Source organism: Schistocerca piceifrons, chromosome 5, assembly GCF_021461385.2.
Source record: "Schistocerca piceifrons isolate TAMUIC-IGC-003096 chromosome 5, iqSchPice1.1, whole genome shotgun sequence".
NCBI classification, from domain to species: Eukaryota; Metazoa; Arthropoda; class Insecta; order Orthoptera; family Acrididae; genus Schistocerca; species Schistocerca piceifrons.
Window position 1 is genome coordinate 387,847,948 of NC_060142.1, and position 288,358 is coordinate 388,136,305.

At 40.0% G+C, this 288,358-nt stretch overlaps 4 protein-coding genes across 5 annotated transcripts in view; 2 read left to right on the forward strand and 2 right to left on the reverse strand.

Moving 5' to 3' along the window:
* Nucleotides 1–20,404: 20,404 nt before the first annotated feature.
* Nucleotides 20,405–135,258, reverse strand: LOC124799314 (golgin subfamily A member 2-like). Its single transcript, XM_047262902.1, has 14 exons — nucleotides 134,931–135,258; nucleotides 134,617–134,775; nucleotides 104,423–105,424; nucleotides 71,658–71,853; nucleotides 64,004–64,311; nucleotides 59,006–59,200; nucleotides 53,874–54,098; nucleotides 38,373–38,591; nucleotides 38,166–38,272; nucleotides 29,994–30,144; nucleotides 29,654–29,846; nucleotides 21,715–21,894; nucleotides 21,396–21,635; nucleotides 20,405–21,266 (listed from the first exon to the last, which is right to left on the reverse strand). The coding sequence occupies exons 1-14, from the start codon at nucleotides 134,976–134,978 to the stop codon at nucleotides 21,052–21,054; spliced, it is 3,438 nt and encodes a 1,145-aa protein (XP_047118858.1). The 5' UTR covers nucleotides 134,979–135,258; the 3' UTR covers nucleotides 20,405–21,051.
* Nucleotides 135,259–135,314: 56 nt separating this feature from the next.
* On the forward strand, nucleotides 135,315–220,463 carry LOC124799315 (N-terminal Xaa-Pro-Lys N-methyltransferase 1). Its single transcript, XM_047262903.1, has 5 exons — nucleotides 135,315–135,469; nucleotides 162,628–162,817; nucleotides 183,588–183,771; nucleotides 201,477–201,585; nucleotides 220,084–220,463. Coding segments are annotated over exons 1-5 (756 nt in total). The 5' UTR covers nucleotides 135,315–135,467; the 3' UTR covers nucleotides 220,355–220,463.
* A 59,975-nt stretch (nucleotides 220,464–280,438) lies between these two features.
* LOC124797916 (60S ribosomal protein L35) lies at nucleotides 280,439–285,902 on the reverse strand. 2 transcript variants are annotated; one of them, XM_047261047.1, is made up of 4 exons: nucleotides 285,844–285,902; nucleotides 285,492–285,628; nucleotides 280,729–280,810; nucleotides 280,439–280,651 (listed from the first exon to the last, which is right to left on the reverse strand). In XM_047261047.1, exons 1-4 carry the CDS (start codon nucleotides 285,844–285,846, stop codon nucleotides 280,502–280,504), a joined length of 372 nt encoding a protein of 123 aa, XP_047117003.1. In that variant the 5' UTR covers nucleotides 285,847–285,902; the 3' UTR covers nucleotides 280,439–280,501. The 2 variants fall into 2 exon arrangements, with proteins under 2 accessions (XP_047117003.1, XP_047117004.1); XM_047261048.1 differs by having other exon boundaries at nucleotides 285,742–285,869.
* A 193-nt stretch (nucleotides 285,903–286,095) lies between these two features.
* The window catches only part of LOC124797915 (actin-related protein 2/3 complex subunit 5-B), a 14,727-nt gene continuing 12,464 nt past the window's right edge, over nucleotides 286,096–288,358 (forward strand). The window contains exon 1 of the mRNA XM_047261046.1: nucleotides 286,096–286,351. Within this exon, the coding sequence (XP_047117002.1) occupies nucleotides 286,206–286,351 (146 nt within the window). The 5' untranslated portion in view covers nucleotides 286,096–286,205. The remainder of the gene's footprint in view (nucleotides 286,352–288,358) is intronic.

The window sequence follows — 288,358 nt, forward strand, 5'->3', positions numbered from 1 at the left end:
AGTTTTGTAAACATATATTATACATTTGAAAATCCCTTTGCAAGACTCATGACTAAGCTTACACATGATCCTTACCATCTTTCTGAGGGATGAATACCCTATTTACATGATTGGCAACAGCACACCCTTCGTACTTCAATTCCATATGTGAGGTATGGGTACACTAAAGCATAGCAGATGAAACTCATTTGCTCACAATTAAGAACTTAGCATTTTCCTCATTGCATAAATTGATTTTCTTAATTTTTGGCATTACAAATCGACATGAGGCTCCTAAGAGAGGTGCCAGTCTAACATTATGCCAAGGAAAGCCGTTTTATCATCCAATTTTATTTCTGTGCCATCATCAGACACAACACTACGTTGTGCTTCATTGTAGGGTCATCACTGAATGTTAAGACAGAAAGAACCAATAACAGTTCTTTTTGTGCAGTAGAAAAGTCTCTGACATTTTTAAGTCTTATATTGCAACTGTAGGTGAGTGCAGATATTAAAAATGTTTATATTTTATATATACTGATTTCCAAATATCTTAGCCAATGATTAGAAAATAAAATAGTGTGAATACTCTCTAAAATGGTAAAGAATCCTACAAAATTTACCAGCTATATTTAACACAGAGAACTTTTCAATTGCTTATTGAGGGGTATGCTTATGCGCTGACTGCTGGCTGCAGAGAGCACTCCAGCCAGACAAAGGTACCCATTCATGGGCTGACTGTGCATGCTGCCAACAAAAAATTTTGACATGACTCTTGAGATGAAAGCAGGACAGGCAAACCACAGGAAGTTGGGTAAGACAAGACACAGACAGAAGAGAAAGACTGTCCACAAAGAAAAAATTACAGAAAGGCTAGCATTCCTGACAACAGGCAGAGACACTGAAAGAAACACCATTCCTTTCATTTATACACTTGCACAGGCATAGTCTGTAGATACGCATTCATAAAAGTAGTGTTTAGTGAAATATTGTTTTAAATTATTATTGCTGCAAGCTATGTTAAAGTGATGTTCCAATCAGAATCCCAATCACAAAAAGTTCACTTCAGCACCTCTTCTTTCTGCAACCATCAGATTTTCAAAGGAATAGTAAGGAAATTTTTAACAGTTGATTTCCTTTTTCTTGTGTTTCATAGTTCCAAAATTTGAAAAATTACACAATTGCCCTCTAGTTTAAATTTTCATTCAAGGCTTACTGAATGTGTGCATACATTTCCCACAATTGTCCAACAAATTGTGTATTCTTTGAATAGGATGTTCAGAAATTATGATTTACATAGGACACTTTACTGGCTACTACAACAAAAAAATGAAGTAACAGAAATGTGATATTTTGTAGAGAAAAAGTGCTGTTTCAAATGATGGTTAAAGCAAGTATGGATCAGTTATGCCTTCTGCAATACAGGGATTTGAAAGACATTTTTTGAATAGTTTGTTTTTTCAGTCCCAAATACCTCAAATACTGTGGACCAAAAAGTCAGAATACTCGCAAGTTTTATAAATAAGAAACTGAACAATAAGATAACAAAAGAAGAGCTTTCTAAACCAGCTACACAATCCAGTCATATTAATGTGACCACTGTCTACTTTTGACATCAATGTGCAACAACCCTCATAGATGGCTGGTGGCAGCACTAGCAGTGGAGGGTATATAAAGTGTGTTGGGGGATGTGAAAAACAGTGCAGTGTAGTTTGTAATGCAGAAATAGAGTGATTTAGCTGTTGTCCAAACAAGCATTTCCAAAATGCTCGAGTCTGTAAATTATTTACTTTCTGCCAGGGTTAAAGTATACCATGCGAGGCAAAATGGTGCTATCCAAAAATGGTGCTGAAACAACTGTGATGCACTGTGGGCCATAGATAATGGGTGATTGAGGGCTGTGGAGATGTGTAAAAGTGAATAGATGTGCAACTGACCATGCAGGTGAACGAAAGGGCTACCAACAGTTTCTCTTCAATGGCCATTCAGTGAATCATCTTTTTTGTTCCATCAGACAGATGGCTGTTGGCGTATATGGCGTTGAAGGTCTGAAAGTTAGCACCCTGCAACAATTGTTGGAAGCATCCAGACTGGAGCCCATTTCTGGGTGATCCATCATTCTGGCAGGCACAGTGGATCAACAAAAATATGCTTCTATCCTTGGGGAGTATGTCCATCCCTACACACAGTTTATTTTTCTTCAGCATGATGGCACCTACCTGCATGACAATGCAATATGTCACACAGCCCACAGTGTATGTGTATGTGTATGATTCAAAGACCACCAACCATACCCCATTGGCTACCAAACACCCCAAATTTAAACACAATCAAGACTCTGTGGGTTCATCTTAGTCGAGTTGCTCATGCCATGTATCCTCATCTGAGAAACCTAGCACAGCTGGCCACGACACTGCAATCCGCAAGGCTCCACATCCCTATCTGTACCAGAACCTCACTAACTCTTCCTGCATGTCTCACAGTGACCTACACTGCAAAAGGTGGTTATTTGGGCTTTTGAAAACTGGTCATATTAATGCGACACTTTAATGTATGTGACTATATCTACCTATTTCAACTTTCGTAGCAACAAAATTTATCAATGGCTATGAGTAGTGTTTAGAGCAAAAATGGTGAATAAGATGATGTAAAACTTATGAAATGTGGACAACACAAACTGTTCAACTGCTTCACCAAGTTACAATTTTACTAGAATTGTTATCTGAAATACAGCACTTCAAACATTGCCAAAAATTTTGAAATGTCAGCACAACATTTTGTTATCCTCCACTTAAGAGACACCTACTCACAAAATTTGTGTGCTAGAAATTTAGTCACTCAGGAATGCCACATAAAAAAGTTGAAAACAATCTGAAATGGTTGAGTGGAGATATCTAGACCACTTGGTATGAAATAAACCTATTGGACTTTTAATTGAGACGTATTTTCTCTTGAGATCATAACAGTTGTTTTAAAATCTCTGCTAACCAACCAATCACAGATGTGGAAGCTTCTCCTTCACTCATCCACTACAGATTGTCTCTTGGGTTTGAGAAACCTCTAAGGACTGTATTGATGGATGGTCATGAATGATTCTGTGATAGATGTTCATCTACAACTGCAGCAACTCCTCTTTTACTGAGGTGGATAGATTTCTTGCACATTAAAATACTGTCCAAAGAATTGCCCTTCTTTTGCTCTAAATAAACATTTTGATGGCTTCATGACCAGCTTGTGATTGTCGAATGTGGTAAATGTTTGTCGCAGATGAAAGAGTTGTTCTATCTTAGTAGATGGTACTAGGCCTATAAGGAGGTCATCAGCATACACAAAGCATTAAGTTGAGGTCTGAAACTGAGTAAACTGGAATTTGATAGAGAGCATTGAATAGCATGATGATAGATAAGACTTGCTTTCCATGTATGTTCACTGCAAATTCTTAAATATGCAACACTGGCTAGCAGGTGGTATCTTCAGGCATTAAGTTGTCAGAGGCAATGCTCAACTGCTCTTCAAACCGCAGCAGATTCCTTGTGTCGGTATGAAGGAGACTTGTTATTTTGCAACTTTGACTCTACCAGTATAAGAAGCAGTATCATAACTATGTGGCACTTGGGTTTATGGAGCTGAAGTAAGTGTTGATTAACAGTAGAACCACCAGAGTGGTCAAAATGACGGCAACACATTTTCAAAGCATTATTTTGACCGCGGTTTTTGTCATATTGCAATGATCTTCAGTGACTTTTCCAGGTTGAAGGTCAGAATCACCCATACTAAATATATTTATTTTTTGAAAAAAGGTTAGACATTGCTAACAAGTATACCTAGAACCGCAAGAGTGGTCATTTTGACTGATGTATTTCTTATTGTAATAAAAGTCTTACGACATGTCCTCCTTTCTCTGGTTGAGGTTAAATCTGTTAACAATTAGTCTCAAAACATCAATAATATGCACAATAATGAAATTATTTTAATTTACTTATGTCCATTTTTTGTCTCTGCGTCTCCAGTCATATCGTCATTTGTTAGCTCATAGAAACATAGTAATCATGGCTCGCAGACCTCCATCGCTTACCAATGCAGAATTGTTCACTCTTTAACATGATATTGCAGATGATAAGTCTGAAGCAAAATGTGACCTAGATGCAGAAGACCTAAGAGTAGATGGGGGCTAAGATCACTGCCAACCAAACAATCACTCTGGAAACAGTGATTCACATTGTGCTGAAAATGTAGTTGTTCAGCCAGGTTAGTAATAATTATGAAATGCATTATTTACATGTCAAAATTCAACTTTCATATAGAATTCAGGATTTAGATGACAGTTACTCTGAGCGGACACTTCTAATTTGAAGTTTTCTATTGTTCTATTCCAGCAGCAGAAAATGTATCACGTAAAAGAAGATCAGAAGGGGCAGATCAACACATGCCTCCCAGGACTACATAATATGTTGCTGGGTATTGATGGCATCACGGAGAGGACTGTAGCAGAGTTTGGAAAGACCAGATAAGGCAGATTGGCGAGTCATAACAAAGTGAGAGTAAATCCAGGACGTACACCATATTCAAAGTGGTATGTTTCTGACACTAGTGTAGTGAGTGCATGATCTGTTCACTGATGAATCAGTACTGAAAGACATAAAATACTGAACAGAAAGAGAGCAAAACATGTTCTAGGAAATGAAATGTGGAGTGTAAGTTTGGAAAAACTGGAGGATTTTATTGCTTTATTGTATGCTTGTGGTCTTCTTGAGCCAATAGTACTTAACTTGAAGAACTGTGGTCTAAAGAGTGGAGCCCCACCTATCTTCAGTAATACAATCGGCAGAAAATGTTTTTCAGAAATTCCAAGATTTTTGTGCTCCGACATTAGAAACATAAGATCAGAACATTTGAAGACAGGTAAATTCTCTTTAGTATCAAAAGTTTGGAATACAAATTCATTGAAAATTGCCATCTTACCTACATTCCAGGTGAAAATCTGACTGCTGATGAACAGCTTTTTCCAAGCAAAACAAGACATCCACTCTTACCGTATATGTCAAACAAACCAGAAAAATTTGGAATAAAATTTTGGATTCTTGTCAACGTTGACTCAAAGTTTCTGTGCAGTGGGTTCAAATGGCACTCTTACCGTATGTAAAGGCAAAAGAAACCAGAATGTGCTCCTGTATAGCACTTTGCATTCAGAAATTGAACTTCAAACTGGTCCGAAAAAAACTCCAGAAACAATGGATTTCTACAACAATACAAAATATGGTGTTGATGTGGTGGATCAAATGGCAAGAAAATACACTGTTCGAGCTGGTATTCATAGATGGCCAGTTCATGTATTTTATTTATAATATTCTTCACTTGGAAACTATCAATTCATTTTCAAGAAAGTAATAGAGATGAAGATTACTCATTGAAATTATATCCTGAAGCCAGCAGAGGAGCTTCGTATGGGGTATATTGACTTGAAAAGTAACTTGGTGGGAACATATGCTGAATCTGGAAACTATGCAGAAGGAAATAAAATGATTAGACAATGTCAAATAAAGAAGTGTAGGAACAAGACAAGTTATATCAGCAAAAAGTGCGAACGCCGAGTGTGTGGTTCTTGTTCAAAGGATGTAACTAAGGACGTGGTACTAAAGATATGCAATTCACATCAACGAGTGCAAATAAACTGAAGAAAAAGTCAGGCAGTGATTTACATATATGTTGTGGTATGTGGACTTGACTAACAGATTTCATGACTACTAGTGCACTACATAAAATATTACATCAATTAATTTTATAGTAATGAGTACACAATAAATACATCAGCTTCTTTACTAAAAGAATTTGAAATAAAAAATGTGATTGTTAATTAGATAAAACATTTCTAAAAACCCATTCTTGCTTGTAATAAATGGAAAAAAATATTAAATTTGAGAAAAATTATATAATTCATCTTATTTTAGAATTTTATAAACCTAAAACACACATTTCAAACGATGATAATGAGAACAAAAATATTGGTCAAAATGAACACATTGGCAGTTTTAGGTATACCAAAAATAATAATTTTCATATAGAGGTCAAAATCAACGCATTGGTGGTTTTAGGTATACAATACGTTCCAACAGTTCGTATTAAGTAATCTTCAGGAACTACTGAAGTATCTAATTACACAATGAATCAGCAGTAACCACTCCTGAGGCAGCACTGTCGGCAGGGTGCAAATGCTCATGACTAACTGAGTCTATACTCAGTTAAGTGAAAGCCATGCACATGAGGTAGGGTCCCATGACAATATAAAAAATGGTTTGAGGAATCCGAGCGCAAAAAAACAGTGATGCTGCAGGGGACCATATTTCCTAATTAAACAGTCAAATTGTTGATACAGTGACTATACAAGTCAAGAAATCAAATTTCGATATTTAAATAGTAACTAAGGAGTCAAGTGACTACAGTTAAAGATGAACTGAGAGATCAAGCTGCAAATATAAATTTAAAATCTGGCAATTTAGACAACAGAGTAACCAACACAAAGGGCAGGTTTTAAATTGTTGGTTAAGGAGTAATTGATAAGGTCAAATTTCATATTGGGAATATAACTTGTATAGTAAAGTTTAATCTACTAGCAGTGGTTGCAAGGTAAAATTTGCAATTTACTGAAAAGGTTACTGGACATGAAAAGATGATTAATGAAAAAGATAATAAATATAAGAACAGTGCATCAATGTGGAGTGTAATTTACTTAATGTCCAAAAGAAATTACATGGTTTGACTGAAAGTGTTGATACAATTTTTTTTATTCTGCTGATTCTAATGTATTGTCAAACATGCCAGTGGAAAGTGTCCCTGAAGATGATAGTTTGCACATTGTCAATTTGATACAACACTGAAAAGATAATTTCATCACCGATAATTTAATTATTTTCAATTTGTTAAAATTATTAAATTATTATTTTTATTATTAGTATTAAAGAATTTACATGCAAATTTTGGATAAATGTTGGGAAAGGGCTAGTTTGTGATTATCTGGAACAAAATTAGAAATTTTGTCCTTATTGGAGGTAGATAAATTGTAATTAAATTAATGAATTATGTAAGAGAAAGGCAGGGATGAACCGAGATCTGCTTGCATGAACCTCAGAAGCACATACACTCTTTGCATGTTATTTGCTTGGTGAGCACAGGACACCTTGTCATGTAGCACTGCTTTAATCTTCTGTCTCTCTGCTGGGTTATCCTTAAACTATCCTATCAGTCTGTCAAACATTACCTCCTATTGTATATTGCTATTCTTCTTTTGAAAGTTCAGATTAGTTTTACAGAGGATTATTAGCATGCAGTTAGGTTACTCATGTGTTCTTAAATAGAGATTACTTTTTTAAATTAAATACTAACTGTACCTGGCCATACACTGCTGTGGCTCAGTCTGATTAAATGGAAAAGAAAGAAAAGAGAAAGTACACATTTCTAGTATGTATGGGAATTTGATATATGTCCTAATCTCCTTCTTTCTGACTCCTCCCCAATCTGTCCATCTCCTCCTACTTACACCTTTCTCTGTCCATCACATCTCCCCCCCCCCCCCCCTCCCCACCCATGTCCATCTTCTCCTAACCATTGTATATTCTATATGTCCATTTCCACCCACTCCTCTGTCTATCTTCTCTTCCCCCTCTCTCTGACCTTGAGTCTTGGTTACAGTTATTGCAAATTCTGATTCTGTAGTCCAAATGTATGATAAAGTATCATTTAAAATTTGGAGTACTTGGTCAAGAACTTTGAGAGACTTGTTAACTATGTTTCACTATTACATATATTTATCTTTTTCCAAACATTTGGTAGAATAATGTGCAAAAATTTGAAGTAAATCTGTCAAGTACATTTTTGTAACAATGTGTCCCCCTTATATGTTGCATATATGTTGTAATATACATATTAAAAAATATGTAGCCTATGATGACGACGATGAGGTCCCATACTCAGAGGAGCGTAGGGATGATGCGGGAGACCCACGCCGCCAACTAGGCAAGGTCCTAGCGGAGGTGGTTTGCCATTGCTTTCCTCCAACTGTAATGGGGATGAATGAGGAAGATGAAACAACACACCCAGTCATCCCAAGACAGGGAAAATTCCTGACCCCGGGACACGGGATCCTATGTGCAGGAAGCTGTAGTGCCCCGAGAATTTCAGTGTAAGCTCTAAAGACACTTGGCTTTCCACATCCTCGAACACCCGATATTTTAAGTACGAGGGTGAGAGAGTGGAGATGTGTCTACCTTGCCGCCAATTAATCTGCTATAGTCTTTGGAGAAGAAGAGGTTGTGAAGATTGACACAGTCATCTGACCCAAGAAGAAGATTGGCTGCATACAATACGTGAATCTACTGTGAGATACATCCGAGTCTTGCATCCCAGTATCACACTGTGTCCTGTCGTCCGAAAACCATTAGAAAGTGAGAACGCTACCTTAAGACCACGAGCTGCAGACTTCTCTTTATATATTACATATTTATTTATGTGTGTATTAAAAACAGGTATGTAAAAACATATGCATACTCTAATGCAATGTTGTGCCAAAATTTTTAAGTAAACAGTGATGGACTTTAAAGATTTTAAAAAACAAACTTATGTATTTTGCTAACACTGCACCACCTTTATATATACAATATATACAGGGTGGAGAAAAATTGTGTCACGAAATTTTAACCCTGGATAGCTGATGCCAGTAGAAACTATGCCAGTAAAATCTATGGACATAGAGGCTGCCACCTCCGTATGCGCTGTTTTCACCAAGATGACATCCAGTCAATGAGAAGCCATCCACTGCTTATAAAAGCGGAAGCCTCACCGGTCCATGACGGTCAGTTTTACCCCTGACAAAGATGACGGAGGTAGTCATCGAAAGCTCGGGATTTCATCCAAATTTGACGCGGAAAGTAGACTGAGAACTTTTTATGCAATACAATTTTGCTTGCAAATTTCTGTAGTAATTATAAAGTTAGTTACTGTAGTGATTTTGAATAGAATTTGGATTTTCAATTAGACTGTCCTTTCTGCACTGCAGAATGCTAAACTGTACTTCTAATAGAGATTTTTCATGTTCGTCTTTGAAAGTAATGCTGTGTAATGCTAATATGAGCTGTATATAATGCTTAAGAGTAAATATTTAGTGGCACAAGGTATTTCACATTACCAGTAAACTTGTAAAATCCTCAAGCATCTTATTCCGAGTGCGGTGAACACAGGTCCCAAGTTATGTAAGATTATGTTTCTTTCTTCTATAGTGCTCCACTTTTTCATACTCACTGTTTATCATTTCTTATTGTTATTTCTAACCTTACTTTGTCAGCTGGCAGCAGTAATAATACAAGATGTAAAGATCTTTAGACATACTTGTGAAATGAATTTTATTATATGTTTGAGCAATGAGAATTGTTCTGTGGCTTTTGGAATTAGTGCCACATAGTGAGAGTTTCATATAATATGCTTCTGACTGGAATGATACATTTTTTGTTTTTTGATTTTGTCTTACCTAGGTTCATAATATACTGTGCACACGAATTTCGATTATATTTTGGTTATTATTATTATGCTGTAATTGAAGAAATTGTATTTATTTTAAATTACTAAATGGGAGACACTGAATCAGAATTGTATTGTCTACTGTCATAGTATATACATAAAATCAGTAATGAATAACAGTTCTTATAAAAAATAAAATAAAAAATAGAAGTTTTGTTAGGATTTCTGTAAGGACATGTCACAGCAACAACTTTTTTTACAAGTACCCCGCTCATGCTTAGAAATAGAGTATGTGTGAAGAGTTAAACAAGTGGACAAGAACTACTTTATTTATTTCATTTCTGTGATGTGACCAGATTATCTCTGACATCGTTTAAGAAGGCAATCAAAGTGTTGATGAAGGTAGATCAGTTACTTATAAAAAGGCAAATATAACATGTCAAGGTAAGACAGTAGCAAATTTTGTTCTTTCCATACGTGACAAATGGCAAATGCTTACCAGTATACAAAATCTGAAATCCAAAAACAATAAGGGTAGAATGTCAAAAATTATATGCCCTAAAGGATAAAAAATTTCACAATGTGTAACTGAGACAAAATTATATTCACTAAAAAAAGAAAATTTTAAATGCCTGGAAAATCATCTAGGGCTGATAAGCAAAAGTGTAGCAGAGCTGGTGAACATTGGATATGAAACTGAAGATGGCAATGACTATGGTATGTGGACTTCCAGATGAATGGGATGCAGTAGTTACAGCTTTGTGCAGTTTGCCAGATAATGATTTTATGTCACTAAAATTAAAAGGCATTTGCTTGCTGAAGATGCCAGACATCATGACTAAACAAACATTCAGCTATGTCCTTGAGAGGCAAACGATGAAAGAAGTAACATGAAAAAGTTCTTTTGTTTTTTACAATTTTTGCAGTCCGTCCTGAAAAGGAAAAATTAAGAAAAAAGAAGCAATGTGCTATAACTGTGAGTGCTTCCTTCAGCACAGTCACACTGAATAGTGGATTCTGGGGCATCTCATCACATGGTCCCAAACGAAAGTTATTTTTCACATGTTGACAAAAATATTTTAACTGCAATCATTAGCTGATGACAGAAAACCATAAGAAACCAGGGGACTGGCACAGTAAGGGTGAAAGTAGCTAAAACATAGGATTAGCTAAAGAACTAGTATTAAAAAAAAAATTACACAAATTGTGCTCGAGACTGATGAAGCAATCTTATCTGTGAGACAGTGCACTTAAAATGACAAAAAGGTTATTTGGATAAAGAAGGTTGCAAGATCTATGATGAGTCCAGAAGACTGCCCATTAGAACTGAACAGAAAGGTCATTGATATCGCATAAATATGCAGCTATTGTGGGGGAGGGGGGAGTAAGTCTGTGAAAGTAATGAATTTAATACAAAATCACTAGACCTATGAATGATGCATGTCAGTAAGAGCACAATCAAATACAAACAACAATACGATAATAAACAGGACAAGTGAGAGTAGGGCTGTGGTCCCAGGGTTCGGTATAAACTTAAGTATGTAGCTACAACAATTACTTCTGGATGGAAAAATAAGGGAAAAGCAATTACTTACACACAGAGGACTGGTGCATGGAACACACAACAATGTAATAGAAAAAAAGTTAACACCAGGTTTTGAGCTCTTTTTCTTTTTCTACTAAGGGTCCACACATTCACATCCATGAACATATGCACTCACAGTATGATGAGACTCACTAAAAAAGTTTACACTCTTTTCTACTCTTACTAGAAAAAGAGCAAGAGCTTGAAAGCTTGTGCTACCTGTTTTCAATTACATGTTTCTGTATGCCAGGCATCAGTCTTCTATAAGTAAGTGGTTGTCTTTCATTTATTTCATGAAATTTTTTACCTATAAGTTTTGATGAGTGAGTTTCCAAGTATGAAAACATGTGACATATATAGCCATATCTTTTAACTACACTGACTTTGAAACTTAATTTTGTACACTACCAAGGAACCGTAGACTTAGTCTCAAACATAAAGTTCAACTTGATACCTTTACCCATTCCTGCAAAAAATTGACTTGACACATTGAGAGACAGACGGACAACAAAGTTATCCTATAACAGTTCTATTTTAACTGATGAGGTACAGAAACCTAAAAAGAAAGCAGTCCTAGTATTAGACTGTGGAGAAGATGAAATAAATCTGTGCGAAGACTGTGTGGTAGGTAAATCCATATGAAGTCCATTTCCAAAAACTGCATCACAAGGCTCAAAGGAATGAACAACCTCTTTAGAAAATTTTCATAGTGATTTCATGGGACCTACTGATTTCCAAATGGGAAGCAACGGATATTAATTTAATGAGTACTGTGAATGATGCAAGCAGATACATATTTGTGCATTTCTTTTAAAAACAAGAGTGAAGTTTTTGAAGAATCCAAGAAATGGAAGATTCAAACAGAAAAACAAACCAGTAAATACTTTAAGAGAATTTGCTCAGACATTGGCTAGAATTATGTTTGTGCAAATGGTTACAGTTTTATGAATCAGAGGCAGAATGTTAATGGACATGGTAAGGTCACAGTTGCTGGGAAGCATTTTACCAAAGTGTTCTTGGATTGAGCTGATGTACACCGTGGCATGCATAAGAAATCATGTTACAGATAAATACAATAATGAACAATTGCCTTTATCAATAGCGTATGGGTAGAATGTTTAATGTGTGTCATTTGTGGGTGATAGAATGTGAAGTTTTTGTTCACATACTAAAAAAAGATGTCATTCTAAATTATCCACAAGGGCAGAAAAAGCCATTACTGCATATTCTCTATGTGGTCAAGGATACAAAATTTGGATGAAAGAAACAAAACAGCTCGTGGAATCCAGGCACTGTATATTCACAGAATTATGAAATGGCAAATCTGCAACTGAAACTAAGGAACAGAAAAAAAATTATTTAAGTGTACAATAAAGGAACTTTACCATAATAAAGGAGCTTTACCATTTCCAAATACTGAAAATGAAATGCAAAGTGAAAGAGAAGATTCTAGCACTGAAGAGGAATTTTATGGTTTCTAGATTTGCAGGAAAATTTGGAAGAAACTGAAGGTAATGAGGAACTTATGGAACACACTGTTACTCCATAACATTGTGCAGGCCGAGAAAGGATGTAACACAAGAAAAAGTAAACTTAAGTGAACATCATCCACTGACACTTCATTCCAAAGTGAAGGCTTAAACTGAAGAAGCACAAATAAACAATGATGACCCTCTATCATGTCATGAAGTAGTTAATTCTGATGAGTCATCAGAATGGATAGTTGCAATGAATGAAGAAATTAAGTCCTTGAAGAATCATTATGTTCAGCAATCTGTCAAGCTGTCTGGTGTAATTCCCACAAAGATCAGAAGTGTATTTAAAAAGAAGACAATTGGTAAGAAGTAAATTCGTAAAGCTTATTTAATTGCAAATCAAATAGTCGCTGTAGATTTATGCTCCTGTTTCTAATTCTATCTATTGATAACAGCCAAAGTTGAGAAAAATTGACATATTGATCACTATGGTGTGAAGACTGCATATCTGCATAGCAAATAAAAGGAAAATGTATATATGCTACAGCCAGAAGGTTTCATCAAAAAGGGCCAAGAAAGTTTGGTTTACACGTTAAACAAGTCAATATGTGGACTGAAACAAAGTGGCAGAAGTTTGAAAAATCATTTAAATATCTCCCTAGATACACTGACATTTATCCAAAATGATATAGATCCATGTACAAACAAATTTAGTGCAAACTGTGAAAGCTATTCTCTCTGTACATGTGGATGATTTGCTTACACTGGCACAGAATGAATAGATGAGGCAAAAAGTGAAAAATCTTGTACAGAGTTGCACTGAAGTCAAATGCATGGCCGTGGTGTCATACAGATTAGGAGTGAAATTAAACACAGCGAAGATGGATCAATTTGTCCTTCTCAGAGGGAGTATATCAATCAATTACTTGATAGGTTCAGACATCAAAATGCTAAGGAGCTAAGGATCTGATCAAAGGGAAACCAAATTTCCTTGATGCGAAATGTGATGATGAAGTTAGAAATACCCCATATCATGAGCTTATTGATAGCTTCCTTTACATTTCAGAGAGGACTTGACCAGACAAAGTTCTCAGTGGTAAATTTGCCACAATTTTGCTCAAACTTTAATATGAACCACTGGAATGCAGCAAAAAAGGTACTAATATTATGAGAAGGAAAGTTGCTACTCACCATATAGCGGAGATGCTAAGTCGCAGACAGAGACAACAAAAAAACTCTCAATTCACCCCCCCCCCCCCCCCCACACACACACACACACACACACGACTGCAGTCTCAGGCAATTGCTACCACACTGCAGTTGCCTGAGACTGCAGTCGTGTGTGTGTGTGTGTGTGTGTGTGTGTGTGTGTGTGTGTGTGTGTGTGTTTCCATCCTAGATTTTCCATTGTTTGAGGAAGGGTACTAAGATATGTAAAAGAAATAGCACATTAGAAACTCACCTGTTATCCCACTGGACAGATATTTCAGCGTTTGCTGATGCTGATTGGGCTACATGATGATCACAAAAATATTACTGGGTGTGTGATAATACTGGCAGGATCTCCCATGTACTGGAGGAGTATGATATAAATTGTAGCTGCATTGAGCACAATGGACACAGAATACATGCCAGTGGCAGTCTACAAAAGTGCAGTGGTACAGGTGAAATAGTTACTGAAGAGCCTTGAGCTGAAGGAACCGATTGGAAAGTCAGCACTTGTGTGGCATAATAATCAAGCAACAATTACATTATTCAAGTATCATCTAAATAAATCAAGAACAAAACATGTTGCCATGAAACACCATTTCATAAGGGAGAAAGTAATGAATGGAATGACTGCCGTTCGATACATTTTGATGGACAAAAATCGAGCAGACTATTTAACACAGCTACTGAACCATAATATTTATGACACCATTGTAAAAAGAAATATTACATTGAAATGATATGCGTGGTCACTTTTGGATATCATTTTAAAGAGGAGTGGAAGGGGGCAGTGTTAAAGAGTTAAGCAAGTGGAAAAGCCCTGCTTTATTTATTCTATTTCATTGATGTAACTAGATTATCTTTGACATTATTTAAAAAGACAAACTTCATTCTGTTAAAAAAAGAAGTTAGATTTTCTCTGTTTTGATGGTGTATGAAGTCTTTTTCTTTAAATAAACATTAATATGTGTGATACAACTGTTTCACATAATTCAAATAGTGTGGAAATGAAAATCTTTAAACAAAGTGAGCTATGTTGTAACTTGGTTGTGGTAATGTGGAATATACAAAAGTAGTGGTATTTAAGCTTTTCTCTAGTGGTTGGTGATGAGATGGATATTAATGTTCTAGTTTTGTGATGCTCTTAGGTAAATGTGAGATTTATAATGGAATGGTAGGATTTCTTTGTTGGTTATTATATAAGGACTCTTGGAAGAAGAAGAAGAAGAAGAAGAAGAAGAAGAAGAAGAAGAACAAGATGATGATGATGATTATTATTATTATTTTTATTATGTTACATGGAGGAAGATTATGAGATTTTGTGTGTAGAGTTGAGGACTATGGTGAATGATATAGTGGTAGTGATGGTGGTGGTGATGGTGATAGGGTTAAGGATTTGAAGTCATGAAATGTAGTGTACTGCCTTCATTGAATCATACGTAATATTTTTACAGAGAAATATGAGTAATTTTGTGATCAATTACAAGCTTAGCCATTGACAGGAGAAAATCTAGTGCCCTAACTGTCAATCTGATGGTACTGTAATGAAAAGGAACTGTAGTGCATAATAAAACATAGATGTAAACTTTTTTAGTATGATTATTCCTATGTATCTCAATTTATTGATGAGGTAGATAATTGTTTTTCTAGTATAAATAGTACATTTGACTTCCAATCAGAAAGACTGATATACATCAAGAAAAACAATCTTAGCCAAATGCACTCTGCTTCACAACTACCACTAAGGGAAAGTCCCTGGCAGTACCAGGAAATGAACCTGGGATCTCATCATGGCTGTCAGTGGCACTAAGCACTTTTCTTCCTCCTTTTTTTTCCTAGCTACAGAGGTGGACATAGTGCATAGTACCATCTGATCATTTTATTACAGGCATGTGGGGTAATGTTTTAAAGATAATTATTTAAATCATTCTTAATAATGAAATACAATTGCTGATTATAATTAATTATCACCATAAAACAAAGTAGAAACAAATCCCAGCGAATATAAATGTTAACTGCAATGAAGAATGTAGTAGAAAGAATGTAGTGTGAGTATCACTGAAAAATGACAGAAAGTCTTTATTAAATTAATTTAATTTGCTGGATGGGGTCACACACACACACATTAAGAAATACTCTTAAATGATTACTATTCACAACCTGATTTATCTTAATGCACTGCTATGGTTTTTTTTTCAATTATCTGTTAAAATGAACATCAACTTAAAATTTTTCAAGACCCTATATCAGTTTATATAAAGAAAAAGAAGAATATTCATCGTTGTTTACCTTCTTTCATTTCAACTTGCTGTCCATTATGGCTGAATCGCGGCTTTTTGATTGATAGATGTAGCACGTGCTTACTGATACTATTTAGTATACACACTTATCATCTTATTAAAGTATTCTAGTATGTAACTATTGTAAATGTAATAATTTCATTGAGAGAAAATTTTTAAAAAATAAATACGGAACTAACTCAGAATGCTCTATTCTTGAGGAGTCAAGTAGTAATTACAATTTCAATTGCAGTTTTTCTTACATTCATCGCATGTGTAGATGATTCTGAAGATAGTTACACATTTGACACATGATAATATGCTATAACCTAATGATGTCAATAATGGATGAATGAAACTGGGATTGATAGATGGAATTTTTTGCTGCGGGTAGTATGTCGAATGAAATACTAATGTAAAGAATCTTACAAGCTAAAGTGCACAAAATAAAGTCACCTGTTACATTACAAACAGCTGAAAAAGAGTACAGAAAATTTTGGTTGACATACGTTTTGTCTTACTATAAGTTTCCCCTTCCTCCGTCCTGTCATTCACTCCCAACTGATGACCCCACATCATCTTCATTGTGCACTACTTCCTTCTGGCTCCAATGACTCTGCAACACATGCATACCTGCCAACCCCTTCCTTCCTCATTCCCAGCCAACAAATCAGGTACCTCACTAGAGCCACCACAATATAGTCCACCTGCTGAAATGCAGCACTAGCACTGTTGATCCAGCCGGCATCATGTAGGAGCATAGACATGTGCATCCGTGCATGTGTATATGTGTGTTTTTTCTGTGTGTATTTCACTTTAGTTTGAAAAAGGATTAATCTGAAATCTAGCAAATTTTCTTTCTTTTTGTGTGTGCCTATCGACAACTTAATACTTCTGCTTTTGTGGTTGCCTTTAATACGCAAATATTTACATTCTACCAGAACTTTCCTAAAACATTTATACTGTTTACATGAAAGGAAAATTATTTTCGACCACATAGGATACATCACTTCTGAGAAAAACTACAGTCGTATAACAGATGACTGACTGTATTTATCACTAAGAGAAAGATTGATGCTGCCTACAGGAAAATTTGAGACACCTTTGGAGAAAAGAGAAGCACCTGTATGGACATCAAGAGCTCAGATGGACAACCAGTTCTAAGCAAAGAAGGGAAAGCAGACACATGGAAGGAGTACATAAAGATTCTACACAAGGGCGATGTACTTGAGGGCAATGTTATGGAAGTGAAAGGAGATACAGAGGAAGATGAGATGGGAGATATGACACTGTGTGAAGAACTTGACAAAGCACTGAAAGACCTAAGTCAAAACAAGACCCCAGGAGTAGACAACATTCTAGAGCTACTGATAGCCTTGGGAGAACCAACCATGACAAAATTCTTCCATCTGCTGAACAAGGTGTATGAGACAGGCGATATACCCTCAGACTTCAAGAAAAATATAGTAATTCCAATTCCAAAGAAATCAGGTGCTCACAGTTGTGAAAATTACCAAACTATCAGTTTAATAAGTCACAGTTGCAAAATACTAACATGAATTCTTTACAGAAGAACGGAAAAACTAGTAGACACTGACCTCAGCGAAGATCAGTTTGGATTCCTGAAACATGTAGGAACAAGCAAGGCAATACTGAGCATATGACTTCTCATAGAGGATACGTTAAGGAAAGGCAAGCCTATGTTTATAGCAGTTGTAGACTTAGAGTATGCTTTTGACAATGTTAACAGGAATACTCTCTTTCAAATTCTAAAGGTGGCAAGAGTAAAATACAGGTAGCAAAAGGCTATTAACAATTTGTATAGAAACCATATGGCAGCTGCAAGAGTCAATGGGCATGAAAGGGAAGCAGTAGTTGAGAAGGCAGTGAGATAGGGTTGTAGCGCCTATCCCCAATGTTATTCAATCTGTATACTGAGCAAGTAGTAAAGGAAACAAAAGAAAAATTTGGAGTGTGAATTAAAATCCATGGAGAAGAAATAAAAGCTTTGAGGTTTGCTGATGACACTGCAATTCTCTCAGAGACAGCGAAGAACTTGGAAGAGTGTCTGAAAAGGAGGATATGAGATGAACATGAACAAAAGCAAAACAAAGAGAAAGAAGTCAAATTATATCTGGTGATGCTGAGGGAATTAGATTAGGAAATGAGACAAAGTGGTAGATGAGTTTTGCTATTTGGGAAGCAAAATAACTGATTATGGTTGAAGAAGGGACAATATAAAATGTAGACTGGCAATAGTAAGAAAAGTGTTTCTGAAGAAGAGAAATTTGTTAACATCAAGTATAGATTTAAATGTCAGGAAGTTTTCCCTGAAATTATTTGTATGGAGTGTAGCTATGTAAGGAAGTGGACGATAAACAATTTAGACAAGAAGAAAATAGAAGCTTTTGAAATGTGGTGCTACAGAAGAATGCTGAAGATAGGATGGGTAGATCATGTAACTAATGAGGAGGTACTGAACAGAATTGGGGAGAAGAGGAATTTGTGGCACAACCTGACTATAAGAAGGGATCAGTTGGTAGGAGACATCCTGCTACATCAAGGGATCATCAATTTAGTACTGGAGGAAAGTTTAGGGGGTAAAAATCCTACAGAGAGACCAAGAGATGAATACAGTATGCAGATTCAGACAGATGTAGGTTGCAGAATTTACTTGGAGATGAAGAGGGTTGCACAGCATACAGTAGCATGGAGAGCTGCATCAAATTAATCCTCAGACTGAAGATCAAACCGCAACAACAGCACCACAAACTTACCATTATGTCTATATGGAGAGCTTTCTATGATCTATTTGTGATGACCTAGCTTTTAAATGTATGACAAGTTTCAGTGTAGAAATTGATGATTGTTTTTGTTCGTAAAAGGACTAAGCTTGTTCTGCTGCATCCTAAGTTGATCTACTATCATGAAATCTCGCCTCAGTTTTCTGATGATATGACTGCTGTTTAACTCTTCCATTTCTGTTGCTCATTATGATAATGTATTTACTATATTTTGTCATGTGGTAGAGAAACCTGATTTTGTTTACCACTCCTAGGAATCTAATTTTGTAGGACACTATGGTAACATTTCAATGAGGTGGTCAGCTGCTATTCAGTTTGCACAGAAGGACAATATGATGGTAACTTGATGAGAGAGAAAGTACAACAAAATGTGAAACAACACAAATGAATATCAGTATAGGAGTCAAAAAAGGACTAAATGAACTGCGTTTCAAGAAAAGAAGGAGAAAATGTAAGTGTTACAAAAATTCGTTAGACCGATAAGTAAATAAATGTTATCTTTTTCTTCTTGCAATAAATGTAAAAACTTTTATCACAATTGATTTGATTGCATCAGTGTGCTGGTGGTATTGCACCTGTAAATGTTGGTGTTTGTTAGATTCTGGGGGTGGGTGGGGGGTACTATAACCTAATCAAGTGAAGCACTTCACTTCATATGTACCAATGATAAAACAAAAATGAGTGTAAATTTGTTATTTTGATTAAGGTAAATTTGAGATTTAGCATTAATTTGTCACAGATTAAATAATTTCAAGAACCACGAATTTGAAAATAAAGTTATTTAAAAATTACACTGCAGTGTCTAGTAATGTTTCATTTAACTTTCACATTTTTATGTAAAATTTATAGAATAGTAAATCAAACAATTTGTTTACTATTTTGCTTATAATGATTAATTGTACAATAAACTGTAGTGCAACAATTACTGTGAAAGAAATCATTGTTTGGATGATATTTATAGGAAATAAGAGATTTTATTTTCCTGTAGAGAATTTGTAATGTAACTGCTGTGAAGGCAAAAATATTCTCATATACAAGTTTATTTTGAAGGCAAAATACAGGATACATCTCAAAAGAAAATTGTGTTAACATGATTTAATATCTGATGCTGCCTGCATGATCCACTTCTGTTTATAAAGATAATTATAGCTCCGTTGTAATTCAAAACTTGAGGCAACATTTATCAGCCCTGAAGAAGAGAAACAAAGTTATTATATAACAAGGTAAGTTTCAGATTATGAAATTATTAAAGTGATAATGTCTTCTTTATGACCTATATGGAAGCTTCACAGTCTGAATTTTGAAAATTCACCACTGAAATTTGAACTCTTGTTAACTGGTACAATATAGAAAAAGGACTGTTTAGACTTCAATGAAAGATCTGCAATTATATATGAATAAATGGCCATACTGGTCTGTGTGATTTCTGCCAAATGTTGTTGGTAGAGTTAATTTAAGTTGATCTGATGAACAATTTCAGTGGAATTTTTTTCTCACACACTGCTGAGGTATTTATGTTATTTCATGATAAGAATAATAATTAAAGACAAACGTTACACAATTAAATTTTAAATTCAATGTCCATGTATTTTCTTTTATAAATATTACAAAAGTAATTCATATCAACAGTTTCTTCTTTGCAAGTGTAAGACAGTGAAAAGTAATTTTAGTTAACTTTATTTACAATTTACAGGTGTTACATATATACACAAAACTATGTTACATCTGCACAAAATTAATATTAAGAATACTTTTTACAAAAACTTCAAGCAAAAATAAACTTATCATTATTAGATTTATGCAGCTTTCAACCATTCTTGCCTTGATGATACAACAGCATCATGTGGTTAAAAATGATGATAAATATACTTTACGTAATTTTACAGGTACAAAAATTGGCTATCAGAATTATGTTGTTGTGTTCTCACTTCACAAGAAAGATGTGAGGAGGCCTTATATATTGTATTACAGATACCTGAGAGAGCTGCTTCACAGAGCTAATGTAAGCTACATTATATGGAATGGAATCTTACCAAACAACTTCAGTGAAGCATATTTGCAGTCTCTCACCTTTACACTGCTACTTTTTTTGCAATTTAATCTCATTATGAGACTTTAACTTACAAATAATCATTAGCAGCAGTATCCTCAAAATACAGATATGCAGATGATCTGTCTATAGTAAAAAATTTAGTATTACTATGAATACTACTTCAAACTGTCAAGAGTCTCCCAGAACACCATGGACACGGATGGAAGTTTTCAGTGGTTTGTGGATCCACGAGATTACTGCTTCCTATCTCAGACAGTAATGCTATAATTTTTTCAGCTGTGGCTTCCTTATTCATCACATTCTCTTGCAAGGCAGGACCATCAGATTTTTCCACTTCATGATGATGACTTTCACTCTCAGATGGAATACTAATATCTGTAGACACAGAATCAATGCAGCATAAGTTGAATTTATTTTAAAAAAATGAAATATCAACCATGTATTTAAAAAGTTAAACAGTTAGAATTTATAGGCACAGAGAAATTCATCAAGTCATGTTCTTACCTACAACTGCTTCATCTTGGTGAAAAACAGGTGTCACTTTACTTTCATCTATGTGAACATCAATATTTTCTGGTGAACTTTCTTTTTCTGACACCAAGTTTCTCACAAGTGCACTCAGCTCTTGAAGTTTCATTTTCATTTCTTCTCTGTCTCTGGATACTCGAGCCAACTGTTCATCATTTTCTTTAGCTCTCTGTCGCAGAATATTCCTCTGCACTTGATACAGAGCAATGTATTCTCCTGCATGTGAAGTGACACATCAGCTACAAAAATCCAATACCAGATACTAAAACTCTAACAAAATCTTTTCTTATTATACCTATGGTTTCCGTTTCGCCTTGCAACTGCAGAACCAAATGTTCAAGTCTCTGTTTTTCTTCAGAGAGTTCAGCAACTTCTTCCATGGTTTTCTTGAATTTTTCCTGGAGTTTCTCCATTGCTTCTTTCATTTCTACTGGATCTTCATGCAGCATTGTGGGCACATCTGCTTGGCTGTTATCTGTAAGTGAATATTTGCATAATCTCTAGCTACAAGATACAATGTCAAATCCTATTAATTTGTTATTCAACATAATTCCAGTAATGAAAACTTCCATCCAATATACTGTACATTTTAAAGTTTTTAACACAGGATGCTCAAAACTTTAGGATCAAAATATTCCAACAGAGGGTCCTTAACTTACTTGGAGATAAGGATTCAAAAATTTGGCAAGACACCGATACATGATCTTTAATAAGTAATACAGGAGAGGCATGTAGTTTGAAACTGGTAATGTTTCATAATCAATAACTGCCTGCCACATCAATGTTTGTGTACTGCTTTTCAAGGTAGGACTACTGTATACTGACTACTGACATCAGCTATTTATTCAGTCTCATTATTGACCGAAATCTAAAGTCTGAGGTTAATATGCTGTAATTATAGACTGAAAATAAAGACATGTGGAGCTTATTGACTAATGGTAAGAATCTTTTTAACTCATTTAAGTAACTAAGTTTACAGCTGTGTAAGATAATGGTTGTGGTGACATTAATGAAGTATGATAAATGAATTAAATGTGGTGCATATGTAACCTATAGGAGCACAAAGAAATATGTTACATACAGATTAATTCCTTCTTTCTCGCCCCATCCGATAAGTCTTCCCAGACCTGGGGTTCGGAGTGACTTTTCTGAAATCTACCTCTCTTCCTAAACCTCACCAGTCCTTTTCCATCACCACTCTTCCTTCCACTTCAACCGTTCTGCCAGGAGGAGGAGCCACTGGTTCCAAAAGCTTGCAAACTTAAGTATTTTTTACATGTGTGAGTAGATTTTTTATCTATCCAATTATATGGTATGTTAATAAATAGTTTATTTTCAAAGAGTAATTAAATAATATTACATGCCTGAAATGTGTACATAGTGCTGCTGATAAGTACTATGAAATGAGATTCTACATGCTGCGGCATCAAATAAAATACTACTATATCCCTGAAGAATGCCATTCCCCACAGCTTCTATTTGCATCCAAAGTCCAAATGCCCCATCCACATCATTAATAGTAAGAGGAAGGAGGGAAGGAAGGTAGGGAGGGAGGGAAATTACCGTGCACATAAGAGATCTTTGACAATGCTTGCATCATCATTCTGTAACACAAATTCATTAACATGCTGGAAGTATAGTGCCACTTTTGGATCTATATGTTTAGTAATACAGTGGTTGGTGCTGAAAGCACCCATTAGAAAGGTAAGTTTATGTTTATCATGGAAGCAATTAGTGGCCCAGTTGACCATTTCACCCATATGTCTGACATCACAACAGATAATCTATTAAGGTATATGACTATTTCCTTTGTAGTTTGCCAACCATACTCAGTCATTGTTGTAGGATGCTTGTCAAATTCTTAGCATTCGATTATCCACCTGTCTCTCTTTTGCCATGTTAAATCGCAAACATGTAAGACAGAAGGCCTCCAATTGGTGAGTTTGAGCGTCATGAATCCGTGTTTGCAGATCTGCTGGCTGTTCAGACCAACATCCTCTATTAACAGCAAACAATGTGCAAGCTTCAGTAACCATTACTAGGTGTGACAGTTGAACAATGTGTGTCAATGTGAGTAGGGAAGTTCACTTAAGACACTTGGAGAGAGAGAGAAAAAAAAAACCCTCAACATATGTTACATGCTTATGGAATAGATAACTGGCCAAACAATTGTCAGAAGGTCACCTTTGGGGCACCAGTTGTACTCCAGTTGAATGAGGCTTACTACAGCAAGTAGAGTTCTATGTGAGTGGAGGTTTATTTACCTAGCATCTCATAGAAGTTCCATAGTTCATATTTATTCTAAAACAAACACCGTCAATGGTTAAGGTGGGCTGTTAGGTAGTATACAAATGAAACACAGCAAACCAAATTGAGTGGTCAGCCATCACAACCATAATTTGTGTAATGTGACATAAAATATTTGTAACAGAACACATATCTATAGAGAGAATGTGGTTTTAGCTTTTAATTACAAAGGAGTTTCATGGGAGATGGTATACACTTTCTATACAAAAGTGCATTTCATGGAACTGATGGGATACTGAAAAACTTCAAGCATTTCAGAAACAGAGCTCTTGTACTAGAAAATGCACCCTCATATCATGCACATAAATACATCCCTGCCATGACAGAGGCACACAAATGAGATCACTAAAGTCATCGATACATCCAAAAAAGTAAAAGTCAATTACAGGAGATTATGACATTTGTGTTGTTTAACACATCAGTCCTCCCAGAATACAACTGGCTTCATTTGCTTGAGATTAAATCACATATTTTAGCCCATTATAATGTTTCAAATTCTGATTATGCATCTTATAACTAATATCCTATCACCCAAAATTTATTATTCCTAAACCTTTCTTTGTATTTACTTCTTTGCTTTTTCGATATACAAGTAGTATAGGAGAAATCTTGCGTCTCTGCTGTACAACCTTCAGAATCTGATCACTTCTCTCTTTGTCTTCCATTCTTATTGTTCCTTATTTGTTCTTTAACATAGTGTATATTGGATTTTACAAAACTGTTTATCATCTAAGATGCTCAATTACTTTTCTCCCTATTCTTTTGTATATTATCTGTTCAGGTGTCAAGCTGATCGTGGGATGACTTTTGCACTCATCTGCCTTTGCTATTTTAGGACTGTGTGGACGATATTCTTCCACAAGTCATATGGAATATTGCCAACCTCATATATTCCATACACTTTCACAACTGTTTGGTTCTCATATCCCTCAACTGTTTTAGAAAGTATGCAGGAACATGCCAATCTGTTTTGTTTGGCTGCAGGTCTTCCAATGCTCTGTCACACTCTCAATCTAATACTGGGGCATTCCACATCAAAGGGACCAATATTAAAAAAGTGCCCCACTTGACCATCTCCAAATTTAATTAAATTTGGTGTAAAGGTTCTATACAGTCTTTGATGGTTCTATACCAAATTTCAGTCCAGTATCTTCAGTGGTTGAAGTTTTAGGGGTTTGTAAAAAGAGGCTACTCATCTTCGCATTACATATGAAGATGCAAATATGCCAAGTTTGCTATTGTAGTAGATGTTTGGTCATTTGCTTTAATATACCAAGACAACCTTTTGGCTGAATCACACCATAGCAAAAATTAGGGATTTGGCCACACCTAAATATAGATATAAACCTCTCAATGGCTAAAAAATTCGTCGGGCTATTCTGAGAGCCAAGGTTTGACCGACCACTGCTACTTTTCGTATGAAACACTCACAACAAAACTTCAGACGGGTATTTCTACCTATGATGTCTATATATGGATCAGATTTAATTCACATTGTATACCTAGATGAAAAGGATGTGCATTTCCAAATTTGGCCAAAAATTTTCTACGTGCAAATTTTACGGTATTTTTAGGGGGCGATATTTCAACTGTCTTGTTCAGTCCTCTTCTTCTTGACACAGTTAGAAAGAGCATGCTTAAGGTTTGAAAGCTGTGGTGGTGGTGGTTAGTGGTTAACGTCCCATCGACAACGAGGTCATTAGAGACGGAGCGCAAGCTTGGGTTAGGGAAGGATTGGGAAGGAAATCGGCCGTGCCCTTTCAAAGGAACCATCTCAGCATTCGCCTGAAACGATTTAGGGAAATCGCAGAAAACCTAAATCAGGATGGCCGAAGACGGGATTGAACCGTCGTCCTCCCGAATGCGAGTCCAGTGTGCTAACCACTGCGCCACCTCGCTCGGTTTTTGAAAGCTGTATTGCTTGAAGTACTGTGCTCATTAAGTCCCATAATTATTTTTTTATTTGAGTATATAAATCAGTTTCAAACATTAATTTAATACATGCCATAAAAACAAGTATAATGCACAATACAGCAAATCTGCAAGGCAAAAATACTAAAATGTCAGTTCCACTATTGGTTAAAAAGTTCTATTTTGTCAAGCACAGATTGTGGATAACTGTATAGTCTTCCTGATGATGATCTAGGTGGTGCTTCTAAAGTCACAAAAATATGTTGTTCAGGAATCCATCAGGTGTCTTTAGCAGTTGGCCACTGGAGGGAACAAGCAGAACCATGTGTGTGCATAATGCTGATGATGACATCTTGTTGTTCAAGTGAAACATCACACACATTTCCAACCCACTAAAAATTGTCATACATACTTGCAAAATACTGTCCTGGTTGTAAACTTGCAATTGAGATTGCTGGAATTACTTAATCCGCTTCGAATGCATTAACTGTGAATGCTGTAGCTTTAGCGGATATTGCTTAAATACAAATGGAAGAGTGCCAAAAATTTAAAGATATGGGCATCTTAATTGAGAAATTTAAGATTAAACTTCAGACTTCAAGCAATTGTATTAAAGATCAAATTTTGACTCTGCTCTCAAATAGCTGGACTATTGAAAAAATGGCTAAAGAATTTGCTGTTTTAACTAAAATGGTGATGGAGGCTAGGAAACTACCATTGGGAGATGTCCTCTTTTTTTTTTTTTTTAAGATGTTGCGTTTCCTCATTGATGTCCAGGCAAAAAGGATTGGGTTGCAGTAAGAATAAATGGGGAAAAGATTCATAAGAAGAAATGCCTGCTCCTTTGTAACTTGAAAGAAATGTTCCTTGCTTATTTTTTGCAATATGGAAATCAACTGAACTTCTCAAAATTTTGTGAGCTCAGGCTGAAATGGTGTACTACAGTTGGTGCTTCTGGATCACATTCTGTATGTGTATGTGCAATTCATTAAAATATCGAATTATGTTGGCTTCACCAATTTCCATGCGAGATAACTACAAGGATTTGATGAAAAAACTGTATGCAGTTTGGAATCAAAAGAGTGTATGCTGAAAAGTTGTGAGGAATGTCCAGGAAAAATGCTACTTCAGGCTTTTCTTGAAGATGCTTGTAAAGACTATGACACTGAACAAACAATGGAAGATTTCTTGGAGGCATCGATTTTGAAAATTACCGGTTTAAGAAGCCACCATCTTGTGTCGAAACACCAAATTTTATACCTTAAGCAGCTAAAAAGAAATCTTGCAGAAAATGAATTAATTATATTGATGGATTCTGCTGAGAATTATTCATTTGATCATCAAGATACTGTGGAAGGATTTCATTGGGTGAATAGTCAGGCCACATTACATACATTTGTTGTCTATTTTGGTGGCAAAGAATGCCCCAGAGTACTAGCATTTATATGATCAATGACTGTCTCTGTCATAATAACATTGTTGTCTGTGCCTTTCAAATAAAATTAATTGCATATTCAAAGACAAAGATTGAAACTAGTAAGAATATTTATTACTTTAGTGATTGTCCAGCACTCAACATAAGAATTTCAAAAATTTATGTTGGCACAAAAAGGATTTTGGCAGTACTGCTGAATCAAATTTTTTTAACAATCTACAGTAAATTGTCTTTATATAACCAAACATTGACTCAATATAATTTCTTCAAATTCTGTGATGATAGTGTTCCAAGCATAAAGGTTTTTTGTGTACCAAAAGAGGACATTAAAAAAAAATTACAGCCTGGTCAACAAACAAGGTTTGACATGGGACATACAACATCTGGAACAAGAGAAAATCATAGATTTAAGCCAATTAATTGTAATCAGCTCAGAGTAAGAAGGGTTTCCTATGATGCTACAGCATTCACTGTTAATGCCTTCGAAGTGGATGAAGAAATTCCAGCAATCTCAATTGCAAGTTTACAACTAGGACAGAATGTTGCACGCATGTATGACAATTTTTGGTTGGTTGAAAACATGTGAAGTTTCACATGAACAACAAGATGTCCTCAACAGCTTTATGCACCCACACAGTTCTGTTAATTCCTTCCACTGGCCAACTGTTAAAGACACCTGCTGGATTCCTGAACAACATATTGTCATGACTTTAAGAAGCGCCATCAACATCATCATTAGGAAGACTATACAGTTATCGACAATCTGCCTTTGACAAAATTGTAGAACTTTTTAACCAATAATGGAACTGACTCTTTAGTACTTTTGTTTTGCAAATTTGCTATGTTGTACATTATACTTGTTTTTATGGCATGTGTTAAATTAATGTTTGAAAAATGCAAGTTCCATAAATTAAACAATATAGCTTTCAAAGCATAAAGCATGCTCTTTCTAGCTCTGGCAAGAAGAAAAGGATTGAACAAGACACAGTTGAATGTTTTCCCCACAAAAATACCCTAAAACTTGCACGTAGAAAATTTTGGGTAACTTTGGAAATGCACATCTTTTCATCTAGGCATCCAATGTGAATTAAATTTGATCCATATATAGACATCATAGGTAGAAACAATCGCCTAAAGTTTTCGGATGATTGGTTCATGTGGAAAGTAGCAGAGTAGCTTTCAGAATAGTGCGACAAATTTTTTAGTTACTTTAGAGGCTTATATCCATATTTAGGTGACCAAATGCCTAATTTTTGCCATGGCGTGATTCACCTAAAAAGTTGTCTTTTTATAGTGAAGCAAATAACCAAATTTCTGCTAGAACTTTTAAAAAAGCCTAGCAAATCTGGCACATTTGCACCTTTATATGTGATATGGAAATGGGTAGCCTCTCTTTACAAGACCTTAAAAATTCAACCACTGAAGATTGTAGACTGAAATTTGGTATATAGTCATTAAAGACCATATGGAACATTCACACCAAATTTCATTAGATTGGATATGGTCAAGTGCGGATACTTGGTTCCCTTGACAACGAATGACCCTACTGGATTACGTATGTTCTGCAAATTTACACCCATACCCTGTTCTATCACATCAGCAGGCAGTTTCTCTCCCTCACAGAGGCATTCAATACATCACTTCCACCTATTCACACTCTCTTTTGCATTTAACAGCAAACTATCTTTTGAACTCTTAGTGTTGACACCTTCCCTTTAAAATTTTCTGTGGATTATTTGAAACTGTCCTTCTGAAGAAGGCTCCTTTTTTGAGTGGTTAAGTACTAGAATATAAATCCAAAGGTGCAGGTTCAATCCCCAGTCAGTCATAGTGGTCTTTTCTGTCACCTGCCACTTATTTCATCTCTGACAGTGTGAAAAATACCAAGTTGCACCAAAGACCCTAGTCAACATTAAATTGTTGCTACTCATATGTGTTTGGTTATGTCAGTTTGAAAGTTGAAGGAAAAGAAAGATAATCACTTGCACCCTCAATAGGACGGAGCCCAGGAAAGCACTTTGTGTTCAAACCATCCATGGATTGAGGTTGGTTTTACTTACTTAATGTGAAGACAGTAAAAGGTAAGAATGGAATAATAACATAAAACAATGGAGACTCAGTGCCAGAAAACTATAATGAGAGCAGATACAAGAAGGTAGAGATTAGGAAAGACTAGTCAGGATAATTGTGGGGCTTTTAAATTCTAAAAGCTTTTGTTATCCTGCCCATTTTTCCTTAGGTATCTTCCTCTCTTTTTTATTACTCTCTGTTCATTATTATTTTTTCAGTTGGTTTCCCCTTTTGTGCTACATTGTCTGACTGTGTGCAAATACTTATTCTTGCCTTCACTTGCCACACTGTAAGATACATTTTTTAAGTCTATTTTCTGTCTTCCTCCACTTGTGGCACAAAACCTAAAGCTTGTGTGTATTTATTATCCAAAATTTGTAAGTACTTATCATGCATAAATTTGCCACATCACACTGCCTTAAATCACATAGGTAGCCTGCCCTCTGAAACATTATTAAATTTTGGGGGTCTCATGAATGAAACTTACTACATGGTAAAAACAATTACTAACCTGAGCTATTCTGTTTGGCCTGTTGTAGCTGAGATAATAAACTATCTCGCTCTGCCTCCAACTGTTGGATACTCGCAGAGAGAGATGAAATGACTTTGTCAGTGTGAACAGATGCAGCATCTGGCGGACTCTTTTGTTGTTCCATAATAACACGTAATTCTGAGTTTTGCAACTTTAATTGCTCAATAACAGCCTTTAAAGAAAATATTAAATTGATAACTTTAACTCAGAATAAATGTTTGCATATAGTATTAACTGGGCAAATGTTGCTGAGAAAAATATCATCATGACCACACACAGTAACTGTTACATAATCTGAAACAAATCAGAAGTAACTTACTTTTGCCTCTGTAAGTTCTTGATTTAGCAAACTGTACTGCTCATTTTGCTTAACTTCAGCATCATCATGTTCATCAGATACATTTTCCTCAGGCTGTACTAGCTTACTTTCAAGTTGCTGTAATGCAGCTTCTTTCTCCTGTAGCTGCTGCCTGAAAGACAATGAATTCTGTTACAAAATTTTAGATGACAAAACATAGATTACTAAGTAAGTTATCTCATTACTATTTTAAATACAAAAGGAGAACTGTAATCACAGTCTCAAATGTTCTGACTAAAGATGACAGAAGAGGCTGCTTATTAATCACAAAACAGAGAAATAGTACAGCAGATTTTTTTTTTGTAGTCATCAGTTTTTTGAATGGCTTTATGCAGCCTGCAATGAATTTCTCTCTCATCACCTTCTTCATCTCAAAGTACCATACATCCTCAATTATTTGCTGCACAGATTTCAATCAGACTTCCCCTACAGTTTTTACCCTCTAGTATCATGGAAGTTATTCCTTGATGTCTTAAAATATGTCTTACCATGCTGTCCCTTTTTACTGTCAGTGTTTAGCATATGTAGCTTTATTAATGATACTGTGGAAAATACCTCATTCCTTACCTTATTAGACCACCTAATTTTTAACATCCTCCTATAGGATCACATCTTGACTACTTCAGTTTTCTTCTTTCCCTGTCTTTCCACAGTTTCACTAACACACAACACTGTGCCCCAAATGTATATTCTAAGAATGTTCTTCCTCACATTATGTCTTATGTTTAATATTCCCTGCTTTATCCATTGTGTGTTGTTTTGCTTCCAAGGTAGTAGTATTCCATCACTTCATGTACTCCACAGTCACAAATTTTGAGGTTAAATTTATAATTAACCTCATTACTTTAGTCTTTCTTCAGTTTACCCTCAGCCCATATTCTGTATTCATCATACTAATCATTCCATTCATAGCTCCTGTCATTCTTCATCATTTTCACTGAGGATTGGAATATATTAGCAAACCTTTTTAGTGAAAGGTACTAATGCAGTAAGCAGTGTCTACAGGCAGCCATTGGAAGGGAAGCCACCGCCAATATATGTGCGTCATGTGGCGCCACCTGGTGGTGACTGACTGCCGCTGATCGTGTGATCCAGGTTCACTCCTTGTTGTACTTTATAGCTGTTCATATTGCGCCAATGCACAGCCAAGATCTGGTACCGCGCACCACGGAATTTGAATCCCCGCCAGACATCATGGACATCGAAGACCCATAGAGGTCTCTGTACCATCGCGCCGTAAGCTGTGGCAGCGCATGCCTCCTGGCCCACATTTGGAGTGAGGGCACCACAGTGGAACACGTGGTTGCAGCAGCCAATAGCGGCGTCCCCGATCATGTACTTAAGCGCCTGGCTGTCGCTCAGCCTGCCAGTCTAACCTCGCGTGCGTCTCAGGACATATCGCCTCGCATTAGACAGCGTATTGACTTTTGTGTCGCTTTATGAGTGGACGTGGTTGTCTTGTTTGGTTTGTGACTCTGTTGTCTGTTCTTGTTTTGTGTCATAAGGTCCTTCGTTGGTCGTGTCCGTCCTCTCCCGTTGTGTTGCTGTTCGCGGGCCGCTCCGCAGGTCCCACCGTGTTTGTGTCACTACAACCCTGCGACCGTTTCGGTCGCCGTTACAACACAAGACGACTTAGTTTGTTTCTGGTCTTGAGTGGTTACTGATCTGGAACTGCTGCAATGCTACGCCAACTCTGCTATGTCCTGGAATTGTTATGCTTTGTTCACTTCGTGAACTCAAGTCTATTGCAGACTTACAGGAATGTGTGTTTGTTTTCCATGGTTCTGTGTTCCCACCGGAGCAAGAGATGAGAAACAGTCTCTACCAATGCTACACAGGATATAAAAGAACTTTTATTTTATTTTCTCTGCAATGCAGATAGTAAACAGTAGCACCTACAGGCTGCATCTGTATCTTAAACTCTTTTTAATCCATGCAATTTGTTGTCTTCCTTTCTTATTCTTCCCTCTTGGTACCTATACATATTGTGTATTACCCATCCTTTTCTGTAGATCACTCCTACTTTTCTCTGTATTTTGAATAAATTGAACCGTTTTACATTGTCAAATGCTATTTTTTAAGTCAACAGATCCTATGAATGTGTCTTGATTTTTCTTCAGTCTTGCTTTCAGAATCAAGTGGAACATTAGAACTACCCCTTGGGTGCACCAGAAAAATTTTTCCCAGTAGCATCTGGCTGCTTGTTGCTACTGCTGATACACGACTCATCTGCATATGGGCATGAGCCCACTGGCAACTCAAACAAACATGCGTTTTGTTGTAAAAGACGCATTTCCTTTCCAACTTTAAGTTTAAAATTTTTTATTGTTTATGTTTTATTGTTGTAGTCTACTCTGCAGTAGCGAAAAACAGTAATATTTTTTATTAGAGTATCAGTGCTTATCAGTTAAAATTACAAAAATTTAACTGAAAACTAAAACAATGAAAAATTCCCGAAATTTCAAAAAAATTCCCATGTTTTTCCCGGTTTTCTCCCAGACGAAAAAATTCCCGGGTTTTTCCCAGAAGTCCTGGGGTGTACACACCCTGGATGTATGAGGTGTTAAGCTGAATGTATAATAGTTCTTGCACTGATCTGCTCTTGCTGTCTTTCGGACTCTGTGGACGATATTTTTCCAAAAGTCAGATGGTATGTCTCCTGTCATTTTCTACACAACAACCGGAGTAGTTGGCTCATTTTCACTTTCGCCAATGATTTTACAAATGCTAAAGGACTGTAATTTGTCCCTTCTGGATTATTTGACTGAAAGGCATCCAGAACTCTGTTGAACTCTGACTTACACTGGATCCCTTGTCTTCCAAATCAACTTCCATTTCTACTTCTATCATGTCATCAAACAAGACCTTTCAATGTACTCTTTATACCTATACAGTCCTCTGTGTTTAGTAGAGGAATTCCAACTGCACTGTTAATGGTACTACCTTTGCTTTTAACTCCACTGAATCAGTCCTCCTAGTTGCCATTTCTTTTTCGATTTCTTCACATTTTTCCAGCAACCATTTCACCTAAGCGTCCCTGCATTACCTATTTATTTCAATCCTTAGCGACGTATTGCTGTATTGATATTTCCCATCAACATTCTTGAACTTCCTTTTTTTGTCTACCAGTGGAATTATCATTACCAACGTTTCTTTGCTGATACCTTCCTTGCACCACGCCTGTCATCTCCATTCCTCTTGAACTGAAATGCCTGCTGTGGTTTTCATTATCGCAGTGTGTACAGCTTACAGAACTTCAAACGTGTCTAATCATTCCTCAAGTACTTAACTATCCCACTTTTTTACTCATTGATTCTACTACACAATTCTCTTAAACTTCAGTCTACTCTTCGTTACTAAACTCCGATCTCAATATAGGTCTGCTCCTGGGTACATGTTACAATACACTAATGGATCCAGGATCTCTTTCAGACCATGATGTAATCCAGTTGGAATGTTCCCAGGTACAAGTATACCTCCTCCGCTTGTGGTTTTTGGATAAAGTTTCTGCTCTATTAACAGCTAAAATTTACTGCAGAACTCAATTGAGGAACATGTTTTCAAAACTCGATAAATGCAACAGATACAGTTTTTCATAAAATGAGTGTTTCTATTTTCACCTGAATAGATGTGTTTCAGCATTTGAATTTTTACATGACTGCTGGATCTCACTGACAGTATTGTAATGAAACATATTAAAATTTGATTTTTATAACAATAAATTAAGACGCAAATTTTCCACTTTTTTTTTCAAAAGTCAATAAATGCTTATAATTATTGCTGGTATCAGTTATGTTGCCTTCTTTAATTCCATGTATTTTTTCAAAAACTAATTTTTTATGTGCTGTAGTGTTTATAATACGTCTGCATTGTTGTTAAATGTGTATTTTTGCATCTATTACTACATTCAGCATTTTTTTAATTTATAGTTTTTCACTTTATTGAGAATACAAACCTTAATAACAGAAATACAATGGCACAATACAACATAACAATGATAATTATTTTAACATAATTGTTTAGCTTATATCATTAATATCAATCCTACATGAAGTGTGAAAAGAATAACAAGAAAGTATTGTATGCTACAATAACACTGTCACTGTCAAGCCTCTTACATCTATACATTATCCATTTAGGACATCTTTGTTAAACTCCTTTGCACCATCTGGACTTTCAAAATACACGTCTTTCTTCTTTTCTTTGCTTATCATATTTTGCTTTGGTAGAAGGGTGGATGTTAGTACCGTTGGATGGCATGGTTTCTTTCATCTCAGGGTGTCAACTTACACTGGGTCTTGTAACGGACTTGAATTACGTAACCATTACGGCACCTCATCTGAACCTCTCGATACCAGTAATATTCTACTGTTTTTCTGTTAACTACTTAACATATTTTTGAGACAACATTCAGATTTGATTTCACTTGTGATACATCGATATGTTTATATTGCAATGATATTATTCTTATGTGTATTTTTTTTTTTTTTTTTTTTTTTGTCACTATGATCTTTGATGTACTTGTAACTCTGATTTTTGGGCGCGTAAGCGATAGATAGTTAGTTGTTGAGTTGTTAGAGAGTTGGACCTTGAGAGGGTTAAGTCTTAGACGTCATGTTGGAAAGATGCATATTGTAGTTGGCTTATAAAATGTGGGGAAGATGTTTTCAAGCATGTTTTGTATTGTGAAGTGATGTTTGTGTGTCACGTGATATTGCAATAAAAACAATTAAAAGGAAGTGTAACTTAAATTCGGAGTGCTAATTATTTTTTTACATCACCATTGTCCAGCAAAAGTGTAAGCTTCAAAAATGATTTGTGAAGCGCATCTACAAAACTTTTGAATATAGCAGAATAAAACTTAGGCCTCTTTGCATCCGAGCTTGGAGTCATAACTACCTAGATTTTAAACGATTGAGCCATGACTTTACAACGAGACCAGTGTTGGAAATACGGAAAGATGAGTGCCCAGTTTTTTTTTTTTCATTATTACATGAAATGACTTTATTAACTGTGCTCTAATAACACCTGCCACATAATAACTTAGTTGTTGCCCGAAAATGCAGTATTTAGCAGCGTGAGCAATACCACAATCGTTATTAAATTCTGACCTTTGTTGTGGTAGGGTTGTTAGAGCCTCCAGAGTATGTATCACTTACTGACACATTAATATTTTTTTGCTTTCTTGTGTGAGATGACGCACTGGCTGTTCATTTTGAAAGGCAGCTTGCATTTTAGTATTTTCTGTGCACTAACTTTTACATTTTTAACAGTCCAGTCTGTGTTTAGTACTGTGAGAGTATCATGCTCTTCTAAAATATCATAATATTCTTCAGGAGAAAAGATGCTTTCTTTTTTTCTGTTAAGATTTTCAGTTCTATCTGTATTCAATAGCATGTCACTATGGTCATGAACAGGGAAGAAGTGATGAGTTTCTTTTTTTTTCCCTTCCAAGAACGCTTTAAGCATCGTCCATCATACAAGTGGTTTTTTTTTTTTTTTTTTTTTGCTGTTTCAAGAATCTTAAGATTAGATGTATAGTACTGGTGATTTTTTTTAAATACAAGTCACAAAGGAAGCCCAGCAAAGCCAAAGCAACTTCACTGCATCCTCCTGAGGATTCTGTCCCCACCAGATGTACAAAAAGATGCTTTCCTTTTTTTGTTGATCATGATGCACAGATTGTATTGGGCACAAAACCTCAGTGACTGATAATTTTGGAATAGCCTGATTTTACTGCAAGTCATACTAAATCTTAATGAAAGTTGGATTATCTACCCTCATTATATCATAAACCACTTTGCACGAGATTATAGAACATGTGTCTAGTTCGTAGTTCATTCTTATGTGGTAGACATGTTTCTGCTTTTACAACCATTAAACCAAACTTACAAGTGGAGCAGGTATTGGTATGAGGTGTCCTGAATGATACAAGGATATGTTTGTAAAATACTTGCTTGTATTTTTATAAGGAGCATTGTTTTAGTCTTAGATTTTTTTCTTTTTTTTCACAGAACCTCTTGAACATTTTACTGACTGGGAGATCTGATGGCAAATAACCTCTTGTAAAATTCCCTCTTCCATGGTGGTTCTCTCTGCATTTATAACCAGTTATCTCCTTAAGATCCTTTCTGTTCTGTCGCCATCTCTCCTTTACTCTGGTAACCTTCCTCCTTCATGGACATGCCAGATACCCCTTGAAAAGGGCATGACTAACAGGCACTACTTCACCATTCTCTTTTCTAATGGTATGGTATATACCATCGTCACTGTTTTCTTACTTTTTTCACTCTGGGTGTCCGTTACTCTGCACTGAGGTAAAGAAATATTCAGAAATTTTAATAGAAACATATCTGGATCCATTTTATTTAATGATGCCACATGATGATGAATGTGGGAAGTAGCGTCATAGGAGAATCCAGCAGCTTTTGCATTCTTTCATTCTTTTAGCTTCTGATCGTGAAACCTCGTGTTTCAGGTTTATGTAAGCTCTTCCTGAATCAGGTACGTAATACAATATTGGCATTGCTACTTTTTATTTCGGAGAGTAACTCGGCGATCTCGTTAGACACACTTCGGTAGTTTACTAACATGAGATTAAGCATATTTAAATCCTTTGGAATGACCTGGTTAGGCGAACTAACAATTTTTACAGTTGGCACACTCACATCAGTGACATGAACTGGTAATTTTTCAGGCCAACGGTTTGTTTCTCGTGGGGAGGAACCTAACGTAAAAAACCCCCATGTGCACACCACAAGTACTGTGCTACCCATGTAGCTGCTTCCTGTGTGTAGTGCACCCCTGATCTATTGAGGGGCATCCTACAACCTTCCACCGCCTAGCGTAGGTCAAGGAATCTACAACCCTTTTTGTCACAGAGTCGACATAACCTCTGGTTTAGATTCTCCACTTGACTCCAAACCAGAGGACCCCGGTCCACTTTGGGCACGACGCTGCACATTATCAGCTTGGCTTCCACTCCTTGAGAGATGGAGGCCGCCTTCGCCAATTTAGCAAGCTGTCGAAAGGACCCAAGGATTCCTCGGAACCCCGACGACAGCATTGTTGGTGCCGACATTTGCAACAATCCGCAGCTGGCTGCAACCCGCACGCTCTATAGCTGCCAGAAGAGCCTCTTGCACATCCTGGACAAGGTCCCCCCAGCAAGCACACTGAGTGAATGTTGGACTTCTTCCCCACCCTGGCCGCTATGTTCCTGAGGCCCTCCATGACCCGTCTAACATTGGAGCTCCCAATAACTAACAAACCCCTACTCCCACATGCCTTTCCGGACCTTGCTGAAGGAGTGGCCACTATCCTGGCAGAAGGTGCATTCTGATTCGGCTCAGCCCCGATCACAGGTTGCACTATTCAAACTTATACAAGTGAGGTTAGAATTCACTGTCAGTATCACTATTCCTAATAAACATATAAAAACTGCTACTTTCAATGTATTGAGTCTAAATGACACAAATAAATGTGAAAACTGAGTCAAAGGTCAACGCTATGCCATTACCATGCCTAACTCAACTTTGAAATTTTTTGCACATATCGAGCTTTGAATAAACGCTCCTCAATTAGTCTTTCTCCTCTCTCATTCCAACTACCAAGCTCATATTCTCTGGTAATTGTTTCTTCCATTCCTTCCTCCACTGTTAAATGGAATATGGCTGATTGATACAAACTTCGGTGCAAGTACAGTAGTAGCTCTTTAGAATGTTATATGTCTCAGGTATTGCATTAAAGGCACTGAGAACTGAAAGGCAGATTGAGGGTGAGGGTGGGGGGCCATGAGTTGAGTTTTCAGAAAACAAATCATTTGGTGAACACAGTTCTGGTCCCCTATGTACATAAGAGGTGAGGCACAGTATGTTGTTAATGAACACAGCCATGTCCCCATTACTTCTCCCAGTAGTGATACTCTGTCTTTTCAGTATTAACGATTTTTTTAAACATAGAAGCACTGTATGTTTTTTACAGATGGATATTAAAAGGTCTCCCAGTGATATTAAAACTCATTTCCTCCACATGCATCTTGAGCCTACTCACAAGTTTCACAGCAAAATGGGAATCAACTTATTGTGAAGTTTGATGTCTTTCCCTTTACCAATAACCATAAATTATAATTACCTTATGTTTTTCAGCTCATTTTCCAAATCCAGGATTTGTTCACACTTTTCTTTGTTTACGTGTTGCTCATACTGCAGTTTTTCTGTCAGTTCTAGTTTAGTATTGCTCTGAAATACACAATACAAACAGTTATTTACAAATAAGTATTAAAAAAAAAAGCCTTACATATTACACAGGTTATCATTCACATATAGTAACAATACAAACCATTGTCACAAACCCATTTTCAAGTTCTTCCAGCCGTTCTTTCAATTTCTGATTCTGCGCAACGGCCCTTGCAGCAGCAACTTTATCACTTTCGATAGCAGCCAACAATCGTTCTTTATTAGGCTGATCTTCTTTCATACTCTCTATCATTGACTCTAAGTCTTCTATCCTTGTCAATCTGTCTTTCAGGTCAACTGACAGTTCCTCAATTTGTTGTTGCTATAAAATAAAGAACATGATCACTACCTCTCTGTACAATTTGAGATTATAGTAAAGAAGAAACTATATTTCTGTGCATAAATATACAACATGTTTTGTCATTTATTACTCTTATAACACATTCTAAGTGTCTAAGGTGCAATATAATGGTGTTAATTGCAACAACATTTCACATTCATGTGAACAACACTTGTCACGATTATCACAGGGAGAAAAGATAAAATGAAATCCTAGCAAACGGAAAAAGATGTTTTGCCCTAGTCTCATCCTATTATACATCTTTCACTCTATTCTTTGATACACTCCTGGAAATGGAAAAAAGAACACATTGACACCGGTGTGTCAGACCCACCATACTTGCTCCGGACACTGCGAGAGGGCTGTACAAGCAATGATCACACGCACGGCACAGCGGACACACCAGGAACCGCGGTGTTGGCCGTCGAATGGCGCTAGCTGTGCAGCATTTGTGCACCGCCGCCGTCAGTGTCAGCCAGTTTGCCGTGGCATACGGAGCTCCATCGCAGTCTTTAACACTGGTAGCATGCCGCGACAGCGTGGACGTGAACCGTATGTGCAGTTGACGGACTTTGAGCGAGGGCGTATAGTGGGCATGCGGGAGGCCGGGTGGACGTACCGCCGAATTGCTCAACACGTGGGGCGTGAGGTCTCCACAGTACATCGATGTTGTCGCCAGTGGTCGGCGGAAGGTGCACGTGCCCGTCGACCTGGGACCGGACCGCAGCGACGCACGGATGCACGCCAAGACCGTAGGATCCTACGCAGTGCCGTAGGGGACCGCACCGCCACTTCCCAGCAAATTAGGGACACTGTTGCTCCTGGGGTATCGGCGAGGACCATTCGCAACCGTCTCCATTAAGCTGGGCTACGGTCCCGCACACCGTTAGGCCGTCTTCCGCTCACGCCCCAACATCGTGCAGCCCACCTCCAGTGGTGTCGCGGCAGGCGTGAATGGAGGGACGAATGGAGACGTGTCGTCTTCAGCGATGAGAGTCGCTTCTGCCTTGGTGCCAATGATGGTCGTATGCGTGTTTGGCGCCGTGCAGGTGACCGCCACAATCAGGACTGCATACGACTGAGGCACACAGGGCCAACACCCGGCATCATGGTGTGGGGAGCGATCTCCTACACTGGCCGTACACCACTGGTGATCGTCGAGGGGACACTGAATAGTGCACGGTACATCCAAACCGTCATCGAACCCATCGTTCTACCATTCCTAGACCGGCAAGGGAACTTGCTGTTCCAACAGGACAATGCACGTCCGCATGTATCCCGTGCCACCCAACGTGCTCTAGAAGGTGTAAGTCAACTACCCTGGCCAGCAAGATCTCCGGATCTGTCCCCCATTGAGCATGTTTGGGACTGGATGAAGCGTCGTCTCACGCGGTCTGCACGTCCAGCACGAACGCTGGTCCAACTGAGGCGCCAGGTGGAAATGGCATGGCAAGCCGTTCCACAGGACTACATCCAGCATCTCTACGATCGCCTCCATGGGAGAATAGCAGCCTGCATTGCTGCGAAAGGTGGATATACACTGTACTAGTGCCGACATTGTGCATGCTCTGTTGCCTGTGTCTATGTGCCTGTGGTTCTGTCAGTGTGATCATGTGATGTATCTGACCCCAGGAATGTGTCAATAAAGTTTCCCCTTCCTGGGACAATGAATTCACGGTGTTCTTATTTCAATTTCCAGGAGTGTAGATTTAATTGGATTGTATTAAAAAGAAAAAAAAAAAACAATGCTAGCACATATAATCTATATGCTTTCTTTTTCATAACTGATGAAGAACTGTAATTATTGATAAGCTCAATAATGTTACTCACAATGTCAGTTCTGCTGTTGCAGTTGGTAGTTGGATCATTAATATTATCTTTGTCAGTCCTCTGGTTTGATACGGATGATGATAATTTTTCTCATGTGCCAACCTCTTTGTCTCAGAGTGGCATTTACCCCCAACATCGCAAAGTATTTGTTGGATATATTCCAGTCTATGTACTACGCTATGGTTTTACACTATATGGCTCCCTCTAGTACCACGAGACTTATTCCTTGATCTCACAACATATGGTTCTGTCATACTGTCCATTCCTCTAATCAGTGTTTTCCGCAAATTTCTTTCCTCACCAATTCTGTAAAGAACCTCCTCATGCCTTACCTTACCAGTCCACATAACTTCGGACACTCCTGTTGCGAGTGCACATGCTGTGTTGGGATATTAGAGTGGCAGTTTCCTGCCGCAGAGCACATGGCTGGTGGTTACTATGGGGCCATGGTGAGCAGCTTGCATTTATGCAGCCTTGGAAAAATCCGAGCAGACGCTTGGCAGGGGCACATATGGCCATGTTTGCGCATCTGGAGAAATTTATATGCCGGAGAAATTTATATGCCAGAAATAAATTGATAAAAACAGGACTAAATTATCTAGACACACCACAAAAATATATAATAGTTTAAATGTTATTGATGTCTTAAAAGTTGTAAATTTATGAAAGTTCAAAGGCTAATATCTCAGTAATGCTTTGGCCGATTAATAAGAACAAAGTGTTTACGGATGCGGCTAGGAGAGCTGCATTGAGCAATTTTTGAATGAAAGGTCGGAATATGGGATTCGACTGAGAGAAACTGTGTTTTTGGTAATAAATAAATTCAAAGAGACGAACTAGTGGCAGCATTCTAAAGTTTAAAGAGGTACATGAGTAATTAAGTATGTATTTTAAAAAGATATGACTTACCAAACAAAAGCGCTGGCAGGTTGATAGACACACAAACATACACACAAAATTCAAGCTTTCGCAGCCAACGGTTGCTTCATCAGGAAAGAGGGAAGGAGAGGGAAAGCCGAAAGGATGTGGGTTTTAAGGGAGAGGGTAAGGAGTCATTCCAATCCCGGGAGCGGAAAGACTTACCGTGGGGGGGGGGAAAAGGAAAAAAGGACAGGTATACACTCGCATACACACACATATCCATCCGCACATACACAGACACAAGCAGACATTTGTAAAGGCAAAAGACGTTCGACGTTCGAAAACGACCAAGTTGATCGCAATTAGGACTGCAGACAACAGTGTATTCTGCGAACTGTAAACAAACTGCTGAGTGTCGTGATCACATGTGAATTTTATAGTGAACTGTTGTAGCATCAGTTATTAATGGCCACCCTTACATAAAAGCCCCTCAGACTGCATTTTAAGTGTTTAGTGAATATATTGAAGACTTTCATGGAAAAATAGAAATAAACTACTTGTTCAAATTATAAATCAAAGTGAGTGTTTCAATATTTTTAAGTTTCACTGCAATACCTGACTGCATTGCTTTTTTATATTTTATTTCAGCTTGAAAATTGAGTTTACAACTAGTGTGAACTGGCACCCTATGATGAAAAACGTAGCCAAACTCTGAAACCAGCTACATCTCTGGGCCACTCAATTAAGATGAGTGTTGACTACAACAAATATATATATTTTCATGCCATAGCATGTGTGGGGCTTGAGCTAACCATTCAATCTACAGTGAGTAGTGCCCAGTACTGTCTTACTGTTCTGGCTTTCCCACAGCCCATGTTTCACTTACCTACAATGCTGTGCTCAATACTTAAATTTTTCAAAAAATTTGTCCTCAAATGTAAATGTAACTATCACGTGGCTTGGGCCTCCCAACGGGTAGATCGTTCGCCGGGTGCAGGTCTTTTGAGTGGACTCCACTTCGGCGACCTGTGTGTTGAAGTCCTCAAATTAAGGTCTGGGCTTGTAGTAGTAGCCTTCTTTGGGTCAGGAATGCATTCTTTGTCTGTGCTAGTCTGCTTTATATGATGTCCTTGCTTTATTTGTCAAGTGTTATTTTGCTTCCAAGGTAGCAGAGTTCCTTCATTTCATCTACTTCGTGGTCCCCAATTTTGAGGGTAAGTTACTCACTAATCTCACTTCTGCTCTCCTAATTACTTTCCTCTTTCTTCAGTTTACTCTCAATCCATATTCTGTGGCAGGGGACTCTTCAAATGATTGAGTATTTCCCATAATTCTTCCACACTTTCACTTGTCAGAAGAGCAACACCATCAGAAAATCTTGTCACTTATATTTCATCCTCCTGAACCTAAATTTTGTTTCTGTCATTGCCTCCTCTGATGTATAGTCTGAACATTATAGGGGTGAAAACTGTGTTCCAGTCTTACACCCTTTGTAATGAGAGTACTTTGTTATTGGTCTTTCATTCTTATCGTTCCTTCTTAGATCTGATAAGTACTGTACATTTATATATATTTTGCACTAAAGCTTGTACCAATTTTCTGAGAATTTTGAACATCTTGCACCATTGTACATAACTGAATGACTTTCCTAGGTGAACAACTACAAAGATGCCTAGATTTTTCTTGATCTTGCATCCACTATCAAGCACAATGCCTCTCTGGTGCCTTTATATTTCATAAAGCTAAACAGATCACTACCTAACAGGTCCTAAATTTTCTTTATCATTGTTCGACATATTATTCTTGTCAGCAGCTTGACTGCATCAACTAAGACTGACTGTGCAACAATTCTCAATCTGCGCTGTCCTTGTTATCTTCGGAATTGTGTAAATGATACTTTTCTGGAAGTCCGAAGGTATATGCCCACTCTCAAATTCTATAAACTAAGTTGAATTGTAATTTGATTGCTATTTTCACAATGATTTTAGAAATTGTGAAGGAATGTTATCCATGACTTCCACCTTATTTGACTACACTTCTTCCAAAGCTCAGTAAAACTCTGACTGTAATACTGGATCCCCCATTGCTTCCAAATCGACATCTACCGTATTTCTACTTGTGTCACATCAGTAGACAGTTCCTCTTCCTAATAGAGACTTCAGTGTACCGTAATGGGATGAACTGTAGTAGGGCTTAGAAGAAAGGACAGAGCACCAGGAAATGGGATTTGACCACCGTCAGTCACTGACCCGACTGCTCAGCAACACTTAAAAGCAGCAAGACACTTCCTTGACACAGTTCTGTGTGTCAACACACTGGTATCAGCCTTCAGTTTGTCTATCTTCTGTCTGAGGACAAATAATGCAACACAGATCTGGAGAATTTAAATTTGTTCATTTACCCTGCCATAAAATGGCTGACATTATGAAACTCCATAAAAAAATCATAAATCTGTGGGCTGGGATGAAATTCTGACAAAAATAGTAAGAACAGGATGTCACAATATTGCACACCATCTATGCCACATAAGAATTCAATCATTTGATGAGAGCTGCTGTCCCCATACGCTGTAATTTGCAGAAGTTTGATCTATCCACAAGACAGAAAATTTCTGCCCAGTATACTATCATTTTTTTTTTTCTAAAATAGTTGAGCAAACAGTATGTAATCAATTAAAAAAGTAATAAAATAAATGTAACTTTATTCTTAATAACCAATATGGACTTAAGAAGGGGCAAAGTACTGTGCACACTATCAACAAACTGATCACTAAAATGAGCAAATGCCTTGATAACACTGCTGAATGTATCCAGCACCTTTTATCTCTCTAAAGCATTTGATCTCTCAAAGGCTTTTGATTGTGTAAATCATGGAATACTTCTAGATAGGCTCAAGTACTGTGGTATGAATGGGACAGTGCTCAAATGGTTTAAATCATATCTAACTGGAAGAGTGCAGAAAGTTGAAATAAGCAGTTCACGTAATATGAAGAAAAAAAAAAAAAAAAAAAAAAAAACCCTGGCGATTTCTCAAACTGGGAAACAATCAAGAATGGAGTGCCGCAAGGTTCGGTCTTGGGTCCTCTGCTGTTCTTAATATATATTAATGACTTGCCATTCTACATTCACAAAGACGCAAAGCTGGTTCATTTTGCTAATGATACAAATATAGCTATCACACCCAACAGACAAGAATTAACCAGTGACATTGTAAACAATGTTTTTCAGAAAATCATTAAGTGGTTCTCTGCAAATGGGCTCTTATTAAACTTTGACAAAACACAGTATATACAGTTCCAGACAGTAAATGGAATGACATCATTAATAAATATATACTTTGATCAGAAATCGGTAGCTAAGGTAGAATATTCAAAATTTCTAGGTGTATGCATTGATGAGGAGTTGAACTGGAAAAAAACACACTGAAGATCTGCTGAAACGTTTGAGTTCAGCTACTTATGCTATTATAGTCATTGCAAATTTTGGCGATATACATCTCAGTAAATTAGCTTACCACACCCATTTTCATTCTCTGCTTTCGTATGGCATCATATTCTGGGGTAACTCATCATTTAGTAGAAGAGTGCTCATTGCACAAAAGCATGTAATCAGAATAATTGCTGGAGCTCATCCATGATCATCCTGCAGACACTTACTTAAAGAGCTAGAGATCTTCACTGTAGCCTCACAATATATGTATTCACTTATGAAATTTGTTATTAACAATCCAAACAAAGTCAAAAGTAATAGCAGTGTACGTGGCTACAACACTAGGAGAAAGGATGATCTTCACTACTCAAGGTTAAATCTAGCTTTGGCTCAGAAGGGGGTAAATTATGCTGCCACAAAAGTCTTTGGTCACTTACCTAATAGCATCAAAAGTCTGACAGATAGCCAAATAGCATTTAAAAGGAAATTAAAAGAATTTTTCAATGACAACTCCTTCTACTCATTAGATGAATTTTTGGATATAGTAAGTGCGTAATATCCCTAACCCCCACATATATATTAAGTGTCGTGTAATATTTTGTGTAATGTAGTATCTTGCATAGATACCTTTTATTAACCTGACACGTTCCACATCATTACGAACTGTCATATTCATGATCTACGGAACAAGTACTAATCTAATCTAATCTATATGGTAAACCATAAACTGCTGCTTCATAAAATGGCTGCTTATGGCTTCCATGTAAAATCTGGTTATCATCCTAACTCAAAAATAGAAAACAGAGGATAGTTTCTCCCAGCATATTTGTCGATCGAATACTCCATGAGTGTAGTGCCGGTAAACAGTGTTCAACAGGCAGGGCAGTTAAACAACAAAAAGGTGAGATAGCCCAGTCTAGTTGGATGGAAACACAAGCAGGCATACCCTAGAGGTCCATACTAGGCTTGTTACTGTTCCTGCATTATGTAAACAACATGTCATTTAAGATAACTTCAGAAACAATTCTGTATGAAGACAACTCAGCAGCAGTAGTTTGCTATAAAAACAATGAAGAGCTAGTACAGAATACTGCAAAAAAATTTCAATAACTTGAAGAAAACTGGATAAATAATAATACTATGAAACTGAATCTTACAAAACACAAATTGTATATTTCAGGACCAAACATACTGTTGGATATATAACACATTTAAATTATGATGTGGAGAACTTGTCACTGCAGATTCTGTTAAACTTCTTGGATTTACTGCAAGGTGCCCCATTCAAAAGAGATGCCACAAATGTGTAGCAGTTCCTCCAAAATTGCACTGCGTAAATTGTGACATTTGATGAGGCAACACTGCACTCAGCAACATCAATTGACACAACAGTGCTGTGGCTTGAGTTCAGCATTCAGTGTTTAGCGACAATGTATCATTACTCTGTCGAAGAACAGATGTTTCTTGTAAAACAAATTGGATTACTGTTTCCATTAAGACATGTCAGTGAATGTTTGTTGAACAGTTTGGTGACCAGCATATACTACCTAAATGGTGCATTCAAAAGTTAGCGAACAAGATGGAGAGCAATGGAACTGTGTTGGATCTTCAAGGCAGGGAACAGCCGCCATTAATGGAAGAAAGAGTGACTGATGTGAAACAACAACTGTTGGCCTCTCCTGCTAAGTCAGTCTGACATTTATTTCAGGAATGTGGAATGTCATGGAGCATGTCGCAGAACTGCTAAAAAGGTAGCATATATTCGTACAGGCTTACTGTTGTTCTGGAACTGAATGTTAATGACAAAGACAAATGCATTACATTTTGCCATTGACTTCAGCAATTTATTGCTCACAGACCAAGACTATTGCAGTACACATGGTTTAGTGGTGAGGCGTGGTTCCACCTCTCTAGCTACGTAAAATCTCAGAATACATGTCTGTGGTATAATGAAAGTCCTCATGCACTGGCAAGCAACCCCTGCATTCACAAAAGATTGGTGTGTTTTGAGCAATATCATGGCATCGCATCTAAGGGCCAATTTTTTTTCAGTCTATAGTGTCAAGTGCAGTTTACGGTGAAATGTTGAAATGTTTTGGGAATTTGTGAACCAGTTCGACAATGAAGAACTTATTCTCAGCTGGTACCAACAAGATGGCACCGCATGCCACATGTCTGGAGTTACCATGGCTGAGGTCGAATCATTTTAGCACCGGAGAGTGATTTCAAAATGACTGTGGCCCCCAATGTCACCTGATTTAACACCACTTGACTTTTTCCTCCGGGGTGGCCTAAAAGGCAAGGTCTATAGGAACAAACCACACAACTTGGAAGATTTACGAGAGAACATCATCTGAGAAAACCAGACAGTGACGCCAGAGGTTCTGGCAGCAACATTCGAGAATCTGCAGCATCATCTTCAACTGTGTTTAGAAGTCGAGAGTGGTCACTTGCAGCATCTTTCGTTATTCAGCTTTATTTCCCCATGAACAAGGTATGACATGTTAATTCCATTTTCTGATTTTTATGCAAAGTTTTTAAGTGTAATTTAAGCAAATGTTTGTCTGTGGGGTCTCTTTTGAGTGGGACACGCTGTATAAACAAAACTGTTCATGGACTGATCACATGAATTGCCTCGTGAGGTGATCAAACAGTTTTGTTTATGCAATGAGAATTTTAAACAAAGTATCTGACTTAGCTGTTGAGGAAATTGTTTATCATGTACATTTTATATCAGTTGTTACATGTGGCATAATTTTCAGAGGTGCTGAAAAATCAAAGCGCCTGAGTGTTCAAGCTACAGAAAAAATCATCAGAGGTATGATAGGAACAAACACTACGCAATCTAGCAAACCTATGTTCATAAGACTTAAGGATAATTCCTTCTATGTTTTGTGTGTGTGTGTGTGTGTGTGTGTGTGTGTGTGTGTGTGTGTGTGTGTGTGTGTGTGTGTGTGTGTGTGTGTGTCCTCTTAATGCAGGTATGTGTTCTTTTCCTATATTTATAAACTATAGAAACAATCGCCACAAAATATTTAAAATGTTATAACACTATAGAAAAATTTAAGAAAGTGGAAGAAATGTTAACACTAATCAGCTTTTTATGTTGTAACGTGCTCGTGTATGTGTGCATATACTTTCTTTTACCACATGTATGTGTTGTTATACACTGAACTGCCAAAGAAACTGGTATAGGCATGTGTATTCAAATACAGAGATATGTAGCTGGCCAAGTGTCTGGTGCAGCTGTTAGATTGGTTACTGCTGCTACAGTGGCAGGTTACCACGATTTAACTTGAGTTTGAACATGGTGTTATAGTCGGCGCATGAGCGATGGGTCACAACATCTTCGAGGTAGCGATGAAGTGGAGATTTTCCTGTACGACCATTTCACAAGTGTACCATGAAAATCAGGAATCCAGTAAAACATAAAGGAGATTGCTATGGTCGGAAAATGACCTTTCAAGAGCGGGACCAACGACAATTGAAGAGAACAGTTCAACATGACAGAAGTGCAACCCTTCTGTAAATTGCTGTAGATTTCAATGCTGGGCCATCAACAAGTGTCAGACTGCAAACCAATCAACAAAACATCATCGATATGGGCGTTCAGCACTGAAGACACATTTGTGTACCCTTGATGACTGCACAACACAAAGCTTTACACCTCACCTGGGTCCGTCAACACTGACATAGGACTCTTGATCACCGCAAACATATTGCCTGGTTGGACGAGTATTGTTTCAAATTGTATTGAGTGAATGGATGCTTATAGGTATGGAGATAACCTCATGAATCCACAGACCCTGCATGTCAACAGGGGACTATTCAAGCTGGTGGAGGCTCTGTAATGGTGCAGGGTGTGTGCAGTTGGAGTGATATGGGAGCCAATACGTCCAGAGATGATTCTGACAGGTGACAGATATGTAAGCATCCGATATGATCACCTGCATCCATTCATGTCCATTGAGCATTCTGACAGACTTTGGCAATTCCAGAAGGACAATGCGACACCCCAAGTGTCCAGAATTGTTACAGAGTGGCTCCAGGAACCCTCTTCTGAGTTTAAACACTTCTGCTGGCCACCAAACTCCCCAGACATGAAAAAATATGGAGCGTATCTGGAATGCCTTGCAACATGATGTTCGGAAGAGATCTCCACCCCTTGTACTCTTACAGATTTATGGACAGCCCAGCAGGATTCATGGTGTTAATTCCCTTTACCAGTACTTCAGATATTATTTGAGTTCATGCCATGTCGTGTTGAGGCACTTCTGCAAGCTTGCAGGGGCCCTACACGACAATAGGCAGTTTCTTTGGCTCTTCAGTACATATACCTATGTAGGCATACAACTGTATTCATTGCTGAGTCACCAAAGTTTCAATCAAATGATTGTATAGGACATGTTATATGACAATATATTATATTATATTCTACAGTTAACGCTCATCTCGGAAAAATGCCATTTTGTTTTGCAAAAAGTCTGTTATTGAGCTATATTGCTGGCTTGAAAGGTGTACGCACTGATCCACAACTTGCTGATGCCATCAAAAATTTTCCGACATACACAAAAAATAAGGGAATTGCAGCCATATATAGGCCTATGTAATTCTTATAAAGAATTCATTCTGAAATTCATTGAAATTGTGTGACTCACCATTCAATTATTTTAAAAAATGAAAAAAAAATTGTCTCCAAATTGTGACAGCACTTATAAATCTAAAAGATTTATTACTTCTAGTCCAGTTCTTGCTTTTCCAGATTACCAATACTGTTGTGTGATGTTTACAATTTTATCTTATGGTGTATTTTAAGCCAAGAAGTAGACAGACAAGAGCATCCAATAGCATATGTATCAAGATAACTTAGTTAAGGCAGAAAAAAATTATTCAGCTACTCAGGAAGAAATGCTAGTGCTTAATATGTGGAATAATTTATTTCTGCTGTTATTTATATGGATGATGTTTCAAAGTAATAACTGATCTTGTGGCACTGAAATAGTTACTAGGACTTAAAAGATCCAACAAGTCATTTAACTTGCTGGATATTACAACAGTGAATTCACAAGTTTTGAAGTAGTACACATCAATTAGGTAAATCGCACAGGAATGCGGATGGCCTCAGTCTCAAAATTCAGGCCTCAGTCTCAAAATTCATGCCATGGAAGGCGACGAAACAGACCTGGAAGAATGGAGATAAGCACAAAGTGCTTACCCACACTGTCAGCAGTTGGTTGTTAAGCATCCACAATTCAGCATGGAAGATGGAGTGTTGTACAGGAAGATTATTATCCATTTCATAATGATTGACCTTGACTTTAAGCCCATATTCTAGTCACACCGCATTACCAACATCGATACGTTATACATTTCCAGAATCGTGGATATTTCTACTTTTATTTAGTGTATGAATATAACATTTTAGTTGAAATAGGGGTGACACACGTGGTAATATTTAAGAGAAACTGTGGTTTTTCTAGCTTTTTTCGGAGTGTGTCAAGTTTAAGGATGCATAAGATTCAGATCGTAATTAGGACAAATGCACAACCTTGTTCATTTACACGCAGATTTTTGTAATTTTCTGATTACTCGTTTCAGCGCTATAATGTCAGACGCAGGACACTGCGATTAAGCTTACCGTTGTAGTTAATGCAATGAGAAGGCACTTGTGTTACGCTTTAACTTTTATTGGTTGCATCATATGTCTTTACCAATTAAAACACCTTGTGTTTTTTAGTTAAGAGTTTGTAAAGCAATTGTGTTAGTAGCTGAAATTTATGCGACGCTGTGGTGGAGTGTAGCTGTCATACCAGTGCACCACTGCTTTTGTAATGCACCATAAGCACCTAAACATCAGCAAAGAATGACAACTTCGTAGTTGGAGTCCAGTACAGCACTGCTGCATTCAGTTTTTGTTGCAAGTAGAGAGATATTGCAAATAAATCCTCAGTATGCAAGCAGCTCACAATAAATGAACATTTGTATAGCACATTTCAACAGTACATAGAAAAGTTGATTAGCTTGAATGTGTAATTTTTGCAGTACAGAATAATGTCTGAAATAAAACCAACCTTAATCACTTTCATTGCTGGCTGAGGTCTCACTGCTGCTATTGGAGTGGCTGAGGTCTCACTGCTGCTATTGGAGTCACTACTTGGATCAGCAATGGTTCTATTGCTGTTTCAAGACAGTGTGCTCTTTGGGCATAACCGTTTTCAAGTTTTTGTACAAGACTTACTGAATTCCTCCAGACACTTTGATGAACACTTACCACAGCAGAGCAACACAACTGTAAAGTATCATTTATTTTAAAATTGTTGTTTTCCTTTGCTACCTTGTTCTTGACAAATGCCCTAATAAGTTAAATGGCGTTTAATTCACAATGTGCTCCAGGCAACCACAGAAGTTTAATTTCCTTGTCCACTTATTGCAATATACTTTGCAACAGGTATTCCCGTGCATTGAAGTGCTGTTGCGCTTGTTCCAGTAAGCCTGCTGTTGTAAATTCCTCATATGATGTGGCATTAGATGGAAATTCTACATTATCGCTTTCCATTCATTCAATAACAAAATCCTTTCTCCATTTCATAGATGGATTTCTTTGTACTGGATTTATCATCACGTGATATGGAGCCTGATCAAAAGCAATCACAGATGTGTTTGGTAATTTTTCAATAACACTCCTAAAGCACTTTTTATAATATATGGCAGGCACTTATTTGAGAATGATAATCTGCACCTTCTTCTTGCCCAATAAAACATAAGCTGGCATTATACATGAACTCATCTTTGTTTCCAGTGTGGCACATTATAATCCTTTTTCCAGAACTGGATGGTGTTTGAATTCCTCCTTTCCAACCACTCCAATCTTATACATTTCCTCTGTGATAATTTTATACATTTTTTTATGCACAAGGTGTTTTTTGTTCCAGCCAACTAAACTTTCTGGAATGGTTTGCACCACACCAGCTCTCATCAACATCTCAAATAGAAATGTTGCACAGGTGTCTTACTTCCCACAAGAATTTGTCCCTTTTTCATGCAACTGATACTATAACACATTCTCTCACTGGTTACAGTTTGCATGTCACAAATATTCCATGGAGAATATTATTTAATAATGCTCATTCTAAAGCATCATAAAGCTTTCAGATTCTTAGTGTGTGTCTCAAAAGCCTTCAACTTAAGAGCATTTTAAAGTGTCCATAACATTTCATCTTACACAGGTAATACAGTACAAACAGAGAAACCATTTTTGACTTCATTCTATAATTTTTCTTTGATGAAAATTTGATTTATTTCTGGTTTAAAAGGTTTAAGCTTCAACAAATTTCACTATTTTCAGCTGTCATTGCTGCTTCATATTACTCCAGTATATAATGTTTCATTCCCCTCCGTGTGATACATACTGGCACGTTTTATTATTAAATTTCATTTTATTAACAGGTTTATTTAGCTAATCCTACAGATGATTTCAGTGGTCTATTGTGAATATGAAGATGTATTTGTTAAATTCTGGCTGTGCAGGAAGTAGCACTTAAATTATGACAATTGCTGCTAAAAAAACTATTCAAAAATCTTTTTTCTTACTCACTGGGATTTAAAAATTTACTTGTTTTGGAGATCAAAAGTGATATACACCTGTAAAGGATTCTCTGTGAAATCATTGTCTGTTGACTGATTAGTTACAATTCTAAGTATCTTCCTGTCTTATACTGATCTTTTCAATGCTATCTGCTACAACAAGTATCTTTTGCTTATCTGTTTTACACATTATAATCCTCGACTGCCCCGATAATGTTGTCAGCTTTACTCCATCTCTTAGCCCATGCCCCATAACCCTTTTAATACTTCTGGCATTGATTTTCCACAGATTACTTCTCTTGACTATTCTTCCAAGGACGTTTTCATTTTGTACTGCATGTGTCACCTTAATTTTTAACATAATTCTGTAGCCTTCACTTCAAATGTTTTCAGTTTCCCTTAAAATGGAAACATCATTTCTATTCAGTGCGGAACTCCAAATGTGAGAGTCTAGCAGACAGACACTGACAACAAATAAAGAGCCTGCCCATTTATTATGGAACTATTTACTAAATGACATTAGTGAGATATTATTTTCAAACCTTGTGCTCAGTCCTTATGCTGTGACAGATGTCATGAAAATTAATTGACTCAGTGGCCATAGATGAGCAGTAATTTTCAGACATATTTTCACTCCACCAGAAGGCATAAATGGTGGAGCTCCGACACAATGCCACGGAAAATGACATGCAGAATGTGTGCATTGGAAGTAACCCCACTAACTAAATGCATTTGGTATGTATCCAATCTTGCAGCATCAATCTCAATTCTTTAGTGGTGGATCACTTAGATGACTTTTTGGTAGGTAGAACATAAGAATATATCTTTAGGAAAAATGATGTTCTGTTTGTGAAGAATGTGAATGACTTGCTGTAAGGTATTATGTTTTAAATTTTTGACAGAATAACTTTTTTATAATAGAATCATAATTGGTTTAAACATTCAAAAGCCACCTCCAGATGCTGTGGGCAGCATCTCATGAGCAAGTGTTCATGTTAGTTGATAACACATGAACATCTGTTCATCACATACCACCCATGGCATCTGACGATGGCCTTTGAAGGCCGAAAACTGTTATAACTGTATCATAAAAAAGTGATTGTTTCAGAAATTTAAAAAAATACCATCTTAAAATAAGGACTTGTCTGTAGTAAAGTACTTGTCCATTACCACTGGGGATAATCAACTAACATCACTCTACAAATAGTTCTTTAGTAATATCAGCAGACACTCTTCATTTTTGACAGAGCACATAGGCTATACAAATGATAGAACGTCTTAACAGTGTGTTTAATGTTGTTGAAATCAAAGTACAAGGATGCAAAACAAAATAACAACTCTACAAGAAATGGTGGAAATATATGTCCAAATTGAGCTGTGTTTATTCCTAACCAGCATCAATGTTTGTATAATCTCTGTTACTGGTAACATCAGCTTCTAAAGCTGATTAATCACACTAATATTCTGATTTAACTAAAAATTCAGTCACAATCAATCTAAGGATTTTATGGATTTAAAATGTTGACTGTGATACAAATGTGTCAACAGTAATTAATCTTACCTGTGAATCATTTATGTCAAGAAGATGTTTCTTTTCTTCTTCTAAATCAGACAGTTTCTCCTGCAGCTTATGGATTTTGTCAGAATCCTCAGATGAAGTTGCCTTTGTTTTTACACTCTGCTGCTGCTGCTGTTGTTGCAGCTGTTTCTCTAATTCTGATACATGATGAATCAGACTCTGCTCCCTTGATAATAATGTCTCATTTTCTGTTGTAGCACTTTCAAGCTGTAAGGAGAAAAAGAACTCAGTGAAGTACATACTAGACCACTATATTCTGAAAGAATTATAACATTCTCAAACTTAAAACATTCTTTATCTAATATATGATAGAAATCAGAGTGTATCACCCTTGTGTCCCTCATATGGCAACAGGCACTCTGAATTTGAAACAATGAGGCACAGTGAATAACAAGGTTCTGTAAAGGTTCTGCCATGTTTCTAAGAGGACAATTTGGAAAGTAGATTTATTTTGGTTACCAAGAAAATACTGATCACATGTAAAGACACTTTTACTATTTAAATGTTTAACCTACAATAAAGCTACTTCTCAGCATTTAACGTGACATTAAGGTGTTATGACGGATGAGCTTTTACATATTCTCCATGCAGAATCATGTTCTCAGTGACTTTATCAAAATCTAACAACTTCTTGAAGCACCTTCTGATTTCATGAAACACCATTACATTCTGTTGAAGAGGTGGTAATCACTATGTTCTACATGTGTGGAGCATGGTCAGACATATCACCTTTTAGACTTTCCAAGAATTCCTGAAGGCGTATGGATGAGCATTGTTGCAACAAAACCACAGCAGAAACCAACATGCCACACAATTGTTTTGGAATGCTTTCCTTAACTACTTTTCATGCTTCACTATATGCTAATGGACAGCTTCACTCCACCAACTGAACCAGCATCATGTTTCTCTAATCCTAAAAGCTAATTAGTGTAACTTTCCTCAAAGAAAATGTCTTGTGCAATTCAGGGGTTTATCAGGTGAACTGGTCTGTGTCCAAAGGAAACCATTCAATCTCCCCATTGTACCATTATGCACATTTATGTGGGTTAACTGATTGCCCAGTATTGGTATGAGATAAGATGAATTTGTTGTACAACTGAACGCTAGTGGATCCAAGGGTTCAGGGTATGCCATGGCAGGTCCAGCTCTGAGACCACACCGGACGTGTCCTGGTGCAGAGACAAGCAGCATCACTGGAAACAGGTAAATCCCAACACTGGGAATTTGCACAACTGTCACTCACTTGGCCTTTGTACAGGAGATATGGTCCAAGGAATGGCGAAGTGTCAGACAATCCTCAATCTTAAAGATTGATAAGATACAGCTCTCTGAGATTCGACAATCGCTCACATTAAATAATGATGTAAAACTGAATATATTTGCAATCTCAAAAAAATCATGTGCAGCCAATGACACAATATTATTTCAATATTAGAACAGCGAGCAAACATTTTCACAATGTACCTCTGAATTAACAACTTTAAAATCTACATGTGATTTCAACGTATGATATCTCGGATGACAGCACTGCACTACAGCTATTATCCATGAAAGCTATACTGGGTGATCAAAAAGTTAGTATAAATTTGAAAACTGAATAAATCACGGAACAATGTAGATAGAGAGGTACAAATTGACACACATGCTTGGAATAACACGAGGTTTTATTAGAACCAAAAAAATACAAACATTCAAAAAATGTCCAACAGATGGCGCTTCATCTGATCAGAATAGCAATAATTAGCATGACAAAGCAAAGATGATGTTCTTTACAGGAAATGCTCAATATGACCACCATCATTCCTCAACAATAGCTGCAGTCGAGGAATAATGCTGTGAACAGCACTGTAAAGCATGTCCGGAGTTATGGTGAGGCATTGGCTTCGGACATTGTCTTTCAGCTTCCCTAGAGATGTCGGTCGATCATGACACACTTGGGAGTGGGGGAGCGGGGGGTGGGAGGTGGAGGAGGGGATTAATAAATAAATAAAAAAACGTGTTTTGGAACGATCTTCGATGTGCAGCAACATGATGAACACTGGCTATTTTCATATTACGAAAGTATACATTCAAGTTCTACCAATTACAGCACGTTAGTGAAATCGAGATTGCGATGCTTTTGTAGCCAGTCATAGCTCATGTGATGTGATCTTGCCAACTGATGATAGCAAATCCACGTGATGTAGTCAGCCAATAGCAACATCACTGTTAAAAAGTGTGAAAATACAAATAGGAAAAGTTAATGGTTTAAATTAATGTACATAGTGTAGTTACAAGAAAAGCTAAGGTTTCACGTATAGTATTTGTCTTTTTTGCGTGTGTTGGACTTTAAGATACATCATGCAAATGTGCCAGTAAAATTTTAAATAATGACGTAAATGTCTGGTCTTCAAAGGGTTAAGCTTTAAACGAGAGTCAAATGCTCTGTAATTTAAGAAATTCAAAGGACATTCTTGTGCGTAACGTAATTCACCTTGTATAAAATTAAATTTACTTTGAAAGTAATGTTTTTCAAACCACCATTTGCAAATTTTCCTGTGACCTGTTAGAAATTCGTTTCAGCAATTATCATCAGACAACGCCAGAAAACAGGTGTTACTGTCTATGCGCAACTACGATGACATAGGAAGCCTGTATGTTCGTATGTATATAGCATTTCCAGATCTTGCATAACATTAAGAGATCTAACATTACATCATAAACGAAACAGGACATCAGATGATACTTTGAGAATATCAGAATTTCGTAAATAGTACTAAAATGCATAATTTGGCTTAAAGTGCACATTCATGTGTCCAGATTCACAAAGATGTAGGCCCCAACCTGATATTAAGCTTCTTGGGATGCAAATTTTCTTCAAGTACTGGTACTGTATTAGCTCATGTTTGGTTCTTTTTAATGCATAATGTTATATGTGTCGGAAGATGAAAACGTGCATTTGAAATTCAACAAATAGTTGAAACTAACTAATGGTGTGGGAGGCAACACTTTGTTTCAAATAAATTTACTGCTTCTGCAAAAAAGACTAATAAAGGCAAATTTCTTTAGTAGATTGACAAAAATAATTTTATTGTTCTGCAAGGCGATTAATGCTTTACTGCTAAAAATGTGGAAATAAAATAAAATCTGAAAACTGAAACTAATAACATATTTTAGTCTTCCATAATTATGTGAATTATTTTAATTCACTTGATAAGCTCACAGCCACAGAATTATATTTTGTTTTCATTTAACATGGGAGCTGTAAATAAAGAGTAAACAGCAAAATCACTAAAAGTGGAGACTATTCCCCCTCCCTACTACAACTCTGATTGCTCTGCACATGTGTGAATCTGGCAGCTTGGGAGTGGCAGAAAAATTTTCATAGGTAGAATCTGGCTGCTTGTTGCTACTGCTGATACAAGTAACACTCCTAACAGCTACACTTCAAGTAGCTAGAAGCGGTAGAAGGTAGTGCTCATACAACTCTCGACAGCGCTTGCGCATGAGCCCACTAGCAACCGTTCAAATGAACCTGTTGAGAACAGTTGCGACACCATGGTCATCGGAAGCAGTTTGTTATTATGGAGAACTGCATAATCTTCACCCTAAAGCCTATGACACATTTCGCTTTCGGCAAATGCTTGTGTGTGCACTGTGTTTCGTTGTTTTAAATGGCGCATTTCCTTTGCAGCTTAAGTTTTATTTTGATTTTTTGTCTCATTTATGTTTTATAGCCACAGTATTGTTCTGCAGTGGTAGGACACAGTAAAATTCTTTGTCAGAGTATCAGTCCTTACCAGTCAACATTACAAAAATTTAACTGAAAACTAAAACAATGAAAAATTCCCATAATTCTAAAAAATTACCAGGTTTTTCCCGGATGAAAAATTTCCCGGGTTTTTCCCAGATTTCTCGTTTGTCCGAGGTGCATACAACCTGTGACTGAGTCTGGGTGGTTAACAACTGCTACAATACTCTAGCTTCTGAAGGGAGTTTATATTTTGAGACGTCTGACTGTGCTCCTGAGTAGGACTTTCCACTTGCATTGGGAACAGAGAGTAGATCGAGTATGAGTTGCAGTTCTTTACACCATAAGTGTTAATTTATGAATCATCATGTTGAACTCTGAACTATTGTGAGCTGGTGAATCTTTCGTATATTGTCATCACAAAATAGACTTAGTTTTCATGGGTTTTGATGATTATTTAGTTTGGGGATTTTGCAAACATTCTCATATCACTTTCAATGTAACTTTACCGCATTTAATGACAGTATTTAATGTCTGTACTTTAAATGAATTTCGTAGGACCATTCCGTTTGTTCGAGACATCCTTTCTTGAATAAATATTATTCAACATAATTCTCTGTTGTCTACATCAATTACAAATGTTAGAATAAAATCCTTGTTCTTAAATTATTCACTTCACTTTTTTATTTATTTCTGTGCATTTTATTAACTTGCAATTCTTGTCAATGCACAGACTATCTTACTGCGCGATCGCAGCTACAGATAATTATTTACAGTGAATTGGCTGCAGTGCATGAAAGGAGATGTGCGCCACTAAACCCTATGAGTACATTGATCTATTCATTTTAAACAGAGCTGTGCACAGACCAGCTATTTAAAGTGTGAGTAACTGCACGTAGAGATGAAACTGGTTTGCTGGTATGGGATACTGTTTAGAACAGCAACTCAGTAGCAGAAAACTACTAGGTACCACCATTCACATAGAAAAATCAATGTCTCATCATCCCTAACAATGTAACTGAGAAAATGATTACCTTTGTCTGCATAATGTGGCAGAAACTAGTGATCTGAAGCTTTCGGTTATATTATAATTTACATTAGCACTTTTATAGCGTAACATTTCAATAAAAAATAAATCATTCTACTGTACAGCACTAAAACAAAATGTACAGCTCTGACTGCTTCCCACTCCACTCCATGGAATCTGTGGAACATGATTCACATAATGTACACAGTAGTAGTAGTAGTAGTAGTAGTAGTAGTAGTAGTAAAGTTAGAATGAGCAATGGTAACAATGCTTTAGACAGTGATGGATGGCATGCTGTCAGCATTTATGGAAAAGAAGAAGAGGACAGGATCCATAATTACAAAGTATTACAGTTACCTTCGTAGCCAAACTCTGAAGCTGGGAGTTGAGTTGTTGAACATACTGCTGGTACTGCTGACTTGCTTGGTCTCTTTCAGCAGTAACAGACCTAACTGCTTGCTGAAGTTGTGCCACCTGATGCTCTAAACTAATTTTCTGCTGATTTAATGTTTCCATTTGGCTGTCCAGCTCTGTGTTACCAGATATACTTAACTGAAATAGTAGCAAAGAAACTTAGAAATAGTAGCAAAGAAACTTATATCATTACACAATCATTTCAATTTGCACTGAAGTAGGTGTACATAGTGAAACCTTTTGGTAGAACATTTTTTAACAGGTTACCTAAAGATACAAATTGTATTATTGTTGGAAAAAGATTGAGCACCGTCATAATGAGGTAGAGGTGAACATGTGTTTTGTACCTTGTTCCAATTGTTTCATTGTAGATATCTTGTCACTAAATTGAGTCACACTTTTATCATTAATTTCAATAAAGAAGAATAATTGTTACTATGAGTTATAAATTAACTTGTTGCATTCCTTTCACAAAACAAAACAAGAACAATAAAAAGTTAATTTTATATCAGTACTAAAAATCATCACCATCCTGCACACTTAATGGCTTTTATGTAGTTACAGCATTTGAAACTCAGTGCTCAGTCGACAATAATGCAGATGAATATTATAAAACTGAGGCTGAAGCTATCTAATACACATAGCTAGCCTAAATAAGGACAAAACTTACAAAATCACTCTCTAGAAGTATAATGATTGGAAGCTCTGAAGCAAAAAAGAAGTTCATGAGACATCAACAAGTACAGTAAAATCAGGTTACAACCTAAACCTGGAGTGTGCAAAAAGAGGTAATATCTTCAAGTTTGTGGTGCTACTAAAAACTCTGTGTTTAAGTAAGTCCGTTTCTAACTTTTATTTCAATCTCATATTGCAAAATTTTTCCTTCAGAACTCACAATTTCTTTCCCTGCTCCTTTATTTCATTTGAAAATTTTTTATTTGGAAACATGTGCATGGATGTGCTATAGGTTGCCCCGCTTCTTCAGTTACCAGACAGACCAGATGTAGTTCATATGCTTCAGTAGCGGATGGTTGATCGGCATGAGAAGAAACATCAAAGCTGTCACAAACTAGGCATGATAGGCAGTATATTATACATATTATGATGTAGGTGAGGAATATTATAGTAAAGGAAAATACATGTACGCTAATTATGAAAAACAGAGGGCAATGTTAAGGAGGTCAACAGTGCGAGGAAATCAGATAAAACTGAATAATGTTGAGACACGCAGATTAGGAAGGGTGCAGTGAAAAATCTTAATAGGAAATGGGGAATTGAGAGAGAGAGAGAGAGAGAGAGAGAGAGAGAGAGAGAGAGAGAGAGAATGAGGGAGGGAGGGAGGAGGGAATGAAAATAGATTAGGAAATGTATCACCAAGAATGTAAAATGTTAAAAGATGTTAGGGACGAGATACAAGAGTTCTTTGATAGCAGAGGTATCAAACAAGAACAGATAATGACAAATTTGCCCCGCTGAACAAAAGAAAAAAGTGTATTTTAATAATACAGAAAATGCAGTTGATAAAAAGATTGAAAGATCAGAAAAAAGGAAGGTATTGTGCATCAGTTGATTGAACATGATGCGAAACTGACAAAAAAAATATTGAACATGATGCGAAACTGACAAAAAATATTGAACACTGAAGTAAAGAAACAAAATGTTCTGATTGCCAATATAACAAATCTGAAATCATAGTTGAAAAAGTAAACGAAAAATAAGCCCTATAATGAATATCTATTACAAATGATTAAAAAGGTACCAAATTTTAATATGTAACTGTGCTGATATATATGAAGAGATATTGCCTGATAATAGGGGTGATGCTCCAGAATGTATTTTCTTAATTATGGCACTTGTAGAAACAGTCCTTTATCAACGGAGACTGATTATCTGCAGTGAGGGTGCTGCAGGGAGCAACAAAAGGATATGTTCTGCCCTCTTATTGTAAACAATTATGCACCATTAGTATTAAACAATTTGTGTAGGCCATCAATGTACTGTGGGGAAAAAAAAAAAAAAAAAAAAAAAAAAAAAAAAAAAAAAAAAAAAAAAGTTTTGCTTTGGGCATATATACGTGTTTATGGCAAAAACTGAGCTATCTATAGGAAAGAAAATATATAATATGTACACATCCACACAAGCAAGCACACTTCACGTGCACATCACCATTACCTCCAGTAACTACATGTGCAACAGTCTTTTCTTTACGCCTGTCTACAATTCAACATGTCATATTTGCAGTGAGTAGCACTCTATCCTCTTCACAAGGCTGTTTACCTAGACAGTTATGGTGATGTGTAGTACAACTGAAGACACTTATGAAGTCAATGTGTTGAAATTTTTAAGGTATGCTAGGCTTACACAGTGTCTACTAAATCAGAAAGTTAAAGGAACAACAGTGTTTACTAATTCAGAAAGTTAAAGGAACAATGTTCTCAGATTTGCTTAGGCGATTGAATTTTGTGATAAATGTTATAAAATTTCAAGCAAGTTACTGATTTCTGTAGCAATTAAACAGTCTGTACAATATTGCTTTGAAAGAAGTAAAAGCAACTTCAAATCACAGTTTCATGAATGTTAACAACAAGGAAAGAAATAATAAAGGAGGAGCTGTTGAACAGGGTGGGAATATTGATAAAGAATACACAAATTTTGAACTATTGTTGTAATCAGAAAAAATGCCAGTTTAAAATACTAAAGGATAATAAATTGGGTTTTCTGTTGCTAAGAGTGGGACTTCAGTCAATTTACTGAATACATGTATGTGCGGTGTACAGAAGATAAATATGTATTTATTGAGGGTATTCTAAGTGAAAGAAAGCTACTACATGTGTCAAGAAGTAAATTAATCATTTATTGTGAGTAGAGTAAGCAAAGGGACACTTGCAGAATGATAATTCATTTGAAGAATTGTAGTAAATGGAGAAAACGCTACTAAATGAAAATATCAGGGATTATTATAAGCTTCGAAGGTATTACTACCAACTGGATGTCAACTGAAAGCCCTGACTATTTGTAGTAGAAGCACATGTTCCAAACTTCACTTTCCATGCTGTGTTCTAAATATGGAAAGTCAACAGTAGGGAATGACAACCCACAGTTTAAAATATAAATTGCATCCATTAAGATCTGCTACAAAACTCTAAGAGAGCAGAGTTTTTATATTTTTACCAGCGACAATTTGATTTATCTCATAACAGGAAAAGTAAATATTTTACTATTTTAAGACCAAGTTTGTGTTCACTTATGTTACATGTCATTGTGGCATAGGTGAAAAGAGTCATTTACATAGAACATCGAATTAAATACAAGGTATAAAAGTCATATTCATATTGTCTTCAGTGACCAGATGTCCCCTTCTGATTGGGACAGTACCATTTTTCAACCTGTGGTCCTGGTGTCCCCTGACAAGAGTTTGTCAGGATGTCTCTTTCTCCAATTTTATTAGAAAAGTAGCATTTATTTTTTATTCTCTGTACTATGTTATGTAATACTTAAATCTTTATGTTCATAAATTCTAAGAACAAAAGTTACGTTATTGATGGTCATAATTTTTTATGAAACAAAATCATCTAAATGGCAGCTCTGCCGACATTGTTTTGGTGCGCACGCTTAACTCTGACAATTTGATTCCTTTCTCACAGAAACTTGGTGACAGTCAGAGTGTGACATGCATTACTTTGGCAGTTTGGTGAGAGCGAAAATGAAAGCATACGTTCATTGTGTTGCAAGATAAGTAAATATCTTAGCCTATGGCGCAGAACTTGCAACTTATAGAGGATTTTAAATTAGCTCATGATAATTATGCATAAATCAACAGATAGTAAGTCTTTTTCCCTCTTACTTTATCTTCTATCTTAAGTAAATGTTCATTAAGAAAATGTGATTCGATTCTGATGTTCATTGCACCATTTGTAACATCAAGTTTTGTGTGTGTCAAGGAGGGAAGAGTGACACTGAGCAACATCTAAATTCAAGTAAACAGAAAAAGGCAGAAATTGCTGCTGTGTCATCCAGAAGTGTAACTTCATTGTTCCAGCCAAATTCAGCAACAGACCATGAGTTTACTGAGCTGCAGTTGAAGGAGCCTGGCCTTACCACATGGCTGAAGAAAACTGTAGTTTTCACTCAAATGACTGTGCTCTGAAACTAGTAAGAAATCGGTTCAAACAGAAGTTCTCTTACAGTTGCACTAAGACTGAAGCCTATTTAAATACATTTAGCAAAGAGTTGGCTTAACAACCATAACTCTATTACGAACAAATCATAAAATACATCTCGCCTCCAGCAAGACCAAGAATAGCTTTTTAAGATTTCAGAATTCAATTGTTCTCATTATTTGTAACAATGGTCACTGATATGATTAGCACAGAATAACCTAGAAGTTCCACAGTTCGTCCGTATACTTTCACTAGAACTTACACGGATTGACCGACAAGTACGTGCCGTTTGGCCGCAGCGTCTACCTTCTGCTCGCGACTGATTTCACACCTGCACACACAAACAGGTGCTGCGCAGTAGGTAGGATTCTAGCATCCCACTTTCATATCTAAAATATCGTGTGTTCGAGATGGTGGAAGGCCGAGTGGTTCTAGAATTTACACCGAAATTCTCAAAACACTACAATATGGGTTGTGTTAAGACAGGCTATTATGACATTTGTATTATGACAAACATGCTTTTCCCAATTGTTTAACAGCTGTAGACAATCACTTACGAAAGGCTGTCCTCTCATTTAAGTTTTGATCTCCCTCCATAGTCAGCATTTGGATAGCAAAGGGAAAGAGATACTGGTATACAGTTCCTGATCATGACTATGCATCAATATTTTAACATTTTAATCATACAAGTGTTGTCTACATAGTGAGGCTATGTGATGTTATTGGGAGTGATACATCCGTTAGTGCTCTCTCTCTCTCTCTCTCTCTCTCTCTCTCTTACCTGCTGAATTCTTAGCTGGGTTAGGGAAAGTTGAGACTGCCTCTCTTGTAGCTGCTGCTGAAGTGATGATACTTCTGATGTCTTTGTATTCAATTTCTGTTGAATTTCTGATTTCTCTTCTTCAGTCTCTTCCAAGTGCTTTGTCACTAAGTTATTCTCTACTTTTAATTTTTCCACTTCTGCTGACAGTTCCTTAACCATAACCTGCAACTGCTGATTGCTTGTATTTGATGCTGACAATTCCTTTTCCAGTTCTGCAACTTTGTGCCTTGATGCTTTCAAACGCCCTTGCAGTTCTTCCACTTCACCTGAGAGAAAGTGTGTAAAAATTTTGTACAGTAAGTTATTTACCAAACAACTCTTTAATGTTATTAATGAAACAATTGGAAATATGGAATTATTTAAAGGGAATATCTTGCATAAGAAGTTCCTTTTGCGAATATGGTAGACATTCTGACATACTGGATCAAAAGGTCCACAAATTGTTCTACCATCAATCATTAAAATAAAATTAAAATAAACTGATGCAGGGGAGATCCCATCGCAACTTTGTTTAACTGTTGGTAGAGTATTCCGCCACATTGGAAACAGGTGGTAGTGAGCACGTGACAGAACAGTTTCACGGAATCTTGGTCAAAATGTAGTAATGTCAAGGAGCCTTCTATCGACACCTGTGTGAAAAGCGAAGTGACATCAAAACTGAACAGGAGATTGCCCTTGACCAGATACATTTTTTCGAGCACATTCATGAACTCTGTTGTGTTTTTGACATGATGTGAACAGTGACCCATGATAGTTGCTGCGCCAAGTGTTTAGCTATCCCATATATTGGTGAATTTACTTTGTCCACAAGTGGACATAGTGGAACTCCCTTCTTGCGTGTCTTTGGGAGGCCATACAGCCCTGGTGGTATCGGTGCTTTCAGGTACAGCCTTCTGACCACATTCTTGTCCATTCCCAAGTTGTAGGAGTGAAATGGTCTTCCTTGTCACCGTTTGAGTACGATCCTTTTCTACTTGCTTTTAGGATAGGTTTTGTACTAACATCTTGATCTACTTCCAGTAGTCAGCTGTTCGTAGTAGTACTATCATATCCCTTTTATCAGCTGTCAGGAAGACAGTGTCTTCGTCTTCACAGAGGTCACACATCACCCTGCATTCTGTCGCAGAGATTTTAGTTTTCGGCATTTTTACTTTGTCAATGACCCTGCAGCTCTATCTCCTTACCTCTTTGGCAGTACCAGAGTGAATTCCCAGAAAGGCTCCCTTGACACTCTTGACGATTCCCCATTTGTTCGGTTGGTTTAATGATTAAAGGGACTAAACTATGACTGTAACAGACAATTCAACAAAACTACACACCGTAGGAGGGCCTAGGGTGCAAAACCTAAGGGAAGGAAACCCTAAGGTCTACGAAAGAACAAAAAAGCCTAGACAAGGGAATAAGAAAGTAGAAAAGGGGGAAGGGAAAAAAAGGAGTGAGATGCCTCATGCAGGGAGCAGCCAGAGGACCCCAAAGGCAGAAAGTGCAATTGAGGACATACCCCTCCCAAAATACCCTGAAAAGACTAGAGATATGGAAAGGTTTAGAGAAGCACAAGAAAACAGAGGAAGGAACACCCAGTCAAACAGAACAAGCAAGAAGGGGGAAGAAGAGCATAAGATTGAGTAGGCCAAAGGCTAGGGCGGCCACAAGGTCCACAAAGCCCCTGTCTGCTCTGGGCAGAGGAGGCAACAGGGTGTCCTGCCAAACCATCAATGCCCTGATAAGGCCGAAGCATCCCCTGTTGGAGAGCACAGTTAAAACCCCCTTCATGAATAAACCATAAAACCAGGTCACCCACTGATGCACTCACTGCTGACACCGGTGGTGCCGCCCATTGCAGAGTGGCTAGGTTAGGACAATCCTGCAAAATGTGGACCTCATCAAATTGGCATCACAACACGCAACAGTGGGGTGGACCTCACAATGGAAGAGATGACAATGAGTCAGCCAAATACAACGATGCAAAGCCTGCTCCCCTGTTGGAGAGCACAGTTAAAACCCCCTTCATGAATAAACCATAAAACCAGGTCACCCACTGATGCACTCACTGCTGACACCGGTGGTGCCGCCCATTGCAGAGTGGCTAGGTTAGGACAATCCTGCAAAATGTGGACCTCATCAAATTGGCATCACAACACGCAACAGTGGGGTGGACCTCACAATGGAAGAGATGACAATGAGTCAGCCAAATACAACGATGCAAAGCCTGCAATGCACGATGGAGTCCTTGAGAGAGGCTCAAATCAAGGATCTCCACAAAGTCCTTTATCAGCCTAGTTTGTTCAGCAAAGACGGAGGAGTATACCATTCCATATTCCAAATCCTTAGGACATGACGGCATAATACCGATTGAAGTTCCAATTCTGGAATAGTGATCTCAAGAGGTGACATACCTATAGCCAAATTTGGCCGGCCTGTCAGCAAGTTCATTCTCCAGGACCCCTACACGACCCAGGGTACAGACAAAGACCACTGATTGTTGGCACTGTTCAAGAGCATAAAAAGAATCCTGGATGGTCAGGACCAAGGGGTGGCAAGGGTAACACTAGTCGAGAGCTCGTAAACTACTCAAAGAGTCGCTACAGTTGAGGAAGGACTCACTGGTGCAAGCACAGATATGCTCAAGATCACAAGAGATGGTTACCAACTCCACAGTGAAAACACTGCAGCCTTTTGACAAGAAGCAGAGTTCATTACTTCCCACATTAATGTAAGGAAAGCCATCATGACTGGAAGCCATTGAGCCATCAGTATAGACTACTTCTGAACTCCAAACTGTGTCAAGAACGGAGAAGAATTGGCGGCAGAGGCCCTCAGGATGAGCCAAGCCTTTCACATCTTTTAAGAGGTCAATACAGAGCTGTGGATGCAGGATGCACTATGAAGGAGTATGTGGGCTGCCCCCAGAGAACAGATGGTAGAGGGGAAAGCTGGAGTTCTGGAAAAAGGGACTAGATATGGGTGACAATGTTAGCCCCAAAACATGGGCCACTGTTGTGGGAGGTGGATCTCTGTATCTGGAAAGAAGAGATGGTAGTTCAGACGCTCTGGGGAGCATCAAATGCTTAACGCATAAGCAATCAGCCGTTGTTGGTGCAGAAACCTCAATGGTAAAACTCTTACCTCCACTAGGAGGCTGATCATGGAGCTAGTCCGAAAGGCACCCATTACCAGCCATACCCCACAATGGCGTATGGAGTATATATCTGTAAAGCTGAAGGTGATGCTGATCCATATGCAAGACTCCTGTAATCTAGACAGGGCTGGACCAATGCTGTATAAAGCAATATCGGAGTAGAGCGGTCTGGACCCCAGTTGGTATTACTGAGACAGCGAAGAGCACTGAAGTGTGACCAACATGTCCGATTTAGCTGATGAAGATGGGGAAGGCATGTCAACTGAGCACCAAAGACCAGTTCCAAGAAATGATGAGAGTCCACTACACTGAGGGACTGGCCATCAAGGTAAAGATCCGGATGGGGATGGACTGTGCGACAACAACAAAAATGAATGACACAGGTCTTTGTGGCCAAAAAATGGAAGCCATGAGTGAGAGCACAAGATTGTGCTCACTGGAGAGAGAGAGACCTGCAGGGTCATTGACAAAGCAAAACTGTCAAAAACAAACATCTCTGTGACAGAACACAAGGCAATACATGACAATAAAGGCAATGTGACAGTACCACTACAATCAACTGATTACTGGGAGAAGACCAAGACGCTAGTACAAAACCCAGTCTGTAATCAAGTACAAAATGATCCTACGCCAACGGTCACAAGGAAGAACATTTAACTCCTAAACAACTCGGGAATGGAAAAGGATATGGTCAGAAGGCAGTAACCAAGAGCAGCGATATCACCACAGCTGTATGGCCTCCCAAAGATACACAAGAAGGAAGTTCCACTGTGTCCCATAGTGGACGCAATAAACTTAGCAATATATGGGATAACTAAACACTTGGAGCAGCTACTAAAGCCTCTCGTGGGTCACTGTTCACACAATATCAAAAACTCGATAGAGTTTGTGAAGATGCTTCAGGAAACGTATCTGGACAAGGCTGATCTCCTGGTAAGTTTCGATATCACACCGCTTTTCACACGGACACCACTAAAAGACTCCTTGACGTTATTTGGGAGTCACTTTGACCAAGACACTGTGGAATTGTCCTGCCACACACTCACTACCACCTACTTCCTATGTGGTGGAATGTTCTACCAACAGTTAAATGGAGTCGCCATGGGAGCCCCTAGCACCTGGCATTGCAAATCTATATACATGGAGCACTTTGTGGGAACGGCTCATTAAACGCATGCCACGACACATTTGTGGTGTGGCTGCAAGGTGAAGACAACCTGCAAGAATTTCCTGACCACCTTAACAGCATACATGACAATATGAAGTTACTAAAGAGGTAGAAGAAAACAGATACTTACCTTTCCTTGATATCCAATAAAGCAGAAAACTAATGGCATGCTGAGACATTCTGTCTAAAGAAAACAATGCACATGGACCTGTATTTAAATGCAACTAGCTGCCACCATCAGGCACAATGGGAATCCATGCTCACCACCTGGGTGCGTAGAACATAGCCACATGCGAAATGGACGGTCTACCCACCGAGTTGCATCATCTTCACAAAATCTTTTGCAGGAACGGCTACCCAGAAACACAGATAAGAGGCACTCTCTGGCAGAACAAGAAGAGGAAAGAAGATGACCCGGTAGACGACACAAAGCACCTGGCGTACCTCCCATACACTGGACCATCCACGACCAAGATTTCCAGCATTCTGGAGAAAAATAACATCAAAACCATTTTCCGTTCATTGACTAAAATGCTTGCCTCAGTTAAAGACAAATTAGGACTACAGACATCTTGAGTGATATCTGCGAATGTAGCTAGCAGTACATTAGCCATACACATAGGTGTACCTCGTAGCACCACTCACAACATGTGAAAAGCATTCGACTTGGCCAAATGGACAAATCTAAAGTTGCAGAGCACAGCCTGAATGAAGGTCATATGTTTAACTTTGAACAGACAAAGGAGCTGTGGCAGGCAAACTGGATCTGGGACTATCATCAGAGAGGCAATGGAGATAAAAGTCCATGATGATCTTGTCAACTGGGATAGTGGTTTCCAGCTATCTCTGCATGGGATGTGGTGGTTGAAAGAGTACACCAAGAGCACTATCTTGTAAAGGGCATGAAGGCAGCACATGGAATAGACAGGCAGTGCAAGGACATGTCTCATGGACCCCCCCCCCCCTCCCCCCCCCAGTGTGCCACGAATTCATACCCCCCCCCCCCCCCCCCCCAAAGTACGGCTCTCTCTCCATCACTGTCTGTGACACATTTCTGGAGGCACCCTAATGGTTCAGCCACTGGAGACGAGGTAGAGGAGCCTGTGGTCCAGCAACTATAAAGACATGCAATGGACATGAACCTGAGGGTAACAAGTAGGAAAATTGCTGAAACACTGACACAGAATGACGTCTTGACTCCAGTAAACTTTGTCAGAGATTTGCCGAGAAAGCCTGCATTCCAATACAGCATTGATTTTATTGTAATCAGAACTGATAACAAAAAATAGCTTCATTATTTTAATCTCTAAGCAAGACATTCAAGCAGTGTGTGATGTTATTTTCAACATCTCTATGTTCTCCTTCATTAACTCTTAACGGTGACATCCCAGTATGTATTTTGCCTCAAAGAATTTTTCTGCGCCCTCTGACAGTTAGCAGAAAGAGCAGCGAGAGAGAAAATGATTCTTTATTAAATTCTACTTAAGATCTTAGTTTTAATTAACATAGTCAAACATGATTAATCCTTTGACTACTTCATGTGATATTTAGCAGATGTGGGACAGATGTAGCTGTGTCACTCCTCTCACCATGTACTGTGTGCCGAACACATCCAGTGTGTTGTTCGGTTGGATTTACAGCAAACTCAAAGTGTGGCGAAATTCTGTTGAAAGTACTGACAATGAAATCATATATTTTACATTGTATTGTCATCTGTTGGCTTTACAGCAGTGTACAACAATTCATGAGTGCCTAACGAAGTGCTGACTTTGAAGTGAGAAGTCAGTCACATACTACACATTTAAACACCATCTTTTGGGTTTAGACCAAATGATAAGGGATGCAGATAGTGTGCCAATAGCTCTACAGTCGATTAGATTTCATATTTCATCTCTACTGAGCAACTCTTGCACTACACACTTCGCCATTGCCGACCTCAAGGCAACAGTCTGCATTGCACTACAGCCACGTAAACATGGCTGCCGCCATTGTTGCTCCCGCCAAGTGTGAATTATGAAATGTAATTCGGTTTCTGCAAGCAGAAGGGAATAGTGTAGCAGACATTCATTGGAGAATGAGCCGAGAGTATGGTGATAACTTTGTGACTTATGGTGTTATGCGTGAATGGAGCCGAAAGTTTAAAGATGGCCAAAATGATGTGCATGATGAAGAAGCCCATGGACTCAAGTCTGTCGTTACAGCCAACCTTGTAGAATGAGTTGACAGAATGGCTAGAGAAAAATCACAGGTTCACCATAACTGCTTTGTCTACGGAAATTCCAGAAGCTTCAAGATCTGCCGTACACTCTCTTGTTACTGAACATTTAGGCTACAAAAAACTTTGTGCTCGTTGGGTTTCAAAAATGTTGACGGACTCCCACAAAAGTCAATGAATGGAGTCAGCTTTGGATTTCCTTAACCATTATCATGATGAAGGAGAGAACTTTTTGAAATCAATTGTTACTGGAGATGAAACTTGGATCCAATATGATGAACAGGAAACAAAACGACACAATCACAAAATTGATGCATCCAAATTCACCAAACAAACCAAAAAAAAAAAAAAATTCAAACATTCAACAACAGAAAGGTTATGGTTACCATGTTTTGGGACCAAAAAGGTGTGTTGCTTGTAGACTTTATGCAGCCTGGAACCACTATCAATGAAGCTGCTTATTGTGAAACTTTACGATGTTTGTGGATAGCCATTCAAACGAACAATAAGGAATGCCGACTTCAGAAATCATGTTGATCCATGACAATGCTCATCCACACACTACTGGCACAACCCAATGGTTCCTTGCACAATTTCAATGGGACATTTTTGATCATCCACTGTACAGTCCTGACCTGGCACTCAGCGACTTTCACCTTTTCCCTGAACTGAAATCTTGACTAGGAGGGCAGCACTTTAAAACAAATGAAGATCTTCAAAACAACGTTTGAAATCATTGGCGGCAATATTTTTTGAAGAGGTTATTGGAAAGCTTGTTCACAGGTACGATAAATGTCTAAATCTTTTCAGTGATTATGTTGAAAAGTAACCATAAGGGTAAAAAACTTTTGGTGATAAAATAATTGTTTTCTATGAACTTGTCTTTTATTTATAGCCTATCGGAGGTTGGGGGGGGGGGGGGGGGGGGTGAACGGCCCTCATACATTTACACTGGTACCAAAGTGATGTTGCAGTCAACCATACTCAGGGTCCAGCATACTTTGATTGCTGTGGTGGTCAACCACATCAAAGGGTGAAGCAATGTTTGCAACTCATAAAATAAAATTATCTCCAAGCATACTGTAACAACCTGCTTTTTGTTTTGCTAATTGTTGACTTTTGTTTAAAGCTGATTGCAGTTCCGTTTTTTCCCCTACAAGTATTCCAACAGTCTGTGCATGAAGCTGCAGTTGTTCTTGTAGAGGGCCGACTTCTCTTGTTAACTCAGCTTCAGACTCTGCACGGACTTTACCAAGATCAGATTCCAACTGCGACAAACGTGATTGCTGTGAAGTAGGAAAGTTTAGCCATTAGTAATTGTCTCTTCAATAAGGATACAGCAAAGTTAAACTTTAAACTCTAAATATACAGCAAATGCAGAACCTAAGCCATATACATGAACTACTGCAAAATTGGTAAGACCACAAGAATGAATCTTAACAAGTGAATGTATTAACATTTGGAGGTACATGTTTTCCACATATGAAGACCAATTACTACTTCACTCAGCACCTAGGACGAAGAAATCGCTAAAGGAGTACTGTTCCAAAATACAAGGTTGAGTCAAATGTAAACCTTAAATATTTTTTTAAATATTATTTATTGTGCAGAAGTGGTACAAAGCTGTATCACTCTTCAACATAATCTCCCCCACGGCCATTGCAAGTTCTCCAGTGCTTACAAAGTGCATAAATTCCCTTAGAAAAAAATTCTTTTGGTAGTCCGCGCAACCACTCTTGCACCGTGTGGCGCACCTCTTCATCAGAACGGAACTTCTTTCCTCCCATTGCGTCTTTGAGTGGTCCAAACATATGGAAATCACTGGGAGCAAGGTTTGGTGAGTATGGTGGATGAGGAAGACACTCAAAATGCAGGCCTGTGATTATTGCAACTGTTGTATGGGCAGTGTGGGGCCTTGCATTGTCATGTTGCAAAAGGACACCTGCTGACAGCAATCTACGTCGCTTTGATTTGGTTGCATGCCGCAGATGATTTTTTAGGAGGCCTGTGTATGATGCACTGGTGACAGTGGTCCCTCTAGGCATGTAATGCTCCGAAATGACACCTTTTTCGCCTCAAAAGAGAGTCAGCATAACCTTCACTGCTGATGGTTCTGTTTGAAACTTCTTTGGTTTTGGTGATGAGGAATGGTGCCATCCCTTGCTCCCTCTCTTAGTTTCCGGTTGGTGGAAGTGAACCCAGGTTTCGTCCCCAGTAATGATTCTTGCAAGGAAGCCATCACCTTCTCGTTCAAAGTACTGAAGACGTTCTTCACAAGCATCAACAAGTCGTTCTCTCATTTCAGGAGTCAGCTGCCATGGCACCCATCTTGCAGACACTTTGTGAAACTGGAGCACATCATGCACAACGTGGTGTGCTGACCCATGACTAATCTCTAAACATGCTGCAATGCCATTCAGTGTCACTTGGCGGTTTTCCTTCACTATGGCTTCAACTGCTGCAATGTTCTGTGGAGTCACAACTCATTGTGCCTGACCTGGACGAGGGGCATCTTCCACTGAAGTCACACCATTTGTGAACTTCCTACTCCATTCGTAGACTTGCTGCTGTGACAAACATGCATCACCGTACTGAACCTTCATTTGTCGATGAATTTCAATAGGTTTCACACCTTCACTACGCAAAAACCAAATAACAGAATGCTGTTCTTCCCTGGTGCAAAGTTGCAAGTGGGACGGCCATCTTCATACTGACACTGCAATTGTACGTGTGCATCTGCACTATGCTGCCACCTACAGGCCATTCTGCACACTGTTTGTAGTACGCTTACCAACTTAAAGGATAATGGCACGAAACTTCGATTTGTTATTACAAATTTAAGGTTTTCATTTGACTCACCCTTGTATCTTCTTACTGAAGCCTACAAGTAAATGACAAATGAAAACATACAGTAAGATTGTAAGTTTAAGAAAATCAGCAAATTATTTAGTATTAGTCCAATCTGATATCTTGATGGGACTAACTTCCTTGTTGTAGTGTGAATACAAAACAACTGTTCCCTACAATTCAAAGCAGTGACTATGTTACATTCACTTCAAGCACTGGATGCCATTGGTCTTTGACCACAATCACATACTGAACTGCATAAAAAAAAAAATTCTCTTGAAATGAGTAAAATGAAGAAAATATTTCTGAAATATCAGAGATTTTTCTCTCTCTTAATTCATGTTCAGACTAAAGCTGCAATTAACTTCAATTTCGTGAAAAGTTGTTGACACTATCACAAATGTAAGCACTCTCCTTTTTGCATCAGAACTACAAACCATCTCCTGCGCTGCTTCTGATGTACAGTTCCGTGGAAAAATATTGTAAAGCTATTGTGCTCAGATTCAAATTTTGTCTTAGTTCTGAGAAAAAACACCAACAAAGTGATAAAATTTTGTCTCCACTATATTTTCAAAATACATTTCCCACAGGGGTAACCTATGCGTGCACACTTACTTATATGTAAATTGACACATTGGCTACATTAACACAAACACTATATATATTATTAGTGAGCCTCAGCAATTGGGCACGATATTTGATTGATTTCTTTAACCACTTAAAGAGTGATTTATGTTTTAATAACTCCTGCATGTACTTCTGCCAAACCTGTCTTCCTTCACTCCTTTTATAATTCTCAAGCTGAAACGTCTCAAAAATGAGATCGACAGGAAGTGCAAAATGGCTAAGCAGGGATGGCTAGAGGACAAAGGTAAGGATGTAGAGGCCTATCTCACTAGGGGTAAGATAGATACCGCCTACAGGAAAATTAAAGAGACCTTTGGAGATAAGAGAACGACTTGCATGAATATCAAGAGCTCAGATGGAAACCCAGTTCTAGGCAAAGAAGGGAAAGCAGAAAGGTGGAAGGAGTATATAGAGGGTCTATACAAGGGCGATGTACTTGAGGACAATATTATGGAAATGGAAGAGGATGTAGATGAAGATGAAATGGGAGATATGATACTGCGTGAAGAGTTTGACAGAGCACTGAAAGACCTGAGTCGAAACAAGGCCCCCGGAGTAGACAATATTCCATTGGAACTACTGACGGCCGTGGGAGAGCCAGTCCTGACAAAACTCTACCATCTGGTGAGCAAGATGTATGAAACAGGCGAAATACCCTCAGACTTCAAGAAGAATATAATAATTCCAATCCCAAAGAAAGCAGGTGTTGACAGATGTGAAAATTACTGAACTATCAGCTTAATAAGTCACAGCTGCAAAATACTAACACGAATTCTTTACAGACGAATGGAAAAACTAGTAGAAGCCAACCTCGGGGAAGATCAGTTTGGATTCCGTAGAAACACTGGAACACGTGAGGCAATACTGACCTTACGACTTATCTTAGAAGAAAGATTAAGGAAAGGCAAACCTACGTTTCTAGCATTTGTAGACTTAGAGAAAGCTTTTGACAATGTTGACTGGAATACTCTCTTTCAAATTCTAAAGGTGGCAGGGGTAAAATACAGGGAGCGAAAGGCTATTTACAATTTGTACAGAAACCAGATGGCAGTTATAAGAGTCGAGGGACATGAAAGGGAAGCAGTGGTTGGGAAGGGAGTAAGACAGGGTTGTAGCCTCTCCCCGATGTTGTTCAATCTGTATATTGAGCAAGCAGTAAAGGAAACAAAAGAAAAATTCGGAGTAGGTATTAAAATTCATGGAGAAGAAATAAAAACTTTGAGGTTCGCCGATGACATTGTAATTCTGTCAGAGACAGCAAAGGACTTGGAAGAGCAGTTGAATGGAATGGACAGTGTCTTGAAAGGAGATTATAAGATGAACATCAACAAAAGCAAAACAAGGATAATGGAATGTAGTCTAATCAAGTCGGGTGATGCTGAGGGAATTAGATTAGGAAATGAGGCACTTAAAGTAGTAAAGGAGTTTTGCTATTTGGGGAGCAAAATAACTGATGATGGTCGAAGTAGAGAGGATATAAAATGTAGGCTGGCAATGGCAAGGAAAGCGTTTCTGAAGAAGAGAAATTTGTTAACATCGAGTATAGATTTAAGTGTCAGGAAGTCATTTCTGAAAGTATTCGTATGGAGTGTAGCCATGTATGGAAGTGAAACATGGACGATAAATAGTTTGGACAAGAAGAGAATAGAAGCTTTTGAAATGTGGTGCTACAGAAGAATGCTGAAGATTAGATGGGTAGATCACATAACTAATGAGGAAGTATTGAATAAGATTGGGGAGAAGAGAAGTTTGTGGCACAACTTGACCAGAAGAAGGGATCGGTCGGTAGGACATGTTCTGAGGCATCAAGGGATCACCAATTTAGTATTGGAGGGCAGCGTGGAGGGTAAAAATCGTAGAGGGAGACCAAGAGATGAATACACTAAGCAGATTCAGAAGGATGTAGGTTGCAGTAGGTACTGGGAGATGAAAAAGCTTGCACAGGATAGAGTAGCATGGAGAGCTGCATCAAACCAGTCTCAGGACTGAAGACCACAACAACAACAACATCAACAAGCTGAAATACTTTTTACAAGTCATAGTTACCATTCTATCAACTGTTGCATTCCAATCTATTTCTCTCATTTTTAAGCACATGTACCGCAACATACTTTCTCTACAATCCCTGCAGCCATATAATATACCTGTAATTATTTCCATTTGTATTTACATTACTCAATAATTCCATTATTGTTTTTACCATTATGTAGAGCCAACAGTAATTCATCTGATGACTTGCGCTATATTTTCAAGAAGTTCTTGTGTTTGCACAATTCTTCCTCTTGTCGTCCAAGGGGGTGCTATAGGCTTCGAAACCACAAAAAAATATTAAATTTAACCTCACTTGAGATGTGTTTACAAAATATTTAGTTTTGAATTGGCGAGTGTTGAGAGAGAGACTGCTACTTGTTATGGTTACTTATATTGGCACATTGCATTTTAATGTTTTCCACATAGATTTACTAGCTGTAGCTATTGAACTTTTAGGTAAAAGTTTTTAGTGAATGTCACAATGAAAGAGTTGGAAGAACATGGGCATGTGAAATTTTGCCATAAACTAGAGAAAATTTTACAGAAACATTTTAACTGCTTTACTGAACATGTGGACTGGACTGCATGAAACCTACCTTATTAGCCATGCTTCCTACCACTTATCCGTATTCGTAGATTCAGGGATTCGAAAGTTCTGTTAGCTACATTGCAAGTAGCATTGTTAAAGCCGTAATACAAATAATAATTTACTATAAATAAAATTCAGTATTTACAAATGTACAAATATTTTCTTTGAAGATACTGTTGTAATCACGTAAGTGTTAACCTACAATATCAATTAAACAGCAGCTAAACTGTAAAACTGTGGAAGTATCAACCTTTTTAAAAGTAGCCACATTCTTACTAACTGGAAGCATTACAGAGGACATTTATTGAATTAACATCACACATCACCATCTGAAATAAGAAATATCATGACGACTACAAAAAGCAAAAGTTCACATGGAATGGATTATATCTCCAATAACTAATTACAAAGTTATGGCCCTATTATACATAATGTTCTTAGTCCTTTAAGTAATGAATCGTTAACTCGGGATGTTTTCCCGAAAGACTGAAATATGCCACTGTTAGGCACCTATATAAAAAGGCTGACTCTAAAGATGTCAATAACTACCGTCCGGTGTCACTCCTTGAATCATTTTTTAATAATTTTGAGTTGGTGGTGTACTCTAGGGTTTTCATCCACCTATGTTAAAATGGGATATTCAGCCAATCACAGTTTGATTTCAAAAGGGATCTTCTACTGCAAGCTATTTATACATTTCCTGAGCTAATAACATAATGTTTATAATGGTAAACTATCACCAACTGGGATCTTCTGTGATTTAATGAAGACATTTAATTGTGTCAATCACAATAATCTGTTTGAGAATTTAACATTTTAGGGAACACAGTTCAGCAAATGCCTGGTTCAGTTCTTATTTGAGAAAGAGAATGCAGAACATTATCTTAGGCTGTTCAATTAATACAAAGAGAGATGCAACATCATCTGCATGAAGAGAAATTGCAGTGGTAGTCATATATAGTGTAATTATTGGCCCATTACTATTCCTGCTTTACATTACTGATATGCCATTCTATTGCAATCAAGAGGCAGAATTAGTCCAGTCTGGACTTGACACATCCAATGTTGTGAAGCTGAGCAAAGAAGCATCAACAGAGAAAATAGTAAATGATGTTTTTGTGAAGTTTACGGAATGGTTTTGCACTAACGTTGTGAAGCTGAGCAAAGAAGCATCAACAGAGAAAATAGTAAATGATGTTTTTGTGAAGTTTACGGAATGGTTTTGCACTAACAGTCTTTACACTTTGGAGAAAAAAAAAAAAAAAAAGTTGCAGCTCACCAAGTTTTGTACTGCTAAAGACATTCCACTGACAATTACGTTCTTAGATGTGCAAACTGATGAAAACTTAAACTGACATTCCATACAGAAGTCCTGCTAAATTCTTTAGGTTCAACTACTTTTGTCATAGTAATAACTGCCAACTTTGGCAATACAGACTACAGTAAGTTAACATATTTTGTGTATTTTCATTCATTGATGCCTTGTGGGATAATATTCTTGGGTAACTCCTTGCTTAGATAAAAAGTATTTATTGCAAAAATGAAACTAATAAGAACTAGGTATGGAGTTCACACAAATACATCTTTAAGGTATCTCTCTGAGCAGCTGCGGATAGTAACCTCAACCTAACAGCACTCCCACAGAGTACTGCAACTTCCACAGTTGTATAAACAGAAAAGAAACCCAGGCACCACTTAGAATCATACATCTGAATGTGTAGTATCTTCGAAATAAATTTAGTATACTAAAGGTATTTGTAAATGACCATTTGCCACATTCGTTAGTGTTAACTGAACATGGTCTAAAATGTAACGAAATTAGCTACTATAAACTAGATGGTTATGTAGTGGCAAACAGTTACTGTAGGAAGCAGCATAAAAGGGATGGAATGGTCATCTTTGTCACTGAACATATTCAGTTTAAGAAACTTGCACTTTTAAGTGGGTGATATTGCAATTCAACTAAAAGAGCATGCAGTAAATGTGATAAAACAAAGTAATGGGAATATATAGGCCACCTTGTGCAGATGTAATCCATTTTCTTAACAGTTTCAATACTTTAATTAGTCACAATGGTCTCAATGACCTTATGTACTTGAAGACTTTAAAACTGACACAAGCTCCAGCAACATAGCTAACATAAACTCCTTAGACATATTAACTTCTTAAATCTTAGAAATATAGTTTCCATGGATATTAGGATCTGAGCTTCTAGTTCTACCAGGATAGAGTACGCAATAATTAAGAAATTGCTGAAGACACAGTTAATTATGGTAATATAGACTTTCATTACTCAGACCACCTTGCACAACAGATAGAATACAGAAATCAGCTCCTAAAAAAGTAACAAAATTGTTAAAATGAAAGGAGCTTTGAATAACAGTTACGAAATGGGCCCAAAGTAATGAACCATAACAGTCCACTAACATAAAACTGGAAACCGATCAATCTTCTGCTAATCCCAGATTCTGCCTTATGGCCTGTTTTGGCCTCATTGGCCAGAAACTGATTGGTAATTATCGAAAGGCTTCCTCTACTAGGGATAGCAAAACCTTACACATTATACAGGATAGTAGTACTATAAAAGCCCAAAAGCAATATGTAACCTTTCTAGTAAGTATTTCATATCACCAATAGGAAATCTAATACACACTACAACACACATTACAAACGCGCACTGAGAGAAACTAAATCACATCATTCAAACACTGGACTTTGAATTTGATAAGGTTAAGGAAAATGAAATAAACAGGATAATCCTCACATTACAGAAAGAAATATTCAGCTGGTTGGGATGGTACCACAAGTGCTGTAGTTGAAATATGCATAAAATAAATAATTAAATCACTAAGTTACCTCACCAACTGTAGTGCTGGTGAAAACTCTTATCCTAGTAGTCTAAAAATAAGCATTGTTAAATGAGTGCATAAGAAGGGAAGCAGACAAGAGGCTTCAGACTACTACCTAATATCAATGCTCCATACTTTAGTAGTGTGTTTGAAATGGTTATCACTTCTGCACTCTCTGCTTATTTTGCAAAAAACAAATTGTTAACAGAAAGACAGCACGGCTTTAGCAAAGATTGTTGTACAACAACTGCAATTAGTGAATTCCTCCACAATGTGTACATCCTAGATTAATGAATGAACACAACTGGTGTATTCTTAAATCTTTCCAAAGCCTTCAGATCAGTTAACCATGAGCTTTTCATTAAGAAACTGAAAGCTTACAATATCAAAGGCTCTGCACTTTAATCCATAGATTAACCTAACTGTTCTCTTTTGTAACAGAAGTACTTTATTCAGGTGCAGGTTTGCCATACAGCCCCACAACTCAATACCATAATTAACAAATGGGTGAATTGTTCCACAGCATACAGTTTTTAAGGTTTGACTTTGACCTATTTTTACCAGTTGACCTGTCAGATACAAAAGGCGAGGTTATAGGTCTCATCGGATTAGGAAAGGAAGTCAGCCGTTCTCTTTCAAAGGGACCATCCCAGGATTTGCCATAAGCAATTTAGGGAAATCTTGGAAACCCTAAGTCAGGATGGTCAGACATCGGTTTCAACATCGTCCTCCCAAATGCGAGTCCATTGTGCTAACCATTGTGCCACTTCGCTCGGTGGCTCATCTATGGAGTTACTGTTCATGTACTTAACAAATCACGAGTAGTGTACTAAACTTTCGTGCAAAATAGATAATATGATCATTGAATGTCAGTCTTCTAGAGATACAGTAATCCAGGTGATACCCCTGGGGTCAATCCTTGGCCACTTCCTCTTTCTGGATTATGTCAATGACATGACACAACCCTTCAACTCACATTTAGTAAGTTATGCTGATGACACTACCCTCTTATTTTGTGAGAAAGAATTTGAGGGATTACAGCCAGTTGCAACTGACAGTAAATAACCATATATTTTCTATGCCAAGGCCTAAACATTAATGTCAGTAAATCCCAGCTACTAACATTAAAAATAATTAGTTCTCATGAGATTGATGTAAACAATATAATTATGTGGTATTACTTCAGTAGAAATAGATAATATTAATTATCTTGGTGTCCACTAGGACAAAAATCTTTTTTGGGCAAACCACATGAATTCTTAAAACAAGAAAATCAGCAGTTTTTGTATCAGACAAGCCAATTGCCAAAAATAGATCAAGTCAAACCTCAAAAATTGTATGCTATGGAACAATTCACCGATTTCTTAATTATGACATTGAATTGTGGAGCTGTATGGCAAACCTGCACCTGAATAGAATACTGCAGTTACAAAAAAGAACAGTTAGGTTAATCTATGGACTAAAGTGCAGAACATCCTGCTGCGAAACTTTTGTCCAACATAAACAATGGAAACGTGAGGTTGGAATATCAACAGCATTAGGAACTGGATAGATCGCTATTCACCGTAAAGATGACTCGTCAAGTTGCAGACAGGCACGACGGAAAGGCTGTTACACATTTAGCTTTTAGCCAAAGTCTTCTTCAGCAAAGCAAATATGCACACATTCACACAAAAAGCACATCTCATGCACACATGGTCACTACGTCCAGCATCTCCAACCAGAATACAAATGTCACATGAACAGCAATCTGGATTGGGGTAGGGGTAGAGGGAAGAAGGGCACTGTCTGGCAGGATGTGCAAGGACTAGAGACTGCCAGATCCATAGTCCAGAGTGGGGGCATGCAGGAAAAAAAAAAAAATTACGAGTGGAAAAGGGAATGAGAGGAAAAGGAGAGGAACAGGGAAGGGGAATGGACAAGCGGGTATGCCGGCAAACAGTAGAACACAAAAAGAGTGAGGAAATGTGAAGAGGGGAGGAGGCAATACGACAAGGGGGAGGAAGCTGTAGGGTGGATGGTGTTGAGACAGTAGGTTACTGGTACATAAAGATGGAGGAGGGTTCTTGTGGCAGGTCTATACGAATCTGTTTATGGGCCATCTGGAGAAAAAAATACTAGCCTCCTAAAATTTCAAGGACCTCATCTGGTTTATATCCATTCACGATATCATCACGATTGGAACTCAGGGCCAGGATATCCTATCTTCATTCCTTCAACCTCAACACCTTCTCTTCCATCGACTTCAACTAGTACTCAACCCAGTGTTCCACCTTCCCAGATGTTGACTTCCTCTTCTCTGATCGCTCCATCCACACCTCTGTCCACATCAAACCCTCCAAACACCAACAGTACCAGCATTTTGACAGCTGCCATCCCTTCCACATCAAAAAATCCATCCCACAGCCTTGTCACCTGGGGACGGCCAACAGCTCCCATTCCCAGTATGCTGAAGGTCTCACTGAGGCTTTCACAGACTATCCCCCGAAGCTAGCCTTATACCACATTCTTCATCAGGGCTTTGATTATCTATCATCATCCCTGAAATGAGGGACATCCTACCCAAGGTCCTTCCCACCCTTCCTAAAGGGGTGTCTGTCACCTACCCAACCTCCACAACAACCTAGCAGATCCCTATGCCACTCCTAATCCCAAACCCTTGCCTGAGAGATCATATCCCGTGGAAGACGCAGGTGCAAGACTTGCCCAATCCACCCACCAGCACCTCCTATTCCTATCCTGTCACAGGCTTACATTAGCCCATCAGAGGCTGAGCCACCGGTGAAAGCAGCCATGTTCTATTCCAGCTCTGCTGCAACCATTGCAACCAACCAGCTGTTCACCAGGATGAATGGCCACCCCAAACCTGCGGCCAAGAGCAAAGTAGACCACCCTGTAGCACAACACGCTGCTGAACATACTATGTTTGATTTCAATGGCTGCTTCACAACCCGAGCCACCTGGATCCTCCCCTCCACCACCAGCTTTCCTGAAGTGTGCAAATGGAATTTATCCTTACAACACATTATCCACTCTCAAAACTAACCTGACCTCAACCTATGGTAACTTACTGACCCCACATCCTCCATCCAACAGATTCTGTCCCACTGTCCTATCACCTCCTCCCTTTTCAAATTCTCTCACCCTCTCTGTACACCATCCTCTGCCAATGTTCCTGCCTGTCCTTTCTCCTTCCCTGCTCCTCCCACTTTCTACTCCTCATTTTTCTCCCCTCACACCCCACCTCCCGATGCTGCGCCTGGTAGTCTAGTCCCTGGATGCTGCACCAGACAGCTCTCTTCTCACCCCCAATCCATACCCTGTTATCCTTCCCCCTTCCCCGCCCCACTCCATATTGCTACTCGTATGACAGTCACATTCCAATTGGACTGATAGCAGTAATGTGTGAGGTGTGCTCGATTGTGTGAATGTGTGTGTGCTTTCTTTGCTGAAGAAGGCTTTGGCTGAAAGCTATAATGTGTAACAACCTTATTGTTGTGCCTGCCTGCAACTTAATGGGTCATCTTTTTGGTGAAGAACAATCTATCCAACACTTAATACTGTTGATACTCCAACCTGGAGTTTCCATTGTTTGATTTTGCCTAATGGCTTTTCTTCCACCCCCCAACTCTGTGCTATTTTCCTTTATTACCATCTCTGATGAGCTGGTCTTCTCAGTGGCCATTCTTTCTCTTCCTTCCTCATGCTCAAAATTCTTCCCAAAGATAATTATAATATTCCTACAGTGTGTAAACTTTTAGATGGCAGACCTCTCCCTAGTCCTGAATCGGTAGAAGTCGGTAAACGTCGGGAGGCTTTGGTAGGCACGCAGTTTCGACTGCTGCCAACATTACGTAGCTGACTGTGTTCTACAAGGTAGCCATTGTCGTCTGCTTCGTTATTGTTTTGCGCTGTACTGTTCTGCGTGTTTTTATTGTGCAGTTGCGCTAAACATTATCAAAATGAGTGAAGAGACAGTTGCTGGCCCATCTCGGGAGTCGCCAACAAGCCCTACCGGCAGGCCTACGGTTAGAAGGAAACCAGTATTACGTAGCGATGCTTGCAAAATTATTGGATGAATGGTTTGTGAGCGCATAGTGTATATAACGATTTCAGTTTCGTTTACAAACAACATTTAAAGCAAATTTTACTTCCAAGCCTTTTGTCTACTTTCATGTAAGCATGACGCGCAATTTGTAGTGCCAGCACTGCAACTAGTAGGTGTGCCTTGTCTTCCCCCCCCCCCCAACGGCTCCAACTCCACTCGCCAGCCAATTCTTGCTTCCTCCTCTCTCCCCGCACTCCCCTCACAACTCTGCCGTCTTACAGTTAACATACTGTACAGATCATATTTCCTCCCACATCCTTGAGCATTTCCACATTTTATTTTCCACACCTACTCATGCCACACGAACTCCTATAGCTCATCCACTTGTTTTTCCCCATGATTTTGTGCATTTTTTATTTGTTTGTGTGTGTTTATGAGCATTTTTCTATCTTCACATATTTCTGCATATTTTCACATATTTGTGAGTGTTTTGAGTATCTGTGCATGTTTTTGTGTGCCTGTATGTATTTTTTATGCATTGTTTTCTGTTATCCATCTATCCTCACAACCACCCGACACCTTCATTTGCCCATGTTCTACATCATTTACTGTTTCCAACACCATCCCTGCACAATGAACCCTGCTCCATCGTTCTGCAACATAAAAGTATCCCTTTCCCCGGCTACAGCCTGGTCCCACATCCCGTTCCTTAAATGCTGCCTAAACCATGGAATCTCCCCCGTAGCCTAATTATAAAAATTCCTTTTCTGGATCCCACCCCTCATTTCACAATGACCGCCATCTTTTCAGACTCTGCTAGTTCCTTTCCCTCACAAATCCAGTACTGCAAAAACACATTTCCATGGCACAGGCAACCTAGAAACACCTTTGCTCCCTCCGCAAGATACTGCTACTGTGCAATCGCAACTACATACATCACATCTCTAAAGCTGAAATCCTTTCTCTCAAGCACCTGGAAAGAGCAGTCCAGATACCACCTCCATAAGTTACCCAATTTGGTAACATCCTACTGCCATCTTGTGATACCCCTATCCAACTTCTATCCTACTTCAGTGTTCCTCCTAGCCAACCCCTAATAACACCCAGACACTGCCTATCAGATCTTTTCATCTTGTCACATCCCCGAAAACTCTCTATCAACACTCCAAATCCAGAACCCAAACAATTCCGGAATGCTACCGTCAACTTTACCAACCGTGCTCCTCCCCCAATCCTACCTAACCACTCTCCAGTCCCTTCCAGGAACTCCTTACCTCCAACTTGGCTACACTATCCTTCATTCAGGGTGTATACGTGGACAAGGAAAAAAAATTCCCGGATTTCCCAGTTAAAAATACACTTTCTCCCGGGCTGAAACATAGTTTTTCCCTGTTAATTGACAGTATATTTTCTCTCGGAACTGTACAGCTTATCAATCCTTTGAATGGTTATGGTTTTATATATGGGCGTAGAATTTCCTGGCGCTTTGGAAATAAACACCTTTTGGAAAGATGTTTGATGTGCAGTAACATGTACACTGCATATTTTCGTATTACGAAAGTATAAATTCGAATTCCACCAAACACCACATGTTACTTTCCGAAGCATTGCAATAGAGATTGTGATGCGTATTTGTAAGCCAGTCATAGCTCATGTCACATGATCTCGCCAGCCAATGACAGCGGATATTCAGAGCTTCGGACACGTGGTGTAGTCAGCCAATAGCAACATCACTGTTCAGTAGCACGGACACACGAACAGGTAATGGTTTAAATTAATATATATAATATTACTACAAGAAAAACAAAGCTTTCACATATAATATTGGTCTCTGAGGCCAATACACTGCAAGAGAAGCTAAGCTTTCACATATAATGTTGGTCTTTTATGCACATATTACATTTTAAGATATATCACACAAATGTGCCAGTAAATTTTTTGAATAACGACGTAATCTTCTGGGCTATAAATTCTTCTAAGTGGCTCGTCATCAAAGAGCTGATTTTTAAATGAGTCCCAGATTCCCAGTGAAGTGCGCATCGACCTGATATTAAGCTTTTCCATGTGGTTTCGGGATGTAAATTTCCTTGGGTACCAGTACTTTGTTATCTCATGTCTGGTTCTTTGTTATGGCATAATGCCATACATGCTAGAAGATGAAAACGTACACTTGAAATGCACTGAACAGTTGAAACTAGCCAATAGTCTGAAATTAAACCCTTTGTTTCAAATATACTGACTGCCTCAGCGGAAAAGATTAATAAAAGAAAATTTCTTCAGCAAACCGATAAAAATAACTTCATTGTTCTGCATGGCACTTAATGCTTGACTGTCATAAAGGTGGAAATAAAATAAAATCTGAAACTAATAACATATTTTAGCCTTCCGTAATTACGTGAATGTATTTTAATTCACATGATAGCTCCCGGCCAAAGAAATCAATTTTGTTTTCATTTGACGTGAGTGCAGTACACAAAGAGGAAACAGCAAAATCACTAAATGTAAACACGGGTCACATGGAGACTACCCGCTTCCCTATTATAACTAAGACTGCTCTGCGCATCAGACCCGTATCTACGATATTTCCGAACCGGGGCAATGGTAGATAGTGGCGTCACTCGAGTGTTTGAGATAGGACGTCAAAAATTTAAAAAATCGAATTTTCAAAAATACGTTCATTTTGTAGTGCACATCTTTCTGAAGACTCTGATACATACAACATATGTGTACGAGGAATTGTAAGACATGTTATCTGATCTTAAGTGTGCCAAAGTGCAGTGCCACACCTCTTCACACAGCATTCTTCTATCGCACGTCACTGTATTTCGGTCTGTGGAATTGAAACGTGTATATTTTGTACTGGATGCCATCAAACTATATTCAGGACAGCAGAAATTGAAATGTCCTATGGAGCCTCTCCTGCTTCCAGTCGGCCGGTTTGACATCCTGCCCCTCTTTTTTCTTTAAAAAAAAAAAAAACTCTTCAGAAAATTTGCGTTCTTTATTCCCTATTAGCTAACAACTTGCTGCTTTTTGTGACATAAAATTAAGTATAGGATACATAAATCCGGTAAAGAGAAGAGACAAGCAAGACCGTACACATTTCTTCAATCCTTAGCTCCTAGAATTTTTTTCTCTCTAATCTTGCTACAGCCTTACATGGTGTGCTTTCCTTTCTGCGAAAGGATCTGTTACCTCACCAAAGTTCGTCAAAAGTTTTGCTACTTGAAAAATAGAATGTCGTTGTCTAATACTGAAAAAGCTGTAAGCACAAATAGGCCCAAGACTGGTGTGGTTTCTCGACCTGATTACCTATATTTTGTCACTGTCTGCGAGCTAAAACAAAATAGGCCTTTATAATACTGCAGCAATTGTAACACACGCCAAATAATCGAGACTGTTTTGGCAGAAATGGTCATTTTTACAACACGGCAGAATATAATTCACAAAGTACCACTATCAAATGCCTATTAGGACTACTACAAGCAAAAACCTTTACGTTAGGAAATAGTTTTACACTTCATTCATATGCTCCGGTTTCTCAAGCATGAGATCGAAAAGTAGTAGTGTGAAATTTTTATAGAAATTTGGAATCGTCTTATTCTTCCATAATTTGTGTGATGTCCCCGTTTCTTCTCCTTCCTCGTTCTAACAAACAATGTTGTCATCACTAATTCTGTATCTATTCCTGCCAATGTCAAAGGTTATTCACCGGTTAACTTCACTAATTCTGCCAGAATCACCAGTTTAGTTATCCCACAATTATTCTCTGGTTAGGCATTGTTACGTGTTCGTACAACGCGTTTTCCGCCCTACTTCCAGAATAGACCTGCTGCTAGATCGGCCGCCAGCCGGAGACTGTACAACTGGCCCTTGCTAGTATAGTGATCTGGCCAAAAATTTTCTGTCAAAATTTCATTTTCTTGGATACACCGGGAAGATGCTTACACAGCCAAAAGGCATGTTTCTGTAGGCAGAAGCGGAAGAAGATACTACTCAACTGCGCATGTGCATGATCCCACTCGTAACTGCTAAAACAAATCTAATGTTAACAGTTGTGACGTCATGCTCATTGGAGGCAATTTGTTGTTACGAAGCATTGCATAGTCTTCCTAAAGCCTTTGACACATTTGGCTGTTGGCAGACGCTTGTATGAGCACTGTGTTTTGTGGCTGTATATGGCACATTTCTTTTGCAATTTAAGTTTTATTTTAGTTTTTTCTCTTGTTCACGTTTTATGGCTGCAGTATTATTCTGCAGTAGCAGGATACAGTAATATCCTTTGTTAGAGTATTGGTTCTTACCAGTCAAAACTACAAAAATTTAACTGAGAACAAAAACAATGAAAAATTCCCGGGTTTTTCTCGGTTTTCTCTCGGATGAAAAAATTCCCGGGTTTTTACCGGATCTCCCGGTTGTCCTGGTTCATAGACACCCTGTTCATTAGAATACCAACCTTTCAAAAGAGGAAAGGACAGCCACACACAGCCTAAAAACAGATCATGATCTAATCATTGTCCCTGCAGACAAAGTTGCCACCACTGTCATAATGAGTCGCAATGAGTACTAGGCTGAAGGCCTCTGGCATTGTCTGACTTGGCTACCTATAAACTATGCCAGAGTGATCCCATACCAGAATACCAACAAAATGGCAAATTCCTGCTTAAAGCCTTAGGTTCCTTCCAGAGTCTCTCCCTTGAATCCATTTTCCTACTCACCCTATGACATCCCACATACCCATCTTCTACATGCTCCCTGAAATTCACAAGCCCAACAAACCTGGACGTCGCACTGTAGCCAGTTATTGTGCCGCCATTGGAAGGATTTTGACTCTCATTGATCAACACCTCCAACCAGATGCCCGTAATCCAGTCTCCCAGGTCAAGGATATCAACCACTCCTTTCACCGACTCTCCATCATTCCGACTCCTTTATCTGCTGAATTCCTACTCATCACTGTTGAGCCAACTCCCTATGCACCAACATCCATCATGCCCATAGTCTTAATGCTATTGAACACCACTCTTCCCAATGTTCTTCAGACTCCAAACCCACTACCTCATTCCTAATACACCTTACTAACTTTATCCTACCTCACAACTACTACTACTTTGAAGTGAAGGTATACAAACAAACCCACAGCACAGCAAACCTGTTCATAGGTCATCTAGAGGAAACCTTCCTTGCCTCCCAAAACCCCAAACCACTGGAATGGTTCCCATTCATTGATGAAATCTTCATGATCTGGACTCAAAAAGCCAAGACACCTTATCCTCATTCCTTCACAACCTCAGCACCTTCTCTCCCATCTGCTTCATCTGGTTTTCCTCAAACCAGCACACCACCTTCATAGACTTGAACACCTCCTCTCTGATGGCTCTATCCACACCTCTGTCCACATCAAACCCTACAACAGTACCTGCAATTTGACAGTTGCCACCCTCTCCACATCAAAAAAATCCATCCCACACAGCCGTGCCACCTGCAGATGGCATATCAACAGTAACAACAACTCCCTTTGTCAGTATGCTGATGGTCTTCACAAACACGTCCCCTATCCTCTTACCACCACCAGAGCCATCTACAAAAAGAGTGCCTCTTCGTTACCCAATCTCCCCCCCCCCCCCCCCCCCCCACTGGAACAACTGAATCACATCATGCTTTGAAATAAGGAAATAAGGGACATCCTACCAAAGATCCTTCCTACCCCTTCTACAGTGGTGTTCTGTCACTCACCCAACCTCCACAATAACCCATTCCATCCTTATGCCACTCCAAATCCCAACCCCTTGGCACAGAGGTGTGAAAGACCCAGGTGCAAAACCTGTCCAATCCACCGACATAGCATTTCATATCTCAGTCCTGTCACAGGTTCATCTTACATCATTAGAGGCAGGGCCACCAGTGAAAGCATCAATGTTCTGCTGCAACCACTGTACATCTTTCTCGATTGGTATGACTACCAACCAGCTGTCCACCAGAATGAATGGCCACCCCCAAACTGTGGGCAAGAGCAAAGTAGACCTCCCTGTAGCACAATATGCAGATGTATATGACATGCTTGATTTCAATGGCTGCTTCATGGTCTGGGGCACCTGGATCCTCCCCTCCACCACCAGCTTTTCTGAACTGCATAGATGGGAGTTACAACACATTCTCCATTCCTGAAAATATCCTGGCCTCAACCTATGGTAATTAACTTTTCCCACATCCTCCACCCAACAGTTTCCACCCCCTTGTCCTATCACCTCCTCCCATTTCACATTCTCTCACCCTCTTCATGTGCCACCCTCTGCCAATGTACCCGCTTGCCCTTTCACCTTCCCTGCTACTCTCCTTTTCCTCTGCCCATTTTACATCCCGATGTTGCACCTGACAGTCTAGCCCCTGCATGCTCTGCCAGACAGCACTCTTCTCTGCCTCCGCCCTTACCCTGCTATTCCCCCCCCCCCCCCTCTCTCTCTCTCTCTCTCTCTCTCTCTCTCTCTCTCTCTCTCTCTCTCTCTCTCCTCTTCCCTTCCCCACCCATTCCAGACTGCTGCTGAAGTGACAGTCACATTCCGATCAGAGCTGCCAGTGGTAGAGGTCATGTGTGCATGAGGTGTGCTTGCTTGTGTGTGTGTTTTCTTTGTTGAAGGCAGTTTTGGCCAAAAGCTGTAATGTGTACCAGTATTTCTGTTGTGTGTGTCTGCAACTCAATGGGTCATCTTTAAAATGAGTAGCAACGTAGCAATCTATCCTTCCCCCAACTTTGTTACACATTTAACAATGTGTTCCTTATATTTGTAGAAGCTTGTTGTATCGTTTGTGACTAGGAAATGCAAATTAAATGAGTGCTGTGATATATATAATTACAATACTGGAAGTAAATGTAACTACTTCAGGCAGAGGACAAAATTAAAATTAACCTCTCAATAGTCCTTAGAGTAATGAGCAAATATGGTCCAACAAGCTGCCACGTAGTTTAGAAATTTGTGAAGCAAAGCTGTCCCCCAGGGAGTTGAAAACTTTCCTAGTAAACTGATGTTTGTATTCATTCGGTGAATTCCAAGCTACAAGTCATCTGTTGCAGTGTGTGATATATTTAGAATATTAAGATGAATACATGCACCCCTGCTACAATATATGCAAGTATTATTTTTATCAATTTATAACTCTGCCTATGTATGATGTTTGGTGTAGTCTTCAAGCTCAGTGATTTCTTGAAAAAATGTAAATAAATAAAATTTATATGTAATTAGCCCTTAAAAAAACTCTAAATGGCCAGCTTGCAGCTGTACAAATAATTTTATTTAGTTTTGTATCAGTATTCTATGTTTGATCTGTTGAACTGTTCCACATCATAATATTAATTGTGAATTTGATCTATGGATCAGGGTAACTAACGTAAAAAATATAAACTTCACCCACAACTCCCATTGGCATTGACTGACCACCTTGCAGTTTTGTATCAGTATTCTATGTTTGATCTGTTGAACTGTTCCACATCATAATATTAATTGTGAATTTGATCTATGGATCAGGGTAACTAACGTAAAAAATATAAACTTCACCCACAACTCCCATTGGCATTGACTGACCACCTTGCCATCCTTTGCAATTGGTGTCACTGGATGTGGTATGGAGGAGTGTGGCATCACCACAGTGCTTTCCAGGCTGTTGTCAGTTTTAATGGCCTGGAGCCACTATTATTTAGTCAATTGGCATCACTAGGCTGAGTGCACCGCATCCAGTCCTCACCAAAGAAAAATCTCTGATAGCACCAGGAATCAAACCCAGTCCTGACACCTCAGCTGTGGAGGCAGACTTACTCTATTAAATTTGCATGGCATAAGCATTGCCACCTTTTATCAGTCAAGAAGGCTTGGAGAGTGTTTCTGCTAGAAAGAGAAGATAAGCAATTGTATGCATTTCATTTACAGAATCAACTGACATCACGTAGTTCCAGTAATACAGACATAGAGGAATTCTGGCAAAGATTAAATAGACTGTAAATCGTGGACTGAAGAACAATGTGCCTAGTAAGTGGATTAAGGACAGAAAAGACCTACCATGGTTTAAGAACATAATTAGGAAAATGCTGAGCAAGCGAAGACTATTGCACTTTTGATTCAAAGGAGGACATGCAAATGATGACAGGCAAAGGTTAGTAGTTATTTGCGCTTCTGTGAAAAGATCTATGGCCAAGAACACAAGAGAATTATAGTCCTATATAAAATTTCTAAGTGGGTCTAATGTTTCCGTCCAATCACTTACTAACCAGTCTGATGTGACAGCACAAGATAGCAAAACAAAAGCTGAAGTTTTAAATTTTGCATTAAAGAAATCATTCACATAGGAGAATCCTACAAACATACTGTCATGTGACCATGGAACAGACTACTATATGAATGACACAGTGACAAGCATTCCTGGCATAGACAAACAACTGAAAGCACTGAAAACAAATGTCACCAGGTCTCAATGGAATTCCAATTCGGTTTTACAAAAAGTACTCTACAGTACTGGGCCCTTGCTTAGCTTGCATTTATGACACACTTCTGGCCCCACACAAAGTCCCAAGTGACTGGGAAAAAGCGCAGGTGATTCCTGTACATAAAAAGGGTAAAATAAGGAACCCACAAAATTACAGATCGCTATTCTTAATACCAGTTTGTTGTAGAATTCAAGATATTCTCAGTTTAAATAAAATAAATTTCCTTGAGACTGAGAAGCTTATGCCCACAAATTAGAAAGGTTCTAGAAAGCATTGCTCCTGCAAAACTCAGCTGACCTTTTCCTCACACAATACACTGTGAACTATGGATGAAGGGTAACAGGTAGATTCCATATTTTTAGATTTCCGGGAAGCATTTAACACGGCATCCCACTGGAGACTGTTAATAAACATATGAGCATATGGAATAGGTTTCCAGATATGTAAGGGGCTCACAGACTACTTAAGCAATATAACCCAGTAAGTCATCCTCAACAGTGAGTGTTCATTAGTGACAAGTGTACCATCAGACCTGCTCCAAGGAAGCATGATAGGACTGCTATTTTTTTCTGTTCACATAAATGATCTGATGGACAGGGTGAGCAACAATTTATGGTAGTTTGCTGATGATGCCATGGCGAATGGGAAGGTGTTGAAGTTCAAGGTTTGTAGAATGATACAAGGTGACCTAGATAAAATATCTAGATGATGTGATGAATGGTAGCTTTCTCTAAATCTATAAAAATGCAAGTTAATGTGGATGAGTAGGAAAAGCCAACCTGTAATGTTCAGAAACAACATTAGTAGTGTCCACCCTGACACAGTCACATCGTTTAAATATCTGGGTGAAACATTGTAAAGTGATAGGAAATGGAACGAGCATTTGAGAATTATGGTAGAGAAGGTGAGTGACTGACTTTGGTTTATTGGGAGAACTTTGGGAATAGGTGGTTCACCTATAAAGGAGACCACACATACGACACTAGTGCAACCTATTCTTGAGTAATGCTTGAGTTTGGGGTCCACACCAGGTCGCACTAAAGTAAGACATTGAAGCAATTCAGAGGGCAGGCTGCTATAATTGTTATCAGTAGCTTCAAACAACATGCTTCAGGAACTCAATGGGAATTCCTGGAGTGAAGGTGTTATTTTTGAGGAACACTATTGAAAAATTTAGAGAACGACATTTGAGGCTGACTGTCACACTATTTTACTACCACCAATATACATTTTGCATAACTATTACAAAGACAAGATATGAGAAATTTGGGCTCACATGGAGGCACGCAGACAGTCATTTTCCCCTACTGCAGGTGGAATTGGAGAGGACAAGACTAGCAGTGGTACAAGGTACCTTCTGCCGTATACCCTACAGTGGCTTGTGGAGTATGTACATAGATGTAGATGTATAGTGATAGTTTAATGCTAATACAGTATACAGATTATATTTTATGTGATGTCTCTGGCTTGTGTTAATGTGCATCTTGACTCATTTCCCATCTCTGAAGATTCTTTATCTTGATGGGATTTACAGAACACAATGAATGAATGTAGTGCAACGTGAGTTGAAATCTTTCAAAGAGGGTAAATGGTTGATCAATGAAGACCAATGGCATGAGGATGTGTGTGGGGGAGGGGGGGGGGGGGACGACCTTCCTCAACAACAGATGACCACCATGTGGAGAGTCTAGTGGTGATTCACATACATATTGTTTTGTTGATAGAGAGGTTTTGACTGAACTCATGGCACAAAATTGTAATGAAAGAACTTTACATGAATTGTGCCATTACAAAATTCATCCCTTGGTCATTGAAAGGTGAAAGGAACTGTATAGCATGAATATCAGTCAGGAGATGGTTGAGAATGCAAACAGTGATTAAATTTGCTGGTTATGTTGTGGCAGAAGATAGACTTGTCTAGGACAATAACACTGAAGCAAAAATGAAATGTCATGGTAGGTTGGGAAGCAGTTCATCACTTGACAGAGAAAGCAAGAATGCACTTATTCAACATCAAGGTTCTGAAACTGGAAAGTTACTGAATATCTTGAATTTATAACACTGCTGTAGAAGGGTTTTTAACAAGTTTGCAAGAACTTTGCAGAAAGAGGTCTGAATTGTAGGGAAATATTTAGATTTTGTATCATAAAAGCATACCATATAACAAATTGCTTATGATATAGGAAAGCAGCAAAATATTGCACAACTCTTGTGTCCACTTACACCATTCTCCTAATTTGCCACCGGAAGACCTCATCCTGTTTCTCAATATCACAATCAAGTAAAACAGAAAATGTTTTCAGAGAACAGACAGGATTCAGAGATGTGAGAACTTGACACCATTCCAAAGAATGCATTTCACCAAGGAAATAAAAGTTGGTAATGGTGAGTCACCAGAGAGCGGACTATTTTATAATGACAGATTTCAATATGCTGCACGATAAAAAATAAAATGCCTGTAGCACAAGGTTGGTTCTTATTTAAAACCTTCCCATACATTCATTTTTTATTATTGTTTGGTTAAATTTTAACATACCCAGCAAAAGATGAGCCAAAGGGTCTAATCCGCCAGGCCCAGTTTTGGCAACGGTAGCAGAGGACAATGCTTCTTCAAAGTGACTCAAGCCAATTTTGATTTGTATTTGCACAACTCATGCGAACATTATGGAATGAGAACATCAACAGTTAACTCTAACATTATCAAAAGGCTTGACTGCTACTCACCATATAGAGGAGATGCAGAGTCACAGACACATACAATGAAAAGACTGCTATACATCAAAGCTTTCAGCCATAAGGCCTTCTTCTGAAGTAGAAAACACACACACACACACACACACACACACACACACACACACACACACACACACACACACATTCTCACAAGCATAACTCACAGACACACGATCACTGCATCTAGCCACTGTAGCTGGACTGTGAACTGCAACAGCACATGATGGGAGAAACAAATTGGCATTGGTGGTGGTGGGAGAGGAGGAGGCTGGGGCAGGGAAAGACAGCACAGTAGGGGTGGGGAAGTTGTGCTGCTTGATGGAGCATGCAGGGATGTGGTGGGGGTCAGAGAAGGGCTGCTAGGTTCTGTCAGGAAATTTGATTGAGGGTGGGGGGGGGGGGGGGGGGGGAGGGGTCAGGGTGGGGAGCAGAAAAGGAGGGAAGTACAGGAGGGGAAAAGACTAGTGGTAATGTTCTTGAGATAGAAGGTTGTGTAATGCTGAGATGGGAGCAGGGAGAGGGTTAGGTAGGTGAAGAACAGGGACTAGCGAAGTCTGAGGCCAGGGGGTTTATGGGTACATAGTATATCTTGCAGGAAGAGCTCCATCTGTGCAATTCTGAAAAGTTAGTGGTGGCAGGAAAGATCCAGATGGCACAGGTTATGAAGCAGTCATTGAAGTGAAGTACAATGTGCTGATCTCCATTCCTTATCTCACAAGTTACCTACCTGCCATCTGGACACAAAGGAGGACCCCCCGCCCAGTGACACAGAAGTACCATGCAGACTGGAACACCTGAATCACATTCTTCCCCAGGGTTTTGACTACCTTTGTGCACTGAAATGAGAAATGTCCTCCCAACCATCCTCACCACCCTTCTTCACACTGTGGTATTCCATTGCCCACTAAACCTGTGCAGTATCCTTGTCCATCACTACTTCACCCCTTACCTCAATGCTCATATTCCTGCAACAGATCTAAATGCAAGACCTGTCCCCATATTTCCTCCCACCACCACATACTCCAGCCTGGTCACAAGCATCTCCTACTCTGTCAAAAGAAGGGCTACTTGGGAAAGCAGTGAGGTGATATACCAATTAAGCTGCAACCATTGTGCTGTTTTCCTACATGGGGCATGACAATTAACAAGCTGTCTGCCTGCATGAAGGACCACCGACAAACTGTGTCTAATGACTGCTGGACCACCCAGCTCCTGAACATGCTCTGTCCAACAAAATGTACTTCACTTCAATGATTGCTTCAACTGCCTGTGTCATCTGGCCCTTCTGTCACACCAGCCTTTCTGTATTGTACAGGTGAGAACTCTCCCCGCAATACAGCCTACATTCCCGTAACACCCCCAGGTCTCAACCTTCGTTACCCCCCGTCACTCACCTTTGCATCCCCTTCCTGTTCCCACTCCAGCAGTAAACAGCCTTTCTATTCCACTACTATTTTTCCCCTCCTCTGTTTCTCTCCTGCTTCCACTCCTCTCCCTCCCCTTCTCCAAACCACATGAATGAACCTGGCAGCCCAACTCTGTCTTAGCGGGTTCCTAAGTCCCTGCATGATTCCCACAAGCAGCACTACACCTTTCCCCACCCCCTACCCCTGCTATTTCCTCCCCTCCCCTTCCCTGCCCCCCCCCCCCCCTCCCCCACACACACACCAGATTGCTTTCTCCCATCAGCTGGTGTTGCTGTTAGCAAGTCCAGCGACAGACAGTGGCCATGTGTGTGTGAGATGTGCTTGTGTGAATGTGTGTCCCGTTTTCTAGTTCAGAAGAAGGCCTTTAGACTGAAAGCTTAAATGTACAATAGCCTTTTAATTGAGCCTGTCTATGATTCAATATCTTCTCTGTATGGTAGCAAGCTATCCTTTTCATAATATTGTTGTTATTCAATCCTGTATTTTTCTGAACAGTTAACCCTGGGGTTTTCAACCCTTGATTTCCTGAATACAAGTACTTGGTTCTCACTCTCAATTAGGATAACTTTTCTCTGATATTGTTTACACACAGTGACAAGCCAAAACATTAGGGACCAAGGCCCACCCACTAGCCTGAATGCCATCTGGTGGTGTAGCAAGCACATGATCTGGTAAGGAAGGTGTATAAGTGAAAAATATGGGCTGTAAATGGGGAAATCCACTGAAATAAGGGACTCCGCCGAAGGACAGATTCCCCCTCAAGGGTATATCTACTTTTTCTGAGGAGCTTGACTCCATGCAAAAACAGATCCTTTTAGAGGTGAGGGGGATTAGTACTCCTCCTTGGACCATCCAATTTACATGAAAATGTGTGTCAGATGGAACAAGTGACATGTTCCATGCAAAGGAGTGCGTGACACATGGGAAGCTGTGTAGTGAATGGAGCCTCAGGAATACCAGGTAACTGCCTCGGGCAATTAGCCTTACAATGGTGCAGTGCTCTGCTGGTATCGACAAATATATCCCCAATTCTCAAGGGACCAAAAAGAAACAAATCCAAAAATTAAGGGACTTGATGATTTCTCAAATACCCAACTATCAGGCAATTAATAAATGGAAACTGTTGCGACAACTGGATTGGGGGAAGGACTAGTCAAAAAGTGGAAAACATCACTGGGATGTTGGACCAGACTTCCTAAGAACAAACATAGACAAAGGTCTTGAATATTAGACCTTCGAGAAAAGACTCTCTAAGACTGAAGTGGGTAAAGAGATTCCTCCCACCTATAAGGCACAGAATAAGAGAACAAGGCAGGAGTCCTTAACTCTCACTTCCCAGGATAACCAATTCCAGAAAAAGCAGAGGTAGGAAACAGGGAAATAGTTTTTAGGGTGGTGATAATCCAACAAGGACAGCCACTTAATACCATCACCCTGCAGCAGGAGGAGCTAGTTCAGATGGCTCTCGTTGATAAGACTGGGAAAGGTGCAAGTCAAGGTCCCAAATTAGGAAGGGCCAAAGGTGCTCTAAACTTTGTGGAGTGATAAGAACAAGAGATTGACTGAAGGATATGGTGTCCAAGATAGCTCCATGGGAGGAGGCAAAGCTGCTGGTCAGTTCCAGGAAAAGTGTTATAGTCAAAACTGTAGCTGGATCAGAAGGCAGCATGTAGAACTTTGGACAAAGAACAAAAAACAAAAACATGAAAATCATGTTTAAAGATAACTTCTGCAATGCCGGGCTTGAACAGTAAGTTTAATGGCTGGCCATGGAAACTACAAGCAACATCTGTACATAATGGGAATAGAGAAAGAAGTTCCCAAATGTAGACTATGTGGTGCACGCGATGAAAGCACACATTCACTCTTCCAACGCGATGCACTGAAGGCAAAAATACACAAAATATTTGCATCACAAATTCCTGAAGTGATTGTGTTTAATGAAGCACTAGTAAATGGCACTGGATGGCTTTACTAGAATGACATGGAGAGAGACCACACAATAAACTTAGTTTTGGTTTGGGCGACAGGAGAAGACCGCTGTTGTTATGTCTCTCTGATTAAATCAAATCAAGGGCAGTTTTTTTATGGCTGGGCACCTTGGAGTTAGCATTTCAGAATCTGCAAAGCTGGCCAACTGTTTGCAAGCAAATGTTGTGAGCAGCTAAAGAAAGTGGTTGAAGCAATGAGTAAGCAACAAGGTGTTGGACATCCACATCTCATCACTATAATATGTGAAGGCTTTCCCACACTGTACAGTGAGATAGGCAACCACTTCTGGCAGACCTGACAATGGAATACAACACTGTTACAAACACAAGTGTTTCAGAGCACACCATTCAGTCGACATAACTGTACTTCGGGTTCTGCAGCAGATGACCCCCATTGTGTTCCCATGTTGACCAATGACACTGACAGTAACAACTGCAGTGGGCACAGGATCATGTAGTTACAGTCGTTTGAGAAGCAGAACTGTGAATTCACACTGATGTCTTCGCCACCAAATTCACCTGATCTGAACCCCATAGAACACACCTATGACACTATCGGGTGCCAGCTCCATGGTCACAAACCACTGGCCTATAATTTATGGGAATTGGACTTCTGCACAGACATCTGGTGCCACCTACCTTAAAAAACCTGCTGACGACTTGTCTCTATACTAACTAATTAAAAGATCAGGCTTCATGGTGCACACTTCATCAATCAAGTGCTTTAGTATCCTCAACGTCAGTCTATATTTGATGTCAGAACATAGTAGTCGGTTGATAACAACCTGCTCTCTTGGCTCTTAATGTTGGCTTTCACAAACCAAAATTGACACATTCCCTACAGGTAGCTCCTAAACTGGTCCCATGAGGCAGAGTGCACTCCATTTCAGTCCTCCCACCAAGGAAAAAATCTTGGCAGTACTGGGAATGTAAGTCATGTACCCCGTACATCTGTCAGACAGACTGTCCACTCGGGTACAGAGGAAGACAGATGACCCTGGTGCCTGTACACGAAATATTAAGTTTAATATACAATCAGTGAAGCCCCAAGTTCCTGAACTACGACACTGTTGTTGTGTGGTCTTCAGTCCTGAGACTGGTTTGTGCAGCTCTCCATGCTACTCTATCCTGTGCAAGCTTCTTCATCTCCCAGTACCTACTGCAACCTATATCCTTCTGAATCTGCTTAGTGTATTCACCTCTCGGTCTCCCTCTACGATTTTTACCCTCCACGCTGCCCTCCAATACTAAATTGGTGATCCCTTGATGCCTCAGAACATGTCCTACCAACCGATCCCTTCTTCTGGTCAAGTTGTGCCACAAACTTCTCTTCTCCCCAATCCTATTCAATACTTCCTCATTAGTTATATGATCTACCCATCTAATCTTCAGCATTCTTCTGTAGCACCACATTTCGAAAGCTTCTATTCTCTTCTTGTCCAAACTATTTCTCGTCCATGTTTCACTTCCATACATGGCTACACTCCATACAAATACTTTCAGAAATGACCTCCTGACACTTAAATCTATACTCAATGTTAACAAATTTCTCTTCTTCAGAAACGCTTTCCTTGCCATTGCCAGTCTACATTTTATATTCTCTCTACTTTGACCATCATCAGTTATTTTGCTCCCCAAATAGCAAAACTCCTTTACTACTTTAAGTGTCTCATTTACTAATCTAATTCCCTCAGCATCACTCGACTTAATTCGACTACATTCCATTATCCTCGTTTTGCTTTTGTTGATGTTCATCTTATATCCTCCTTTCAAGACACTGTCCATTCCGTTCAACTGCTCTTCCAAGTCCTTTGCTGTCTCTGACAGAATTACAATGTCACCGGCGAACCTTAAAGTTTTTATTTCTTCTCCATGGATTTTAATACCTACTCTGAATTTTTCTTTTGTTTCCTTTACTGCTTGCTCAATATAGAGATTGAATAACATCGGGGAGAGACTACACCACTGTCTCACCCCCTTCCCAATCACTGCTTCCCTTTCATGTCCCTCGACTCTTATAACTGCCATCTGGTTTCTGTACAAATTGTAAATAGCCTTTCACTCCCTGTATTTTACCCCTGCCACCTTTAGAATTTGAAAGAGAGTATTCCAGTCAACATTGTCAAAAGCTTTCTCTAAGTCTACAAATGCTAGAAACATAGGTTTTCCTTTCCTTAATCTTTCTTCTAAGATAAGTCGTAAGGTCAGTATTGCCTCACGTGTTCCAACATTTCTACGGAATCCAAACTCATCTTCCCCGAGCTCAGCTTCTACTAGTTTTTCCATTCGTCTGTATAGAATTCGTGTTAGTACTTTGCAGCGGTGGCTTATTAAACTGACTGACTGGTAATTTTCACATCTGTCAACACCTGCTTTCTTTGGGATTGGAATTATTATGTTCTTCTTGAAGTCTGAGGGTATTTCACCTGTTTCATACTTCTTGTTCACCAGATAGTAGAGTTTTATCAGGACTGGCTCTCCCAAGGCCGTCAGTAGTTCCAATGGAATGTTGTCTACTCCGGGGGCCTTGTTTCGACTCAGGTCTTTCGGTGCTCTGTCAAACTCTTCACGCAGTATCGTATCTCCCATTTCATCTTCATCTACATCCTCTTCCATTTCCATAATATTGTCCTCAAGTACATCGCCCTTGTATAGACCCTCTATATACTCCTTCCACCTTTCTGCTTTCCCTTCTTTGCTTACAACTGGGTTTCCATCTGAGCTCATGATGTTCATACAAGTGGTTCTTTATCTCCAAAGGTCTCTTTAATTTTCCTGTAGGCAATATCTATCTTACCCCTAGTGAGATAAGCCTCTACATCCTTACATTTGTCCTCTAGCCATCCCTGCTTAGCCATTTTGCACTTCCTGTCGATCTCATTTTTGAGACGTTTATATTCCTTTTTGCCTGCTTCATTTACTATGACAATAACAAATTCAAAATCAATGGCTTAAGTAAGAGTTTTCACTTTATTTATTCAACATGAAATGAATTTGATGAGATACATCATTCTTGATTACTTTTCAGATCCTTCCTGGCTTCAGAGAAATGTTCTTTCAGAATTATATTCAGTTTGTCAGTCAGCATGGCAGATCTTGTCAATAGACTCAAATCTTAAACCATTTAGATACATATCCAGTTTCTGAAAGAGCAAATAGTCTGGAAGTGACTAATCTGACAGATAAGATGAATGGTAAAATGTTGGGAAACGAACAACTGATTTACTGTTGCCAAATGAGCTGAGAAATTTTACTGCAGAAAAAACTTATGAGAAATCAAAGCAATTTAATATAAATTACTGGACTTGCGCTGGTGAGTAGCTACATTTCCTGATAGAAGAGTCCTTGCTTATTGTTCTACCTGTTGACTAAATTCTTTGCAGACAATGTCAGTACTAGTGAAAAACACTGTCAACATTGTCCTTGTCATGACTTTTGAAATAGAGGAAAAGGAAATTTTGAATGGGGTTTAATATCCCAGCAATGAGGTCAATGAAGAAGGAGCACAAGTTTTGAAAGGAGGATGATGGGGAAGGGAATCACACATATCCTTTACAAGCTGAATCATACCAGCATTTACCCTAAGCCAGTGGTATTCAATTTGTGTGCTGCAATGCTCTGGTGCACAATGATTGATCATCTGGGGTACCACAGATTTGTTTCGCAGTTAGGGGCAAAGAAGACAGTTGTGGGAAATTCCATTTCAGATGTCAACCTGTGTGGCCTCCAAGGAATTCCACATTAGATGTTGGCCAGCCTGCATAAGCAGTCGTAACCTCAAAATTGAACTGTCATGTGTTACACTTACATTTATTGCTGTGTTTGCAATCCATTTTTTATTATATTGTGACATTGTTATACAGCTGATAACTATGGAAAAGTTTTTAAAATTTGTTAAGTGGAAGCAAAAAGTGAGAACCTGCTGAGCACAACAAGGAAAGTGGTAATGAGAGGAAACACAAGTATAGAAAATATGATAACAGTAACTTAGATTTTGGTTTCATGTGCTCTGTTGTGAAAAACGATAACTGTTCACATTGTGTTGTGTGTCTGAAAGTACTTTGTTTTTATATCCTACCTAGCAAATTAAAGTATCAGTTCATAAGAATAACATGGTCAAACCAAGAACATATTTTTCTAAGAAACTGAGTCAAATGAAAGAACAAAAAGCATCATTTTCAAAGCAGGCAAAAATCTTGAATAAAGCACTTCTAGCATCCTACCATGTAGTTTACTGATTAGGAACACGTTACGAAGCCCATAAGACTGTGGAAAAACTAATTCTACCATGTGCTACTACTGCTTGTAGAGTCCAAATTTTTCCCATTTGTTTGTATAACACTACAGTTAGTCGTTGAATTCACGATTTGGGAGACAAATCATCATGAAAAAATTATAGGAAGGGAGTTCGGTTTGCAGTTTGATAGGACCACTGATAGCAGTAGAGATGCTCCTTTAAATTGCTATGTGTGATTTACTAATGACGGAGTTATGATTTTTTTTTTTTTTTTTTTTTTTTTTTTTTTTTTTTTGGGGGGGTGGGGGGGCAGTAAACACAGGTACTACAGGCAAAGATTAGATCATAATAGAGGACAACTGCATGACAGAATATCAAATTAACAGGTTACATTGTGTTGGCGTGTGTACTGATGGTGCATGATCCATGTTGGGGTGTTACAGTGGTCTACAAACACTCATCAGTGGCACAGATTCTGATATGTGGATGCACTGCATTATCCATGGAGAAGCACTTGCATCACATTTGAGTGTTGACACGAATCAAGTGCTGCAAACTGTCATAAATGCAGTGAATGTTATTAAAACTCATCCTCAGAAAGCTAGATTTTTTAGACAAATGCATCACTATATGGGGACTGAACATACATCTCTGCTATTTCATATCAGCACTCATTGGCTTTCCAGGGGAAATGTATTATCACACAATTTTGAACTTAGGCAAGAGGTCAGTTCTTACGTGGAAGAAGAAAATCACATCATTGCTAAGTGCTTATTAGACACTGACTTTCTACTGAAGGTTGTATACTTATGTGATATATCTGAGAAGTTAAACTCACTGAATAAGTCTCTGCAAGAAACTGAACCTCTCTTCATTCATCTTATTGACAATGTTTTGGCCTTCAAAAGGAAGTTCTTCCTTTGAAGAGAAAAATGAACGATGGAGGAGAAATGAACTATTTCCCCAAGTTTGGAGTATTTTGCAAATGACAATGATATAGGATCATTACAGAATTTTTATAACTGAAGGACATTTATCTGATGTATATGTTCATTTTAAAAAAATTCTTTCCTGAAAACTGTGATAGGCTTCAGTGGGTTCAAAATCCCTTCAGTAATGATTCTCCTTCCGGATTCAACACCGCAGAAGAGGAGGAACTGATAGAGCTTTCACCAGACTCTTCACTAAATGTGAAGTTTTCATGAATGATATTGCCAATATTTTGGTGTTCAGCATGAAAAGAGTTTCTAAGCTTGAGCCAGAAAGGTTTTAATTCCTTTTGCGACCTCCTATCTCTGTGAGAGTCAGTTTTCATTAGTGGCTGTAACCAAAACCGAATACAGATCAAGACTTTGAGTAGAGAAGGAAATGAGGGTAGCTGTATCTCATTTGATGCCAAGATTTGAGAAGTTGTGTAACAAGAAGAAAGGTCAAGTGTCGCTCTGAGGTGAGTAGTAATTTATTCACAACTTTTTTTTATTAATTATTTCAGTTTATACAAGATATCTTACAAGGGAGCCATGGAAACAACATAGATGCTCAGAATGGGAGTCATAAACTCAAAAATGCTGAAAACCAGGCCTTAAATAATTTAGGATATCCACAGCTGGACATAGCTTTAATGAATTTTGAAAAGTACAATGTTTTTCAGTCTTGAGGATGTTTCATAAATCCATTTTGGAACTTCTATGTTTTAAATCAGGATCTCTGTGTGAATTATTCACTAAAAATATCAAGTCTTCCATTATCGATACATTCAGTAACAGTAACTACAGCGATGCTTCTAAACAAGGTTGTCCAAAAGGCATTGGATAGATAACATTAACAGTAAGCCTGGGCAAAAGATCAGTCCAGCAATTTAGACTGCACTCTGTATTCCAACTAGTTATTTATTTTGTTTCTATCCAATTCATAATTAAATGTTAGAGAGCTGTTAGAGTCTTATATAATTTATATTCACACTTAATATTTACAACAGTTACAACAGTAACAATACTCACATGTTCCTTCAACTGTAAATGGAGTTGTTCATTCTTCTGCTGTTCCACAGCCAGCATAGCAACCAGCTCCTGATTTCTGTGTTCAAGTTCTGATACACTATTTCTTTTATCATCAGAATTCCCATTAAATGTCTCGCTTATAAGATCATTAATTTGCAATGACATCTGACGGAGACTCTCTGTGCTCGACAAAGGCAATGACTTAGCAGCAGTTTCTTCACACACTAATTTTTGAGCAACATTCAACTTTTCTGGGTTGCTATGTGACATATTTTCTTCTCCTTTAGGATTTAATTTCTTGCCTTCCTCTACAGAAGACAACTGTGGCAATGCTTGCTGAACAGAAATATCATCCACAGTTTCTCTAGGTAAGTCTATGGAAGAAGAGTTATCAGAGGGTAGAGTCTGACGTTTCTGGTGAGCTGTTGTCACTTCTGCACAATTCCCTGTCTCATTGTTATGAAATGTAGATGCTATTTTTGTTGAATCAAACTCAAAAGAGTCTGACACATTTTCATTTTCGGAGTTTCCACCCATGTAATGTGTATCAGTTTGAACAATGTCAGCACCAGACTGTGGATTAGAAAATGCTTCTGTCACTTCGCTTGGACAAGGCTGACATTGTGATGATAAAGTAGTCACACCATTTACTGACTGCACTTTCTGGTAAATACTTTCCTGTGATATGAAACTAGAAGTTTGATAAGGAAAGGATGAATAATTACTGGAGTTCTCGGCAAGAGAATTTGATGTTGGAATGCTGTTGAAGAACATTTCTGCTTCATTATTAGTCGTCTGACTCGATGAAAACATGTCTGCAACACTAGGAGAGACTATCGGAGTAGTGCTCTGGAAAGAAATGTGCTGAGATAATGGATGTTGACTATTTTTGCTAGCATCACAACTTCCATTTACTTCATTTCTGCTGAAACTGTTGCAGTACTCTTCACTGTTTTTTATTTCTGGACTTGGACAGTAGCTTCCATCATCAGAAGTCTGGCACTGGAAAACAGTCAATGGAATTGTAAGTACGGACAAATACAAGCATATGTAAAGATGTTCATATTGGCACTCACAAAAAGGAAATATAAGACAGGTATAATCTGTTGACTTATAGGCAGCCTGTCAATTATGAATGGCAGTGAACAAGGCCAAACATTTATTTAGTGACTAGTTTATATTTACTGTTATATATTTTACAGGAAAAGTGTAACTGCCATTGTGAGCTCAAACATCTAAACAAATAAAAACAGTGCATCACAAGTAATAAATAATAAAAGAACATAATTTAATTGGATACATAAAAAATTTACTCACCAAGTGGCAGCAGAGCACACACAAAAGACTGCTGTGGTTGGCAAGCTTTCACTTGGGGAAGGAAGAAGGGTGAAGGAAAAGGACTGGACGGGTCTAGAAAGAGGGGTAGGTTTTGGCAAAGTCACTCAGAATTGCAGGTCAGACATCTAGGAAAAGAAGTAGATTTTGGGAAAGTCAGAGAGAGCCAGTAAGGGGGACTTACTGTACGATAAGTCACCCCTGACCCACAGTTCTGGGTGATTTTCCCAAAATCTACCTCAGTTCCTAGACCTCTCCAGTCCTTTTCCTTCACCTTTCTTCCTTCCCCTTCAACACTTTTGCCTGAAGAAGGAGCCACTGGCTCCAAAAGCTTGCCAGTCACAACAGCCTTTTATGTGTGTGTTTTCTGCCGCTGTTTGGTGAGCAGATTTTTTTATATATCCTATTAAATAATTTTATCAATAATTTTTTTTATGTTATAAAATAACTTCAGTATAACGTAAGACTAAATTATGAAACCCAAGTCATGTCATTCTAATGCAGTATCTCAAGTATCAACAGGTGGATCTACTCAAGAAAATCATAAAATTATGAGACAGTATTGCTGCCCAATACTTACCTTCAGAAGGCCAATATCAGTACTGGAGAAACACTTACAAATACACAATAGCCTCCTCACTTTTGTAACAAATTATTCCTTCCTCACGGAGGAGTGGGATATATTAAAAGGATGAGCAGGTCACTCACAAATAAACCTACCCAAGAGATGCACTTAGATTTTGATTGGATTTGAATATGTTTTAGTGTAGAGCAAAAGGAGAGAGAGACCTTTTTTTTTTTTTTTTTTTTTTTTTTTTTTTTAATACATGCCCATACCGCTGTTAATGGGGCGAAGTGTCCCCTTGAAAAAAACTAAGTTTGCTATTTCTGAATGAATACTATTGAAACAGTGATTGAATGTACATTTGGCAAAATGTCATTTTTTTTAAATCCCCACCCATTTAGCATTTATTGACCTGAACAATTCTGCACTTCCTCATTCTTATACAGAATGAGGAATTTACAATAACCTTACAACAATAATGTGGAAATAAAATTAAAAGGAATGGTTATAATAGAGGGAAACATTCCACTTAGGAAAAATATATCTAAAAACAAAGATGATGTGACTTACCAAATGAAAGTGCTGGCAGGTCGACAGACACACAAACAAACACAAACATACACACAAAATTCAAGCTTTTGCAACAAACTGTTGCCTCATCAGGAAAGAGGGAAGGAGAGGGAAAGACGAAAGGAGGCAACAGTTTGTTGCGAAAGCTTGAATTTTGTGTGTATGTTTGTTTGTGTGTGTTTGTGTGTCTGTCGACCTGCCAGCACTTTCATTTGGTAAGTCACATCATCTTTGTTTTTAGATATAAAATTAAAAGGAATATATATAACTGGCACTGAAGCAGAAGCGGACACACACCAGGTGCATATACAGCTATATAGTGATATTTCTAGCTTATTTCTGACAAATGTGTCTTTGGAATAGCACTCATCACATATATGACTAAATTTGGTGCTAACAATGCTACATGTTTTGCTATTAGTCCAGGATGTTACTTCTGCAACTACTGAAAAGGTTGCTGCCCCTCTTCAGGAACAATAAGTTAGTTTGTCCTCTCCACAGATACCCCTCTGAGATGGCTGTACCTACAATATCGTTATCTTTATCACTGAGGCACACAAGTCATCTACTGTATCAAGGTCCATCGTTCATACCGTATCATATCTAATTCAGCAACAACAGTACCACAGTCTTATTTGAATGTTTATCACTAACAGTGACAAATGCCAGAAAGGAAAGCTCATAAATGAAAAAAACGAAAAATGAAATTTCTAATGAAGATCATAGAACAAAAAAGGAAAGGCAAATGAGTTTACATTTCATATGATATCAAAAATGGGGTTATATGAAAAGATGTCTACCACAATAAAGGAAAAAAGGCTGGCTTTCTATAAGAACATGAAAAAAATGAAATCAGAAAGGGATGACTTGTTGTTGTTGTGGTCTTCAGTCCTGAGACTGGTTTGATGCAGCTCTCCATGCTACTCTATCCTGTGCAAGCTTCATCACCTCCGAGTACGTACAGCAGCCTACATCCTTCTGAATCTGCTTAGTGTATTCATCTCTTGGTCTCCCTCTACCATTTTTACCCTCCACGCTGCCCTCCAATACTAAATTGGTGATCCCTTGATGCCTCAGAACATGTCCTACCAACCGATCCCTTCTTCTAGTCAAGCTGTGCCACAAACTCCTCTTCTCCCCAATTCTATTCAATACCTCCTCATTAGTTATGTGATCTACCCATCTACTGAAACTAGAAGTAGAGAGGATATAAAATGTAGTCTGGCAATGGCAAGGAAAGCATTTCTGAAGAAGAGAAATTTGTTAACATAGAGTATTGATTTAAGTGTCAGGAAGTCGTTTCTGAAAGTATTTGTATGGAGTGTAGCCATGTATGGAAGTGAAACACGGATGATAAATAGTTTGGACAAGAAGAGATTAGAAGCTATTGAAATGTGGTGCTACAGAAGAATGCTGAAGATTAGATTCAGAAGGATGTAGGCTGCAGTAGGTACTGGGAGATGAAGAAGCTTGCACAGGATACAGTAGCATGGAGAGCTGCTTCAAACCAGTCTCAGAACTGAAGACCACCACCACCACCACCACCACCACCACCACCAACAACAACAACAACCAATCTAATCTTCAGCATTCATCTGTAGCACTACATTTCGAAAGCTTCTATTCTCTTCTTGTCCAAACTATTTATTGTCCATGTTTCACTTCCATACAAATACTTTCAGAAACAACTTCCTGACACTTAAATCCATACTCAATGTTAACAAATTTCTCTTCTTCAGAAACGCTTTCCTTGCCATAGCCAGTCTACATTTTATATCCTCTCTACTTCGACAATCATCATCAGTTATTTTGCTCCCCAAATAGCAAAACTCCTTTACTACTTTAAGTGTCTCATTTACTAATCTAATTCCCTCAGCATCACTCGACTTAATTCGACTACATTCCATTATCCTCGTTTTGCTTTTGCTGATGTTAATCTTATATCCTCCTTTCAAGACACTGTCCATTCCGTTCAACTCCTCTTCCAAGTCCTTTGCTGTCTCTGACAGAATTACAATGTCATCGGCGAACCTCAAAGTTTTTATTTCTTCTCCATGGATTTTAATACCTATTCCGAATTTTTCTTTTGTTTCCTTTACTGCTTGCTCAATATAGAGATTGAATAACATCGGGGAGAGACTACAACACTGTCTCACTCCTTTCCCAATCACTGCTTCCCTTTCATGTCCCTCGACTCTTATAACCGCCATCTGGTTTCTGTACAAATTGTAAATAGCCTTCCGCTCCCTGTATTTTACCCCTGCCACCTTTAGAATTTGAAAGAGAGTATTCCAGTCAACATTGTCAAAAGCTTTCTCTAAGTCTACAAATGCTAGAAAAGTAGGTTTGCCTTTTCTTAACTAGCTTCTAAGATATGTTGTAGGGTCAGTATTGCCTCATGTGTTCCAACATTTCTACGGAATCCGAACTGATCTTCCCTGAGGTCGGCTTTACCAGTTTTTCCATTCGTCTGTAAAGAGTCCGTGTTAGTATTTTGCAGCCGTGACTTATTAAATTGATAGTTCGGTAATTTTCATATCTGTCAGCACCTGCTTTCTTTGGGATTGGAATTATTATATTCTTCTTGAAGTCTGAGGGTATTTCACCTGTCTCATACATTTTGCTCACCACATAGTAGAGTTTTTTCAGGACTGGCTCTCCCAAGGCTGTCAGTAGTTCTAATGGAATGTTGTCTACTCCCAGGGCCTTGTTTCGACTCAGGTCTTTCAGTGCTCTGTCAAACTCTTCACGCAGTATCATATCTCCCATTTCACCTTCATCTACATCCTCTTCCATTTCCATAATATTGCCCTCAAGTACATCGCCTTTGTATAGACCCTCTATATACTACTTCCACCTTTCTGCTTTCCCTTCTTTGCTTAGAACTAGGTTTCTGTCTGAGCTCTTGGTATTCATACAAGTGGTTCTCTTTTCTTGAAAGGTCTCTCTAATTTTCCAGTAGGCTGTACCTATCTTACCCCTAGTGAGATAGGCCTCTGCATCCTTACATTTGTCCTCTAGCCATCCCTACTTAGCCATTTTACGCTTCCTGTCGCTCTCATTTTTGAGATGTTTGTATTCCTTTTTGCTTACTTCATTTACTGCATTTTTATATTTTCTCCTTTCATCAGTTAAATTCAATATTTCTTCTGTCACCCAAGGATTTCTACTAGCCCTTGTCTTTTTACCTACTTGATCCTCTGCTGCCTTCACTACTTCATCCCTCAAAGCTACCCATTCTTCTTCCACTGTATTTCTTTCACCCATTCTTGTCAATTGTTCCCTTATGTACTCCCTGAAACTCTGTACAACCTCTGGTTTAGTCAGCGTATCCAGGTCCCATCTCTTTAAAATCCCACCTTTTTGCAGTTTCTTCAGTTTTAATCTACAGTTCATAACCAATAGATTGTGTCGGAGTCCACATCTGCCCCTGGAAACGTCTTACAATTTAAAACCTGGTTCCTAAATCTCTGTCTTACCATTATATAATGTATCTGAAACCTGTCGGTATCTCCAGGCTTCTTCCATGTATACAACCTTATGTTAGCTATGATTAAGTTATGTTCTGTGTAAAATTCTACCAGGCAGCTTCCTCTTTCATTTCTTACCCTCAATCCATATTCACCTACTAAGTTTCCTTCTCTTCCTTATCCTACTATCAAATTCCAATCACCCACGGCTATTAAATTTTCATCTCCCTTCACTATATGAATAATTTCTTTTATCTCATCATACAATTCTTCAATTTCTTCGTCATCTGCAGAGCTAGTTGGCATATAAACTTTACCTAAACAGAAAGACACAGGCCTCGCAAGTAAAAGAGGCACACCTACATTAAAATCTATGGAATCGGGGGGTCGGTAAAGATAATGCAAAATAAGGAGTTTCCTAGGAAGAAGAGTGAGCAAGAGTGAATCAGAAAATGAGAGAATGCTGGATATAAAGCATAAACAATCCACATTAAGAGCTGGAGATAATTATATAATCATAAACCTTACAACAAAATAGATCAGAAACATAAGCAATACAAGTAGGTAATCCAAGCACAGCTACAAGTAGAGGGCATATGCCAGTGGCAAAGCAGCAGTTTCTCTTTATACACAGCACTAGTTTAGTCATAGCTCTAGTGTGCTTCTGTAAGGAAGTGAATATTAGTTGCATATTTAAATGTGTTGTCTTGTGTCAATTAACATACTTTAAGTGTTTTAGTGCATTTGCATTGGTATTTGCATTGTATGTGTTGGCTTTCTAGTGTAGCTTCACACTATCATAAGCACTACTGCTGCCCAATTTAGTTTGAATTTTTCAACTGCTGCACACTGTACTTGAACGATCAGTACAGATGCAGCCAAAGAGTCGAGTGCACAGGCCAGCAGCATCTTCTGTTTACACACAGAGTATAGTTCAGTCTTTGTTCTCACAAACTTCTGTGAAAAAGTGAATAATATCTTTGTTTAACTGTGTTGCCTAATTTATTCAAAGTGTATGCATATTTTTCAAACAGTAGTGTCATATGAGCTGACTTTGTAGTGTAGTGATAATTAACAGCAGCAATTAGTTTAAGGCAAAAGTGGGTACTGGAGATATGACTGTCCCATTACAGCTCACAAAGAAGCTTGAGGTATTGCCCACTGCTGAAGGACATCTGAGCCAGCATAGGACATCTTATCTGTTAGGAATGGGTCTGATTGTCCTGAAAGTTTGGGACAAATGCAGAAAGTGAACCTCTGGTCTCTGGGAGCTCCAACATGACATGGAGAAACAACAGGCAGGTCAGGAAGGAAGATGAGCGTCCTCTCAATTTGCTTGCTCGGGGTCTCATCCCGGACGTGGAGGAGTTTTTGCCAGTGTCGACTTGGCACAATGAGTGTAGTAGTAGTAGTATGGTATTCTGCTTTACGGCAGGTCTTGTCATGGGTTAAGCCTCTTCCACTTTTGTCTGTCCATAGCTAGTCTCTTCATTTCTGAGTATTTGTCTCCTTTGATATTGTCCAGCATTTGATATCTCCTTTTTCCTCTTCCCCTTTTTCCCCTCCACCATTCCTTCTATTCCTTCCTTCAATAAACAGTCCTTCGTAAAACAATCCAATCCAGTTCCGTTTTCTCTTTCTTATGACTTTCAGCATGTTTCTTCTCCAACTCTTCTTAATACTTCTTCATTTCTTACTCGGTCTTCCCACTTCACTTTTTCCATTCTTCTCCACATTCACATCTCTAGTGCTTCCAATCTTCTTTCATCTTCCTTCCTCAATGTTCAGGTCTTCGTACTACACAGTGCAATGCTCCAGATGTAACATTTGGCAAGTCTTTTCCTCGAATCTTTGTTTAGTGGTCCGCAGAGTAATTTCTGTTTCCTCTTGAATCCTCCTTTTGCCGTTGCGATTATTTTACTAATTTCTGTTGAGCAATACATATAATCCATTATTGCACTTCCCTAGTAATTGAAGTTATTCACTTGCTTTATTTCCTCTCCCCCTCTTTTCATACGACGTTTTCTGCCTTTTCCTCCAATTACCATGCTTTTCATTTTCTTCTTGTTAATCTTCATTCCATATTCTTCTAATTTTGTGTTTAGATCATCCAACATTTGTTCAATCTCTCTTGCACTCTCTGCCATCACAACCATGTCATCTGCAAATCTCATACAATCCACTCTCCGACCCCCTACACAAACTCCTCTCCTTCCATCAAAACTTTCATTAATAATTTCCTCCAGATAGCTATTGAACAGTGTTGGTGATAAACAACACCATTGTCTTACACCTCCTCCCAGTTCAATTTCTTCACTCATCACACAACCTATTCTTACTCTTGCTATCTGGTTCAAATATAAATTTCTAATTAGCTGTCTATCCCTCCAGTCAACTCCATGTTTCCTTAGGATAGGAGTTTGTCCATCTGACACAGTCAAAAGCCTTCTCAAGATCAATGAACACAACATACACCTTCCTTTGCTTCTCCATGTACCTCTCCGCTACCACTCTCAGTAGCCCAATGGCATCTCTAGTTCCCACTCCTCGCCTGAAACCAAATTGCTCATCTCCTATTATGCAATTCAGCTCTCCATATAGCCTTCTGTTGCGTGCCCTCAGCAAGCGTTTGGCTGCATGTGATATCAGACTCACTGTTCTCTGTTCCTCTCACTTTTTGCTGTTATTTTTCTTTTCTATAGGTATTAAGGTACTTTCTGTGAAGTCCTTTGGCTATTTTCCTGTCATGTATATCTGATTACACAATTCGATCCACTCCCTTTTCCCTTCTTTTTCCAATGACTTTAACAGTTCTGCAGGAATCTCATCAATTTCCATTGCCTTTCTATTTTTCATCTTCTTCATAGATGCTTTAACCTCACAGTTAGTATTGAATTTCCTTTGTCATCATCTGCAACTTCATCTTCTCCTTCACTTGGTCGACTGTCTGCAGTGTATAGCCATTTTATATATTCTTCCCATCTTCTCATTATTTCTTGGGGTTCACTCACCATTTTACCTCTACTTCCTTTAGTCCATTGTTGTTTTTCTTTTCCCTGAATGTCAAACCCATTGCTTCTTTGTACATCAAATCATATTTTCCTTCTATCTCTAATTTCTCCCTCTTGTCACACTTTTCTGTCAGCCATTTCTCCTTTGCTTTTTCTGTCTCCCCTCTTAATTCATTATTTAACCTCCTGTAGTTGCGCTTTTCTTCTGTGTTTACAGTTTTCCATTTCCTGCGGTCATCCATCTTGGTTATCACATCTGGTGTTAACCATTCTTTCTTTACTTTTTTCCTCCCCTTGACTCCAAGCATTTCCTTAGCTGCCTTTTTGATCCAATTTTTAAAATGATTGCATCTTCCTTTTGTGCATTCCGTTTCCTGTCCTTGCATCATGATTTTACAATGTGCACACACTAATTTTTCACAATTGCCTTTGTCTTTCAGTTTCTCAAAGTTAATGTGCTCTCTCTTCTGTCATTTCCAGGTCCTTTTCAATTTAACTAGAACCTCAGCCACCACTAATATATGATCTGAATAAATATCTGCCCCTTGACAACTTTTGACACTGAGTGTATGCAAATGCAAATAATAGTTCAGTGTATAACCAAAGTCTATACATTGCTTCACCCACAGCTGAGCCCATGTGATCATTCCATTTCATACTCCTACAAAGTGTTACATCCAGGTGTATGTATGAGGTTTTGCTGGCAGCGACTTTGCACACTGAGTGTACCCAGCTGCAAATAATGGTTCATATATGACACCTGCCATGTGCATTCCTACAGTTGGGTGGCTGCTTTAGTGAAGATGTTTGATCAAATAGCAACAAACTGATCTGACCTCTTGGAGGATATTCACATAGAAACTGATATCAGTGGCATTGAGGCAGTTGTAGAAAAAATATTATCAAAGTACAAAATTCAACTATAAAAAAAAAGATTTTTGCGTTCAGCAAACTACATAAAGTGACAATGTCATATTTCAAAAGGAACTTCAAACATTTAGTGCTGGAGAGAAGGATGTAGAACTACTTTGGCTCAAGTTTAGACAAACAGCTAACCAAGCACTTGATAGATATGTACTTAGTAGCGCACTTCATGATGGGAGAGATCCCCCACGGTATACAATCACTGTAAAGAAACTCCTGATGAAACATATTACTGCATAATGAGTAAAACAAAGCATGGGACTACAGACAAGGAGATGTTGAATGAAACACATTGTTCTTCCTGTATATCATTCATGATGAACAAGAAAGGATGACGATGAAAGTACACAAAGCACACTCCACCACAATCTATAAGGTGGCTTATGGAGTACAGATATGGTCATAGATTAAATAATAAAATGGAGACTACACACCATACTACAGTGGTAAGATCAGAATGATTATATGTGTGCTGGTGCATAACAATGAATTACAAACTGGTAACACTAAAGGTATTTGAAAGACGGGCCAACAGAAAAATAACAAGTGCAACACAAAGCAAAGAGGTTTGGAAGATAAGAAACAATGATGAGATCTAGGAAAAAACATATATAATATCAGAGGTAACTGCAATGTGAAGATTGCCCTTTGTCTGTACACATCTACCGCAGGAAAGAGGATGGTATAACAAAACAAAGATTCTGAATAAGGGAAGGCTGTGTAAATGTGACCACTCAATTTATAGATGAGGTGTTGAATGGTCAACAGCTACATTTCACACACAAGCACCTCTACACACACACACACACACACACACACACACACACACACATATTTGCATCTACCTAAGCTGGCAGATGCAAATGTCTACATCTACATTTACATCTGTACTCTGCAAATCAACATTAAGTGCATGGCAGAGGGTACATTCCATTGTACCAATTATTAGAGTTTCTTCCCATTCCACTCACTTAAAGAATGACTGAACACTTCTATGCACGGTGTAACTGTTCTAATCTTATCCTCATGATCCCTGTGCATGTCCCACGTAGAATCATTGTTTAAAGCCAGTTCCTGAAAGTTTGTTAGTAGACTTTCTCAGGATAGATTATGTATAACTTCAAGTCCACCAGTTCAGCTTCTTCAGTATCTCTGTTACACTCTCCTACAGATCGAACAAACATGTGACCATTTGTGCTGCCCTTCTCTGTGCTGTATTTACATGAATGTAATGTGCCATTGAATGTAATGTGCACCCCAATTTTAAAAAAATTTAATTAATGAAAAAAGGAATTTTGGCACGTAACTGGTAGGGTATTATTGTAATTTCTTTTAATCAAACAATGGAAAATCCAGGATGGAGTGTAACAATATTATGAGAAGGAAAGTTGCTACTCACCATATAGAGAAGATGCTGAGTCACAGATATGCACAGCAAAAAGATTCTCACAATTACAGCTTTTGGCCATTAAGGCCTTTGTCAAAAATACGTGCACGTGCACCCGCACACGCACACACCCCCGCACGCGCGCGCAAACGCAACTCACACACACGACTACAGTCTCATGCAACTGACACAACACCGCGAACAGCATGATGGGAGTGGTGACTGTATGAGGGTAAGGAGGAGACTGGGAGGGGGAGGGATAGTATGGTGGGGGGTGGTGGACAGTGAAGTGCTGCAGGTTAAACGGAGGGCAGGGGAGAAGTGGGGGAGGGGGGCGGGGCAGGAAGTTGAGGAAAAGGAGAGAAATAAAAAAATGGGTGTCGTGGTGGAATGACAACTGCGTAGTGCTGGAATGGGAACAGTTTGTTGGTGGCCATTCATGCGGACACACAGCTTGTTGGTTGTCATGCCTACATAGAATGCAGCACAGTGGTTGCAGCTTAGCTTGTGGATCACATGACTGGTTTCACAGGTAGCCCTTCCTTTGATGAAATAGGTGATGTTAGTAACTGGACTGGTGGTGGGAGGATGTATAGGAGAAGTCTTGCATCTATGTCTATTGCAGGGGTATGAGCCATGAGGTAAGGAATTGGGAGCAGGGGTTGTGCAAGGATGGATGAGTATATTGTGCAGGTTCGGTGGATGGCGGAATACCACTGTGGGAGGGGTGGGGAGGATAGTGGGCAGGATAGGTCTCATTTCAGGGCACAAAGAGAGGTAATGGAAATCCTGGTGGAGAATATGATTCAGCTGCACCAGTCCTGGGTGGTACTGAGTCATGAGGGGAATGCTCCTTTATGTGGCCGGACAGTGGGACATCTGGAACTGGTGGGAGACTGGAAAGATAAGGTATGGGAGATTTGTTTTTGTGCAAGGTTGGGAGGATAATTATGGTCAGCAACAGTTTCAGTGAGACCCTTGATATATTTTGAGAGGAACTGCTCGTCACTGCAGATGTGACGACCACAGGTAGCTATGCTGCACAGAGGGGGCTTCTTGGTATGGAATGGGTGGCAGCTGTCGAAGTGGAGGTATTGCTGGTGGTTAGTAGGTTTGATATGGATGGAGGTACTGATGTAGCCATCTTCGAGGTGGAGGTCAACATCTAGGAAGGTGGCTTGTTGGGTTGACTAGGACCAGGTGGAGAGCAAACGGGTGGGAAGTTGTTGAAGTTCTGGAGGAATGTGGATAGGGTGTCCTCATCTTCGATCCAGATGGCAAAGCTGTCTGTGACTCTGAGCCAGGTGAGAGGTTTAGGATTCTGGGTGTTTACGAAGGATTCCTCTAGATGGCCCATGAATAGGTTGGCGTAAGATGGTGGCATGCGGGTGCCCATAGCCATACTCCAGATTTGTTTGTGGGTAATGCCTACAAAGGAGAAGTAATTGTGGGTGAGGATATAGTTGGTCATGGTAACTAGGAAAGAGATTGTTGGTTTGGAATCCATCAGGCATTGGGAAAGGTAGTGTTCAATAGTGGTAAGGCCATGGGCATTAGGAATGTTAGAGTACAGGGAGGTGGCATCAATAGTGATGAGCAGGGCACCGTGTGGTAAAGGGACAGGAACTGTGGAGAGTTGGAGGAAGAAATGGTTGGTATCTTTTATATGGGAAGGTAGGTTCCAGGAAGTAGGTTGAAGGTGTTGGTCTATGAGGTCTATGACAGCAGAGATTCTCTCAGTTGGGGCACAGTGACCGGCCATGAAGTGAGCAGGATGGAGAGCTTTTTGAGGTGGCATTGTGATGTTGCTCAAGTTCCTGCAGGGCAAGAATTTCAATGTGTGTGCGTGTGTGTGAAATTTATTTTACAATGCTAACTTTCTTTCAAACAATAGTGAATGTATACATGAACTATAAAAAACAACAATAATTAATTTTTACGTTGCTCATTATGGTAATAAGTGACATTTTCATTATTAAAAAAAAAAATGCCTAACTTGATTACCTACATGATATACAAAGAAACGTACTGTAAATTACAGGTGTTATTAATCATTATTCACTAATATCATCATTACTGGAATCTTTGGAAGAGTCTACATCAGAAACAGATTCATTTTCTCCTTCCCCGCCATCCTCGGTGTCATTCCAGAGCGCATCATCTTCACTGCCATCCACAGTATTTGGAATACACCATTTCTTGAATGATTTTATGATCACTGGTGCTTCGATGAGTTTCCAGGCAGCCGAAACCCAGAGTGCAATAATGTAGGGTGCAGCATGTTTAATTTTTACTGTTGGAGTCAGTTCAAGATTCAGTTCGCAACATCATTTTTTGTACTGTTCTTGAACGTAACCTTTGAAAGGTTTCTTTATACTAATCTCCAGGGGTTGTAATACAGAAGTTATCCCTCCAGGACTAATAAACAAGGTCACTGTGTAGGCTGTGGATCTCCTTTTTTACATCGTTAGTGAGATGACCACGAAATGCATCAAGACAAATCATTGATGATTTCTTGGAAAGCCCACCAGTATAGAGTTCCCACATATTTCAGAGCCTGTCAAGCATCAAAGTTTCAGTCATCCATCCCATCCCTTGATTCCGAACAATGAGGTCATAAGGGAATAGCTTTTCATTTTTTGGAGTCTTGGGGCTTGTTATCCACTTGAACATTAAAAAAGAGGGAAATTTGTTCCCATCTTCTGTGATTGCCCGTATTACTGGCATGCTATTTTTCACACATGTTTTGATGGTAGCTTCTTTTGTAGCCTTCTCAACAATCATGTAATTATGCACCATTGCAAACCAAATTGGAGTCTCATCAGCAGTGCCTATTTGGCTACTGAAAATTTCTTCTCTTTCCGATGTGTGATAACATACTGCTGAAATTCTTGCAGTTCCTTCTCAAAATGTAGAAGCTTTTGGCACGTTGTTGTACGGTGTCGCAGAGATATGCCCGCATTTTCACAAAGCCATCAACCCATTCCCAGCTAACCTTAAACTCTTGCTTCGGTATATTAAGAGCTGCAGCCAACTCTTGCTTTTTTTTTTATTATGGTGTTAATGGTCACAGGTTGCCCATTCTTTCTCCTTTCTCGAACGAATTCCAAAACATTTACTTCAACATCAGGATGTCTTCCTTTGTGAGCTCCAGTGAATTTCTTTCTAGTAGCGGTAGTTGCAAATAATCACAATTTCTGTTTCTTCCATAAGTGAACATTACTCTCAGCTACACTGCACTCTCTTCCTGCCCTTTTGTTACCATATTTTTCGGCACAAAGAATTACTTTACCCTTGAAAGTAGCTCCATACGATATTCTCTGCTTGCCTTCCATTTCGTGACTACCTAATGCAAACACAATGCAAAGTACTGTAGTAGGCCAACAATAATGAAACGAGGTTGAAGTACAACAATCCATTGTAATGTGTGGGACAGTAACTAAATTTCAATGAGCAAAAAAACATGACACATTCTATTTGAACCGACAACTGAAGAAAATTTCCTTTCGTGGCACTAATGGATTTTTTTCTGATGACTGCAAACAGAATTCAGATCTGGAAATATGTACCTTTTTTTAATCTGATAACCTCTAACCTGATTTACGTCTTCCTTTCTTTAATTCACAGGTGCCGTATCTACATTTTTTTGCTAGAGTTTAATAAATGTTTTGCTACTTTAGATCAACCACCTCCACTAGGACCTTGCTTAGTATGGCGGTGCGGGTCTCCCGCATCGTCCCCTATGCTCCTCAGAGTATGGGACCTCATTATCATCACTTTAGATCACACAGGGTAAGAAATACCAGTGAACAATCCAAGTTTGTAATAGAATCTAATGCGCGAGCTAATCTTATGCGCACCCCAATTTTGAGTAATTCTGAAGATAAAAAAATAGTGCACTAGATTCGTGTAAATACAGTATGTTCAATATCCCATGTTGGCCCCATACACTTGAGGAATATTCAAGAATGGGTTGCACACGTGATTTGCAAGCAGTCTCCTGTGCAGACTGATTGCAGTTCTCCAGTATTCTACCAGTAAACTGAAGTCTATACACTGCTTCTCCCATGACTGAACACATGTGATCATTCCATTTCATGTCTCTACAAAGTGTTACACCTAGGTATTTGTACGAGCTGGCCAATTCCAACTTTGACTCGATGATACTAATAGCCATTGAACACCAAGTTTTTTCACCAATTTTACATTTCTGAACATTTACAGCAAGTTGCCAATCTTTGCACTACTGCGAAATCTTACCAAGACCTGATTGAATATTTCTGCAGCTTCTTTCAGACAGTGTTCATTATAGATAACTGCATCATCTGCAAACTGTCTAAGGTTGCTTCACACCTGAAGTTACTTGTACATCTCAAGATGACTATCCATTGAAGATAACATGCTGTGTCCTCTCATCCTGGGAAAACTTACTTACAAATGTTCAAAAACCAGTATTAAGATGGGAATCTAGAACCATACTACAACCCTCTACATACAGATATTGTAGGGATCATGAAGACAAGATCAGACTAATTACATCACACACAAGAATTTAATTTAAGCAACATTCTTTCCTCACTCCTTATGCAAATGGCATGAGAAGAAAATCTAATATTTGGTGTAATAGAAGTGCTTCACAGAGGTTTGCTGAGTTTTGATATAGATTAAAATGTGTTTTAGATTGCTCTGAGACAGGTCAACACTGTCTGAAAGCTTAGTATTGTTTTCAATCTTGTTTATATGCTTGCTGACCAGTTAATGACACAGCTGAATGGTGAGTGGTTACCTTTCATTCTTTCATTATTTATACGTTGTCCAGGACTTTCTATTTTTCTATTACTGTGCCCTCTGCCATGCACTTCACAACGGTAGATGTAGATGTAGATTTTAAAACAAATATTTTCATACTTCTGGAGCAAAAAATAAAAAAAAAAAATTGGACAGAAACACAAAAATCAGAAACATCAGACAGAAACTAGTTTAGAATTGAGATTTTAGGAGGCTGTAAAGGCAGGGGAAAATAACACAAAAATGATGGACAGAGTGCAGGAAAACGCAACATAAGAAGAAGATGGAGGAATATTGTAAAAAAGAAGACAAACAAGCACATACAATAACATTTTGGTTATGTGATCCCATTAGAGTAGGTCATGACAAACAGGCAGAGGAGAGGGGTTGAAAACAAAGCAGGAGATAGACGAAGACACTTGCAGTGCTACTAATGGAATGTATGGTATAGAATGCCTTTGACATATTAATTGCCGTGGAGATATTAATGCCCAATGCTTGACTGGTTAAGACTTAGTCCCTGGATGAAGGCATTCCTCCATCATAATGTAATCATGTATTGCCCACGACACTTACCGCGCATTACAGATAGCACGTCCCCAATCAGGTGACAGGTTGTCTCTCTGTAACGACTACGTTAAAGCTCTTATTACCTTTCCAATTTCAGACAATCATATCCCATTATACGTTGTCCAGGACTTTCTATTTTTCTATTACTGTGCCCTCTGCCATGCACTTCACAACGGTAGATGTAGATTTTAAAACAAATATTTTCATACTTCTGGAGCAAAAAATAAAAAAAAAAAAAAATTGGACAGAAACACAAAAATCAGAAACATCAGACACATCAGACAGAAACTAGTTTAGAACTGAGATTTTAGGAGGCTGTAAAGGCAGGGGAAAATAACACAAAAATGATGGACAGAGTGCAGGAAAACGCAACATAAGAAGAAGATGGAGGAATATTGTAAAAAAGAAGACAAACAAGCACATACAATAACATTTTGGTTATGTGATCCCATTAGAGTAGGTCATGACAAACAGGCAGAGGAGAGGGGTTGAAAACAAAGCAGGAGATAGACGAAGACACTTGCAGTGCTACTAATGGAATGTATGGTATAGAATGCCTTTGACATATTAATTGCCGTGGAGATATTAATGCCCAATGCTTGACTGGTTAAGACTTAATCCCTGGATGAAGGCATTCCTCCATCATAATTTAATCATGTATTGCCCACGACACTTAGCGCGCATTACAGACAGCACGTCCCCAATCAGGTGACAGGTTGTCTCTCTGTAACGACTACATTAAAGCTCTTATTACCTTTCCAATTTCAGACAGTCATATCCCATTATTTAAACAACATAATGGTTAAAAAATTAATCCTGGGCAAGGGTTAACGCTTGCCACATCATCACTGTAGAAACAGTACTACATAACTACAACGTTAATTTGGTGTGTAGACGCAAAATGTGAGCCCTGTCACAGCACAGGGTTATAATTTATTATGTACTAGACTGTGTTGGAAAGCAGGCTCCAGATGATGAAAATACAGAGCATTACATGAAACACTCTCTTCACCGACAAAGAAACTTTTGTCCACTTGAAAGTTGCATATGAAGCTGAATGTGTGTTTTTGTGAGGGAGTGATTGCCACTGTATCAAACTGTATTTAGATTATCTGCAGGTCTTGAAGCATTTTCTAGCACTGCAAACTCCCTATAAACAACAGATTCATCCACAAACAGCCTTGCTGACTTGACACACCACTGTTGCAGTATTTCATTCTTACCCAGTTACAACTACTGGTTTCACATCAGTATAGATGCATCTTCAGGTTTATCTGTCGAGAATACGAGGGCCAATCCATGAAAACTTAAACCCAAGATGGATTTTTTTTCCTGTAAGTGACGTTTGGTATGTGTTAAAACTGATGTAAAATAGACCTAACTCTGAGAAATTGTATAAACAACATGTGGCAACCATTATTGGGCAGCTCCATGTTAGGGAGATTTCTTATAGGTAAGTTTAGAATAACTTTGAAAATTAATGTTTTTTTACTCGCATATAGACTCTTAGCCACATTTGCATATAATTTGTTTGTCATTATTACTTCATATTATACCTCACATTGAAACTTTAATTACCATGGTTTAAATGTCCCATTCCGTCAAAGAAAGTTGATTTTTTTGTATTACATTGAAACAATTAATATTTATTCGATGCTGTTTTGTACACTAAGTGAACTTTATGTCATAAACATCCAGCAGCAACCTAATCTAAAATAACACAAAACACAACACCGGAGAAAGTTTTTAATAACTGTCCCATTTCGTCACAGACCAGTATACGTAGATCACTAAGCTCAGCATAGCATTTTTTCCAGTTATCCACAGTGTGTGAGAAGATTTACAACTGCAGCAGAAAGAGAGGGAAGAAAATGTTTCAAAAAAAATATCGAAGAATATCAGGGTTACAAAGAGAAGGGCAGGCAAAGAAAGCATGCTGAGGATAAAAAAAAAAAAAAAACAAAAGGAGAGAGAGAGAGAGAGAGAGAGAGAGAGAGAGAGAGAGAAAACTCACACTAAACATAACATGAAGCAGCAGTTTTAAGGGAGAAGGAGAGAATTCAAATGGGAGACTATAGATAGAAACTAAAAGAGGAGAAGAAGAAGATAAGAGCCTGTAGGACTGCATGGCACTGAAGTCACTTCCTGTACATCCAAGCAAGATTCACCTTGTGATCAAAGAAATACAAATGCCCTGTGTGAGATAATGATTTAGTCAAGTGATCTTATCAAAGCTCCTGGGACAAAAGATGTTGTGACCATAAGAGCAAATGAGGAAAAAGAAACGTTTCAGAAGAGATTTATGTACACAGCTATTTCAGAGGCATATCAAATATTTAAAAACCAAAACCATTATAAGAAAGTGGGGAAACCTTAAATTCTTTTCAATGTGACCAAAATTTGTCCTTTCAATTAGTGAAATGCCTCATCATAGCAGCTCGTGTCGCTATCATGAGACCACCAATTTACTCTTGACTGCTCTACGTGAGTATAAGAAGGATATTCCTAAAACATTATTATAAGTAATCACTACATTAGTATGCGATCCTGAAAATGAAATATGCATGTCAAGCACATGTGATAATTATGGTATCAAAAATCTGCCCAGTCAGCTTAATTCCGTAACAGATGATACACACTGTTTCTGAAGCATTTGAAGAACTTGTTGAAAAAATACCCCAGTTCTTACAACATTTCTTCGTGGAAACTTTGGGTACCCATTTTCAAGAAAAAAGAAAGGTACTGTAGATGGTAAATAAATCACAGTACAGATTGACTTTACTGAAAATTATGCTGTCAGATTTCAAAACAAAATTAAATCTGCATACTGGAACTTTCAACAGATAACAATCTTTACAGCCGTTGCCTGAATAAGCCCTGGAATGGTATAAAGTTATGCAACTGTTACTGACAAAATATCACATGATAAACATACTGTCAACACATTCCTTCGAAGACTGATTTCTATGATCTGGGAAACTTATCCAGAGGCATCAACAATAAACATTTTTTCAGGGGGTGCAGCAAGCCCCTTTAAAAGCACCATTCTCTCTGTAATTTAACTCACCTTCAGGAAGAGTTCAAAGTTCTATGAAGATGGAACTTTCTAGCTACAGGTCATGGGAAGGACAGTGTTGATGGGGAACTGAAGAGATTAGTATGGCACCCAGAATTAGATGGGAAACATCTGGTCACTGATGTTGTGCGAAGGAAGTTTCAAAATCGTTGGCGATGATATTTCGTTCTAAAGATGATGTGGATCAACAGAAGTCACAATTTGATGCCAGTGTTAAAGACATTAAGTGATACCTGATTCTCACTCTAAACACTACACTGAAGTGTATCCCCAAATAATGTGATTTACAAAGAGCGTACTTTTTCCAAAAAATGTTTCATCTTTAATTTTATGATGGCACATGTGTCCAGACAAACACTGGAAATACATTCCAATGTTCAAGAAGGTGCTTTTGAGATGGTGAAGTTTATGACAAAAAAGACAGCTAAAAGTTCCATAGGACAAATCTTACAACTTGAAAACTCTTAATGTGAGATCTGTTTTACGAGAAAAAGCAACTCAGATTTCAAATTTGCATTCAAAAGCAATGACACATCATAGGTTCCAATTTCTGATACAATGTAAGTACTTTTGGTTCGTGGTATTCATAATCACCAGAGATTTTCATTTCCTGGTGTAGAATCACTTACATATCATAACATGAGTTCTGATGAAGACTGTTGATACTGTGACACTAGTAAAGTAATTATTTTATGAAAGATGAAGCTTCACAAGTTTTCATTTAGCACCTGTCCCTTTCCGTCAAATTAGTAAAAAATGATAACTAAAAATTAATGATTTCCACATAGTTCTCCAAATAGGCCTATTGGAATACTCTCTTTCAAATTCTGAAGGCGGCAGAGGTAAAATACAGGGAGCGAAAGGCTATTTACAATTTGTACAGAAACCTGATGGCAGTTCTAAGAGTTGAGGGGCATGAAAGGGAAGCAGTGGTTGGGAAGGGAGTGAGACAGTGTTGTAGCCTCTCACTGATGTTATTCGATCTGTATATTGAGCAAGCAGTAAAGGAAACAAAAGAAAAATTCGGAGTAGGTATTAAAATCCATGGAGAAGAAATAAAAACTTTGAGGTTCGCCGATGACATTGTAATTCTGTCAGAGACAGCAAAGGACTTGGAAGAGCAGTTGAACGGAATGGACAGTGTCATGAAAGGAGGGTATAAGATGAACATCAACAAAAGCAAAACGAGGATAATGGAATGTAGTCGAATTAAGTCGGGTGATTCCGAGGGAATTAGATTAGGAAATGAGACACTTAAAGTAGTAAAGGAGTTTTGCTGTTTCGGGAGCAAAATAACTGATAATGGGCGAAGTAGAGAGGATATCAGATGTAGACTGGCAATGGAAAGGAAAGCGTTTCTGAAGAAGAGAAATTTGTTAACATTGAGTATAGATTTAAGTGTCAGGAAGTCGTTTCTGAAAGTATTTGTATGGAGTGTAGCCATGTATGGAAGTGAAACATGGGCGATAACTAGTTTGGACAAGAAGAGAATAGAAGCTTTCGAAATGTGGTGCTACAGAAGAATGCTGAAGATTAGATGGGTAGATCACATAACTAATGAGGAGGTACTGAATAGGATTGGGGAGAACAGGAGTTCGTGGCACAACTTGAACAGAAGAAGGGATCGGTTGGTAGGACATGTTCTGAGGCATCAAGGGATCACCAATTTAGTATTGGAGGGCAGCGTGGAGGGTAAAAATCGTAGGGGGAGACCAAGAGATGAATACACTAAGCAGATTCAGAAGGATGTAGGTTGCAGTAGGTACTGGGAGATGAAGAAGCTTGCACAGGATAGAGAGCTGCATCAAACCAGTCTCAGGACTGAAGACCACAACAACAACAGGCCTATGCTTATATTAATACTTGATACGTGGCTATTGATTACTGAAATCATGAGACAGCACACCTGTATAGTTTCACAGAACTTCAGAGATATTTTAACTCAGATAAAACTTTCATTTTGTATGAGTCCCTCTCCATCACAGGAAAATTAATTCATGTTTTTACTTCAGTTAACAAGGTATTTTACCTTTTTCTTGCTTTATCTGTTAAGAATAAAATAAACGTTTATAATTTGTTTTACATGTTATTTTTGTAACAATAGAGAATGAACAAAACCTTCCAAATGTCCCATTCCGTCACATGGAATGACCCACAAATCACAGGAAATTTTTTGAAATGATAGATATCCAGAGTACAATACAGCAGTGTCTGTGTTATTCTGAATTATGATCCAATGTTCCTTTGAACATACATGCATGCAATATCGTGTTTATCCATACACAGCGGGCTAGCAACTTTCAACTAAAAGTCTCACCCATATGGGAATATACATGACGGATGTACGAGTACAGGTTGTAGGAAAGTGGCTGATAACATACAGTAGTTTGGATATGCATGACAGTCATGTTTGAATAGCCTAATGGTAAAGCGACTACTTGCAGTAAGTGGAAAATCTGGGTCTGAGTCCCTGCCTGGCACAAATTTTCATAGTCATCATTCCATTATACAACTGATGGTTGCCCAAATTTACAATTGCGAATACATTTCATAGCAATACAGAACCACAAATACTATTGCATTCAACAAAAAACAATGACAAATACTCACAATGGTTATATTTTCATAGATGGACAATCATGGAATCTCAGCATTCGGGGAATTATGTACGTCAAGAGAAAAACTACACTGGTAGGCTGTCATTATAAAATTGAGTACACCCAAAAGATATTTGTTGAAATGTGTAAAGCATGACTGTCAAATAAAGTGGGTCAAGAAAAAAGTTAGAAAAAAACAGATAATGAATGGACACTAATGTGAATGGGAATAAAATGCCTAAAATTAACTAACATCTATGGAAAATGATAATATTATAGCATGGAACCGAAACATCAAGAATAGAAGAAATCTGAAAAATAGATTACGGGATAGCATCCCGTAGGATATATTCCAGGATTCGGTAGACACCAACTGTGTAAAACCAATTGAAGTAATACTTAAAATCCTGTGTTATGTGCATACTTCTGCCGTATGGCTAACAGGTCAATGTCGTGTAAGCAACTCGTGGAGACAAGCAATACGGTGGAAGGCGGAAGGTCTACGGTGCCAAAGAGGAAGACAAAATGAACACACAAACAGCCACAAGGAGGAAATTATAACTGGGAAAACAACCAAATGCTGGGAACTGCATTACATAACTTTAAGAAATCCATAGTTTATTGCATACATAAAATGAAAGATAAAAGATAATCTGCTTTATATCAGTACCACAGTATTATAAAATTACCAAAGGAGTAGTATTTGAGTATTATACAGTTGCTCAATTAATGTGAAAACCATCCCTAGTAACTACCAGCGAGAATTCATTCAATCAAAAGTCAATAAGACATTGTAGTGTCTCAAGTCAATCTGATTATTCAAAGTTGAACCTGGGGCTCACTTTCTTGCCATCATGATATGTATTTCTTCCAAAACACTTGAAACATTTCATTTTGTTTGTTAAATATAATAAACAAATTCTTTTCAATGTTGAAAATAGAGTGATCCATTTCTTTTAGATGAACTGAAATAGCCAATTTGGGGTAGGCGAGGTTAACACGTTCTTCAAACTGTATATCAAAATTGCACCCAGGCAGACCTACAGTGAAACCCCTACTTTATGTTTTTGCACAGTCCAAACTTAGAAAACACAAAATTGAGAAAAATACTCAAGGAAAATGTTAAAACCTCAAAATACACTACTGGCCATTAAAATTGCTACACTCAGAAGAAATGCAGATGATAAATGGGTATTCATTGGACAAATATATTATACTAGAACTGACATGTGATTACATTTTCACGCAATTTGGGTGCATAGCATCACTACCCAGAACAACCACCTCTGGCCGTAATAACGGCCTTGATACGCCTGGGCATTGAGTCAAACAGAGCTTGGATGGCGTGCACAGGTACAGCTGCCCATGCAGCTTCAACACGATACCACAGTTCATCAAGAATAGCGATTGGCGTATTGTGACGAGCCAGTTGATCAGCCACCATTGACCAGACGTTTTCAATTGGTGAGAGATCTGGAGAATGTGCTGGCCAGGGCAGCAGTCGAACATTTTCTGTATCCAGAAAGGCCCGTACAGGATCTGCAACATGCGGTTGTGCATTATCCTGCTGAAATGTAGGATTTTGCAGGGATCGAATGAAGGGTAGAGCCGCAGGTCGTAACACATCTGAAATGTAACATCCACTGTTCAAAGTGCCGTCAATGCGAACGAGAGGTGACCGAGACGTGTACCCAATGGCACCCCATACCATCACGCCAGTATGGCGATGACAAATACACGCTTCCAATGTGCGTTCACCGCGATGTTGCCAAACACGGATGCAATCATCATGATGCTGTAAGCAGAACCTGGATTCATCCGAAAAAATGACGTTTTCCCATTCGTGCACCCAGGTTCGTCGTTGAGTACACCACTGCAGGCGCTCCTGTCTGTGATGCAGCGTCTAGGGTAATCGCAGCCATGGTCTCCGAGCTGATAGTCCATGCTGCTGCAAACGTCGTCGAACTGTTCGCGCAGTGGTTGTTGTCTTGCAAACATCCCCATCTGTATACTCAGGGATCGAGACGTGGCTGCAGATCCATTACAGCCATGCGGATAAGATGCCTGTCATCTCGACTGCTAGTGATACGAGGCCATTGGGATCCAGCACAGCGTTCTGTATTACCCTCCTGAACCCACTGATTCCATATTCTGCTAACAGTCATTGGATCTCGACCAATGTGAGCAGCAATGTCGCAATACGATAAACCGCAATTGCGATAGGCTACAATCCGACCTTTATCAAAGTCTGAAACGTGATGGTACGCATTTCTCCTCCTTACACGAGGCATCACAACAACGTTTCACAAGGCAACGACAGTCAACTGCTGTTTGTGTATGAGAGATTGGTTGGAAACTTTCCTCATGTCAGCACGTTGTAGGTGTCGCCACCAGCGCCAACCTTGTGTGAATGCTCTGAAAAGCTAATCATTTGCATATCACAGCATCTCCTTCCTGTCGGTTAAATTTCGCGTCTGTAGCATGTCATCTTCGTGGTGCAGAAATTTCAGTGGCCATTAGTGTATGAGCAAAAACAAGCAATTGCCATATACGATTAAAAATCGTAATCCTCTCCAATACTTTGTATAAAATCTATCTAAGTCAAGGAAATTAAATGTACATCACAACATTTATACAATAACTTGTGGCAATGGATTTCATCAGTTCTTAAAAAGTTGAAGATGTGTAACAGTAAATAAAAACTCATCAAGAAATTGAAATTTTTATCTGGGTACAAGGTAATTGAGCTGTTTCCTGACATGGTACGGCCATAAATTACATGTTCAAACCAAGAGTTTTTGAAAGATCATCTATTGTGCTCACCCCCCCCCCCCCCCCCCAAAAAAAAAAAAAAAAAAAAAAAAAAAAAAAGCAAAAAAATTATGAACATATTGAATTAAACAAAAAACATCACAGCAGCTAAGCGGTTAAATCATAAGCATAAATGCAGACATCTGCTTAATCACATACTTTGTCACCGTTGCTGTTACTATTTAATGCTTTTCTTACGAGCCGCACTTTCATGTGCTCACCACCATTAAAGTGTTATTTTAGGCTTGATGAGAGGACACTTAAAAAATGAGTTTACTTCTCAAGCTGATATTACAGGCTTACTAGAAATTGGCTCAGTGAATTTCTGTACACTGTGTAAAATGTAAATTTGAAAGAAAGCTCAGTGCTACAGTTTTGTTTCATGCCTCTGCCACTGCTCCCAATCTTTATGATCTACAGTGCATTGGGTGTGTGTGGTGAAAAGTATATACACAAGTAGTGTATATAGTTGTTGTAACTATATCATGTCAGATTGGAACATGAAAGTCTTTAAAATGTGCTATCACAAAACCCTTGTTCTATTTCCATGTGACATCTGTCATAGCACATCATCTGCATGGAAAGTATATTTTCAGCACTTCACAAAATGCTTTTACCCCTACCTGCACTCTAGTCACTGAGGGGTCACTCCCCCTCTCTACAAATCCAGTAGATGAGCTCATTTTACATGTGTTCATGTGGTGTAGTGACTGTGCTGGCTATTGCGTCACTTAACACATTGCCAGCCAATAAGAGTTCACTAGCTGGAAATGGGCAACGATTGCTCAATTATGACCAAGAATACTCTTCGAGACTCGGTGTTTGAATATACTGGCTTGGCTCGGGACACTTCGTGTCGATTGTCATGTTTTCCCATTACCTCTGCAACCTAGCAGTAGCAGTATCACAATTTTGCATGAAGTTATTAATACTTATTTCATTCACCTTTTCAGTGGTATGAGGATTAAATTGGGCAATTCACCTCGACGGTCCACTGTAAATGAAAATTTGAAACAGAGTTAAGCTTTCAGTTTCTGTCTCATTCACTGGGAATTGGACACAACTGTTGGTGGCACTAACAGCCTTTACATACAATTATACTTTCTTTGGGTTTTGTGAAGTATCATTTGACAATATTCTGCTACGGTAGTCATCGAAGACATCACACATTGTTCTCTTGACAACCAAACGCATTTCATTCAGCATATATCTATTTACAGCCCTTCCCTTTGTTCTACGCTTATTATAGCTTACAGTAATCTCTGTTTATTTAGACGTTTCTTTACAATGACTCTATACCATGAAGGTTCCCTCCCATTATGAACTGTTCTACAGGGTACATATTTACAGGCTCCTTCCGTGTCCTGGAAGTTTCAATCCTTCTTGATTTCCCAAAAGTGATTGGCTCAGTACCACATCTATGTTTATTATTAAAAGTACAATAATATGGGGTATTAGATGAATTTTGTGACTACACTGAGGATTTATTGGTAGGGAGGACAAAGTACATAATTTTGAATGGAGAGTCATCAACAGATGAAGTAACGTCAAGGGGTCAATGGAAGCGTCTGATCCCACCCGTCTGCTTTGACCCATGACGTAAGGCTGTTGTGGTGTGTGACGTCATGACAGCGCGGAGTTTAGTTTGTGAGAGTGGTGTGTTTGTGTGTGTCATTGTTGGTGCTCTCTGGTGGTGTGTTTATGTGTTGTGTGTTAGGTGAAGTTTTTGGTTTAGTTTGCGTGTGTGGCATGATTATAGGTGGCATATTTTTGCGATTGGTGGTTCTCTCTGGTGGTGTGTTTATGGGTAGTGTGTTATGTGGTGTATGGGGTTCACTTGCGTGATAGCATTGCACGTGTGTGGTATCGGTGGTGACTGTGCTTTCAGCAGAATATTTTTCAGTGAGTTAACGATTTTGGTTTGCAATTTTGATTTTCTAGGTGTTCTTTTGTGGTAGGATTAAGTGTGGTGGTGGTGGTGAAAGTTTTGAGATTTATAGTGTGGTATCAGTAGTTGATGTTGATCTATATAGGTCAAGGGAAGTGTTCGAATCCAATTTCGATTTTCTAGGTGTTTTTTTGTGGTAAGATTAAGTGTGGTTGTGGGCAAATTTTTGAGATTTATAGTGTTGTATCGGTTGTTTCTGTTGACCTATATAGGTCAAGAGAAGTGATCGATTCCAGCAGATTTTGTGTGTAGTGGACTTTGGGAAGGTTGTGGGGTCTTTTTATTTTAGTGTTTTTTGTCGTTTGATGTAGTGGCATGTGTTTATATTTAGTTTGTCCCCACCCAAAAACCCCAATTTCCCACACTTGTCCCGTTAGTTTGATTAGGTTTTTTGTGGAAGATGTGTGTGTTGGTTTTTCGATGTATTTTCGTGTTTGTTGTCATGTTTACGTAATGACGTCATAGGCGTCATATTGGAATCGTCGTGGATGGTCATTTCCGCCATATTTGTGATGTCATGGGTCAAAGCAGACGGGTGGAATCTGACGCTTCCATGTCAAGTGTATCCACAGGGAAGTGCGTTAGGCACATTGCTCAACATGTTGTATGTTAATGACCTTACACACAATATTAGTAGTACCCTCAGACTTTTTGCAAATGGGATATTTACCTACTATGTAGTCTGAATGAAGCTGCACAAATACTCAGTCAGATCATGACAATATTTCAAGATTTGACACTTGCTTTAAATGCTCAGAAACGTAAAACTGGGTACTTTACAGAATGAAAAAAACATACTATCCTATGAACATAATATCAATGAGTCACCATTGGAATCGGTAAACAAATACCTGGGTTGAACACTTAGTAGGGACGTGTTAAATGGAATGATCACATACGCTCAATCATTGGTAATTGGTAAAGCAGGTGGCAGACTTCGATTTATTGGTAGATTATTAGGGAAATACAATCCATCTACAAAGGAGATTGCTTGAACAGATCACTTGTGTAACCAATCTTGAATATTGTTGAAGGTGTGTGGGATACTTCCAATGAGGATTAGCTAGGGATATTGAACATTTACACAAGACGGCAACAGAATGGTCACAGGGTTGTTTAGCCTGTGAGACATGACATGTAACAAATGTTGAAAGAACTGAACAGGTAGACTTTTTAACGTACATAGAAACTTTTCCGAAGTCTGCTACCAGATTTTCAAGAACCAGCTATAAATGATGATTCTAGGAATATACGAGAACCCCCTTCATATCACTCTCCTAGGGATTGCGAGGACATAATTAATTACAGCACTCATAGGCATTTAACAATAATTCTTCCTGTACTCTATATGTTAATGGGACAGGAAAATGCCCCAGGTAATAACTGGTACAGTGAGACATACTCTCTGCAATGCACTTCATAGTGGTTCACAGAGTCTAGATGTAGATGTAGGAGAGTGTCACAGAGATGGTGAGGAAACTGAACTGGCAGAATCTTGAAGACAGACACCTACAAGTTTCAAGAACTGGCTTTAAATGCTGATTCTGGGAATGAACTGAAAAATTCTACATACTGGTCCTGTTGGGATCATGAGAGCAGGTTTGGATTAATTACCGTGTACACAGAGAAGATTATGCGGTCATTCTTACTGCACGCCGTATTTGAATGGAGTGGGAAGAAGCTCTAATAACTTATACTCTGGGAAATAGGTCTCCCTTCAACCATGCACTTCACGGAAATACAGAAGCGTCCGATCCCACACGTCTGCTTTGACCCACGACGTCACAAATATGGCGGAAACAAAAACAAACACACACACTTTCCACAAGAAGCGTAATGACACTAACGGGACAAGCGCGGGAAATGGGGTGTTTTGGGTGGGGGGGGGGGGGGGGGGGGGGGGGGGGGTGGGGGGGGCAAACTAAATATAAACAAATTTAGACGCCTTGCGTAGCTACAACGTGTAAGTGAAGACAGCCATGCATGAATACCCACCACCTCCCCAGGGGTCGTAACCCCTGCAACCCATAGAAGATAAAGATGCTTCAGTAGCTGATTAGCGTTTTTTGTCTTTTTTTTTTAAAAAAAAAAAAAAAAAAAAAAAAAAAAAAAAAAAAAAAAAAAAAAAAAAAAAAAATCCTCACGGGATAGAACGAACAGATCACAAAGATAAATATAATAAACTAAAACAGAAATTCGAGGAAACATAATTAAAATAAGTAACAAGTGTTTTTAAATTAAAAAAAAAAATCTCACGAGATAGAACGAACAGATCAGAAAAGTAAATATAATAAAATAAGATAAAACAGAACTAGAGACAGCCACACTCAAACCAAACTCCGCGCCGTCATGACGTCACACACGACAACACCCTTATGTCACGGGTCAAAGCCGACGCGTGGGATCGGACGCCTCTGTCGACCCCACTTCACAGTAGCTTGCAGACTGGGTGCAGAGATAGATCACAAACCAATGACATATTATAAGTGTTCTATAATGTTACTGTCACAGTGAGTGGAAGGAGTTTCAGGAGACTAGCCTTCAATGTGGATTTGTAATGGTGCAATTGCCATTAGCAGTCTTCAACTTTAGTATGTGGTGATTGAAAATGTATGTTGAAGAGTGCTAAACATTTGTTCTGAATAACAGTAACAGGTCTGCTCACAATAAAGTTTCTGTACTAAAAGAAACCCTAGTAACATGGTACAATGGGAAGCAACCCCTGCCACAAACTTCACACTGATTTGCAGAGTATGAACGCAGATGTAGGCTAATACAATTGTAAAACCATACACAGTGACTAAAAGAAAAGCTCACACATAAGCACCTTCATGATCTGAAATGAAGGGTAGGTGAGAAAATCCACATTTAATGGCTTATGTGTAAAAGTGCGATGTGACAAACATGCAAAATTTGTATTCAGCAACAGGTAACTAAATTACAATAAACGATTTTTAGTAACATCATTTTGGAGGATAAACTAGAAACCAAATCCACTTTTCTTACAATGGCATTGAAGGCCCTTAAAAGTTTTAGAAACGGTAGCAGATCGATCCGTATTCCTATTCACTTCGCATCAAGTAAGTGTAAGCGTGAAGTCAGTGGAAAAAAAATGCCCATGCTTTACACCGTGTTTACGAACCTCTTGCTGGACCGGAGACGGCCCGGAGTCGAATACAAAACTCTCTTTCGTGGTTTTCTTCGCAGCATCATTAGAAAAATGTTTCGTTGTTTCTCTTCTCGGAGCGGATCTTGTACTGCTCAGTGTTGTGTCTTTTTCTTTTCTCTGGTATTCCTTCAGCTGTTCGAACGGAAATATATATTAATTAATCGCCAAGGAACACAACTGACGTGTCACAACAATTGGGAAACGGCAAATAACTACTGTTGCACTAAAAAAAGATATGACGATCGAAATTACCCCTGAACAAACGTCAGATTGTTTGAACACATTACCTTCCTCCGTGCTAGCGCTAATTTCTCCGCCTTACTCCTATCTGACATCCTAAATGTTTGATGTTTCCAATTTCAAAGCTGTCCAACCAAACTACCACCAGAAGATATGATTATCTTCGTCCAGCTGACACTGAAACACTACATCTTTATATCTGCAACTACATAAAATGTATCGTCAACTACTTTTAGCTGCTCATCACAATTTCCAACGTAGAATAATTTAACCTGTAGTACGAAATTCTTTCTTTCGTCTGTTTTTCCTCGTGACGTGGGCAGAAATCGCGAACTGTAGCTTCCACGTAGCATTGTTATTAATGTCAAGAGACCAAAGTGAAAGTCACTTGTTTATAAGCCAAAGACATGATAGATGAATTGTTTGTGTTTAGGCTATACATCTGTGACTTGTGTACAGTTAAGCTACGGAAAGCAATGTGTTGTGATAATTGTTTAATTTAATTAAATATAGATCTATAACACTCGTATAATTTCTTTTGCGTATTCTCGATGTAGTTAGTGCCAGTTACAAAGAAGAAGAAAATGTGAGTAATAGTAATATCATACTTATTTGCTTGCCGCAAATGCTATTTAATCGGCCGAAAATATAATCTCCTTTGTTTACCACTTGCAAATCTAATGTTGTTTGACGCCTCATGATGTATGTTGTTTAGGTACTTTACGCTTCTACTCCTTATGTAGTAATGGGAATAGCTCCATATGTACTTGAAACCGGTAGTCAACCCGGTTGGAATAAGATCGTGTCGAATAGTAAACAAGTTTAAAATAAGTAATAGGTTACAATTCTTGTGTTTCACAAGATGGAAGACCCCATAAACAAAAAGATATATGTGCGTTAGATACACGAAGGCTAGAATTTGATATTGGACCCCTCTGAGAGATCTTCGTTGTGGACACAGACTGATATTTAGCGTAACTCGAGGACATATATACCGAAGAGTGACACTTGAAATCGGTTAATTCACATAAATACCTGAATGTAACAATTTGTAGGCATATGAAATGGAATGATGACTTTGTCTTGGTCGTAAGTAAAGCAAGTGGCAGACTGCATTTCATTGGTAGAATACTGGTGATATACAACGAGTCTACAAAGGATATTGCATACAAAACACTTGCGCAACACATCCTAGAATATTGCTTGAGGGTGTGGAACCTGTACTGAATAGGACTAGCAGGAGATGTTGGATTTCACAGAGAAGTGCAGAACAAATGGTCATAGGTTTGTTTGAATTGTGCGAGAGTGTCATGAAGGTGCTGAAATATTTGAACTAGCAGATATTTGTAGGTAGATGCAGACCATCCCACGAAAGCCTACTTAGAAATTTACTACAACTAACTGTAAGTGATGGATCCCAAAGGAATCAGGAAGACAGGATGCACAGAACCTTTTAAACAATCATGCTCCCAACGCTTCACATGTGAATTGAATGGGAGGAATGCCCTAATGACTGGTACAATGGAAAGTATCACCTGCTGTGCATTTCACATTGGTTTGCAGAGTATAGGTGTAGATGCTGAAATATCATTGTTTCCATTCGAACAATTCTCAGTACAGTTTGGAAAACTTTTGTTACCAGTAACGTTGTCAGTGTTTGACAAATGTTAGTTTTTGGAAATGTAATGGTAAGGAAGGAAATGAAGGTTTTATCTCCCATTGACGGTGAGAGCACAAGCTCAGATTACGTAAGGATGGGGAGAGAAATAAGCCATGTGTCATGTTCAGATGATCATCCCGGTATTTGCCTTAAGCTATTAGAAACAATGGAAAACCTAAATCTGGATAGGCTCTTATTCCTTTACAGAAGGCCATTGCTATATGTATGTTAAGCCATTAAAAACCATGCAAAACCAATAAGTCTATCTGGATGGTTGTTTGTGTTTAGGCCTTGGGATTTGAACCTAACTTATCCTGACTGTGTGTCTGATATATATTTGCAAGTTCAAAACCAATAAACATAAATTTCTCAAAGAATGCTTTCAAATCCTCGCACTGTGATCAGTATATGTCTAGTGGGCTACACAGCATTGCTTCCCCGTGTATGAAATTTCTACCCAATTTGGAACTAAATTCCACAGAGTATTTTGTAACGTGTGATAAATCCTGAGATTATACATAATGTAACTGTAAAATATACCACTCCTTTTCCAGTGTTATGTAGTAGTTACTTATAGGGTCATAATTTCTTAAAATCATAAACCGTCGTCTGATTTGTTATCAGCCTGTGTTCAAAAACTACTAGTGTGATTGCTTTATATTCAGCCATGGTTGTGGCCAAATCGCTAGTTTTAACAGGTCAGCCACCCTAGCCTTGTGAAGGCAATTAATTTCCCACTTAACTGCCATGCATGAAGAGACTGGAATGGGCTGCCTCTGGCAGAAGCTCTGGATCCAAATAAATATGAGCCTGGAAATCTGTGGCACATTTGAGGCCAGGTTTCAATACAAATGCAAAAGCATCAAGAAGGTCGCCAAGATCCTGGAAGGGAAAAGTAGTAGAGGTGAGCTGAACCTTGTCATTAACGCAGAATTCAAGCAACGAGAAGGCATTCAGGCCGAGAGTGTTTCCAGCTGAGTGATTATTGACAACAAACAAAGTTATCAGTCTTGTGACCTTTTTGTAGGTAATGTGATTGAGCCCAAAGTGGACTGGACCTGTCACCATTTCCTACCTACATACAGGAGGGTGGCGTCAGTTCTGGGGAACCAAGATGAGCATACTTTTGGAGGTTCACTACAGAAATGGTTGCTCACATGTCCATGTGGAAACAGCCATCTTTGTTCACAATAGTAAAGTTGATAAATAACTTGTTAGCAAAAGGATCACCCTGGGGAACAACTGCCTGAAGTTCACACTCTGTCCTTTAATACATGCATGGAGTAGGTTCAGCTGCCATTGACGGTTTGTGGTAGACAGTTTGGAGATGCTTGTGGGTGCACTGTGCCCAGCAATCACAACAATCCGCGTATGTGTTGTGTTTTGAAGCAATATCGTCATGATGGAAGACCACTTTGCTCACATGACGGTGTGTGACTAGTTGTTCAGAGACCATCAACAAATCGGAAATAAATGAATCATGATACTGCCTTCTGGGAAATGTTTTATGAGTTTTCCTGCAGTGCAGCATCTGGACTGCTGCTACTTGTAGTCAAGTCAAGAGACGTTCATTTGTCACCTGCTTAATTTGAAAGTCTTTGCACCTTGCAGAATATTGTCCAGGGAGGAGTTGTCCAGCTTGAGAGCTGCTGTACGTACTTCTGGATTGGAAGCCAGTTGGACAACTATCTCTCGAATTAAAGGGTGTTTACATGAGGTTTGCATGCATGGTTTTCCACAAGTGAATTCAGTTCAGTGACTCAGTCCTTGTAAATAGGTCACCCAAGAGTGATACGACTGACCAAGTTGCTTGTGATAGTGATGAAATTTGAGTCGCAATGCGACCACATGGAATTGTTCCGAATAATAGTTTGCAAGCAAAATACACATCTCCTTGAATGTGAGTGCAGTAACAAATGAGCCATTTTCTACAGCAAGAAAAACATCTCTGGGGAAGCCCAAGAAAGATCAGAGATCTGAAAGGCAGTAAGCCACTCTAAGTGCATGTCACAATCCTCCTTGGCATCATTAAAAGGAGGAAACATGGGTGGGTGACATGGTGACACTCTACCTGGGAAACAAATACTGTGGGTGCCTTCATTCCGCTTTCAAAATTGGAATTTCTTGATGAAGCAACTCAATTTGCAGCTGTTGGTGTTGTTGCTGTTATGGAAATAGCTCTTGTAACTGCTGCTGCAAGAGTTGCATGAGCTTTGTGTCCATAGGATTCTGCTAACCTTTTACCTCGTCATCAGTTATTGTGATCAGAATTTGACAAAGTCCGGAATGACTCAAAGAACACACAGAGGCTGGCTGACTTGTTGTTGGTTGTCTCCAGTGGATCACCGAGTGTGAACAGAGGACAACAGTGAAGAGTGAACAGTTGAAGATGGTGTGAGAAACAAAGAAGTGCAGCAAGTAATCCAAAAGGAGTGGCCAAGATTAGCAAAGTGGAAAAACAAGAACAGTAATGCGTGACAGCTAGCAATATGAGTGCAGTCAAATACACCACTGAAGGCAGAGCCTTGGTGCGGTAAGTTTTGTAGTGTTACCTTGAGCACTAATTGCCCATCGGGATGGGTGTAGCCCTACAGCACGAGGACAGCGCAGCTCTACAAGCACTTGCAGATGTAGCAGTGCCACTTAGTAGTCAACTTTGAGTTCCATACCCTCCAGTGCACTTTCAAAATTACCAGAGGAACCATTCCTGTATTTACCAGAAGTGATTTAGGGAAACAAAAAGAAAGTCTATGTCAGCATAGCCGGAGAAAGTGGACTCCATCATCCTGAATATGAGGTCAATGTCTCAAAAGCCACGATGCCTACTTCAGTTGGTACCTATTATACAATGTTCTTTGATTTGCACACAGTTTCCTTCAGATAACTTATGATATAAAGCATAATTTTCCTCTTTATCGCTGTACATGCTAGGAACACGTGCTGATGACTTCTGGGCCATGGAGGTACTGCTATGCTTTCTGCCCTAACTCCAGTCTGTTCAGGAATTGACTCTAGGGCCACAAACACTGATAGGGTCACAAACACTGAATTACACATGCCATGTATGACTTCCTGCACTTCCCTCTGTCCACCTGAAACACTGAGTCAGTTCCCCCTATGATGAGTGAGATATTTAACTCCGGCGAATAACAAGACATTACTATGATGCACTTTACATCTTGAGACATGACTTTCTTCTAAAAGCAATAAACTAGAATCATGCATTAAAATGCAACAGTGTGTTGTAGTTATCCTCTTTCATCTTTAATTACTAGTCTAAGTCCTCCAAGTAATCAATAATTGTGCGGTATGCATTGCTTATGAAGAATCTTTTAGCTGCCTTTTTAAACAGAAGTAATATTTTTCATCTGCTTAGAAAATGCTATTTCAAATTTTCTGTTCCTCGATAAATGTAAGTCCAGAATGGCTCTTGTTCCATGATTGTGTATAGAGCCATTAGAGAAGTAGTTAGTAATGTTTTCCCTGATATGCCAACAGACTGTGCTCAGTTTTTTAAATAATTGTTTGCAGTGAGGTTACTGATTCTATAATTTTTATGACCCTTTTCTGCAGTTTAATAGTGTCCATGTTTCGTGCCTTTGATACCCAGGATATAGGAATAGTATGTCATCACAACACATTAGCTGTTACAAACTAATATCAGGGCACTAAGAGCATAACATGGTGATGACATTCTTTTTGTCAGTATCTTTGTGTGTTCATCTCATGTTAACTGACAATTGGTAGTCAACCATTACATGATATATAGATTTATCATCTGTGCTTAATGTGGCAGGGTTGTTTTCCATTTTTATGCTGCAGTGCACACTGTTCTTTTTCATTATGTTCAGTGTTAGCCTACTTCATACTGCTCAATCTGAAACATTGTTAAGGGTTTCATCTGCTTTCTTTCTGTCCGTCTCCTCCTCCTCCCCCCCCCCCCCCCCCCCGTCTATGTCCATCTCCTCCCCCCCCCCCCCTTCTCTTTCCATGTTATCATCTCCACCCCAACTGATGGCCGGTGGCTACCCACAGTATTTCTTTCCAGGTTGTAACTAAAATGTTTACCAAATTTGGTTGAAACTGTTGCAGGGGTTTAGGATGAGCTTTTCCCAGTGGCTTTGGGTGCATACAAAAATGTCAAGAATATTTCACTTATATTTAATGTAATTTACAAGTATTTTTACACATATTTCACCTGTATCTTTAGTGGATTTAGCCTGTAGTTTTATTTTCACCCAGATCAATATTTATTATGTCATATCTCCTGAACTGTGTGTCATACATGATGTATTTTGTAGTTACATTCAGCAGTATATGCGGACACTTTCTGCCAAATGTGTTGTGAGTGGAGTTACTAGTAAATAAATAATAAATTAAAGCATCATACATGATGTGGCAGTTTTTCATTCATACAAGTGTTTATGATGTATCTCCTTAACTATGTGTCAAATGATGATACAATTTTGCTGGTACATTCAGTGGTATATGTGAATATTGTCTGCAAAATGAGTCACAAGTACTATTAGTAGTAAAGAAGTAATGAATTAATATGGTTTGCTTCATGTGTCAGTTTTGCTGCATGAACAGCAAATGGGATACAATCTGTCGGCTTTGAAAAATGATGTCACAAGTTACCACAGATGGTGCTTTTCAAAGACATAGACGAATGTTGATAAACAATGGAATGTAGCACAGAGAAAACAGATCTTCGATATATACGACGTATATCCATATTTCGAACGTAATGTTTCATATATTGTTTTTTTCACAGTAGAAAATCCTATTATCCTATTCTTCTGTTGATTGGTACAGGTCTATTGAAAGATAGGATACTAATGCTAGCGAAAGCAAGGAAAAAGTAACATACATAACATTGGCATGGAATACCTCAGTTGTCATATATAGGTTGTATGCTGTAATTCAGTTGACCTATATACGTCAAGTGAAGTACAGGATACAAATTTTACTTATGTCAGTTTTTCCACCTTCACTGCGAGTAGTTTCAACTGAAGAACAGTATACTAGTACTAGCAAATGCAAAAAACGCCAACAAACATAAAATTTGTATTCTGTACTTCAGTCGACCTGTGTAGGATACTAGTATTAGCACAGGCAAAAAATGAAACAAATGTAAAATTTGTATCCTATGCTTAAGAATAAGATACTAGTACCAGCAAAGGTGAAAGAAGGCAAGAAGTGTAAAATTTGTATCATCTACTGCAGACCTACTTAGGTCAACTACAGCATAGAATACTGGTACTAGTTAAGGCAAAAGAAGCAACAAACATAAAATTTGTGTTCTTTACTCTAGTTAGCTGATTTGTATAGGTCAGCTGAAGAATAGGGTACAACCTTCGTAGTTCTTCTGAGGTACAAGATACCAGTGTTACATAAGTCACTTTTTTTGCTTTCACTAGTACTAGTATCCTGTTCTTCAATTGACCTACATACTACAGGATACAAATCAATTGCAGAGGAAACAGCAAGTGGAACGACTCACTATGAGACAAAAGTATAATTCAAAATTTGTACACAAATAATTTCTAAGTACCAAAAGCAACAAAAAGCATACACAATATATATCTCGTAATAACACATTCATTTATTTTTATTTACAATTATGATGCTTCACCACAGAAGATAACTGAGTTACTATCTATGGCTCAAAAATAAACAAACTAATATCTATCCAGAATGAGATATTCACTCTGCAGCGGAGTGTGCGCTGATATGAAACTTCCTGGCAGATTAAAACTGTGTGCCCGACCGAGACTCGAACTCGGGACCTTTGCCTTTCGCGGGCAAGTGCTCTACCAACTGAGCTACCGAAGCACGTGCTTCGGTAGCTCAGTTGGTAGAGCACTTGCCCGCGAAAGGCAAAGGTCCCGAGTTCGAGTCTCGGTCGGGCACACAGTTTTAATCTGCCAGGAAGTTTCAAACTAATATCTATGACTAAAATATGATGTCAGTGGTCAGAGCCAACAAATTGTATCCCATCCCTCAGTTGACCCCAAGTCAACTATGGTGTTCTGTGCCAGTGTTATGTTTGTCACTTTTTTTTTTGTGCTTTCACTAGCACTAGTATCCCATCCTTCAGTAGACCTGTACAGATCAACAGAAGAATAGGATACCCCAGTCTTCATTAATTCAGTACTCTCAAATACTGGATGAATGAAGTATGGGCTACACTTCTTTTTTACCCCCACCTCCACCCCCTTGATAGGTAGGTATATATAAAGTAGCTTATGTATTAATTCGCAGTATAAGCTATCTTCATTCCGAATTTCACCCAAATGCATCTAGCCATTTTAGCGTAAACGAGTAGCAAACATATTAAGACACAGAACAAACAAGAGCGCGCGTGCACACACACACACACACACACACACACACACACACACACACACACACATTCTTTTGTGTTAATGATATAGATTGTTTTACTAAAAAGTTATCATCAGCCAATGTGTGGACTATATCTCTTGCACCCTGTTTTGCAGGTAAGACTGGAACCATTCTTTCACTTTTCATCATACATGTAGTGCTTTCAATATGTTTAGTAGCATTTTATGGTTACCAGTGTCAAAAGCATTGAACAAGTCTGAGAATTTGTGTGTAACAGTCATTTTTGTCAAGAGCTCTCTTTGTGAACCTTGTAATGGCTGATATTGTACTTCTCCCACTTCGGAAACCAAACTATACTTCATTAAAAAATCTTGTATTTATTCATGTAATTCATTAGTCTATCTTTCTTGATTGACTCAGTTATTTATGAGAATGAATACAGCAATGAAAATGGCTTGTAGTTTTCAGTACTTTGCGAATTCTTTGATTTATGTGTTATTATACTTGAGTCTGCCTTTTCCAGATTTATGTTTTATGACCTCCAATACTACTTTGATTTTATTTTCTGCATTATATGTTATTTTGTAATTGAATGGTTTCTTTGCTTCAAGCAGTACTCTCCTGTATTTTTTTTATACCTGTGATAATAATCTAGGAACTGTAGATTAGTTTAGCGAATTGTAAAGAACTGACAGATTTAAGTGTCTGGGAGGACTTTCTAATACTGACCATTACCCATTCATTTTCCTTAGCTGCTGCTGCAGAAGTGATTACTTTTGGAAATGTATCCTCAAAAATTAATGTAAATGATGTGCAGACTCTAGAAAACTTAGCATCTGTAACGTTTTCCGTATACACTTCATCTCAGGATAAGAAAATTTTAATGTATCGTAGCAAGTCTAGATATACTTCTGGAGGAGGTCAAATAGATACTTAAAAGAAAAAGACCCACACACGAAGTATTAGATCACTTTATTAAAATTTGAACAGTCTAAAATACTTAACTTGAAGACAGTCCATGTCCACAGGCATGTGACTACAGTAGAACCTTGAGTATCAGATCTGTGATTAACTGACTCCTTGGATTATCTGGCTGAGTGTCCAACCATATTTTATCTATGGGTTTGAAGTTTATTACTGTATTCCTTTTAATCTTAAAGTTACGGTGTAGTTGTATACAGTTTCTTAAGTTACGATTAAGAAGTGCAAGAAACTCTGAAAGACTAAAAATTGGTGCAAATCAGAAAAAGAAACATGTTGTGTGCACAATCAAACAGAAACTAGGTGTTCTGCAAAGACATGGCAAAAGTGAGTCAGTTTCTAAATTAACCTCTGAAATGAGTATTGGGGTCATGACCATTAAAGACTAGAAAAAGAACCGAAAAGATAGTGAAGCTTTTTTGTAAAGTGTAAATGCTGAAAATTCTTTAAAAACTAGAAAATCGCTGAAAAAACCAAAACCAAAGCTTGAGCTCTTGGATACACTTTATGGGTTTGATTTTGTCAGGAAAGATGTAAGGGGTCCACACATTTTGGACCCTATTACGAGGTTTAACTGAAAAGTAATGCCTCCATCTTCGTAACTCTTCAACAGTTGGCAGAATTGGTATGCGCCAGGTTCCGATGGAAAGCCTTAGCATTGAACGGTTGTGTTGTTACAGTGTAAAGTATGGAACCCTGTGCAGACGGTTGGTCAATGCAATTTAAGCTACGTGCAGTCTTTGAATTCTTGACAGCAGAAGGTGTCACCCCAAAGGAGATTTATCGGAGAATGAAAGCAGTTTATGGTGATTGTGTTGATGCGAGTACTGTGTGTCGTTGGGCGAGTAAGTTTAAAGATGTTGAGGTGGGAACATCTGACCTGCGTGACAAACAAAGAGTTGGACGTCCTGTGACAGCAACCACCATGTTTCACAAGCAAAATGTTGACAGATTGATTCAGGACAATTGTTATACCACTCAGAATGAAATTGCAAGCACAATCTGCATTTCACAAGAACGTGTGGGTCACATTATTGCTTTGTTTGGCTATTCGAAGATCTGTGCTCGATGTGCACCCCGGATGCTGACTCCTGAAATGAAAGTGCACAGACTTGAAATTTACCACGAGCTCCTCTTGCATTACAAGAATGAAGGTGACGCCTTTCTCCATTCAACCATGGAACATCATTATGCTTCTGATGAAGACGTTGAGAGAACTGTGACACTGTGGTTGCGGAAACGAAGTGTCGACTTCTTCCGTGACAGCTTCAGAAAATTTGTTCATCGTTGGCAGAAATGTATCCAATTCGTTGGTGATTATGTGGAAAAATGAATATTGGTAATTAAAGATCACATTCTAAGGATTATTTCTGCATTTGATTCATTAAGATATTCCCATCCAAACCCAATTAATTAAGGTGGAGGCAAGTGAAGGTTGGCTTGACTGATGAAAAATAATCACAGCATTAGACCCGTTTCTATTTCTGGTGAAAAACTTTCTGCTGATGAAGATATAGGTAGGGAGTTTGTTGAAAGTTTCAGAAAATAAACTGATAGCTGATCAGTTGTACAATATTGATTACAAGGGGCTAAACTATAAAATGCTCCCTGAAAAAACCCTTGCCTTACAGGATGAGAAAGTCACAGGCACACAAGTAGGAAAGGGCAGTATTAACCATAGTAACATGCAGTAGTGCAAGTGGTGATCATAAATTGCCTTAGTTTATGATCATAAAATCTGAGAAACGAAAAGCCTTCAGAAATGTAAACATGTCAGCATTTCCTGTTCATCAGAAAGCTCAAAAAAGTGCTTGGATAAATGGTAAGTTGTTTAAAGAATTTTTTATGCATTTATTCTGACATTAACTTGAAATCAAAAACCTACCACCCCTTGCAACTGTTTTGCCAGACAACGCCCCAAGCCATCCCTCTGAGTCTGAACTTCAACCCGTCCACCCACCCATGTATCTTCATAGGATGCTGCAGGAAGAAGTAAGTCAGCACTTTGTTTAGATCAAACAAAAGAGAGTCATGATCTTTTTGAAGCAACGAAAAACTTCAACAACAAAAATGTGCAATTTATTCAGTTGCTCATGTTTGGGAAGAACTTAAAAAAGCCACTCTAGAAAAATCATGGAGGGAGGTTTGTCCTAGTCTGAAGCAAGAGCAAGAGGCTCTAGAAGCTAATGAGTCAGACACTGCAGATTTGCAAACTCTTAAGAATGATATCCAGCCTTCTGATGTAGAGAAACGGCTAGCAGAAGCTGATGCTGCTCCTGTTACCAGTGCAGAACTTGTGTGATCAGATCATCACTCTAGTTTTGCAGCAGTATGGTGTTGAGCAAGTGGAGTCAGATGATAAAGAAAAGGAAGGAGATGAAAAATCAGCCACTCTGCAGCAAAGGATAAGTTTGAGAGTGTTGTCAAAACATTTGGATCACATTTTAAAATAGACATTCAGTGTCTCAAATTTTCTGCTTTCCTTTCTCTTGATCAGAAATGTAATTTTTTAAACTTGTGTTTGATTTATTACATTGTTTTGAGCTCTCTAATGACTTTTTTCGGTCTCTCCTCATTGTCTGACCTTTTTAGAGTTCCACCCTTCTAGAGTTCCAGCCTCCCTCTGGTCCCAAAAGTGATGGTTAATTGAGGTTCTGCTGTGTGTATTTGTTATTGCCACTGAACACTATAACTATTATCACTTGATGCAGTACAAAATGGTAGTTGCATCTTAGAGCACAATTGACTTTAAACTTTGATACTCAATTCTGAGTAGTAGTTCTGTTAGGGCACGGCTGGATCTGAGTTAGACAAGGCTGTTGTTGTAGGTGATGATTGCAGAATGGGCTAAGTAGTTCTGTGCTCCGATATAAGCATGCTTCTTCCAGGGGCAGTGTGTGGAAACTCTTGAGGGAATGTCTATGCCGGGGTTTTTCATTTGATGCAGCACTGGCAGCGACTGACCTTAGCTTGTGGTGCCATTGTGAGTTACCAACTATAACCTGGAACCTCATTCTTCAGACAACACCACATTGGCAGCAACTGTCCTTAGCCTGTGGTGCCACTGTGATGTAACAACTATAACCTGAGACCTCACTCTTCAAACAATACCACATTCCTCTCCTCCTCCTCCTCCTCCCCTCCCCTCCCCCCCCCCCCTCCCCCTGCCCACCAAACCTCCGCACTGTTGCTAGGTAGTGCTGGGTCACGTGACAGTGGTGGGGGGATGGGGGGGAAGAGGAGGCCTGAATGCAGACGCAGATGAGAAGACAGGGGTGGTTGATTGCAGCCCCCTGTCCGCATCCTGGTATCCACCATGCAGGTGACCACAAACACCAATCGATAAACAGGCCATGGGGTGCATATACCCACATCCTGGGGCTCCAACACTGTGAGCAGGCAGACGGCAGCCAGAACTCCAGGGGCAGTGTGACGGCTGCCCAGGTGCAGTGCCTCCTCAGTCATTGACTCAGGCTGCAGGACAGGTGGCATGATGCTAATCTCCATTGGCGCTGCTCTGGAAGGTGCCAACCCAATGGGCAGAGAGGCTGTTGTAGACCTGAGCAGCCTGCTGGCTCTGTGGGCAAAAATTCTGCAGCAGAATTTCTGACATTTTAGCACCGCAGCTGGTTCTGGTTACACCAATGCAGCCCAGAGGAACATTGAACATTATAAAATGAATGATCCAATATTTGTGTGGTGACATCACAGTCCCAATGCTGTTTATTGCCAAATTTTTTAAAGAAAACTTCATCCTGTAGCTGAAACTTTTTCTGACCTGGTGGCTCGAAACAGCATATCCAGACACTCTGGGATGTTGATGGCATTGAAACAAAGGATGACACCCGTAAAGCTGAAATACTAAACACCTTTTTCCAAAGCTGTTTCACAGAGGAAGACCGCACTGCAGTTCCTTCTCTAAATCCTCGCACAAACGAAAAAATGGCTGACATCGAAATAAGTGTGCAAGGAATAGAAAAGCAACTGGAATCACTCAACAGAGGAAAGTCCACTGGACTTGACGGTATACCAATTCGATTCTACCCAGAGTACGCGAAAGAACTTGCCCCCCTTCTAACAGCCGTGTACCACAAGTCTCTTGAAGAACGGAAGGTTCCAAATGATTGGAAAAGAGCACAGGTAATCCCAGTCTTCAAGATGGCTCGTCGAGCAGATGCGCAAAACTATACACCTATATCTCTGAAGTCGGTCTGTTGTAGAATTTTAGAACATGTTTTTTGCTCGCGTATCATGTCGTTTTTGGAAACCCAGAATCTACTCTGTAGGAATCAACATGGATTCCGGAAACAGCGATCATGTGAGACCCAACTCGCTTTATTTGTTCAAGAGACCCAGAAAATATTAGATGCAGGCTCCCAGGTAGATGCTATTTTCCTTGACTTCCAGAAGGCGTTCGATACAGTTCCGCACTGTCGCCTGATAAACAAAGTAAGAGCCTACGGAATATCAGACCAGCTGTGTGGCTGGATTGAAGAGTTTTTAGCAAACGGAACACAGCATGATGTTGTCAATGGAGAGACGTCTACAGACGTTAAAGTAACCTCTGGCGTGCCACAGGGGGTGTTATGGGACCATTGCTTTTCACAATATATATAAATGACCTAGTAGATAGTGTCGGAAGTTCCATGCGGCTTTTCGCGGATAATGCTGTAGTACACAGAGAAGTTGCAGCATTAGAAAATTGTAGCGAAATGCAGGAAGATCTGCAGCGGACAGGCACTTGCTGCAGGGAGTGGCAACTGACCCTTAACATACACAAATGTAATGTATTGCGAATACATAGAAAGAAGGATCCTTTGTTGTATGATTATATGATAGCGGAACAAACACTGGTAGCAGTTACTTCTGTAAAATATCTGGGAGTATGCGTACGGAACGATTTGAAGTGGAATGATCATATAAAATTAATTGTTGGTAAGGCGGGTACCAGGTTGAAATTAATTGGGAGAGTCCTTAGAAAATGTAGTCCATCAACAAAGGAGGTGGCTTACAAAACACTCGTTCGACCTATACTTGAGTATTGCTCATCAGTGTGGGATCCGTACCAGATCGGGTTGACGGAGGAGATTGAGAAGATCCAAAGAAGAGCGGCGCGTTTCGTCACAGGGTTATTTGGTAACCGTGATAGCGTTACGGAGATGTTTAGCAAACTCAAGTGGCAGACTCTGCAAGAGAGGCGCTATGCATCGTGGTGTAGCTTGCTTGCCAGGTTTCGAGAGGGTGCGTTTCTGGATGGGGTATCGAATATATTGCTTCCCCCTACTTATACCTCCCGAGGAGATCACGAATGTAAAATTAGAGAGATTCGAGCACGCACGGAGGCTTTCAGACAGTCGTTCTTCCCACAAACCATACGCGACTGGAACAGAAAAGGGAGGTAATGACAGTGGCACGTAAAGTGCCCTCCGCCACACACCATTGGGTGGCTTGCGGAGTATAAATGTAGATGTAGATGTAGATGAACGAACTGTTTCCATGGAGGCTGCAGGAGGTGCAACTGGGTGCAGTGACAATCACTGTAATAATTCTGCTGGCAACTTCCTATCATGTGGCTACGAGTAGAAGGGGGAAAGTTTTTAACCCTGTGTATCCACCTTGTGGGTGGCCGTGAAAACCAATCAAAAAACAGGCCATAGGGTGCTCACCCACATCCAGGGACGCCAACCCTCTGGGTGGGTGGACAGCAGCCGGAACTCCGCTGCAGTGGACAGCTGTTAATGTTGCTTCTCTGGCATTTTTAATCAGTCCTAATGCTGAAAATGCACACTTATTACTGGTATTGTGCCCTGCATGCATTTGCTGCCTCAGGACTGATTAAAAATGTCAAAGAAGAACCATTAACAGCTAACCACTGCAGTGAATAACTGCGTCACAGGATTAAGGCTTTCTCCTGTGTGTGGGAGGAGCAGAGTTTCCCCATGTGACTTCTAAACATTTGAATGGAGCTGTAGTCTGTGTAAAAATTTCGTAGCATAGGAGCTGTCTTTGTTGACAGAGAGAGAGCTTTTAGCTTTTGCCAAGGCATGGCATAATACAAAATCTATCCCAATTAGAAATTGTGTGACACATGATTCCCTGAGGTTAATTCATTTCTAATGAGGCTAGGGCTAGTAGAAATCCTTGGGTAACAGAAGAAATATTGAATTTAATTGATGAAAGGAGAAAATATAAAAATGCAGTAAATGAAGCAGGCAAAAAGAAATACAAACGTCTCAAAAATGAGATCGACAGGAAGTGCAAAATGGCTAAGCAGGGATGGCTAGAGGACAAATGTAAGGATGTAGAGGCTTATCTCACTAGGGGTAAGGTAGATACTGCCTACAGGAAAATTAGAGAGACTTTTGGAGATAAGAGAACCACTTGTATGAACATCAAGAGCTCAGATGGAAACCCAGTTCTAAGCAAAGAAGGGAAAGCAGAAAGGTGGAAGGAGTATATAGAGGGTCTATACAAGGGCAATGTACTTGAGGACAATATTATGGAAATGGAAGAGGATGTAGATGAAGATGAAATGGGAGATACGATACTGCATGAAGAGTTTGACAGAGCACTGAAAGACCTGAGTCGAAACAAGGCCCCCAGAGTAGACAACATTCCATTGGAACTACTGACGGCCTTGGGAGAGCCAGTCCTGACAAAACTCTACCATCTGGTGAGTAAGATGTATGAAACAGGTGAAATACCCTCAGACTTCAAGAAGAATATAATAATTCCAATCCCAAAGAAAGCAGGTGTTGACAGATGTGAGAATTACCGAACAATCAGTTTAATAAGCCACAGCTGCAAAATACTAACACGAATTCTTTACAGACGAATGGAAAAACTAGTAGAAGCCGACCTCGGGGAAGATCAGTTTGGATTCCGTAGAAATACTGGAACACGTGAGGCAATACTGACCTTACGACTTATCTTAGAAGAAAGATTAAGGAAAGGCAAATCTACGTTTCTAGCATTTGTAGACTTAGAGAAAGCTTTTGACAATGTTGACTGGAATACTCTCTTTCAAATTCTGAAGGTGGCAGGGGTAAAATACAGGGAGCGAAAGGCTATGTACAATTTGTACAGAAACCAGATGGCAGTTATAAGAGTCGAGGGGCATGAAAGGGAAGCAGTGGTTGGGAAGGGAGTAAGACAGGGTTGTAACCTCTCCCCGATGTTATTCAATCTGTATATTGAGCAAGAAGTAAAGGAAACAAAAGAAAAATTCGGAGTAGGTATTAAAGTCCATGGAGAAGAAATAAAAACTTTGAGGTTCGCCGATGACATTGTAATTCTGTCAGAGACAGCAAAGGACTTGGAAGAGCAGTTGAACGGAATGGATGGTGTCTTGAAGGGAGGATATAAGATGAACATCAACAAAAGCAAAACGAGGATAATGGAATGTAGTCGAATTAAGTCGGGTGATGTTGAGGGTATTAGATTAGGAAATGAGACACTTAAAGTAGTAAAGGAGTTTTGCTATTTGGGGAGCAAAATAACTGATGATGGTCGAAGTAGAGAGGATATAAAATGTAGACTGGCAATGGCAAGGAAAGCATTTCTGAAGAAGAGAAATTTGTTAACATTGAGTATTGATTTAAGTGTCAGGAAGTCATTTCTGAAAGTATTTGTATGGAGTGTAGCCATGTATGGAAGTGAAACATGGACGGTAAATAGTTTGGACAAGAAGAGAATAGAAGCTTTCGAAATGTGGTGCTACAGAAGAATGCTGAAGATTAGATGGGTAGATCACATAACTAATGAGGAGGTACTGAATAGGATTGGGGAGAAGAGGAGTTTGTGGCACAACTTGACCAGAAGAAGGGATCGGTTGGTAGGACATGTTCTGAGGCATCAAGGGATCACCAATTTAGTATTGGAGGGCAGCGTGGAGGGTAAAAATCGTAGGGGGAGACCAAGAGATGAATACACTAAGCAGATTCAGAAGGATGTAGGTTGCAGTAGGTACTGGGAGATGAAGAAGCTTGCACAGGATAGAGTAGCATGGAGAGCTGCATCAAACCAGTCTCAGGACTGAAGACCACAACAACAACAACAACAATGAGGCAATAGTTTGTGAGAAGTGGCAAAAATGACAGACAGGAATACTTGCTCAAGACATCATCCTAGGTTCCTTAAAATAATATACATAAAGGAGTTAATGCTAAAAGAAGCTGCTGGAGGTCTAGTTGGACACCTTGGATGGCGCATAACATTAAGATTTACAAAGGAGAAGTTAAAAAGTTCATAGTTCATGGCCACGTTGATGGAACCCTTGCTTTTGGGGAGAATGATGATGTCAGGATCAATTCTAGGGTCATTAATAGCTGTTCGTTCCTTTGTTTTTGTTGAGATACAGGGTCCATTGGGAAGTGTTTAGGGGAGGGAAAAAGAAGCCAGGTTAGAGATCAGGAATTCGTGGTAAGTCTGACGGCATGAAAGGTGGAGAGGGGATGCAGAGAATCTGTTGGAGGGATGTTAAAACTGTTTAAGACAAAGTTTAATGTGTTCTTTGGTTGCCTGTGGTCGAGTGAAAAATGCTTCTACAGGAAGAAACAAGTAAAAATAGAAGCAAGTTTGTACAAAGTCCAACATGGTTAGGTGTATCAGTTCCATCCCACTCCATAGTGGCTCTACAGCAGTAAGACGCTAAACTTAGTTCTATAACATGTAACATTTTGATGACAGTGATTGCTTTATTTTCAGAGAAGCAGATTGTGTTAATTGGATTAAACAAACCTCATTCATCAACAAGAATAAGTAGTTTGTCAGTTTTACTCTTCAATTTCATATGTTCTGGTTCAGTAATGCACTGATATTATATAATGACAGTGATTAGATGACATTTTCTGACTAATTCTGAAACTGAATGTTTCTCACAATTCAAACTTCTCCTGCTTTTGTTCAGCTCCCTGTACCCGAAAAAGGCTGATTCTCTGAAACCTGTTACTATTGGTGATTCCCAGTTTCAACAGTGCCATCTCCTCCTGCTTCCTAGTTTCTTTGCAAGTTGTTTCCGTATTGACTCCCTTACTCTGTATCTCATCTGTTCTAACTAAAGCAGGAGACCAAACATTTTTCCACATTCATGAAAAAAGGTCTGATAGTGTCATACACTTGTTCTCTCTCTTTCCTGTAATCATTTCCCAAATCTCCTTTCTCTCTTTTCCTTAACTCATTCAGATCTTTTCTTACCCCATCTAGTTCCACACAGTTTCAGCGTTCATTGTAATATGTTTTTGCAGTTTATACAGTGCACTGAATGACCATTCTTTATTATCCCCTAAAGTGTCAAAAATATGTTTATATGTGTGTTTTTGTCTGACTGTCTATTTTTCAGTTTCTTGCTATAACTGTCAAATCAGATTGTGGAACTTAGAATCTAATGTGATATCGAGAACAGATTTCACTATACATCCCCATGCAACTCCCACAACAAAATTCTATTCATCTGTGAGTCAAGTCATCTATGATGTAGGGTTTTATGATAACTGTAGTAACACTGTTCACGTTTACGTCGCACTTCACTTAGCGTAGACCGGGACTGTGTCCTAGGCATGCCCGATGTTAATTGACTGGGCACGGCCCGTGCTGCCGGAGTTGTTCTTGTTGCTGTTGTTATGCCGGCAGAGGTCGCATCCGAATTCTCGCGTGCCCTCTGGTGGACGGGACTCTACTTGCGGCAACTACCGTCCGTGACGCGCCGTGCCAATGTGCGCCTCCCACGATCTTTCTGGTGGCTACTGCACTCCTCCTCCTTCGGGGGATGAAGCCACTGTGATCCACTGCATCGGAAGGTGGAGCGTCGGGCAGGAGCGATGACCTCCACATCCATTGGATGGCCGGAGTCGAGGGGATCTGCCAACCCTCGAGTCGGAACCTTCGAATACGGCTGGAAGTGACCCACACGAAGAGGCCCCCGTCGTCCCACAACCGGAGCCTGGGACAGAACGGGCGACAAGCTGTCGAACTCTGGATCCTGTTCCACCTTGGGAGGGGCAAGACCCAGTGGCGGGGACGAAGGGGAAAGGACGACCACAGGTGAACCAGCCTCCTGAGAAACCGGGCCTGCTAGGGGGGCCGGCTCTTGCTGGGGCATCTCGAACGATGGCGATGCCGATGCTGGAGCTACTGGAGGCTGCCAAGGCCGAGAACCATCGCAGTGTGGCAGAGTCACAGCGGGGAGAGGAGGTAATGTCCCCTGTGAAACCAACGCAGGTGCCGGCAATGGGGAAGCCGGTGTCCGAGAGGTCGGTGGGTGGGTGCCCGAACGTGGACGTAGCTGATTTTGGTGACGACGTACCACCTGGTCCCCCGCCTGCAAGGTATAGAGCCGGTGGCCATTGCGGCGCAGGACCACTGCCGGTATCCAACGTGGATTGCGACCAAACCCACGGGCCCAGACCGACATACCCAGTGGAAAGCCAGGTACTCCGTTTTGTGAAGACTGGCGAGGGCCAGGCCGGAGGAGGTGCAGCAGAGTCCTAGGTTGACGCCCATGGAGGAGCTCTGCGGGGCTGCGTTCTCCCATTGGTGTGGTCCGGTATGCCGTCAAGAAAAACGTCAATGCTTCCTCTGCAGGAAATTCGTGCACATACTTTTTCATTTGCGTCTTAAATGTGCGCACCATGCGCTCGGCTTCCCCATTCAATTGTGGATGGAAGGGGGGAGAGCAAACGTGCCGAATACCGAAGCACCTACAAAAATCCTGGAAGGTCTGCGAAATAAACTGCGGTCCATTGTCCGAGACCAGGGTGATTGGCAGACCTTCCACAGAAAAGATTTTTGCTAGTGCCTGGATAGCAACTTCTGAAGTGGTTGAGGAGCATCGAACCACATATGGGAATCGGGAATAAGCATCAATGACAATGAGCCAAAAGCCATTGAGAAACGGGCCCGCAAAATCGATGTGAACACGTTCCCATGCTTGGGTTGCCGGCGGCCATGAAGAGAACGCTGCCCTGGGAGATGCTTGTTGGCTCGCACACTGGGAACAGGCGGCCACCAAGTGCTCAATTTCTCTGTCAATACCGGGCCAGTACACATGTCTGCGAGCCAAGGTTTTAGTTCGGGAAACACCCCAGTGCCCCGCATGTAATAACGTGAGGACCTCCCTTCGTAAACTTGCAGGAACAACCACGCGGGGAGCTGTATCATCGGTAGCCAGAAGGAGAACTCCTTCCAAGACCGAGAAGTGGTCTCGTAGAAGAAAATAATTACGAAGAGGGTCCGAGGCCCGGCCCGGAGGGCGGGATGACCACCCCTGCTGAATGAGGCGAACTACTTGCCAGAGAACCGGGTCAGCTGCCGTTTCCCTGGCAACTCGAGAACTAGTGATCGGGAAGCCATCAACCGCTTGGCGGGACGCCACATCCAAATGAAAACACATAATTTCTTCTCGATCGAACGTAGGATCCGGGCCCACCGGAAGACAGGAAAGAGCGTCGGCGTTGGCATGCTGTCCTGTAGGGCGAAAATGAATGTCATAATGGTACTTAGAGAGGAACAAGGCCCAGCGCTGTAGTCTGTGGGCCGCCCTATCCGGAATCTGAGAGGTGGGGCCAAATAACGATATCAATGGCTTATGGTCAGTGATTAACTGAAACTTCGTGCCATACAAGACAGGGTGAAACTTGGTAACTGTTTTGACAATGGCCAAAGCCTCTTTTTCCACCTGGGAGTAATGGGCCTGCACGGGACTAAGCATTTTAGACGCAAACGCCAGTGGTTGCTCGGAACCATCTGCGTTGCGATGGGCCAGGACCGCCCCCACCCCATACTGCGAAGCGTCTGTAGCCAGGACCAACGGCTTATGGGGATCAAAAGTAGCCAAACAAGGGGCTGACGTGAGGAGGCCCTTCAACGAGGTGAACGCTCACTCGCATGCAGGCGACCAATCAGAAGGAACACCCTTGTGCAGAAGGCAGTACAGGGGGTGGGCTATAGTGGAAGCCCTGGGAATGAACCGGTGGTAATAGGCTATCTTGCCTAAAAAAACTTGTAACTCTTTCAGTGAGGCGGGCTGAGGAAGGTTGACGATACCTTGGACCAAACTTCCTAGTGGCTGGATGCCGTGCCGAGAGATGGTGTAGCCCACATACTCAATGGACGGTTGGAAGAAGGTTGACTTATGCAGGTTGCAACGCAAGCCCACAGACCTGAATTTGAGAAAGAGGGTGCGAAGGTTGTGCAAGTGTTCCTTCGTGCTGCGGCCCGTGACAATTATGTCATCCTGGTAATTAATACAATGAGGGATTGTCGACGTGACATGCTCCAGATAACGCTGGAATATCGCCGGGGCACTGGATATTCCAAAGGCCAACCACTGGTATTGGTAAAGGCCAAACGGGGTGTTGACGACAGCCAGCCGTTTGGAGTCCTCATCAAGTGGTATCTGATGATAAGCCTCTGACAGATCGCTTTTCGAAAAATATTGGCCTCCCGCCACGGCGGAGAACAATTCATTAGCACGAAGCAAAGGATAGGTGTCCACCACCAATTGGGAATTAATGGTGGCCTTGAAATCACCAGAAAGACGTAATTTTCCCGAGGGCTTCCTTACAATAACGAGGGGCGAAGCCCACTCACTGGAAGAAATGGGAAGAACGACCCCTAGGGATGTCAGCCGGTCTAGCTCTTCCTTTACCTGAGGGCGGAGAGCCAAGGGGATCTGCCTCGCGCGTAGAAAACGCGGGCGAGCCGACGCCTTCAACGTTAAGTGAGCTTCAAAATCTGAAACATGCCCCAGGCCCTCCTCAAAAATATCGGGAAAGTCTGAGATCAAAGATTCCAATGATTGATATGGAACGTCTTCAGAGACCAACTGTATGGTGTCAGCGATAGAAAAACCGAAAGCTTGAAAGGCATCCAGGCCAAAAAGGTTAGCGGAGCTTGCATCACTAACAACAATAAAAGTAATAGGCCGAGTGACTGATTTGTAAGTCACGTCGGTAGTGAATTGACCCAGTAGGGGAATGAACTGTTTACCATAACCGCGTAGACGCCGGTAAACTGGCGCCAATGAAGGCGATCCAAGGTCGGAATAAGTTTGTGCATTCAACAACGAAACTGCCGTGCCTGTATCTACTTGCAGTTGTAACCGGCGCGACCGAACCGACACCTCGATAAAGAGTTTGCGTGCCGATGCGTCGGGAGCCTGGCCCAATGAAACTTCCTGAATGTCAACGTCCATGTCCTCTGTACCTGCTTCCTTCGATTCTTTTGAGGCTGAGCGGCAAACTTTAGCAATGTGACCTTTTTTTTTTACATTTGCGACAAACGGCCCAACGCTGGGGGCACTCTGACCGATCATGATGTATATAGCACGACGCACAGGATGGCAACAGGGGCCGGTGGCCGGAATTCTGTTTACGCGCTGTGCGGGAGCGGCCATAACGGCCGGATTGTACCAATCGCACGTCGTCCACCCCGGACACAGTGGACGCGGCCGCGCCGCCCTGAACCTCCGCGACGGCGCACCACGCTTCCAGATGTTGACCTGCTGCGTGAGAGACTTCATACAATTGAGCAATGGACAGGACTTCCTCTAGGGAAGGGTCTTCTAACTGCAGGGCCCGTTGCCGGACCTCCCTATCAGGGGCCGAACGAACAATGACGCCGCGTACCATAACGTGGGCATACGACTCTCGCGACTGCTCCGTGACAAAATGACTTGCGACTAAGACCATGCAGGGTAGCAGCCCACGCCCGGTAAGACTGATGGGGCTGTTTCTTGCATTGATAGAACTCGACCCTAGCCACCACAACATGCGTGCGGCGGCGATAATATGAAGACAGCAATGAACACAATGAGTCAAAAGACAAGGACGAGGGTTCCTGCAACGGCGCTAGCTGCCGCAACACTTGATACAGCGAGGGAGCTATCCAAGACAAGAAGAGAGCATGACATACCTCCGCATCGGCAACATGAAACGCCTGGAAATGCTGCCGAAGGCGATGTTCATATGCATCCCAATCCTCCGCCGTCTCGTCATACGGGGGAAAGGGAGGAGGAAACTGCGCCGGAGCAGACGGCGTGGAGAGCAACGCCGGAAGCACTTGTTTCATGGTGGCCATGAGCTCTGTCTGCTGCGCAACCAAAACCCGCACCAAATCCTCCATGCCGTGGAGAAGCTGCGAAACCGGAACGACAACACAACACGTGAAAGAACGACCCTACTCGTCGCCAATTGTGTAGTAACACTGTTCACGTTTACGTCACACTTCCCTTGGCGTAGACCGGGACTGTGTCCTAGGCATGCCCAATGTTAACTGACTGGGCACGGCCCGTGCTGCCGGAGTTGTTGTTGTTGTTGTTGTTATGCCGGCAGAGGTCGCGTCCGAATTCTCGCGTGCCCTCTGGTGGACGGGACTCTACTTGCGGCAACTACCGTCCATGACGCGCCGTGCCAATGTGCGCCTCCTGCGATCTTTCTGGTGGCTACTGCAATAACTGTGTTTTAAGAATAACGTTTTTTATCAATTTTTTGTTTTTATTTTTGATGAAGTTGAGTGTAAATATAATGATTAATAAGTCAATGTGATACTTTAGTGTCTCAACTTTTGTAACCTTACTTAATCACCCTTTGTATGGTTTCCAACAATCATTCAATCAATGTCACATGAAATAAAAATATGGTTAATGGAACATAAGTACAGTTATTAGACAGAAATCACAGTATGTATTTATCACAGTATTCATGTTTTACTTTTTACTCGTATAAACACATAATACAAAATGAGCTCAATAAAACAATAAATTCACTGCTATGGATGTTTTTAAAGTACTCTTGGGCCTCTGTGTCACAGAACACCTTCAGTTCCTGCAGATTACGGTACTTTTCTGTGGCAAGAGGTAGCACTCCTGGAACATTGGACATGTGATCTCGTGTTACTGTATTGTCTCTGGAGGTATTATTATAAAACAGGAACTGCTATTTCAGACAGTGATATGATCTAGTTTAATTAAATTGGGTGTCATTAAATTATTTAATGGCTTACCTTGGTAACTAGATGATGGGAACAAAAACTCTCCTTCTGAAACTTCGATTCATCTACTGTTCATCCAGCAGGAGCAGTGATAACTGATGTGGTGCAAGGCACATTTTAAAATTATTTAATTGGATAGATAAAAAATCTGCTCACGAAGTGGTGGCAAAGCACACACATAAAAGACTGTTTTGATTGGCAAGCTTTTGGAGCCAGTGGCACCTTCTTCAGGCAGAAGGGTTGAAGGGGAAGGAAGAAGGGTGAAGGAAAAGGATTGGAGAGGTCTACAAAAAGGGGTAGATTTTGGGAAAGTCACCGAGAACCACGGGTCAGAGGAGACTTACCGTACGGGATGAGAAGGAAAGACTCCGCAACAGTCAGTCTTTCCTTCTCATCCCGTACGGTAAGTCTCCACTGACTCGCGATTCTCGGTGACTTTCCTGAAATCGACCTCTTTTCCTAGACCTCTCCAGTCCTTTTCCTTCACCCTTCTTCCTTCCCCTTCAACCCTTCTGCCTGAAGAGGGAGCCACTGGCTCCGAAAGTTTGCCAATCATAGCAGTCTTTTATGTGTGTGTTCTGCTGTCACATGATGAGTAGATTTTTTATCTATCCAATTAAATAATTTTATCAATAAGGTACATTGTAAGTGTCACAGTGTGTGATAAGCGTTGGATTATGACATTCTGCCTTCATCTCCTAGCACACTGGACTCACAGTCGGGAAGATGTCAGTTAAACCTGTGTCCGGCCACTCTGGTTTAGGTTTTCTGTAATTTCCCTAAATCATTTCAGGCAAATGTCGGGATGGTTCCTTTGAAAGGGCACAGCTGATTGCCTTCCCCATCCTTCTCTAATCCAATAGGACCAGTGAGCTCACTATTTGGTCCCTTCCCCCAAATGAACCAACCAACCAACCAACGTTCATCTCCTTAATAATTTGAGATGGAAATGGACATTTTGGTCAGTATCTTGGGTATAAGAAACCAGTCCACTCTCGTGCCATTGAACCATCAACTTCAACAATGTTAAAAGGATGGGTTGTATGAGTGGATCTTTAATCATGTCCATCCAGCCCTTTGGAAGCTCAGCTTGATGACAACTAAGTACTTAATACTTTCCAAATATGAATGTCCTCTAACTGGGAATTTCACACAAATTGATTCAGAATGCATTGGATGGTGGACAAGGTAGTGGATGATATTGAAAAGAGTGTAGATTTTGTTTTGACCCTCAAATGAGCCATGTAAGATTTTAAAATTTTTATCTCCGGATCGAGAATTGTAGTGCTTAATAATGCAGGAAAGAAGGTACAAGTACTCCATTTGGACCTTTCTTCCCTGTTGGTTCAGGACAAATAAAGCATTCTGCTTTACTGTCTTAGAGCCAGTGTATGTTATATAGATATAGAGAAAGCTGTCATGTATAATAGCCAATATTGGTACTGATTTTTGGACATGGAAGATTCTGTTGGAAATCCATCTATATCAATTCATAGTTTGTAAACTTGCGGTTCTCTGTTCAGATTATATTTGACACAGATAAAATGCATCAACTTTTTGCTGGTGTAGTTCAAATTTAATATTCTCTCTTCCTCTTAATATTATTTTGAACGACCTCCCCTTCCATCTGTTACTTGTGAGAGTGGTGCACCTAGAACTTTGAAAGTTATAGAAAACTTATAGAAAACCCAACAAGATATTAAATTTTGTATTAATATTTTATGATAGGTATCGCATGATGCTGAACAGGTAGAATGTGTCTCTTTATATTTTAAATATCTTCTTGATAGTTAGTTCAGACAAGTACAGTTTCTTTGTTTTATTTATGCAATAATGACTGGAACTCTCTTTAAATAACATGATGTGAGTGGAGTTGTTTCACTCTGTTCCTGCTGAAAGTTTGTGTGTTTGCTTCATTATTTCCCTCACTTTTTAACTGGAGACATGTCTTCATTTTTTATAGAATTGCTAATAGTGTCTAATCTTTTCATTGAAATTCTGTGCAGTGATACAAGACCTTTTGACAAGCAGTCAATTCCGTTACTGTATTATCTCTCATTATTCTTACCTTATAATGAAATGTATAATCACACTAAGTGGCTACTGTCTCATCTGTGTGAAAATTATCAGTAGAAGTCAGTCCTGTAAGGTGACAACTTTGCTCATTCCAGTGCTTCAGTAGCTTGAGGTTAGATGTGAGTTTAGACTTTTCTGCATCAGTTAACATGTCAGTACAGTTCTTCTTGCAGTTGCAACACTCCTATTTTGTGTGACATTGTTCTAATTTTTTTAGATACTTCAGTTCATGTACCACAACTGTTGTCTTTTCCTAGAATTACCATTGCTGCTTGATTGTGGATATTCATTTATCAATTAAAACATGGACCACCAATGTATATTACACAAAACTCAGTTCCATCACACCACAAAGCAAAGAAGCTAATCTCTAGTCTGCTCTGTGCTTGTAAAATCATGAAGTTCAACAATATAAAAGAAAAGTTGACAACAACATTGCATTTAACAATGTCAACAATGAAATTTGAATAAAACCAGACAAAAAGAGTCGATACAGTTCAGAAATCCACACCTGCAGGACTCCACTCTTTCTATTCTTGTTTTGGATGGACTTGACACATTTTCTCAGTGTATACCATATTTTTATCTAGCTGTAGCTACGAAACCCATTAAATTCATCTAGGTTGACCCAACTGAAAGTGTGCATGATGACCTACATAATGATGCCATTAACTCATTTTTGTGAAATGTGTAATTAACATGTTTTTTTTCCATGTTGTCTTCATATATAACGTTAACCATCACTACAGCCACAAGTCAGAAGGGGTAGGAAAGGAGGGGGGGGGGGGGTTGAATCATTTCATTCAGTATTACATCAAACCCGAGAGCCAAAACTTACAGCAAGTTGAGCACCTCTCACGCAAGTTTGAAATACCAGTAATTTGATAAAATACAATCACTGATATAAAAGACTAGATCATTCTCATCAAAACCCCGGGAGAGTGTGTGTATGTGTGTGTGTGAGTATGTATACTAGAAAAAAAGCAAGAACTCAAAAACTAGTTTGAATTCTGATTTTGCAATATTTCTGTATGGCTTATCATTTTAGATCCAAAATAAAACAAGACACAAAACTTAACTTCACATAATTTATTTCATTTTCATATTAAGTGTATTCACATTATTTAGTACTATACTGTGGCAGCATTTTGAAGGTCCTTCAGCGTAACATAACAAAGAAACCTGATCAAATCAGTTTCTGTTATTGAGAGATTAATATACAGCATCTACTCTTCATACAAGAGAAAAAGAAGATATTCCAGGCTTCAGCATTAAACCACTTATAGGACTCCTCACCCAGCAAGTGTGTCAGTCTTCCACGTGCCACTTACCATATAGGGTTGTATCTTTATGTTTGTAATGGATTTAGATAAGGTTCATAAGCAGGCTACATTCAGATGCTGTACCATATTAGTTTGTGCACATTTAACTTTTTATTTTTCGCATGGAATTCTCATTGTTATTTGATTTTATTAATTCTGTGTTTGTGCGAACTTTGAATTGATTCTGCTCAAATTTCACACTGTTCTAAAATTTTGTACCATTTTTATTTTATTTTTGGTATTTGAATTCTTTAAGATTATAAAACTGTAATGAAAATAATTTTTGAAACATTCACCAGAGCCATGCACTGTCCCATTTTATAATTATAGTTAAATTTACATGGTTCCACATTTTTCACTTTTTTGTAGGGATTCATTGGCTACAAAAGAAGATGTAAGTGGCAATACATGCATCAATAATGAGGATTCCTTCTACAAACAGGCAGCCCAGTATTGGTCTGAAGTGCCTCCAACATTAGATGGCGTTCTAGGGGGATTTGGCTTCATTTCAAGTCCTGACATAAAAGGTTCACAGGATTTTTTGAAATTGTTATTTAAGGTAATGTGTGATTATTACTTCTTGTGTCAACTGTTGCTCTTATTTTAAAATGAAAAAAAAAAAAAAAACTGACAAGTATTGAATACTAATATACTGCTGGATGAATAGCTGTGTCAGGTGGAAGAATTAGCTTCAGCTTGAGATTATTGCGATTGCATTTTGACAAACAGAGAAAGTTGTGCTGTTGTAAGCACCATGCATGCTGACCCGAGCCTTGCAGCCTTGGAAAAGGACAAGTAAGGCAATGGAGTTATGGATAAAATCATTATAACTTAAATACGTGCAAACTGTGCTACTCTGTTGGTGTTAGTTGAAATAGATTTCTATGTTTTTCTATCATCAGCTAAAAGTTAACAAATACACTGTGTCCTCCCCATCTCACCCATTGCCTTGGCCTCCTCCACTCCTCAGTTGAGTTTACTGGCTTCTCATACATATACCGTGATCTGTTTTGTTTATTTATTTATTTATTTATTTTTATGCTTGTCTACATACATTCTATCCAGAGCTTCATTCAGTCCCTTTTTCTCCCAGCAGATATGCAGTCAGTTTATAATCCTGGCATTTTAGTTTGTCAGTCTTCTTGGAGGATTCTTATCCCTGATTCAATTATATGGTGTTTACTTATTATTTAATAACCAGAACTCTCTTTAGGGTTATCACACTGTAATGGAATTTTTCTCCTTGTATGAAATTAAGAAAAGGACGCCGTGTGACTAATGCTTAAGTAATAGAGTTCCTATTTTGATCTTATTACACAGCTTTAGGTTTATTTTCTATAAATAGAATACTGAAGTTGCTGTTCATGTGATGTCTCACACAACTATAGGGATGAGTCAGTCATATTACTTAAAAAAAAAAAAATAAAAATAAAAAAATAAAAAAAAAAATAAAAAAAACTGCCTCTGAAATTGTTATCAAATTTGTCTGAAGTGAACCATCAGAAATAGACAACAAATATGAATCCTCTGACTTTGGTACTCCTGTTATCTTCAGTTGTGTATAAGGTCCGCATCAAAAATGGAAACTAAATAGTGTGAACAAAAATATGTACATATTCCAGGCCACTAATGATGCCTTGCATATAGCACAAAAGCTATGTTTTATTCAGTTATGAGTAGACAGTCTCAAAGTAATACTTACCAACATACCATAATATTATACACAACTGAGGAAGACAGGACTACAAAAGTTGAAGATGTTACTACAGCATTTCCTATCAGCATGTCTGACTAGTTCAATAAAATACCTCTGAGTCTTCATAAGACAATACAGCACATAAAATTCAACAAAATTTGCAAGAGTAACAACTTATTTCCAAGTGACGTCAATGTAAAGGTTAAAAACAGTTCTACGATAGCACAAAAGTCAAAACCATATACAGAAAGGTATTAGTTATTAAATGAAATTAAAATACTATATTTGAAGATAGCATTACCTGAATACAGTACTGTATGAGAATCATTTACAGTTGGCACAGCACATAGGGAATCCTACAGTCCTCATGGCACTGATAGTAAAAACTGAAACTCTACATTCACGATAGTGAAACCTGTGCAAAATGAGCTTAAACAGAAAATAATGAAACTAATAACAAACAAGAACACAAACAAACATTTACATATGGATTGAGAAACCACAAGAAAATCAACACACGTTTCGTCCATGTTTACTAAACCCGAAGGAGACAGAACTACACAAAAAGGAAAAACTGTTCTTGGAAAAAGGGTTTGAAACACTGCACCAAAAGCAGGTTAAACAACCAATACATAGAAAATCTCATAGTAGAAGCAGAACACAGTCTTACATGTGAATAAAAACAAAATATTTGTGAAATAAAAATAAGCTAAGAAGAATTCGTGAAACACTAACAGGTACAATATCGAAAGTCAAATTTTTGGGAGAAGTATCTCAGCCATTTGAAATAAAAACTGCAGATGGTTGGAAAATAAGAAGTAATGAAGAGATCTACAAAAATATATAGAAAATATCTGAAGTAATGGCCAAACAAAGAGGAACCTTTTTCGGACACCTCTACCGAATGTATGGAAATAGACTAACAAAACAAATACTCCTACATTTCTGGAAGAGGAAGTGGATAATAGCATGGATTACAGAAGTAAGGAAAGATCTAGAAAGAAACAACATCAAAGAATCAGAAATAGCAGGAAGAAACCATTCTAAAAATAAAATACTAAATTTGGAAGGCTTTCAAAGCAAAAGAAGTAAAACAATCAGGAACAACATGGACAGAAGAAAGGAAGAGACTTCATGGGGAGAAAATGAAGGAATACTGAAAAAATAGGAAACAATGACAAAGTAAGAAGTGGAACAGAAATAATTAATAACTGAAATTGTTAATGTGATCCTAGTTGGTCAATATGATTGGAGGGGAGGGAGAGGGGGGAAGCTAAGAAGAGAATTAGTAAAAAAGCAAATAATGAGCACAATTAAACAAACCCAGCAGGGACACAATAAAAAAAAAAAAAAAAAAAAAACACACACACACACACACACACACACACACACACACAGAACCATCCACCAGGAAAACACGAAAGTTAATAACCCATAACATTTTAATAATGACAGCAGACAAGGGAAATGTAACAGTACTTATGGATAAAGAACAATATATCACAAAAACCAAGGAATAAATAAATGCTAGTTCCATAGAAAATTTAAAATTAGAAAAAATCGCATGATTTCTGCCAAATCAGTAGTGAACAGTTAAAAAACATTGAACACTCACTTACTGGTAGAAAGATTTTTTAATGTAGAAGAACCCACAAGCACCAACATTCTACATCCAACCAAAAATACACAGATGCACGACACACCAACGAGAGCAGTTATAAATTTCAGAAAAGTTCCAACATACCACATGGTTAAACGTCTCCAAAAAATAATCATGGAGGACTATAAAATAGAAACCAGCAGTGAAAAGCACAGAGACCTAGCAGAACATGTGCAGAACATAGAGGTGCCGCACACAGCATCACTGATTTAATTCAATTTATAAAGCATATACACGTCCATCTCTTCACAGAAACAATATAAATCACAGAACAAAATCTCACATCTGACAGCAAGCAACATCACTACAGAAGTAATAACAAAAATAAAAAGTATCCTCAAATTGATAACCGAACAAAACTATTTTCAGCCAATATTTTTATCAGATATTTGAAAAGATAGCCACTGATTAAAGATTTAAAATCATACATGGGCAAAGATACGTGGGTGACATTATTTATCTGGTTGACGAGCCAAAAGAAAAAGCAGATGAACTCCACTCTGAACCAACAAAATACATCAAAATAAAGTTCAAAATTGAAAAAAAAGAAGATCAAATAAATTGTTTTGACATAACAATAATAAAAGAAAATGGCAACCATTCCTTTAACGGTTTCATAAAACCAATGACCACAGACACAGTAATAAATTCCACATCTAATAATCCCCACAACCAGAATCTTGCAGCACTAAGACGCATGCTATATAGAATAAAGAGGATTCTGCTCAACAAGACTAACTCTGAAAAAGAAATGAGTATGATTACAGTCTCTCACACAAGTGCGCGCGCGCACACACACACACACACACACACACACACACACACACACACACAAATAGAACAGATCACAGACACCACAAAAACACATTCAGTAGTGGGCAATAACATTCAAGATTTAGCAGCACTATCCAAAAACATAACATTCAAAAATGTGTTTAATTCCTAAAGCTACGAAGTGTAAAAAAAGTTAATTTCAGATGGCTATTGTCAAAAGAAGAACAGCTATAACAAAGGGAGAAGAACACAGCGTGTAGATCAATGTACATGAAACCTGCGAGGGAACTTTAAATTATGACTGCATAATAGAAAAACGAAAATTACCAGAACTGTTTATAACCTATATGTATGACATCCTACATGTAAATTAAATAGTATAAACAAAAATATATACATATTCCAGGCCAGTGAAGATGCCTTGTGAAACATGTGTGGCACAGAAATTGTTGTTTATTTCAAGTTGCAATTAGACAGACTCAAAGTAATAATTATCAACATACTGTAATAATTCCTCAGAGGTTTACATTGCACTACTCAAGTTTCAGTATATTGAAAACACTAAAATACAATGACTTTTCTATCATTGTGGAACTGAAAAAAGAAAAAGAATATGTTATGTTTCAGTTAGAGATGCTGCAAATTCCACTTCATTTTGTATCAGCATTAAGTAGGTATTTTCCTTTCAAAATTAAAAAGCAGATGAATTTGTGATATATTTTGATTTTAAAACTTTACATTGCGGCAAGGGATTGTGTTGTGTGGAAAGGGGGAATGGCAGAAGGATTGGGGAAAACTGACTGATGACTGGGGGGGGGGGGGGGGGGGGACAGGATCACAGGATAGTACTGTAGCACTGGAATTTGTTTCAGCCACGGCACAAAATAGTATAGAAGAGTGTATTGGGATGAGAAGGGAGGAGGGGTGAGGAGGAGGAGAGAGAACAGAGAAAGAGGGAGGCAGTGGAGAGGAAGGCGTGAGTGCAGGATGAGTGAACTTATTGTCAGCTGTTGGTGGGGAGGCTTGTGTACCTCAGCAATACAGATGGCAGGAACCACAATGGAGGGGTATCTGTTGAGAGGCCAGACAAATGTGTGGTTTCTGAAGAGGGGCAACAGTCTGGATGATTGACTGATCTGGCTTTGTAACATTAACCAAAATGGCCTTGCTGTGCTGGTGCTGTGAATGGCTGAAAGCAAGGGAAAACTACAGCTGTAATTTTTCTCAAGGACATCCAGCTTTACTGTATGGTTAAATGATGATGGCGTCCTCTTGGGTAAAACATTCCAGAGGTAAAATAGTCCCCCACTCAATCTCTGGTTGCAGACTACTCAGGAAGATGTCGTCAACAGCAGAAACAAAACTGGCGTCCTACAGATTAGAGCGTGGAATGTCAGACTCCTTAATTGGGCAGATAGGTTAAAAAATTTAAAAAGAGAAATGGATAGGATAAAGTTAGATATAATGGGAATTAGTGAAGTTTGGTGGCAGGAGGAACAAGACTTCTTGATGGCGAATACAAGGTTATAAATACAAAATCAAATAGGGGTAACACAGGAGTAGGTTTAAAAATAAATAAAAAAATAGGAGCACAGATAAACTACTACGAACAGCATAGTGAACACATTAGTGTAGCCAGGATAGATATGAAGCCCACACCTGCCACATTGGTACAAGTTTATGTGCCAACTAGCTCCACAGACGATGAAGAGATTGAAGAAAAGTGTGATGTGGTAAAAGAAATTATTCAGATAGTTAAGGGAGATGAAAATTTAATAGTCATGGGGGACTGGAATTCAACTGTAGGAAAAAGAAGAGAAGGAAAAGTAGTAGGTGAATATGGACTGGGGGGGTAAGGAATGAAAGATGAAGCCACCTGGTAGAAATTTTCACAGAGCAAAACTTAATCCTAGTTAACACTTGGTTTAAGGACCATGACAAAAGGTTGTATATGTGGAAGAGGCCTTGAGACACTGGAAGGTGTTGGGATCTGGATAAACTGAAAGAACCAGATACTGTGCAGAGTTCCAGAGAGAGCAGTAGGGAATGATTGACAAGAATGGGGGAAAGAGATACAATAAAAGAAGAATGGGTAGCTTTGAGACAAACCTCTCAAAAATGAGATTGACAGGAAGTGCAAAATGGCTAAGCAGGAATGGCTAGAGGAAAAATGTAAGGATGTAGAGGCATATATTGGTAGGGGTAAGATAGATAATGCCTACAGGAAAATTAAAAATACCTTTGGAGGAAAGAGAACCACCTGTATGAATATCAAGAACTCAGATGGAAAACCAGTCCTAAGCAAAGAACGGAAATCAGAAAGGTGGAATGAGTATATAGAGGGTCTATACAAGGCTGATGTACTTTAAGGCAATATTATGGGAATGGAAGAGGACATAGATGAAGATGAAATGGGAGATATGATACTGTGTGAAGAATTTTACTGAAAGACCTAAGTTGAAACAAGGCTCCAGGAGTAGACGACATTCCATTAGAGCCATTGATAGCCTTGGGAGAGCCAGCCATGACAAAACTCTTCCATCTGGTGAGCAAGATTATGAGACAGGCAAAATACCCTCAGATTTCAAGAATAATTTTATAAATCCAATCCCAAAGAAAGCAGGTGCTGACAGGTATGAAAATTACTGAACTTTTAGTTTAATAAGTCACAGTTGCAAAAAAACTAACACGAATTCTTTACAGACAATTGGAAAAACTGGTAGAAGTCGACATCAAGGAAGATCAGTTTGGATTCTGCAGAAATGTTGGAACATGCAAGGCAATACTGACCCTATGACTTATCTTAGAAGATAGGTTAAGGAAAGGCAAACCCACGTTTCTAGCATTTGTAGACTTAGAGAAGCCTTTTGACAATGTTGACTGGAATACTCTCAAATTCTGAAGGTGGCAGGGGTAAAATACAGGGAGCGAAAGGCTGTTTACAACTTGTACAGAAACCAGACAGCAGTTATTGGAATCAAGGGGCATGAAAGGGAAGCAGTGGTTGGGAAAGGAGTGAGACAGGGTTGTAGCCTATCACCAATGTTATTTAATCTGTATATTGAGCAAGCAGTAAGGGAAACTAAAGAAAAAATTGGAGTAGGAATTAAAATCGATAGAGAAGAAATATAAACTTTGAGGTGTGCCAATGACGTTGTAATTCTGTAAGAGACAGCAAAGGACCTGGAAGAGCAACTGAATGGAATGGACAGTGTCTTAAAAGATGGATATAAGATGAACATCAACAAAAGCAAAGCGAGGATAATGGAATGTAGTCGAATTAAGTCGGGTGATTCCGAGGGAATTAGATTAGGTGATGCTGAGGGAATTAGATTAGGAAATGAGATACTTACAGTAGTAAATGAGTTTTGCTGTTTGGGAAGCAAAATAACATGTAGACTGACTGTGGCAAGGAAAGAGTTTCTGAAGGAGAGAAATTTGTTTAAAAGAGTATAGATTTAAGAGTCAGGAAGTCTTTTCTGAAAGTAGTGTCACCACGTACGGAAGTAAAACATGGATGATACCTAGTTTAGACAAGAAGAGAATAGAAGCTTGTGATATGTGGTGCTACGGAAAAATGCTGAAGATTAGATGGGTAGATCACGTAACTAATGAGGAGGTACTGAAGAGAATTAGGGAGAAGAGTAATTTGTGGCAGAACTTGACTAGAAGAAGAGATTGGTTGGTAGGATACGTTCTGAGGCATCAAGGGATCACCATTTTAGTATTGGAAGGAAATGGGAAGGATAAAAATCATGGAGGGAGGGTAAAAATTGTAGAGGGAGACCAAGAGATGAATAAACTAAGCAAATTCAGAAGGATGTAAGTTGCAGTAGTTACTTGAAGATGAAGAGGCTTGCACAGGATACAGTAGATGGGGAGCTGCATCAAACTGGTCTCTGGACTGAAGACCACAACAACAATTTAGAGAAGCTGATGTTGGGGAGGGATGGGGGTTGGGGATAGAATCCAAATGGCAGGGGTGGGAAAGCAGCCATTGAAATCGAATATGCTATGCTCAGCAGTGTGTTCTGCTACTCTACTCTTGGTGACAGCTTCATGATGGCCATTTGTAAAATTGACCGGGTAGTTGGTGGTCATGCCCGCATAAAAAGGTGTGCTGAAATTATCAGTAGAGAGGCATATTATATGGCTGCTTTCATATGTTGCACTGACTCTGATTATATAATAGGAGAGAAAGGAAATTTTGGTTGTATGGTCATCAACATTAGAGATGGAACACAAGTCCAGATTTATCAAGAGTGGGGAAGGAAATCAGCTGTGTCCTTTTCAAAAGAACCACTTAAGCATTCACCTCAATCAAGTAAGAGAACCATGTAAAATCTCTGCCCTAATAGATAATCAATGATGTGGAATGTTTGGATATTGACTTAATAACCTAACTTTGCTTTATAGACAGGCTCTCTTTCTGCACATGTTCCTGCTCATTGAATAAGAATACTGCACTTACAAATGGTAGGAGACGTTTCATAGTCATCAAATTCTCCCTGGCTAGATGTAATCCTACATCTATTTATGTCTGCTACATCCAATAATTTATGAAGGCTAGCCATAAAGATCCATAATAAATTTTTTTGTAAATTGTTTCCAGGTACACATTTAAGTCCCTGTCCCAAAATACCATAGCACACCCCTAGAACAGCCAAAACAAAATGGCACAGCCCATCTCCAGTGTATCAGTGAACTGCACTATTTTGTTCTGATTCCTCCAGTGGTGTGGTACAATGCTGTGGTGTGAGTATTTCTGTGTGTACCATGTACCAGAACTCTATACGTGTACCTGCAAACAAACAAAGAGTTAATTGTGTAACTTTATTTCTTCGGAGTAATAATTAAAACTTTGTAACTATCCCTTGCACATATTTTTACCTTTGTCTACCCCTACAATTTTTCCTCTTTATCATTCCAAAATTAACTATATGTGTATGCATTAGATGCCTTAGCATGTAGTTACTGAAGAAAGACAGTGTGCCAGGGGAGGGGCAACAGTAGTGGTTGTGTTCTGTTATGAATGGGCACAGCAGGGTAGCAGAAATGCAGTTTGACAGCTGAAGTCTGTGTGAAAACATATAACTCACATAACTTGTACACTACAGCTAGCGAGTCTGGAAACAGTGGTATTAACAGGTAATGTCCCTATAGCCAGTAATTTGACAAATAATAGATCTTCAAAACCAGTAGTTCCTCAATTGCGTACTGAAAAGGAATAGTAACATAAACAAAGGATCAACCAGAACAAAACAAGATCAGCCACACACTGCTAGAAGAAAATTTCATAAAACAAAAATAGGGAAGAAAATGTAGCAGAGTGAACAGTGTAACTTACTATGACACTGACAATCCAAAATGAAGAACATGTGTCACACGGAAATTGTGTCATTACCAACAATATTACGTAAAAATAAAATTTTCTTATCCCTTTTCTGCAGCTTTCCAAACTAGTGAAGCCTTGGGAAGTACTTATAGCCATGTCTTATTGTGTTTATTGACTGATTGGAATAGCTAGTGATTCCTGTGACCCTCTCAAGCAACGTTTTTAACAAAATTTTTGCTAATTCATTTGCCTTGTCCATCAAAAATTTAATGGCGTTGCATACAAGGTGTCCCCAGCGGAGTGGTCAGTATACAGGAATACAACAGGAACAATCATTTGAAGCCAAAAAATTAATGTGGACCAATGCACTATTCTGAATGGTTTCTGAGATAGAACCCATGTAATGAACACTTATTTTCTGAATTATTCAATATATTAGACAATGTACACATGTACAGTAGTAAGTAAACATTACAATGTGCATTTTACAATGTATCGATTGAAAAATATGTGTTTTTAACTCATGCACCTGTAAGCGTTGTAGTACATGTCACATTACAGCTGTTATACAGTTCACAATAAATGTTTGAATATCCCACTGTCAATTTCAGTGCTTTTGTGCATTCTTGCTATAACATGTATTCTTGGCTCAGTACCAAAGCATGTTCCTTAATGAGGGCAGCAGCATCCATGATGTGACCAACTGTTCATCGTACATACTCACTTTGTTTGTACACCTCGGGCTTCATCTGACACCATAAACAAAAATCTAATGGCATAAGGTCTGGCGATCTTGGTAGTTAGTTAACTATACTACCATGACGAGTCCAGCTGTTAGGATATGTGCCATTGAGACGGTCCCTTATAATTCTGGTAAAATGTGGAGGGGCTGCATCATGCTGGAGGTACATTGCAGCTCATGTGGCCAGAGGAACATCCTCAAGGTGTCAACAAATGAATTTTCCAAAAATAGCAAGTAACTCTGTCCCGTCAATTGCTCTTGTAAAATGATTGGACCTATCAACATGTTACCGATCATGCCGAACCACTTCCATGAAAACATGGCTTCATATCAATGAAGACAAATGACAATTGTCATTTAACCAGTGAGAAAATTCAAGTTGTGTGGTATTGTTGCCAATGTGAAGATTGTGGAACTGCCGTATGTGAAATGGTACATGTTTCCTGCAGGTAATATTCACCATACGTGTATTCGTGGGACATTGATACACGCAAAAAGTTTGTGTGTGTTGGTAGTAAGGCTATGCTGCACCATTTCACCAGTGTGCTGCTTTTTCTGCACAAGTTGTTGAACTACTCATTCAGAAGAGAGAGGGGTCTTGGAAGTATACCTGTTTCACACAGTGCACTGAAAACTCTGGTAAACACTCTTCAATAAGGAATTTGACATGTCGGGAAGTGCCTACAGTATTCTTTGACAGGAGCATGACCACTACCATCGCAGAAGCTGTAAACATAACACTATATATGCATCTTCTTCATTATAGTGTGTTTAAAATTAGTTGTGACTTTTGATGTTTGACTGACTGGAGGGGACGTGATGCCATTGCCTAGATAACACCAGTGGCAAGCCAGCTTTCCCTACTGTGCCAAAGGTGGTTCAGTTGATAAAGAGCCCATGATTTCACGCTGTGGATAAACATTACCACATGCTTCACACCTTAGATGATGGATATCTGTGTTTGTCAGCTCTAATTTTAAAGTGATATTTTCTGATGTTGAATTATTCTGCAGCTGTCTGGAATTGTGAACCAGTGTTTTGTGGTGGTGTTGCATTAATAAAAACACGGCAGTGCATCAGAACACGAGGTTCACATCAAAAGTTGTTGTCCAAGAACATGTTCACCAGCTGTGAAGATAATGTTATGCTGCAAAATATTCCACCGAATCTGACAATAGTAATGGATAGTGCACACACCACTCTGTTGTGATAGAAAAGCTCCAACAATGCAGTACAGGAAAGTAGATATTTTGCTTTGGTTAGAAAGAAATGTTCCATTAGATAAAGTTCAGCATAGCATGTATAAGGCGGAGTTAATGGAACATATAGTGCTGTACAAGCCAAACACTGCACCTACCCGGTTAACAAACTAGCTAACACTAAAGGGCATAATTTAATCAGGATTCCTCCTTACCATGCTCATTTAAATCCAGCTGAGAATGTACGAGGATAGGTGAAAAGGAATGCGGCAAAAAACAAGAAATTTACACTCAGTGAGGATGAAATGCTGACAAAAGAAGCTATTCCAAATGTTACACCACAGGACTGGTCTTGAGTTGTCAGTCATATCAAGAAGGTAGTTGGGGAGATGGGTTCATAAGGGACTGTGACAAGCTTTAAGTAATACATTAGTTCTCGTGTTGCCATGTTAAAATATGCTCCTTTTGCCAAAACACAGCAGTGTCACATTCTAATGCAGCTGAAAAATAAATTGCAACAGAATCCTGAAACAGTATAATATTAAACTAGTAAGTGAGGGCAAGACAGGTCAGTAGTTTATGAAAAAGGCCATTCTCAGTAAAAAGAAATCAAGATGTAACTTCTTCACTTATGTTGTTGCGGAACCCACAGAAATTTTTGTTTCCCCATCTATTGAAGTCCCTAAAAATTACACTATGTCATTGAAAAATCTATTGTTGCTTAAATATCATGCTAGATATGGGAGTTTTGCATATTAGTCAGATGGCAAAATACTCTGTTCTTTGCAGCATGCTATGATTTGCCAAAATCTTATTTTGATATCTCAGACTGTTTATGAGATATGAGGGATCTGTGAATATTCCATTCTGGCTTTTTCACTGACGCATGCATTCTTCACGACAGAGTGCTCTTTACATGCATTCAATTTTCTTGAGATTGGAGACAGATGACACTATCCTTCCAAGTTTAAAGAAGAATTCAATATGTTATCTACATTTCATATGGAGCAACGTATGCCATAACATGGGCATAGCAATCCTTATTTTTCACTACAAACTTTAAGAATTTCTTTCAGTAGTTTATCTAATATCAAAATATCACAATAACTGTTACCATTAGCTATGTGATAGGTACTCATCATGATGCTGACGAAATAAGCTAAAAGATGTGCAAGAATCAAAGTTTATTACTGAATAGTTTCTTTAAAATCATTTGAGAAAGATTGCAGATCAGCTGGTTTACATGGCTTGCTGTTCACGCAGGTAAGCTAGCCTGACAGGTTCCGTGCTGAGTAGGTCTCAGATTATCATCATCTGCTGACGTACTCAGCACATGCTGGCAACTACGCTTCCCTCCACTCGTTCCATACTGAACTGTCAAAAGTCACAACTAAGTTTAAATGCACTGTAGTGTAGATGTGTGGCATTTAGCCAGCGTGTGTACACACACAGTTAACTGCTTCTCTGTCTAATACACTCTCAATCCCTCGCAGCACTTCACTTACCACACAGCATGGACAACCGTGCGTTTGATGGGCAGATTTAATGGCAGAAAGGCATTCTGAAGAAGTTCACAGCAATGAGATGGGTTTGTGTAGAAGAAAACGTTGGAGCAGTTGGGTAGATAAGAGACATATGTGCAAGCCACTAGCCCGAAAGGAAATTTATGTTAAATGTGCTTCATCTCAGAAGCCGTTTGGAATAGGATTTTTTGTTCCTCAAATGAGCATTCCTGGGACCCCCTGTATTATCAGACGTGTGATTATAAAGAACTTTCTCTGCACTACAGTTGCTGAAACTGTGGTGTCCTGCTATGCGGTACAGAGATGGCAGGGGGAATGCTCAAAAGTGTGCAGCTTGGCAAGCTGCAGTCAACTGAAGTAGCTGCCCATTAGGAACAATGAAACTGACCACTACTCAGGATGAGAATGCATTTCTATGCCGGTGCCACAGTATTTTGTACGAGCTGTATGCTGGCTGTGCCACACAGGTTAAAGACAGGCCACTGAGCCAGAGCCAAAGCCGTCACCCGTGTGAACAGCAATTCTGAAAGAATCTAAACATGTACTAATAGACATAATGAAGAATTCCATTTCATGGCATAGCAGAGAAAAATAAGTGTATCTCAACACTAAGAAAACCAGCTACCTTGGCTGGCTGGTGTATCCAGTTAAATACTGGTCTACCAGCCCATAGGATAGGCTGTAATGATCCTCTATCATGTAAATCTTTTGTTTGGTGAGGAGTTGTCATTAGGAACATTAGCAGATGTGGGCGTAGCTGTTGTAGATGCTGAGTGGGGTACGAGACTAGCGCATCACTACATTTTGAATGCTTGTATCCTTTCTTTTTCTTGCTTCACACAATTGAGGAACATTTTTTTCAAAACTCGAGGAACACAAAAAAGTAGTGTGGAGCACGGTATGGAGGCAATGGTCAGGGGCGGAAGTACTGGCGGGGGTGTAGAGCAGATAGGCATGGAAATGGGTGGGCGCAGCACACTTGGGTGAGCATGGGAGGCTTCTTATGTGTAACAAGTTGCCCAGTAGATGTAGGTGGAACCGTATGCTGTTGGAATGTTTTGTTCAGCTGGAACATTTTGTTTAGTGCAGTAAGATTGTTCTCCAGGCGGCGAAAACACTGCAGTATGATGTCGTTGAGTGTGTTGTCATATCTGGTAGGCAGTTGCCTTGGGTAGCATCTGTGATTCAGCATGCACAGTGCAGGTTGTGCAACACAGTGGCAAAGTCTGCACCACCATCCACACTTGCATGCAGAAGAGTCGAAACACCGATGGAACCAGCATAGACATGTGACACATGTTGGGAGAGTGGCATCCACCACACAACAAGTTGTTTTGTTGTCTGGCGGCTGCTGTTGGGAAGTGCTGTCACTTGTGAGGCAGTGATTGGGCTGGGTCGTGTCATCTCACATTCAGATTGAGGCGTGAGGTAACGGCTAACTGCCGCAGCGGGGAGGGGATGCCGGCTTCTTCAGTTACGGTCGGGTGAATTCATGATACCTTGCCGAGCTGGGATGGCATGGTGACGGGGTGTTGTGCTCAGTGATATTCCATTGAATTCATGCAAGTTTGGGTTCCTGCCTTCGTGATTCAAGGCAAGATGGCTGCCATTGTTGTCGGCGTCAGTTGGGCAGAATAGTAGGGCAGAAAAAAACATCTGAGCACTGTTCAATTGGTTGAAAGACACAGTTGTGAAAATCTTTACTGCCTGAACATGCTGCAGTCGAAACAACAGTGCTGATAGGAGCACGCTGTCTAATCAGTTGGATAGTGTGTCTCTGTCCGACACTGTAATGACACTTCATATCTGAATTTAGGTCCCTAGGAGATTGTTGGATGCGACATTGTGGATCACCAAACATGTCGATTATTTTTTTCATGTCCAAATGAGCCATCTCTTGTGCTTTGATGGAGGATGGAACACTGTAGGTGCATTGGGCAGTCAGTACTCTACACAACTGTGTCGATGTTTCGGGTTCAGACACAGTTTGATGCTTTGCACTTGAATGTTCTATGTCGTAGCATGGCACGTAAAACAAGGATGCAGGAAAATTACTGTCAGGTTGCAAGACACATTTAGCAGTGGAGTGCGATAATGGCAGCATTGTCATTTTGTGGTAATCATCTCGGTAGCAAAGCGAGAAAATACGGCGTGATGTGGTAGTTGGAGCTCACTAATGTGGTACACTGGTTCATAGTGATAGTAAATGATGAAAAACACAGTGGTGTGGACTACACAACACACTATATTTTAAAGAAATTGGTACGGACAAGAATACACATCATGGCACACTCACGTCACTGGGCGAACTGAACTCTTATCATCAGTTGTCAGACAGAAAACTGCGAATTGTTTACTCTGGACAGTGGCGCTAATGTTCCCACATATGCAAAGAGGAAAGTTAAAAGTTTTGTTAATATGCACGTATAAATTTACTTTCTTCTGTTTCTTTTTATCTTTAACATTAATTATAAGGAAAGCCACTTTATTGTAAGTTTTGCATACAAAGACAATACTAGTATCATATTTTTCCATAAATGTTTGATGAGCAGAAGTGCAAAATAGCAAAAAAACATTATATAAATGCAACACAAAATATAGGCTACAACAATACTAAACTGGGAAACCATTGATCACTTTCAGCAATGTTATCATAAATCTCGTCTGCTCCTTCTGGTACAGTAAAATGTCTTATACGTTTTAAGATATACTTTTTCTTTTCCTTGCAGACCCTGTAAATTTTTTGCAAGGTGGCTGCTTTGCTCACTTCCTGACTGTAGTTTCTGGATTTACATACCTCAACCTCTACAGGGCTTCCATGTCCACCCCATTATCTGAATGGTCAGCGTGTTGGATTGCCACACATGGGGGCCCGGGTTCGATTCCCGGATGGGGAGGGAGATTTTCTCCCCTCATGGACTGGGTGTTGTGCTGTCCTCATCATCATTTCATCCCCATTGTCGATGCGCAGTTCGCCCTATTTGGCGTCACACTCAATAAGACCTGCACTTGGCATCCGAACTTCCCGACTGGGAACTCCCAGCCACTGGTGCCATACACTTATTTCCATTTACAGGGCTTCCATTACAGGTGTCCAGTACTGACAACAGTACTTTCTTCTTAGACTTTTCATAAGCCATCACTCGCTGAGCAGTTATTTTGAATGGGCTTTTAGTGCAGTGGACTTGAGAACCATTGCGTTTCAGTCCTTATTTAGCATCTAGATGATGCCATGTTGTTCCAGCACTTTATAATGTTTAGTTGGTAAAAGACTATCTTCCTTTTTTCCGGTAGTCTTTGTCCAATTTACCAAACACTCAGTCAGGATTATAACTGTGACCACAAATAGGGAAATAATAAGCAGTGTCTTAAATTTTTTGCTTTCTTCAATTAATGTCATTAGTATGCATATCATTACTGTACTTTTGTTTTGACTGGTACAGGAATCAAAACATAATAATAATTTTATTTTGACTATTTTCCGGCAGAGATGCCTCAAGGTTTCTGAGCGAATCAGTAGAGCACAGGTTATTTGTTGCATCCTTTCAATCCTTCTGTTTCAATCCAAGTATAAAAAGTAATTCTTTCTCTTGTCTGTGCTCTAGAATGAATCATAATGCACAAACTGTATAGCCAAATGTATCTTGAATAGAGTACTTCACATATGAGAGTTTTGGTATTGGCTGATTCTGACATACTTTAACCATATTTGGAGTTTCCTCCTTCGTTATTGCACAGAACTTCATTACATGATGTTTTTGCAACCTGTAGTTTGTTATTAACTGATTTTGTTCTGCAGATCTGGTTCCTTTTGGAAGTCTGCCTTTGGACAACTCTGATTTTGCTTGAAATGTTGTGACACATAAAGGTATTGTCTGGCTGCCTTTTATCATTATGCTGTACCTTATTGAAACAGTATTCTTCCTTCTACATGAATTCTCGACAGTTGTTGTTGTTGTTGTTGTTGTTGTGGTCTTCAGTCCTGAGACTGGTTTGATGCAGCTCTCCACGCTACTCTATCCTGTGCAAGCTGCTTCATCTCCCAGTACCTACTGCAACCTACATCCTTCTGAATCTGCTTAGTGTATTCATCTCTTGGTCTCCCTCTACGATTTTTACCCTCCACGCTGCCCTCCAATACTAAACTGGTGATCCCTTGATGCCTCAGAACATGTCCTACCAAACAAACCCTTCTTCTAGTCAAGTTGTGCCACAAACTCCTCTTCTCCCCAATCCTATTCAATACTTCCTCATTAGCTATGTGATCTACCCATCTAATCTTCAGCATTCTTCTGTAGCACTACATTTCGAAAGCTTCTATTCTCTTCTTGTCCAAACTATTTATCGTCCATGTTTCACTTCCATACATGGCTACACTTCATACAAATACTTTCAGAAATGACTTCCTGTCACTTAAACCTATACTCGATGTTAACAAATTTCTCTTCTTCAGAAATGCTTTCCTTGCCATTGACAGTCTACATTTTATATCCTCTCTACTTCGACCATCATCAGTTATTTTGCTCCCCAAATAGCAAAACTCCTTTACTACTTTAAGTGTCTCATTTCCTAATCTAATTCCCTCAGAATCACCCGACTTAATTCGACTACATTCCATTATCCTCGTTTTGCTTTTGTTGATGTTCATCTTATATCCTCCTTTCAAGACACTGTTCATTCTGTTCAACTGCTCTTCCAAGTCCTTTGCTGTCTCTGACAGAATTACAATGTCATCGGCGAACCTCAAAGTTTTTATTTCTTCTCCATGGATTTTAATAACTACTCCGAATTTTTCTTTTGTTTCCTATACTGCTTGCTCAATATAGAGATTGAATAACATCGGGGAGAGGCTACAACACTGTCTCACTCCCTTCCCAATCACTGCTTCCCTTTCATGTCCCTCGACTCTTATAACTGCCATCTGGTTTCTGTACAAATTGTAAATAGCCTTTCACTCCCTGTATTTTACCCCTGCCACCTTTAGAATTTGAAAGAGAGTATTCCAGTCAACATTGTCAAAAGCTTTCTCTAAGTCTATAAATGCTAGAAAAGTAGGTTTGCCTTTCCTTAATTTAGCTTCTAAGATAAGTCGTAGAGTCAGTATTCTCGACAGAATAATAGAAAAACTGGTAGAAGTTGTTTTCAGAGAAGATCAGTTTGGATACCAGAGAAATGCAGGAACATATGAGGCAATACTGAAATTACAACTTACTGTAGAAGATAGCTTAAAGAAAGGGATACTTACATTTGTGGAATTTATAGATTTAGAAAAAGCTTTTGGCAGTGTTGACTGGAATCTCTCTTTGAAATTCTAAAGGTAGCAGGCATAAAGTACAAGGAGCAGAAATCTCATTACAACTCGTACAGAAACCTGACCACAGTTACTAGAGTTGAGGCACATGAGAAGGAAGCAGTGGTTGACAAGGGAGTGAGACAAAGATTTTGCCAGTCACCGATTTTATGCAATCTGTACATTGAACAAGCAGTAAAGGGAACCAAAGAAAAAATGGAATAGGAATTAAAGTTCAGGGAGAAGAAACAAAAACTCTGAGGTTTGCCGATGGCATTGTAGTTCTGCCAGAGACACCAAAGGACTTGGAAGAGCAGTTGAATAAAATGGACAGTGTCTTGGAAGGAAGATATAAGATGAATATCAACAAAACAAAACAAGGGTAATCGAATGTAATTGAATCAAGTCATGTGATGCTCTGGAATTACATTAGGAAATAAGACACTTAAAGTAGGAGATGAGTTTTGTTAATTGGGTGAACAAAATAACTGATGATGGTCGGAGTAGATATGGTATAAAATGTAGACTGACAATTGCAAGAAAAGAAATTTGTTAACATTAAATATAGATTTAAGTGTTAGGAAGTCTTTCAGAAAGTATTTATACAGAATCTAGCCATGCATGGAAGTGAAACATGGATGAGAAACAGTTTAGACAAGAAGAGAACTGAAGCTTTTGAAATGTGACACTACAGAAGATTAGATTGGTAGACCATGTAACTAATGAGGAGGTACTGAATAGATTCAGGGAGAAAAGAAATTTATGGCACAACATGACGAGAAGAACAGATCGATTGATAGGACACATTTTGAGACATCAGTAGATCACCAGTTTACTACAGGAGGGAAATTGGGGGACGGGGTGGAAAAAATTGTAGAGGGAGACCAAGGGATGACTACAGTAAGCAGATTCAAGAGGATGCAAGTTGCAGTAGTTATTCAGAGATTAAGAGGCAGGCATGGGATAGAGTTGCATGGGGAGTTGCATCAAACCCACCTTGGGACTGAAGACCACAACCTGCCTGTTCCCACCATTGATTGGGCTTTGGTCTCCAGCTCATGGTAATGAAGACAAGTCTCATCACCAGTCACAAGTTTTCACGTAAATCTCTGGATACTGGCTGTGGCATTGAAGGATATCACTGCACTTGTCCTGCATTGCTGTGTCTGTGCAGAAGTAGGGATTTGGGAACCCATCTGGTGGACAACTTCCCAAGCTTAAGGTGGTCATGTACTATGCAGTGCAGACTACTTATGGCAAGTCCTGTGGCTGCCTCCAGTTCCGTGAGTGTGATACACATTTCCTCCTGAATATGCTTTCCACTCTTTCAATGTTGGCAGGTGTTATCACAGTCACTTTTCTTCTAGAACTGGTTCCTTTCTCTGACCGAGCGAGGTGGCGCAGTGGTTAGCACACTGGACTCGCATTCGGAAGGACGACGGTTCAATCTCGCGTCCGGCCATCCTGATTTAGGTTTTCCGTGATTTCCCTATATCGCTTCAGGCAAATGCCGGGATGGTTCCTTTGAAAGGGCACGGCCGATTTCCTTCCCTATCCTTCCCTAACCCGAGCTTGTGCTCCGTCTCTAATGACCTCGTTGTCGATGGGACGTTAAACACTAATCTCCTCCTCCTCCTCCTTTCTCTGTTGATGTAGGATCTCTTTTTCCAGCCATACACCCAATTGTAAATTGGTTTTCATGATGGTACACATTCTGCATACTGCCACCAATTGCCTGTGAATATCCTAACTGTTTGCACCCTCCTTCCACGGAAATCACATCATCCATTGCTGTCCTTGATGATCACTCTCCCTGTTGTGCACTCACATAATGACAGCAGTTGGGTAAATGGACTGTACTGTGCAGGGATGACATTGTAGTGATTGTTCTACCATCAACAGGTAGACCAAAGTATTACACACCTGCAACTGTAATGATGTGCAGATGATGCACCCTGTATGATGGGAATAAATAAAGGGGTCAATCAATATTGAGGCATTGTTATTTTGTTTCAACAGCATGTTGTCATTGAGTTCTTGTCAAACAGAAAAAATATGCTAGTGAAATCCATCCCAGACATCAGTGTGTATATGGAGTTGAAGTGTGCAAGTCTTTGTCACTGAGAATGAAATCAGAACACAACTGGCAGTAGGGCCTAGTACAATCCACAGAATTGTTTGAAGCTTGGGTTACTACAATGTTAATATCTGTTGGATTCCCTGTTTACTGATTGCAGAGCACAAAGTTCAGAGAAGAGCCATAAACCAAAATTTCTTCAGAGCTTTTGAAATGAAGGGTATGGTTTAGCGATGTTGTGTAAGACAGTGAAGCTAATTTCATCATTATGGGCATGAAACAAAATACCAGAGTATGGTATGGTAACATTCAGACTCACCCTCACAAAAGTAAGCAAGAGTAGTTTGCCCTACTGGGAGAGCTATGACCAGCATCTTACAGGATGTTTGCAGTCTGCTTCATTTTTGTACTTTGACAAATCATGAATGCTGTTTGCTACATACAGACACTTTTGAAGCACAGCCATGCATTGCACAGTAAATGACACAGGAAAAAGATCATCCTGAAGCACAGTAACATGCAGTCTCACACTGCTTGTGTCACTGGGTAGAAAATTGGGACATTTGAGTAAGGAGGACTTCCCCACCCTCAATACAGTTCCAACTTGACACTATCCGACTACCATCTTTTCAGTTCTGTGAAAGAACAGCTGCGAGGGTAATGCTACAAGATGCTGGAGGACATCCAAAAAGCAGTGTCTTTGAGCAGTTTGAATGGGCTTATAGCTCAAGGGCATCTTCTAACTTACAGAATGGTGAGAAAATGTGTCCAAAAAATGGAAACCTTGTAGATTAATATGACATACATGGTCTCTATAAAAATAATAAATTAGGATTTATAATAATTGATTGCACACAACTTTCAGTATGGCACTCAAATAATTTAGATATTTATTTTGTGCTCTTATTGCAAGTTTTTTCTTACTGTCAAGCAACTGAATTACTGATTTATTAATAAAAGCACACATGTCCAGCTCTCAAATGTAGAGGGAGAAATTTTCCAGTTTATCTCAATGTTGTTATTTCTTTTTCAGATGAAAGATCCACCTTCACGTGAGACTGCCTTGGATTGTGGAGCTGGAATTGGACGGATAACTAAAAACTTACTTCTGCATCATTTCCAAAAAGTAGATTTGGTGGAACAAAATAGTATCTTTTTGAAAGAAGCAGAATCATACATTGGAAACAGTAAAAAGATTGGAACCTTCTTTAATGTTGGTGAGCTGAATTAAGAAAAAGCAAAATATTAATGAAACAATGGAAAATCTTGTTTGGATTATCAACAGTATTATGTAAAGGATAGATTGCTACTCACCCTAAAGATGACGCATTGAGTTACAGATAGGCATGACAAAAACACTGTTACCTATAAGCTTTTGGCCAAAGCCTTCTTCGGGGGAGGGGGGGGGGGGGCGCAGACCGCACACACATTCATACAAGCAAACACACTATTAGCTCCAGCTGCTCCAGCCAGATTGCAACTGAAATGCATTGAATTGGAGCAACAATCAGAAGTTGTGTGGGGAAGGGGCAGGGATAGTAATTTACAAGTGGGACAAGAGGGATCAGTGCTGCCTGACAGAGCATGAAGGGACTGGAGGTAGCAGGACAGGCTTATCAGATGCAATGTCAGGAGACTGTGTGGAGGGAGAAGGGGGTGGGGAAATGGAGTGGAAAGGAGAGGAGCAGAGGAGTGGAAAAAAACTGGTGGGTGCACTGGCAAAGAGCAGCACACAGTGAGGGTGAGGGGAGGCGAATTTGAGGCAGTGACAGGACAGACGGTGCAGAAACAACTGGGTGGAGGTTATGGGGACAGTAGGTTACCACAGGTTGGGACTAGAATGATTTCGGGAATGGAGGATATGTTGTAAGGATAACTCCCATCTGAATCCTGTGGCATAGGGTTGGGATTGGGAGTGGCATAGGGATAGACTAGGATGTTGTGAAGGTTGGTTAGGTGATGAAATACTATTTTAGGAGGAGTGGGAAGGATCTCTGGAGAAAGTGAGACTACAGATGAGGTGGAAGCAGGTGGGTAGAGGGCGTGGGGACAGAAGGTTGAGGCTGTAATGATTTTAGGAGTAGAGAATGTGTTGTAAAAATAAATCACATCCCAGGTGGCTCACATTGTGAAGCTGCCATTGAAATCAAGTATGTTATGTTCAGCTGCATTTTCTGCTACTAGTTGATCCACTTTGCCAGATAGGACTAACAGGGGATAGTGAACATATACAGAGAAGGGCAGCACAAATGGTCACAGGTTTGTTTGACCCATGGGAGAGTGTCACCGAGATGCTGAAGAAAGTGAACTGGTTCTCTCTTCAAGGTGAACATAAACTATCCCAAGAAAGTCTACTTACAGTGTTTCAAGAACCAGCTTTAAATGATGATTCTAGGAATATACTACAACCCTCCACTTATGGCTCACATAGGGAATGTGAGGACAAGATTAGATTAATTACAGCACACGCATAGGCATTTAAACAGTCATTCTTTACACACTCCATGCATGAATGGAACAGTAAGAAACATGAATGGAACAGTAAGAAAACCCAATAACTGGCACAATGCCACGTATCCTGTGCCATGCACATCACAGTAGTTTGTAGAATATAGATGTAGGTGAATGAATTCCAGTACTACTCACACAACACACCAGGCGAGATGTCAGGCATTGTCAACCCTTTTCACCACCTCTCTCACCAATGGAAGCTAGGTGGTTCCTACCCACATATTACTTCTTTCCAGACAATAAGTAGTACATGTACCGAATTTGGTTAAATTGTATCTAGGAGATGTGGAACATACATACATGCATACTACACACACGAACATCCATTTATAATGGATGAGTCACATAAGACGTAACACTCATTTTATTTCATGAACGGTTCCAGATATCAAGACAAGGTTTTTCACAAGTGATAGTACACTAAGGAACATGTACTTTGGTACTTGATTAAGAGTCTTTAACTCTTGTGTTGATCGAGATATTGAAGCAAGTATGTATTTTTAAATAGAATGATATACTTTTTTTTAATGGCGTCCAAAAGTGCATGAAAAGATGATTACAGTGATATAAAGCTTTTTAATGTTGAGGTTGAAACTCTTCACAAAATAATCCAAGAACTATTCTAAAATTGAAGGGCAAGTCAGCAAGAATGCATTTTGCATTGTAAACATGTTCATTCCACACTATGTTGTCATATCAGATCTTTCGACTCCTCACTTCTTGGCACTGTGGAAGTAGCAGGGATTTTGTTGTCTATCATCAGGTCCAAGGGCACCCATATGTTAGTTTGTAAGTGGGTGGGGGTGCTAGACCTTGAGGTATGGAGAATTTTTAATATTTTGGAAGATGAATGGCAAAAATTCCAGCTCAATCCTGTTACTAACCTGCATAATAGTGACTTTTAAATCATTTTCTTGAAAGAAAATCACCAAACTTCATTACATTCTGTCCTTTCCATAAGAGGTTGGGTGGGAACCCCTGCCCCCTCCCTTGCCCCCTGGGTATGGGCACCCTCCGGCAGGTCATCTCTGCTTCAACAATTCTTGCATGCAAATATTTACATCAGCGACGCAAAGTTAAGTATGCTATATTATACGGTGAATGGTGGCACAAAACATGTTGCCAGGGAATGTGGGATCAGCTGGGGGAATGTCATTCGCATTTTACATTGACGTAAATTGCACCTTTATTATCTGTCACTACCTATCAGGCACTTGGAGGACACAATTTTGAAAGTCACATAACATTTAGCTGCTTTACTCTACATCGCTTGGGAGATGATACTACATTTTTCTAGCATGTGTTCCTTACTCTCGAAGCGGCATTTATGAACCACGATAATTTAAATTTATGTAACATGCACTACTAGCGAGCTGAAAATAAGCACTGGCTTCGTCACTAATGATGACAGCAATTGTGAAGCATAAACCTATGTGCGGTGTCATAGGAAATTCCACTGTGGGACCTTAATTCATTCCAGGGATGTTAAATGGAAAAATGTATGCGCAGTTTCTTACAAACATTCTATCTGTTCTTCTAGAAGAGGTACCACTGGCTAAGAGACAGTGTATGTGGTTCCAACATGACAGCAGCCCTGCTCACCCTTCCTGTGTTGCAATGCAAATACTGAATGAAAAGTTTCCTGACCATTGGATAGGACGGAATTCCACAGTACAATGAGCGGCCAGGTCTCTTGATTTGACTACTCTTGATTTCTTTCTATGGGGATATAGAAAGGTGCAGTTTATCATGAAGCCCCAACTACGCCAGACGATATATGCTGTCAAATCACCACAGTATGCAACAGCATATCGTCTGAAGTACTTCCATTTGTTCACGTATCCCTCAACTAGCAATTGCTATAACTTTAAGAGAAAAAAAGGGTGGAGAAGATGCACAGAGAAAGAGGGTAATGGATGACATGGATATTGATAAGGGGGGGAGGAAGGGATGGACAAAGAAAGGGGAAGGGGGAAAAGGACAGAGAAAGGGTAAAAGAGAGGATGGACACAGGAGAGGGGAGAGGACGAGGTAGACAGTGCAAGCAAGAGGAGATGGACAGAGATTTTTTTTTTTTGGGGGGGGGGGGGGGGGAAATGGGCAGAGAGAGAGGAGGAGGAGGAGGAGGAGGACATGGACAAAGAGAGGGTCGGAGGAGATGGATAGCAAGAGAGGGGATGGGGGAGGGAAGAAATGGGCAGAGAGAGAGGGATGAAGACATGACCAGAGAGAGGGGAGGAGGAGATGGACAACAAGAGAGGAGAAGAGGTGATGGACTTAGAGGGGGCAAAAGATAGATGTACAGAGGGGGAAGGAACAGATGGGCAGATGGATAGAGGGAAGGAGCAGGTGGGCAGGGGGAGGGAGTAAGTGGACAGACAGAAGGTGGTGGACAGAGGGAAGGAGCAAGTGGACGGAGAGTGGGGCAGGAGGAGATGGACAGGGAATCACTTGCAGTCAATGGGAGACAAGTTGAGCATATAATTAAGTAAAGTGGAAAACTACGTTTCATGAAGGAAGGTATTTTATTGGTGCAAATCGTCTGTCATTCTAAATAAACTGTTTAGTTTGTTTAAACTCTGTTCTGTCAAGTTACAATTTTGAGTAGTATTTATAGACACGTTTGTCTGGCAGTATGTGGTGTACTTTAAAATGTATTGAGGCTTCTCCAGTAAAAGACAGGCCAGGTATTTTCGTTTCCAAATCTAAGAAAGTTAATATATTGGTTTTCTTTTTCTCTTGAATATGGCTGTTTATCACTTGCTTCATATCTCAATTAATACAAGAGTTGAGACACTAAATCACATACTAAAGTACATGCCCCTTTACTATCTTTTTCCAAAAGATTTGTTTTGATACCTGGAACCATTCACAAAACAGAAGGGGTGTCACGTCTAACAAGACTCACCCTGTATACATACTAGCTGCTCCTGACCCTCTCTCCGTCCCATGTCCTACTAGCCCTACCTGTATATCTGATCTGTGTCTCTCCCCCTCCCCCACACCCTTCCACAGGTTGTTGGCTGCTTCCCCCCTTTTTCCGTATCCTTTCCTATCTCTAAGGCCATATGTCGTCCCTCCCACCTCTCTTTGTCCACCTGCTCCTTCCCTGTATCCATCTGCTCCTTCCCTCTGTCCATCTGTTTCTTCCCCCTGCGTGTATCTCTCTTCTGTCCCATTCTCCCCCCACCCCCATCCCCTTTCTTGTTATCCATCTCCTCCTCCCCTCTTTCTGTCCATGTCCTCATCTCTCTCTCTCTCTCTCTCTCTCTCTCTCTCTCTCTCTCTCTCTCTCTCTCTCTCTGCCCATTTCTTCTTCTTCCCCCCCCCCCTCCCCCAAAATAATCTCTATCCATCTCCTTCTCTTTGCTTGCATTGTTCATCCCATCCCCCCCCCCCTCTATCCATCCCCTCTTTTGCCCTTTCTCTGCCTTTTTCCCCCTTCCCCTTTCTTTGTCCATGCCTTCCTCACCCCCTTATCAATGTCCATGTCATCTATTACCCTCTTTGTCTGTGCACCACCTCCGTCCTTCTTTCTCCCCAAGTTAACACTCGCCACGTCAATAGGAAGTTGCTGGTTCTTACACTCACATTATTTCTTTCCATATAATAAGTAATATGTCTGCCAAATTGAGTTGAAATCGATCCAGGGGTTTAGGAGCATCTTTTCCATGTGACGTTGCCCACGTACAAGTCACATATATTTCATTTGTATTTAATGCATTTCACACGTATTTATACACATATCTCACCTGTATCTATATTGAATTTTGCCCTGCAGTTTTATTTTCACGCCTATTAATATTTATGATGTTGTTGTACCTCCTGAACTATATGTCGCAGAATGATATATTTTTGTGTGCTTTAAGCTGCATATGTGCTTATTATCTGCATAATGTGTTTTCAAATAGAGTTACTAGTAAGGAACTGATGGATCAAAATGTCATGCATGATGCAGCTGTTTTCCACGCATCTCATTGGACATCTCTCCTGAACTATATGTCGTAAAATGATATAATTTTGCTGGTTCATTCAATGGTGTATGGGACTTCTGTGTGCAAAATGTATGACAAATACAATTACTGGTAAAGAAGTAATAAATTGAAATGTCATGTTTGATGCAGCAGTTGTGTTGCATGAACAGTGAAAACGTAGTAAGCAATAAACTTTTTTCCTTTCATCATTTGTGTGGGTTGTCAGTGAGAAAAAGTTTAGTACAGGTTTGAAGTTATGTGTAAAGTTTGTTGCATGCCACTAAGGGCTCTCATTCTCACGTACTGGATGAGTATAGTCTGGCTGGTTGTGTGTCACAAGCTATATTACTTTTTCACCCACACCTCTTTATAGGTAGAGCCTTCTCCCCCCATCCTTCTGCCCATCTCCTCTTCTCCCATCTCTGTACCTATCTCCTCCTCCCCCTACTATCTCCTCCTCCCCCTATCTCACTGCCTAACTCCTCCTCCCCCCATCTCTCTGCCCATATCCTCGGCTGCCCTCTCTCTCAATCTCCTCCTCCACCATCTCTCTCTGTTCACATCCCCCCCTCCCCCCACCCTCGCTTTCTTTCCATTTCATCCTGACCTCATCTTTCTTTCCTCTCCTACTGCTTCCCCTCCCTCTTATCCATCTACGCCAGTCCTCCTCTCCCTATCTGCCTTCTCCTCCTCAACTCCTCATAGTCAACTCCTCCTCCTCCTCATCCTCTCTCCTCCCCTCTCTCTATAGTCATCTCCTCCTGCCCCCTTTTCCTTATCCACCTCCTCCTCCCCCTCTCTGTCCCTCCTCTCCTTAACCCCTCTACTCCCAAGGGGCTCACATCACTTTTGTATGTAAGCGCTTGGCCACTTCGGGGCTGTTGCCCTTAGAGCACTACTTTCCTTTCCGTGCTGCAGGTCTATTCTTTTTCTATTTTTTCCCTCTCTGTCTTTCTATTGGATCATCTTCTTGGTGTCAGTTGTGCTTTGATTTGGTTTTTGATTTTGGACACTCATTTTCTTTCTCTTCTAGCATCCCACAACTTTTCGTTCCTAACCATATGGCCACCTTCTTGGGTTAATATGCTCTTTTCCAAATTTTAAAGAAAGGCAGATTGTGTAGGAAAGATCACCCATTATGGCATATATTGCACTTTTTGTGTCTTTCTTTGTTTGTACCCTTCATTTCTTGCAAAGGTACTGTGCCCAAAATCCAGCATGCTAGCCATTCTGTGGCGGGGGGGGGGGGGGGGGGGGGGGTCAGGGAGGGTTGGTCATCAAGTACCTGCATGGTGGTAGCCCCCCTGACGATGTGGGAATTGCGCTGTTGGTGCCCGACCTGGACACCGCCGTGCAAGCCAAGGAGTATGTGCCCATCGTGGCTGGGCCACACAGACTCCAGCCAATGGTATACTGGCAAGGTAATGTTTGTGTCACTGGGTGGCAATTGTTCGGAGCCTCCATTCAAAGTGGGTGATACTATCACAGAAGATTAGCACATGAAACAAATTAAACTGTCTTCCACTGGTGGTTACACAGCCCCAGCAGTCTCTTCTGAAGGTAATGTGAAGAGATATGACCCCAAAATGTTTGCTTCCCTGGCAACACCATGGGAGGCACATAGGACTCAGAGACAGGGAGGGGTGGGGGGAAGTACTCTCCCTAATACTTACCACTGTTCTTCATTGACCACTTCGAGCACACTTTTGGGGAAGTAGTAGCAATCTCAATAATGAAAAGTGGCTCCGTTTCGATTAAAACAGACGCCCCCTGCTCAGTCACGGGTGCTGCTGGCCTGTGACAAGGTGGGCGACATCCCTGTAATTGTATTCCCCATAACAGTCTTCATATATTATGGGAGTCATCTTCCACCACAGTCTCCTTTTACAGACTAATAATACAAAATCAAATAGGGGTAATGCAGGAGTAGTTTAATAAGAATAAAAAAAATAGGAGCACGAATAAGCTTCTATGATCAGCATAGTGAACGCATTATTGTAGCCAAGATAGACACAAAGCCCCCACCTGCCACAATAGTACAAGTTTATGTGCCAACTAGTTCCGCAGATGATAAAGAGATTGAAGAAATGTATGATGAGTTAAAATAAATTATTCAGATAGTTAAGGGAGATGAAAATTCAATAGTCATGGGGGACTGGAATTCGATGGTACGAAAAGGAAAAGTTGTAAGTGAATATGGAATGGGGCTAAGGAATGAAAGAGGAAGCCACCTGGTAGAATTTTGCACATACCATAACTTTATCATAGCTAACACTTAGTTTAAAAATCATGAAAGAAGTTGTATATGTGGAAGAGGCATGGAGACACTGGAAGGTTTCGGATAGGTTGTATAATGGTAAGACAGAGATTTAGGAACCAGGTTTCAAATTGTAAGACATTTCCAGGGGCCGATGTGGACTCTGACCACAATTTATTGGTTGTGAACTGTAGACTAAAACTGAAGACACTGCAAAAAGGAATTCAGACAAATGGGACCTGGGTAAACTGAAAGAACCAGAGGTTGTAGTGAGTTTCAGAGAGAGCGTTAGGGACCAACTGACAAATACAGGAGAAAGAAATACAGTTGAAGAAGAATGGGTAGCTTTGAGAGACGGAATAGTGAAGGCAGCAGAGGCTCAAGTATGTAAAAAGATGAGGGCTAGTAGAAATCCTTGGGTAACCGAAGAGATATTGAATTTAATTGACGAAAGGAGAAAATATAAAAGAGCAGTTAATGAAGCAGGCAAAAAGAAATACAGACGTCTTAAAACTGAGATCAACAGAAAGTGCAAAATGGCTAAGCAAAGATGGCTATAGGACAAATGTAACGGATAAGATAGATACTGCCCACAGAAAAATTAAAGACACCTTTGGAGAAAAAAGAAACACTTGTATGAATATCAAGAACTCAGATGGGAAAAGCAAAGAAGGGAAGGTAGAAAGGTGGAAGGAATATACGGGGTGGTCCATTGATCGTGACGGGGCCAAATATCTCACGAAATAAGCATCAAATGAAAAAACTAGAAAGAACGAAACTCGTCTAGCTTGAAGGGAGAAACCAGATGGCGCTGTGGTTGGCCCGCTAGATGGCGCTGCCATAGGTCAAATGGATATCAACTGCATTTTTTTAAATAGGAACCCCCATTTTTTTATTACATATTTATATAGTACGTAAAGAAATATGAATGTTTTAGTTTGACCACTTTTATCGCTTTGTGATAGATGGTGCTGTAATAGTCACAAACGTATAAGTATGTGGTATCACGTAACATTCCGTCAGTGCAGACGGTATTTGCTTTGTGATACATTACCCGTGTTAAAATGGACCGTTTACCAATTGCGGAAAAAATCGATATCGTGTTGATGTATGGCTATTGTGATCAAAATGCCCAACGGACGTGTGCTATGTATGCTGCTCAGTATCCTGGACGACATCATCCAAGTGTCCGGACCGTTCACTGGATAGTTATTTAAAGAAACAGGAAGTGTTCAGCCGCATGTGAAACGTCAACCACGACCTGCAACAAATGATGATGCCCAAGCAGATGTTTTAGCCGATGTTGTGGCTAATCCGCACATCAGTAGCAAACAAGCTGCGCGAGAATTGGGAATCTCAAAAACGTCGGTGTTGAGAATGCTGCATAAACATCGATTGCACCTGTACCATATTTATATGCACCAGGAACTACATGGTGACAACTTGGAACATCGTGTACAGTTCTGGCACTGGGCACAAGAGAAATTACGGGACGATGACAGAGTTTTTGCACACGTTCTATTTAGCAATGAAGCATCACTCACCAACAGCGGTAACATAAACCGGCATAATATGCACTACTGATTAATGGAAAATCCACGTTGGCTGCAACAAGTGGAACATCAGCGACCTTGGCAGGTTAATGTATGGTGTGGCATTATGGGAGGAAGGATAATTGGCCCCCATTTTATCTATGGCAATCTAAGTGGTGCAATGTGTGCTGATTTCCTACGTAATATTCTACCGATGTTACTACAAGATGTTTCACTGCATGACAGATTGGCGATGTACTTCCAACATGATGGATGTCCGGCACATAGCTCACATGCGGTTGAAGCGGTATTGAATAGCATATTTCATGACAGGTGGATTGGTCGTCGAAGCACCATACCATGGCTCGCATGTTCACCGGATCTGACATCCCCGAATTTCTTTCTGTGGGGAAAGTTGAATGATATTTGCTATCGTGATCTGCCGACAACGCCTGACAACATGCGTCATCGCATTGTCATTGCATGTGCGAACATTACGGAAGGCGAACTCCTCGCTGTTGAGAGGAATGTCGTTACACATATTGACATATTGCCAAATGCATTGAGGGTGACGGACATCATTTTGAGCATTTATTGCATTAATGTGGTATTTACAGGTGATCATGCTGTAACAGCGTGCATTCTCATAAAATGAGAAGTTCACAAAGGTACATGTATCACATTGTAATAACCGAAATAAAATTTTCAAACATACCTACGTTCTGTATTTTAATTTAAAAAACCTTCCTGTTACAAACTGTTCGTCTAAAATTGTGAGCCATATGTTTGTGGCTATTACAGCGCCATCTATCACAAAGCGAAAAAAGTGGTCCAAGTAAAAAATTCATATTTCTTTACATACTACACAAATATGTAATAAAAAATGGGGCTTCCTATTTAAAAAAACGCAGTTGATATCTGTTTGACCTATGGCAGCACCGAGCGAGGTGGCGCAGTTGTTAGACACTGGACTCGCATTCGGGAGTACGACGGTTCAATCCCGCGTCCGGCCATCCTGATTTAGGTTTTCCGTGATTTCCCTAAATCGCTCCAGGCAAATGCCGGGATGGTTCCTTTCAAAGGGCACGGCCGACTTCCTTCCCCATCCTTCCCTAATCTGATGAGACCGATGACCTCGCTGTCTGGTCTCCTTACCCCAACAAACCAACCAACCAACCAACCTATGGCAGCGCCAACTAGCAGGCCAAACCTAGTGCCATCTGATTTCCCCCTTCAAGCTAGACAAGTTTTGTTCTTTGTAGTTTTTTTGTTTGCTGCTTATTTCGTGAGATATTTGGCCTGGTCAGGATCAGTGGACCAACCTGTATAGAGGGTTTATACAAGGGTGATGTACTTGAGGGCGATATTATGGAATTGGAAGAGAACGTAAATGAAGATGAAGTGGGAGATATGATAATGTGTGAAGAATTTGACAGAGCCCTGAAAGACCTCAAGACCTCAGGAGTAGACAACATTCCATTAGAAATACTGATAGCTTTGGGAGATCTAGCCATCACAAAACTCTTCCATCTGGTGAGCAAGATGTATGAGACATGATAAAAGAAGAATATAATAATTCCAGTCCCAAAGAAAGCAGGTGTTGACAAGTGTGAAAATTACCGAACTAACAGTTTAATAAGTCACGGCTGCAAAATACTAACATGAATTCTTTACAGACAAATGGAAAAACTGGTAGAAGCGAACCTCAGGGAGGATCAGTTAGGATTCTGTAGAAATGTTGGAACATGTGAGGCAATACTGATCCTACGACTTATCTTAGAAGTTAGATTAAGGAAAGGCAAATCTATGCTTCTAGCATTTGTAGACTTAGAGAAAGGTTTTGACAATGTTACCTGGAATACTATCTTTATAATTCTGAATGTGGCAGGGGTAAAATAGAGGTAGCAAAAGGCTATTTACAATTTGTACGGAAACCAGACAGCAGTTACAAGAGTCAAGGGTCACGAAAGAGAAGCAGCGGTTGAGAAGTGAGTAAGACAGGGTTGTAGCCTATTGCCAGTGTTTTTCAATCTGTATATTGTACAAGCAGTAAATGAAACAAAAGAAAAACTTGGAGTAGGAATTAAAATCCATGGAGAAGAAATAAAAACTGTGAGGCTTGCCAATGACATTGTAATTCCATCAGAGACAGCAAAGAACCTGGAAGAGCAGCTGAATGGAATGGACAGTGTATTGAGAGGAGGATATAAGATGAACATCAACAAAAACAAAACGAGGATAATGAAATGTAGTCGAATTAAATCAGGTAATGCTGAGGGAATTAGATTAGAAAATGAGACACTTAAAGTAGTAGAAGCAAAATAACATGTAGCATGGCTGTGGCAAGGAATGTGTTCTTGAAGAAGAGAAATTTGTTAACAATGAGTATTGATTTAAGAGTCAGGAAGTCTTTTCTGAAAGTATTTGTATGGAGTGTCACCATGTACGGAAGTGAAACAGGGACGATAACTAGCTAGTTTAGACAAGAAGAGAATAGAAGCTTTCAAAATGTGGTGCTACAGAAGAAAGCTGAAGATTAGATTGGAAGATCAAGTAACTAATGAGGAGGTGCTGAATAGAATTGGCGAGAAGAGGAATTTGTGGCACAACCTGACTAAAAGAAGGGATCGATTGGTAGGACACATTTTGTGGTATCAAGGGATCACTAGTACTGGAGGGAAGTGTGTAGGGTAAAAAACGTAGAGGGAGACCAAAAGATGAATACACTAAGCAGATTCAGAAGGAGGTAGGTTGCAGTAGTTACTTGGAGATGATGAAGCTTACACAGAATAGAGTAGCATGGAGAGCTGCATTAAACCAGTTTCTGGACTGAAGACTGCAACAACAACGAGTTGCATTCCAGTCCAGAGCGATATGGTGTGCATTTTGTCTGTTGTGTTCAGCGAGGACCAAAAGACAACAGGATGGATACTGAAGCTTTTATATTGGCCTTTGAAGACGACCCATTGCTGAGAAGGTCAAGATCGTAGTGTACTGCTGTGATGTCAAGCTGTACATTCCTTCTCCCTTGCAGTGCTACAGATTGATACAATTTGGTCACATGCCTTTGTGTTGTCTCACAAGCTCCATTTGTGGGGATTGTGGACATCATTTTCACATGAGCACTCCTTGTGCCCCTTTCCCTGTCTTTGTTGACTGTGGGAAAGGCCATATCCCCTGTCCACAGTTTTCCAGTGGGAAAAGAAAATCCAAGAATACAAGACCCTTGATCGACTCACCTCCCAGGGGGCCTAGAAGGAATGCAGTTTTCAACGTCCTACACATAAATCGATGATGTATGTTATGGGTAAGGCTTTGTCTTCCTTTCTGGTGGCAGTATCGTTACCCTCCATATCTTCTACATTGATTCCTTGAGGCCACTCAACTACACCTGCTTCCTGGTGATTGGAGGCCCTCCTCCTACTGTTTCCCTCACACCTCTCTTGGGATAACTTCCAGTGGTGTCAGTCCCCAATCTTTAACTGGAAAAGCCTCTGCCCTCTCTGGCATCCCCTACCATGGAGGGGTCCTTCAGGACTGTACCTTCCCAGTACTGTGCTGACCTGCAACCAGATGCCAGCCTGTGTCTGAAGAAGCCACAGGTTGCAAGTCACAGGACTTCATGTTTCTCCTCTATCCCAGACAAGCTCTTACAGAAGTTGAAATCATTTAAAGAGAAGGAGGACAAGAAGAAGTCCTCCAAAAAGAAGACCCCACATGTTGTACGTTTGTACCTGAGACACCATTCCTGGTGGACCCTGTGGTCCTGGACCCACGACCCACACACACTGATTGAGTACAAATGCATATTGATGCCATATCCTCAGAACCGTTGGCAGCAAGTGGCCCTGGCCCTGAGGCAAGATCTGCCACCTTGGTCCCTTCATACTCCCACAGGATACTGATAGCATGATCCCCCAGCGGAACTGTAGCTATTTTTTCCTCCACCTAGCTGAGTTATGATGTTTCTTGTTCATTTCTCCTACTTTTTGTTTCCCAGCAATGCAGACGTCCACTGTCTACAGCTGTTGGGGCTATTTTAAGAAATGTACTTACTCTGGGGTAGTGTTTGCATGTGCATTCTGGACTCCCCTGCAAACACATGCAGCTCAATACAACTATGGAGGCTGTGGCTGTTCATGTGAAGATGTCTCTGGAGTTTACCATCCATAATGATGAGTATCTCCCTCCTGACTCTGAAGTGCCCCAGAACGCATTGTCTGCACTATTCTCTCAACTCTCCCCACCCTTCCTAATATTGGATGACATCAGTACCCACAACTCTTTGCAGGGTGCAATTGCAGCCACTGGCCATGGTGAAGCTGTTGAAAACTTACTCGCAGAGCTCAGTCTTTGTTCTTCGAATCCTGGTGTTCCCATGCACTTCAGTGTGGCATACGGATCTTATTCAGCCATTGATATTTCCATTTGCAGCCCATTTCTTCTCCCACCCAATCATCAAAGAATCCATGATGACCTATGTGCCAGCAATAATTTTTCAATCATCTTGCCCCTCTGTCAGTGGCACCCGCTTGGGTGTCCACCCAGATGGGCTCTCTCCAAAGCTAACTGGAATGCTCTCAACAATGCCATTGCCCTTCTAATCCTGTCACATTGAGGTATCGATGCAGTTGTCCAGAACACAACTGCAGCCATTCTCTCAGCAGCTGACTTAGCAATCCCCTCTTCCTTGTGATGCCCCCATCAGAAGATAGTACCTTGATGGACTCCTGAAGTCACCATAGCCATTGGAGGTCATTTATGGACTCTCCAATGCCACAAGCAACATTTGTTGATAGAGCGTCCCATTGCCTTTAAACAGCCCCATGCTTGGTTTCACCACCATATAAAACAACAGAAACGAGAATGCTGGAAGTGGTACGTTGCTACCATTGGATTGTGTGCTCCTTGTCTGCAGGTTTGGGCAAATATTTGATGCCTCTACGGACATCAGTCACATACAGTTATACCTGGTATCTCTGAGTGGTGGTGTCTGTACTGACCCAGATGCTGTTGCTGAACATTTTGCTTTGCATTATGCTTGGGTCTCTGCATCTGAGAATTATCATCCTTCTTTTCATGTCCTCAAACAGCAGGTAGAATGACTTCATCTATCATTTACTACACATCACCTGGAATCGTATAATGCTTGTCTGTGGGTTGCTAATGTCACATATTGCCATTTGCAACTGTATCTGGAGCAAACGTGAGTTCTCATCTCAATGGCAAGAAAGTGTGTCCCAGTACTGAAACTGGGTAAAAACCCCTTTGAGATGGACAGCTATCACCCAATTAATCTCACTAATGTTCACTGCAAGTTGCTCGAATGTGTGGTGAACTGATGGTTGTGTTGGTACCCCAAGTTCTGGGTTTCTCCTGGGTTCAATCCTGATTTTTGTCCAGAACGTTTTGTGTGAGCAGCGTACTTTCTGGGTTTAAGTTAGTGCTTCGCACAGTATCGCCACCCCCCCCCCCCCCCCCAATCTGCAAGGTAATGGGGTCACATGGGGCTCTGTATTAAGTGTGCCTCTTTTTCTAGTGGCTGTGAATGCTGTAGCTGCAGCTGTGGGATCTACAGTGTCACCCTCCCTGTATGCTGATGACTTCTGCATCTAGTATTGATCATTACCTGTGGATGTTTCTGAATGCCCCTTGCAGGGTGCCATACGAAAGATGCAGACTTGGGCTCTTGCCCATGGCTTCTGGTTTTGTGCCATCAATACATATGTCATGCACTTCTGTTGCTGTCACGCTGTCGATCCCTAACCAATACCCTACCTTGATGACCAATTGTTCAATGTGATGGAGTCTTGTCCCTTTTTGGGACTGTTCTTCAATGACCGTTTGACGTGGCTTCCTCATCTTCACCAGTTTAAGCGACCATGCTGACCACACTGTAATACATTTCACTGTCGCAATAACACCAGCGGGTGTGCAGACTGCTCTACATTCTTGCAGCTCTACAAAGCCCTTATCCTGTCCTGTCTTAATTATGGGAGCCAAACATATGGCTTGGCATTGCCTTCAGAGCTGTGGCTGCTGGACCTGATACACAGTTGTGGGGTCTGACTTGCAGTCAGTGCCTTTCAGACCAGCCCTGTGAAGAGCCTGCTCTTGGAGGCTGGGGTCCGTCCTGTACATATCAGGTGCCAACAACTGCTGCTCAACCATGCAATACGCATTCTTTACTCCCTTGAGCATCTGAAATAATATATCCTTTCTCCAGGAAGGAAGATCTACCTCTCACAACAGAGGCAGTTCAACTTCAGTCTCTGCTCTGAAGTTCAACTCCCTCCCACCCCGCTCCCCTGTCCCTCTCACCTCTTGCCAGGGAGAAATTGCATGCACCCCCATGGTGTGTACCCTGTCCTCAGATCTACCTCAGTCTATCATTTGGACTGAAAGGCTGTGTAGACACCATGGCTTTTTGCTACCCATTCTTGGGTGTCCTAGATGCATTCCGGGCTCAGAAGTGGTATACAATGATGGTTGACGGGCAAACTAGTTTTGCCTGCACATATCCATGGTGCAGTGAATTACACTCCCTGCTGAATGGATGCAGTGCATTCACCACGGAATTGGTGGTCATTGCTCAAATCCTCAGCCACCTTTGTTCTTGCACTTGCAAGACATTCTTAATAGGCAGTGACTCCCTAAGCAGTTTACAGGCTATCAAACAGTGCTACCCTGTCATCCATTGGTTGTGACTATCTAGTATCTCCTTTATGACCTTCACCAAACTGGGTAATGTGATCTTTGTATATACACATGGTCATATTGGGATACCATGGAATGATTGGAATGATCATGTTGACTGATTGGCCAAGTTGGCTACAAGGTCACCCACTTTGGAGATCGTGGTACTGGAACTGCACCATGGTGGACTCTGCGCCATCAATTGTTGGAGCCTTGGAATACAGGTTGGTATACCCTGGAGTCTCCAAATAAACTGCACACCATAAAGGAGACTGCAACCATGTGGCTGTCTTCCCTTCATGCGTCTCTCAGGGAAGCTGCTGTTCTCTGTCCGCTGTGCATTGGCCACACTTGACTGATCCATGGCCATATTCTCTGACATGATAATTCACCCCACTGTCGGTGTGATATCTGTCTGACAGTGGCCCACATCCTACTGAAATGCCCTAATTTGGCCACCTTATGGTGAAACGTTGAATTCGCTGACATGCTACCTCTGGTGCTAGCAGACAATGCCAAAGTGGCTGATCCGGTTTTATGTTTTACCTATGAAAGTGTCTGTTACACTTCTTTGTGATGTGAGCACATTGCCTTGTTGGCTGCTTGAGGGATTGGAGGGGTATCCTGTCACCTGCTCCAAACACAGGGGGCCCATGGGTGCCCTTGCTCAGTGGCCTAGTTTGTCTCCTGTCCTTCCCACCTTTTTAATTCTTCTTATTCTTTTCCATCTGTTGTTGGTTTACTGTCTCGCTGTCATTGTTCTCTACTGAGAACAATGGATGCAGAAGGTGCCTCTCCTATTGCATAATGTGCCTGGGGGCCTCCAGCTGCATTCTGGGAGAGGTGACTCTCTCACCATCGCCCTTTTACAGCTCTCTCACTTCTGTCCCTTTGTTTTCTTGATTTACGGATACAGTCAGTTCATTAGGATTTGTCTTTTGTATCCTTCGTCTCTGGGAAGGATACACAAAGTATTGATGGACTGATGATCTCATAGTGTAGTCCCTTAATACCCTGAGCATCTACCCACCCACCTATTCAGACACCCAACCACCCACCTACCCACCCACCCACCCACCCACCCACCCATCCGTCCGTCCGTCCATCCATTCATTCATCTGTCCATACTCTCCTGCCTCCTCTCTCTGTCCATTTCATCCTCTATCCATCTCAACCTACCCCCAGCTATGCCCTTCCACACATGTAGTGTGTGTCAGTAAAGCAGGCTGATCATTACTCCAACACAATGTGCCTCTTGTGCAGGGCAGCCTAGCGTCAGGGGTTTCTCATTCAGAACAAACTGCTGTTCATTGAACCAAATAGAAATTCTGTTCAAGTGATCCTGAATCCCCCTACAGTCACTCAGTGACTATACTTCCCCATATACAACAGCGTCTTCACCAAACAGCCTCAGATTGCTGTATACCATATCCATCATATCATTTATGTACATAAAGAACAGATATGGCACTATCTCTCATCTTCAGAGTACTCTTGACGTTACCCATACAACGTGTCATATCTACCAATGAATATTCGAGTGACAAATGCCCTTTTTGTTTATAAAGACTATGTTAAATAGTTAGTTCCACTGAACAGAAGTGAAAGAGACAATTAAAAAAAAATCTTTATTTATGTGGCTACATGCTGACTGTTCGTAAGTTTGTAATTGACTATTTATTTATATTCAGTATATGTTAAATTGAAGTAAAGGGAAATTAAAAACAAGATGCTTGCAAAATAGCTGTAAGTGACTGTAGACCAGAAAGACTATAGGTATGAGACGAACAGATTTATTATGCCTATGTGAGGTGGAGACAGAGAGATGGGAATAGAAATTAGCAACAAGTTTCCTAAGAATTTTAAAATATATTAGGTATATTATTTTTAGTATTGCTGGATAATGTACAAGCATTTACTGAAAAGTTAGAAAATTTTCTGTTATGTCACAGGTCTTCAAAATTTCACACCAGAACCCCAAAAATATGATGTCATTTGGTGTCAGTGGGTTCTTGGCCACCTAACGGATGAAGATTTTATTCAGTTCTTCAGACGTTGCATGTAAGTTTCCTTCACTGTTTACTATGTATTTTTAAGAGGTAAGGAGGGAGAGGAGGAGGCAGCAGTGATGACATTTCTTTGATGTTTGTTGATAAAGACAATAAAATTTCCTAATAAACACTTTGACAATATTATGTTATGCTTAGTTGTACCAGACTGGAATATCATTGTAAATGTATGAAAATTTTTAATATTTTTATGACCATTCTCTCCTTATAATAAGAGTGGCTTCTTCCATAAAATTCATCTTTTATGACGGTTTGCTGAAAAGTAATGCCTCTGAATTTTTTTATTTTGTTCTAAATATTGGTTGAGGTAGTACATGCCATGCATATTACTTGGTCTACTTTCACACTATGCTGATGCAAGTTGCAACCCTCTGGCACTAGAGAGCTCTGAATTTTAGCATGTAATGTGTCAGTGTGCAACATAACTACATCAGTGCATGAGACAGAAAACTGAAAGCAAGAATTCGAAGAGTTCATCCACACATGGAGTATCCTCTCCTTCAGGATGATGTCACTGCACTCAAGTGCTGTGACTTCTGCAAAAATCCGATGTCTTGGGTTTACTGTCATCAAGCGTACTCCATATAGTCGCGACTTGGCTCCATTAGATTTTCATCCATTTCCAAAACTTAAAGAACGCCTTCGAAAACTTTACTTTGAATGTAATGAAATGGTGCAAGAAAAAGTGAGGTTGTGGCTCTGTCAACAAATCCGGACATTCTGCTGTGTCAGTATCAACAAACTGGTCTCTCTTTGGGACAGACATGTTCATTGGCAGTGTGGTCATGTTGAGAAACAAATATATAGACATGAAGAGCAAAGACTTAGAATGTTAATAAGTTTTAATCCATTTAAAAAGCTTTATAAGGTTTCAGATAAAAAAATTGGAGGCATTGCTTTTCAGCACACTATCATAAATATTTTCTAACATAAAAAGTAATAAACTTTTGATAATGTAACACAGTTAGAGAGATTTTTAAAAATCTACGGACCAAGTGGTGGCATATTTAAAAAAAAAAAAAAAGGTTTGTGTATGCAAGCATTCGGAGCCAGTGGCTCCTTCTTCTGGCAGAAGGGTTGAAGGGGAAAGAAGAGGGCTGAAGGAAAAGGACTGGAGAGGTTTAGGAAAAGGGGTAGAGTTCGAAAAAGCCACTCGGAACTATGGATCAGGGGAGACTTACCGGACGGGATGAGAAGGAGAGGCTTGTTGTTGGGGACTGCACTTGACAAGATTCAAAAACCTGAGAGCTTAAAGGTGGAAGACAAGGTAATATACAAGACAGAGATTACTTGTAAAATATCGTGCTTGAGTTATAAGAGTGAAAAGCTAAGTGATTGTGTGTAATGCAGGTGAGAGGGCGATGGTGAAAAATAGACAAGTCAGAAAATGAAAGAAGCAGAAAACTAAAACAGATGTAATAAAGGAGTAGTTATTGTGAAGAAATGCTGAGACAGAAGAAACTGATGTAAATTAAGGCCAGGCCAGTAGTGAGAACTAAGGACATGTTGTAGTACTAGTTCCCACCTGTGGAGTTCCAAAAAACTGGTGTCAGAGGGAAAACCCAGATGCCGCATGTGGTGAAACAGGCACTGAGATCACGACTGTTACGTTGTGGAGCATGCTCTACAATAGGATACTGTGTGTTACCAATATACACCCTCTGCCTATGCCCATCACCCTAACTGATAACCTGGTGGTAGCCATGCCAATGTAAAGGGCCAAACAGTGTTTACATAACAGCTGGTACATGACGTGTTGTTTCACAGGTGACTCTCCCTTTTATAGTGTATGTTTTTCCAGTTACAGGGCTGGTACAGGTGGCGGTAAGAGGGTGAACAGGTGAAGTCTTGCTGTGGGGAAGGTCACAGTGGTAGTAACAAGAGGGTAGAGAAATGGGTGCAGAAGGAGTTTAGGATCTGACAAGGATATTGCGATTGGGAGGGTGACGAAAAGCTATTCTAGGTGTGGTGGGAAAAATGTCAAACAGAATGGGCCTCATTTCAGGGCATGATTTTAGAATGTCATGGCCTTGTGGAAGTAGCTGATTAATACATTCAAAACTAGGATAATACTGAGTGACAAGTGGTGTTCTCCAAAGTCATTTTTTGGAGGGATCAGAAGTACCATGATTAGATGTGAGAGCCCCAGAAATCTGCTTTTGAACTAGGCTGGTGAGTAATTACATCCAGTGAAGGCTGAGGTGAAGTGAGAATGGTGGTGTACTGCTGTAAAGAGCCTGAATCCAAACAAATACGTTTGATTCTCATGGAAATGACGGCAACTGTCAAAATGTAAGTACTGTTGTTAGTAGGTTTAATGTGGGCAGAAGTGTGTAGCTGGCCTTTTGTAAGGATGAGATCAACATCAAGGAAAGTGACATGGGATTCAGAATATGACCATGTGAAATTTAATTGGGAATTTTAACAGGTCAGCCTCACTATGAGACCACATGTCATCAATGTATTTAAACCATACAAACCAAACCAGGGGCTGAAGGTGTATGGATCCCAGGAAAGCCCCCTCCAAGTGACCCATGAAAAGCTTAGCATAGGAAGGAGCCATCCTGGTTTTCATGGTCATATCCCTGAGCTATTTGTATGTCTGCTCCTCGAAGGTGAAGTGGTTGTTGGTAAGTATAAAATTGATTAAGGTAAGCAGGAAGGATGTCTTAGGTTTGGAATCAGGTGGTTGCAAACTAGGGAAATGTTCATCAGCAACAGACAATGTATGTGTGTGTTGTTGGTGTAGAGGGAGGCAGCATCAGTGGTGACAAGCAAGACAAGCAAGATGTGTGGTGGGAGTGGGACTGACACGGATTTCAGTCGATCTAAGAAATGGCTTTAGTATAGGAGAGAAGTCTTTGTACTATAGGTTGCAGGTATTGATCAGCTATGGCAGATATACACATAGGGCGAGTGCTTTGAAACCAGCAACCATAGGACAGCCAGGATAATTGGGTTTGTGGATCTTAGGAAGAAGGTAAAAGATGGGGGTGCATGGTATGGGTGGGATAAGAAGTTCTGTGGATTGAGATGTTAGCCCTCGTGAGGGGCCTGAGGTTTTCAGTAGGGACTGCAGGTTAGTTTGAATCACAGGGCTGTGGTCTTGATGGCAGATGCTGTATGTAGAGGTGTCAGACAGGTGGTGTAGACCTTCACTAACTTACTCCTGTTACTCAAGTACCACTGTGGTAGATCCTTTGTCTGGAGGGAGGATAATGTTGGAGTCATCAGCTTTTAGGGAATGCATATTCTGGAGAGGACAGGTTAGGGTCATGTTTTAGGGTACTTGGAAAGGGCTGTGAAGTAATGCGGGATGTGAGGAATTCTTGGAAAGCTTGTAAGGAGTGATTTTGAGGTAGTGGTGGTGGATCAAGTTGTCAAACCGTTCAAGGCAGGGTTCAGTGTCAGGTTTGATGTTGGGAAGGTTTTTGGATTGGGTTGTAAAGTGATATTCCAAGTTGGCATTACAAGGGAGGAAAGTAGGTTCTCTATCAAAGCAGCATGATTATATGCAGATTTAGAGTGGAAAGTGAGACTCTTGTATAATACAGATAATTCAGGAGGGGAGACTACTTTAGATGAGAGATTGAGAACACTGTAGTGTTGTAACTGGTTTGTGTGATTATGATTTTTAATTGGTCTGGGAGGGAGTGGTGAAGACTGGGAGATGTTAAGGAAGCTGGCCAAGCTCAGGTTATAGGAGAGGAGTGGTGGTTGATGGTTTGGCTGTTAGGGATATGTAGAGGGACAGGAAGAGAAACACCACTGTTGAGGTAGTGTAAGAGAAGGTTGGAATACCTTTTCAAGGTGAAGTCTGGCATGTTGTGGATGATACCATCTGAGGAAATATGAGAGACAGATAAGTGCAGCATTTTGTTGGAGGGGGGAAATCTAGTAGAGTGGAAATTGGCAGATGAGGCATATGGGTCACAGATTAGCCGAATAAGTGCAAGAGATTGCTGTATTTGAAACTGTAAAAGAGCCTTGTGTATAGTAGAATTACATCCAGAAACAGGAACTTTCAGTGTTAGGCCTTTGGAAGCAACTCCAAGGGACAAGCAGGTTTCAAGAAACAGAATGTGGGACCTTAGTTTTCATAGTTGATAGTGCAAAACCATGTTTTTGAAAAGAGCAGATGTAATATGTGATGGGATTCATCGTTGCAAGAGAGTTTGCCTTGGAATATTAGAAATGATGGGAATGGCAGAAAAGAGAAACAGAGGATGGAAAACGATAGAAAAATGGAAGAATGGCAAGGAAAAAATCAGAAAGAATTGTAAAAACAGACAATGGTTAACCAGAGGTAACAAGTGGGTGAGAATTTCTTGCCAGAAAAGTGGCCAAAGTCATAGGAGAAAATGTTAGGAAAAGAAAAAAAATCAATAAGGGCCATTGTGAAAAAGAGACAACATTTTAAAAACTGGGCAAACACAAAGGGAAAGTCATGGGAGAAAATGTAAACTATTTGCTTGGCAAATAAAGTAAAGTTGGAGATGGCAGTAAAAGTCAATCAGAGCAGTTTGGTGAAAAATAAACACACAAAACCATGAAAGAATTGTATATAAATAAGGTAAGTGGAGAGTGGAAAAGAAAATAACTGTCAAATTTGCAAATAAATCAACAAAAGATGATCAGGAGAAGGCCGTGCAGTGTAGTGAAACATAAACAAAATGTTATATGGAAATTCGTAAATAACAGTGGACCTCTACATGCACAAAAGCCAATACCAGAAAAGATATAGGACTAATGTGTTGATTAATCTGGGTGGTACAGGTAAATAAACGAACGGACTAGCAAGTAAGGTAGAAAAAAGACGACAGTTTGAATAAGGCAGACAACAACAAAGACTGACAGGAGGGTTACATAAGAAGGAATAGTGGCCATATGGGCTAATACAACAATGAAAATGATTATTTTTCGACATTATAGTGTATTTCGACATTATAGTGTAACTGGATGGATAAAAAAAATCTGCTCACCAAGCAGCAGCAGGAGAACACACATATTAAAAAGGGTTTTAAGTATGTAAGCTTTCAGAGCCAGTGGCTCCTTCTGGCAGAAGGTTTGAAGATGAAGGAAAAAGACTGGAGATGTTTGGGAAAGGGGTAGAGTTTAGGAAAGTCACCCAGAACTCTGGGTCGGGGTAAATGTGGAAGACAGAGCAGTATCCAAGACAGAGAGTACTACTAAAGCATAGTGTATGAGTTAATAAGAGTGAAAAACTGAGTGCGTAGTATGTAATAGAGGTGGGAGGCTGATGGCAAAAAATAGATAGGTCAGAAAATGAAAGATGTAGAAAACTAAAATCGAGTGTAGAAAAGAGTAGTTACTGCGAAGAAATGCTGTGACAGAAGAAATTTACAGTTTCAAATAAGCAGTCTCTTGCACTTACCCGGCTAATCTGTGACCTATAAGCATCATCTGCCAATTTCCATTCTACCAGACTTCTCTCCTCCTTCAAAATCCTGCAGTTATCTGCCTCTCATGCTTCCTTGGATATTATCACCTGCCAAGCCAAATTCAAACTGCAACAACGTTCCAGACTTCACCTCAAAAATCTATCTCACCTGATCCTAAAGTACCTCAACAGTGGTGTTTCCCTTTCTGTCTCTCTGCAGCTCCTTAAACAGCCACACCATCAACCACCACTCCTGTCCTGCAAACCAAGTTTGGCCAGCCTCCATACATCCACCAGTCTTCACCACTGCCTCCCAGACCAACATAACTCATAATCAGTCATAACACTGGTTTTCTCAACCTCTCGTGTAAAGCACTATCTCCTTCTCAATTATCTGTACTATCCAAGGGTCTCACTTTCAGCCCTAAACCTACTTGTAATCATGCCCCTTTGATAAATGTCCTACTTTCCTTCAGGTGTAATTTCAACTGGAAATATCACTTTGCAATGCAAACCAGAAACCTTTCCAACAGCAAACCTGACATTGAACCCTGACTTGAACAGTTCTGACCATGATCCCAACTTGGTCCAACATCACAACATCAAAATCATGTCTTGCAAGCCTTCCAAGAATTCCTCATATCCAGTAATGCTTCACAACCCTTCTTCAGGTCCCTACAACATTACCCTAATCTGTCCTCTGCAGAATTTCAGGCCCTGCACTCCCTAAAAGCCAATGGCTCCTTCATTATCCTCCCACCAGACAAAGGATCTACTATTGTGCTACTTGACCAACAGGAGTACGAGGTCAGTTCAAAAAATTCCAGAACTTAAGCCACAAAATTTTTCTTTGCTACCTTTTTCTTATTGTGCATGGCCTCCGTTTAAATATTCTCCTCCACAATTGATACACCACTTCCAACACTTCCAGAAGCAGTGTTGGTACGCATCTTGCTTGATCACGTAAAATGCCATCTGTGAATTTTCTTTTATGTCGTTTAACATTGCGAAACTTCGTCGTTTCAATGGGGTTTTCAGCTTTGGAAACAAAAAAAAAGTCCACAGGGGCCAGGTCTGGAGAGTATGGAGGATGAGGCATCATAGTCAATTCGTTTTTTGCGCAGTAGTCTGGTCTTGACTCTTGAGCTGTGGGACGAACTTGGCAGCAACATGATGTGTTCCAAAATGCTGTGTCAGGATTTCATGATATGATCCAATTGAAGTGGCACATTATTTTGCAATCTCTTGGACAGTCAGTCTTTGATTGGCATGCACAATTTCTTTGACCTATCGGACATGAGCATCAACGGTAGGTGTCCAAAGGCGTCCTGAACAAGGGTCATCTTTAATTTCCATCTAGCCATTCTTAAATCATGAAACCCATTTGTAACACCGAGTATAGCTTAAGCACTCATCACTGTAGGCTTCCTGCATCATTTTGTGTGTCTCTGTAAGTATTTTCTTTAGTTTCACACAAAATTTAATGCAGACATGTGCTCCTCTAACTCTGCCATCTCAAAATTCACACACTGTGTGGCACAACATTGTACTCAATACACCACTGAACAATAACAGACATACAACAATGAAACTTCCAGCAGTTACACATTAAACATAGGTGTGACAAGAAAGCCAACCACATTTCACTCCAACATACCTCTGGTGTGAAATTACGAATGTTCTGAAATTTTTTAAATGTACCTCATATGACAAGGTCTATGCTAGCTGTCTGACATCTCTGCATACAGCATCTACCATGAGGTCCCATCCCTGTGATTCAAACTAACCTGCAATCCCTCAAAACAGGCCCTCCACAAGGACTAACATCTGATCCACAGAACTTCTTACCCCACCCAAACCACGCACCCCCATCTTTTACCTTCTTCCTAAGATCCACAAACCCAGTCATCTTGGTCATCCTATAGTTTCTGGCTTCAAAGCACCCACCAAATGTATATCAGCACTAATTGATTAACCCATAATACAAAAACTTCACTCCTATATTATAGACACCAGCCATTTCTTAGATCGTCTGTAATCTATGTCCATTCCATTCCCACCACACACCTTGCTTGTCACCATTGATGCCACCATCCTCTATACCAACAAACCCATGTACATTGTCTGTCTGCTGCTGAACATTTCCTTAGTCTGATTCCAAACCTGAGATATCCTTCCTGCTCACCTTAATCAACTTTATACTTACCAACAACCACTTCACCTTTGAGGAGCAAACATACGTACAAACAGCTCATGGATACGACCTTCGAAACCATGATGGCTCCTTCCTATTTTCCTTTTCATGGGTCACTTGTAGGGGGCTTTCCTGGGATCCATAAGCCTTCAGCCCCTGGTTTGGTTTAAATACACTCCTGGAAATTGAAATAAGAACACCGTGAATTCATTGTCCCAGGAAGGGGAAACTTTATTGACACATTCCTGGGGTCAGATACATCACATGATCACACTGACAGAACCACAGGCACATAGACACAGGCAACAGAGCATGCACAATGTCGGCACTAGTACAGTGTATATCCACCTTTCGCAGCAATGCAGGCTGCTATTCTCCCATGGACACGATCGTAGAGATGCTGGATGTAGTCCTGTGGAACGGCTTGCCATGCCATTTCCACCTGGCGCCTCAATTGGACCAGCGTTCGTGCTGGACGTGCAGACCGTGTGAGACGACGCTTCATCCAGTCCCAAACATGCTCAATGGGGGACAGATCCGGAGATCTTGCTGGCCAGGGTAGTTGACTTACACCTTCTAGAGCACGTTGGGTGGCACGGGATACATGCGAACGTGCATTGTCCTGTTGGAACAGCAAGTTCCCTTGCCGGTCTAGGAATGGTAGAACGATGGGTTCGATGACGGTTTGGATGTACCGTGCACTATTCAGTGTCCCCTCGACGATCACCAGTGGTGTACGGCCAGTGTAGGAGATCGCTCCCCACACCATGATGCCGGGTGTTGGCCCTGTGTGCCTCGGTCGTATGCAGTCCTGATTGTGGCGCTCACCCGCACGGCGCCAAACACGCATACGACCATCATTGGCACCAAGGCAGAAGCGACTCTCATCGCTGAAGACGACACGTCTCCATTCGTCCCTCCATTCACGCCTGTCGCGACACCACTGGAGGCGGGCTGCACGATGTTGGGGCGTGAGCAGAAGACGGCCTAACGGTGTGCGGGACCGTAGCCCAGCTTAATGGAGACGGTTGCGAATGGTCCTCGCCGATACCCCAGGAGCAACAGTGTCCCTAATTTGCTGGGAAGTGGCGGTGCGGTCCCCTACGGCACTGCGTAGGATCCTACGGTCTTGGCGTGAATCCGTGCGTCGCTGCGGTCCGGTCCCAGGTCGACGGGCACGTGCACCTTCCGCCGACCACTGGCGACAACATCGATGTACTGTGGAGACCTCACGCCCCACGTGTTGAGCAATTCGGCAGTACGTCCACCCGGCCTCCCGCATGCCCACTATACGCCCTCGCTCAAAGTCCGTCAACTGCACATACGGTTCACGTCCACGCTGTCGCGGCGTGCTACCAGTGTTAAAGACTGCGATGGAGCTCCGTATGCCACGGCAAACTGGCTGACACTGACGGCGGCGGTGCACAAATGCTGCGCAGCTAGCGCCATTCGACGGCCAACACCGCAGTTCCTGGTGTGTCCGCTGTGCCGTGCGTGTGATCATTGCTTGTACAGCCCTCTTGCAGTGTCCGGAGCAAGTATGGTGGGTCTGACACACCGGTGTCAATGTGTTCTTTTTTCCATTTCCAGGAGTGTACATTGATGACATGTGGTCTCATAGTGAGGCTGACCTGCTAAAATTCCCAGAATTCCCAATTAAATTTCACATGGTCATATTCTGAATCCCATGCCACTTTCCTTGATGTTGATCTCATCCTTACCGAAGGCCAGCTACACACTTCTGCCCACATTAAACCTACTAACAAAAGTGACTACATTTTGACAGTTTCTGTCATTTCCATGTCAAAATGTTCACACCCATGCAGCCTTGACATAAGAATCAAACGTATTTGTTTGGATTCAGACTCTTTACAGCAATACACCACCATTCTCACTTCACCTCAGCCTTCACTGGATGTAATTACTCATCAGCCTAGTTCAAAAGCAGATTTCTGGGGCTCTCACATCTAATCATGGTACTTCTGATCCCTCCAAAAAATGACTTTGGAGAACACCACTTGTCACTCAGTATTATCCTGGTTTTGAATGTATTAATGAGCTACTTCCACAAGGCCATGACATCCTAAAATCATGCCCTGAAATGAGGCCAAATCTGTTTGACATTTTTCCCACCACACCTAGAATAGCTTTTCGTCACCCTCCCAATCGCAATATCCTTGTCAGACCCTAAACTCCTACTGCACCCATTTCTCTATCCTCTTGGTACTACCACTGTGACCTTCCCCACAGCAAGACTTTGCCTGTTCACTCTCTTACTGCCACCTGTACCAGCCCTGTAACTGGAAAAACATACACTATAAAAGAGAGAGTCACCTGTGAAACAACATGTCGTGTACCACCAGTTGCAAATGTTTGTTCTGTATTATCAGTTACTTCTGCATGCAGGCCACTTCTCTTTCTTTTTTTTTTTTCATATTTATCATTTCTGGAGGTTTCTTGAAATAGCCTTTGTGTGTATATTTGGACGAAATTGTTGAAAGTGTTCTTCTGAGTCACTGTATACAACAAGTGAGATAAAATGATGTGTTCGGTAAATACATACTTTTACTTAGATGGCACAGCCCAGTATTGGTTCTAGAACAACAAAAAGAAGCTCAGTAGCTGGGACAAAATGCATGCTGAGCTGCTGAAAACATTTAGTGACAATCAATGGCAGGTCCACTTGATAAAAGAATAATTGAAGAATAGGGCCCAACGTCATTGCAGAATGACACACTCTTACGCACAGAATGTTTTGACCCTTTGCAGCACTGTGAAGTTGAATATGTGCATGGAACTGGTTAATGAAATAAAATTTCTTTTATGCAGCTGGTCACCTCTCTTATATGTCAGATTGTAAAAGAAGAGATACAACAGTTTATGGCAAGCAGAACTGTCAGACTGAATACACAAGATATAGTGGCAGGAATGTCTGCCCCATGCATCCGGAGATAATAGATAATGTTGAAGAGCACGTCTGTTGATCTTTAACACCAGTCTCCACCACAAATCATTGCGCCATGAAGAATAAACTTGGTCAACTGAGACAGTGCTGTAGCCATCAGACAACCACCTATCATCTGACCAATGCAAGCACAATCAACTCCTCCACCAAGCATAACAACCCGCAGAAGAAAATAACTTGGAAGGTGGGGGACAACACACTAGTATATTTTCATTATGGATGCCCTGGACACGTTGTATGGTTCTGCAGAAGAAGATGATGAATGATTGACAACTGTTCCTCGCTGCAAGATGTCAGCCATCACAACAGTTCTATAATACCAGTCTACTGCACACGATTACAATCAACCTGTGGGATGAAGTTCATCACCATACCCTAGTCATGGTTCTACCCAAGACACCGTAGCCATTCTCCATCATCATACGGAGATACCAGCCACCACATTCAGGAAAACTAAGTGAGACAACCATCTATAGAGCTGAGGCCACCACAGATGATAATTCTCTGTAGACAGCACTTACCAAGATGACAGGAAATTTCATTTACATCATAATTGTCACCCAAGCTGTCTGGGTGCTAATTGACTCAGAGGCTTCTTCTTCTGTAAAGCTGAATGCTTGTCATACCAGCTAAAGAAAACTATGTTCCATGATAAGAATGTGATTACACTGAAGGTCACAAATTGAAAATACATCCAGGTGACAGAAACATGTACTGCAAGAATAACTATCAATGAGATAATACAGCCCTTCGAATTTATTTTTTTAACAGAATTTAGTCATGTTCATTCTTAGATGGGAATTCTTGCAGCCATCACAAGCAGTTGTAGACTGTGGAAGACCAGAGCTCCAGACTGACAAAGCTGTTCCTACCAGCACACACACAAAGATTGCTCTGGGCATTTGTTTGCTGACGAAAACATTGTTACCTCGCTGTCATCAATGAAACAAGTTCCAGTCATCATTTGAAATGCTCAGTTAAACTGTGAAGCTTTTGTCGATTGCAAAAAGCTACCCAGACTCTTAAAAGAAATCTACAAGCCATTGAGAATCATAAGCACTATAGGTGGCCAAGGAGAACTTTGGCTAACTAATTGTCATGAGCAGCCACAGGTCATCCCTAAACAAAAGTGTGTAGGGATAGCCGAACCAGTCCTGGAAGGACAGTATAGTTGGCAATGAACTGTGCTCCACTACCACTACAGGCAATATAGGGAGGAAGCTACCATCGTACTGTCATTTTGCGACAGTTTTCAGGTGCTTTAAAATCCAGAGTGGAGAAAAGACAGACCAAGTGGCCAATGGTAAAACACTGTTTCAGTTCTGGTTACCATCCACCATCATGCATATAGGGTGTTGCTGGCTGAACAGTGGATAATCCAGGAGGAAGAGGCTGCAAGATTACAACATTCAACCTTCAAAGAATCTTTGGGTCTCTTCTGTGGTCCTTGTGGAGGAGGAGGGCAGCAGTTGCATTTCTGCATCTATACTACCAATGCTAGATTAAGAAAAGGCAAACCTATGTTTCTAGCATTTGTAGACTTAGAGAAAGCTTTTGACAGTGTTGACTGGAATACTCTCTTTCAAATTCTGAAGGTGGCAGGGGTAAAATACAGGGAACATAAGGCTGTTTACAATTTGTACTGAAACCAGATGGCAGTTATAAGAGTCGAGGGGCATGAAAGGGAAGCAGTGGTTGGAAAGGGAGTGAAACAGGGTTGTAGCCTCTCCCCGATGTTATTCAATCTGTATATTGAGCAAGCAGTAAAGGAAACAAAAGAAAAATTCGGAGTAAGTATTAAAATCCATGGAGAAGAAATAAAAACTTTGAGGTTTGCTGATGACATTGTAATTCTGTCAGAGACAGCAAAGGACTTGGAAGAGGAGTTGAACGCAATGGACAGTGTCTTGAAAGGAGGATGTAAGATGAACATCAACAAAAGCAAAACGAGGATAATGGAATGTAGTCGAGTTAACTCGGGTGATGCTGAGTGAATTAGATTAGGAAATGAGACACTTAAAGTAGTAAAGGAGTTCTGCTATTTGGGGAGCAAAATAACTGATGATGGTCGAAGTAGAGCGGATATAAAATGTAGACCGGAAATGGCAAGGAAAGCGTTTCTGAAGAAGAGAAATTTGTTAACATTGAGTATAGATTTAAGTGTCAGGAAGTCGTTTCTGAAAGTATTTGTATGGAGTGTAGCCATATATGGAAGTGAAACATGGACGATAAATAGTTTGGACAAGAAGAGAATAGAAGCTTTCGGAATGTGGTGCTACAGAAGAATGCTGAAGCTTAGATGGGTTGATCACATAACTAATGAGAAGGTATTGAATAGAATTGGAGAGAAGAGGAGTTTGTGACACAACATGACTAGAAGAAGGGTTTGTTTGGTAGGACATGTTCTGAGGCATCAAGGGATCACCAATTTAGTATTGGAGGGCAGCATGGAGGGTAAAAGTCATTAGAGGGAGACCAAGAGATGAATACACTAAGCAGATTCAGAAGGATGTAGGCTGCAGTACGTACTGGGAGATGAAGCAGCTTGCTTAGGATAAAGTAGCATGGAGAGCTGCATCAAATCAGTCTGAGGACTGAAGACCACAACAACAACAACTGACAATGGTGCAAAGTCATGAAAAAAGATGTCTACCCATTGTGGCTCATTGATGATATCTTAGACTGCTCGAATAGAGCAAAATATTTCTCCACTATGCACATGCAGAAAAACTACTGGCATATCGGGGTTGACAGGGCTGACCAGGAAAGACTGCCTTGATGACTCTCAACAGACTCTATGAGTTTAAATTTATGGCCATTTGGACTGTGTGATACTGCAGACCCTTAGAACGTTTGATGGAAACCTGTTTTGTCACCTTGAGTGGATAACTTGTCTTTGCTATCTGGATGACATTTTCATTTTTTTTGAAAACATTTAAAGAACAATTAAGCCACTTAACGAGCATATTGTAGTGCCTTCAGACAGTACACCCATGCCCAAATCCAAAAAAGTGCCTCTTTGCTGCCCAAGAAATAGAAATCTTGGGGTATCTAGTGAATGGCAGTGGAGTCCATCCCGATTCAGAGAAAATAAGAGCAGTCATGGATTTCCTGACTCCTCGGCACATTCATGATTGAGAAATTTCCTTTTAATGTGTTCAAACCACCAGCAATTTGTAAAGGACTTCTGTACCATGGCAGATCCATTGCAAGAACTACTGCAGGCAGACACCAAATTTTCCTGGAACAAGGTGCAAGGATGGTTTTTTCTCATACTTAAGAAGGTGCTAACATCTTCTCCAGTCCAGCATTGTGTGGTGAAAATGCCAACACAGAACTTCACGATGGCAGTAGTGGTTATAGAATAGTTGCAGTTCAGGAAGGTGCTAAAAACATAACAGCTTATGCCTCCAGAGTACTCTTCAGGTTCAATATGAACTATTCTAAATCCGAGGAAGAGTACCTTCCAGTTGTTTGGGCCACCAACAGGTTCTGGCCATATTTATTCGACAAAGCATTCATCATTGTGACAGCCCATCTTCTCTATGCTGGTTGACTGATCTGAAAGATTGATCAAGTTGACTGACAGGGTGGGCACTAAAAACGGCTTCAGAAGTATCCCATCACTGTGGTATACAAAAGAAAATATGAACACAAGGACGCTGGCAGCCTCCCAAGGAAACCTTTGTTGGAGCACAACAGCATGGATGAAATCTCAGTCATCACTGCATTAAATGACATTGCTGCTGAACAGAGGAAATCTCCAACATTGCTGAAAACCATAAAAGGGGTTTAAATGGTTGTTCATCATCCAGCAGCCATTGGGGAAGAAATGGTTGCTTCTCATCCCTGCTCCCATTGGGACAGAAATGGTTGCTCGTCATCCCAGTTCTTCTGTGGCTATCTATTTTGAACTATTTCCATGATGCTACAACATCTGGTCAGCTGGGACAGAATCAGGTGCAGGTATCACTGGCCAGGTCTCTGTCAATGCATTAGACATCAGAGATACCAATGATGGAAGCACATGCCATAGTTACCTTGGGGGCATTTGGTACCAATTCTGGCTGCAGCAGCATTGTTCCACCAAATTGGAATTGACCTCTGGGAAGGTCCCTGAAGTTGACAAATGGAAATCGGTGGATAATAGTTTGCGCTGACTACCGCACCCGCTATGCTGTCATCAAAGTTATGTTGACTGCTGATGTTGCAGAAATTGCGAAGTACCATGTAGAAGACATCATTTTGAAGCACAGAGCATTCTGTGTAATGACTTGTAATCACGGAAAAGTTTTCCATTTGAAATAATTTCACATTGTGACATCACCCACAGGACAACAGCTGTCTACTATCCACAGACAAATGACCTCGCAGAGCACTTTAATAAGACATTGGGAGATGTGCTCTTGATGTACACTGATGTTGAAGAGAGAGGGGATACAGTTCTGCCATCCTGACATTCACATACAATGCAGTGAAGCAAGACACTGCAGGCTTCAAATCAGTTTTTATGACCCACAGTTGTGAGACCAAAATGACAATAGGTACACTGCTTCTGTTTCAGCTGGATGATATTCAGTATGACTATATGAAACATCTCATCATGAGAACCCAAGAAACAAGGCAGCTGGTTCACATACAGACCCCAGATGCTCAAAAGGAAGACTGTGGGCAATATAGCATCAACCACAACTGTTGTGTATTTTTATGCCTGCGCAGGAAGTTGGACTATGAGAAAACCTACTAAAGACTTCTCTTGGTGATATTGTATTGGTGATATTGTATTGTTCATCACTTGTTGAGTGTCGCATATTAAGTCAAGTATTATGGCCCTTCATAAAAAAGATAAAAGCACAGGCATGTGATCCATGTATACATATGAAGCCCTGATGCAGACCAAAGGCGCAGGATTGTGATAGGGGGTTCAAGGAAACTGAAGACACGCTCAACAATTGCGAAGCTTCTACAGAAGGGGCTACTTTGGATGCTCATCATATTGAAGAGGACATAACAACACGATCGGAATGTGAGGATCTGCCAGTGCCACCATACAGAGGACCATTGACAAGATCTAGATCCAGGGTGCTGTAGTCAGTTCCAATGAGAACTTCAGAAATAGCGGATTGTTATTTCTCCAGGAGAGGGAGCAGTGCCAAGAGATGTGGTGCATGCAGTGTGGCATAGTCACTGGTTGGTGTACCATAGGTAGAATTCAAAGCCAACTACCAGCAGTTATTTATTATTTAGTATTTACTATTTCTGGAAGGATCTCGAAATACCTTATGTTTGTGTACTCGATGGCTGCATAATACCAACATTCTGGTATATTTGATGCTTGTATAAATAGATGCACTCCCTATCCAGGAGTTCAATTCTGTTCTGTCTGTACATTGGTGTTCATAATAAATGTGATTTCTGTTCTAAGTGTCATATTTCGTTGATTACTTTGCTTTTGGATTTGGACTTGATAATGTGGCTATGAAATGACAGTATGATCTGTCCTCGGGGATTTCTAGATGAAGCTTGGGAAAATCTTGTACACTGTCTTCGTTATTCTTCAATTACACACCCACCAATTCTTTAACAGTTTAATCTGGTACATCCATTGCTAAATGGCCAACTGCAATAAAACAATGAGAATATTAGCTCAGTGTCACACAGGTAGCTTTCATTTTTTACAGTGTTGCCATTAGCATGGAAGGTAGAAATTGTATGGACCCTTAACCCCCCCCCCCCCCCCATTAGAACTACTGATAGCCTTGAGAGAGCCAGCCCTGACAAAACTCTACCATCTGGTAAGCAAGATGTATGAGACAGGCAAAATACCCTCAGACTTCAAGAAGAATGTAATAATTCCAATCCCAACGAAAACGGCTGTTAACAGGTGTGAAATTATCGAACTATCAGTTTAATAAGTCACAGCTGCAAAATACTAACATAAATTCTTTACAGATAAATGGAAAAACTGGTAGAAGCCAACCTTGGGGAGGATCAGTTTAAGGAAAGGCAAACTTACGTTTCTAGCATTTGTAGACATAAGGAAAGGTTTTGACATTGTTGCCTGGAATACTATCTTTCAAATTCTGAAGGTGGCAGGGGTCAAATACAGGGAGCCAAAGGCTATTTACAATTTGCACAGAAACCAGACAGCAGTTATAAGGAAACAAAAGGAAAAAATGGAGTAGGAATTAAAATCCATGGAGAAGAAATAAAAACTGTGAGGCTTGCCGATGACATTGTAAGTCTGTCAGAGACAGCAAAGGACCTGGAAGAGCAGCTGAATGGAATGGATAGTGTATTGAAAGGAGGATATAAGATGAACATCAACAAAAGCAAAATGAGGATAATGGAATGTAGTCAAATTAAATCAGGTGATGTTGAGGGAATTAGATTAGGAAATGAGACACTTAAAGTAGTAGATGAGTTTTGCTATTTGGGGAGCAAAATAACTGATGATGGTCAAAGTAGAGAGGATATAAAATGTAGACTGGCAATGGCAAGAAAAGTGTTTCTGAAGAAGAGAATAGAAGCTTTCAGAACGTGGTGCTACAGAAGACTCGTGAAGATTAAATGGGTAGATCACATAACTAATGAAGAGGTACTGAATAGAATTGGAGAGAAGAGGAGTTCGTGGCACAATTTGACTATAAGAAGGGATCGGTTGGTAGGACATGTTCTGGTGCATCAAGGGATCATCTGTTTAGTATTGGAGGGTAGCATGGAGGATAAAAATCATAGACAGAGACCAAGAAATGAATACACTAAGCAGATTCAGAAGGATGTAGGTTGCAGTAGTTACTTGGAGATAAAGGAGCTTGTGCAGGATAGAGTAGTATGGAGGGCTGCATCAAACCAGTCTCTGTACTGAAGACCAGACTCTGAACTGAGGACCACAACAAACTGCTTTCATTGTGTTTGGGACACTGAAGTAAAAACTTTTCTTTCTGGCTACATATTTCTTTACTCATGGGTCTAAAATTGGATAATCACTTGTAGTAACTACAGGGTATTCTTTATTCTCTTGTGATTCACATCTTTATGCTTGTCAGCAATCTGTTGAGCAACTGTTCCAGCCAGTTTTTCTTTAGTATCTCCCTTCTGCCTATAATCTCTACTTATATCCTGCTCCTGCTTTTGAGAATCCAAAATAAGAAACTTGTGGTTCTGGAACCTTACTATGAAAAGAAAAGTCCATACTGCTCACCCATGGGTTGGGTTGGGTTGTTTAGGGGAGGAGACCAGACAGCGAGGTCATCGGTCTCATCGGATTAGGGAAGGACGGGGAAGGAAGTCGGCCGTGCCCTTTCAAAGGAACCATCCCGGCATTTGCCTGGAGCGATTTAGGGAAATCACGGAAAACCTAAATCAGGATGGCCGGACGCGGGATTGAACCATGCTCACCCATGAATGGGCTTCTGGTGTAATTGCAGGTAGAGTGCAACCTTTTGTTTGCAGTGGCACGAGGTGCGGGAGGGTGCTGAGCTTTTTCCCAGGGAAATATCCTTGGTACTCAATTTGATAGCAGACTGGGTGGACCTGGGACTGTCCTGGAGGGACTGGCACAAGGAAAAATCCCTGCTTCTAACTGTGATCTCCAAGGCTGGAATCTAGCACTCTACTTGTTAGACCACCACAGCCTCTAACCTTAATATGACTTGCTTTTTAAAGTATTACTTTTGGAATGTACTATGAATATTATTTACTGATCATGAATGTTACATTTTGTGATTGTTCTGTTAAGTCTAAGAAATGCCTAATAAGCCATCAATTCCATCAAGTAGCAAAAATTTTAAAAAAGAATTTAAAAGATCACTTGTTTGATTCATATGATAATGCAATAAAATTATTGTTATTATTTTTGAAAAACATGGATTGTCATATCTTTTGTTTTAATGTTTGTGCATATCACCTTATGTGTGTTCTCTTTTAGAAATGGATTGAAAAAAAATGGAATAATAGTCGTGAAAGAAAATCTTGCGTCAAGCAATTCTGTTGATGTTGATGAACAGGATTCCTCAGTCACGAGACCAGAACAATTGCTACTGCAGTTGCTTAATCAGTCAGGCCTCCGCTGTGTCAGACAACGCAAGCAAAAAAATTTCCCACAAGCTCTTTATCAGGTTAAAATGTATGCTCTCCGGCCTTCAGATCAGGCTGTTATTGTTTCAGACAATACTGCAAACAAAGACTGTCAAAAATAGTTCCTGATATATATTTCCTTTGATGAATCAATCTTCGTTAACAACAAATGATAAGTATTTATGAAACATCGCTAAACATGTATTTAATAAATGTATTTAATTTGACAAACACATATTTTATTTTTCTCTAACATCATTACCATTTTTCCTACAGCTGTTTAAAGTACATTATGCAAGTCTTGGAAAATTGTGCGAGACAGAGTTATACAGGATTATTAAGAACAGATGGTGTCTAGAAAATAGAATGCAGCAATTATCTGTAAATGGAAGTATTGTATATGAAGAACTTAACATCAGAACAATGCACCACTAAATTTCTGGGAATGTATTAACAATATGAGACAGGAGAGATTACTACCCACCATATAGAGGAGCTGTCGAATAGCAGATAGGCACACACACGACCACCCACTCACCCACCCCTCCCAGGTGTGTGTGTGTGTGTGTGTGTGTGTGTGTGTGTGTGTGTGTGTGTGTGTGTGTGTTTGTTTGTTTTGTTTTAATGTGCCTGTCTGTTGTTCAGTGATATGGTGAGTAGCAGTCTATTATCCATTCTGAAGTTTCCTGTTTTGGAAATGTATTAAATATTTTACAGTGACTGTCTTCATATTTTTGCCTCTTCAACATGGGCTGCTTAGTATATCATCAGTAGAAACAGAGAATAAATACAAAATATGTTTAAAAAGTGACAGGAATCTGTAATTTCATATGCTGTATTAGATCAATTTGTATAATTTTGTTATTGTATTGGTAAACCTAATTTTGGCCCAGCACTTTACCACTTCCTTCCTGGTCCTACCATTGCAACACACGTGCCTGAAAATAATTGGTGCAGTATGAGGCATATCAAATTGCAGCCTGTTGTCACCTGTCAAAAAGATTATGGAGGCTTTCACAGTATCAGTGATTAATTTGTAAAAAACTTGATGAGAAAATTGGTATTATATTTTGCTATAAGAACAGTATAAAGTGCAGAAAAGTCTTAGAAACATTAAATATTGTTGTTGGTGAGTCTGTTATGATTAAAAGAAGGAGTTTGAGTGGTGCACCATTTCGAAGAAAACCATGAAGGTGTTGAAGGTGACAGTCACCCTGGATGCCCCAGGACATCATCAACTGGCGAAACCATGGAAAAACGGAAAGAAAATACTTCAAACAATTGCCAGACCACACAGTAAGAGAAGTCACTGATTACGGCATAACAGCTGGCTCATGCCATGAATTTTTTTTTTTTGGATATTTTGAGTATGAAACATGATTCAGCAAAATTGATCACAAAACTGTTGAAGTTAGAACGAAAATGGAAGCATATGGAAGTTGCTCAGAAGCCACTAGGTCAAACTCGACAACAATGCAGAACAACTGAAACACATTGTAACAGATGATGGAACATGAGCTTACAGATGTTATGCCAAAACTAAGGTAAAATCATCCCATTCTTGAGTGCCAGGAGTGATATTCAGATTATACTCACTGTGTTATTCAATTTTAATGATGTAGTGTACAAAAGTTCTTGTCACAAAGTCGAACAATCAGTAAGGAATATTAGTTACAAGTTCAACACCATTTGAGTGAAGCAATCTGTGAGAAGGAGGTGGAGGGGGGGTAGGGGGACATGCCTAGATTTTTTTTGGTGAAACACAGGAACAATGTAATGAAAAGGATAGCTGCTACTCACCATACAGCGAAGATGGTGAGTCGCAGATAGACAAACAAAAAGACTGTCGCAAAATAAGCTTTCAGCCAACAAGGTGTTTGTCGCACACACACACACACACACACACACACACACACACACACACACATACACAGTGGTTTGTGTGTGTGTGTGTGTGTGTGTGTGTGTGTGTGTGTTGTTGTCTATCTTTGACAAAGGTCTTGTCGGCTAAAAGCTTATTTTTTGACTGTCTTTTTGTTGTGCTTATCTGCTACTCAGCATCTCCACTATATGGTGAGTAGCAAGTATCCTTTCCATAATATTGTTACATTCCATCATGTATTTTCCATTGTTCAATTGTTTTACAGTTGGAGATGAAATACCAAATGTAAGCAAACACATAACTCACCTGTGGTTGAAGCCCATCCATCTGTACTTACAAGGAAAGCACTCCAACTTGAAAGTATAAAACTGAATAGAAACGATTTTAAAATACAGATATGTTTTTTTACCACCTGTTAAAGCCATACATCTTAAAACTTTGAATTTTTACACAATTAATGTTCAGAGGGCAACAAATGTAAACACTCCAAGGCAAAAGTCACTGAACAACAAATACCTTGTAATAGACAATCATGACAAGGAGATTCATAAGCCATAAATTAGGTACTGTTTGGCAAAAGCTAGATATTTGCTTGAAACACTGTATGTTAATGCATATAGCATTAGAAAGTCATATTTGTCAAAGTAGAAGCTGTTGTGTTGTCATACATTTTCCCCTTATTCATCATCAAAATTCAAACATAGATTTTCAGTTAATTCACATTGAAATGCAACAGGGCACCCTTGTTAGGCAACGTGGATGTGCCACATCATTTTCAGTGTACCAAAGCTTAAGTCATCCAATTATCAAAAAGCTACAGTTGATACATTACCTAGATCTTCATCACAGGCTGTTCCCTCCTCCTGTGTTTAAGCACTACACTGACACCATGTTTGCTCGTTTCTGAAGAATAAGGAAAGATTGTACAACGTAGTAACTTCTATTACATCTCAGTAAGTACTGTATATTTCTTTGACGGCTCATGTGAGCCTGTTGGTCATTATTGTCTGTTGCATGGCATTTACGTCAGTAGATTCTACTTTAATAGTCTTTAGATTCATTAACCCTCAAATATAAATTGTACACAAATGCATACTTTTACAGACAAGTGACCTTGATGGGAGTAGAACACACACCTCTTTCTATTATAAAATTATTTTTATTCAGTTTCTGCTGTCCAATCTGCAGTACCCCCGTGTTTACATTAAAAATTATTGTGCCCTAGGTCTTGTATTTGTCATAAAACAAGAGGAAAACTAGGCCTAATAAATGAAAGCACCAGTTTGCTTTTGTTGTACACCATTACTTTTATTTTTGTTGCCTGTTTTTCGGCTTACAAGGCCATCTTCAGACATTTACTGAGTATTGTTACCAAAGAAGTTACAATGTCTGCAAACAACATTGGAAGAGAAGTAACACATCTAGACTGAAGCAGAAACATACAGTAAGTAACATCTTTGACAGAGTGGTGGTAATGCAATGAAAAAGTAAAAAATTGCACAGTAAATAAATAAAAATGGAGTAAACAGGAACAACTTTAACACAAAATAGGAACAGCATGCCTATATAACAGGTTCTATTAATAAACAACAATGGCCTGACTGCAGTTACTGGCAGTCTAATTTTTGGTAACTGGTGAGATGTATATCAATGAAGTGGTGGCTCCAGTACCCATATGGAAAACCAGTCACTTCCCCTGAATACGGAAGGGGATGTGAATACTTCTAGTTGGATAACAGTGTTTGTGCTGTCAACCACATTCGCTTCCATTGGTTTGGTGCCACATGAGTAACTTTCTCTCTATCATGCCCCTAAGAAAATGGATACAAAACGATGCTGTTGTTTGGTTCAAAATGCATGGGAAGCGTTATGATTTGGGCTGTTTAGGCAACTTTGCATCAAATGGGAGTTGTAAATGATTTAATGCTAATCAGCGTCAGTTTTATGTTGTTTTAGCACGTCCTTTGTGTCTCCATTACCTGTAATCTGCTGCTTCCTTCTTAATGTTGCTATATGTGCTGCCATCCAATACTTTATCCGGGAAATGAAATCTCCTCCTCCCCTGTGCAAATGGCTATTGGGTGTTCTTGATTTTGCCACAGGCTCTCACTTGTATAGAGTACTTCAATTCCTGAACCCTTTCTAGTTTTATGGCAGCCTAGAAAGTGGCTTTAAGTTTATTGACTATTTTTGTAAAAGGCGAGTTACACACAAGCTAGTGGATAACTCATGCCAATTTATTTACAAGAGATGTACAGAGTGAATCACCTAAAACTTGCGCCACAAATATTGTGGGAATGGAAAGTGCTATTGATGTGTGGTTTTCACAGAATGAATTGGTAGTCAGGGGTTTGTATTATTAGCCAATAAATAGATTGTAATAATACTTAAAAAGCTTATTTCTTGTGCAAACATACATGTTTTTTAAATGGAACAATGCCTCTTGACATTAAGAAAAATCAAAGTAAGGTAAATTAGAATGTCAATAGTGTTTGTTGCAGGGTTCTAGTATGAGTCACTTACAAGATATTGTATTTTGAAAAGCTTGCACACCAACACTTATTTGTGCCACGCAACCTGCATAATTGCTAGGTACAATGTTGTTATATTTGCTTACAGTGTGCTAGTGTGTTCCTTGATTACATTTGCGACATAGTAGTCAGTTAGTGCGTGACAGTCGAAGTAGTAGGTCATGAGTGGATAATGGGATTTACCAATGCAGAAAAAGCTGGCATGCTAATGGTGCATGGAGATGGAGGAAGAATGAAATGCATTCTGTGTGGTATATGCCGCAAAATATCCCAATGGTCGTCAACCATCTTGACAATTATTTATCATCCTCTTCAACTAGTTCCGTGAAATTGGTTGTGAGGCACCTAGACTTAGTAACAGAAGGAAACAAGTGATGACAGAAGAGGGGGGAATTAATACTCTTGCTGCTGTTGCCATTGATCCACACTAGCTCCCGCACAATCGCACAAGGCAAGTGTCCTACGCATTCCCCATTGACATAGGTTCCATTCCCATCACATCTCTCTCCAACTGCATTGAAATGAGTATGAGAATCATGTTAACTTCTGTACATGGGCATTAAAACAGGATGCTCTAGATGTATCATGTAGCTTGTTTAGTGAAGAACCCACATTTACCAATCATGGCCAGGTAAACTGGTGAAATATGCGTTATTGGTCTGTTGACCATCCCCGTTGGCTTCATTAGGTGCAGTGACAACATCCATAGAGTATAACATGGGGCATGGGATAGTGAACCATCAGCTCACAGGCCCATTTTTCATAGATGGAACAATGAACGTGCACAAGTATCATAGTCTCTTAACAGACCATCTTCCATGGATACTAGAAGACATTCCTCTGCAAACTAGGAGGAAACTGTGGTACCAACATGATGGCTGTCCAGTCCAAAGCGCATGATGTACTACAGCCTGTCTTCACTAATTATTTCCAAATCCTTGGATTGGATGCAGAGGAGCTGTACATTGGTTGGCATGTTCTGTGGGTTTGGCACCTGTAGACTTTTTGCTGTGGGGAAAACAAAGACACTGTCTACAAGGACACACCAACTACACATAATGATATGCAACAACTTATTTTTGTAGCCTTATCAGACGTCTTCACTGAAATGCTAGCATGTGTGCAGCAATGTTTCTGTACCAGACAGGGAGCGTGTGTTGCTGCTGTTGGTGGTGATTTTGAACACAACTTGTGATGGTCAATTGTCTTGTTACTGGTCAGAATCTACGTAACTAGTGTATGCACTTGTACTGTTCTTTAGGGTGTACTACCACAGGTATTTTACCAGTGTCAGTGTGGGAACTTTTCCAAATACAGTTTCTCATAAACTACTCTCTCTAAAATTCTGAAACAAACACCGATGACTTCTCATTCACAGTGCTTTTATTTTATTAATGTCAATAGGCTTTATTCCATTTAAAAAATTATATCTCCAGAATGAGATTTTCACTCTGCAGTGGAGTGTGCACTGATATGAAACTTCCTGGCAGATTAAAACTGTGTCGGACCGAGACTCGAACTCGAGACCTTTGCCTTTCGCGGGCAAGTGCTCTGCCAACTGAGCTACCAAAGCACGACTCACGCCCCACAGAGCACTTGCCCGCGAAAGGCAAAGGTCCCGAGTTCGAGTCTCGGTCCTGCACACAGTTTTAATCTGCCTGGAAGTTTAAAAAAGTATATGTTTGCACAAAAAATACATTTTCTAAATATTATTAAAATCCGTTGATTGGTTGTACTAGCTCCTGACTACCAGTCCATTCTGTGAAAACCTCACAACAGATGCGCTTTTCATTTCCTCAGTATTTGTGGTGCAAGGTTTAAGTGATTCACCCCGTGTACAATATATCCTCAGAAATAGTGCAAGATAACTTGCAAATACATGCATATTCCAAAGCAAATTTCAGTCAACACCATATCAGAGTTCCTCCTAAGACAAACAGGGTCCACGATACTAGTGCCTAACTCAGACCAGCAGCACATTTGCTGCACATTCGACAGATCACATCACAGCTGACTCGACCTCCCCTATGCCAGCTTGTATGCCAGATTCTGTCATGTTCCTGTCAGGAGGTGCTCCTAATAATGAACGTGACATCACATCAGATAAGTTTCCATAGTGATATCAGGTGGCACCACTACAGCTGTAGTCAAAGATTCATCCAATGCTGAGGTAGGATGTCCTGTTGCTTCCTTGAGGATGGCTTCATTTTGGATACGCTGCATAAGAACATCTTTCAGTAAGTAGTACCTGCAAATGAAGTTTTCCAGGCAGAAGTTGGTGAGGTCACACAGTTCTGCAAACAACTATCTGTACAACTAATGTGCCTATTTGTAGCCTCAGAGAAAAATAATAGAGCTGAAACAATAATATTTCTTGAAAATTACTGAGACAGTTTATGATGAAGTGTAAAAAATGGTGTGGGCATTCTGTCATTCTCAAGATAGAGCTTTGACAATAATGTAAACCCTTCCGATCCTGTCAATGTAGAATTAAGGCATATTACTGATGATCATGACATACTTTGTGAACTTGAAGATGTTGAGACAAAGATGCTGCAAAAGAGTTAGCCATTCTTGGCAGACAGAACTCTGCAAAAGTATGCTGCACTGATAACACTGCTGCTACTCTGCCATGTTGTCAAAGTGACAATTGATGGTGGTTCCAGTTATTTCATTATCTATTGGTGATGGCAGCAGTGGTGCTGGTACTGACATTATGGTTGCTGTGCCCATTTTTGTTGCTCTTTATTGTGTGCTAGTTGCTAAAGAATCAATTGTTGTTGTTTCAGCAGTTCTGAAATGGTTGCATCCTTGTGACATTTATCATTGTATGATTGTAACAGATTTAATAACAAATTCACTCTGTTGTATGATTGTTGGTGATATGTAGAATAAGAGAAAGTTAGCTGTACTTCTACATCTACATACATACTCCGCAATCCACCATACGGTGCGTGGCAGAGGGTACCTCATATCACAACTAGCATCTTCTCTCCCTGTTCCACTCACAAACACAATGAGAGAAAAATTACTGCCTGTATGCCTCTGTACGAGCCCTAATCTCTCTTATCTTATCTTTGTGGTCTTTCTGCGAAATATAAGTTGGCAGCAGTAAAATTGTACTGCAGTCAGCCTCAAATGCTGGTTCTCTAAATTTCCTCAGTAGCAATTCACGAAAAGAATGCCTCCTTTCCTCCAGAGACTCCCACCCGAGTTCCTGAAGCATTTCCGTAACACTCGCGTGATGATCAAACCAACCAGTAACAAATCTAGCAGCCTACCTCTGAATTGCTTCTATGTCCTCCCTCAATCTGACCTGATAGGGATCCCAAATGCTCAAGCAGTACTCAAGAATAGATCATATTAGTGTTTTATCGTCCACTAGACATGAGACAGGAAGACTGTTATAATGCCCACTTACTGTGACTCCTACTCGCACTTCCTATATGTTGTCCACCTCCAGCAGACAACAGTGGCAGCTATGGTGGAAGTCTTGGATCACAAAGTAAACGTGATGGGGTGCTAATTGGAGGGCAAAATTTAACTTCTGAAAAGCCCGGTGGCACTATTTGGACCACTGAAAAGGGACTTCCTTTTTATGGAAATGATTTAACTGGTTTGACTATAGAGGCTGCCTGGGGAATAAATCATGTATAGTAATTCACTTTTCTGCCAGCACATTTATCGAATACAAGTAACTTATGTAACAAGAAATTAAAATTGTCTATTAGTCTGTGGATTTAACAGTAACAGTTCTTGATGAAACATTCATCTGATCCACAATGGAAATTAAATATGAGACAGTTCCTGATTAAGTCAAAGTTCAAGTGCAACTTAGCCATAAGCACACATTTAGTAATCTAAGTTACATAAAGCCTAGTGGTGGAGGAAACAACAAGTTCATAATTTGCAGCAATAAGCACACAGTAAACAGTCACGACAGTCACATTTCACAGGTAATGAGTTGATTAACAGAAGATGAGGAAGAGACTGTCATCCAGGCTGCCTTATATTTACCTGCTATGGAAGTTCACCTTATTGGCCTGTTTTCCCCACAAGCACCTTTGCTGGACATGAGAATTGTAACGTGTAGCGATATGTCCACATTTTCCATACACACATCCAACAGGATTACTAAATCCCTTCTCAGTTCAACTGGCATTCAGAGCCATTAATTGACTGGCCTATGCAGGGAAGGATGACGCGGCAAGACAGGCCGGGAGCTGGGTAAATCCAAGACAGAAACCTGGAAGACGTCTGGTCTGTCTATGACAGTGGTGCTGGATCTGGAGCTTCTTGCATAGAACTGGAGAATTTAGCAAGTGGAGGCATTCCTGAGGGATGCTGCAGATCTGGTGATTCAGCTGTCAAGGAAGCCAGATCAAGATCCAGGTATGTGTCCCATAGCTCATGGGGAGGAAGGACCAGGCAGCTGTTGTCTGTGACCCAGGATTGGGGAGAGCTACAATGTGGTGGTGATGGTGGATGCCCTGATGTAGGAAGATGCTGACCAGGGTGGCAACAGAGCTTCCCACAAGTTGTAGGCATGAACATCACCAGGTGCTCGCACAGTTCTGCCATATACCCCCAGATCCATCCAGACTCTGTCCATGCATATGCAGACTGGGGCACCTGCAAGTAATGGCATGGCTACACCAGCTTCGTATCGCAGATGTGGATACAGGAGATCCAGAAGTGTCTTGTGACGGTGGCAACCCATGAACGAACGCTACTTAGCTTTTGCCTCTGAGCTGCACGGACCTGTCAGTCAGCCCATTTGAGGTTGGATGGAAAGGGGTGTGGTTGTGCAGGTGCAAAAGCTTTTGAAATCAGTCGCTGTGACTTTGGGACCATTGTCACTCACGTGTGTGGGGTGAACCCAGAGCTCCAACCATGACTGTCATTGTTGTCTACTGGAGGTGTACAACATATAGGATGTTGAAGGAGGAGTCTGGGACAATTAACAAATTGACCCCCAAAATGGGGCCTGCACAGTCAATATGATCTTGGTACTGCAGCTGCACAGGTGACAGTGGAACAATTAGGGTGCAGTCAGCTGGTGTGTCTGGCAAAGGCACAAGTGTTGCACCATCCATGCATCATAGTCCTCAATCCAAGACCAGAAGACGTAACGGTGCTCCAGTTGCTTCATCCTGGAAATCCCCCTGTAGGATTTATGCATAAGCTGAAACACTTGACATTGCCGGGAGAACAGCACTACTACCCAGCACTTGTCATCTTCTGTAAGGAGCCCCACACCTTGCCAAACTTGCCATTTTTGGAGGGAGCTCATTGAGTGATGGCTATAGTTATCTGTCTAATGGAAAACAAACTGTTTCCTCATGGTCAATTTCAGGATCTGGAACTGCCAGAAGGAGAGAGAGCACATCTGTGTGCAAGTCAATAAACAGAGAGCCCATCGACAAAGACAATGCACTGACAGCTCTGGCAGTTTTGCTTTAGATTCAAAAAGTGATAAGAGTGGTATATGGTCAGTGATAAGATTAAATTTGTGACCTTACAAAAAATGTGAAATTTATGGACACCAAAGATGACCAATGTTTCCAGTTTTATCCGAGAATGTTCCTGAGCTACACCAAATATCTTTGACATAAATACAGTTGGCCTCCTGGTGCCATTCTCTAACTTATAAGAGAGAACAACCCCAATGCTGTGTGGGGATGCATCTGTTACTAATGCCAACAGCAAGTGAGTCTGGCAAGTCGCATGGCATGGCACTAATTGGAGGATCAAATTTAACTTCTGAAAAGCCAATTGGCACTATTTGAGCCATTGAAAAGGGATCCCATTTTTATTTACCGATGGATTATAAAGGGTGCCTAGGGAATAAATCACATATAGTAATTCATGTTTCTGAGAAATACTTGAAGGTCCTTGCTGGCATTAGGCACAGGCATGTTCTGAATAGCCTCTATATATTTTGCGGTGGCCTGAAGGCTTTCTTGGCTGTGGATTTAACTTAAATAAGTGAGTACTGACTAAAAGAAGACATTTGGAAAAAGTTACATGTGAGTCTGTTTTGTACAAGACCTGCAAAAACTGGATGGAGACAGTGCAAATATTCATCTGTTGAACAACCAATAACCACAATATTGTCAATATAATTTACACTACACTAAATTCCTGCAGTAGTCTGTTCAAGAAATCTTTGGATTATAACTAACCAAAAACTGCACCAAAATGCAACCCATTATATCAGCAGAGTTTGAACTGCATGTTCATGATTGATATCCTCCATGAGTCCCCATCATCTGAAAATATGCCTCCATCAGATCTATTTCTGAGCATTAATGGTTTGCTTGAAGTCTTCACACAATCAAAGAGTGCCTCCAGACTTCCTGATCACCATGCGGGACAAAGCTTGTTGCTCTACTCTATCTGTCTCAGAGGTTCCCACACGTTTCCTCAGACTTTGGTAATCCTGGTACTTTGATGGAACTCCTTGTTTACTTTGAAGTTTAATAAAAATGAGAAAAACTTGTTTTATTCAGTGATTGCTTTTATTTTAAATCACAACTAATAACAAAGAAATCGTAACAATTTATCTGCTTCAAATGTATGTAGTAATTATTTCTTTCCTTAACACATGCAGCAGAACTCCAATTATTCAAACTCCAACTATTCAAATCGCCAATTATCTGGATCGCTTTGAGGAAAAAGAAATTTGTGCTGCATGACTAAAACTGTTGGTATTACAGTGTACAGTACACAGTACATTTCTTTATCATTCTAAAATCAATCCACAATGAATGTATTAAAAGACAAAAACTTCTACGGTTGCCATTCATCCTTATGTATTGGGACCATCACCATTATGAACCTTCGTGTCCCAATATCCCGACAAGACCTAATTTTGACCTGATTTTGCAAAATACTGTTAAGAGTTTGGCTCAAGTACTGACGTAATGCCATCTGTCAGCACAACATATAAATGCAGTCTCAGTTTTATTTACAAGGAGGCACACAAAAAAACTGAATTATTTTTTAAAAGCTGTTTTCAAATTGTTTACAAAACAACTTTATCCCCTTCAATACTCTCCATAACAACCAATACCTTTGTCCCACTGCTCAAAACTTTTTTGTAGTCATCTTTAGAAATGGCTGACAGCTCCTCCCCCATTTTTTCTAGACTTCTTCAATGTTGTCAAATTGGTGTCCTTTCATGCTCCTTTTCACATGTGGAAATAAAAAGTCGCACAGAGCCAGATCAGCGAGTAAGGTGCATGGGGTAGCAGAACCATGTCATTTGTAACCAAAAAATTGTCTAACAGAGATGGCTGTGTATGCAGGTGCATTGTCATGGTGGAAGGACTAGTCTCCCACCTAGCCAGACCTTCCGTTAAAATTCGCAGAACCGAGTTCCAAGACAACCCACTAATCTCTCACAGTTGATCAACTGTCTGTGACCACAAGCTCTCGGATTTTTTTCAATATTTTCATCAATTCAGGCTGTTGACGGACGTCCAGAACGATTTTTGTCATGAGTCAACATGTTGCCATTTTTAAATTGAGCAATCACTCATACACTTGAATTTTTCCTGTAGCATCATCTTGTTAAGCTGTTGTCAAAATTAAAACAGTTTCATTTTTACTGAGCAGAAAACAAAATTTCACAGCTGCACATTGTTCACTAAAACTCCCCATCATAAAAAACGAAACAAGAACTACATGGCGCTAGCAAAAACAGTCACTGCAGATGAACAAAACAAGCCAGGTTAACAAGACAAACAGCACTGAACTGACAATGACTTGTGATATACACATTCCCCCACCCCTCGCCCCTTCATATGTCAACAAGTTTATGTTGGCAAGGTTGTCTCACAAAAGGTGTTGCATGTTGCGTATCCTGTATCGATGATGCAAGCACTTCTAGATCTAGCACCATCATTTGAGTAAATACCGAACTTCTCTAATAGTATGTGACTGGAACTGTTTAAGCAGGGCGCTAAAGACTACACTGTTGAGCGCCCATAACACCATATCCATCCATCCATCCGCCCTGTTTAAGCAGCACCACTCAGAGTGGGTTGGGCAATTCCCATTTGAATTGTTGTTTTTGTTGTGTTCTTCAGTCCTGAGACTGGTTTGATGCAGCTTTCCATGCTACTCTATCCTGTGCAAGCTTCTTCATCTCCCAGCACTTACTGCAACCTACACCCTTCTGAATCTGCTTAGTGTATTCATCTCTTGGTCTCCCTCTACGGTTTTTACCCTCCATGCTGCCCTCCAATGCTAAATTTGTGATCCCTTGATGCCTCAGAACATGTCCTACCAACCGGGCCCTTCTTCTTGTCAAATTGTGCCACGAACTCCTCTTCTCCCCAATTCTATTCAATACCTCCTCATTAGTTATGTGATCTACCCATCTAATCTTCAGCATTCTTCTGTAGCACCACATTTCGAAAGCTTCTATTCTCTTCTTGTCCAAACTATTTATCGTCCATGTTTCACTTCAATACATGGCTACACTCCACACAAATACTTTCAGAAACAACTTCCTGACACTTAAATCTATACTCGATGTTAACAAATTTCTCTTCTTCAGAAATGCTTTCCTTGCCATTGCCGGTCTACATTTTATATCCTCTCTACTTCGACCATCATCAGTTATTTTGCTCCCCAGATAGCAAAACTCCTTCACAACTTTAAGTGTCTCATTTCCTAATCTGATTCCCTCAGCATCACCCGGCTTAATTCGACTACATTTGTTGATGTTCATCTTATATCCTCCTTTCAAGACACTGTCCATTCCATTCAACTGCTCTTCCAAGTCCTTTGCTGTCTCTGGCAGAATTACAATGTCATCAGCGAACCTTAAAGTTTTTATTTCTTCTCCATGGATTTTAATACCTACTCTGAATTTTTCTTTTGTTTCCTTTACTGCTTGCTCAATATACAGATTGAATAACATCAGGGACAGGCTACAACGCTGTCTCACTCCCTTCCCAACCATTGCTTCCCTTTCATGTCCTTCGACTCTTATAGCTGCCATCTGGTATCTGTACAAATTATAAATAGCCTTTCGCTCCCTGTATTTTACCCCTGCCACTTTTAAAATTTGAAAGAGCGTATTCCAATCAACATTGTCAAAAGCTTCTTCTAAGTCTACAAATGCTAGAAATGTAGGTTTGCCTTTCCTTAATCTTTCTTCTAAGATAAGTTGTACAGTCAGTATTGCCTCACATGTTCCAATATTTCTATGGAACCCAAACTGATCTTCTCCGAGGTTGGCTTCTACCAGTTTTTCCATTCGTCTGTAAAGCATTTGAGTTAGTATTTTGCAGCTGTTACTTATTAAATTGATAGCTCGGTAATTTTCACATCTGTCAACACCTGCTTTCTTTGGGATTCGAATTATTATATTCGTCTTGAAGTCTGAGGGTATTTCGCCTGTCTCATACATTTTGTTCACCAGATGGTAGAGTTTTGTCAGGACTGGATCTGCCAAGGCTGTCAGTAGTTTTAATGGAATGTTGTCTACTCCCGGGGCCTTGTTTCGACTCAGGTCTTTCAGTGCTCTGTCAAACTCTTCACCCAGTATCGTATCTCCCATTTCATCTTCATCTACATCCTCTTCCATTTCCATAATATTGTCCTCAAGTACATTGCCCTTGTATAGACCCCTCTACATACTCCCTCCACATTTCTGCTTTCCCTTCTTTGCTTAGAACTGGGTTTCTATCTGAGCTCTTGATATTCATACAAGTGGTTCTCTTTTCTCCAAAGGTCTCTTTAATTTTCCTGTAGGCAGTATCTATCTTACCCCTAGTGAGATAAGCCTCTACATCTTTACATTTGTCCTCTAGCCATCCCTGCTTAGCCATTTTGCATTTCCTGACAATCTCATTTTTGGGTCGTTTGTATTCCTTTTCGCCTGCTTCCTTTACTGCAATTTTATATTTTCTCCTTTCATCAATTAAATTCAATATTTCTTCTGTTACTCAAGGATTTCTACTAGCCCTTGTCTTTTTACCTACTTGATCCTCTGCTGCCTTCACTACTTCATCCCTCAGAGCTACCCATTCTTCTTCTACTGTACTTCTTTCCCCCATTCCTGTCAATTGTTCCCTTATGCTCTCCCTGAAACACTGTACAACCTTTGGTTTAGTCAGTTTATCCAGGTCCAATCTCCTTAAACTCCCACCTTTTTGCAGTTTCTTCAGTTTTAATCTACAGTTCATAACCAATAGATTGTGGTCAGAGTCCACATCTGCCCCTGGAAATGTCTTACAATTTAATACCTGTTTCCTAAATCTCTGTCTTACCATTATATAATCTGTCTGATACCTTTTAGTATCTCCAGCATTCTTCCATGTATACAACCTTCTTTCATGATTGTTGAACGAAGTGTTAGCTGTGATTAAGTTATGCTCTGTGCAAAATTCTACCAGGTGACTTCCTCTTTCATTTCTTACCCCCAATCCATATTCACCTACTATGTTTTCTTCTCTCCCTTTTCCTACCCTCGAATTCCAGTCACCCATGAGTATTAAACTTTTGTCTCCCTTGACTCTCTGAATAATTTCTTTTATTTCATCATACATTTCATCAATTTCTTCATCATCTGCAGAGCTAGGTGGCATATAAACTTGTAGTGCTGTAGTAGGCATGGGCTTCGTGTCTGTCTTGGCCACAATAATGTGTTCACAACACTGTTTGTAGTAGCTTACCGGCACTCCTATTTTTTAATTCATTATTAAACCTACTCCTGTATTACCCCTAAATGAATTTGTATTTATAACCCTGTATTCATCTGACCAAAAGTCTTGTTCCTCTTTCCACCGAACTTCACTAATTCCCACTATATGTAACTTTAACTATCCATTTCCCTTTTTAAATTTTCTAATCTACCTGCCCGATTAAGGGATCTGACATTCCACGCTCCGATCCGTAGAACGCCAGTTTCTTTTTCCTGATAACGACGTCCTCTTGAGTAGTCCCCACCTGGAGATCCAAATGGGGGGAATATTTTACCCAAGACAATGCCATCATCATTTAACCATACAGTAAAGCTGCATCCCCTCGGGAAAAATTACAGCTGTAGTTTCCACTTGCTTTCAGCCGTTCGCAGTACCATCACAGTAAGGCCGTTTTGGTTAGTGTTACAAGGTCAGCTCAGTCAATCATCCAGATTGTTGCCCCTGCAACTACTGAAAAGGCTGCTGGCGCTCTTCAGGAACCACGTTTGTATGGCCTCTCAACAGATATCCCTCCATTGTGGTTGCAGCTATGGTACGGCCATCTGTATCGCTGAGGCACACAAGCCTCCGCACCAATGGCAAGGTCCATGGTTCATGGTTAATGAATAATGATCTGACAAGACTATTCTTTCTAAACATAATACGAACAATGAGTGCAAGTTAGTAATGTTTTAAGTGTTTACTGCAGGCAGGTATGTAGGGCATGAAGTGTGTACTTCGATGACTAAAGTATTCTTGTTGACTGTTTACCATCTAATAAACTTATCATAGCCTATGAAAATGCCTAAGGATGGAAAGAGAGAGTGTCACTTTTTGGATGATTACACATAAGACTGGTATTTTGTCAAGAAAAGACTAACTGATCAGGAAGTGTTGTGTGAGATTTGTAGCTGTTTCATCTCAATAACTCATGGAGGTATGGCAGATATGAGGCATTACATTTCTACAAAGAATCATACAAATACATTTGGAGTAGCATCGACATCAAAGTCTATTTCTACTGTCATGATTAAACAGCACACCCAGGAAGAACTGTTGCAGAGCCAACAACTTATAAAATTGTCAAGCATCACCAAGCCTTCAATTCTCTTGACTGAATGCTGCAATATATCCTGACTCCAAAGTCACTGCACAGCAGTCTACAGCCAGGACCAAAGCTACAGTAATTATTAAAAATATTCTCACACCACACTCCATCTCCAAATGCGTAAAACAATTGCAAAAAATTTCATTTTACGGCTTAGGCACCGATGCATCAAACTACAACGTCTCAGCTAGATATGGCAACCCTAAAATCTTCCCTTAAACCGAGTCTAGTAAGTGCATTGTTGTATGCAAAATACATGCATTGTTGTGTTTGTGGTGGCGCCCATCATTCAGTGTGGCCAATGTCAGTCTGAATCTGTGTCATGACCTTAACGTATACGCTGATTTTTCACTATACATTATGTCTTTGATGTCCTTTGTTTCGTGCATGTGTTTTAATGTGCTGCATGACGTGTGTGTTCTAAGAGGGAACAAGTTGTCTTTTCATTGGCAGACAAAACAACAATTAGACAAAGGCATGAGTGGTAAGCATTAGCTGAGATGTTTAGCCTGGGAACATCAACAATTTCTGACATACTTAAAAAAAAAAAAAAAAAAAAAAAAAAAAAAAAAAAAAAAACAGGTCCTTAATGAAGATGGTATTTATCATGAAAAGCAATGGAAACAGCAGAAAATAAAGAGCCTGAGAGGCCATATTTAAGAAGTCGTTGCAGCAGCAAGCATTGGGAAACACTCTTTTAGGGGTGATTGTTTGTGAAAAAGCAAAACTTTTTTGGGCAAGAAAATAGACTGTTTGTCTTCATTTAAAGCGAGCAGTGGTTGGCTGCAGATTTTCAAAGCAAGGCATGGTATCATGAGTTGGATTTAAGTGGTTACAAACTATCAGCAGACACAAAAGCAGCATAAGAGTTTATTGAAAATTCAAAATTGAAGCAGATACTTATGATCCTGATTTTATATGATGCAGATGAGACAGGTGTGATTTGGAAGGCTTTGCATGAAACAACTTTAGCTTCTGTGCTGAACTTTACTCACTCTGTGGGAAACCATAGAATACACCTTCTGTTGATAAGACAATTAAAAAACCCTGGGCTTTCAAAACTGTTAAAAAAAACTCCCCATCTTTTACAAGGATCAGCCAAAGGCCTTGGATGACTGCTTCTTTGTTTTGCAAAAGGTATGATTCAATTTTCATACCTGAATTTATAAAACAACAAGAGGGCATAGGAAAGAAGGCAGTAAGGTGATATTAATTCTGCACAATGCACCCATTCACCCTACAGAAAGACTTCTTGATAGAAAAGATGGATGTTTCAAAACACTCTTCCTCCCACCAAACGTAATGAGTTTGCTGCAGCCAATCAACCAATATGTATCAAAACATGAAGCAACATTACAGAATACAACTGTAGAGAAAGCTTTTGATAGAAGATGAAAATGAAGAAGGCATTGTGGCTCACCAGCAAAAATTGAATTTAAAAGACTGTTCTCACATGGTGGTGGAAGCTGATGAAGGCAACCACATTAAAAAGAGCTTGAAATAAACTGAAAGGCATTTCAACCCAAGATGAGGTACAGAAAAAATGAAGATGAAAAGAAGAGGTATGAAAAGGAAGAGGAAGAAAGAGGAGTGGCAGAGGACAAAATATCACTTGAAAACATAAGAAAGATCATTCTGAAAATTCTGGAACACTCTGATTGCAGTGCAGAGGATGTAGGTGAGTGGCTTGCTAGTGATTCTTTGCACCCTGGATTCCACATTCTCAGTGATGATGAAATCATTCTAATTGTGAGTGAAGAAACTAATGGCCACGAGAATGACATTTTCACTGAACCAGATGCAGGACCATCAGCTGGTGAGACATTTGCATGCCTTGACATGACACCACCATGGATGGAGTGACAGCCTAAGTTTGTCTATACAGAAGCAAAGGTCCAGAGTTCGAGTCTCGGTCCGGCACACAGTTTTAATCTGCCAGGAAGTTTCATATCAGCGGACACTCCACTGCAGAGTGAAAATCTCATTCTGGAAACACCCCCCAGGCTGTGGCTAAGCCATGTCTCCACAATATCCTTTCTTCCAGGAGTGCTAGTTATGCAAGGTTCACAGGAGAGCTTCTGTGAAATTGGGAAGGTAGGAGTCAAGGTACTGGCAGAATTGAAGCTGTGAGGACAGGTTGTGAGTCGTGCTTGGGTAGCTCAGATGGTAGAGCACTTGCTCGCAAAAGGTAAAGGTCCCGAGTTCGAGTCTCAGTCCGGCACATAATTTTAATCTGCCAGGAAGTTTTATACACAGCTGCTCACTGTGAAGAAGATGCGAGATTTGGCTGCATGAAAATGATTGAAGACAGCAGAACAGCTGACTCTGACCGATATGATCAAGAATTGACACTGTATGTAAATACAGTACTGTACAAAATCTAATCAACATTGTTTTGAAGTCATTAAATTAATATTACAGCAGTACATATACACAAATTTAACCTTTTTTTAAAAAAAATAAATGACCCATTTTCATTCATGATTTGTCCAATTGTCCAGATATTTGATTATTTGGAATGAGTCTGACCCCAAGTGAACCAGATGATTGGAGTTCTACTGTAACAACAAAGTGGAAAAAGTTTTCAATTACTTTGGTAATTCTGGGTCTTTAAGTCAGGAACGTTGTCTTTGTTGCAGCATAATAAGAAAATCCTGCTTCACATAAATATGTATTAGTAAATGGAAGTACAACAACAACAACTGGTTTTGAAAAACTTATATATTCTTCTGATAAATTCACCACTAAATTGCATAATGGCTGATCTTTGTGCTTTTGCTTTAAATCAGTCATTTATTAAGTCAATTAGTTATGAAAGTCTCTTGCATTTAAGCCTAGTTACTTAGCTGTTTTGGAAAGGTGATTTTGAACCCAGAAATTGTCCTCACCTATCTTCAGAAAATATTGCAAAATAGTTTTTTCAAAGTGCTCTATAAATAGCTTAGAAACTTCATCTGTTAAAAAAAAAAAAAATATCAAACATTCACTGAAAGTGGGAAACCAATTAAAATTGTTTTTTTGAACTGAAGAAATCTAAAATTTAAATTTTCTCTTGAAAGATGCAATTTTGTCTCCTGCATTAAATATTGTAACACCCTTTCTTTCCAATGACAACTCAAATATGTTACACTTTCCAAAAATGTCTGCAAGATAGGCAAGTTTTATCAACCATAAAGAAGTGCTTGAAAATCCAATAAAATTTTGTACTGAGCTATTTGGAACATTGAAGTAGGCCAATTACTCTTTTCAAAGTTTGGGAAACGTTACACGAATTTTAAAGTTGCAAAAAAGAACCATTCGCAACATGTGCTCTGTACAGCTGAGGGCATCATGTTGACCATTATTTAAAGAACTAAAAATATTAACTGTCCCCTCTTTATACATCTTTGAGGTGGTCTCTTCCTACGCAGCAGAGCTGATCTATTTTAAAAAATCATTTTGAACACTCATACGACACAAGACATAAAGAAAATCTTATGCTCACCTCTCATCGCTTAAAACCATGTGCTCAGACTCCTCAGTATATAGCTATGAAAATTCACAACACAATAAAAGTTGTGATGTAATGAATATGAAGATAAATATTTTAAAAGCAAGGTACATGATTTTCTAATTGAACGATGATACTGCTCTGTGGAAGATTTCATGAAGGATGAAGTGATACTTTGAGTTGGATCTCTAAAATGGAATAAAAATTTATGATAGTTGTAGTAGACGTAAATACTGTAAGTTTGATAAATTTCAAGTAAGTAAATTCTCCACAAAGTATTATTGTAAGTGTGACAAAATTGTAAATAAGCAAATTGTAACCTTGACATGTCTCCTGTACATCAGGCATATGTTCTGAAATTGTGTACATTATGAGATGAATAAAACACATTTCACATTTCGCCTCTATAGTATTTTTACTCTGGATAACTATTCACTTCCACATCTTGTTCGAATAATGCTCCGATAGTAAAGAATATGTCACGCACGCAATGGTAACTCTGATAGATCGGAAAACAGGGCTAACATTTGAACCGCGTAATACAACTGATGATATGTAGACAGCAAAAAGCCCCATCGGTGATCTGTTCACTTAATCTCACCTGCCTGAAAATGCTGTGTGTGGTGTACTTAACATACTTCATGAGCCTCAATAAATGGCTGAAATGCCAGGATCATTGGCAGCACATGTGACTGCTGCATCTTACAACCAGGTAAGCAATTGACGAGTCCTGATAATGTTTTAGCTTCATTACTATATGGAGAAATATATATACTGATTAATCAAGACCTTTCTATATTTCAAAGTTGTGCCAAATGTTTTAACTGTTGTTGCCAAAGCTCAAGAAATCTCCTCATCACAATTGTTATAACCCCAACTTAAATAACTTCTGTAACAACAAATTAAAATTGCCTGGTAATCCACAAACCAACCAGTAATAGTTCTTAGAATGAATTGTCATTCTGCAGTGGAAAACTTCCTGGCAGACCAAAACTGTGTGCCAGTCTAGGACTCAAACCTGAGACTTTTGCCTTTCATGAGCAAGTGTTGTATTGATTGACTCACCAGAGTACGACTCATAACTCACTCAGAGCTTTACTTCCATTAGTACCAGTAACTGTTCTTGAGAGTCTATCCATTCGAGCCACAACAGAAATTAATATGAGAAAGTTTCTGATTAAGTTGGATAAAGTCCAAAAACCACTTAGCCAATAAGCACACATTTAGTACTCAAAGTTCCTTTAAGTCTAGTGATGGTGGAAGCATCAAGTTCATAATTTGTAGCTCTATGCACACAGTAAGCAGACATGACAGTCAGAGTCCACTGGTAGAGGCAAGTCAGATAACAACAATTGAGGAAGAGATACCAGTGCCGGTCAGCCTTATATTTGCCCACCAGAGAAGTCCACGTGACTGGCCTGTGATAGTGGCCATGTTTCCACTGCAGATGCCTTGCCGGACATGGATGATGTTTCTCATATTGATATGTCTTCATCTTCAATTTGCATGTCTTGTGGAGTAATTAAAAAGACACTACTGCTCCATTAACAGTGTGATGTGGTTGTGGCCTGTAGGTCAACCTGAAGGTTTAAATTTGTATTTAATGTGCAACAGGAATAGATGAAATGAGTATACAAATTGACTTATGGTAGGTGGCAGCTAGCAAAAAGACGGCAGGCAAACTGGAAGAAAAGTTAACACTTGTTGGAGGTTGTCTTTGGATAGTGGACGACACAAGTTGGCAATGTAATATAAGTAGTCAGTCAGACTATATAATAATGCCCCAAAAAACATACTTTACCAGGGCAAGGTGGTTGTTGTGGTCTTCAGTCCAAAAACTGATTTGACGCAGCTCTTCATCTTTGCATAACTACTGCCCATCCGCACACTGGTTGTTTCTTTTAGCCAAGTTGTACCCCAAATCAGTTTTTTCTCCAATTTTATTCAGTATCTTCTCATTTGTTATTCATTCTACCCATCTAATATTCAGCATTCTTCAATAGTACCACATTTTAAAAGCTTCTATTTTCATCTTATCTGAACATTATGAATTATGAATGGAATGAGCAGTACATACTGACCTCAGGGAAGATCAATTTAGCTTCCAGAATACTGACCCTACAACATACCGCAGAAAATAGAATGAAGATTGGGAAAACAAGATTTATAGAATTCGACATAGCTTTCGGCAATGCTGATTTGAGTACACTTGTTGAAACTCTGAAGGTAACAGGGGTAAAATACAGAGAGTGAAAGGTTATTCACAACTTGTAAAGAAGCCAGACTGTAATTATAAGAGTCAAAGTTAATGAAGGGGAACCAAAAGTTGAGCAAAGTGAGTCAAGATAGAGGCTTATCCTCAATGTCACCGTATTCAGTCTGTATACTATGCAAGCAATAAAGGTAGCAAAGGGCAAATTTGCAAATCAAATTAAAGTTTAAGGACAAGGAATAAAAATTTGGAGATTTGACAATGACATCATAATTCTGTCAGCAATGGCAAAGGACTTGGAAGATCAATTAAATGGAATGGATAGCATCTTGAAAATCGGTTGTTTGTTATTTGGGCAGCAAAATAACTAACAATGGCTGAAGTAGGGAGGATATAAAATGTGGACTGGCAAGTATTTTTGAAAAAGAATAATATGTTAACATCAGCAATAAACTTAAATGCTAGGAAAGTTCTTCTCTAATGATTTCAGTCTGGACTGAAATGTGTATGATGAACAGTTCACAAGAGAATAGAAGGTTTTGAAATGTGTGCTGCAGAAGTATGCTGAAGATTAATTGTTTACATCAGATAACTAATAAAGAATCTAAATCAAACTGGTGGAAAAAATTATGGCACAACTTGAATCAGTCTCAATTTGGTAATGTGGGAAAGCATGGGATGTAACAATTGTAGGGAGAGAGACCAAGGCTAGACTATAGGAAGCAGTCTCAAGCGACAGTAGGTTGCAAAATTTATGGAGAGATCAATAATAGCTGCATCAAACCAGTCTTCTGGCTGAAGACCACCACAGCACTATGAGAAACAGGGCCTTTAATAAATTTCATCTGTTGTTGGTATGCATAACTGCTTGAGGTCATTTGCCATTTGTCATTGGCCAATTGTTATAGTATGATTTTGTGCAACGGATATGTTACAATTGTCCAGAAACATTATTTTATATGAACCCTTTAACCTTTTATGTTTTATTAATGGTAGGTAGTTTTCTTTATATACATGTCTTTATATATATGATCTGTTGCTGTAACAATTTTAGTATTTAATTTCTTTATTATCATACAATCAAGTAGAAGAAAAAATTAACAAAAATATGACTCAAATTGATAATTTCAGTATACAGGGTGGTTCAAAAAATGTTTACAAACTGACTTGGCACATCAAGCATACAACAAGGATCAATAATTACATAGGAACTGGGGCCACAGAGGCCATTTGGGGCTACTAAATGCTGCTGCAGTTATTTAGCCACATGCTTCAAATGGGTGCCCACTACAGGAGATGCTCAAAGTTTTGTCCAGATGATCGATACACGACTGACACTAACACTGCATTACCTAGTGTATCTTGAAGACATCCTGCTGCTGCAACAATCTTCCCCACAAGATCCTCTGGCAATGTAACATCTGTTTCATACATAAGGCGCTTCAAATACCCCACAGGAAAAAATCAGTTGGGAACAGATTGGGTGATCTGATGGCCATGTCACTGTCCCACGATGACCACTCCAGTGGTTCCATCAAGCTTAAACTGAATGCAGCAACGAATAGGCATGGAAACATCACTCAACATGTCCAGCAGAACCTCTCGCAGGAATACAAGATACATATGACCATCAAGTTGGCCCAGGAGAATGTATGGCCCACTTAAACAGTCTCGGATGATGCCAGCCCACATGTGACTGTAGTCCCTCTTGTGGTGTTTGCTGCTTTCTTATGTGGTTACTGATCCTTGTTGTATGGCCAATGCACCATGTCAGTTTGTAAACTTTTCTGTAATTACCCTGTAGATGTGTTTATTTACAGTCACTGTCAAAATACACCAAAAGAGAATGAAGAAATAATGAAAAGAAGGAACTGAAATGTTGATTGACTGGGTTGCATTTTATAGTTCTACGTTGATAATAGGGAACAGCTTAATGTTTTTGTTTCATCTCATAGCAAGGGCATGCTATCATTGGTCTGTTACATGACAGGCCTTGTAGTGAGGGCATGCCCTTTCATCTATTTATGATAGGCCTTGTTTTGAGAACACTCTTTCACTGGATTGCCATATGATGGCCTCCCAGTGAGAACACACTCTTTTGGTCCATCATATGAGAGGTGTCATGCTTAAAGGATAAAGTTAACCAACTTTCATCTATGATCTACTGTTATTGTTGAAACAGAATTGTACCTCATCAAAATTATATCCACAAATAACTCTCCCTCCTCCTGATCTGCCCCCCCCCCCCTCCCAAAAAAAGTAAATAGGTTATGCAATTTCTAACAAATTTGAAGTCAAACAGTTATATACTTCCATTTTTATTTATCCTAACATGATCAGATCCAGAAGTCTCCCTCCTCTAAGAGTGCTATACACTGAATCACAAATGGTGGTGGTTTGCCTAGATTGAGACATGGATGGGGATTGCATTGTTGCTGGTTTCAAGTGACAATTGTGCTTACAGAAAGTATGTATCCTGAAAATATGTCTCTCGCTTGTTTATGTACAATTTGTCACTTGCCACCACCATCAATGATGACAACTCACTCACAACAAATGGAATAAAACTTCACTAAATGACTCACTACTGTCACATTCAATTCTTGCACTGGCTAAGACATTCACAGCAGAGCACTCAGAACACTCTGTATCTGTCAGAGTACATGGCATAGGAGTGCAGAACAAGCCTAAACTCGACTGCCATTGTTCATGACTCCGACTATAGCTGAGGATCAGAACACTAGATAGAATAGATTGTTTGTTAAACTGAGACATTTCCAAAACAATTTGGATCTCTTAGGAACCAAGGTGATCAATTTTCACTAAGCTTTGGATAGGGCATTTAAGTTTGTTTCAGTGTTTTAAAGAGGCATTCCCTTGCTTGTATCCCAAATTGTTACTAAATTATCATTCCACAATCGATGAAAATAGTGTGGACCGCAGAGTGGTACCTTTGGAATAAACACCTTTTACATCATAAGATGCTTTGGCCCACTGTTTAGTGGCAGCTTAACCCTACACAAAAGCAGATGCAATGTAATTCTGATTCCCAACTGCTTTGAGGTTCTCATGATGCAGCAAATCAAGTATTTTTTACTGTTAGTTTATCAGACCAACACAATTTGCAACAATAACTGTTACAATATCATGCAGACGGTCTGTTTTACATATGCTGTAGCTAATGTACATAAAGCTATATCTCTCAGGTATACATTTTATTTATTTATTTATGTATTCTTCACAGTTACAGCCTATTATATAAAAAGCTAAATCAGGACTAGGTGACACAAACTGGGCAGTTGTACATAGAATGTGAGAGCACACATCCTGAGAAATACACTGCACTGCCTACAGAAGTAAAAGAAGATTTGCCAATGCAGGATGTGAGTCTGCCACAAAAGCAGTATGAGACTCAGAGCAAGTTTTTACAGGAAACAAACACCCACTACAAAGGGGTAAACAATAAAACACAGACTGGAACAGATCCCGACAGTTTCCAAAAGCATACAAAATATTGTGCAACTTACTAGATTGGAAGGACTGGTGATGCTTACTAAAGCGTTAAGATATCTAGTAAGGTATAAGGATCCAGAAGGGGAGTATATTACTTTTCCTGTACCTAATTTCACAGATAGAATCCATCTCAGAGTTAACAATCTACCAACAGAAGTGGAAAACTGGAGAAGTTATTGAAGCAGGTTTCTGTCAGAAGAAATGAATCATTATCAATAGATATGTTGTACAAGAACTTTGTGATGATGCATGGTCATATAGCATTCAATTACAGGTGAGTAGGGTAAAATTGTCGAATATATAACCGTCACCTCTTACTGAGATACAGATAGGACAGTTTAATGCCATGAGAAGTGACAGCATACTGCATGAGGCTAGAAGAGTAGCAGAAGAGTTGCAGTTAGAGGTATTGTGCCTCCAAGTACTGTACACGCAGGAAAGATCCCCAGTATGCCAATAACTGCCCCAATAGTCTCACAAGTGCAATGTCATATGGCTGGAACAATAGTCTTGACAAGGCCATAACTGTGACAAAAATATCACAATACTGTTCAGAAAAAGTAATCTGTGCAGAAATATTAACCATAAGAAAGAGTTGCACCTTAGTTTCCATGAATTTTTAGTTTAGTGATGAGATTGACAAGTATTTGCTAAGACTAAAGGACATTAGTTACTGACAATGAACTAAGCTTCTTGTGTATTCCTTTGGTGCAAATGTGAAGTCAGTATTGTGGCATAGTCACCTCACTGATGACTGTGGAAGGCAACCAGAAGAAGCCATCATGGAATTCAACCAACCTTCAGGTACTGAATGCACCTCACAATCCGCTACCCTACAAATGGAGTATCAGAGCTACGTCAAATACTGACGTCACTTTAGCAAATACATTAGTGGTGCGCCATGTGAAAGGCTGGAAGGTTGCAAGTGGAAGGACAATGTCATACACTATACCATCACTGGAAGGGAAATCCAAGACACCACAGAAAATATGCGCATAAGACCCAAATATAAGATGAAGACCACTAATTGGGAAAAACTAAGAAGAGTGATTCAGTGACCAGGAAGTCCATTGCTAGATGGTAATGTAGATGTTAAATCACCTGAACTGACAGTGGCTGTACATTGAGAAATGGAGGCATCAATACCTGTCAGTAGAAGTCGTTCTAAAGGAGTACCTTGCATCTGGACAGAGACACTGCAGAAATTAAGAGGCACAACAAGAAGAGCCAGGAAGCTATACCAGAGCAACATGACCCAAGAAGAAAGAGTCTTAAGTTTGCGTAGCTGCAGGTATGTTACACTACATTTTAAGGAAGAGTTGTGGAAAACAAAAATGGAACAACGGAAGCAATTTGTGGAGGATAACTTAGAAACTGATCCCTGGGGTGTACAATGTAAAATAGTCTGTATACAAATACGATCACCAAGAGTTTGATCCACACTCAAAAGGAATGATGGGACGGTAACAGAAAGTTTGGAACAGTCAGCTGCCCTGCTAATGGAAAGACTACTTACTGATTTCGGAGAAGAAAGCAAGACAGATTATCAACATAGGTTACGGGAAATGTTATGGGAAGAATATATACTCCTGGAAATTGAAATAAGAACACCGTGAATTCATTGTCCCAGGAAGGGGAAACTTTATTGACACATTCCTGGGGTCAGATACATCACATGATCACACTGACAGAACCACAGGCACATAGACACAGGCAACAGAGCATGCACAATGTCGGCACTAGTACAGTGTATATCCATCTTTCGCAGCAATGCAGGCTGCTATTCTCCCATGGAGACGATCGTAGAGATGCTGGATGTAGTCCTGTGGAACGGCTTGCCATGCCATTTCCACCTGGCGCCTCAGTTGGACCAGCGTTCGTGCTGGACGTGCAGACCGCGTGAGACGACGCTTCATCCAGTCCCAAACATGCTCAATGGGGGACAGATTCGGAGATTTTGCTGGCCAGGGTAGTTGACTTACACCTTCTAGAGCACGTTGGGTGGCACGGGATACATGCGGACGTGCATTGTCCTGTTGGAACAGCAAGTTCCCTTGCCGGTCTAGGAATGGTAGAACGATGGGTTCGATGTCGGTTTGGATGTACCGTGCACTATTCAGTGTCCCCTCGACGATCACCAGTGGCGTACGGCCAGTGTAGGAAATCGCTCCCCACACCATGATGCCGGGTGTTGGCCCTGTGAGCCTCGGTCGTATGCAGTCCTGATTGTGGCGCTCACCTGCACGGCGCCAAACACGCATACGACCATCATTGGCACCAAGGCAGAAGCGACTCTCATCGCTGAAGACGACACGTCTCCATTCGTCCCTCCATTCACGCCTGTCGCGACACCACTGGAGGCGGGCTGCACGATGTTGGGGCGTGAGCGGAAGACGGCCTAACGATGTGCGGGACCGTAGCCCAGCTTCATGGAGACGGTTGCGAATGGTCCTCGCCAATACCCCAGGAGCAACAGTGTCCCTAATTTGCTGGGAAGTGGCGGTGCGGTCCCCTACGGCACTGCGTAGGATCCTACGGTCTTGGCGTGCATCCGTGCGTCGCTGCGGTCCGGTCCCAGGTCGACGGGCACGTGCACCTTCCGCCGACCACTGGCGACAACATCGATGTACTGTGGAGACCTCACGCCCCACGTGTTGAGCAATTCGGCGGTACGTCCACCCGGCCTCCCGCATGCCCACTATACGCCCTCGCTCAAAGTCCGTCAACTGCACATACGGTTCACGTCCACGCTGTCGCGGCATGCTACCAGTGTTAAAGACTGCGATGGAGCTCCGTATGCCACGGCAAACTGACTGACACTGACAGCAGCGGTGCACAAATGCTGCGCAGCTAGCGCCATTCGACGGCCAACACCGCGGTTCCTGGTGTGTCCGCTGTGCCATGCGTGTGATCATTGCTTGTACAGCCCTCTCGCAGTGTCCGGAGCAAGTATGGTGGGTCTGACACACCGGTGTCAATGTGTTCTTTTTTCCATTTCCAGGAGTGTAGAAACAATAAACTCGTGTATACCTTTGCACAAGAAGAAATTAGGCAGGTAATTTTAAGGCTGAAAAAGAAAAAAATCTCTAGGACCGGACGGGATCCCTGCTGAAGTAATACAAGCCTTATTTTACCAATTAGTTATTTGTGTGATCTGTACAATGGGTGTCTGTAGCAAGGAAGGGTCCCTCTAACATCGAAGAATGCTGAAGTTGTAATAATTAACAAAGGGCAGTAGCAGCTTGTGAGTATACATTCTGAGTGTTCACAATTTTTAAGTTAAAAAAAAAAAAAAAAATGAGAGAGTGAAGTTAAAAGATTCTGCTGAATAACATTTATGCTTATCAACAAGTTTATATAACTACAGCTGCTGCCAATAATAATAATAATAATAATAATAACAGCAACAGTAGTAGTAGTAGTAGTAGTAGTAGTAGTAATGATAATAATAATAATAATAATAATAATAATAATATGCAGAACTTATCTGACAAAAGAAAGAATTGTACATACTAACGTACAGTTTAGGGCAATAACAAAATAATGTGTAAGCCTTCGTATTTTTGTGTAAGTGGGAGTTTTCCGTGTTTTTCCATTTTTTCTTACAAATGTATGAGATCCTTAACAGATGTATTAATTCTTGAATTTACTTATAAGCTGAAAATCAGATATTCTTAAGCTGCACCCACACAGCGACTTGTGCTAGCTGTACACTGCCTTGCTAATGTTCTCCTGTAGTCACATTATTTGATTCCGTTACTCTCTCAACCAAAGAATTTGTTCTCAAAGACCCTATTTTCACTGTGCAGCAGAGTGTGCACTAAAAATAAAATGTCGTGTGACTAGGTCCTCCCATCGGGTAGGCCGTTTGCCGGGTGCAAGTCTTTCGATTTGACGCCACTTCGGCAACTTGTGCATCAATGGGGATGAAATGATGATGATTAGGGCAACACAACACCCAGTCCCTGAGCGGAGAAAATCTCCGCCCCAGCCGGGAATCGGACCCAGGCCCTTAGGTTTCACAATCTGTCGCGCTGACCACTCAGCTATTGGGGGCGGACCAGTGTGTGCACTGATATGAAACTTCCTGGCAGATTAAAGCTGTCTGCTGCACCGAGACTTGAACTCAGGATCTTTGCCTTTCACGGGCCAGTAATCTATCGACTGAACTACCCAAGCATGGCACATGACTCATCCTCACACCTTTACTTTTCTGTTAGTGTTTACAAGAGATTCAACATAATTCATGTTTACACTGCACACAGTAGCCATTTCCTGCATAGTAAACACAAAGTGCCATTTATGGAGATGATTAAACTCAAGAAGTAATATCTGGCAACAGGGTCACTTGACTAGAATACAAATGAGGTGCTGAGATCCATAAAGGCCTAAAGCACACTGTTGTTCATCCCACATTTAGGTGAATATCAGAGAAACCAGTGATACAGCTCTTCATGAATTTTCATAATTGTATACAATGTGCGCCTACAGCAATGATAAACCTGACTCATCATAAGATCAATGGATTTAGAAGCGTGAATAAATACTACCATCTTACGATCAATGGTGTTGTGCTTTGGGCCCCTATGATTCTCACAAGGGACATTCCCAATCACACCCCCATCAGATTTAGTGGCAAGAACACCCTGTCAAAAACTGAATACAGATCAAGCATGAAAACAGGAAAGATGTGTACTGAATGGTGAAAAAAATCAAAATAGAAACAGTGAACAGTCCCAGCTCAAGAAGTACAACATCGAACACAGATGAAGAGCCATGACGTTGTGGTTAACTGATGACATGTTGGACTTCAAAACGAATGAGCCAATATTCAAAGCACTATTGTGCCAATCTCGCCCCCCCCCCCCCCACACACACACACACACAATTATGAACTGTCCATCCAGTCATTGATGTGTCTATTTGCTGTATTCAAATTTATGACTGTATCATGGTGTAACGTCCATCTGTAACAGCGAGGTGTAAAGAATAGACCTACAATGAAAGTTGATTCTGCACAACTACTGTATTAACAGCTGAAATGAAGTAGCTTTCGAATGGGAACCGCAAACTTTTGATGACAAAGCGACAAGTCAACCAAATCCTCCACCGAAAACCTATCTGATGTGTCACGCGTGGCATTAGTAAAAGTATGTGTGTTATATGATAAAATCTGTTAACAATGCACCTAATTTTATGCCTGGTAAGTAAGTGAGATATGCCTCCTTACCTGATTTAGGTGTTTATTTGAATGTGATCACGCCCAAATAAATGATGAAAACATAACAGTTTGTCACATAAGCTGCAACAAATGAACACAACAGTTTCACAATCACACAGTTTTCCCTGTGCTCTATCAAAACATATGTTTTTAATATTTTTGAAGTTGCGTTCCATTTTGGAAGTTTTTGACTCTTGAAACCCTTTGTAGTAACATTGTTCACACTCGTTTATTTGTTGTTTTCATTACTGTGAGATGTCTATGTTGTATCTCACCTGCTGTTACTATTCATCACATTTACTTGCAGTGGTAACATATTCTTACCACATGACTCATGTTCTACACCCAATGTATAGTGTAACAACTGCCAAGACTACAGAAAGAGAACAAACAAGGGAGTTTTGAACACGGCTTGCCTGCATGCAGTCCATTGCCATGACCACTTTCCCACAATGTCGTTGCTGTTTCAGACTCTCTTTATTGCATTTTTTGTTGTGTGGAACCATTCACTGTTTATATTTTGTTTTTCTTCACAGTTCAGTACAACTACATCCTGTTTAAAATGCGACTCACACACACAACTGCAGTCTCAGGCAACTGAAACCATACTGCGAGCAGCAGCACCAGTGCATGATGGGAATGGTGACTGGTTGGGGGTAAGGGGGAGGCTGGGGTGGGGGTGGATAGTATGGAGGGAGTGGTGGACAATGAAGTGCTGCAGGTTAGGTGGAGGGCAGGGGAGAGATGGGGGAGGGGAGGGCAAGTAGTGGAAAAGGAGGAAATAAAAAGACTGGGTGTAGTGATGGAATGATGGCTGTGCAGTGCCGGAATGATAGCAGGGACGGGGCTGGATGGGTGAGGACAGCCACTAACGAAGTTTGAGGCCATGACAGTTATGGGAATGTAGGATGTATTGCAGTGAAAGTTCCCACCTGTGCAGTTCAGAAAAGCTGGTGTTGATGGGAAGGATCCGTATGGCACAGGCTGTGAAGCAGTCATTGAAATGAAGGATATCATGTTTGGCAGCGTGTTCAGCAACAGGGTGGTCCACTTGTTTCTTGGCCACAGTTTGTCGGTGGCCATTCGTGCGGCCACACAGCTTGTTAGTTGTCATGCCTACATCATAGAATGCAGCACAGCGCCTCCAGCTTAGCTTGTAGACCAGATGAGTAGTTTCACAGGTAGCCCTGCCTTTGATGGGATAGGCGATGTTAGTGACCGGACTGGAGTACGTGTGGTGGGAAGATGTACTGGACAGGTCTTGCATCTAGGTCTATTACAGGGGCATGAACCATGAGGCAAACGATCGGGAGCTGGAGTTTTGTAAGGATGGACAAGTATATTGTGTAGGTTCAGTGGACAGTGGAATACTACTATGTGAGGGGTGGAAAAGATAGTGGGCAGGACATTTCTCATTTCAGGGCACGATGAGAGTTAATCAAAACCTTGGCGGAGAATGTAATTCAGTTGCTCCAGTCCTGGGTGGTTCTGAGGGGAATGCTCCTCTGTGGCCAGATTGGAGGAGGGGCAGGGGGGGGGGGCTTTGAGAGATGGTGGGAGACTGGAAAGATAAGACACGGGGATTTGTTTTTGTACAAGGTTGGGAGGATAATTACGGTCAGTCAAGGCTTCGGTGAGACCCTTGGTATATTTCGAGAGGGACTGCTCATCACTGCAGATGCGACAACCACCGGTGGCTAGGCTGTACGGAAAGGACTTCTTGGTATGGAATGGGTGGCAGCTGTTGAAGTGGAGGTATCGCTGGTGGTTAGTAGGTCTGATATGGATGGAGGTACTGATGCAGCTATCTTTGAGGTGGAGGTCGGCATCTAGGAAGATGGCTTGATGGGTTGAGTAGGACCAGGTGAAGCAAATGAGGGAGAAGTTGTTGAGGTTCTGGAGGAATGTGGATAGGGTGTCCTCAACTTCGTTCCAGATAGCAAAGATGTCATCAATGAATCTGAGCTGGGTGAGGGGTTTAGGATTCTGAGTGTTTAGGAAGGATTCCTCTAGATGGCCCATGTGGGTGCCCATAGCCATACTCTGGATTTGTTTGTAGGTAATACCTTCAAAGGAGAAGTAATTGTGGGTCAGGATATAGTTGGTCACAGCAATTAGGAAAGAGGGTGTTGGTTTTGAATCTGTCGAGCATTGCGAAAGGTAGTGTTCAATAGTGGTAAGGCCATGGGGAATAGGAATGTTAGTGTACAGGGAGGTGGCATCAATAGTGACGAGCAGGGCACCGTGTTGTAAAAAACAGGAACTGTGGAGAGTCGGTGGAGGAAATGGTTGGTATCTTTTATACAGGAGGATAGGCTCCAGGTAATAAATAGGTTGAAGGTATTGGTCTACGAGAGCGGATTTCTTTCAGTAGGGCCACAGTAACCAGCCACAATGGGGCGTCCTGGGTGGTTAGGTTTATTGACTTTAGGAAGCGTGTAGAAGGTAGGAGTGCAGGGAGTGGTAGGGATGAGTAAAGAGATGGACTCCGGGGAGAGGTCCTGGGATGGGCCTAAGGATTTGAGTAGTTCTCGAGATCCTGCTGGATTACTAGAATGGGGTCACTGTGGCAAGTTTTGTAGGTGGAAGTATCTGACAGCTGGTGGAGTCCTTCCGACAGGTAATTCTTGTGGTTCAGAACAACAGTAGTGGAGTCTTTGTCTGCAGGTAGGATTATAATGTCGGGATCAGTTTTTAGATGGTGGACTGCGGTTCTTTCTCTGGATGTAAGATTAGTCTGCATGTTGAGGGATTTGGGGAATGATGGTGAGGCAAGGTTTGAGGTTAAGAAACTCTGGAAAGTTAACAGGGGGTGGTTTGGGGGCAGTGGGGGTGGATATCAGTTGGTTGGAGGGGTGAACTGAATTAGGCAAGGTTCAGTATTGGTGTTTGGTTGAGTCTGATTGGTAGGGTTGGTTGCAAAAAAGTGTTTCCACTGTAGAGGCAGTAATCCCTCCTGGCCTCAATCTTCGTTAGTCTCTGTCCTCACCCATCCAATTCCTTCCCTGCTCCCATTTCAGCACTACACAGCCATCATTCCACCTCCACACCCAGTCTTTTCTTATTTTATTTTATTTTTTATTTATTTCTCTCTATTTCACTCCTTTTCCACTACCCGCCCCCCCTCCCCCCAGCCCCTCCCCAACTCTCCCCTCTCACTGCCCAACCTGCAGCACTTCACTGTTTGCCATCCCCACCATACTATCCCTCCTTCTCCCCGCCCCAGCCTCCTCCTTTCCCCAACCCAATCACCACTGCCATCATGCACTGGTGCAGCTGCTTGCAATTTGGTTTCAGTTGCCTGAAACTGCAGTTTTTGTGTGTGTGTGTGTGTGTGTGTGTGTGTGTGTGTGTGTGTGTGTGTGTGTGTGTGAAAATCTACATGATCTTTTTCTTTATTATTATACACTCCTGGAAATGGAAAAAAGAACACATTGACACCGGTGTGTCAGACCCACCATACTTGCTCCGGACACTGCGAGAGGGCTGTACAAGCAATGATCACACGCCCGGCACAGCGGACACACCAGGAACCGCGGTGTTGGCCGTCGAATGGCGCTAGCTGCGCAGTATTTGTGCACCGCCGCCGTCAGTGTCAGCCAGTTTGCCGTGGCATACGGAGCTCCATCGCAGCCTTTAACACTGGTAGCATGCCGCGACAGCGTGGACGTGAACCGTATGTGCAGTTGACGGACTTTGAGCGAGGGCGTATAGTGGGCATGCGGGAGGCCGGGTGGACGTACCGCCGAATTGCTCAACACGTGGGGCGTGAGGTCTCCACAGTACATCGATGTTGTCGCCAGTGGTCGGCGGAAGGTGCACGTGCCCGTCGACCTGGGACCGGACCGCAGCGACGCACGGATGCACGCCAAGACCGTAGGATCCTACGCAGTGCCGTAGGGGACCGCACCGCCACTTCCCAGCAAATTAGGGACACTGTTGCTCCTGGGGTATTGGCGAGGACCATTCGCAACCGTCTCCATGAAGCTGGGCTACGGTCCCGCACACCGTTAGGCCGTCTTCCGCTCACGCCCCAACATCGTGCAGCCCGCCTCCAGTGGTGTCGCGACAGGCGTGAATGGAGGGACGAATGGAGACGTGTCGTCTTCAGCGATGAGAGTCGCTTCTGCCTTGGTGCCAATGATAGTCGTATGCGTGTTTGGCGCCGTGCAGGTGAGCGCCACAATCAGGACTGCATACGACCGAGGCACACAGGGCCAGCACCCGGCATCATGGTGTGGGGAGCGATCTCCTACACTGGCTGTACACCACTGGTGATCGTCGAGGGGACACTGAATAGTGCACGGTACATCCAAACCGTCATCGAACCCATCGTTCTACCATTCCTAGACCGGCAAGGGAACTTGCTGTTCCAACAGGGCAATCCATGTCCGCATGTATCCCGTGCCACCCAACGTGCTCTAGAAGGTGTAAGTCAACTACCCTGGCCAGCAAGATCTCCGGATCTGTCCCCCATTGAGCATGTTTGGGACTGGATGAAGCGTCGTCTCACGCGGTCTGCACGTCCAGCACGAACGCTGGTCCAACTGAGGCGCCAGGTGGAAATGGCATGGCAAGCCGTTCCACAGGACTACATCCAGCATCTCTACGATCGTGTCCATGGGAGAATAGCAGCCTGCATTGCTGCGAAAGGTGGATATACACTGTACTAGTGCCGACATTGTGCATGCTCTGTTGCCTGTGTCTATGTGCCTGTGGTTCTGTCAGTGTGATCATGTGATGTATCTGACCCCAGGAATGTGTCAATAAAGTTTCCCCTTCCTGGGACAATGAATTCACGGTGTTCTTATTTCAATTTCCAGGAGTGTATGTAATATTATGTTTTATTCAATTTGTGCAAACTATTAACATAACAGTGCATAAAATGCTCGGCAGAAAAAATAAATAAATTATCTAAATAAAATGCTGTTACCCACAACAAGTAAGACATCACAAATTAAATTCACTAGTTGAAAAAACTAACATTTTAAAACTGCATTCACCTACAAAAAGTCTCAGCTAATAGCGTCAATAATCTTGTGGTTAAAGCACTTGTGCCATCATATGCAGCAGAGGGGAGCTTACAAACATTTCCATGCTTATCTAAATACCATAGGAATGACTGATGCCCCATTAAAAGCTGTAATACGAGGGTCACTCCAAAAGAAATGCACACTATTTTTTTTAAATCCATCTTTTATTCTACATGTTTGATAGTTCTACAGTGTGTAGATACATTCTTTAGGAACAATATTTTCATTTCTCCACACAATTTCCATCCCTCTCAACTGCCTACGCCTTCTTGGAACCAGCGCCTGTATACCCGCATGGTAAAATTCTGGACCAACCTGTTGGAGCCACTTCAAACCTTGTTCCATGGAGAGAGTCTTTCAGTTTCCCAAAGAGATGATAGTCACATGGGGCCAGGTCAGGACTGTAAGACGGATGTTTCAGTGTTGTACATCCGAGTTTTGTGATCGCTGCCATGGTTTTTTGACTGACATGTGGCCATGCATTGTCCTGCAACAGCAAAACATCCTGCTTTTGCCGATGTGGTCGAACACGACTCAGTCGAGCTTGAAGTTTCTTCAGTGTCGTCATATATGCATCAGAATTTATGGTGGTTCCACTTGGCATGATGTCCACAAGCAAGAGTCCTTCGGAATCGAAAAATACCGTACCCATAACTTTTCCAGAAGAAGGTGTGGTTTTGAATTTTTTTTCTTGGGTGAATTTGCATGATGCCACTCCACTGATTGCCTCTTCGTCTCTGGTAAAAAATGATGGAGCCATGTTTCATCACCAGTCACAATTCTTCCAAGAAATTCGTCTCCACCATTCTTGTACTGTTCCAAAAGTTCGCTGCATACTGTTTTTCTTGTTTCTTTGTGAGCCACTGTCAACATTCTGGGAACCCACCTGGCACAAACCTTTTTTAATGCCAACACTTTCAGTATTCTGCGAACACTTCCTTCCCCTATCCCAACGTAGCATGACAATTCGTTCACTGTGACGCGTCTGTCAGCAATCACCAATTCGTTAACTCTCTGCACATTGTCTGGAGTGTGTGCAGTATGAGGCCTGCTGCTGTGAGGACAATCCTCAATACTGCTGTGCCCGGTTTCATCACGTAACCTGCTTGCGCACTGACTAACTGTACTGCGATTGACAGCAGCATCTCCATACACGTTTTTCAACCTCTTGTGGATGTTTTCCACTGTCTTGTTTTCACAGCGCAGGAATTCTATGACAGCACGTTGCTTCTGACGAACGTCAAGTGTAGCAGCCATCTTGAAGACATGCTGTGATGGCGCCACTCACGGGAACAGGTTGAGCTAAGTTTGAAAACAAGCGGGAAGGATGTATCTACACACTGTAAAACTTCCACACATGCAGAATGAAAACTGTATTTTTACAAAAATAGTGTGCATTTCTTTTGGAATGACTCTCGTATATTTTACCATAAAAAATGGATAAAACAAAATAGAACAGATGCAGAGAGAGAGAGAGAGAGAGAGAGAGAGAGAGAGAGAGAGAGAGTGTGTGTGTGTGTGTGTGTGTGTGTGTGTGTGTGTGTGGAAATGCTTTCAAGTTCCTCACTTCTGTGCATGGTGGCAGTAGTGCTATACACTTTGGGACACACTAGTATATGTTGATTAGCAGTGTGACCCTGTATGATGAGGTGGTTGGAGGGATGTTGTCCACCAATTCCCTTTATGACATGAATTTTTAACATTTTGACTATCAACGTTACTAGCTGAGCTGCTTTGTAACTTTATTATTATTTTTTTTTTTTTTTTTTTTTTTTTTTTTTTTTAGATTAGCATGGTTTTAACATATCAGTATTTTTCCAACTGGTGAATTTGATTCGTGACACCCGGGTTCTTGTGGGTAACAGCGTTTTATTTGTAGAAGATTGAGTCCACTTTCTTCACATATTATGGGTTTTATGTTTTAATGATGTGTGACTATTTTCATATTTGTTGTCATATGGCTTATATTATTAGGATTCGTGTCCATCTTTGGATCATAATGTCAACTGTATATTTTGTATCTTGGTCATCCGTACACCTGAGGATGTGATTTGAGATCACAAAACTTGTCCTGTCCCTATAAATAAACGTTCATATACAGCTGGAAGCAATTTGTTTATCAAATACGGATTACTTTAGCTGCAGTTTTAATCATATTTTTGTTCCCTCTTTTGCATTCTGAATACCTTTTTAGTATACTTAGTGGATATCATATAGAAAGTTTATCTAACATAATCAGAGTGTGACTGTGAACAAGAAAACAAAATTCCTGTTTAAAAATACACTTTTCCCTGAATGACAACACACATACCCCAAGTGAAAGTACATTTTTTTTCCATTTTAAGTGACAGTATAATTTACCTTGGAAGTGTAAGACTTACAAATTCTTTGACTGGCAAAGGTTTTATACACCAGTGAACTCCCCAGAAATTCTTTTTGGTGGTGGTGGTGGTGGTGGTGGTGGTGGTGGTGGTTAGGGGGGGGGGGGGTGATATCTCCGAAGAGCGGCAACAAGTGCACTGTATATTTTTGTATTATGAAAGTATAGATACAAATTCCACAAAACACAGCATGATAGCTTGTGATGTACTGAAATAGAGATTATGATACATTTCTGTTGGCCAATCATAGCTCATGTCACATGATCTCACCAGCCAATTACAGCAGATATTCAGGGCATAGGAGACTTACTAGGTCGCACCGCACGACAATGATGCACACTTTCAGTTGGCCCTCCCTGTGGTTGCTGGAATTCGGGTGTGTTCATGCTGCTCCAGAATTTTACACTCATTTCCAGCCTTAACTATGTAAAAGTATTGTGGACTGTAACAATAAGTATCCATGTGAATATTGTGTTGATCCATGTGCGGTGTTGTATGTAGTGATTGTTGATATTACGAGGGTTCCCCAGAAAATAAAGCATCACTTTTTTTTTTCCTCTGCTGAAAACAATGCTACAAATGCAAAATGTTATGTATCTATCATTTGAAGTCTCCTGAGCGAGTGCGCCAAGTTTCCATCACTTCTGACAGATAGTGTAGCTGCAGGACAGTTTCAAAACGGTGTCTGTGGGCGACACACATTACAAGCAACGTGCCGTCATTGAATTTCTCACTGCAGAGAAAGAAACTGAGACGAATAGTCTCAAATGCTCGTGCAAAATCTAGGGAGCATCTGCTGTTGGCAGAAGTACAGTTAGTTTCTGGGCACAGAGGGTGCAAGGCAGTCCAGTGGAGATCCACGATTTGCAGCACATGGGAACACCATCTGCGGCTGTCACACCTGACCTACCCTTTCGGCCTTCCACTTGTTTGGGCCATTAAAAAATGCCATCTGTGGAAGACATTTTGAGGACGAACAGGTGGTGATTCATACAGTGAAGCACTGGCTCCGCCACCAGGACCTGGATTGGTACCGATAGGGCATAAATGGCCTTGTTTTGCACTGGAGGAAGGCCAGATAAAACACCGTTCTTTCGTGTGTGTAATTCTCATTTATTTTCAATAAAGAATTCTTGAAGAAAATAAATGTGATTCATTACTTTCTGGGCAACTCTCATACTTACAAAAATGGGCAAAGAGGCTGTACCTGGTCCTTCTAGTAACTCACCATAAACTTCCATGTCACTTCTGCAACGCATTAATCCATAACATCAAGCTGCTGTAGCTGAGCACCTGAAGGATAATTTGGAAAATATTTCGAGCAGATTTCCCCACCATGTTATAGTTCTTGGTGGAGATTTTAAATTGCCGGATATAGACTGGGAAACTCAAACGTTCATAACAGGTGGCACGGACAAAGAATCCATTGAAATTTTTTTTAAGTGCTTTATCTGAAAACTACCTTGAGCAGTTGAACAGAGAACCGACTCGTGGCGATAATGTATTGGACCTTCTGGTGACAAACAGACCCGAACTATTTGAAACAGTTAATGCAGAACAGGGAATCAGCGATCATAAAGCGGTTACTGCATCGATGATTTCAGCCATAAATAGAAATATTAAAAAAGGTAGGAAGATTTTTCTGTTTAGCAAAGGTGACAAAAAGCAGATTACAGAGTACCTGATGGCTCAACACAAAAGTTTTGTCTCAAGTACAGATAGTGTTGAGGATCAGTGGACAAAGTTCAAAACCATCGTACAATATGCGTTAGATGAGTATGTGCCAAGTAAGATCGTAAGAGATGGAAAAGAGCCACTGTGGTACAACAACCGAGTTAGGAAACTGCTGCGGAAGCAAAGGGAACTTCACAGCAAACATAAACATAGCCATAGCCTTGCAGACAAACAAAAATTACACAAAGTGAAATGTAGTGTGAGGAGGGCTATGCGAGAGGCGTTCAATGAATTCGAAAGTAAAGCTCTATGTACTGACTTGGCAGAAAATCCTAAGAAATTTTGGTCTATGTCAAAGCGGTAGGTGGTTCAAAACAAAATGTCCAGACACTCTGTGACCAAAATGGTACTGAAACAGAGGATGACAGACTAAAGGCCGAAATACTAAATGTCTTTATCCAAAGCTGTTTCACAGAGGAAGACTGCACTGTAGTTCCTTCTCTAGATTGTCATACAGATGACAAAACAGTAGATATCGAAATAGACAACAGAGGGATAGAGAAACAATTAAAATCACTCAAAAGAGGAAAGTCCACTGGACCTGATGGGATACCAGTTCGATTTTACACAGAGTACGCGAAGGAACTTGCCCCCTTCTTGCAGCGGTGTACCGTAGGTCTCTAGAAGAGCGTAGCATTCCAAAGGATTGGAAAAGGGCACAGGTCATCCCCGTTTTCAAGAAGGGACGTCGAACAGATGTGCAGAACTATAGACCTATATCTCTAACGTTGATCAGTTGTAGAATTTTGGAACACGTATTATGTTCGAGTATAATGACTTTTCTGGAGACCAAAAATCTACTCTGTAGGAATCAGCATGGGTTTCGAAAAAGACGGTCGTGTGAAACCCAGCTCGCGCTATTCGTCCACGAGACTCAGAGGGCCATAGACACGGGTTCACAGGTAGATGTCGTGTTTCTTAACTTCCGCAAGAGGTCCCCACACTCATTTAATGAACAAAGTAAGAGCATATGGACTATCAGACCAATTGTGTGATTAGATTGAAGAGTTCCTAGATAACAGAACGCAGCATGTCATTCTCAATGGAGAGAAGTCTTCCGAAGTAAGAGGGATTTCAGGTGTGCCGCAGGGGAGTGTCATAGGACCGTTGCTATTCACAATATACATAAATGACCTTGTGGATGACATCGGAAGTACACTGAGGCTTTTTGCAGATGATGCTGTGGTGTATCGAGAGGTTGCAACATTGGAAAATTGTACTGAAATGCAGGAGCATCTGCAGCGAATTGACGTATGGTGCAGGGAATGGCAATTGAATCTCAATGTAGACAAGTGTAATGTGCTGCGAATACACAGAAAGATAGTTCCCTTATCATTTAGCTACAAAATAGCAGGTCAGCAACTGGAAGCAGTTAATTCCATAAATTATCTGGGAGTATGCATTAGGAGTGATTTAAAATGGAATGATCATATAAAGTTGATCGTTGGTAAAGCCGATGCCAGACTGAGATTCAATGGAAGAATCCTAAGGAAATGCAATCCGAAAACAAAGGAAGTAGGTTACAGTACACTTGTTCGCCCACTGTTTGAATACTGCTCAGCAGTGTGGGATCCGTACCAGATAGGGTTGATAGAAGAGATAGAGAAGATCCAACGGAGTGCAGCACGCTTCGTTACAGGATCATTTAGTAATCGCGAAAGCGTTATGGAGATGATAAATAAACTCCAGTGGAAGACAGTGCAAGAGAGACGCTCAGTAGCACGGTATGGGCTTTTGTTAAAGTTTTGAGAACATACCTTCACCGAGGAGTTAAGCAGTATATTGCTCCCTCCTACGTATATCTCGCGAAGAGACCATGAGGATAAAATCAGAGAGATTAGAACCCACACAGAAGCATACCAACAATCCTTCTTTCCACGAACAACACGAGACTGGAATAGAAGGGAGAACCGATAGAGGTACTCAGGGTACCCTCCGCCACACACCGTCAGGTGGCTTGTGGAGTATGGATGTAGATGTAGATGTAGATGTAGGTGTCCAACCCGTGGCCCAAAGCAAGTATCAGTGTAGCCAAAGAAGTGAGCATTTGTCACACGAAAGTATGTAAAGTTATGATAAATCGCATACTTTCAATTGGAAACTTCTAGAACATGATGCTATTCTGTCATTGGTCCAACCTCCCCCCCCCCTTCCACAATTTTTTTTTTAATTACATTTTTCGTCGAGACAGGTGAGTCTCATCTTTATCTACAATGATGATGGAAGCTGAGGAAACGCGCCTTGCTCCTATGGGTCAGCAATGGCTGAGGTACGGGCAGGATTTCCCCATTACATCCAATGCTGGGATGCAATTCTAAGGAGAGTCTAAGTCATAATATATAATATATAAAGTGATGATCTAAGAAGTGGAAAATGAGCTGAATATGTGAACTGAAGTAGTGTTAGGGAGGGTGTTAGACTAGGGTAGTCTGCGCAGCCATGTTAGCTATAATGCTGTAGTGGTGTAATGGCTGCATAATATTGGACAAGGATGGTCTGTGCAGCTATGTTACCTATAATGCTGCGGAGGTGTCATAGCTAGCAAACTTGTCTAGCAAGCAAGGAAACTCGGGTTCAAGTCCTGGCCATGGCACAAATTTTAATTCATTTCTTCAGCTTCTACCACTATCTTTTTTGATGGTCAGTGGTTAAGTACATTATGTGCAGCCCAAACATACTCATTTTCTTCCAACGTGGACTGGGCAAGCTAAAGGGTTGGATACCTCTGCACTACATGTTCATTCCTTTTATATGCTATAAGCTGGCTAGTCTTGGAAAAGGAGGCGGTGCTTGTCTAAGCACTCAGCAATCAATGTGCTACGAGCCGATTCTAAGCTTCCGCTCCCAGCATCCTCCGCTCCGGGTCCAAGTAAAAGTGGGCGATTCGCCAATAGCAACATCATCAAGTAGTGCGAACACACCATTAAGAAATGTTAGGGTTTAAATTAATATACACACAATATGCATTGAAGTGCAAAGAAACTGGTATAGGCATGCATGTTCAAACAGAGAGATACGTAAACAGGCAGAATTGGGAGTGTGGTCGGCATCGCCTATATAAGACAACAAGCGTCTGGTGCAGTTGTTAGATCAGTTACTGCTCTACAACGGCAGGTTATCAAGATTTAACTGAGTTTGATCGTGGTATTCCAGTCGGCACATGAGCAATGGGACACGCATCTTTGACATAGCGATGAAGTGGGGATTTTCCAGTATGACCAATTCATGAGTATACTGTGAATATCAGGAATCCGATAAAACGTCAGATCTCCAACATCTGCAAGAATGGGACCAATGATGACTGAAGAGAATTGTTCAATGTGACAGAAACGCAACCCTTCTGCAAATTGTTGCAAATTTCAATGCTGGGCCATCAACAAGTATCAGTGTGCAAACCATTCAATGAAACAAAACTTTACGCCTCGCCTGACCCATCTACACCAACATTGGAATGTTGATGACTGGACACATGTTGCCTGATCATGAATCTCATCTCATTTCAAATTGTATTGAGCAGATGGATGTGCACAAGTATGGAGTCAAACAACTTCATGAATCCATGGACCCTGCATGTCAGCAAGGGACACTTCAAGATGGTGGAGGCTCTATTATGCTGTGGGGCCTGTGAAATTTGAGTAATATGGGACCCTTGATATGTCTAGATACGACTGACGCATAATGTGTACGTAAGCATCCTGTCTGATCACCTGCTTCCATTCGTGTCCATTGTGCATTTTGATGGACCTGGGCTATTACAGCAGGATGGTGCGACACCCCACACGTTCAGAATTGCTACAGAGTGGCTCCAGGAACACTTTTGTGAGTTTAAACACTTCCACTGGCCACCAGACACCCCAGACATAAATATTACTGAGCATTTCTGGGATGCCTTGCAACGTGCTGTTCAGAAGAGATCTCCACTCAGTCGTACTCGCAGTGGCTCTACATGATATTCGGCAGGTGCACCAGTTTCTTTGGCTCTTTAGTGTAGCTACAACAGAAGCTAACCTTTCACATACACATACCAAAAAAAGTTTTGCATCACCCCAGTTCTCAAACTCCTGAAGATAGATGTTGACCGTGGATATTGTACCACACACTGTTCAGAGATGTCACTAAACCCAGCAAAAGATGTAAACAACCAAGAATGAGCAGCGCCTATTATACGGAGGGAATCTGGCAGCCGATCAGTTCCAGTCATTCCACCAGGAAGGAAGTACATGGCTCTTGTTGTCTGTAGCTCAACCATGCCTAGACGGCCAATACTGCAGTTCGATAACGTCCGCATTGTTACTCTGCGCCAGGATGGGTTCTCAACAAGGGAAGTGTTCAGGTGTCTCGGAGTGAACCAAAGCAATGTTGTTCGGACATGGAGGAAATACAATGAGACAGGAACTATCAATGACATGCCTCTATTAGGCCACCCAAGGGCTACTACTGCAGTGGATGACCGCTACCTATGGATTACGGCTCACAGGAACTTTGACAGCAAGGTCACCATGTTGAATAATGCTTTTTGTGCAGCCACAGTACATCGTGTTATGACTCAAACTGTGTGCAATAGGCTGCATGATGCGCAACTTCACTCCCAACGTCCATGGCGTGGTCTGTCTTTGCAACCATGACACCGTGCAGTGAGGTACATATGGGCCCAACAACATACCGAATGGACCGCTCAGGACTGGCATCACATTCTCTTCACAAATGAGAGTTGCATATGCCTTCAATCAGACAATCGTCGGAGACGTGTTTGGAAGCAACCGGGTCAGGCTGAATGCCTGATACACTGTCCAGCCAGGGAATCAAGGTGGAGGATTCCTGCTGGCTTGGGCTGGCACTATGTGGGGCCAATGTATGCCGCTGGTGGTCACGGAAGGTGCCGTAACAGCTGTACGATATGTGAATGCCATCCTCTGACCGACCAATAGTGCAACCATATTGGCGAGACATTTGTCTTCACGGGCGACAATTCACGCCTCCATCATGTACATCTTGTGAATGACTTCTTTCAAGATAGCAACATCGCTCAACTAGAATGGCCAGCATGTTCTCCAGACATAAACCCTATCAAACATGCCTGGCATAGACTGAAAAGTGCTGTTTATGGACGATGTGACCCACCAACCACTCTGAGGGATGACACCGAATTGCCGTTGAGTAGAGGGAAAATCTGGACCAACAGTGCCTCGATGAACTTGTGGATAGTATGCCATGACGAATAAAGGCATCCACCAATGCAAGAGGGCATGCTACTAGGTGTTACAGGTACCAGTGTGTACAACAATCTGGACAACCATCTCTGGAGGTCTCGCTGTATGGTGGTACAACATGCAGTGTGGTTTTCGTGAGCAATAAAATGGGCAGAAATTATGTTTATGTTGATCTCTATTCCAATTTTCTGTACAGGTTCTGGAACTCTCGAAACTGAGATTATGCAAAACATTTTTTTGATGTATTTTGGTCGCACATCGAGTTTTCTGCATAAATGCCAGTTATGTATGAAATTGCTCAAGATGTCCCCTCGCACTTGGATCATACACATTTTTGCCATTGTTATTGCATAATTTGTAATCATTGAATGAACTAAAATAGAAATGAAAAACCAACCTTGAAGCTTGGTCTTTTTTAGTGTGTGTTACCCTAAGAGATACTGTATATCAAACACAAATGTGCCAGTAAAATTTTAAATAATGGTGTAAATAGCTGGTCCTCTGGGCCTAAATTTTTTAAAGTGGATGATCCTCTAAGTAATTCTGAATGAGAGGCAAACACACTTTTATTTACAAAATTTATTGCACATTCTCACACGTAAAGTAACGCTTCTCTAATCACCATTGGCAATATTTTAACACTACCTGTTTGAAATGTAAACACTTGTAATGTCACTTTTGGCATGGCACAAACAGCAAATGCTGCTATGAAAAAGAACAGCAAAAGCGTAAGATACTTACAGTTTGTTGTTGTTGTGGCCTTCAGTCCAGAGATTGGTTTGATACAGCCTTCCATGCTACTCTATCCTGCGCAAGTTTCTTCATCTCAAAGTAACTACTGCAACCCTTCATTTCTAAGTACCTACTGCAACCTACATTCTTCTGAATCTGCTTAGTGTATTCACCTCTTGGTCTCCCTCTACAATTTTACTCTCCATGTTGCCCTCCACATTCTTTGTGCTAAAGCCTTTAGGTGCATTTTGCTGTTGGCAGGCTCTTGTGAGTTGTGCAAACAGTCTACCATCGTGCACTGTGTTTTGGTGTTGTAAATGGCAACTTGTTTTAGTTTGGTGTTATTCTCTTGTTTATGTTTTGTTGGTGCAGTATACAGAGCATTTTCTTTGCAACAAGTTTTATTTTACTGTTAGTCTCTCATTTAAATTTTGTTGCTGCAGTAATATGCTACAGTAGGAGGCTAAAGTAAAATTCATTGTTAGTGAGACAGTTCTTGCCTGTCAAAAGTACGAAAATTTAACTGAAGACTAAAACAATGAAAAATTCCTGGGGTGTACAAGGTTGGGTTGTTTTGGGGAAGAGACCAAACAGCGAGATCATCGGTCTCATCGGATTAGGGAAGGACGGGGAAGGAAGTCGGCCGTGCCCTTTGAAAGGACCCATCCCGGCATTTGCCTAGAGCGATTTAGGGAAATCACGGAAAACCTAAATCAGGATGGCCGGACGCGGGATTGAACCGTCGCCCTCCTGAATGCGAGTCCAGTGTGCTAACCACTGCGCCACCTCGCTCGGTTCCTAGGGTGTACACATCCTGATAATATGTGGAGACAGGTGTTGAGCGTCAAATTAGAAATAAGTTCCTAAACATTTTGAACAACATTGGCATGGCACAAACGGCAAACACTGCTATGAAAAAGAACAGCAAAAGTGTAAGATACTTACAGATATCAAGGAGGACAATTTCACAGTATTTACAAGTAAAAGATCAGGCCTTTTCTGATCATTACAGTAACATAAAAAATTTAAAACACAGACTTGTAAAACCCACAAAACTGCACACCAACAAATGGATCTTCTTAGAACCTAAAATAGAAACGTTTTTTATGGGAATTGGCATATCAAACCCTGGGGTGAATTGCATATGGAAAACAATGCAGATGCTAAGTTCCCCAAACTCTACACACTGTTTAAATTAATTTTTGAGGAGACATTTCCAAAAGTAAGATACTTCAACAGCAGAACCTTAGGGAAATGGACAGATAACTGCAAGTATCAGGAAGTTCTCCCAGACATTTAAAATCCTCACGTCTTTAGAAAAGTAGTACACTAATCCACAGTTCCTATATTACTATCAAAGCATTTAAAAAATGTATTGGAGGGTACTGCTTGTTGCAAAAAAATCATTCAATGATAAAATAAAACATAATGCAGAAAATAAAAGCAAAGCTGTGTGGGGCATCAAACCAGGAGAAGACAGTATATCAACATACTAATGAAGGGGTATAACAACAAAATACACAGGATTTTGCAAATCACTATTACTCTGTTATTTCGAAAGATCAACAGTCCTCATAAAACACATGAAGTGCCAACAATGACTTACACAGCAAGCACAACAGAGCTTTCGGACTGGAAGACTACACAGAAATAGGTGTGTGTTCCTCTGGATAATGTTTTGCGTCCACTCCTATTAGACAAAGTAGAAGAAAGTCCCAAGGAAATTTCCGATTGGAAGTATGTATTAAATAAACACTGAATGTAAAGAAACTGAAGAGAGTACATTTCAGCATAAGAAGGTGAAACTAATGTCGCATCAAGCATAGATAATAAACCTATAGGTCGCACTCTCTGTTCAAAAAATATACATAGACAGCATGCAAGTACATTAATAAATATAATAAATGAGATACCAAAGCATGCTTGAGTTGTGGTCTTACTAACGAATACAGGAAGTACTAAATACTACAGATCAGTTTGATGACTGTCTTCATTCTCAAAAATACTGAATCACGAAAGAGAGACTAATGAGTGAATAAATACAAGATTTTTAATGAAGCACAGTATGGTTTTTCAAGCAGGAAATGTACAATAATGGCCATTACAAGAGTTCACAAATGTGAACTGGAAGCTCTCGACAAGGATGACTGTGCTACAGGTATATTCTTAGACTTGTCGATGGCTGTTGACTAAACAAGCTAGAAGCACTAGGTGCCTGAAGAATAGCAATAGAGTGGTCCCAGTCGTATATGTAAAAGTGGTTGCAAAAGGAAGACAGATTACACATCTGCACATGATAAATTTTTACTAAAACAATTGTCAGACAAGAAACTTGTTAGGTGTGTGTTCCTTAGGATAGTGTTTTGGGTTCACCCCTACTAAACAAAGCAAAAGAAACCCTCAAGGACATTCCCGATTGGAACTACTTATTAAATAAACATAAAGAAACTGAAGAGTGTACACTTCAGCACAACAAGGGAAAACGAATGTCGCATCAAGCATGAATGATAAATCTATAATAATAATAGAATACGAAAATAAAGCTTTAGGAATGACTGCTGATTGCCAGTTAGCATGGGATGAACACACATAAAGATACTGACAAAAGAATGTCCTCACCATGTTAAGCTGTTAGGGTTCTCTGTCGTCAGTTTGTAGCAGCTAATGAGTTATGGTGACATTCTGTTACAATATACACTAAATTCTTAGCTAAGGATTCTTTCTCAGGGACAAAAGACATGAAACATTGACACAAACTGCAGAAAAGAACCTTAAGAATAAGTAGAAGCAATAGTTTGCCTCCCTGTAAACAATTTAAAACATATATTTTATCCATTTTGTTGGATAACACCGGAGCTGATTTCGTAAATTACACTCTAGGAAGTACTGCAGCCATAAGCTTTCTTGAAATGTTATTTTTATAACATTACTTGTTTCAGACCTGAGCCCATAGTCAGATGTTACCACCGATTTCTTGCAAGTTTCAGATTTGTGTCCTGTGAATAAGTTCAGAAGGTGCAGGCTTCAACTAATACGACTTGCTGTAGCATTTAAGAAATGTGTCTAGCTGAAAAAGTGATTCCAAAGTATATCAAAGTGAACAACAGCAAAAGTGCACAACTAGCAAGAAGTCAACACTACCATCTGACAATGGACTCAGACTCAAAACTAGTAATGTGATAATAAAATCATTTCAAGGAAACTTGTGGCTGATTGCAGTACTTCCTACAGGGCAACAATTTAATAGTGGTTCTAAACATTATCATGGAACGAGAGCCAGTTTGGACGCAAATTTACCAAGGAACACAAAATTCGAAACAGCATTTTCTAACAGGGAATAAACTTGCATAATTAATTGCCCAATGAGATGAAAACAATAATAAAATATAGCTGTTTAAAAAAGACTGAACTGCTCATAAGTAATGCATGCTACACAAAGATCATTTAGAGGGCCCAGCCATGGTTAATAGTGAGTGAAATGGAACAACTAGAACAACAGCCACATTAAAATACATGGTCACAAATTTCTTGTAAAATCATGTGCAAAAATCTATAGTGCACCATAGTGATGTGGTCATCCCTTGTGCTCAAGATATCTCATCACGGTATCGGGGGAGGTTAGCGAATGACATGCATGGGGCATAGTTGCTTGTTTATGAGCCTGGAGTCAGTTTTCCAAACAGACTGGACGGAATGCAAGAGGCATAGCAGCAGGTTCATAATCCAGGAATCATCAACCAGTGTCAGGGAGTGTTTATCTGGTGAAAACTGTAAGTAAGTCAAAGAACATTGCAAAATATGGACTAAACAAATGAAGCAGTACAGTTGTTAAAGCCATTTACACTGACTGACCATTGTGATTTTTGTTCTCCTAAAGCATTTCAGGCAAATGCTGAGTCAGTCCCTCCAGCATGGCATCTGACAATCTGTCCTAGCCTCATATAAACACACTTATAAATTCTATGTATATGTATATTATGAGCTATTTATTTTCACTGTATTATGATGACATGCTATATCATCATGAGATGATCCCTGGATGAATAAATAAATCAAATTCAACTCCAAGTATGAACAGCACTTATCAGCATAGCGATGGTTTACTGTTAATACAGTATACAGAATAAGTTTCCACGTTTTGCTTGCCTTTGTACCTTGATTTGGTCCACATAACTTATTCAGAGGTTTTAACACATTGACTGCCATGAGGTCACTGGCAGAGACAGCAGAGGTTCGTGCCTGACACCGTGGGACACCGAACGCCACACACTCCAGTATGTGTATTGCAGTATATAGTTCAGTGCTGTGCTTTGATTTGTATTTGTTAATTAGGTTTACCCTGTGTAAAGGAAATCAGACACAGGCAACTTTCTAGTGCCACAAGATATTGTATCACATTCTATAAACCCTCCCGGCCCCCGCCACTTTCTCTGTTCTATCCCAGGTCGCACCCACTAATTCCACCATCCAGTCACATCTGCCATCCCCCTTCTTCGCACTATCTACCCTCAAACCTCCTAACACCCCCCCCCCCCCCCCCCCGTGCCATATAATCCAAAGGCCTCACCTTTTGCCCCACTCCCAAATTCAATCATGCAGGACTTGTTAAAGACCTCTCCTTCTCCTGGTCCCTACTATTTCGCCAACAACCCTACCAATCAGACTCAACCAAAGACCAATATTCAACCTTGCCTAACTCAGTTCACTCCTTCATCCAACTGTGATCCACTCCAACTGCCCCCAAACAACTCCGTTAACTTTCCACAGTTTCTTAACCTCAAACTTTGCCTCACTATCATTCACCAAATCCCTCAACATGCAGACTAATCCTACATCCACAGAAAGAAACACAGTCCACCATCTAAAAACTGATCCCAACATTATAATCCTACCTGCAGACAAAGGCTCCACCGATGTTGTTCTGAACCGCAAGAATTACCTGGCGAAAGGACTCTGCCAGCTGTCAGATACTTCGACCTACAAACCTAACCACAGTTACCCCATTCTAATAATCCAGCAGGATCTTGAGAACTACTCAAATCCTTTGGCCCATTCCAAAACCTCTCCCCCGAGTCCATCTCTTTACTCACACCTACCGCTCCTCATACTCCTACCATCTACATGCTACCGTAAGTCAATAAACCTAACCACTCAGGATGCTCCATTGTGCCCGGTTACTGTGCCCCCAATGAAAAAATCTCTGCTCTTGTTGACCAACACCTTCAACCTACTTCCCGGAACTCAGCTTCCTATATAAAACATACCAACCATTTCCTCCACCGACTCTCCACAGTTCCTGTTCTTTACCACACGGTGCCCCACTCGTCACTATTGATCCCACCTCCCTGTACACTAACATTCCTATTGCCCATGGCCTTACCACTATTGAACAATTGAACACTACCTTTCCCAATGCCCGACAGATTCGAAACCAACAGCCTCTTTCCTAATCACCGTGACCAACTATATCCTCACCCACAATTACTTCTCCTTTGAAGGAATTACCTACAAACAAATCCAGAGTATGGCTATGGGGACACGCATGGCACCATCCTATTCATGGGCTATCTAGAGGAATCCTTCCTAAACACCCAGAATCCTAAACCCCTCACCTGGTTCAGATTCACTGGTGACATGATTGCTATCTGGATCAAAGGTGAGGACACCCTATCCACATTCCTCCAGAACCTCAACAACTTCTCCCTCATTTGCTTCACCCGGTCCTACTCAACTCAACAAGCCACCTTCCTAGATATTGACCTCCACCTCGAAGATGGCTACATCAGTACCTCCGTCCATATAAAACCTACTAACCACCAGCAATGCCGCCACTTCGACAGCTGCCACCCATTCCATATCAAGAAGTCCCTTCTGTACAGCCTAGCCACCCGTGGTCGTTGCATCTGCAGTGAAGAGCAGTCTCTCTCGAAATGTAACAAGGGTCACTGAAGCCTTCACTGATCGTAATTATCCTCCCAACCTTGTACAAAATAAATCTCCCATGGCTTATCTTTCCACTCTCCCACCACCTCCCAAAGCCCCCCCCCCCCAAATCCAGCCACAGAGGAGCATTCCCCTCATAACTCAGAACCACTCAGGACTGGAGCAACTGAATTACATTCTCCGCCAGGGTTTTGATTACCTCTCATCGTACCCTGAAATGAGAAATGTCCTGCCCACTATCCTCCTCACCCCTTCCACAGTGGCATTCCACCATCCACTGAACCTACACAATATACTTGTCCATCCTTACTCAACCCCTGCTCGCAGTCCCTTGCTTCATGGTTCATACCCCTGTAATAGTCCTCTCCCATGCATCCTCCTCCTCCTCCACCACCACCACCACCACCACCACCACCACCACCACCTACTCCAGTCCGGTCACTAACATCACCTACCCCATGAAAGGCAGGGCTACCTGTCAAACTACTCTTATGGTCTACAAGCTAAGCTCGAGGCACTGTGCTGCATTCTATGTAGGCATGACAACTAACAAGTTGTGTGGCCACACGAATGGCCACCGACAAACTGTGGCCAAGAAACAAGTGTTGCTTAACACACTGCCAAACACGATATCCTCCATTTCAATGACTGCTTCACAGCCTGTGCCATACGGATCCTTCCCACCAACACCAGCATTTCTGAACTGCGCAGGTGGGAACTTTCGCTGCAATACATCCTACATTCCCATAACTGTCCTGGCCTCAGCCTCCGTTAGTCACTGTCCTCACCCATCCAGCCCCTTCCCTGCTCCCATTCCAGCACTACAAAGCCATCATTTCACCACCATGACCAGTCCTTTTTTTATTTATTTCTCTCCTTTTCTGCTACTCCCCACCTTCCCCCTGCCAACCACCCAACCTGCAGCACTGCACAGCCCGCCATACTATCTTTCCCTCACCCCGTCACCACTCCCATCATGCACTGGTGCTGCTGCTTGCAGTGTGGTTTCAGTTGGCTGAGACTGCAGTCATGTGTGTGAGTTGCGTTTGCATGAGTGTCTGCGTGCGTATGTGGGTCTACTGTTGGCAAAAGCCATTGGCCAAAAGCTCTAAGTGTGAAAATCTTTTTGTTGTGGTTGTCTGCAACTCAGCATCTCCACTATACGGTGAGTAGCAACTTCCCTTCTCATAATATAGTCACATTCCATTCTGCATTTTCCATTGCTTAAAATTTCTAGATATGGTGGTGAATTGCACTTGCTCTAAACATAGGAAAATGTTAGTATGTGGATGAGTAGAAAAAAAAAAATTGTTTTGTTTGAATACAGGATTAGTAGTGTGCTGGTTTACACAGCCATATTGAGTAAATATACTGGCATAACATTGCAAAGTGACATGAAATGTAACAAATATTTTGGGTTGGTAGTAGGGAAGGCAAATGGTCGACTGTCTTATTGGGAGAATTTTGGGAAAGTATAGCTATTCTATAAAGAATGCATATGTAACACAAGTAACTCATTCCTGAGTGATGCTAGTGTGGTTGTGATCCACAACAGGGCAGATTAACCAAATATATCCCATCATATGCTTTATCATATGCTTCCTCTTCTCAGGCATATTTGTTTTCAGAAGTTCTTTATCAACAACTGAAATATTTCTTTCATGTTTTATTATTAGTTTGAAAGTCCATTGTTGAAACTAACAGTATCAGTGGAGATCAGGATTGTTTATTTCCTGGTGGAAAGCATTTGTTCTAGTGCTGTTGACTCTGCTGCCACTCGCCGTGGACAGGTGGTAATAATAAAATCATAATTTTCAGGTTCATAATTTTTGCACCTATTATTATGGATTAGTAATCTGAATACCTAAATGCAATATACAAGCACAAATTGGAAGAGAGTACTTTGTTTGCTTTGTTGTGGTTCTGGCTTATATCTTTACAAATGAAATATACGGTGGGCAGTAAGGGGTCCTATTTTTTGCAGATGTAATTTGGAAAAAGAGAGGGATTTAGAAGAGGTTCTAAGTATCCCGTTCTTCACACAAGATGATGACACTGTGTGACATATTTGATTCATGTCAGGTGCCTGAATTTGCACTTGTTCCACCAAACGATGGTGAGGACACTGACAAAGATGATGCAGGTAGTGATGCAGGAGGACAACCCACCACTGTTGCTTGTTTAGTGAAGGTGGTTCTGGGACAAATTGCAGATATAAGGTCAGTAAATACTGACGGCTTTGTTGAAAATGTTACATCTTTATCCACTTAAGGCGAAAACCCCTGCTGTTCCAAATCACAAAGCGAAAATGCCTGCTGTTCCAAATCACGATTGCTTTCCAGAGTCAGGAAAACAAGACTCTGAATAACAGAAAGATTAGACTCTTCACAAAAATTTGGGGTATCTCGTGATCTTACACTTGACATTATAGAACATCTCCACACATCAAACTCAACTCCAATAAATCTTTTTCGTACAGTTTCTGATGCTTATTTGGTTGAGATTCTGATGTGAGAGACTGTAAAACATACTGCTCAAAGGGGTACACAACATACAAATATGTCATGATGACCTCTACAAATACATCACTATTTTGCTGTTATCTAGATATTTTAAGGTCATGCATAGACATACGTATTGGGAGACCAGACCTGACGAACAATGTCCTCTTTTTGAGTTCTATCTCCAGAAATACTTTTGACAAAATTTATAGATTCTTCCATGGCAATGATAATGGCAGCATTGAAAACAAAGAAAGTTTATAAAGCTCAGCCATTAATTTCACATCTAAATAAGAAATTTCAAGACATCATAGAGCCTCTAGGGTCAAACTTCTCCTTGGATGAAGCCATGGAGCCTTATTATGGACACCACTTTATGAAACAGTTTAAAAGAGACAAACCAATTCATTATGGTTTCAAATGGTGGTGCTTAGCTAGCTCTAACATATCTCACCAAATTTGAGCCATATGTTGGGGAAAGTCAAAGAGATCCCCATAAGCCACTGGGACATTCTGCAGTTGAAAAGTTCTGTGGGGGCTACATCCCTCAGAATAGTACAGTGTACATCGATAATTACTTTAACTCTTTGCCCCTACCTGAATCTCTTCCTTCAAATGAAACCAAATGCATAGGAATCCTGAGAAATAAGTGCTTGGAGAAGGCACCCATGCCAGATATAAAGCAGGCACCATGAGGTACTACTCTTGTTACATGATACAGAGAATCCTATCACACTTGTAAGATGGAATGACAGTCAATTGACACTGGAGATAAATCTATTAGATGAATGTGTATTACGTGAAAGTACAGGCTTGAGGTGGAACAGAGAATCAAGAAAGGTTTCCATACCACAACCTTCACTTGTACAGAAATGTAATCGTCACATGGGAGGTGTAGATCTTTTTGACAATCTACGATGTCTATACCACACTTTAATAAGATCAAAGAAATGGTACTGGCCCATGAGCAGGTTCTGCCTAAGTGGTGCTGTTGTGAATCCTATACCGGCAGCTAAATAACAGTTTAAGCTTATTGGAATTGTATTGTACTTTCAGTTCTGACTTCGCCCAACACTGAAAAGCCTAGAGGTTTGAGGCCATGGTTTCTGTCACAGGTGCAAGAAGACTGATTTGATAATGCTGGACACATGATTGATGCGCAGAGCACACAAAGAATATGTGGACATTGTGGTACATGCATAAAATTTCACTGTGTAAAATACAGTGTGGGACTTCATCCAAAGGGATGTTTCATTTTGTATCTGCAGCGCTAAGACTAAGTTGTCTAATAAACTATTTTTTTTGTCATTTGTTCTTTATTATTGTAATGTCTTACTTTATTCATGTAATGCAGTAGTTATTTTGTTGGTTCTACTGTATGAATTTGCCATGTATAAATAATGTAACCTTAAAATGTAAATAAAATGAACATTACAGTACATGTTTATTATTATTGTTGTTATGAATGACGACAAAAAATTCAACATATTACTTGTGATAAAATGGTGCAAGGAATTCTACCCCTTACTGCCCATCGTAATTTAAGGCCACCATCATAATGTGATTATTAACCCATGCAGGTAGAGCATCCGAAATTTTATCAAAATCTAAAAAAATATCCTGGGATATAATGGGTTAAAGTCATCAAAGCAATTCTGAAGCATGCTCCAAGATTTGTTACTATAAGGTTTGATCATCGTGCAATTATTATGGAGATGTTCTGTGAACTCAAATAGAAATCCCTGGAGACAAAACTATTCTTTTAGTGTGGTACTGTCGAGGAAATTTAGAGAACCAGAATTTGAACAAGAGTGAAATGATTCTACTGCAACAAATGTAGATTTCACTTAAGGATCAAGATGATAAGCTGAAGACTAATTAGGATTCATGTGAAGGCTTAGAGTGTCTTTCCCTCAGCACTTAGGCATGGAACAGAAGACGATGGGAGGTAGATGTTGCTAGGGTGTATCTTTCACAATGTGGATGATAGTACCTTTTGTAATTTAATTTTTGAACTTTTGCAGGTTTATATTTCATATTTAAATAAACCATATTGTTCTGACATGTTGATGCATGGAAAAGCCTTTGTAATGGACAAATTTTACTGACTCCCTCATGTGACTATGGAGATCAACAGCCTCAATTCATACAATATCTCAATTTATTATTTAGCCACTTGCATGTGAACAGTAACATGGCATCTTTGGGGGCAAGTTGGAGGCAATTACTTCCTACTTTTCCTCCATACTAGGGATAAAGGAAATTCATTGGCTTTTTCCAAACTTTACCAGCAGAAGTGAGCTACAAAGGCAACAACACACATTCCTGCTGTTTTCAAAACCCGGTCTTTCGAATGGTGTGGGGGGACACCACATGCGGAAGCTTCCGGAAGTCCCCCATCCTCTCAACTTTGAGGCTGTTTGCATATTGCACAGTCACTGATTGGCACAGATGGGCATGTGTAGTGGACATTTGAGATTGGCTGAGACCACCCCTCTATAATATTTTTGTTAGGGACTCTGCATCCAGAAGAGGATGTTAGCCTCTAAGACCAGGCACTACTTATCCCAGGCTTCACATAGTATGTGGGTTCTAAGAGTAAATTCGTGTTGAAATTTACAAGTTAGATTGGGTTCAAACCTGATGGCAACAGTGACTTCATTTTGTGCATTTCAACAATTTCATGAAGTTGCAGATCGAGAACATGCTTCTTGTGTCAATGGCATAACAATCGTGCAGTCATGTCAAGAAGTCAGTGCAGTGTCTGATACTGACTCCTTTAGTTTCACATTCAATTAGGGTTACAACGCATTTCACAATATTTCTGGAATTAAAGTTGAGTGAGTCTACACTCATTGTAAGATGGGAATGATCATGACATGCATGCAGGACACTATCATATCAACCATAGTTTGTGCTGCTACAGTGTACCATCTGTTGCCAGTTTAAAGAATGCCAATTTTGCCTACGTCAGTTTTTCAAGATTACAAATAGACCTCAAAAATAGTAACTCCTGTAGACACTTACTGCTTACAAAGAGTACTTACACAGTAGCAATACAGTGCTTAGGATAATAAATACAGTGTAAGGACCATCTTAAAATTCCCTGCACATTTTAAAAATAAGCCATTTTTTAAATATTTTTGTATGTTGATACTGTCACAGAAAATCAAATCTACAAGCTTGGTAGGGTTAATTTAGAAGAACACTGGGACAGAGATGGAACAGGTTTGAAATTTTTCTACTCTACAATGACCCTACAGGTATTCGGGTTTCTGGCACAGATTTGACGTTAAGTCAATGAGGTCCGACAGGCGAAAAGAGGATAAATTGGCTTCTATACGAAATGTATTTCATTTGCTTACCCAAAACTGCATAGCACAATATTCTCTTGGAGAATATGTCACTGTTGATGAAATGCTTCTCAAATTTCAAGGACGATGTTTTCGAATGTACATTATTTACAAGCCTGGCAAATATGGAATAAAAATGTTCAATCTAGCCAATGCAAGAATGGTGTACACATCAAATTTGGAAGTTTATTTAGGTGAGCAGCCAGATGGACCGTATAAACTGATGTCGTCAAAAGGTAGTGTAATCATATTTCCAAAACATCAAGGAACATAACAATGGATGACTGGTTTATGAGCCATGAACTGGCCCGGTCACTTCTGAAAGACTATAAATTAACACCTTTGGGAACAGTAGGAAAACAAGACAAATACCCCAAAATTCATGAACACAAGAGCTAGAAATGATTTTACAAGTATCTTTGTCTTTCAGAAGACATGCACATTAGTGAGTTACATACCAACGAAAACAGGTGCCTACCTCTGATGTGTACTATACACCATGACAACAAAATAGGTGCAACAACTGGGGAAGAAATGAAGCCAGAGATGATAACTCTGTATAAGGCTACTAAGGGTGGGGTAGATCACATGTGTACCACCTATGATGTAGCAAGAACTATAAGGTGGCTGTTGGCCTTATTCTTTTGCTTACTGAATGCAGAAGGCATAAATAGTCTCGTCATTTTCAGAACTAACAACCAGGGGGAGACCACAAGGAGAGACTTTCTGAAATCACTTGGGAAGGCTCTTGTCAGAGGCCAATTACTACACAGGGCTGGCAGTACGCATTTCACCCAACCTCTCAAAAGATCTGTCAACAGACTGGCGGGGGTCAAACAGCAAGACAATGAGATTGTGAATCAGAGTATGGTGCCTAAGAGGACAATCCTATAGGTGTCAAGATGGCACACGCAGTTTATTTGTTACAAATGCTCTAAGTTTGTGTTCTCAAAAAAACACTCAAGTTTAATTTCTAAAGTCTGCATGTAGTGGACGGGTGTGGTAGAACGACATGTGGAAACAGTACGTTCAAAACACATTGAGGAGACTCTCCGTCTCCTTACAACGTCTTTGTACATGTTTTCTATTCATCTGTTCATACCTGGGGTTATTTTTCGTAGCTTTCATTGTTCCATTTTGTGTGCTGTGATCCAACAAACTTTACTTGTGAAATGGCTAGTATTATTTAATAACAGGTGCCAGTGGACTCACAAATAGAGAGAGAGTGTGAGTGTGAGTGTGTGTGAGTGTGTGTGTGTGTGTGTGTGTGTGTGTGTGTGTGTGCGCGCGCGCGCGCTGAAATTCAAAATCTCTCTACCCATTGTCATGACTGTACATTGCATGTATTCAATTAGTACTGTAAGGGATAATTTGCATATTAAATCAGATTTCCAGAAGTAAATACATAAGTATTTAATATCAACACGAAGATGCCAACTAACAAGTAAATTAGCACTTTGCAGAAAGGGCATTCCGCAACCTTTATTAGTGACAAGGTCAATAGCATAGCAAACAAGCACAAACTATAAATGCTGTTACTTTACCTGGGATCATTCCACATGCCAAATTGTTCATAAAGATATGCAGATTTAAAAGAATCCTTGATCACTCCATTACATTACTCAACTCTACCTATCTGCAATAATTCTACCAGAACAAAATAAGTACCACACCATGAAAGTGCAACCGTTGCAAGATCTGTGTTCATTAGCAGCAAGGAAAAGCCTTGTAGCTTCACACCAGAAATATTTAGATTGCTTGCAGATGTTTCATTTGAAACAACCCTACTACTGAAGCTTGCCACTGCTATTTTACCCAGAATGACATTTTATATTACAAATATTGGCTTAAAATAATAATAATATGAAATTATAGGTGCAGTAATTTACAAATCCATTTAACCATATTGTTCCAATGATATTAAGGTAAGTTAAACAGCCAATACATCACACATGGAGCTCCGAAATAATTATTGGGGCTAGTCTCTAAAACTTCTTGAAGTCTCCATGTCTCAGTTATGAAGTTGTGTCCACCCCACCAGATCTTTTAGATTACAGAACCCTTCATGTTGTATTCTGAGCAATTTCCACTATGGTAGCATTACAACTGTTCACTGATCAGTTTCAACCAACTATCTCATTTGTTAAAATGCTTAGATCTTCAAAAGTTTCACAGAATAACCAATTTCCCCTGAACTTTTTGCAGGCCCAAGTTGGAAAGAGGTTAGCCATTCAGTTTTTCTCAACATTTTCAAGAAATTCATAACTGTCCTAATTTTAATTTTATAATGGTAGCAAAGGAACAAAAAGCAGAAGAGGCTTTTAACATCTCATGGTACCAGAAACCCATTTTCTTTATTAAAAGATAACCACTGTGAAAAAATGGACATCAAAACCTTCAATTAATATTTTATCATATGACTTCCTATAACTCATCTGACCTCTTTGACCTAATTACCACTTCACTGTGACGAAGCAAGCTTACTTCTGTAGGTACACTTTAATCTGTAATGGTACTCACTAGATGTTCAATGGGACTATTAATCTCTAAGCAAAAACAAATCTCTAATTTCATTGTGCCTTCACTTTCAGTAAAGCTGACATAATGTTGAGAAAATTCTTTATGGAAAATTGACAAAAATTTATCGAAATGAAACAAAAAATTTTGAATAACTGCAACAAAAAGTTTCTTTTTACTTTTAATGCATTCAGTAAAGTACAAAAATTTATGCTTTTACAGCAAACTTCCTTGGGGGGAAAACACGCTTTCTCCAGATTTCTTTCCTCGTCTTCAGTTTTGCCTCATGTTTTGTTAATGCACGGCGCATAGCACGAGTCTTCTTTGGCCTCAGATCAAGGGGCTTGTATTTCTTATCCTAAAAAATAAAATACATATTAATCTGTTGCCAGATGGGCTGTTTTCCATACTAGATATATGAACACTGTCACTCACCTTGAAAAAATTTCTTAAATTTTCCTTCTGTTTCTGATGCATTACAATGTATACTCTAGCAATAGCTTTGCGAACAACACGTCTGGAAAAAAAATTCCAAATTGTTAAGAACAGCCAAGAATACAAAGAAAAGATTACAATTTCACAATACCACCTTTTTACACAAAAAAGGCCATGTCACTGGCAGGCATTAAAAAATTCAGTACCTTCCAAACCAAAACAATCACATACTTAAAAACCATAAACATAACACTGCTAATTATTCTAAAACCAGTGGTACCTTATGATCACAAAAAGCATTAGCACAACAAACTCAGTAAAGCGATGAGAATATGAAAGGGAAAGTAGCTACAAAAATACAGGTTTAAGTAACAAGGAGAAAGCAACTGCCACAATCATGTGAGCACTTTCATAAATGATGCAAGAAACAAAGCAGTAATTATATCGATATCTGCATACATTCTTCCTCACCAACGGCCTTGCCGCAGTGGGAACACTGGTTCCCATCAGATCACCAAAGTTAAGCGTTATCTGGCTGGGCTAGCATTTGGATGAGTGACCATCCGACCTGCCAAGCACTGTTGACACGCGAGGTGCACTCAGTCCTTGTGAGGTAAACTGAGGAGCTAATTGATTGAGAAGTAGCGGCTCCCGTCTCAGAAACTGTCATACAGTCAGGAGAGCAGTGCTCTGACCACATAACCCTCCATATCCGCATCAAGTGACACTCATGGGCAGAGGATGATATTGCAGCCAGTCAGTACCATTGGGCCTTCAAAGCCTGTTTGAGAGGAGTTTTTAATTTTTATACATTCTTCCTCTGTTCAAGGGTGTTCACCCTGCACATCAGAATAGCCATTGCCATATCTAGAAGTGACACAGCATGAGAGCTGTAAGTCACCTACATAGAAAGTAGTATTAGGCTGCTGCAACAAAATTTACTAATTAAATGGTCAAATCTATCTCTTCCATCCACAAATCAAACAATAATTAGAAGGCAGCATGGTCATCAAGAACTAACAACTCCGTGGGTTTTCCTTCTAACTATTCTCCGGTGTTTTTTAAAATCCTGGTCTCACCCCTCTCCCCCACACAAATTGGCAGTTCCCATTATACCTCACAGCAAGCACTGACAACATTCCTGCACGGAACACAGTAGTGCGCAAATGGCCCTATTCTACATTTTTACTGCCCGATTGAAATGACCTATTTCTGTTACCCTCATTTTATTTTGCTGCTATTCATCTTTCAAACTGTACAACTGCTCAAACTTCAGTAAGCAAAAGGATTTTTGCAATCAGCAAACCCAAGTTTTTATTTGTTCCACCTGAATTTTACTCTTTTCCCAAATTTCTACTTTATTCCCATCACAGCTTACTCCCCAAATTCCTTTTCAAACTATCCTAAAAATATACTGAAATGCTTAAAATTTCCATGTTTATAATGGCCATAATTACATGTCACCACATACTTTAAAGCACAAGTATGTGTGAACATACAGAAAGAGCAGATGTTCATAAATAAGCCTTGCTGTACCTCAGTTTTCCGTACACTTGTTACTACTACTTTGACAGTAAGGAGTAACAAAATTTAACTTCTAATGTACTGCTCGCCCTGACAATACATACCCTGTTCTTGGGCTCATTACTAGATGTTTGTACAAATTACGCAAGCAACGATTCACATCAGGCAGATCCAATGGCAATTTCCAAGAAGCCTTGAGTAAGTCATCCCTCATTGTGAGCAATATATAACATACGTGTACCGAGGCACATTGAGTAAGTGGACTGGTGTAGAGTCACACATTTGATATATTAATAAACATTGATCCACTCCAATGACTTAAAAAACTAAAAATATTATATCACATTCCCTTGTCAATGGGCAAAATAATGGAAATACAGAAGCGTCCGATTCCGCCCGTCTGCTTTGACCCATGACTTCACAAATATGGCGGAAACGGCCATAAACCAAGATTCCAATATGGCGCATATAAAGTCGTTATGTACACATTATGAGGGCGAAAATATATCAAAAAACAAACACACAAACGTTTCACAAAAAGCCTAATGACACTAACGGGACAAGTGCAGGAAATAGGGGGTTTTTGGGTGGAGACAAACTAAATGTAAACAAATTTATCAAAAAACAAAGATGATGTGACTTACCAAACGAAAGCGCTGGCAGATCGAAAGACACACAAACATACACACAAAATTCAAGCTTTCGCAACAAACTGTTGCCTCATCAGGAAAGAGGGAAGGAGAGGGAAAGACGAAAGGATGTGGGTTTTAAGGGAGAGGGTAAGGAGTCATTCCAATCCCGGGAGCGGAAAGACGTACCACACATATACAGACACAAGCAGACATATATGTCTGCTTGTGTCTGTATATGTGTGGATGGATGTGTGTGTGTGTGTGTGTGTGTGTGTGTGTGTGTGTGTGTGTGTGTGCGTGTGTGTGTGTGTGTGTGTGTGTGCGTGTATACCTGTCCTTTTTTTCCCCCTAAGGTAAGTCTTTCCGCTCCCGGGATTGGAATGACTCCTTACCCTCTCCCTTAAAACCCACATCCTTTCGTCTTTCCCTCTCCTTCCCTCTTTCCTGATGAGGCAACAGTTTGTTGCGAAAGCTTGAATTTTGTGTGTATGTTTGTGTTTGTGTGTCTTTCGACCTGCCAGCGCTTTCGTTTGGTTAAGTCACATCATCTTTGTTTTTTGATAAATTTTTCCCACGTGGAATGTTTCCCTCTATTATATTAAATATAAACAAATTTAGACACCCACCCCCATACATAACCACGCAAAATGACGAAAAAACTGACATCACAAAACTCCCTAAATACCACTAAACACAATATCATCTGGAATCTGACACTTCCCTTGAGCTATATAGCTCAACAGCAGCTCCTGATCCCATAAATTAGGACCTAACACTTCCCTTGAGCTATATAGCTCAAAAACATCTCCCAATGCCAATACCAACATTCACAGCCACACATTGGGATCAAACACTTCTCATGACCTGTTATCCTTACGACATCTCCACATACAGCCGTCCCTGGTCCGAGACGCCGGAACTTTAAGTAAGCCTCATTTCTTCACGACTTCATCCAAAAATCCGAATAGTTGAAGAAATTTTACTAGAGACAATGCACTGTCCCCCATCATAGCTGACAACCGAAAACTGTTGACCCTGTCAGTCATATCTATACCTACCAAAGACATAAAAAAAGCAATTTACCAAAATTCACACACGACGCCACACTCTCAAACTAAACCAAAAACATCACTTAACACATCACCAGAGAGCACCACCGATTGCATCAAAACGACACCTACAAACACACTACTCTCACAAACTAAATTCCGCACCATCGTGACGTCACACCATTACAGCCTTATGTCACGAGTCAAAGCCGACAGGTAGGATCGGATGCTTCGGTCGACCCAAAATAATGTTCAGGCTCCTACCTCAAATTATTTTTAAGTTCTTATTAATCCTTCCACCCAAAAGGAACCAACTGCTTGCTACTATAAGATGTTTGCATCAATTTAAAAAACCAACGAGAGTCATGTCCCTGCTCTTACAAAATATTTTTTGATGTATATCATTTAGGACTACCACACTGATAGGGGCCTGAACTAGCCTATTACTAGGTTAGAATGTAGTATAATTTTTTCCCCTTGAAATTTGGTGACATGCTTATTTGAAGCATATCACAAACTCTAGGTCAAGTGGGAAATTGGGTGAAGCCAATGAATATGAAGAAGTTGTGGAAACAGACTGATCTATGTTACACCAAAAGACCAAGTTCACAACACGTTTAATGCACTTTGTTACCAACTACAAGATACATGCAGAAAAAATGTAAGACAAATATAAAGAGTATTTTCATGCACATTATGCATGTATAACTATAAAAAATGTAAGCGGGCATTGTGTAATTAACCTAAACACTGTAATCCATGCTCAACATTTCTACCCCAGAAACTACAACTCGCTTCCTTGTAAGTTCTATCCATGTAAACTTGCTCCACGAACATATCCCTGAACATTTAAGAGCTGTGATGGTTTCAAGCAGTTTTTTTGTGAATTAAGGTAACTTCTGCAGGTCTTCCTGCATTACATTATCTGGCAATACAGTGTTAATCTACAGGACAGCACTGTAGGGATTCTAACAAACCATCCCCTACACTCTGATGGCACAACACACCATGTATAGCAATGCATTTTATCTTATAGGCATATCCTAACTTGTTCTCACAGCATGTGACTGCATTAGGAAGCTTAGCCACTTTAAATACAATAATTGGCAATACAGCAGTACTGATGCTGCCAATTCTTTTCCCGCCTTTAATGCATTAAATATTTTCAGCAGGCATGTTCCGTTGAATGGTAAAAGTTTCTGAGGTTTAGTAGCAGCAAAACATTTTACATTGTATGGTACATTACAATTTCACATACAACATATTAGCAAACCCAGAATCATGCACTTATACTCCCGGCTCATCACTAATCAAATTTTGCTCAGGTTTTCTAGCAAGACCACAACATTATACTAGCCATTATGTTATTACTGATAGATGAAAGATCCTCTGTATCAACTTATTTGGTATACAAACAGTACAACCATGCACCATTTACATCTTAACAATTCAACACAGTGAGTCGAATCCTTTAGGGCTGTATTCCTGTGACAATGGGGAAAAAACTAACTTGGTTAACAGAACAACAAAGGTTCTAAATACTTTTGACCATACATACATTTTGGACAATTTCGACGCCGCTCCACCAGTAACCTTCGCAACTCGAAGATTCGTGAGTTCTGTTTTCAGCTCATCGAGCTGCTTCAGCAGCTCCTTCTTGTCTTTCGTACGAAGTTCCGAACACTTAACTTTCCCCTATACCAACAAAAAGAAAGAATTTGAAATAACGTGTACTTTTACATGGTAATCTACACATCTGTAACTGCTACTGTAAATTCTAACAAACGGGTATAACAATATTATACTACCATTTCGTTAATATTCTATGCCAAGTTTCACAATGAATTTATCGTAACTCAGGCTGCGGATTGATCAGATACAGAAACATTCAAGAACACATGTGTACTCACCATTTTCGCTGCGTTGAGAGCCTGAGCGAAGCAGCGATATTTCTTCCATCAGAGATGCTCTGAAACATTTCGTACCAATATTGCACAACAAAATTCCGAGAAATTTTCATCATAAATTTATGTTTTTAAAAAACATTCTTGTAGTTTCATCTAAAATAAGTTCATAATATACGAATTATATTTCTGAAAGACAGCAATCACCAATGATTCATCCAGCTGGTGATAAAAGTTGCACCTGTGTTGACTCCGTAGGCGTGGTTTTCAGATCTCTGGTTGCGTGGAGTGTTGTTGTTGATGTCATGATTAATGTTTGATTGATGGAAGATTATATGTAATATTGCTGCAATTGTAATCGAGAAGTAATGGCGAAAAATACATCAAGTTCTGCGTTCCGGAAGATAGATGTTGATCAGTATAACGAGGATAATTATAGAGAGGAAGAGCAAGTTGAGTTACAGTCGACGCCCATCGGTCCGGATGAAGCAGAAGTCGGTGGCCTCATGAATCAGTATCCTTTTCAATAAAAACGACCACTATAATCCAATAGATTGTTAATTTATATAATTTTGTCTTTTCCGTGAAGTGGAAAATTTACCAGTTGTAGCGAAACGGTCACGATGCCCCAATCTTAATTAGGGGGATCGATGTAATCAGATTGGTAGTAGTGCTGCATTTGCATTTACAAAAGTGTTGGATTCATTACCATACTGAAACCTCGTGAAGAAAATTATTTCATATAATGTAGCCAGATTGTCTGTAAATGGTGGGTTACTTGACAGTCTGGATGAAACTTATTTCGGCTTCAAGTTTATCACATTTTTCTGCGTAGAGACAAGGAAATAATGTAAATTGTAGTATTTTTCAACAGAGATGTAATTTCAAAGTAGCACACATGACCGGAAAATGTTTCTGAGTAGCCAGCCACAGTTATGACAGCGTTTAGATTTGGTGTAAAAATTGGCAACTGACAATAAATTTTGTTATGTTTTAATGTCTTTAATTTTCCATCAGTAAGTAATAACTTATGTAACATGTATTCAAAGAAAAATTAGACAAGTTGTCACCTGTGTCTATATTAGAGATATAGAACTGATAATCACTTGATAAAGATAACTGACACCTCACAAAAAGGTATGGTACTTCATTCATGAATTTTGGAGGAAGAGCTTAGAAATGCAGTGGAGCCTACAGTCCCTTACTGCTTTCACACAGACCATTAAAACTAGACAAAAATAATAATTGTTGCAGGGGAAGGCTTACTGAACAGAGATTCTTCCTGCAATCTCGTTAACAGAACAGAAAGAACAATTTCATATATTTTGACTCCATAGAAGGCACCAACCAAAATACACATTTTAATGACTCTCAGAGTTAATTGGTGATTCATGATAGGAAACAATTTCTAATAGGCCTACCTACTGAAAGTTCTGAAGGGAAAGATTTACCAACTTATTCAACTGTGGCCACTTTTGTAGTTGAAATGTTTGCTCTTTTAAATAGAAATTCTTGCAGCTTGAGTATTTTACATCTGAATATGTATGATACTCCTTAGAGTAGCTTATCAGTAGGAGAAACATTTTGTAATTGTATTTAAGTGCCATGTGAAACCAGGAAATTGAAGTTTGTCATTCCATGTCTTGTGGTCAAAATTTTAGACACCATCCCCAACATACCACAAGAGAGTTTATTTGTATTTTGTATGTGGATATGTATACGTACTGCAGGTAATTCCACAAATTTTAAGCTCTCAGTAGACAGTAGATGGATTTTAGGAATCCCCAAGTCAAGACTGTCGAAACTTTGAACTAAGGTGAAAAAGTTTTTGTGATTTTTCGGGTGATGTCATTCATTGAACATTTAAGCCACATCCAATTTTACCCAACTGCTTCACCCTATCCAAGTTGTTGCTATACCGGTATGTTGGTAACATTTGTGAAGTTTAACTTCAGAAACATGATGCACTAATTACTCTTATGCATCCTTGTGGCACTTTATTTCTTCCACTGGCCACTTAGTAGTGATATTTATTTGCTGGAACACTGATTGGCAATTTTTTTAAAAAAAGGAACTAGTTCCGTAAGCATCCTCTTTGGGTAGATGAAACAATTTCCCAGAATGCTCTTTTAAGTGACTGATGCACATTAATAAACAGGCAATTTAAGTCATGGAATTTCTGCTTGTAATCTAGTAGACACCCATCCTGAAATTTTGTAATCCTGGGTAGACAGCGCACACTGGAGCTTCACAATCTGTGTTAAGCGAACTACCAGTGTTCTTGGGACCCTTGGAAAACTTTCACACCTGTGTCTGAACATGTCTGCCTATCAGAAATTGGTGCTTTGTGGTTGGTTGATTTGGGGAAGGGGACCAAAGAACAAGGTCTTCGGTCCCATTGGATTAGAGAAGGATGGGGAAAGAAATTGGCTGTGCCCTTTCAAAGAAACCATCCTGGCATTTGCCTGAAGTGATTTAGGAAAATCACAGAAAACCTAAATCAGGATGGGCAGGCACAGGT

Bases quoted from the DNA above. Each gene is read 5' to 3' on its own strand.
- LOC124799314 (XM_047262902.1), bottom strand. From the start codon at position 134,978: ATGTCAGATAGGAGTAAGGCGGAGAAATTAGCGCTAGCACGGAGGAAG. The intron at 134,776-134,930 runs GTAATGTGTTCA...CCGTTCGAACAG, and splicing joins TAGCGCTAGCACGGAGGAAG to CTGAAGGAATACCAGAGAAA. The intron at 38,273-38,372 runs GTTTGTATTGTT...TGTGTATTTCAG, and splicing joins AAAATGGGTTTGTGACAATG to AGCAATACTAAACTAGAACT.
- LOC124799315 (XM_047262903.1), top strand. The intron at 183,772-201,476 runs GTGAGCTGAATT...GTTATGTCACAG, and splicing joins TGGAACCTTCTTTAATGTTG to GTCTTCAAAATTTCACACCA. The intron at 201,586-220,083 runs GTAAGTTTCCTT...GTTCTCTTTTAG, and splicing joins CAGTTCTTCAGACGTTGCAT to AAATGGATTGAAAAAAAATG.
- LOC124797916 (XM_047261047.1), bottom strand. The intron at 280,811-285,491 runs GTATGTATGGTC...TTTTTTTTCCAG, and splicing joins GCGTCGAAATTGTCCAAAAT to ACGTGTTGTTCGCAAAGCTA. The intron at 280,652-280,728 runs GTGAGTGACAGT...TTTATTTTTTAG, and splicing joins ATTTAAGAAATTTTTTCAAG to GATAAGAAATACAAGCCCCT.